Source organism: Corvus hawaiiensis, chromosome 21, assembly GCF_020740725.1.
Source record: "Corvus hawaiiensis isolate bCorHaw1 chromosome 21, bCorHaw1.pri.cur, whole genome shotgun sequence".
In the NCBI taxonomy this organism is placed as follows: Eukaryota; Metazoa; Chordata; class Aves; order Passeriformes; family Corvidae; genus Corvus; species Corvus hawaiiensis.
Window position 1 is genome coordinate 10,853,891 of NC_063233.1, and position 273,332 is coordinate 11,127,222.

At 53.6% G+C, this 273,332-nt stretch overlaps 14 protein-coding genes across 38 annotated transcripts; 7 read left to right on the top strand and 7 right to left on the bottom strand.

Annotated features, from left to right (window-relative positions):
- The first annotated feature begins 255 nt into the window (after positions 1-255).
- On the top strand, positions 256-22,075 carry NPDC1 (neural proliferation, differentiation and control 1). 3 transcript variants are annotated; one of them, XM_048325848.1, is made up of 9 exons: positions 260-425; positions 13,101-13,244; positions 17,552-17,659; positions 17,778-17,951; positions 18,068-18,134; positions 19,060-19,144; positions 19,295-19,374; positions 19,475-19,571; positions 20,478-22,075. In XM_048325848.1, exons 1-9 carry the CDS (start codon positions 332-334, stop codon positions 20,553-20,555), a joined length of 927 nt encoding a protein of 308 aa, XP_048181805.1. In that variant the 5' UTR covers positions 260-331; the 3' UTR covers positions 20,556-22,075. The 3 variants fall into 3 exon arrangements, with proteins under 3 accessions (XP_048181804.1, XP_048181803.1, XP_048181805.1); XM_048325847.1 differs by having other exon boundaries at positions 256-425; positions 13,104-13,244; positions 19,060-19,374; XM_048325846.1 differs by having other exon boundaries at positions 257-425; positions 19,060-19,374.
- Positions 22,076-26,067: 3,992 nt separating this feature from the next.
- On the top strand, positions 26,068-31,418 carry LOC125336860 (POU domain, class 5, transcription factor 3-like). The gene is made up of 5 exons (XM_048325968.1): positions 26,068-26,565; positions 28,164-28,275; positions 28,649-28,779; positions 29,334-29,498; positions 30,243-31,418. Exons 1-5 carry the CDS (start codon positions 26,068-26,070, stop codon positions 30,492-30,494), a joined length of 1,158 nt encoding a protein of 385 aa, XP_048181925.1. The 3' UTR covers positions 30,495-31,418.
- A 1,359-nt stretch (positions 31,419-32,777) lies between these two features.
- On the bottom strand, positions 32,778-36,629 carry FUT7 (fucosyltransferase 7). Its single transcript, XM_048325969.1, has 2 exons — positions 36,196-36,629; positions 32,778-34,808 (listed from the first exon to the last, which is right to left on the bottom strand). Exon 2 carries the CDS (start codon positions 34,762-34,764, stop codon positions 33,718-33,720), a length of 1,047 nt encoding a protein of 348 aa, XP_048181926.1. The 5' UTR covers positions 34,765-34,808; positions 36,196-36,629; the 3' UTR covers positions 32,778-33,717.
- A 2,786-nt stretch (positions 36,630-39,415) lies between these two features.
- On the top strand, positions 39,416-73,483 carry ABCA2 (ATP binding cassette subfamily A member 2). Of its 6 annotated transcripts, none has more exons than XM_048325542.1 (50): positions 39,416-39,625; positions 46,546-46,639; positions 46,819-46,821; positions 48,953-49,064; positions 49,485-49,651; positions 49,850-49,977; positions 50,097-50,201; positions 50,666-50,851; positions 50,933-51,151; positions 51,755-52,089; positions 52,336-52,495; positions 52,704-52,832; positions 53,113-53,280; positions 54,019-54,115; positions 54,473-54,646; positions 54,727-54,829; positions 55,335-55,449; positions 55,799-55,989; positions 56,221-56,371; positions 56,665-56,869; positions 57,323-57,487; positions 57,792-57,975; positions 58,269-58,481; positions 58,798-58,994; positions 59,075-59,257; positions 59,674-59,858; positions 59,947-60,067; positions 60,794-61,081; positions 62,116-62,334; positions 62,487-62,589; positions 62,950-63,275; positions 63,730-63,943; positions 64,107-64,212; positions 64,488-64,599; positions 65,019-65,079; positions 65,345-65,519; positions 65,605-65,720; positions 66,172-66,319; positions 66,529-66,652; positions 67,473-67,605; positions 67,780-67,897; positions 68,017-68,195; positions 68,505-68,646; positions 68,976-69,110; positions 69,290-69,393; positions 69,665-69,757; positions 70,053-70,155; positions 70,291-70,428; positions 70,622-70,828; positions 71,064-73,483. In XM_048325542.1, the coding sequence occupies exons 1-50, from the start codon at positions 39,560-39,562 to the stop codon at positions 71,097-71,099; spliced, it is 7,536 nt and encodes a 2,511-aa protein (XP_048181499.1). In that variant the 5' UTR covers positions 39,416-39,559; the 3' UTR covers positions 71,100-73,483. The 6 variants fall into 6 exon arrangements, with proteins under 6 accessions (XP_048181499.1, XP_048181501.1, XP_048181502.1 ...); XM_048325545.1 differs by having other exon boundaries at positions 39,417-39,625; positions 60,794-61,000; XM_048325543.1 differs by having other exon boundaries at positions 39,417-39,625; positions 57,795-57,975.
- A 311-nt stretch (positions 73,484-73,794) lies between these two features.
- On the top strand, positions 73,795-77,155 carry CLIC3 (chloride intracellular channel 3). Its single transcript, XM_048325557.1, has 6 exons — positions 73,795-73,893; positions 74,738-74,847; positions 75,201-75,326; positions 75,456-75,562; positions 75,882-76,057; positions 76,401-77,155. The coding sequence occupies exons 1-6, from the start codon at positions 73,858-73,860 to the stop codon at positions 76,560-76,562; spliced, it is 717 nt and encodes a 238-aa protein (XP_048181514.1). The 5' UTR covers positions 73,795-73,857; the 3' UTR covers positions 76,563-77,155.
- A 273-nt stretch (positions 77,156-77,428) lies between these two features.
- PAXX (PAXX non-homologous end joining factor) lies at positions 77,429-79,852 on the bottom strand. 8 transcript variants are annotated; one of them, XM_048325556.1, is made up of 7 exons: positions 79,730-79,848; positions 79,576-79,636; positions 79,410-79,444; positions 79,091-79,281; positions 78,474-78,545; positions 77,922-78,015; positions 77,429-77,807 (listed from the first exon to the last, which is right to left on the bottom strand). In XM_048325556.1, exons 1-7 carry the CDS (start codon positions 79,813-79,815, stop codon positions 77,768-77,770), a joined length of 579 nt encoding a protein of 192 aa, XP_048181513.1. In that variant the 5' UTR covers positions 79,816-79,848; the 3' UTR covers positions 77,429-77,767. The 8 variants fall into 8 exon arrangements, 7 of the variants coding, with proteins under 7 accessions (XP_048181513.1, XP_048181512.1, XP_048181508.1 ...); XM_048325555.1 differs by having other exon boundaries at positions 78,474-78,548; XR_007207820.1 differs by lacking the exon at positions 79,576-79,636 and having other exon boundaries at positions 79,091-79,444; positions 79,730-79,852.
- On the top strand, positions 79,845-81,564 carry TMEM141 (transmembrane protein 141). 6 transcript variants are annotated; one of them, XM_048325562.1, is made up of 5 exons: positions 79,859-79,969; positions 80,074-80,140; positions 80,252-80,335; positions 80,504-80,635; positions 81,254-81,564. In XM_048325562.1, exons 1-5 carry the CDS (start codon positions 79,916-79,918, stop codon positions 81,331-81,333), a joined length of 417 nt encoding a protein of 138 aa, XP_048181519.1. In that variant the 5' UTR covers positions 79,859-79,915; the 3' UTR covers positions 81,334-81,564. The 6 variants fall into 6 exon arrangements, with proteins under 6 accessions (XP_048181520.1, XP_048181517.1, XP_048181518.1 ...); XM_048325560.1 differs by having other exon boundaries at positions 79,848-79,969; positions 80,074-80,335; positions 80,504-80,584; XM_048325561.1 differs by having other exon boundaries at positions 79,848-79,969; positions 80,074-80,335; positions 81,214-81,301.
- A 1,586-nt stretch (positions 81,565-83,150) lies between these two features.
- Positions 83,151-92,840, bottom strand: ENTPD2 (ectonucleoside triphosphate diphosphohydrolase 2). The gene is made up of 9 exons (XM_048325548.1): positions 92,426-92,840; positions 88,365-88,482; positions 87,716-87,866; positions 86,918-87,077; positions 86,598-86,825; positions 86,011-86,277; positions 85,686-85,805; positions 85,274-85,408; positions 83,151-84,266 (listed from the first exon to the last, which is right to left on the bottom strand). Exons 1-9 carry the CDS (start codon positions 92,534-92,536, stop codon positions 84,066-84,068), a joined length of 1,491 nt encoding a protein of 496 aa, XP_048181505.1. The 5' UTR covers positions 92,537-92,840; the 3' UTR covers positions 83,151-84,065.
- Positions 92,841-106,874: 14,034 nt separating this feature from the next.
- SAPCD2 (suppressor APC domain containing 2) lies at positions 106,875-119,273 on the bottom strand. The gene is made up of 6 exons (XM_048325357.1): positions 118,760-119,273; positions 114,044-114,174; positions 110,455-110,601; positions 110,227-110,325; positions 109,564-109,677; positions 106,875-108,692 (listed from the first exon to the last, which is right to left on the bottom strand). The coding sequence occupies exons 1-6, from the start codon at positions 119,271-119,273 to the stop codon at positions 108,564-108,566; spliced, it is 1,134 nt and encodes a 377-aa protein (XP_048181314.1). The 3' UTR covers positions 106,875-108,563.
- A 2,986-nt stretch (positions 119,274-122,259) lies between these two features.
- On the top strand, positions 122,260-162,436 carry LOC125336612 (UDP-N-acetylhexosamine pyrophosphorylase-like protein 1). Of its 3 annotated transcripts, none has more exons than XM_048325351.1 (20): positions 122,268-122,622; positions 129,482-129,686; positions 131,344-131,519; positions 132,574-132,746; positions 133,551-133,744; positions 134,570-134,710; positions 136,258-136,443; positions 137,190-137,256; positions 144,966-145,074; positions 146,175-146,311; positions 147,295-147,455; positions 149,091-149,200; positions 150,488-150,673; positions 153,646-153,794; positions 154,409-154,597; positions 155,395-155,585; positions 157,204-157,324; positions 158,954-159,151; positions 159,455-159,586; positions 160,393-162,436. In XM_048325351.1, exons 1-20 carry the CDS (start codon positions 122,346-122,348, stop codon positions 160,594-160,596), a joined length of 3,306 nt encoding a protein of 1,101 aa, XP_048181308.1. In that variant the 5' UTR covers positions 122,268-122,345; the 3' UTR covers positions 160,597-162,436. The 3 variants fall into 3 exon arrangements, with proteins under 3 accessions (XP_048181310.1, XP_048181308.1, XP_048181309.1); XM_048325352.1 differs by having other exon boundaries at positions 159,976-160,483; XM_048325353.1 differs by lacking the exons at positions 144,966-145,074; positions 146,175-146,311; positions 147,295-147,455; ... (7 more) ...; positions 159,455-159,586; positions 160,393-162,436 and adding an exon at positions 138,159-140,524 and having other exon boundaries at positions 122,260-122,622.
- A 1,257-nt stretch (positions 162,437-163,693) lies between these two features.
- DPP7 (dipeptidyl peptidase 7) lies at positions 163,694-191,431 on the bottom strand. 2 transcript variants are annotated; one of them, XM_048325355.1, is made up of 13 exons: positions 191,270-191,431; positions 190,853-190,966; positions 186,670-186,809; positions 185,814-185,977; positions 175,156-175,291; positions 171,377-171,458; positions 169,446-169,612; positions 168,263-168,323; positions 166,764-166,882; positions 166,524-166,680; positions 166,153-166,217; positions 165,245-165,315; positions 163,694-164,180 (listed from the first exon to the last, which is right to left on the bottom strand). In XM_048325355.1, the coding sequence occupies exons 1-13, from the start codon at positions 191,379-191,381 to the stop codon at positions 164,039-164,041; spliced, it is 1,530 nt and encodes a 509-aa protein (XP_048181312.1). In that variant the 5' UTR covers positions 191,382-191,431; the 3' UTR covers positions 163,694-164,038. The 2 variants fall into 2 exon arrangements, with proteins under 2 accessions (XP_048181312.1, XP_048181313.1); XM_048325356.1 differs by lacking the exons at positions 190,853-190,966; positions 191,270-191,431 and adding an exon at positions 187,013-187,452.
- A 2,632-nt stretch (positions 191,432-194,063) lies between these two features.
- Positions 194,064-205,930, bottom strand: LOC125336839 (ficolin-1-like). Of its 3 annotated transcripts, none has more exons than XM_048325909.1 (9): positions 205,794-205,930; positions 204,882-204,995; positions 204,095-204,148; positions 202,148-202,183; positions 200,774-200,809; positions 198,873-199,000; positions 198,319-198,448; positions 197,649-197,783; positions 194,064-195,452 (listed from the first exon to the last, which is right to left on the bottom strand). In XM_048325909.1, exons 1-9 carry the CDS (start codon positions 205,870-205,872, stop codon positions 195,205-195,207), a joined length of 960 nt encoding a protein of 319 aa, XP_048181866.1. In that variant the 5' UTR covers positions 205,873-205,930; the 3' UTR covers positions 194,064-195,204. The 3 variants fall into 3 exon arrangements, with proteins under 3 accessions (XP_048181866.1, XP_048181865.1, XP_048181867.1); XM_048325908.1 differs by having other exon boundaries at positions 204,882-205,013; XM_048325910.1 differs by lacking the exon at positions 200,774-200,809 and having other exon boundaries at positions 204,882-205,013.
- A 33,236-nt stretch (positions 205,931-239,166) lies between these two features.
- On the bottom strand, positions 239,167-241,356 carry LOC125336877 (serine/threonine-protein kinase pim-1-like; the record flags this gene model as incomplete). The annotated part of the gene is made up of 6 exons (XM_048325988.1): positions 239,167-239,354; positions 239,678-239,854; positions 240,257-240,623; positions 240,940-240,990; positions 241,082-241,185; positions 241,287-241,356. Coding segments are annotated over 6 exons (873 nt in total), but the record flags the coding sequence as incomplete, so codon positions are not given.
- Positions 241,357-249,928: 8,572 nt separating this feature from the next.
- Positions 249,929-253,425, top strand: LOC125336878 (serine/threonine-protein kinase pim-2-like). The gene is made up of 8 exons (XM_048325989.1): positions 249,929-250,330; positions 250,559-250,934; positions 251,086-251,307; positions 251,409-251,512; positions 251,604-251,654; positions 251,969-252,335; positions 252,738-252,914; positions 253,238-253,425. Exons 1-8 carry the CDS (start codon positions 249,929-249,931, stop codon positions 253,339-253,341), a joined length of 1,803 nt encoding a protein of 600 aa, XP_048181946.1. The 3' UTR covers positions 253,342-253,425.
- The last annotated feature ends 19,907 nt before the right edge of the window (positions 253,426-273,332 follow it).

Here is a 273,332-nt window from a genome sequence, read left to right on the forward strand (position 1 = left end):
CATTCCCTGTGTCCTGTCCCTCCAGCCCTTGTCCCCAGTCCCTCTCCAGCTCTCTGCAGCCCCCTTAGGCCCTGCAAGGGGCTCTGAGGTGTCCCCGGCCGCCGCAGCGCTCGGAGCACCCCCGGGCCGGTGCCGCCGGAGCGGTGCGAACGCGGGGCGGGGCCTGGCGGTGGGGGCGGGGCCGAACGGCACCGAGCCCCGCCCCGTTTGGCCCCGCCCTCCCGTTTGGCCCCGCCCCTCGGTCCCGCCCCGCCGCTCCCGCCGCCCGCAGCCGCCGCGGCCCCGCGCCCGCCCGTGTCCGTGTCCGTGTCCGTGTCCGCGGCCGTGGACGATGGTGGCGGCCCGGGGCGCTGCCGCCCGCCGCGGAGCGCTGCTGCTGCTGCTCGCCGCCCTCGGATCCTTCCGTCTGCGCCTCGCCCGTGCCGGTGAGTATCTCTTCGTTCCCCCCCCCACTCCCGTGTCCGTGTCCTCTCCCTTCCCCCGCGGATGCTCGTGTCCCCTCCCACGACGAACCCTGGTGCGGTTGCCCCACTCTTCTCCCCCAGTATCCCCCTCCCCACGAGGGATCAGCACCCGTGGGTGTTCGTGTTCTTGGGTGGAAGCAAGGTAGGAGGTGCCCCTGCCACGAAGCCCCACGGGGGTTTCTCGCACCCAGCAGCGCTCCCCGGGGACGGGCAGCGCCGCCCCGTCGCTCTCCTGCCCGCTGCTGCAGGCAGGGGCCTAGCAGCGGGTGGCAGCGCCGCAGGGCTGGTCCCCAGCAGCTGTTTGGGGCGGCTGGAGGGACCCACAGATGTGGATCCTGGAGTGGGGAGGGAGCACACAGTCATGGGAGCGGCCCTCATGAAGCACCTTTATTGGTAGGGGAAAAATTAAAACAACATCAAAAAACACCGAAACAAAGAAAAAAATAAAGGTGCTGCAGTGACCGAGCCATCCTGGGGAGCCGCCGGGGGCTGCGCTGGAGGGAGCCCTGTTTGCCCACCTGCCTCATTGCCCCGGGAGCGGCCGCAGCATCGCCCCGCGGGGCTGCACCAGTGACGGTGACATTTCTGCTCTCCGCCGGGGCAGAAGGAATGGGTGGCCTTCGCACCCTCCCGCGCAGCACCGCCCTAAGCTGCCCTGCTGTCTGCTGAAGGTTTGTTTCGGGCCGTTCAGGTTTGATTTGTTTGAGTTTTGGGCTCTGGGTTAGGGCATTTCCTCTCCTGGGGGGTCCGGCATTGGACATGCTCCATGTCCCCTTGCGCTGTGCCCACTGCTGGGGTGCGCAGGGCTGTGATGGGCACAAACAACGGCCCCAAAACCCCAGCCAGCCCCGAGCGCGGTTGCTGCCTGCAGGGAAGGCTGTGGCTGCCCACGGCCGCCCGCCCCGGGGAGGTGCCGTGTCCCTGCCTAGGTACGGCCTGTCTCGGGCAGGTGCTTTCCGCCTCGCTGGCGCAGGAGCCGGGAAGGGCCTCCTGGCTCTCAGCATTGTTTGCGGATCCGATATTGTTTCGCTGCTCTGGCTCCCGGCAGGGCAGACGCCGGGCAGGCGGACGCCGGGCAAGCAGCCTGCTGTCAGCCGGGCCCGGGTGGCCACGCCGTGCTCCCGCCTGCTCTGAGGGACGGCGGGAAGGTGCAATAATTTTTAAATCTCCCAGTGGATCAAAACGTCTGTGTGTTTCCATGTCGGCGGGTTGGAGGCGGAGGTGAGGATGCTCCTGCGCTCCCCCTCCTCCCACGAGCCAAGGCTTGGGTGGCCCAGCCAGAGGTGCTCAGATGAGCCACCAGTGATCCAGCATAATCTCCTCTGCTCCTGAATTTAAGGGGTTGGTGTGGGATCATCTGGCCTGGCAATGCTGGTGGGGTAGGGTCCTTTGAGGGGCTGCTGGGTGCAGCCTGAGGCTGTGCCTGGGTGCTGTCAGGGGGATGGTGACAGTTTCCCCTTCCCTTCCCCTCCCTTCCCAGCCCTAGGAGGATGCTGGAGGTGAGGTGAGTGTGAGGGGCCTGGCACCACATCAGCAGCCTGTTCCAGTGCTGGGATATTGCATGCTCTTGGCACACACGGAGTTGGATTTTCTACTGAACCTCTTTCCCTCGAGAGGAGCTGGGGATGGTGTCTTTGCGCTGTTCACGACAGCAGCATCTCATTGTCAGGAGGTCGAGGTTGTGTGGCATGTGGCAGTGGGGAGCTCCAGGTAGGTTTCTCCTGGGGATGGCTGAAGAAATATCCTGGGATACTGGGCAGGGAAAGGAATCGCTGAACCAACCCCACCACCTTCCTTTCTGAGTGCAGTGGGGTACAGGAAGCATTGCCTGTTTCTTCTCACTTTATAATTGCCTTTCCTGGGCAGATGGGGCCAAGCTTGGCTTTCTCTGGGGATGGCTGGGAGGTGGATGTGGCAGGCCCAGGAGCAGCTCCTGCTCTGTGGCATGCTGCTGAAGCTGGCTTCTGGCAAGGAGAGAGCCAGGGAGAAGGTCCTACACCACCATACCCATGTCCTTCTGCCTCTGCGGCTTCATCAAAGCTTCTTCAGATGGGGATTGGCATCTCCTTCTCCTCCTCCTCACTTTCCTTGGCTGGCGGTGCGACCCAGAGTCCCTGCAGCAGATGCCATCTCCTGGGATGCAACTGCACGTGGCACAGTAACATCCTCGTCTTGCTGTGAACCTGCTCCGAGCTGGAGGAAGGACAGCAGTGCTTTGGAGGTGCTGCAGGGTGGTTTAGGTTTGCTTGCTGCTCCTCAGCTGGGCTTTGTTCTCCCACGTGTCTCTATCTATCACACCAGGCTTTGGGCAGAGCCCCTGCCTTGCCTTGTTTTTTGGCTTCATTTCCTGGAACATGAGTGAGAGCTGTATTTCTCACCCCTTCCTGAGTAACTAGGTTGCCAAATTTAATCTATTATTATCATTCTTACTATTATAAACAAAAAAAAAAAATGTTTTCCAAATGGGGTGACAGGCTAGAACCCCATTTTTTAATGATCCTGAATCCCCCAGCCCCGCTGCCACGCCATCACTTCGCATCCCAAACATCTGGAGAAGATGCTCAGCAAAACCTGAGTTGTTCTTTGCGGTCCAAGCGACCCATTTGGCCACGTTTGACCTGCCAGCTCTGCGCTGCTGCTCCTCCTCGTGCCGCTCCACAGGGACGTGGGTGAGAGCACAGATGCTGGTGTTCATACTGGCTGCCCCTGCTCTGCAGTGGTGCAGGGACTGCTCAAAGCTCCCAGCTGGGCACAGCTAGGCAGGAGCCATCCCCTGGGAAGCCTGTTGTGGGATTGTCCATCTCTTGGCTTTTCCTCCTTGCCTGCTCGTCCATTGCTGCACTGGGGAGGGGCTTGGGACGCGGTGGGCGCAGTGGCCCCAGGGACCCCCATGCTGACCCCTGAAGCTGCAGCAGCTCCAAGCTCCAAGCCCCTCTTGGGAGCAAGACAGCAGGGCTGGCACTACACCCGTGGTGCTTGCAAGGGCCTGGCTGCCCTGCTGAGCTGCCCGGGGCTCTGCTCCGTGGGTGAGCAGGGAGTGGTCTCTCAGCCCTGCAACATCCTGAGAGTCGGGCTGCAGGAAGCAGCCCCAGGCTTTCCTTGGGGCACAGGAAAGGTTGTCTGGGTCCCCCTGGGAGTGGTGGTGTGGTGGGCAGTGGTCCCACTCAGCCACCCTGTCCCTTCAAGCCCCCATGGCTGCATGGCGGGGTGTCCTCTGCCACACTGGTGCAGACTTCTCCACACAGCGGCTGGGGTGCTGCTCCCGAGTTTAATTTTCCATGTGGTTTTATTCTTGGAGATAACATCCCCACCCTGTTATCTGGGGTTACATGCACTCAGCTGGTTCCCACTGTGGGAAAGGAGCTCTTGTGGGGGTGAGGTGTGGAGGAGCTGGGATGTGGGGCACAAGGGTCCCACAGAGCTCCAAGGAGCCGGTACCCATGCCAGGGACATGGGCAGGGCTCTGTCTGCAGGCCTGAGGAGGGGGAATTAGTGGAAAGATGTCTGATAATTCCAAGTGCAGAATCAACATCAAAGAAGAGTTTATGGAAGAGATGGGGTGAAAGTCCCTCATCCCTTTTGCTGTAGCTGTCTGGAAATTTGTAAGTCCATGTGCACCCCAGCAATACCCACGAGGTGCCGGTGCAGGGAGAGCTGGAGCTCAGGGTGGGGAGACTGTGGTTGCAGAGCCAGGGGCATACTGCTTGCACTGTGCAGGGTCAGGTCCTTTGGATCTGTGATTTCCTGGCAGCTCTGGAGGCCAGTCCCCCACCCCAGAGACCTCTCAGTCCCCAGGGTGCCCGGGTCTTTCTGCAGCGCAGGGGAAGGCACATTGATGTTTGCCTGAAATGCCTCTTCTGGGCCATGGCAGTATTAAGGGAGGTAATCGGCTTAGCTCTGCTGGGCACTTCTGGGGGGGCACAGCGTCAGTATGGTCAGGGCACTGGGGACAGGATGCTGGAGACTAGAGGGGTGATGGGGAGTAACAGGGGTGACAGTGTGGCAGGGGCAGGGGGAACAGAAGGGGTCACAGGATGGTCAGTGTGCTGGGGACAGGAGAGATGTGGCGATGCTGGGGACAGGAGGGGTGATAGCACAGTGGGGACTCCGGGAATGAGAAAGTTAATGGGGGCTGTTGGGGACAAGAGCGTCGATGTGGTGAGGGGGATGTTGCGGACAGGATGGGTGGTTTGGTGCCCAGGGACAAGAGGGGCGATGGGATGGCCTCTCCCCAGGTGCAAGGTGCTGGGTCCCTGGTCACAGGGTACAGGAGCTGCCGTCAGTCCCATCCCTGCATTAAACCCATAGGGTCTGGTCCTTGAGGTGCGTAGTGGCTCCCCTGGGCTGGCTGCCCCCAAAACCCACTGCCGGCGCTGAGGTATCTCCCTGCTGTGCCTGGGCATAACCCAGCGCCGCTGCCGCTCCAAATGGCAGCTGCAGGCCTGTAATTAGCCACTTCATCAGCTAACGAGAATTGCAACGGGAAGAAGCTGGCCATTAAGTGCCTGGAGTGAGCTTTGAATTGGAGGAAGGAAACGCAGCCGGAGCAGGTCGTGGTCCTTGCCTTATCCCATCCTGGAGCACTGCAGGCTGCAGCTGCCTGTGTTAACCCATGCACACCATGGCACATGCTGGGGCACGGATGGACGATGGCAAAGCCTATGAGGGGTATTTGCTGTTTGAGTGGGAACTCATTGCTCCAGGTGGGTGACATGAGAGGTGGCGTGTCAGCTGAGTGCTGGCAGGGACCCTGACTCATCGTGATACAGGGGTTCCCTGGGCTCCTGGCCCCTGTTCCGTTCCTACAGAAAGGAGACTGTGGTGGAGGCAGGAGGTGTGGCAGTCTCCAGTGCACCCGGAGCACCCATGGCTGCTGCTCGGGCCAGGCTGGGGGTGAGCAGGGGACTGCTCCTGGGGAGCTCGCAGCTCTCTTGTGGGCGAGGAGCTGCTCTGCCTCAGGGACTTCATCATCTTGCACCTTCAGAGAGAGAGAGAGGGCCCTACATCGGGAGAGAGGGCGGCCCGGTGAGCTGCTATAATATGACCCATTCTGCAGCCATCATTCCTGGCTTCCTGCCTAGGAAGGAGAGGGTTTCCCTGTGCTGGCTCTTCCTATGCAGCATATACCCCAAAATCTCTGGGTCCAGCTCTTTTGGCACCATCTGCAGCCCTTTTTCAAGAGCCCTGGGATGCTGCATGCACCAGCACCCCTGGGACGCAGCTGTGTATCTCATGGACCCCTGGTTTCTGTGTTGATGGGGCCTCTCAGTTCCTGGGCTCTGCCCCACGGGACACGATGGCCCTGCAGGTCTTTATCGCTGGTGCTGGCTGAGTCAGCGCGGGCGTAGCCGTGGATGCAGCCCCAGCGGGGTGGATGCTGCAGCCCCGGTGTTTCTGCCTGCCTCTGCTCTTGCATGTCCGCGCGGGCACGGGGGATGCCCACCCAGAGTCCTCTTGCCAGCCCCTGTTCCAAAGGCTGTTGCTCCAATGGCTGTTTTTCTAATGGCTGTTCCAACAGCCATAAAGGTTGGCCCCTGTCACTCCAGCACCCGTGGGTGAGGAGCTACGTCCCCAGGCACCTGTTTCAGGGTGATGGGCTGGTGGGAGCACCAGGGCTGATGCCAGGCAATGATTGGACAAAGGGAGCTGGACAGACAGACAGACTCCCCACCTTGAACAATGCCACCTCTGAGCTGCCCGAGGCTTTCATCAGCAAATTCGTGCTGGTGCCTCTTTCCCAAAGGCTGCAAGATGTCTCTGGTGGTAGTGTGGGCCACAGTGGAGGGTAGGATGACTTTGGCTTTGCTAAAGAGCATCTTGGCCCTGGTGGGCACAGTGGTGCTGCTGCTCCAGGTGGGTATTTCCAGCCCCGTAGTGGGAGTGTGTGGGAGCCTGTGGCTGCTTTCAGATGACTGAGCTGTGGTGGCTTCTGGCCTGGCAGCTCCTTGGGTGCTGAGCTGTGGGGTGGGTTGCCCTCTCCCACCTCTCTGCCATCCGCAGTGGCTCCACAGGGAGAGCTCACCCAGGGCTGTGGCTCTGCTGCAGCCCACTGGGCAGGTGTGTACCCATGGGGTACTCTCCTGCTGATGGGCCAGTGTCCAGGAATGCCTGGAGGAGAGAGCTGGACCCCATCCCTTCCTTCCAGACTGCTCAGCGCTTCAGGTGGGTCTGTGGTGCTGGGGCTCCCCATCCCCTGTGATGCCAGCACAGCAAGGGTCCAGCGCAGTGCTCTGCTGCTCATTGGGGTGTTCCAGAGCAGCCCAGGGGTGCGAGGAGGGGCCCCTCACTGGTGCTTGCTCTGCACCGTGGCCCTGCCCACCAGCTGCTTCACTTGTGATACGGTGCAAAACCTGCCCAATAAAAAGGGAATTAAAGAACCCAACCCTGGCCCCAGCAGGCTCAGGGCATGTACAAAGCTCATTGGTATTTACTTGAGCAAAACCTGATAAACAAGACCTAAAGTGGGTGGTTCAGGCTGCAAAGAGCAGCCAGATGTGTTGGGATGAGGTGGCATCAGTGGCAGCCTGGGGTCCCGGGTACGGGTGGGTGTGCGTGCAGTGAAGCGAAGCCAGCGGCAGGTTTGGGCGGGCAGGCCTGGGGAAATGGCATGTGGCACCTGGTTTGCCTTTTGCTTTTTTTTATTCTTTCTTCTCTTTCTGAATATCTGAAGCCACTTGTGGCTGGAGACCCCCTGGCACAGCGGGGGCACAGGGAGGATGCAGTGGTGCACATCCTGCATGTGGCAGCCTCTGCAGGGCTGGAGCTGGGGCTGTCAGCATCCAGGGTTGTTGAGGCTGGGGTACCAGGGGTGTCTCGCTTGGCTTGATGCCCTCCTCACCAGCCAGAGGCTAGGAGCTGCTCAGTCTCTGCTGGGATCTGGATCTGTGGTTTGCTGGTTTGGTTTCCACCCATCCTGGTGCTATCTCCTGCTCCCACAGCCCTGCCAATCCAGTTCTTTCGTTTGCACAGCAAGCAGGCTGCCAGGACAAGGAACAGGGATTTTTCTGGCCCAGTTAAGGGGTTTGAGCAGTGATGACACAAAATTCCATTCCCTCAGCCTGGTGGAGATTGCCTGGTTCTGCCCCAGCCTGGGATCACAGGAGCAACTTGGGGTTTTGGGATGCTTGTAGATGGGGTCTCCTCTAGAACAGGGACAGGCTTTGGGGGAACACTGGTGGTTAGGAGGTGACGAGTTTGGGGATGCCGAGGGCTTGGCGTCTCTCTACCTCTGCGGGAGCCTGGCTCGGCTCCTCCCGGCTCTCTCTTCCCCCTTGGCACTGAACCTGGAGCAGGACAAGGCTCCGGAAGCCCATCCTGATGGCCTCAGGGCTGCAGCATGGGTGCCTGCACTGCCTGTAGCCCAAGGCTCTGGGCTGGTGGCCCCGAAGCAGCAGCAGCAGGGTGAGGGTGGGGGTGGGAGGTGGAGTGGGGGGAGTGCTGATGAGGCCTTTTTCCATCATTTCTGGGTGGAGCCGTGTCTGGTGGGGCTGTGCGGTCGGTGGAAGCAGGGTGCAGTGAGGTGTTTGCTGTGCAGGCTCCCAGGGCTTCCCCGTGGGTGTTCCCTGTCTCCAGCCTGTGGCGCAAGGCTGTTGGCACTGGTTCTTGGCTGTGACAGAAACTGTGCCGGAGATCATCTCTGCCGGCTGGGCCGCACCTCAGCACCCACCAGCTGAAGCTGGGAGCCAGGACACAAGCCCTGGTACCCTCAGGAATGGGAGCTGGTGCCATGTGGCATCTGCCAGACCAAATCTGCTGAAGCACAAAGAAACACTTGCAGCTGCTCCCTCGCTGGTGGACTGCCATGCACCAGCGCTGCTGCAGGACATGGGGCCAGACTGGTGGCCATGGCTGTGCCACGTGCTCTGTCCCCAGCAGTGATGTGATGTGACCAGCGTCCCCCCACTCCTGGCTTGTGGGGTCAGCGTTGCAGAGAGCCCTGCTCCGCTGTCTCTGCGTGGGAGGGGGCTTGGCTGCTGCGTTTTCAGGGGCAGGAGCACAGCGGTGACGTGAGCAGCTGCTGGCAGTGGCAGGGTTTGCACGGGGACTGCCCGAGCAGTGGTGCCAGCTGTGTTCAGGAGTGGGCACTGCCCGAGCAGTGGTGCCAGCTGTGTTCAGGAGTGGGCACTGCTCCGGAGGTGCAGCCCAGTCCCCTCCACCTGTTTCCTAGTGCAAGGGACAGTAGGGCAGGGGGACGCAGCTGGGTCAGGAAGCCCACGAGGTCTCAGCCAGCAGCGGGGTGTCCATCCTGCAGTCACTCCATGTGTCACTCGTGGCTGGTGTGTACAGCATCCAGCCTGGCATTGCTACTGCAGCTGCTTGCAGTCATGCCATGACTGCCCTGTCACACCTCGGCATATCCCTGGGCTTGGGGCAGTGGACGTGAGGTGCTGGGGTGCCTCAGCAAGGCCTGTTCCTGCCCGCTGCTGGGCAGCAGCACTGCCCCTACCCAGGGAGGCTGTGGCCAGGGGGAAGCGAGACCTCGGGGGCTGGGGTCTGGTGGGGGCATCATGCTGGCGTGCCTGCCTGGTGCCTGCCCATCAGCCTGCCCAGGGCCTGCTCCAGAGCGCTCCTTCAGAGCCAGGAGCAATTTGCAGAGCTGGGAGGGAGCCACGGCCAGTGCCAGCTGGCAGAGGAAGTACTGGGAGGGCAGGCAGGCTGCAGGCAGGCCCCACAGCAGTTCCCACATTACCTGGCTGGAGGAGGACGAGGAAGAGGAGAAGGAGTGACCTTGGAGTGGAGCTGGCAGAGACCACAGCACTGCAGGCCCTGCGGGGGCTGCCGCCACTGCTGGAGCTCCGCCATGCCCTTGCTGTGGTCTTCCCTCAGCCTCAGCCAGCATGCAGGGCCCAACGTGGGAGTGAGACCTGCATCCCCGTTCCCCAAACACCCCAATATCCCCCCACTCTCAGTGCCCATGTCCCAGTAGGTGCTGTGTCCTGCTGCCAGAGAGGGGCCAGACCCGGTGGTCCTGGGCAGGCTGCTCTGTGCCCACCCGGCTGTGCAGCCTGTGCCCAGTGAGCTCTGCCAGCTCACACTGTTGGCACTGGGGCTGGCAGCTGAGAGGGACACTGGGTGTTGGTGTTGCTGGGACCTTAAACACTCGAACCAGTGCTCAACGCTAATTAATTATCCTCTTACGTTCACTTTTATCTCTCTATCTGCGGCAGTGACGCAGCAGGGGCAGTCCCTGCCTCCCCAGCCTCACAGATGTCCTCCTCGGGTTTATTTTTGTTTCTTTTTCACCTGTATGTTTTGGCATGGGTGTGGAAGAGATGCTCCACCCAGTCTGTGACTGCCAGTACTCTGTGCCCTGCCTGGGTACCCCCTGTCACAAGCACTCTGCTGGCCCTGAGTACCACCCTGGGCAACCGGCACAGCTCTCCCCAGGGTGAGTCCTGGGGCATGGAGCTTTGTGCTCAGCTTTCCCCTATGGATAACACATCCAGAGGCCTTGCAGCTGACATGCCCGTTTCTTCCTGGGCATGGGTCTGTTCCTGCTTACATGTGTCCCCAGCTCATGCCCACCTGCTGTCTGTGCCAGCTGCTGAGTGTCCCATGCACTCGCTGGCCTTGGGCTTGGCTCCTGTCTGGGTTCCTGCCTGCAGGGAGCCACTTGGCTCCTCCAGCTCGGTTTAAGGGGTTACCCCAATTGTGCTGTTCCGGGCTCCCTGCCCACCTGCACAGGAGTTGAGCACCATGGCAGGGCAGTGACAGCAGCTGGAGCATCCCCCTCCTCTGAGCACCCCTGGCGCATCTGGATGGCAGCATCGTGGCTGTGCCGTGTCTGGCGCTGGGCGCACATTCCGTATCATTCATTGCTCTCTCCTCTGGTCTGCACTGCCCTGCTGGCGGGGCCATGCAGGGTTAGGGTCCCCGCAGGACTCCAGCTGGACCCCAGCTTGGGTCCCTCTGCCCATCCCACTTGTGGCCAGGCCATGCTGGGCTGCACTGGTGCCAAGCAGGGGGCATGGTTGGGGTGGGGGGATCCCAAACTCCCCCAGATTCAACAGCTGCCCTGCAGGTGCAGAGGCAAGACTGGGAGGAGCTGCAGCAGGCATGCTGGTACTGGTAACAGGTGGATGGCATAGTGGTGACATGGCCACAGCTGGGTGGAATAGGGACCCACGGGCTTTGAGGTAGGCTCAGAGAGTGGCAAAGCCGCTGTGGGCTCCCCTCAGCCCACACGGTGCCCACGCAGCAATGCCAGCTCACCGGTCACTGCCTGGTGACACACGGGGAGCTCTGAATTGCAGCCAGTGACAGCTGGGCAAGCACAGCTCATTCCTCAAACAGAGATAACAGCCTTTGCTGGGATCCAGCCTGTGCTTTATTTACCCAGTTGCTGGACTCTGGCTCAGAGCTCTGCCCCCATCACTCCTCACAAGGTGGCTCTGAGGGTCTTGTCGATGTCTGGTGCTGTGGGGTGACCCACACTGGGGTGGCTTCCTCCACCTGTGATCAGCTTTTGGCAGCACCTGTTTTGGGGGGAAGTGTTTCCCTGAGCCTGTGGCACAGACAGGGACCCCTACAGATGTGTCCCCCAGTGCCCCACGGGGCTGTGACATGTCCCCAGCCTGAGGCTGCATGGTGCCACAACATCTTCCTGCCCCTGCCCCGATTTTTAAACAGAGTGGCCTTGAGAGTAACCCTGGGGAGGTGAAGCCAGGCGCCAAGTACGATTTCTGTGCTTAAACATCTGATTATTTGCCCATTAAGCGCTAATTGCCCCCCAGCCACGTGGCCGAGCCCCACACGATCCCCGAGGAGCAAATGGTCAGCAAAAAACTCAGCTCCCATGGGCACGGTGGGCTCTTCCTCCCACCCCGAGCTCACCCCATCCAGGCTGCTGTGCCTGGTGGCCTGGGGGTGAGCCAACATTAAAATTGCAGTTGCTGCACCCCTGCCAGTCCCAGCTGAAGTGGGGAAGGTGATAAGTTCCTCATGGGGTGCAGTGGGGAGTTGCCTGGGCTGCACCCTCCAGGGAGCAGGTCGGCAGTGAAACATGGCCATGCAAAGGCAGGGGGTTGCATGTCCTGCTTTGAGGTGACATCTTTCCTGCACCCTTGCTGGGGGAGCAGAACTGTCACGATTCGTGTCCTGGCGGTTCCATCTCGTCTCGGGCCTTCCACTGCGCACAGGGTGCTGCCCGCCTCGCCCCCGGTGTGCTGCGGGGCTGGGGATGCTCAGGACAGCTCTCACAGCTCTGGTGCCCCTCGCCGTGGGGTGCCCGGTGCCGGGGCTCTCCCCGGTGTTGCGGTCCCCAGGCACAGGCACAGATGGCCAGTGCGCTGCCAGTGCCAGTGTGGGCGGCGAGGGCTGGCAGGGGCTGCTCGGGGGCTGGGAGCCGGCTCCAGCCGTGACTCATTGCCGGGCTGGGGGCGGCCAGCCTGTCCCTGCTCCCAGCGCAGCCCCACAGTCCTGCTCCCTGCCTGCTGCTGCCTGCGGGAACGCTGCGGGAACGCTGCGGGCATGGCCGTGCACGGCCAGGTGAGGGGGCAGAGTAGGGCAGCTGTGTGCCACAGCCCCATCCAGCTGTGCAGCCCCATCCAGCTGTTCCTCCCGCGCAGTTGTGCCCAGCCTGAGCGCTGGGTGCACTGAGGGGCACCTGTTTCCACGCTGCCACCAGCTTGTGAGGGAGAGACTCTCGTGCTGCAGCAGGACCAGCAGTGTCGCCATCAAAGCCAGGACCCCAGCGTGTCCCCACAGCCCCCCGCCGCAGGTGGCACCTGAGTGCTGCCCCTTCATGTCACAGCTCCTCTCTCCAGCTCTGCACATGGTTAGCCACCATCACCTGGTCCCGGACTCAGCTTTGTGTAGGACATGGGGACCTTGTGTCCCCCAGGGAGGTCCTGCTGGCCTGAGACCACCTGGGGTGAAGACCCAGCTATGATGGCACTGCCATGGCATAATGGGTTGGTGAGGCTGGAGCATGAGGGACTCATGCCTGTACCCAGGGAGTGGAGACTCTCTGGGGCTGATGTGGGCCTGAGATGCCCTATGAAACTGTGAGCGAGGTTTGGGGTGCGGTGCAGTGCCAGGGAGGGCTGGCTCCCACTGCTTCCTGCAGGGAATGCCAAAGGGATGGGAGCCTAAGTGCTGGTGCCAGTACTGCCACACTCTGCTGAGGCTTTGGGGCAGTTGGTTTCGGACTTTTGGTTTGACAGTCACCACACAAGCATCGGTCTGTGCTGGTTGGATTTCAGTTCCCCATGCAGGGCAGGCAGGGGCAGGAGATCCTGGTCACTGCCAGCTCTGCAGGGCTCAGAGCACTCCCATGGGGTGTCCCACGGGATGGTGGCACCCTGGGGCTGGGGACCCTTGGGGAGGGATGGGCACTGCATGCCTTGTGCAGGTTATGAAGTCACAGCCTATCTTGAGTTGGAAGGGACCCATGAAGGTCATCGAATCCAGCTCCTTGGTCATTAAGCTCGTGGTTAATTGCAGCCGGTAATGGCTTTGTGGCGGCAAAGCGGGGCCGAGGGGCGGCTGTGGTGAAGCCCATCAATAGCTGGGAGCTGCAGCAGGAGCAGCCATGGACAGCCAGGGCAGCTGGGTCCCACTCCAAGAGGCCCTGAGCAGACCTGGGGGCATTTGACCCCTCTCCTCCTCCTGAGCTGTTTTCTCCTGTCCCCACAGCAGCATCGTGTCCCCGGAGCCTGGACTGTGCCCTGCAGCGCCGAGAGTTCTGCCCGCCGGGGTCAGGTGCCTGCGGGCCCTGCCTGCCCCCCTTCCAGGAGGACGCCCGCGGGCGCTGTGTCCAGAAGCAGCTCTCACCCAGTGGTAGGTGCACCCACCGCCCACCTCTCTGCCTGCACACCTCCCTGCGCACCCACCCTGCACCTCTGGGAGGTTCTGTGCCTCAGGGCAGCCCCCCACCCCAGCAGTACCCCCCCATCCTTTTCCTTCTCTCAATGGCAGCTGTATCTCTGTGGGGGTGGCTGCTCTTCTCCCTCTCACCCCACTCGCCTCAGCTGTGGGGGTGGTTTCAGGCTGGCAACCCCATCCTGCTCTACCTGCATCCTCCTCTGGTGACTGAGTGTGGCCCTGTCAGCACTGTGGGGTGCCCGGGACCTCCAAGGACAGGAGTGGGACAGGCAGCTCCCCGTGCATCTGAACTCCATGCTGACATGGAGGGGTCCTCTGGGTTTTGGGGGATAGCTTTGTGTTGTTGAGCATGTTCAGGGTCCTGTCAGGGTGCAGTTGGAGTTGTCCTTCTCCCATGGCTCTGCCCAGGTGGGCACATGGAGGATGTCAGAACCCAGCATGCCTTCAGTGCCATTCCTCCTGGCTGGAGAATTACCCTGTAAATCAGAGGGGAGACCCTCAAAGCAAGGCCCTTTGGCTGAAATGAGAGGGATGGCTGGGGGGGATGAGAGGGGATGGCACAGGGATGGGGTCTAGACTTGGCATTTGACAGCAGTCAGCTCCCCTGCGACGGGCTCTTCATCCACTGGCACTGAATGGCTTTAGCAGTTGCTTGTAGTTTATTTTTTAATGTGAAGTCTTGAGAGCAAATTCCCCTCTTGGAAAGGCTGCACATGCGCTGGCGTCTCCATAGCAACCCAGCTCCTTTTTGAAGGATGTGGCCACAGTTGCATCCTCACCCAGAGAGATGCAGGACCACAGTACCATCCTCTAAGGACCCACCATGAGAGGATGGTGACACCAAGGTCTTTCCCAGTCCCATCCTGTTGTCCCAAGCAATGCCACTAGCTTGTGGCAGCAAAAGTGTGGGGACTGTGGTAAATAAAAAAGGGAGATCGCCTCACAAATCCTCTATTTTAGCATCCTGAGGATGCCCAGCTCCTCTTGGCAGGGAGGCACCATTTATTTTTCAATGGGGGCTTTCGCATCCTATCTGTACCTTCATCTAGTAGCAGCACCAGAGAAGGCTGTGAGGATGAGGAGGGGCTGTGATAGCTGCATTTAGGGGGGGATATGAGGCAAACAGGGGGTTGCTGCAGCCCAAGGATGCCTAAGCTTTTAAAGGGGATACCCATGCAGCCCTTCTGCTGCATGGACAGCTCCTTTAAAGGGTTATGCATCCTTGAGCCACTGGTGACTGCTGGTGACACTGATCCTGGGATCCTGCCTCTGTGCCATGCCCACAGTTCCTGGCAGGAGCATGGGCAGGAGCCAGGGATCCTCTCCCGAGAGCAGGTTTTTGGGGTGAAAAGCACCATTTGGAGTCTCAGGAGAGCAATGCATGTGAGTGGTGTGTTCCTGCCAGTGTGTGTAGGGGTCCTGGTGTACCCGGCACAGCATCAGCACAGAGGTGAGATGGGATGCAGGGAATCTCAATACAGTGCATCCCACAGCTGCTGCTGTCTTTCACAGGGCTCTGAGCCCCCCAAAATCCCCCCCACACCATGGTGCTGCATGTGTCTGTGCTGTGATGGGTTTGAGTGACGTGCTTTGAGATGGTGGGTCTCATCCCTGCTCCTGCTTGACCAGCATGGAGCCCCGCTGGGCTGCAGGAAGCACTTTGGGAAAAGGGGGAAAAGGGGCCTCAGATCACAGACATGGGGGTTCCCCCTTCCCTGCTTGCTGTGCTGCCAGCACCAAGGAGGACATCAGCCATCCTGGAGCAGGACTATAGAAATTAGTGGACTTTTAGGAGTTTTGTGCCTTCCTGTGGACACTGTCAATCACGGGTTTCCTCAGCCCAGGGCAGAATCCACACGTCTCTCCTTGGTCCCTGTTTCCCCAAACTGTCAGGGTGGGCGTGTGTCCCAGGGTGGAGCCCTGAGGAGGTGGAAGCTCTGAGGAGAGGCTAGGCACGGAGCAGCCAAGGGGGCTGGGTGCCAGCCTGGCCATGCCATCCTGCTGCAGCAGCGGTGGCGACTGCCATGAGAGGGCACCCGCACCCTGCATGAGCCCTGCCTGCCCCCTGAGCACCCTGTGCGTGTCCTCAGCGCCCTGTGTGTGCCCTGTCCCTGTCCCGACCCTGCCCTGCCTGCCTTCTGTGCCCTGCCTGGACCCTGCCTGGACCCTGTTCCTCCGCAGCATCTCTGCTCCTGCTCCTGGGGCAGTCAGGCAGGAACTGGGGCTCACCCTGGCCCCCTGTTCACTGGAGCAGCTCAGGGCCAGCATCTCACACACCCGCAGTGCCTGGCAGGACCCAGCCCTCGGTGCCCTCAAGTGTGTGGTGGCAACTGTGGCATCACTGGGGGAGGTTTAGCTACACAGAATGGGAGGTGGGCAGCTTTTAGCCACTGGAAGAGAATGTGGGGATAAAGCTGGTTAGTGCAGGTAAGTGGCACAGCCCAGGTGCTGCAGCAACACCGAGACCCCAAACTGCTGCCTCAGTTTCCCATGTGCCACTTCACACACTCCCACAGGGTGGGAGACTCAGAGGGGCCTGGAAGCTGCTCTGGCTGCTTTTCCAACATTTTTTTTCCTTTTTCCAGCCACATCACATCCAACACCAGCACAGCCTGACAGTGGCACCCATGGGATGGACAGGATTGTCCCCTAGGTCCTATGGCAATGGGGACAGACCTTTCCCACAGTGCAGAGGGGAGCTAGAGCTAGAATATCCCCATCCCAGGCACTAGGATGTCCCCTGGCACAGGGCTGTCACACTTAGTCCCATGCCAACTCCCTTGCCCACTGGGAGAGCTTGGCCCTGTGCCAGCACCTTGGCACCATGGCACTCACCTGTTGGGCATGGCACTGGCACAATCCCAACCTGGCACCACTTGGCCATAGTGCTGCTTTGGGATGGAAATAACAGGGTGCAAAGAGCCAAGGAAACTCAGGGCTCCAGCCAAGAGTAGGAGGCTGGGGGCAGTTTGGGGACACAAGGGCATGGGGGATGTGGGGACTGTGATTCTTGGTGCTTTTGTTTAATGCAAGAGTGTCCCCCTTTTAAACTGTTTTTAGATTCATGTGGCTCTGAGTCATGGGGCAGCAGGGTGGCCTTTGTGCAGGGCTCCAGGGGAAATCAGGGTTTATTTCCAAACACTGGAAGTGAGCACAGATTCCAGAGGAGACATAATTGTTATAACCTTGAATTATCAGGGAATCAAGCTGCCAGTACCACCTTGCCTTGTATGTCTGGATTTATCCCCCAGGGCTTCCCTCAGGGGACAGCCTGAATAGGGGCAAAGGAAGCAGGGATTGGATGGGGATTGAGATGGGGTCAGGGAAAGGGATGGGGATGTCTACTGCCTTTGAAGTTGAGTTTAATCCTGTTAAAAGCAGTGGGGAGTGTCAGAGCTGGACTCTGCTTGGTGAGCCTGAGAAGAGCAACTCCACTCCTGCTCCAGTGCTGTCACCTCCTGGGTGGGCACCCCCAGGCCAGAGTGGGAGTCCTGCCTGTGCCTGATGCTGCAGGAGCCCTCTGAGGGACGAATGTCGCTGGTGAGCACTGTGCCAGGACATGGGCTTGGACAGAGACCTGTGAGATGCTGCTGGGGCCAGCGCCTGGGGGTATATCCCTAGCTGCATGGGACACCCCTGCCCCCTCCCCAAAGGAGCTGTTCCACCAGGCAGGAACCAACCCCTCTGCTGGAGCAAGGGCTCCCATGCTCTGCTGGACAGCCAAGCTGAGCCCTGCTCTGGGGTGGCTCCAGCCACCCTGGGCCATAAAGGACAGTTTGGGGTGAAAACCAGTGTTCAGGTGTTCCCTGACTGTAACTCACCGTGCTGAAGCTGCCCCTCACCCCTGGGGCAGCAGGGCAGTTGGGGAGTGTCTGTCCTGGTCCAGATCCCATCCCTCCTCACTCGGGGCTGCTGTGTGACCCCAGGGGCAGGGACACAGGGCAGGTCTGTACAGCAGGTGCTGGCACCCTGCCCTCTCTCACAGAGTCTGCAGGACCTGCTGCCTCTGGCACGAGGGCAGATGCTGTTGCTCCTGATCCTTCAGCATTTGTGGGGTGAAAATCCCACCGAAAGCAGCAAGGACACACAGGGGTCCCGGGGCCCAGCATTGGGTGAGCTGCATCTGAGGGGGCTCAGACTCACCACCACCTGTGTCTGCTGGAGCTGGGACAGGAGCCCCTTCTTGGGGGTACTGGTCTGGCCCAGGGGCCGGGCGCACGACTGCACCCCCCAGTGCCCCCCTCACACCTGTTCTCCCATAGGACGGACCTCTGTTCCCAGCCTGGAGGCAGAAATTGATTTTCTCGCGGATGTGCTGGCCAGGCAAGAGGCTCCTCGCCACCACCCCCTACAGGACGGCAGACCCAGGAGTAAGTGCTTGCTCCCTGCTCGCAGCAGTGCCAGGGGTCCCGTGGCGGCCAGACCCTGCACTCCAGGCTGGTTTGCCCTCTGCCTGGGCACCGCTCACTGTTCTCTCTCCTCCCGCAGCCACCCTGGTGCCCGATGGCAGCAGACAGCGCATGGCCAGCAGGCTGAGAGAGGGGCGTCTGCAGCGGGGTCCCGCCGGCACCATGGCAGCCACCACCCTCCCCACCACTGCCACGGTTCAGAAGTACCCGGTGGAGGCGTCTCCCATCCCTGCAAATGACAACATGGTGCTTGGTGAGACCCTGGAACTCAGGGGAAGAGGTTTCACACCCTCACCAGGGAAGCATGGGCTGGTGTCACCATGCCACCAGCTCACCTGCTGTCCCTTGGTGTCCCCTCCGCCTCTGCAGGGCTGATCGTGGTGTGCACAGTGGCTGGGATCTCAGCGCTGATCGTAGCGGCCGTCTGCTGGTGCAGGTGAGCTGGGGCTGCCAACAGTCCCCTGGCATCCCTGTGCCAGGGCAGTGTATTCCTGTGCTTCCCAGGCATGAGGGGTTGGAAGAGAGACAGTAGCTGACCTTGCCAGTCCCCCCGAGGCATGGCATCATCTGGCCAGGGCAGGAGGACAGTAGTGACACACCCGTGTGCCAGATGCAGGCTCCCGGGAACAGGTGGCACCTGGTGTGGGCATCACTGTGGCACTGGGTGCTGACACTGCCAGCACATTGGTGCCTTGTGCCCAGGCCCCTGGGATGGAGGTGGTCATGGTGCCATCCCAGGGAGCAGGGCTGACCTTCCAAGGGTCACAGGCTCCTGAAGGAGTTGTTTGCTCCTCGGGCGCCCCACATCCACTAGGATGGACTAGAGAAGTCATTGTACCCCACACTGGGCACTGGTGAGGCACCTCAGGTCCTGGGCTAAGTTTTGGGCCCCTCATGGCAATAAAGACATTGAGGGGCAGGAGCATGTCCAGAGAAGGGAATGGAGCTGGGAAAGGGTCTGGAGAACAAGTCTTAAAAGGAGCAGCTGAGTGAGCTGGGAAAGGGGCTCAGCCTGGAGAAAAGGAGGCTCAGGGGGGGCCTTCTTGGTCTCCACAACTCCCTGACAGGAGGGGGCAGCCGGGGGGGCTCAGGCTCTGCTCCCAGGGAACAGGGACAGGATGAGAGGAGATGGCCTCAAATTGTCTCAAAGGAGATTTAGGTTGGATATTAGGGAAGATTCATGGAAAAGGTGGTCAAGCATTAGAAAGGGCTGCCCAGGGAGGTGATGGAGTCACCATCTCTGAAAGTGTTCAGAAAACATGTGGGTGTGGACTCTGGCAGTGCCAGGTTAATTGTTGGACTTGATCGCAGAGCTTTTTCAACCTTAGTGATTCCCTGATTCTGATTCCCCTCCCTGGCAGGCTGCAGAAGGAGGTCAGGCTGGCACAGAAAGCAGACTACTCAGCTCAGCGAGCTGCCAGCCCCCTGCCCTATGACAAGATCTCGGTAAGGCACCCAGGTCCCTCCCTGTGGGGTGTTTGGCACTTGGGCCCCAGTACTCTGCTGGAGGGATTCCCATGTGCTGGAGGCCCCCCACCAGCCAGGCTGGGGCCCTCCAAAGCCCGGCCTCCACAGCTGTTCCTGCTCTCTCCACAGCCTGGGGACAAGACACTGGCTCAGAGTGCCCAAATGTACCACTACCAGCACCAAAAGCAGCAGATGCTCTCCCTGGAGAAGTAAGCAGCCTGGGAGCAGACAGCGTGTCCTGCCATTCACTGGGATGGCCCTAATAGTCCCAGTGGGCTTCACCCCCTCTCTACATCTTCTTCCCCCCAGGCATAAAGAGGAGCCCAAGCTGCCGGACTCGGCATCATCTGATGAGGAGAATGAGGATGGAGACTTCACCGTGTATGAGTGCCCTGGGCTGGCTCCGGTACGTGAGTGCAGGAGGGCCAGGGGTCCCTGTGCATGTGGGGGTGTCCAGCATGTGCCTGGGATGTGCAGTTCCTTGTGAGGAGCCTTTTCCACGTTCTTCATCAAACCTTGTGGTGGTCTGATCCCTCTGCTCCCCCCATGTCCCTGGCCAGCTGCCACTGAAGCTCTCCAGTGGGCAAGAGTGCCTGTCCTGGCACAAGGCTTTTCCCTGGGAGCAGAGAACTAGAGCGGCCCTTGGCACACCTGGCCCACCATCCCTGTGGTGACAGGGACATGGTCACCCCTCAGGGCACCAGGGCTGGGGGGGCTCGTCCTGGTGCCACTCCAACATCCTGGTGCCACTCCAACGCCTGGAGCGCAGACCTGTGACCCCTCACAGCCAGAGAGGATGTTCCTGGCTAGCAGGGGACCTCAGGGAAGGGCAGCTCTTAACAACCCTGGGTACAAAGAGCACAAAGGGACGAAGAGGAGCCTTTTACATGGTAATAGCTGTGGAGCCCGGCCATCAGGGCCCAGATCGAGGGTCATCATTGGGTCTTTACAGGCCCATTAAAGGGCACTTGATGGCAGGCAGGCAGTCTGAGCAAGGAACTCTGTTCCTGCCAGCCAGGCTGGGACTGCTGTCCTGGGGTCCCCAGCCCAGCTGTGGGGTCCCATTCCACCCGAGACCTTGGCTTTTACACATCACCCCACCCCATCCCCTCGTGCCAGGGAGGCAGCGCCTTTCCAGGGTGATGTGAGTCCCGGTGTTTGTCATCCATCGCAGCCCACTAGGTCGCCCTCCCCCCACTCCCTGCCGGGCTGGGATTCAGACCCAAACCCCTTGGGATGGGGCAGCTGGATCCCACCTGTTTTCTGACCTTCTGCCTTTTCCTTCCCCTATCCCTCTCCTTCGCCACGGCAGACCGGAGAAATGGAAGTGAGAAACCCGCTGTTTGACGACTCCTCCTTACACCCCTCCAACCCCAAGTCGCACCAGTAACCGCCCCATCTCCTGCGCCCAAGCTCGCTACGGACTGTGCCCACGGGCCGGGGGGCACCCACAGCTGGGCCGAGGGACGCTGACCCCGCGCTGCCAGACTGTTCGACGCCTGCCCAATAAACACCCACTAACAGCTATGGGGGGGGGAATTGCCCCCGTTTCCAGCGTCCTTGTCCTCTTTGCTGCTGTGATCGCGTCCCTGCCTTGCCCTTTGCTCACTGCTCTCGCAGGCACAGGGAGGCGGCTGCTTTGGCACAGAAATTGGCGGGGGGGGGGGGGGGGAGGACTGCGGCACTGTCCCTTTGTAGTTGGCTTTGAGGAGGGGGCTGCTGTCCTGGCTGCGGCTGGGCTGATGCGTAGCAGCTGGGAAGGGGCCAGAGACAGGGTCAGAAAGCAGGAGAGGGCCAGGCGGGCTGGGCATGCTCGTGCCCGGCATCAGGGCTGCCAGCCTGCCCAGAGCCCTTCTGCCAGGGATGGAGCCTTTCTCTGGACCAGGTGGCATCACTAAGGGCTTCAGTGCCCATTCTGCCCCCTCCACCCCACACTGGGCAGCTCCTGGCAGCAGGATAGTGCTCTGGGAGCCAGTGGCAGGAGCAGGAGCAGCTCGAACAGGCACTGGCATTGCTCCCGGGGATGTTCCTTCAGATGCTGCCCTGTGTTCTGACCCCTTTAGGGGTGCTGGGCTTCAGGGGCCCTGGGGCATGGACAGTCCCAGTGCCACTGTGGCCTGGGAGCCCACATTAGGCTGTGCTGGCAGAGGATGGGCTCTCTCTTACCACAGGCCTCAGTGGGGTAAAAGCTCCGAAAAAGGGTTCAAGGTTTTGTTTTTAAGCTTATGTGGCCGTGGGGGAGGAAGGAACAGGACTGGAGGGAGCCAGGTTGTAGAGGGGTAGCCGAGGCATGGGGGTTTACTGTGCTGCTTCAAACCCCATGGAGCCCATGCCCTGGCAGCATCCCTGTGGAGCCTGGCACTTTGTGCTCTCTGGGCATCCCTCTGTGGCAGGTGACAGTCTCCACTGCTCCATCCCAGGCACCTCTCAGGCCTCAGACACTCCCTGCACCACTCTGTTACCTGTGTCCAGCCTCACCAGCCCTCACCAACATGTTCTTGCTTGGAGCCCAGTGCTGCTCCTCAGTGCCTCCCGGGTGCATTGGCCGTGAACCCCTCCAGTGGAAGGCCCAGAACAGGGTTTGGGTTACTTTGCACAGGTGTGGCTTCATGTCCAGGTCCTGTTGTGGCCATAGGTGACCTGTTGCACTCACTGGAGCCATTGCACGCCCAGGCAGGCACGGGCAGGGCAGGCAGCAGTGGCAGGGATGTGCTGGTGAGTGGTGATGGCATGGGATCATCCCTGTCCCTGGCGGGGTGGCTGACAGAGGCCATCATGGCACAGATTCTGTCCCCGTGTCCTGCACTCCCCCTTCCCTGGGCTGCTGCCACTCTCCCCACACCTCTCGTCGTTGTCGTATGAATTGTAGTTCTTTTAAAAGGAGATTTTATTAAACGACCATGTTTGAGACCCATGCGAGTGTGTGGTGTGGGGCCCGCGGCTCGGGGGGCTCCTCTCAACAGCAGGGTGGGACAAGGGGGCAGGAAGAGAGGATGCTGTGGGTCCCCAAACCTTCCCTAGGGAACAGTGAGCAGCCATCCTGCTTCTGCAGCTGGAGAAGCATTCAAACCCTTCTCAAAGGTTTTCCCAGACACAGAAATAATTTTCTTGTTTCTCAGTATTTGCTAGGAGAGGTTTCTCCAGGAAAAGGTCGGGTGGGAGCCCCCGCACCCAGCCCTGCAGCACCCACCACCCCCCCTCCTCCGCCCCTCGCCCCCAGGGCCCTTCGCACCTCGGGGATGACAGATAAGGGCTATCTCGTCCCCGCATTGTGTGCAGCCGAGCTCCTTTGATCACGCCAGCCCCTCCATCAGGCTGATACCATCTCTCCTGGTTTCGGCAGCCGGAGGTGGGTGCTGACTCACCGCGAAAGCACCCACCCGGGATGCTTCTCTCATGGGGGTCTCCAGCTGCACCCCTGGGCGATGCACACCCCAAATAACCCCCAGGGCTCAGTCCTGGGGAAACCCAGCCTCGAACCCACTCCCCTCTGCCGAGGTCCCCAAATTTGCCCTTCCTTTCCTCCCACAACCCAGCAATCTCTCTTGGAGCACGTCCAGACATTTTGGGAAGCTCTAGCTTATAGTAAGACTTGACTGTTCTGCCTGGGAAGACCCTCTCGCTCTGGGCACAGTGGCCACAGGAGCCCTGTGTCCCCTGGGAATCCCTATCCCTACCACACACCAGGCATGGAAGAGTCGTTTGCCCAGGGACAGGGCACCTGTGCTGCAGACATACAAGGGCTTCAGCCCCCACCTCATTTCCCCCAGCTGTAACACAACAGGGTGGGCCCACTGGTTCAGGCACTGTGGTGGTGTGGGTGAGACCCACATTACAGCTCAGGGCCTTTGTAATGAGGGGACAGAACTGGACAAAACACCCTCTGTGATTTTCCCCTAGGCCAGGTTTGGAAGCACGGGCTCTATCCTGTCCTCCTAGGCCAGCTGCAGCCCAGCAAGCTGTGCTGACAGGGAGCAGATCAGCATTCCTCCATGCATTGGGTTTCTGGAGCTGAACCCCCTGTCCAGCCCTCCTTAGATGGTCCTGGGGTGACCCCCTCACCATGGGACCCTGACCCACCACATGCAGGACTGCAGGCCCCCTTTGGTGGGCAGCTCAGGGGTATCCAGCACAGCCCCAATGGCTTTTCCATCACCTGCTGCAGAAAAGGGAGGCCTGACCATGAATAAAACATCATCTGTGCTCATCCACTCTCTTAAAATCTTGTCCCCAAGCACCAGTGCCACACCAGCACACTCAGCAAAGGGAGGATGAGCAGATGTACATCTCAGCCCTCCTCAGCCTGCTGCCATCTCAGCGAGCCAGAAAAGCAGATGCTTTTCTTTCTGCTCCCATTTTCTTAGCAGGCTCCCACCGATCCCTGGCTGCCTTAGACGGAGCCTGGCCAAGCCTGGAACCCCAGCAGGTTCCAGATATGGGCTGATGGAAGGATGCATCCATCCATCTCCTCTGGAGCAGGCAGAAGAGACATGTGCTCACTGGTGCTCAAAGACCACAGTAACCTCACACAGCCCCCCCAAAATCACCCCATTGAAATGTATGGGGGGGCACACACCGAGAAACCCCACTGACTCCTTCCACATCCCCCAGCTAAAACCATCACCGCCACAATGGGCCCCGCGCCTACAAAGGGGCCGGTTCAAAGTCAACGTCTCCCTTCCCCTCCGTCTGTATATGAAAGGACCAGGAATGCGTTTGAGGGCCGGGGGGGGCGGGGGGGGAAGGAGAGGCGGAGGGGGGGAGGGGGGCCTGGGAGGCTTCCCGGGGGGATAGAGAGAAAAAGTAGGTTGGCAGGAGGAGGGGGTCCAGCCCGGGAACAATAAATCAAAGGGAAAGGGAGTTACTGCCCGGCCAAGGAGCTTCTGAAACCCTGGGCCGCAGCAGGAGCCCGGGAGGAGCAGGGCTGATGACTGCCATCGGGGTCCCGCAGAGAGATTTCCTCTGCCCGCCGGCAGTGGGGCAGGCAGCAGCACAGCAGGCAATGGGCTGGTCTGCCTGCACAGCACTGGGTCCAGTATCCCCAGCAGCACGGTCCAGGTCGTCCCTTGGCAGATTGAATGCAGCCCCTGCTGGGGAAGGTGCTTCACCACTCTGGGCATGGGATCCCCCAGGTCCAGAAGCCACAGGGCTCACTCAGGGCTGCCCATGTCCCCACTGACAGGGTTTTTGAATCCTTAGTTCATTTTCCTGGGGCTGCCTTCCCTCCTGAAGCAGTCTGGCACAGCTAGGATGGGCAGCCTGGAACACGTCCTGCCGGGCATCAGGAACAGACATTAATTCCAGCTCATCCACAGGGCCATTTTTTTCCTCAGAAGAATATCATTAAGAGGCTTAGCTGTTCCACTTCCCCTGACATGCAGCAGTTCCATGTGCTGGGCCAGGGGCTGCTGCAGGCACTGTGGATACCAGTCCCTGGGTGCCAGTCCCTGGATGCCAGCTTTGGGTACGAGTCCCTGTCTACCCGCCCTTGGGTGCTTGTCCCAGGGCCTCTCCCTGGGTGCCAGCCCCTGGGCTCCAGCCGTCTCGGGAGCCAAAGCAAGTGCTTCATAAACATCATCAAGCACCTTCCCCGAGTCCCCCCGCCCACAGCCCCATTCCCATCCCGCCGCGGGGGAGGCTGCTCCAGCCTATCTCCTCGGCATATCTCCAGTGCTAGACGGCAGCAGCTCCCGGTAATCCGGGTTAATAAACAGGCGGCCGTGTCGGCAGCGGGATCACTCCCTGCCTTGCTCCTGCTGGGATCACGGTGTGCTGGCAGAAGGAGCACCCCTCGCCCTGCTCCAGCTGAGGTCAGGGGGTGCCCACGCCACTGGTACCTGCCCGCACGCAGGAGCTGGCATCGGGCACAGCCAAGCAGAGGCTGATGTCATGGCAGTGTCAGGATCGGGAAAGCTCCCGGTGCTGAGCCGGGAGGGAAGGAAAGGGGAAAGGCCTGGAGCCAGCTCTGGTAGCACCACTGTGAAGGGCAGTGTGAAGGAAAAGTCTTTAAGACAGAGAAAATGCGGAGCATGCTTCATTGTGGAGCTGATGGACACGATAGCTGGGCCTGCAATTCCCTCCCCGGCAGCACACCCCAAGCTCTGGGGCCTCAGGGACAGACACGCTCCTCCAAGCCACAACCCTTCTCTGCAGAGTGAGGAACAGGAGAGGGATGGTGAGAGCGTAAGGGGCCCCAGGAGCCTCAGCTCTGTCCATGCCCCCCAAGGAGCTAAGGCTCAGTCAGCGAGACCAGGCATCAAGAGGGGCAAGAGGTGATGGCCCAGCCCTGGACCATCCCTGCTGCTGCACTATGGCACCGGCATCGCGGGGCTTGTCCTTTGTACTGGGGACAAGTGGCTGCTGCAGCTGGATGGGCTGCCCTCACACCAGGCCCTGGCCCCGGTTCATGCCGCCAATAGCTCCCCGAAGAGATCCCGTTTCTTGCCCAGGCTCCGCAGCGCTTGGGGGTTCCCAGGTGGCAAGACCCCGGAGCTGCTGCTGCCCTAACACTGACGCGGTGCCCCCCGAGCAGCGTGGGGCAGGAGGGGTGAGAGGGACGTGGGTCTTCCCAAGTCCGGGACCGGAGGGGTGCGATGCCCCGCGGCAGGATAGGTGTCCTGCCCCTCCCTGTCCCATCAGGGCCGCCCAGTCCACCTCCCCGCCGGCGCTGGGTGCGGGCCGGCGCAGCCCCCTCCCATCGCACCTTCTCTCCGAGCCCCCCGCCCCCCCGGGGGATCAAGTTCACGCCCGACCCACCGATGCGGGGTCCAATGGGGCCGGAGCCCATCTCCATCCGGCCCGGCCCGGCCCCGCCGCTCTCAGAGGCCCCGGCGGCGCCGCAGCAGGGAGGCAGCGGCCGGCAGCCCCCGCATGGAGCCCTAGGGCAGCGGGCGGCGGGCAGCATGTTCAGCCCGGACGGGGGGCTGCCGGCCGCCCCCTTCGGCCTCCTAACCGACGCCGGACCTCCCTTCCCCCGCGGCAGCTTCGACGGGGCGCCCGCCCAGCCGCTCTTCTTCCCCTTCGCCGCCACCCCCGAGCCTGAGCCCGCCCGCGACCCGCCGCCGGCCCGCGCCTGGCTGCCCCCGCCCGGTCCCGCGCCGCCCGCCAAGGCGGAGGCGCGCCCGGGCCGGCCCTGCAGCCAGCCCGAGACCGAGCCCCGCACCGCCGCTTGCTGCGGCCCGGCCTGGCCGCCCCCGCCCTGGGCCGGCCCTCCGGCCCCCGGCCCAGCCGCCCTGCCCGGGCCACCGTTCCCTGGCCCGGCCGCCCCTGCCTTCCCTGGCCCCCAGCTCTGCCCCGCCGCGCTGCAGCCGGGCTCCGGCGGCCCCTCGGGGCTGGGCAGCAGCGGCAGCTCCAGCGGCGCTGCCAGCGAGGGCGGACACTCCAGCGACAGCGGTGAGGAGGTGAGACCCGACGGGACGGGGATGGGGCGGGCTGTCCTGCCCCGCTCCCGCCGTCCGCACACGGTATGTCCCTGGGGCTTTCCTCCCCGTCCGGAGCCCCGGTTCGCCGCCCCGTCGGCAGGAGCTGCCCGGCTGCTCTCGCGGATCGCCGAGACCCCGCCGGTGCCACCTGTCCGGCCCCGCCGTCAGGTGCCCCCGGCAGAAGCCCTGACCCGGCGCTGGGGCTCGTCCCCCATGTGTCAGAGTCTCCGCAGGGTGGAGAGCCTTGGGGAGACTGCTTTGGGGTAAGAAAGGGGGTTTTGGGAACTCGGGAGAGCAGCTTCCCGTACGTGATGCGGCGGGACAGTCCCGGGTAGCGATGCCGAAGGCCGGCTCCGGCTGGGTACTCGGGGCAACGCAGTGCCGTCACCGAGGGGTCCTGGCCAGCCCCCTCAGTCCCCTTCGGTCGGCTGCGTCCCCGGCCGCCCCTCCCGGAGGTCCACGGGCACTGAAGTTTGCTGGGGCAGAGACAGCCCGCAGATGAGGGCGGGAGGAAGACGGGGGCAGCAGTGCTGGTCCCCGGCACGACTGGATTTGTGGTTTGCGTTAGTTTTTAATATTTTTTAATATTGACATAACACGAGTCCGCCCCGGGGACACCAGCGGCTGCCGATGCTGGTCCTTGAAGGGGTTGGGAGGATTTGCGCTGCCGCCGCCGGGTCGGAGCTGCGGGAGGTCCCACACCACGATGGGTGCGTGTGTGTCCTCGGGCCTCAACCGGCCGCGCTGGGGGGGGAGCGGTCACGAATGGCGTTTCCCAGCTGCGGGAAGGTGATGCAGGACGGCGATGTGAGACGACATCCCACCCCCGTGGGAGGGATGCTCCCAGTTTATCGGTGCCGATTTACGCCAGGAATTAAAAGCCGTGGCTCGGTGACAGGAAGAACGCCTGGAAAACCCGAAACTCCGCTGAAAACGTGGAAATTGGGTAAAAGGCTTCAAAATACCCCCGCAGAGGCTGAAGGGTGCACGGCAGGAAGGTGGGAAGTGCCTGGGTAGTCGCTTGCCAGAAGGGAAGAGCTTGCTGGTGGCAATGAGGTGCTTAAATCCCACGCGGCTCACGGGCACTTTTGTCCCTCTCTTTACCGGAGCCTTTTCCCTGCTCTGGACGCAGGCGGGAGAGGTGGTGAGGGGCTGCCTCAGCCCGAGAGCCAGGGGAAGCGGCCCACGCCGCAGGAGAACTGAACCGTCCCCGTGCGGACATGTCGTGGGATGAGTGAGAATGGGGCGAATCTGGGGTTCAGCCAATGACCTCATCGCTGGTCCCTCTGGCCAGGCCAGGAGGGTGCGAGCCAGAGGACAAAGGGAACATTTCCAGGGCGTGTTGAGGCAGAGCGGGAGCTCTTGGTGCCCTTGTGCTGCCCTTGGACGCTGCCGCGCCGGACTGGGTTGAGCTGAGCAGTGTGCGTGGTCGCGGGGGTGCTGCGTGGGCCTGGTCGGTGTCAGTGCTGCCGAGGGCTCAGCCGAGCCCTCTTCTGCCGCTGTCTTTCGGGGACCCCGATCGACCCTGGACCTTGGGCGCGAGTTGTCCCCTCTCAGTGTCTTTCTGCCCCTGCCAGGATGCGCCAACCTCGGGAGAGCTGGAGCAGTTCGCCAAGGACCTCAAGCACAAGCGCATCATGCTGGGCTTCACCCAGGCTGACGTGGGGCTGGCGCTGGGCACGCTCTACGGTGAGGGGTCGGGGGAGGGCCCTTGCGTTACCCCACAGCTGGTGGGAAGGGAGAGGCCCGGGAGGGATTTGGAATCACCTGGGCTAACGATTTCTGCTCCTTAACGATCCGCAAAGGAGCCATCAAGCACCAGCCCCGGGGCTCCCGGAGGGGCACTCGAAGGTTCGAGCTCACGGGGAGCTGGTTTAAAAAAGCTACAGTTGCTTATTGAGACGCGTTTCAGGGCTTTAAATCCCTACTGAAGGAGTGGGGAGAATCCCTTTCCTGGTCTCCCAGGAACAGGGAAAGCTTGGGGCCGGCCGATCCTGGGGAGCTGCTGGCAAGGGAAGCTGCGCAGTGTGTAATGAATGCCCTGCCCGCCTTGCCCGCGCAGGGAAGATGTTCAGCCAGACGACCATCTGCCGCTTCGAAGCGCTCCAGCTCAGCTTCAAGAACATGTGCAAGCTCAAACCGCTGCTGCAGCGCTGGCTCAACGAGGCGGAGAACACGGACAACATGCAAGAGGTGCAAGGCTGAGGGGGGCTGGGAGCTGGGGTACCTGCAAGCCCTCAAGCCACAGATTCTCCTCCCTTTCCCACGTGTTTTCGGGGAGAGAAGAGGGGAACAGAAGGCATCTTGTGCCACAGCAGCATCTCGCTGCATGGCTTGAGTCTGGCTTGAGGGCGAACCACTGGGTATCACCTTCTGCCAGGCTGGGGGAGGGAGTCCAATCCCCCTGCAGACACCTTGTCATTGTGGCAGTTCCTGTTTAGGAGCAGCCGGGTCCTGCTGGAATCTCATAGACTGAATGTGCAACTTGCTGCTCCCTGGGGAATCGGGGGGGGGGGGGGGGGGGGGAGGGGAGGGGAGGCGAGGGGACGCAGAAATATATGTCCAGCCTCACTGCTGGTAGTGCTGGGGCACTGGGAATGACCCCAGTCACAGTGGAGTGATGCTCAGTGGAGAGTCACAGGGACACAGTCTGTCCTCTGAGCTCTGCAGCCAGCTACACGTGTGTCCCAAGCCTGGTGGAGACTCTTCCACCTGGTAACCCAACATATTCCCTCTCTCATTCCCAGATGTGCAATGCAGAGCAAGTACTGGCCCAAGCCCGGAAGAGAAAACGCAGGACCAGCATCGAGACCAACGTGAAAGGGACGCTGGAGAGCTTTTTCCGCAAGTGCGTGAAACCCAGTCCCCAGGAGATCTCCCAGATCGCCGAGGACCTCAACCTGGATAAAGATGTAGGTTGCAGGGGGGGAGGATGGGTGCCCAAATGGTACCAGCTCCTATGCCCCTGCCACTTTCATACTTTGGCTCAGAGCAAAAATGAAATACACATGGAAAGGTGTAAATAACTGCCCTTTAGATCTGCCAGACAGTTAGGATATATATGGCTCATCAATATGAAAAAGAAATACCCACCTGGTTCCAAAGAAGACTTTTGTTCACAGATTAAATATTTAAATTTAAGAGAGAAAAAAATAGTTCCCAGACCCAACAACAGGCATCTGTGTTTGTGTATATGCACATAAATATATAAAAGTAATCCTCTGATACTAATTCATCCCTGAGGAAACTGATTTTTGCCCCCAAGAACCCACATAGAAAAGTTACAATGTTTTTCTTCTGAAGTGGAAACGCACCAGAAGAGAGACAAAACACAACCTACTAACAATACACAAGTTTGTGTATTAGCTTCATCTGGCTATGGCACCAGCCTTTGGAGGGGAACCTTTCTTTTGATTTGTTATCTTCTTTCCTATTTAACATTTGCCATTTCTGTCATCTCTCAACTCTGGAAGCAGTGAGAAAGTGGTCATGGCTAAAGTTTGTTGGAGCCCAGCCTAGCAAGGAATTGTGGCAGGGAGGGGGCTGGACCAGCAGGTTGGGGTGCTGTGGAGATGCCACCAGCAGAAGGGTCTCTTTGTCACCCAAATGGTGTGCCTGGGTCATGCCCTCACCCTTCTCTGTCTCCCTTCCCACAGGTGGTCCGGGTCTGGTTCTGCAACCGGCGTCAGAAAGGCAAACGGCTGCTGCTGCCCTATGGCAATGAGGCAGAGGGGATGATGTATGACATGAACCAGCCCCTGGTGCCCTCCGCCTTGCCCATCCCAGTGACGTCCCAGGGCTACAGCCTGGCACCCTCCCCTCCTGTCTACATGCCGACCTTCCACAAAGCCGAGATGTTCCCACAAGCGCTGCAGCCTGGGCTCTCCATGAGTAACAGTGGCCACTGAACCAGGGGCTGTGGGATTACTGCAGGTGGGCTGGTGCTCTGGGGAAGCCCCCCTTGCCCTGGGCTGACACAGGCACAGCCCTGCTTCTGCTTGCTGGGCTGATGTGTGGGGCTTTTGGGGTGTGAGGGGCTGAGAGCCTGGCGCAGGGATGGTGCCTGCTCTCTGCAGATGCTCCCAGTCCTTCCCAGTCATGTGAGCTTACTGGTCCCAGCAGCGCTGGCCCCCCCCTCTGACCTCACCTGGGGGCAGCTCCTGCCCCACTGCACCCTCTGAATCCACATGTGCCCAGGGCTCTTGAGCCTGTGTCTGGCCCCAGCCCAGCCGCTCTCCTGCAAGACCCAGAAAAAAGTATTTTTTAGATTTTGGGAAGGGTGGGGGGAGGGGGTGGTTTTATTATTTCTTTTAAAGGTTTTTGGTTGTAGTTTTTAAAAAGCAAAAATTTTTGTAGTGATCTAGTTTCCCAGGTGTCTCCTTCCGCCCTGTCACGTAGAGCAGGGCTGGGGTGCCGTGCCCAGGGCCAATGGCCCTGGTGGCTCTGCCCACCCTCCTGGGCAGCCAGGGTGAGCAGAGGGCTGGGGCAGGGGAGAAGGTGAGCCCCCCACCACCCCTCACCCCGTGGCACAAGAGGTCTTCACCTGATGAGGCTTGTTTGGGTTGGGGGGTTCCTCCCCAGCGCTTTGTGCCCAGCATTACCCCCAGTCCCCCAGGCCCTCCCTGCTCTCCAGTCACTGTCCCCCTACCCCAGCCCGGCTGCCCAGAGACCTTTCCCTGGAGGGCCCAGCCCAGGGGGCCTACACCACCCTGTCCATGCTGCTAGCCCCCCATGCCTTCCAGCCTGCTGTAGTTAATGATGATTTTTTAATTTTTTGTTCTTAATCACGTTCCCTCTGGCAGTGAAATAAATCTCAGAGTTCTTAGAGGCAAGAATGAGTTAACCCTTTCCTTGCCTCCCTTTGCATCCCTGCTCCTGCATCCCAGCAGTTGAGGTTTGGCTGCATGCAGGGGCACAGCAGGGCTGGAACAAGGCACCCTAAGAAGGTGGACATGTCCCCATCATTCCAGCAATGCCCAGCTCTTGGCTGCCTGCAGCTTGGCCTCCCTCCACGACTGGTGGCATCTTGGCCCTGGAGTGGTACCAACTTGTCAGGGCTGTTGCCCCCCAAATCAGAGTGGGTCAAAAGTGAAGGGAGGGGGTCATCTTCCACCCAGTTTGAGCTGCTGGTTTGCTGTAGCTGCCTCTGGGAAGGTTGGAAGCAGTGTGAACTTACTCGTAGGTTGCTCCAGCAGCTGCCAGGCTCAGAGAAAAGGACTAAGGAGAGAATGTAGCAGGGTGGGCAGTGAAGAGGTCTGGAAAGCTGGGGCTGTCCTCATTGTAGTATGATGTCGATATGGGAGGGATGTATGTTCCCATATGTGTGGTCCAGATGACGCAGTCTCTGGTGGGGTGATAACAACCCAGTCATGCAGGTCCACTGGGCACTGAGAGCTGAGCTGGTGGGGTCAGGGGTGTCTAGGGGATGACCCTTCACTTTTCCCCACCACAGCCTCTCAGTTGGTTTGCCCCCAGTCCCATTCTCTCAAGGGCCCTTCCCCTGAGCAGAATGAAATCCCCAACCAAGCCTGTAAGGAAATTTCTGCAAAGCCCTGTTTTCAGCTTGATGGCTGGTAGCTGGGGCTTTGCTCTCTAGGGCTGCCTGGAATAGGGGCACTGCAGGCAGCTGCTCACAGGGCACCTTGGGACCCTGCAAAGGGCTGGGCTGGGCTAGATGCCAGCCCTGAGGGGCGGGGTCCCCTGGGTGGCATCCACCAAAAACTGCCCCCTGTTGCTGCTGCCCAGTGCTGCCTGGTGCTTTAGGGGTGCAGGAGGCTGGCAGGGTCAGGAGCAGAAATGTGGGACAGATGCCATCTCCTGAAGGTTTGCTTCTCCACATTTCCACTATCTGGTTTTCTGCTTGCAGCCATGCGAGAGCTGCAATCCACCATAGGACCCCCACATCCTGCTACCCTGGCATCCCCTGCCCATGAGTACCCAGCATCTGTCTGTGGGCACCCACAGCCCCTCCTGTTCCACTTCTGGTTGACCCAGAAAACAACAAAGCGGAAATCAGAAGCCACAGAAGTCAGAAGAGCACAGTGTGCCCGTCCAGCTGCCACCTCACCAGGGCTGGGCCAGGGGAGGGATGTCCCCTCTGCCAACTCTCAGTCCTGCTGGGCACCCGGCAGCTCACAGGGTGGCAAAAGTGGGGTTTGGTGACTTCAGGGAAGAAAACTGGAAAGGAAACCTGTGACAAAAAGAGTTGTTTATATCAAGGGAGTTGATGGCACTGACTAGAGGGGCAAAGAGCAAGGCACAGATGGAGCAGTCATGTCTGACTCCATGTCCTGTGACATGTCCTGTCACTCAACCCCTATATCACCACTGATTCCAGATGGGTGCTTCCTCTTGACATGCCTGTGGTGCAGGGTGTGCAATGTGCAGGGTGCCCATGGTGCAGGGTTTCCACAGTGTAATGTGTGCGTGTGCAAGTTGCCCACAGGACTGGCTTTGCTTCAGGCTTGTGCAAGCCTCCAGAGGCTGCCAGCTCACTAGCTTCCTGTCACATCAGGGAGGGAGTGACAAACCACAGTGTCCCTCTGCCTGCCTGGCGGCACTGAGATTGCTCTGAGAGCATCCGCTGTCCTGTGCCTCCTCACTGGCACGGTGACACCCACGGCTCGGGTGGGGGCAGGAAATGGGTGCTGTTGGGAAGGGGGGGAGCAGACGCTGTCCTTCCTCCCTGGCCACGGGGTAACGGACCCCTGCCCCAGGCTGACCATCGCTCCTCCAGCCCAGCCACAAATGTTACCAATGGTGGCAGGAGTTAGGCACTCAGCAGAAGGTGCTGGGGGGACATTGAGGATCACAGGGAAAGGCTGAGCCACCCACCACCCCCCTGCCCTGCCCATACCACATGCACAGTCTCAGCAGCACTGTGCTGCTTTTTTCCAAAGCACCCTCTGGTCCTGCCAGCACCCTGGCAAGGTGTTCAGTGTTGGGTCGGGGTGATAAGTCCTGTTTCACAAGAAAGGAAGTCATAGGGAGTTGCTTGAAGTCCCAGTGTGGCAACAGCGGGGTTGGGAGGAGAGTGGGGACTCCTGTCCTTGCTCCACGTCCTATGTGCAGGTGGGTGCTGTACACACCTCCCACCCCTGCCTGGATTCATCCCAAGGGTCCTGGCATGCACTAGGAGTTGAACCAGCTCTGCAGGTCGGGATAGAGGCGGCCACGGGGCAGGTGGGGGTAGGCCATGCAGATGGTGCAGATCCGCTCCCTCCACTCAGTGAAGAGCTTCACGCTGAACCTCCTCTGCCAGGCAAAGAACTGCTGGTAGCGGCTGGAGTTCATGGTCTTCAGGAAGGTGGCCAGCTCCTCCAGGGAGCCAAAGTCATTGACATGGATGAAGGAGTCTGCAGGAACAAATTGCTCATAGTTGGCCCTGGGTGGCCCCAGCACCACAGGCACGGTGCCAGCCAGCAGTGAGTTCCTCCAGAGTTTCTCTGTGATGTAGTCCCGGTGGATGGAGTTCTCGAAGGCCAGGTAGAACCTGGACTTGGATATTGTTGGCAAGAGGCAGTCCTTGCAGAGGGGCTTGTTGTTTGCTTTGCCATATATATTCACATGGAGGTACTTGGAGAGGTTTCTGTAGACCTCAGCTCTTTTCTGAGTCCTGTGGTAGTTGCTGATAACCCAGGACACCAAGTTGGTCTTTGCGGGGATGTTCACGGTGGCTGACCGGTTGGGCACAAGCTTGCCATAGGGGATGAAGATGTCTGAATCCTGTCTGTAGGTCATCACCCAGTTGAAGGTCTGGTTCCATTCTGCTAGAGCTCTAGTGTGGGAGGGGGACTCCAGGGAGACCCACACCCAGTTCTGCCCCGGCAGCCTCTCCTTGGGCAGTCTGTCCCGGCCAGGCTGGAGCCTGGAGTGGAAGAACACCACCACATCGGCCTGGTGCAGGAGCTGCCGCTCTGTGGTGAGCTGGCAGCCTGTGATGCCATACAGCTCACGGCACACGTCCCTGCTGACATTGGGGACCTGCTTTGAGGGCCATTCCCACACCAGGATCACCAGTGGCTCCCCGTGTTTAGAGTCTTCTCCAGACCCCTTGGAGGGGTTGAGGAAGAGCCGCAGGTTCCAGAGGGTGGTTACAAACAGTCCGGCAGTGACCAAAGCCTTCACACCAGGCCGGCCCCATGGAGACCATCGCAGCAGCAATGCCCAGGTCACCATGGTGGTGGGTTGGCTGTCACCTCATGGGGTGACAGAGCTGACACCTGTGAGAGAGGAGAGGCCACCGAGGGCCATCAGTTCAGCTTGCCAGGGGTGACGGGAGATGGGGAGGCACTGGTGCCAGAGGGGCCAGAGAAAGGGCTTCTCCATGCTGGGCCTCAGCATCACCCCAGGACCCTCTGCTTCCCTGTGTCACAGAATTCCCCATGCATCTGGTGTCACCCCAGGGTGGCCTTTGTTCATGCTCCTGCAGTCCCTGGTGACCTTAGGGGGAGCAGAGATGCTGCTGGGAGGTGCAGAGCTGATGGCAAGTATTCCCTGTGCCCTTCTGCCCCACCTGGCTGGCCCTACTACAGGCAGTCTTTTCTTGCTCTGTGCCTCAGTTTCCCCACCTGACAAGCAGCCACAGTCTCAGTCTTCACTTCTTGCTTTGCCCAGAATAGGTCAAATCTAATATGCAGCCAGCCTTGCCACTGCTGTGCACCAAAGGACAAGAGGGAACATCCCAGTCCCACCTGAATAGCCCCATGGTGAGGCCTTAGCTGCAAAATGGGGGGACTCTGAAGTCCAAAACTCTGACGAGGGCTGGGTTTGGGAGTGTCCTGCCCAAGAAGTGCTCCCTCACCCCAGTATTCTCCTGTGACAATGGCAACGCAATTCCCAGGCTCGAGGTGCCCTCCCCAGGTCAGGGTGCTCTCCCCAGCCCCTAAGGGCATCAGGAGCCCCAGCAGGCTGGGAGCTCATAGCCTCAGTGCCCCAAACACTCACGTTTTATATTCAGGATGTCAGAGATGGCCAGTGCTGTCAGAGCTGTTTAACCAGCAGCACTGCTGGGAGCAGAGCAGTGGCGGAGGTGGTGAGGGGGATGGTTGGCTGCACTGAGGACCAGCCGCCAGCTTAAGCCCTCTCTGGAGCGCTGGTCCCACTGCAGGGCTCAGAGCGTTCAGCAGCAAAGGTGGTTTCCCCTTTTCTGGAAACCTCTGGAAATGCGGGCTGCCTGAGCCCCGCTGCCAGCTGGGGCTGAGTCCCTGCTTCCAGGATGGAAACCTCCTGGAAAGCAGTGCCCTACTTTCCCACCCACCCCAGCACTGCCACTTGGCTGCAAAAAATCCCTTCCCCACCTTGGCCCACTCCGTCTGTCCTGCTAAAATATATGAGCTAAGTTTAGGCTCCAGACAAATCTGGCATGGGAAGCAGAAAGGGCTGGGAAAGCTTTGCTGGTTCCTTGAACTGCACATCAGTGCTGCAGGTCCCTGTCTCCAGCAGCGGGAATATTGCTCCTGTTTTGGGGATGTTGCCCCCGTTTTGGGGATGCTGCCCCTCTTTTGGGGATGCTCTGAAAGGGAAACCCCTGCTCTATCAGTGGTAGGGGCCACCCCATTTCTCAGCCCCTCTCCCCTCAGCGGTCAGTAATGTTGAACTCAGACTTACTGTGGTGGAGGTGTGCAAGGTGCGAGGTGCGTCTGCCCGGGCGCTGCCGTGCTGGGCTGGGGCACTCGAGGGCTTCCTCTTTCTTGCCTTGTCCCAGCCCCACGGGCAGATCCTTCCTGCCCCACGTGGCAGCTGGCACACCCCACTCCCAGCACTTCCCCTGCAGTGCACTGGGGGGTGGGTACCCTGTGACTGGGTGGGTGCCCCACAGTTGGGTGGATACCCTCTGGCCGAATGGGCCCCATGGCCCCATGGCCCAAAACAAGGTGGGTGCCCCGTGGCTGAGAAGGTGCCCTCAGCCTTGACTAGGTGCCACCCATCTGCCACCCACAGCTTGGTTGCAAACAGGATACCAACTCCCACTGACTCATCCTGAAACCATCAACTAACAGCTCTGAAGTGCCACAGAGCCCCGGGCACTGTCCTGTCCAGGATGCTTCCTGCCAAAAGGGGAAGCGGGCACGTGTGAGCCTCAGCAGTGTGTGCACAGAGAGCTGCCTCCTCTGCCCCTGCCCCACTTCTGCCCTGCTCCCAGTCCGGCTCAGTTGTGTCCTTTGCTGGCACTGCTGTTCAGGACCTAAGTCTCCATGAAAGCCAAAATGAGATGGGTAAACCGAGGCGGAGGTAAGGAGGGGAGCATCGAGGTATGCAGCACTGCCCCAGAAGCTGGCAAGGGTATGTCCTATGCCTTGGCACACACAGAGCAGGGAACAGGGCTTCAGACTGCTCCCTGGGGGTTCTCAGGCTGCTCCAGTGCCCCTGGGATCTGCACCCTCATTCCTGCTGGCTGCCAGCCTCTTGGGATCCCTGTTGGGCACAATGCCATGCCACCGTGCCAGGGTGTAGCAGGGCTCTGCGGTTTCAGTGACACCCCAGGACGTTTCCTGCCGTCTTTTCTCACTCCTTTTCTGCATTTCTTCCCCTGCATAACTGAGAGCCCATATATCATAGTCCATGGGCACCATTCCCAGCCTTGCCTGCCCTAGCCCTGCTGGTTGTGGGCAGTAGTCCCTGCCTGGCTGGAGCATTCAGCATCATCCTGCTGCTGTCCCATAGCTTGAGGGCCCAGGGCCACAAGGGCTGGGGCCACTCCCGCCCATGGAGGACAGCACTGGGGACAGCATTTCCATAGGGCATTCATGATGGCTGGTAGAGCAGCCGGGAGCTTTTCCCTGGCACTTAATAGCTGTCATGTGCAGGTGCTACCCCAGGACACCCTGGGTGCAGGGACAATGCCCTGGGAGGACTTGCAGCCAGTAGATCCAAGCACCCTGACCCTGTGGCCCAAGGGACATGGCTCTGAGCCAGGCAGGGAGCCAGGGCCAATGCTGCCTGTGTGGGCTGGGCAGAGATCAAGGCCAGGGGTCAGGCCATGGTACCATCAGGACAGCACCAGCACAGAGCAGGGAGATGCATGTGTGTGGGTACTGCCATCTGTAGATGACTTCACACAGAGAGAAGAGCTTGGCCACCCCACAAAGAAGTCCCCTGAGAGGTGCTCAGGGCTCCATGTCCCCACATCTTCAGGACCCCTGGTCCATGAAGGAGATGGGCCACAGGGTCTTTGGAGCTTCTAGCCCGTGGAGGGGATGAGCCCTGGGTCCTTGGAGGAGATGTGCCACCATGTCCCCGGGACTGTGCTGCCCTGTGGTACACTGCTAGGTCTGTCTCTTGCTGGCTTTTTGGGGATTCTATGGCCATGCCAAACAGAAGAGCAGCTGTGAAGCTCTCCAGGACCCACCCACGGGCAGGAGGAGGGGAGGAGCAGGAGATCCAGGTCAGGGCTTTGACCCACCCACAGGTCCCCCCACTGTGCCCCTCCAAGCTGGAGACCCACTGTGCTGCAGGACAGGGGTTTTGAGGTGCTCCTTGTGTGGGCTGGGGGCAAACCATGCACAGTTCTTTGCTGGGAGCCAAGGATGACTGCATCCCTCATTCCCCAGGGACCTAGTAAAAGCCCAGCTCCGCCCAATTCTGAGCAGCTCTGCTGCCTGTAGCCCTGCTCACGCACCCGGCAAACCTCCCAAACCAGTCACCCTCCCCAGAGCATGGAGCTGGGCACACAGTGCCTCTCCACCACCACATCACCAGGCATCCTTTGTCCTCCTGGACCTCAGCACAGTGTTTTGCCCAGAAGTTTGGGGAATAATGCTGCTTTGTGTTGGACAAAGGGAGCTTTTGTCAGCCCCGGGCAGCTGCCAAAGGGCCTGCCCTGAGCACAGGCACCTTGGCAGCACCACTGGGGCTGGGGCAGCCAGAGAGGGATTCACTGCTCCTGGCTACACTTGGCCCAGGAAGCAGCATGGAGAATGAGATGGTTACAGAGAGTTGGAGGAAAGGAGAGGGAAGGGGCAAAGGAGGAAGAGAGAGGGACAAGTGAGAAATGGAGAGAAGCAGAAGGACAGGAAAGGGGAGGGAAAGAAGGATGGGGGAATGCATGGAAGCGAGGACAGATGGAAGGAAGAAAAGACAGCAGGAAGGAGGAAAAGAAGGAAGACAGGATGGAAGGAAAGATAGATGGATGGATGGATGGATGGATGGATGGATGGATGGATGGATGGAAGGAAAAAATGATGGATGGAAGGATAGAAAAATGATGGATGGAAGGATAGAAAAATGATGGATAGAAGGATAGAAAAATGATGGATAGAAGGAAGGGTGGATGGGATGAAGGAGGAGAGCTGGGAGCTGGCCTGGTTCAGTCCCTACTGCTGCTGAGGGCATCCTTCCCAGCCCTGGGTTCTGAGCTGACAGGGAACAGATGTGGCAGCAGGTTGGTCCCTCCAAAAACACCCGTGGTCGCCCCAGCACATGCCCGTGGGAAAGGTCAGGCCGGAGCAGGGTGGGCAGCATCCAAGAGCAGGGACAGCCGTGGCGCCCTGGCACACAGACCCCGCAGCCACGGGCTAGTCCGTCCTATCCTGCGGGGGTACGAGGGGCAGAGGTGCGGAGGTGACCGTGTACGGCTGGGGGCGGGAGGGCGGCTAGGGAGGCAGCTCGAGGGGAGCGAGGGTTCCGCAGTCCCTGGGGCAGCACGCCCGCTCCGGACAGGCCGCGCCGGGGCCTCTGCTGCCGGGATGAGCCGGGCGCGGGCCGCGCTGCGCCGGGGCCGCCGTGCGGGCGGAGCGGGCGGGCCCGCCGGTGCCTTTAAGGGGCGGCCGCCGCGGGCCGGGGGCGGTGCTGGTGCTGCGCAGGGTCGGGGCGGGTGCGGCGGAGCCAGGCCCGGGCCGAGGCCGCTCCGCTTCCTCGCAGCCCACGGCAAGCAGCAGTCGGCGGTGGGGAGGGGATGGCGGTGGGCGGCGGGTGACCGCGGAGCTGAGCGCGGCGCGGCCCTTCGGCGGGGCCGGCCCGGCCCGACCCGACCATGGGGTTCCTGCATCAGCTCCATCTTCTGCTCTGGAAGAACGTGACACTGAAGCGGCGCAGTCCGGTGAGCGGGGGCGGAGGGGCCCTGCAGCCCCAAGGGGCGAGGCCGAGCCTCGCGTGGAAGTGGTACCGGGGGGTCCCCCCGGTCCCTTGGCCCGGCGGTCCGCCCGCCTCGAGCCGCCCGTGCACGAATGCTCCGGCCCGGCGCACCCGCCGTGCGGCAGCAACAGCTGGGGCTCTCCCGCTCCGCTCTCGTGTCCGTGGGGGTCGACCGGGCCCGGGGGCCGCAGGAGGAGCCCGGCACCGGGGCTGGATGTCGCCCCCACCGGGTGGGATCGTTCCCGAGCCTCGGTACCCGCCAGGTATAAATAGGTTTTCAGCCCATATGTGGGTCGGAGCCGCCTGTCTTCCGTGGGCTGGAGAAGAGCTGCGCTTCGTGGGGTTGGGGGCCAGAGAGCTGGTGTGTGTCCCTCCCGGGTTGGCAGAAGGGGCAAGATGGCATCGACCGTGCTGTGACCTCGGGGCCGCTGTCACCTTGTCGAGGCTCCCTGTGTGGGGTCGCCTGTCAGTTCTGCGAGGGAGCCGCGGACCGAGGGACCCCGCGGCCGTGGGCAGGGGGTGGGTGAGCGGCCCGAGGGAGCCGGTTATTTTTAGCGGGTGGGGGAGGGGAGCGAGCTGCTGCTCGCAAGCTGGCATCGCTTTTCTCTTCCCCTCCCAAATATCCTGCAGGCCCGATCCTGCTGTTCCTCGCCGGCAGCCGCCAGCACCACACCCCGTGGCCCGCTGGCCGGAGCAGCAGAGGCCCCTGTGACAGGAGCAGGGCCGAGCCTGGCGCTGCAGGCAGGTTTCCCTGCACGGGCAGCCCCGGTGCCCCCAAAATGGATGAGGGGGATGATGCTCTTTGGCTGAGTCATCTCCGCTCTTTACCCTGAGCAGAGCTGCTTGGCACGACAGGGGCTGCCCCGGACCCCTGCCCACAAGAATGAGCAGCCTGGCACAGCTGGGCCCTGACGCACGCCCACTGACCCAGCCCTGGCTGCCGTGGCCATTGGGTTACAGAGTGGGGGTGCACACAGCTTTTGGGGACTCATTTCTGGGCAGTGTGGGGGTGCAACGCAGGAAGCTGTGGCTGGAGGAGGAGGATGAGGATGGCCCAGGCCCCATCACCTCCATGTGTATGGACTGTTGCTGGAGTGCCACTGCTGCAGTCAGGGTGGCAGGCTATGGAGCAGCCCCTCCTTGCCCACCCAGCGATGCAGTGTGTGCATGGGGTGTGCAGGGGACCAGCCGTGTGCCAGGACGAGAGCTGGTCCCAGTGCCGCTGCTCATGGACGGATTTGGTGCAGTCCCTGGGACAGCTGTGCCCTGAGGATGTGCATGCCCAGTGTGTGTCACCTCCTTCCTTGTGCTGCTGCTGTGTGTGAATTCCAGAGTCACTTGGTGTCCCTGGTCTGCGCAGGGGCCATCATCCTGCCCACTCCTGGGGGAGCTCTGCCCTCTCTTAGCAGTGCTGGGCTGAGCTGCCAGTGCTGGCTGGCCAGGGCATAGCCAGGCCCTGTGTGGTGGCTGTGCCTGGCATCCAGCAGTGGTTTCCCCAGTGCAGGTCTGCCCTGGCAGTGGCCACAGATGGATGTTTCACTGAGAGAAGCCAGCTCCCTCTGGGGTGATCTTACTGCAGCATCCAGAGGCTGGGGGATTGGAGCAGGGAAGGGGGGATGCACTAGCCCATTCTCCTGCTAGGTGTTCACCCAGGGGCAGGCAGAGTTGGGGGTTTCTGGGCTTCTCCCAGCCTCAGAGTGTGGGCACCAGCAGCTGCCTTTTAGCACAGCCTGGTGCTGCAGGTGCTCCCCTGGGGTCAGTCCTTGCCACCATGTGCTCCCCTCCTGGCAATAGGTGGAGCAGCAAACCCAATGCTGCAAGATGGGGTGGGAAGCAGAGACCCCAGGTTTGACTGAGGGCTCTGGGCTGGGACTTGAGAGCTGGAGCAGTTCTGTGTTCTGCCCGTGAATGCTGATGGCCTGGGGGTGCCCATGGCAGCCTTGAGGATTGCTGGTTGTGCCTTGAATCTGCTGGGACAAGAACTGTTAAAGGATGGGCTCTCCCATGACTTTGGTATCTGGTTTAAACCCATGTTGGATGTAAACCTAGCAGGTACTCTCTCAAAAATCACCACAGGCACAGTTCAGGGTGTTCACCCACCTGCCCTGGGGCTCTTTGTGCCCGTTGCTTTGGGATGGGCAGGCAGCCACAGCTGGAGCTCCCCATGATAGTAGTGTGCTGCCAGTTTTCTTGGTCATGGGGAAGGGTTGGTGGGCAGGTCAAGGCTCTTTTGGGGGAATGGTGTGAGCAGTTCTGTGCTGTTTTGGTGCTGCAGCACATTGGTGGGGCTCCCTGTACATGGGCCCTGGGATGAGGGAAGGGGTACAGGGAGAGCTGACAGCAGCATAGCTATTCTGCCCTGTGCAGGATCTGTGCCTTCTGCTCTTTGTCCTGAAGACAGAAAACTCTCTCCAGACAGGAGCTGGCAGATCTGTCCCTTCCCCCTGGCTGGTGGCAACAGAGCTGGAGGGAAACTGATGCTGCCAGAAGAAGGAAGGCTGATGTTTGGGGTGCCGGGGGCCTGTAACAGTGCCTCTGCTGGGGTGCAGTGCCCCTAGAACCCTGTGCCTGTGGCGCTGGGAGGATGCTGGTACCGGATCCTGCAGCAGGAATCGGTTGGGTGCTGCCCTGGCTCTGAGTGCTCTTTGCCCCCTTGTTGTTTGCAGCAGGTGTGGGGAGGAGAAGCACGGGTGTCAGGGGTGTGCTGGCCCAGCAGTGTCCCTGTGAGTCCCTGTTGGCAGGGCAGCCGGGGGCACCTGTTGCAGAGCACCTTCCTCCTCTGGCTGCTGGCATGACCCTGTGCTCGGGTCAGGCATCTGGTGCCAGTGGAAGGGTGGCCGTGTCCCAGTGCTGTGTGGCTCTGGGACAGGGCACTGGTGATGACATGCCCCCTCAGCCCACATGGGTGCCTGGCTGACACCGCAGGGATAGGGAGAACCGTGGTGGATGTTCCTGGGTCCTCAGCTCAGGAGCTGTTGACAAACCCCAGAAGGGATTTCTTCCTCCTCCAGCCTCCCCACGGCAGGACCACAGGCTGCTTAGCCAGGGCTGTCAGGGGTGGGGATGTGCCCATGCTGGAGACAGGGGGTAGTGGGACAGGAGGTGATGGACATAACTGGCAGTGACCAGAGGCAGAGGTGAGGGCAGCCAGGCCTTGGCAGGATGGGAGTTGGCAGCCCCTGGACCTGGGCTTGTCCATCCCCATGGGGCAGGTGGCCTTGAGGAAGCCTCTCAGGCTCACACCTGGGTGGTGGCCATCAGTGAGTGTCCATGGTCAGGTCCCCATCGGAGCTGGGGGGCTTGGCACAGCCTAATGCATTTTGGGGCCTATCTTGCCCCAGAGCTCTCATGCTCATCTTTGCCAGTGACCATGGCTTTACCTGCCTGTGCTTTCTGGCTGTGGGCAAAAGTGGGCGTTTAATGGTGATTAAAGTCTGGAGCCATGAAAATTTAAAGGTATTTCTGCAGCCTTAAAATGTTATTGGAAAAGTTGGATCCCGCAAGAGCTGAGAGCCCCATCCCTCAGGGATGCTGCAGGCCAGCATCTGTTGCCGGTTCCTGCTGGCACTGTGGGCAGCACTGCGATGGGAAGAGAGGCTGGCAGGGAGTAGGCAGCAGCTCCATCCTCCCATGAGGAGCACAGGCAGACCCTGCCCTGTTCTCTGGGGGGTATGTGTGGGGATTTTGGATGCTGTGTGTGATGCTGCTTCACCTGTGTCGGAGCCTTGCAAGTGCCAGGCTATGGGAGAGGGGGCATGACGTGGCAGGTTTGGGGTGCAGGGGTGTCACTGGAGTTGCCAGCTTGAGAGTCTTAGGATGGGGGTGCCCAGCCCCTGGCTGCCCCTCTCCCATGCCATGCTGGCTGGAGGATGTGGCTGTGGGCATCAGGCATTGCTTGGGGACAGGCAGGAGGGAACCAAGCAGACTTTTGGGTGGCAGCGATGGACAGGAAGAGCTGCCTCTGCCTGGCCTGGCTGTCCCCATGACTACTGGGACATGAGTGCTGCCACATCCTGGGGACACCAGTGGAGTTGTGCATTTGTCCATGACCTGATGCCCATGTCCATGCTGACCCTGGCTCCAGCACATCTCCCAGCTGTCCCAGTGCTGGCTGGAGGTGGGCATGGTGGCACCGTTGTGCTGGGCTGCGCTGTTTGCTCTGCTCTGTTTGCACTACTGTCCTGTGGTGCTTGTCTGGCCTTTTGACCTGGCTGTGTGGGAGCTGTGTATTGCAGCAGGCACTGCTGCCTCCTGCTTGGCCTCTCGCTCCCATCTGATGGTGTGGCAGAGGATGGGCACAGGCATTGAATCACTGTCCCAATGCTCCAGGAGAGACATGTCCCCCTGCCAGGGGCCAGCACCCTGCTGTGGCATCCATCCCAGCTCTGCCTCCCTGCCAGGGGAGCTGGGCAGGACCCTGCCTCCCCTGCCTCCAGCCAAGGGCAGGGCCAAATGTGGGACAAGTTACCCCACTGTCTGTAGGGTGGCAGGTGGACACCCAGCACTTGTGCAAACCTGGACAACACCTATGACCTCATCACGACCTCATCCAACCAGGCTGAAATGAACATGTGGCAGGGGGTGTAGAAGGAGTGAATGCCACCATCCAGGAGCTGTCCCTGGCCCCACAGCCACTGTCACCTGGTGCAAGGGCTCCTGGGACCAGTGTCCCACCCTTGGTCCTGCACCTGTGCCCTCGTCAGGAGAGGAGGGAGGCAGGGGATGGGTGGGAGGGCAGGGCAGACTAGTTGGTGCAATCATGGCCAGCTGCTGGCAGGGATGGGCCCCTCTCTTCTCCTCTCCTACCTTCTGAGGAGCATTTCCTTCTCAGCTGCTTGCATCCTGGCCATTCCTCCTTGCTTCCTCACACAATCCCAAAATATTCCCCAGTGTCTTGCACCTGTGGGCAGGGACCCCACCATCCCCAGGCTGTGCTGGTGTCCCTGCCAGGTGCCTGTCTGGAAGGCTGAGGCTCCCTTGGGCCCCACTGCGTGCCAGTGTCCCACTGTGGGTGTAGAGCAGCCCTGGCTTCCCCATCTCTGCAAAGTTCCCATGGGGGCAGCTCTGGGGACCAGGGGGCCAGGATCAGTCCCAGAGGTGCAGACTGGTAAACAGCCATCTGCTACTATGTCTGCCCATCACCATATCCCTCTGGGTGCCAATAGGTGTGGATCAGCCTGCTGTGACACTGGGGTATGTGGCAGTGCAAAGGGGCTGGGGACAAGGGACATCTCTGGGAATGGAGGTGAACGAAAGTCAATGACCCCTGTCAAAAAAATAAATAACAACAAGCAGGTTCCTTGCCACCAAGGACCGTCCCCACATGAGCCTGGTACAGCCCAGCGTGGGGGTGTGGGGATGGTCCCCCCAGTGCCCGGGCACAGAGGCCCCGTTGTGTGCCTGGTAAACAGGCAGGGGGCGGGGCGGGGGCCCGGCACAGCAGTGTGTGTCAGGGTGTCCCCTGCTATCGTGCCTTGTGCAGGAACAGTGACACCAGGGACTCTCCCTGGGACTGGTTATCAGAAAGATGAGGAGTCTCTGGTACTGCTCCTGGGGCATTTTCCATCCCCTCCAGCCCTTCTTCCTCTGGTCTCTGCCTCTTCCAAAACCAGGAACTCTGATGTGGCGAGGGCAGCATGGGCAGCAATCATGGGTGCAGTCGTGCTCATCCCACAGCAGTAGCACTGTGGCCATTTGCTGGCAGGGACCCACGTGCAGGGGTCCCACTGCTCACTGCCATTTGGGGCTGCTCTGACTTTCTTGACCGAGCGCTGGCAGCCCCTGAGTGAGGCAGCATGGAGGTGATGTTGGAGACAGGAGGGCTTGACCCTGTCACCTGTTGGCAGCTTCATCCTTCCAGGCAGGTCTTGCCATGTTAAAGTCCATTCTTCCCACCCCATGGGCTTGCCCATTGGCGCTGGTCGCTGGTGGGAGGCCGGTGTGGGTGGTGTAGCAAGCACCTTCCCAGCAGTGGAGCTGGGCCCTGCCCTGCCCATGGTGGCAGCAGGTTTTGGGGTCTCAACAGCTGCCTTGGGTCTCATCTGGCCCTGGAGTGAGCCAAAGTTGGCTCACCTCACCCTGTGCTTCAGTTTCTGAACCTGCAGTTGTTCTCTGCTGCTGGGCAGTGGGGCCGTGATGTGTCCGGGCACTCCGGTGCAAAGTGGCAGCAGCTGTGCTGGCAGTGTGCCTGGTGCTTGCTCCTGCCCATGGCTGGAGATGCTGATGCCTATCCCCAGGGCCTCTGGGCATGGAGCCTAGCTTGGAATTCTGAGCCACTGTGGCCAGGAATTCCTGGGGATTTGCTGTTATCTACCACATGCTGCCAGTGGAAATTCTTTGCAGCCAGAGCCTTTTGGGAGGGCATGGAAGGGATGCCAGGATGGCACAGTTGCACCTGGAGCTAGTGCCAGGGGCTGGCTGAACTGAAGGTCTACCCTCTGCTATTAGACTCAGCTGTTGGACCTGGTGACATCCAACAGTGGCACAAGTGACAAGGGAGCATCATGCCGCTCCAGGCTGTGAGGGCACTAGCCTTCAGGACTTGAGGTGGTCTCCCTGGGCAAGCCCAGCTGTAGTGGACCACCACGGCTGGGCTCAATCCCCAGCACCCTGTTGGCACTGCTGGAGGAGGGATCCATCCCTTCTGTGTACCCTGCCCTGTCCTGCAGTGCTCTGGACAGGGTGGAGCAGGCAGGAGGTTGTGGGATGCCCAGGAAGCCGTTTGCCGCTGGCTGAGCTGTGACAGAGCCACCAGCCATCTGCAGAGTGTGGACACAGTGCTGCACTGCACCAGTGCCTGGGGACCCCTGTACTGCCCATGCTTCTCCCTGGTGGCTGGGTTCTGTCCCTAAGCATTGTGTTCCCTCTGCTCTGTGTCATCCCCAGTGGGTGCTGGCCTTTGAGATTTTCATCCCCCTGGTGCTCTTCTTCATCCTCCTGGGGCTGCGGCAGAAGAAGCCAACCATCCCTGTGAAGGAAGGTGAGTCCCGCCAGGGCGGTGCTTGGGGCGCTCCCACACTTGGGGGCACCCTGAGGCTCTGGGGAGATGCTCCAGCCTGGGGACAGGGGGGACCTCGAGAGGCCTTTTGGGAGACATTGCACTGGGCAGGGGCTACAGCCAAGGACTGGTGGGGCAGACATGGTGGGTGGAAGTAGCAGTCTGTCCCAGTCTGGGGAGGCTCCCCTGGGGATGGCAGCACTAACCAGCCTGTGACTGTCATCAGCACGGACATTTTGCACGGGGAAGGGTGAGCCGGATGGTGCTGGAACAGTCACAGTCCCCTCGAGTTCTCGAGGGTCAGTTGGAGTGGCTCTGGGAAGGGCTCCCCAGTGAGGGGGAAAGTGACTTACAGGAAGCCCTGTGCCTGGCCCTGGAGGGGGCCAGAGGCCTGGCAGGATGATAAATTGATGGGACCAGAGCTGAGGACTCTGGGAGAATTCCAGCTGGAACTTTGGCCTGGGCTCTGGTGCCTGCAGGCTGTGCTGCTGGGAGGAGGCAGTGGAGTGGAGCTGCCAGCTTGCAAGGGCCTGTGGATGCCCACCTTGATGGGTGCCCTGGCACAGGTGGCACAGCAGAGCCAGGGGAGATGCTGGGCACTGGTGGTGACCCCAGGTAACGATGGTTTGAGCCTGTGTTTCAGTGTGTGCCGGCGAGGGAGAGCTCAGCTGCCAGCACGGTCCGGCTGCGGCAGGCACTGCCCGGGTTCCTGCCCCGGCGCTGACGTGCGCTCCGTGTTGTGTGGTTTTTGGTTTGGTTTTTGTTCTTTTTTGCTCATGTTTTCTTTTTCTCTCCCACCATCTCCCCTGCCCTCCTGCCCTTCATGCCTCAACTGCATGCGCCAGTCTGTAAGTTGGTGGGACGGGTGGGCGCCTCCCCCCATTCCCTTGCCAGTGCAGGCCTCGTAGTCTGGGGAGGAAGAGCCTGGTTTAGATCAACTCACTCTGGCCTAATCCATGCCTCTGTAACCCTCTTGCCTTCCTCCACAGCTGGTGAAGATGAGCTTGGGCAGCACAGTATGGCCCCTGCCTGCTCCTCCCTGGGGACTGACCAGCCATGGTGGTGTACCCCCTTGGCTGATGGTGCTGGGTTCCCCAAGTGCTGGGGCCACTGGTGGCCATGTCCCCGGCCTCCTGGGCTTCACAGGGCTCTCCAGGCCAGGTGGAGGCTTGTCTTACCCCTTCTTCTTGCCTCCCTCCTAGGGCAAGGTCTGCTGGGTCCTGTCACCCATGTGGTGGCCTGTGGTCACCCAGTCTTGGCCAATCACCAAGGGCTTGGGGCTGGCTCCCACCCTGGCACCACCACCAGGTCCCTGTCTTGGCCCCTCATGGCTGGGACAAGCTGGGATGTGGCACTAGAGGAGCCTCAAGGCCAGGAGGATGCCGTGCATTGACTTTGTCACCAAACTGTGGCATGGCCACCAGTGTGGGGTCCCACCACCCCAGCAGGCTGCTGGCCCATCCCATGCTGCACCTGTCTCTTGTTCCTGCCAGAAGCCCATCTTCACCAGTCCCCGCCGACTGTGGCCATGCTAACAGCACTGACCTATCTCTAACCACAGGGTCATCGGATGGGTGGTGAGAGCAGGGTCCCTGCCTGGCACTGCCCGGTGACAACCTGTGCTCTCCATCAGGCAGGGGCATTCTGGGCTTGCCCTGCCCTGGGGAGGGACATGGGAGGGTCCCAGCAGGGATGATGGTTCAGTGTCAGTGGAGGGGGGAAGGTTTGCCAGCCCTTTGCTGCTTCTTGTTTCTTCCATGTTCTCCTTCCATGTCTCCATTTCCACCCACCTCCAGCCGCCGCACGTCGGGGCAGCCGGGTTGGGGGGAGGCTGGGGGCTCTGGGAGCTGCAGGTGACGACTGTTTTCCCTGTCGTATTCTTCCTCCTTTTCCTCTGGAGATCCACAGCTGCCTCTGAGGCTACTAACAGGAGAGGCTGGGAGCCTGGAGGAGGTTGGTGGCCACCTTGGGGGCAAGCAGCAGAAACTGACATCATCATGGGACTCAAGGGACCCATCACCCAGGGCAGAGTGGGTGGGGGCAAGAGGGCTGGAGCCAGGGGTGCTGGAGCTGCCTGCAGCTCCACGGAGTCACCAGCCAGGACTGCCCTGATGGGAAAACTGCTGACTTCTGACCATGGCCACCAGCCTCCCATGGGCTCACAGACCCCAGAGTGTGCTTTTCTGAACTGAGTGTCTGTTTCTCTGGTGGCCCCCTTCCCCTCCCTGCCTCTTTGCCTCTCCTCCCCGCTGCCTGCACTTTCCTTGGCCTCTTCTGCACTCTTACTGGCTCCAGCTTTCTACACGGCGGCCCCGCTCACGTCAGCCGGGATCCTGCCGGTCATGCAGTCCCTGTGCCCCGATGGCCAGCGTGACGAGTTTGGCTTCCTGCAGTACTCCAACTCCACGTGAGTCCTGCCCTCACCATGCACTTCCACTCCCACCCCTCATGCTCCCGCACAGAGCCTGCCCCTTTCCATGCTGGTGCTGCCACCCTGGGGCTGAGGCAGAAGCACTTTTGGCATCCCCCAAAGTGCAGATCACCGTGTCCTCAGGGTGCAGGGGACACCTTGGTCTATTCTGCTGTGGGCTCCCAGGTGTTCGGTGCTGGGAGAAGGATGGAGGTGGCCCCTGGAGACACCTTGAGGTGCTGGGGCTCTCCTCTGAACCCTGGCACACTGGATTCAGTGTGCAGGCAAGGGCAGTGGTGCCCCGTTTCAGACAGGACTGCTGTCCCCTGCACCTGAAGGGCTGTTTCCCCCAGAGCTCTGGGGAAGGTGTCCCCATCCCTCTGTCTCTGAAGCCAGGGTGGTGCTGGACTCTCGCAGGGTGACACAGATTCTGGAACACCTCAGCGAGGCAGTAGAGCAAAGCAGCCTCTTCGACCCACAGCACCCAGGACTGGAGGAGGAGCTAGAGTCGCTGCGCCGGCACCTGGAGGCCCTCAGCAGCCCTGAGCCCAGCTCCATGGAGACCCACTTCAGCAGCCGAGCAGGTGGGTTGTGCTCTGCCTGCCCCACCTGCCTGTGTGGGCAGGGACAGAGTGCCAACTTGCCTGGCACCCAGCAAAGTGGTGGTGTGTGGGGCAGTGCCCTGCCACTGTCCTGCATCACTGCATCAGGCCAGCTCTGGGGCCATGCCGTGTCCCTGATGCTGGTGGGCTGCTCTGACACCCCACCTTGCTCCTTGGCAGGGTCCGGCTTCACGCTGGCATGGGCAGCCAAAGACCAGGGCGAGCTGCGGCGCTTCCTGATGCAGAACTTGTCCCTCCCCAACAGCACAGCTGAGCTGCTCCTGGGCTCCAGCATTGACTTGCGGGAGGTGGGTGACCTCTGGGCTTTGCAGGGGTCTGTGCTGCCCCATGAATGGCAACCAGCTGGGATTTATCCTACCCTGCTCCACTTGGCACACCTGGCAGTCCTGCTCTCATCTCGATGCAGGTGTACCGCCAGTTTTTTGATTCCTTTCCTTTGGTACCTGATGAGACCCATGAGCGAGACCTGTGGGATGGGTTTGGCCCCAGCAAGAAGATGACACAGCTGGAGGTGAGGAGCGGTGCTGCATGCAGGGGACATGGTGGGGTAGAGCCTGTCCTCTTGTCCCCTCGATATCCCATCCCAGGTGATCTGGGGCAGTAGAGGGCTGTAGAGGGGCTGTGGCAGAACATTGTCAGGGGGCAGAGCAGCAGCAGGGATGGCTGGTGTCCATCCTGGAGCTGCGACCAGTTCCCCTAGAGTTATGAGACACACCAGTGCCTATGCCTGGGTTTGCCATTGCAGTGGGGGTTGGCACTGCCTGGTTGGTGGCTGTAGAGGGAGCAGGGGAAATTGTTCCCCCCTTGTGTCTGGCATGTGGGAGACCCTGCCTCTGCACATCCCTTTTCTTCCCCCCCCGCCCCGTGGAGACCATGGGTGCTGTGGGGCTGTTCATGTATGCTTGGGGACACACAAGGATGGGGGTCTGGGGGGAGGCCCTATGCCACCAACCATCCCCATTCTTCGTCTTGCAGAAGAGCCTCCCCAGTGGCTGGAGGAGCCTGCAGGAAGGGCTGGTTCACAGGGTGCTGCGGGACCCAGTGGCAGCCCCACGCCGGCCGGCGCTGCTCCGCATTCTCTCCCAGGCTCTGGGCCTCACCAGCACTGCTGTGGCACCTGCCATCTCTGATAGCCCCCAGGCCTTTGTCACCGAGATGGAGGTGAGCACCTCGTGGGGCAACCTGGGCTGCTCTGCCAGAGTGGGCACTGCAGCACTGTCCCTACAACTTCCTGCCCTGTAGAGTGTCTTCTTCACTGGGCCAGTGCTGGAGCAGCTGACGTGTGAGCAGAACCCAGGGGGACTGCGCCGCCTCCTGCACGTGTCCCCCAGGCAGCAGCCGCTGCTGGCAGCGTACTGGGCACTGGCCTGCAATGGCAGCCGAGCCACCCGCCAGGAGCGCTTTGCTGCACTGGCCACCGAGCTCCAGGAGCAGCTGGACACCCCCAAGATTGTCAGCAGGGTGAGAGCTGAGCAGGCGGGGCAGGCTGGTGGCAGGAATAAGACTTGGGCAGAGGTTTCTACTCAGCTAGCATTGTGTTGGGATGGGGAGCTGTTATATGGCCTGGCTTCTCCTGGTCACCCCCTTCCCTGACATGAGCACTGGGTAAGATCCCAGGTGATTTCCCCTCTAGCACTTGTTTGGACACTGCCTGTTGGATGGGACTGAGCGTCTCCAACATGTTCCAGTGTGTCCCTGCCAGCTTCTCTCCCCAGGACCAGCAAGGCTCTTGGTGGCACAGCTCAAGGCTGGCTCTGAGGTCCCACTCCGTGTCCCACCCAAGCTCGGTCCTTTGTAGAAGCAGAGGACCACCCTTCTTCCTGTCTTGAATGATACCTCCTGTCCTAACCCAAGTCCCTGCCAGCATTTGCCACCATTCTCACTGCCTCATAGCCACAGGTGCACAGCAGTGAGTCCAGGGCCTTTCCTGGGCACAGCTCCAACCTTTTAACCAAGAAAGTGGAGTTGCTACTGCTTGGGGTCCCCATTGGTCCCTTCCTAATGGCAAGGAGAACCCTTTGTTGTCCCAGCAATGAGTAACTCCTTGTCCACTCATCCTGACAGCTGAAGCTGGAGGAGGTGAACAGCACGGCCACCCAGCACCGCCTTCGTGCCCTCCTCGAGGACCTGGTGGAGATGGAGAAGGTTCTCCGGGACGTGGACATCCTCTCAGCACTGGCCAAGCTGCTGCCCAGGGGAGCCTGTGCCAGCAAGGCCCCACTGCCCACTGCCAACAGCACCAGCTGGGCCAGCACCAATGCCACGGCCGGCAATGCCACTGCAGAGGAGGAGGAGGGTGCCGGGGAGGGTCCTTCTGGCAGTGACAACCCCCAGGGGCAGTTCTCAGCATTCGTGCAGCTCTGGGCGGGGCTGCAGCCCATCCTCTGCGGCAACAACCGGTAGGAGTGCTGGGGGATGGCTCCAGGTTCTCCCTGCACAGGCCAGGGGTGTTACCCCTTGCCGAGTAGGCAGGATGGGTGCTGGACTGCAGCCTTGTGCTGCAGCCGAGGATGCTCCCTGTGTTGGGCAGCACCATGCAGGCACTGGAGTCAGTGTGAAGGCCTGTCATGGGCAGCGGTGGGGGCTACCTGCAGCAAGGGGTGCTGGGCCTGAAGCAGAGTGGACAGCCTGAGCTCCCTTTGCAGGACCATTGAGCCTGAGGCACTGAAGCAGGGCAACATGAGCTCACTGGGCTTCACCAGCAAGGAGCAGCGGAACTTGGGCCTCCTTGTGCATCTGATGACCAGCAACCCCAAAATCCTGTATGCACCTGTGGGCACTGAAGTTGACAAAGTCATCCTGAAGGTGAGGATGCATAGGCTGGGGCCCCTGTCCTTCTCCCACCAGTCCTGCTCTGCAGATGGGCTGTGTGGCAGGGAGGAGGTTTACTGCCAGACACAGGCAGCTCCCACAGGCAGTGGGAGGTGGGCAGGTATCTCCATGGCTGCTAGCCATCCCAGAGAGCAGGAAGCCCCTGCCTCTGCCTGTTGTGTGACCTTTGCCTGGCCCCCAGGCCAATGAGACCTTCGCCTTTGTGGGCAACGTCACCCACTACGCCAAGGCATGGCTGAACATCTCCCCTGAGATCCGAGCCTACCTGGAGGAGGGCAGGCTGCAGAGGCGCATCCGCTGGCTCCAGCAGGTAGGACAGTGTGGTGAGGATGAGCCTGCCTGGGATTTACTGCTCAGGCAGTGGAGAAGGCGTTGTCCTCCCCCCAGATACCCTGTTACTTCTTCATGGGGTACTCCCTGGTACCCACCTTGCTCATGTGGAGGCTAGTCTGGATCCCTGCGCAGTGTGCACACTGTCCCCCATCCCCAGGAGGAGCTTTGGGCCCTACCTGTGTCCATGGGGAGGACAGTGACCTGAGAGGCAGGGCATACCCCAGCTTCTCCCTCCCATGTCTTCCTCTCTGTCTCAGTTGACTGCTGACCTCCACAAGCATCCAGAGATCCTGAATGTCTCCGACAGTGATGTTCTCCACAACTTCCTCAACGGCAACTTCTCCCTGCCCAATGCCAGCGTCCTGCTCCAGCAGCTGGATACCATTGACAATGCTGCCTGTGGCTGGGTCCATTTCATGGCCAAGGTGAGGTGGAGCCCACCTGTGGGAAGGTTGAACCGCCCACAGCCAGACTCTGTTGGGCTGAAGAGGGTCAGATCCACTGAGACTTTTTTAAGAGCATGGGACAGGAGCCCTGGGGGAGGTGGTGGCTCCTGCAGTGTCCAGAGGAGCTTTGGGGTAGATGTCTAGGGTGGAAGTGCTCACACACTGTTGACTTCAGGGGCTGGGGCTGGCTTTGGGTGGCGCATGCTGTAGAGTGTGCAGGCTCTGTGTGCTAGACCCATCCGGGGCCTTGGGATCTCGCTAGCCTGCTGGAGCATGTCCAGAGAAGGGCACTGGAGCTGGGGAAGGTTCTGGAGCACAGGTCTGATGGGGATGGACTGAGAGAGCTGGGGGACCTCAGCCTGGAGAAAAGGAAGCTCAGGAGGGACCTTTTAAGTCTCTACAATTACCTAGAAGGATGTTGCAGCCAGGTAGGGGTTGGTCTTTTCTCCCAGGTGACAGGACAACAGGAAACAGCCTAAAGTTGTATCAGGGGAGGTTTAGATTGGATTTTAGGGAGAACTTCACTGAAAGGGTGGTCAGCACTGGAACAGGCTGCCCAGGGCAGTGGTACTAACCCTGGAAGTGTTCAAAAAGTGTGTGAATTTGACACCTGGGGACATAGTTTAGTGCTGGGCTTGAAAGTCTTTGGGTTAATGGACTCAATGATCTTAGAGGGCTTTTCCAATCTTAGTGATTCTATGATTCTCTTTCCACTAGGTCAGCGTGGACATCTTCAAAGGCTTCCCGGATGAGGAGAGCATTGTCAACTACACGCTGAACCAGGCCTATCAGGACAATGTCACGGTTTTTGCCAGTATGTCCCTGGGAACCAGCCCTTCTCAGGGGTCCCTGAAACTTTGCCCTTCTCCAGCTGTGCCCTGGAGCCACTGGCTTCAGGATGTGGGTCACTTGGTGCACGTTTTGGGTGGATGAGGGGGCTGAGCATCTCATGGTGCCCATCTTCTGCCTCATGCTGCTGTCCTGGCTCTCCCACTCCCATGGCCTGCTGTCTATGTGCCCTCGCATCCCATGGGGGTCTCACATCCCTGGCCATGCCACCTGTCTCATCCATGGCAGCCCTCACGGTGCCCTCCCCATCCCTTCCTGCTGCTGTGGGTCAGCTGATGTGGCTGTCCCCCTGTGGACTCTCTGCCTCTTCTGCTGCCCACAGGCGTCATCTTCCAGACCAACAGGGATGGCTCATTGCCCCCCCATGTCATGTACAAGATCCGGCAGAATTCCAGCTTCACGGAGAAGACCAACGAGATCCGTCGGGCATACTGGCGGCCTGGCCCCAACACCGGCGGCCGCTTCTACTTCCTCTATGGCTTCGTCTGGATCCAGGGTAAGTGTCAGCGCCCTGCCACGGCTGCCCACAGCCCTGGCCCCTGCGCACTTAGCCTGGCCTCTCCTCCTCTTCCACAGACATGATGGAGCGTGCCCTCATCAACACATTTGTTGGCCACGATGTGGTGGAGCCTGGCAACTACGTACAGATGTTCCCGTACCCGTGTTATACCCGGGATGAGTGAGTAACACTCGCCTGCAGGACCTTCCCCCTTCCACTTTGCAGCCCTGGATACTTTAGCTGGGGAAAGGGAACAAGTTTGGGGGCCTGAAAGAGATCGGTGACACTGGGAATGATGAGCAACCAGTTAAGTCCAGTTCCTTGGACTACCAGGCTCAGGAAGGCAGAGCAAAGTAAAGGAATGGCACATGGGTCTGTCAGTGGTTATGGATTACAGTGATGTGGAGGCAGCACCTGTAGAAGTCCCAGAGCCAGCAACACTCCTGGGCATTGGAGAGGGCCCCATCCACACCACGGTAGGCAGGGCCCTGGGCTGAGCCCGTGGCTACTACCTGCCAGCCACAACACTGGATTGTCCTGTGGGCTCACTGGAGAAGTTCTTTTAGGGCACTAAGGAGGTGCTGGGTTAGAGACTCGTTGTCCCTGATTGGTGGGAGAGCCCCTCCACAGGTCTCTGTGGCAGTGCCACCATCCCGTTCTCCTTTCTCTTCCTCTACCCCATCAGCTTTCTCTTTGTCATCGAGCACATGATGCCCCTCTGCATGGTGATCTCCTGGGTCTACTCAGTGGCCATGATGATCCAGCACATTGTGACAGAGAAGGAGCATCGCCTGAAAGAGGTAGGGATGGTGGAAGAGATTCTTGGGAAGGAGTGGGCATATCTGAGCCCTACATTCTGTGCTGTGTCCTTGGTCACCTTCCTTGTATTTCTGGGTTATATGAGCTGGGGCAGATGCAGATCCCAAATCCCTGGGCTGAGATGGTTCTTCTGAGTGTCCCCAGCATGAGATGAGCCCTGCCCAGTGCCAGAGGGAGCTGAGCTCCTTGGCACCCCAATGCGGGGTGCTGTGTCCTGCCCACTCCCAGCAGCTCCCTTGGTGCCAGCTCTTGTTCTCCCAGCCCAGTGAGAGTGGCAGCAGGGGTGCGCAGGGCTGGGGACAGCCCCACTCAGCGGTTTTGGCCTCACAGGTGATGAAGATGATGGGCCTGAACAATGCAGTGCACTGGGTGGCTTGGTTCATCACTGGCTTTGTCCAGCTCTCCATCTCGGTCACAGCACTCACTGCCATTCTCAAGTACGGCAAGGTCCTGATGCACAGCGACGTCCTCATCATATGGCTCTTCCTCGCCATCTATGCCGTGGCCACCATCATGTTCTGGTGAGCTGCCTGGTCTGTGCTGGGCAGTAAGGGGGCATGGGCAGTGCCAGGTTCTTGTGCCATGGAGTGAGGGTCCTGGGAGCTGTGTGGGCAAGGGCCGGTGGAGGGGCACAAGTCCCTCCAAGCAGCTGATTTGGGGAGCCAATTTATTGCCTCAACACCACCAAAACCAGACGGCCTGGGGAAAGTCCTGGTGGAGTAGGATCTAAGGAGACACTGTCCGCCCTGCAGCTTCCTGGTGTCGGTGCTCTACTCCAAGGCCAAGCTGGCCTCTGCCTGTGGCGGCATCATCTACTTCCTCAGCTACGTGCCCTACATGTATGTGGCCATCCGGGAGGAGGTGGCGCATGACAAGATCACAGCCTTTGAGAAGTGCATTGCGGTGAGTTGGCTGCGGCAGCTGGGGACGTGCTTGGTCCCAGGTTTGCCTCAGGCACCTCGTGTCTAGTACAAAGCCACCAAGCTGTCACCAAGCCCTGGGCAAGCCATTGCCTGTGTGAACCACCTCCCTGTGGGACTTTGGAGGTATCTCCAGAAGGTTTGCTGCCTCTCAGGGCCAGGAGCATTTCCATGGGGCTGGGTGGGGGCAGTACTGGGTAGGAATTCACCCCAACCTGTTCCTCTGGCCTGTGGTTCCTGCTGACCTGCCATTCCCTTCCCTCCACCTCTTCACAGTCACTCATGTCCACCACGGCCTTCGGGTTGGGCTCCAAGTACTTTGCGCTGTATGAGGTGGCTGGCGTGGGTATCCAGTGGCACACCTTCAGCCAGTCACCTGTGGAAGGCGATGACTTCAACCTCCTGCTGTCCATGATGATGCTGGTTGTGGATGCTGTGGTGTATGGGGTGCTCACATGGTACATCGAGGCCGTGCACCCGGGTACGTGTGGGCAGAGGGGCATGAGGGCACCCCAGACCTTACAGGAGCCTCTTTGCTGGAGGAAACCTGCCCACATGTCCTAATCTGCTGGTGTCAGCCAGGTGTCTCAATTCAGGGGCCAGCTGTAGCAAAGCCGGATGTCCACAGCTGGGATAGTGATCCCCCTTATTTCCCCTTGTGGAGGCATCTCAGCTGCTCCCTATTTTTTCATTGTAAAACTGAAGCATGAGCCAACCCAACCTGAATCCCAAAGGACTTTGTTTCCTGGCACAGCCCCCAGAGCTGCCCTGAGCCCAGCTGGCTGGAATGTTCATAGCTGCCACCCTGCAGTGGTGACCTGACCTGGGGAAACCCCCAGCCCATGCCCATGCCAAGCTCTGACCCAGCCCTCAGCAGCTTCTGCATGGCCCTGGGTGTACGGTTGGCCCTGACTCCCCGGGGTTGTGGTTGCAGGCATGTTCGGCCTGCCACGGCCCTGGTACTTCCCTTTCCAGAAGTCTTACTGGCTGGGCAACGGGCGCGTGGAGACCTGGGAGTGGACCTGGCCGTGGTCACGCACCACCCGCCTCAGCATCATGGAGGAGGATCAGGCCTGTGCCATGGAGAGCCGGAGGCTGGGTGAGGGCAGCTGGGGGTGGCAGTGGATGGCACAAGGGTGGCCCTGGCTCTGCCACAGGGTCTTGCCTTGGCCACGGACCCCTGTGCTCTTGTCAGGGCAGGATACTGAGCCGAGCACTGTGGCCTCTCTGGGAGCTGCCACTGTGGCATGGGAGGGGGAAAACGGGCGAGAAGCAGAGGGGAAGGGACCACAAGCCAGCATAGTCACCATGGGATGGAGGCGGGTTGATTCATTCCCAGGGAGCCCCACTCGAAGCCTGGCTTCCCTGCCCTCCTCTGGCTCCTCACCATCCCACTGTCACAGCAGAGGAGACGAGGGGCATCGAGGAGGAGCCAACCCACCTCCCCTTGGTTGTCTGCATCGACAAGCTCACCAAAGTCTACAAGACAGACAAGAAGCTGGCGCTGAACAAGCTGAGCCTCAACCTCTACGAGAACCAGGTCGTGTCCTTCCTGGGGCACAATGGTGCAGGCAAGACCACCACCATGTGAGTGCCTGTCCGGGCTGACAGAGACCATGTTCCTCTGGCCAGCTGCAGGGTGTGAGGAAGGGGCTTCGGGATGTCCCTGCAGGGCCCTGTGGCAGCTGGTGCCATGCCCAGAGGGCAGGAGTGTGGGTGTGGGGCTGGCACAAACATGGGACAGGCAGTAGGCTCATGGCCCTGTGCTGATAGGGCTCTGCCTGGGTCCCAGCAGATGCTCCCAGAGGTGGTGGTTGGCATTGGGACCAGACTGAGGAACATGAGCTCCCTCACATTGTTGCCTTTCTCCATCCATCCAGGTCCATCCTCACTGGCTTGTTCCCTCCAACGTCTGGCTCTGCTACCATCTACGGCCATGATATCCGTACGGAGATGGACAAGATCCGGAAGAACCTGGGCATGTGTCCCCAGCACAACGTGCTCTTTGACAGGCTGACGGTGGAGGAGCACCTCTGGTTCTACTCGCAGCTCAAGAGCATGGCAGAGGAGGAGATCCGCAAGGAGATGGACAAGTAGGCACCCTCCAGCTCCTTTGTCTTCATCCATGCCTTTGGCATGAGTGAGTCTCTTTCCTGCTGGCTGTACCAGGGGGTGTGATCTGGGGGCAGAGGTGTCCCCTGGAGCAGCTCCACCAAGTGTTTTCCCACCCTTGGGGTGTTAGGCTGTGGAAGTGAGCAGAAGATGCTCATAGGCCTGACTGCAGCTGGGCAGTGCCAGCAGCTGAAGGCCGCAGGTGCCTTGTGGGGAAGAGGCGTTACATACTCCCCACAGGCACTGGGCACCAGTACAGCCCCCCCAGCATTCCTGGTGCTTCCGCCCTGTCCCCAGGATGATTGAGGACCTGGAACTCTCCAACAAACGGCACTGCCAGGTGCAGACTCTCTCGGGCGGCATGAAGAGGAAGCTGTCAGTGGCCATTGCCTTCGTGGGTGGGTCACGGGCTGTTATCTTGGATGAGCCCACAGCTGGTGTGGACCCATATGCCCGAAGGGCCATCTGGGACCTCATCCTCAAGTACAAGCCAGGTGAGCAGAGCTGGGCAGAGCCTGGCATGCTCCTCTGTGGCAGCCCTGGCCCCTCTGCTGAGGCTTTGTGCTGCCATCAGGGAGGACCATCTTGCTCTCCACACACCACATGGATGAGGCTGACCTGCTGGGGGACCGCATCGCCATCATCTCTCATGGCAAGCTCAAGTGCTGTGGTTCTCCATTGTTCCTCAAGAGCACCTATGGTGACGGCTACAAGCTGACAGTGGTGAAGAAGCAGTCGGACACCAGGAACGGCACAGGTCTGGGGTGCAGTGGGACCCTTTGTTTAGAGGAATAGATGGCACCAGCCCTTCTTCAGCCCAGCAAAGGAGAGGTCAACACCCAAGTACTCCCATCTTGAGTCTCCTTAAGGCCACTTGGAGGGCAGAGGGGATAGGGTAGGGGTGTAGGAGATCCCATTGCTCAGCCTTAATTTTTCCGAGCTGCGTCCTTGGCCAGACTCTACACAGTGGCATTTGTCTCCAGGTGCTGGTTCTCTCCAGCTTGTGGGTTGCCCACTGAGATGTCCAGTGTGGGCCGCATTGCAGAGCACCATCCCCAGGCCTGTCAGGGTGACAGGGAAGCCCCCATGGCACTGGGGAGTAGGGAAAATGTGATGGGTCTTGGTGGGAGGCCAGGTGTGAAGTGACCAATGGGTACTGCCCCTCTGCCCCAGAGCCAGGCCAGCCACACAGCCCCCTGGGTCACTCCTCTGTCAGCCCCTGCTCTGAGCCTCGTGTCTCCCAGTTCATCAAGAAGTACGTGGCCTCCTGCCTCCTCATCTCAGACACCAACACGGAGCTCTCCTACATCCTGCCCAGTGAGGCCGTCAAGAAGGGCTGCTTTGAGAGGCTCTTCCAGGTACCTGCAGGGGCTGGCAGGGTGGACAGGCAGAGGGCTGTGGCACTGTCGACATCTGCCCTCCTCACGCAGCACTTTGCTCCCACAGCACTTGGAGCAGAGCCTGGAAGAGCTGGACCTCACCAGTTTTGGGCTGATGGACACCACGCTGGAGGAGGTCTTCCTGAAGGTGTCTGAGGAGGACCAGTCTCTGGAGAACAGTGACGTGGGTATGGGCGCTGGCGGGGCACAAGGTGCTCCTGGGGCTAGTGAGGGGCTGTGTGATCTTGCTGGGCTTGGTGGCTGCAGGAGTCTCCTGTCCCGGATGGTGGAGGGGTTTCCAGCAGAGCCCATCCTGGCCAAGGGCAGCCAGCCTCTGCTCCACTCTGGGTTTACTCCCACCTGGAATAGTGTCTAGCTCTGGTGTCCTCAGCACAGGTCTCCAGAGGACACCATGGAGTTGCTCTGAGGGCTGGAGCACCTCTGCCATGGAGCCAGGCTGGGAGAGCTGGGGGTGTTCATCTGGAGAAGGCTCCAGGGAGACCTTATGGCACCTTCTAGTGCCTAAAAGGGGCTTGAAAAAATGAGAGAAGGTCTTTACATGGGCAGATAGTGTTAGGACAAGGGGGGGAATGGTTTTAAACTAAAAGAGGAAAAGTTTAGATTAGATGTTAGAAGGAAATTCTCCCCTGTGAGGGTGGTGAGGCCCTGGCACAGGTTGTGCAGAGGAGCTGTGGCAGCTCCATCCCTGGAAGTGTCCAAGGCCAGGTTGGACGGGGCTTGGAGCAATGTGGTCTGGCAGAAGGTGTCCCTGCGCATGGTAGAGGGGTGGAATGAGATGAGGTCCGTTCCAGCCCAAACCGGTCTGTGATTGTATGATATGATCCATCCCCAGTCGGTGGCATGATGCAGTGAAGAGTAGCATGGCTGGTGGCAACCCACATTTTTTCTTCCAGACATGAAGGAGTCCAAGGATGCCCTGCAGCCACCTGCCTCTGAGCTGGGCCCAAAGTCTGAAGCCAATGGGGAGCCCCTGGCCGAAGCGGCCATGCCAGAGAAGCCGGAAGTGGAGCTCAGCAACCTGGTGACCTGCTCCAAGCTGGCGCAGTCGCAGGCGTCCCTGCGCTCAGTGTCCTCGGTGGGCTCCGTGCGCGGCGATGAAGGTGGGGTTTATTCCGAATTCTTTGGGGATTACGCGCCCCTGTTCGATAACCGGCAGGACCCCGATAACGTCAGTCTGCAAGGTTGGTGCTGCTGGTGCCCGGCCAGCGGCAGGGGCCAGGGGAGGTGCTCAGCTGGGACATGGAGGGTTTGCCCAGGGCGGACAGAGCTGGCCCTGGTCCCGCAGGGTATGTGGTTGTGTCTGAGGTGGGTGGCTGAGACTGCTGGGACAAGAACCCGTGGGGAGAGGACTGATGGTGCATCCAGCAACACAGCACCCAGAGAGCCACAGCCTGGGTGGGGGGGCTGGGAATGGGCTCTTTCCACAAGTTTGCACCCCATACTGGTAGGGTGTGCATGAGGGTCTCGTGCCAAGGCATGGAGCCAGTGAGGGCAGCCGCTGTTGGCTCTGCCTCTGCCTCCTGTGTGTCTCCAGTGCCACCTTGCAGACTTGCCCCACTAACATGCCCTGTCCCCACACTGGCACCAGTTGGGTTTCTCCTCTTGGCCCTTGGGCACAGAGTCACCTTCCAGGTGGTGGCTTCACCTGTCATACCCTGCCCCAGGTGCAAGGCTGTCCCTGCCTGGATGTTGGGATTGCTGGATATGGAGGGTGCGGGCAGGTGCCTTGAGGTTGTTGCTGTAGTCACAGATCCTGTTCTGGGTTATCTCAGCAACTCTTGTGACTAATTTAGGGATGTGCCACCTCTTCCCCCCACTAGGGCTGTGGGAGGCAGAGCTGGGACAGTGCTGTGGCAGAGCTCCCACTGTCTCACTGGGACTCCCACCTGTGTCTTGTTCCCTGTTCCTGACTCTGCTGACCCCTCATCAGCTGGCAGAGCTGATGGGAAAATTGAGGGGTCCTAGAAAAAAGCACCAATTTCGGTTGTTTTTTTAAAACTATTGTCTAAATTTTCCTTCTGGGGCCAAGAGGAACCTGCCAGCCAGCTGCCTTGCTTCCCACTGCACTGCTGCTGTGGCTTGGTGGCAGAGTTGGGGTTGGGTGCTCACCCTTGGGGTGGCTGAGCTGGGCTGGGTGTCTGGCTCAGCTTTCTGGTGAGCCCAGGCAGGTGTGGGAGCAACTGTGCCAGGGGGCTGATGTCCTTCTCCCTCCCAGAGCAAGAAGCAGAGGTGGAAGCAGAGGATCGTGACCTGGCAGGTCAGGGGAGCTTCAAGCTGGAAGGCTCGTGGCTGAAGCTACGCCAGTTCCATGGGCTGATCGTCAAACGCTTCCACTGTGCCAAGCGCAACACCAAGGCCCTCTTCTCGCAGATCCTCCTGCCCGCCTTTTTCGTCTGTGTGGCCATGACTGTGGCACTCTCCGTTCCTGAAATAGGTGCATGCAAGCCGCCTACCTACCTGCATGCTGGGTGGCCTGTTCTGCCTGCCCCGGTGTGGCCACTGGCTGCAGTAGGACAAGGCCAAGGCAGTTTCCCTGTGTGCAGCGGTGCTGTGGGTACGAGCAGGTTCCTGTCCTTGTCCCCACAGGTGACCTGCCACCCCTCATCCTCTCGCCATCCCAATACCACAACTACACTCAACCCAAGGGCAACTTCATTCCTTACGCCAACGAGGAGCGGCGTGAGTACCGGTGAGAGCTGCCACCGCTGGTGACCAGCACCCTGTGCCCTGTCTCCATCTGTGGGACTGCGAGGAGGGCAAGTGGGGAGGGCAGCCCCAGCAGGCCTAGTGCCAGGGCTGGGTCAGGCTTGGAGCAAAGCCTGGCTGGTGCCATGTCCCCTGACAGAAAGCAACCCCTGTCCTGGCCCGGGTGTCTCTGGGAGATGTGGCAGCCCTGGCGCTGTGACTAGCAGCTCAGTCATGCCAGGCACAGGCTGTGTGTGCCCATGATAAGTGCCAAGGCCTCAGGGAGGTCCCGGAAGAAGATGGCCATGGTGCTGAAATGTGTCTCCTGCTCCTTGCTCCTCCTCACTGGCTCCTTTCTCTGCAGCATTAAGCTCTCTCCGGATGCCAGCCCTCAGCAGTTGGTGAACACTTTCCATCTGCCCTCTGGTGTGGGGGCCACCTGTGTGCTCAAGACACCCTTCAACAACACACTGGACCAGCCCATGCAGACCCTCAACCTCAATAGCAATGAGTCCAAAATGCTGGCAGCCAAGTACTTCGATGCCATGTGCATTGACTCCTTCACCCAAGGCCTTCCACTTTCCAACTTTGTGCCGCCACCTCCATCCCCAGCTCCCTCTGACTACCCCATGTCAGTGGATGAGGACCTGCTCCATGCCTGGAACTCCACGACCTTCTCTGCTGTTAAAGGTATCACCTGTGCTGGGTGCTCCTGTGTCTGGGATTTTTCTCCAGCAGGGAGATGATGATTCTCCTCACAAAAGTGGCTCCAGGGACCCCTGGGAGTACCTGTTAGTCTGGCCTGGCCACACAGCAGAGCTTTGTTGGGCTGAACTTGTGGCTCTGGCCATGGAACACTGTCCCCATTCGGCCCCAGCCATGCCAGTAGAGCCCGTTGGATGGTGACACTGTCACAAAGACCTGTGAGGAGCCTTGCATCACCTTTGCTGGGTGTGGTCCCCAGCCATTTCTTCTCCAGCCACACCTCGTGGCCTGTCTCTGAATCTTTGTTCCCCCAAAGCTTTTTGCACGTCCATCTCTTGGTCCACAGGACCCTGCCTGGCCAGCCACCCAACCCTCATGCTGTCCCCAGCAGCTGGGGCAGGCAGGAGCCTGGCTGTGAGCCACCCTTTCTGGTCCTCAGGGACTGTGACCTCAGCCCCCGCCCTGCCCCGCATCATCCATGAGCCCATCAAGTGCACGTGCTCCATGCAGGGGACTGGCTTCTCCTGCCCTAGTGGCGTGGGGGGTCATCCCCCGCAGATGAAGGTGGTGACAGGGGACATCCTGACAGACATCACAGGGCGCAACGTCTCTGAGTATCTGCTCTACACCTCGGACCGCTTCCGGCTGCACAGGCAAGAGGGGAGGCTGGGAGGGTCTGCCCTGCGCCATAGAGCAGGGGTGAGGACACCTGCGCCAGGGTGCTGGCTGGAGTCAGCAACATCCTCGAGCAGGGTTCCACCCCCCGGAGGTGGGGGACAGCAGTTGCAGCTTCCTCAGCACTGCCCTGTCCTACAGGTACGGGGCACTCACGTTTGGCAACGTCCAGAAATCCATCCCGGCCTCCTTTGGAGCCAGGGCTCCGGCCACGGTGCGCAAGATCGCTGTGCGGAGGACAGCCCAGGTGGGACAGCGCTGCGCCTTGGGGCAGAGAAGATGGCTGGGGAGGAAAGGGGGCAGGCAGGGACCCTTGGGACTGCTCTGCTGCAGTGCTCTCCTCCGAGTGCTTTGGGAGGCTCCAGCCATGGGGGAGTGGTCAGCAGGTCTGGCCCAGCAGTCAGCAATGGCCTATTCTCCCCACAGCCTGTGGGCTGTCCATCCCATCCTATCCTTCCCTCCCGGTACATCTCTGGGCCTAGCTCTCTTGCCACCTCCCACTGTTCCTCTCTCCTCCACCAGGTCTTCTACAACAACAAGGGCTACCACAGCATGCCCACTTACCTCAATGCCCTCAACAATGCCATCCTGAGAGCCAACCTGCCCAAGAGCAAGGGCAACCCTGCTGCCTATGGTGAGCATCTGGAGGTGTTTGAGGGTAGGAGCATGTCAGGAACAGCATTAGGGCGTAGTCCAACCACGCTCCAAAGTGCAGTGTCCACCTTGGGCCAGCAAGCTAGTGTCCAGCTGGAACAGGAGTTCACCGCCTCCGCTGTGAGATAAGAGAGCTGGGATAACCTCTGTCAGGCCTGGGCTGGAATGTCCCAAAGTGCTGCATGAAAGTGCCTGTGCTTGTGACATGTCCAAGGGTGCTCTCCAGTGAGGGAGGGCTTGGCCTTGAGGTGCTGAGTTGCTTCAGAGAGCCCAGCTCCTGCTGAGCTTCAGGTTGGAAACCTATCCTGCTCAGAGCCAGGACCAGGCAGAGTGGGGACAGGGGTCTGTGTCCCAAGCCAGTTTTCATGCTTCCATGTTTCTTCTTGGTTGTTGTTGCAGGCATCACAGTCACCAATCACCCCATGAACAAAACGAGCGCCAGCCTGTCCCTGGATTACCTGTAGGTTCAAGGAGAGGGTCTGAGGGGAGGGTGGCTGTCCCACGGGAGGTAGGGGGCTTCTTACTGATGGTTGCAGGGGAAGGCCAAGGCTTCTGCTCCACAGGCTGCATGGTGGGGAGGGACAGGGTGGCTGTGACGTGGGGCTCCCTGTGCCATGCCCTGCGCTGTGCACAGTGATTGCCCCCGTACCAGAGTGGGTGGCCCTCCCCCAGGCAACTGAGGGTGCTGGAGTCCCTCCATGGACCTCTCTTTGCTCCCCATCCAGCCTGCAAGGCACAGATGTGGTGATTGCCATCTTCATCATTGTGGCCATGTCCTTCGTCCCAGCCAGCTTTGTGGTATTCCTGGTGGCCGAAAAGGCCACCAAGGCCAAACACCTGCAGTTTGTGAGTGGCTGTGACCCCGTCATCTACTGGCTGGCCAACTACATGTGGGACATGGTAAGCAGGACACGTGGCCCTGCTGGCCAAGCCTCCGGGGCTGTGCCAGGGAGTGAGCAGTCACAGAAGTTTCTGTCTTCTCCAGCTAAACTACCTGGTGCCAGCCACGTGCTGCATCATCATCCTGTTCGTGTTTGACCTCCCAGCATATACATCTCCCACCAACTTCCCCGCTGTCCTCTCCCTCTTCCTGCTCTATGGGTATGTTGCTCAGAGGGGGGTGGTCAGGAGGCACTGGGGATGCTTCCAGAGTCTTATGAGGCGGTGGTTTTAAACTAAAAGAATAGACATTTAGACCAGATATTAAGAAGAAATTTTTCACGATGGGGGTGGTGAGGCCCTGGCACAGATTGCCCAGAGAGGCTGTGACTGCCCCATTTGTGGAAAAGTCCAAGGCCAAGTTGGACAGGTTGGAGCACTAGTGGAAGGTGTCCTTGCCCATGGCCAGGGACTGGATTAGATGACCTTGAAAGGTCCTTTCCAGTCCAAACCATTCTGTGATGTTCTGCAGCCCCATAGCTGGTTGGGGTGGGGTGGCTGTGAGGGCTGGGGTGGGAGAGCCTGGGAACAGCAGGCTGGAAATGGGCAGTCCCAAGGTGGGGGGCCCCTCTCCTGCCATGCTGATGTGTGCTTCTGCTTCTCACCTCCCCAGCTGGTCTATCACCCCTATCATGTACCCAGCTTCCTTCTGGTTTGAGGTGCCCAGCTCTGCTTACGTCTTCCTCATCGTCATCAACCTCTTCATTGGCATCACAGCCACTGTGGCCACGTTCCTGCTGCAGCTCTTTGAGCACGACAAGGTGTGGCATTCACAGCTCTGCCAAGGGCCACTGGGAAGGGAGACATTGACATCAGGTTGTGGGGTGGCTCAGTCTGGGAGGGACCTCAGGAGGTCTCTGTTCCCAGCAGGATCAGCCATGAGACCTGACTGGGCTGGATCTTGGGGATCCTGATCCTACCATTCACTCAGAGTTGTTTGATGGTTGTGTCCTCTCTGCTGTACCCACAGGACCTGAAGGTGGTGAACAGCTACCTGAAGAGCTGCTTCCTCGTGTTCCCTAACTACAACCTGGGCCACGGCCTGATGGAGATGGCCTACAATGAATACATCAATGAGTACTATGCCAAGATTGGTATGGCCTCTTGTTCTCTCCCTCCCTTGCTCCAGGGCATGGGGGGCTGGAGGGGACTATGATGCTGGCACATCCCCTCTGCCTGCCCCGTGGGGGTGTCCCGAGGCCCAGAGCAACCTGGAGCAAAAAGCCAAGGGGGTGGACTAGATGGGGCACAGAAAGAGACACGGCTGAGGGTCAGCAGTGGCATGGTGCCAGTGCTGCTGAAAGCGGTTCCTTGGGACATCTCACATGGCAGCCCCATGGGGAGAGGAGGGTGTGAGCCCTGACAGAGGCGTGTGGTTCTGCTGCTGCTGCACACTGCCTGTGGTGGGCTGTGGTGAGACTGTGGTGGATCTTAGTGGGGCCATAGTGTAGCTGTGGTGGGCCACGGTGGGTCTGTGCTGTGACAGGAGGGATGGGGGCTGCAGGGACTCTCCTTCCAGACAGGGTCTCTTGGGGGCTGCGCTGCCCAACCCACACAAGCCTGTTGCCAGTTACAGCTTCAGCCTGGCCTCAGAAGCTCCCCTGCTCTCTGCTTTTTGAGCAGCTTCTGTACATAAGCCAGGTGCTGCTGGCATCATGAGGGACAATTTTGGGTCGAGATTTGACAAATCCGTCTGATACCACTATCAGCTGGGTCGATTCATCCTACTGAGGTTGAAAAGTTGCCAGATGATTTCCACAGCACCCATGCTCTGAGAGGGAATCGTGTTGCAACCAGCCCAGGCAGCTGTGGTGGGGGAGCAGTGTCATTGTCATGGGTCAGCTCAGGAAGTACAACCAAGCTGTCCCCATGGGAAGGTGTCCCTAGCTGCTCTCTCCTCTTCCTTGTGCTCAGGGCAGTTCGATAAAATGAAATCACCCTTCGAGTGGGACATCGTGACACGGGGGCTTGTTGCCATGACAATTGAAGGCTTTGTTGGCTTCTTCATCACCATCATGTGCCAGTACAACTTCTTCCGGAAGCCCCAGTGAGTGTGGCATGGGGCAGGGATGTTAGGACTGGCCATGGGGTAAAGATTTGCCATTGGGGACCCTTGAGCTTCAGGCTGCCCTTCTGGTGGTGTTGAGTGGGAGCTGCCCGGGCCTGTCAGGGATGCAGCTCCTGGTCCCACATTCCCCCGTGCCCCTGCCCCCTCCCACAGACGCCTGCCCGTCTCCACCAAACCCATCGAGGATGACATCGACGTGGCCAATGAGAGGCACCGGGTCCTGCGTGGTGACGCCGACAACGACATGCTAAAGATCGAGAACCTCACGAAGGTGGGGGCTGCATCAGGGTGCAAGGAGACTCTTGGGACCAGCCTAGCCCAGGGATGTGGGTGGGGCAGGGGGTCCAGGTGGCTCCCGGTGGGCTGAGTCCCCGTCCCCTTCCCTGCCAGGTGTACAAGTCCCGCAAGATTGGGCGCATCCTGGCCGTGGACCGGCTGTGTGTGGGCGTGCGCCCCGGGGAATGCTTTGGGCTGCTGGGCGTCAACGGTGCGGGCAAGACCACAACATTCAAGATGCTGACAGGGGATGAGAGCACCACGGGTGGAGAGGCCTTCATTAATGGACACAGGTTAGGGGGGGCTGGGGGCTGCCTGCTTTCCTGGGAATGGGATGGGATGGGGTCTGCTTGGAGGGCTCCCAGGATAAAGCAGCATAAGTGAGCTTGTGTGTCTCTGTAGGACTCTGCAACCTTGTGTCCTCCTTGGTGACCATCATTCTGGGATGTGGGGCAAGAGACAGTGGCCGTGGGCTGAGGCTGCCCAGTGGGGTTTTACCTGGGGGGAGATGCTCCAGTGTAAAGGCGTGTGAAAGGGGGCTCAGCAGCAGTCCTCACAAAAAGAATTCCTTCTTCCCACAACCCCTCCATCCTCTCCCACAGCATTCTGAAGGAGCTCCTGCAGGTCCAGCAGAGCTTGGGCTACTGCCCCCAGTTCGACGCACTCTTTGATGAGCTGACAGCCCAGGAGCACTTGGAGCTCTACACCCGCCTGCGTGGAATCCCCTGGAAGGATGAGGAGCGGGTAGGGCTCTGGGCAAGCAGTTGGCAGCATCCAAGGGCTGGTGCTGCGCCACAGCGATGGCATCTCACTGGGCAGCAGTGGCAGCTTGAGCAGGTGCTGCTGCCCTCGTGGCAGTGCCACCCTGGCGGTGTGCCCACATGGGCTGCCAGGGCCAGGCACATGCACTCACAGGTCCCCACCAGTGCTCATGGCTGTGCCAGGGGCTGCCATGGGGCTCCCCTGACTGGCACATGGCTTGTAGTCCCCTCAGCAGCTGACGTGCCAGGGAGCCCAACCCCTGCCAGCTCTGTGGCCTTGGCAGGATAACAGCAGCCCCCCATGCCTTGCAGGTGGTCAAGTGGGCACTGAAGAAGCTGGAGTTGACCAAGTACGCCGACAAGCCTGCCAGCACCTACAGCGGGGGCAACAAGAGGAAGCTGTCCACAGCCATCGCGCTCATCGGATACCCAGCCTTCATCTTCCTGGTGCGCCCTGAGGGTGGAAAAGTGACACCCCGGGTGGGAGCTGCCCACTCCCCAGCTTCACCACACATCATGCATCTCCTGGAGTGTGGGATGGTGGCCTGAGCTGGATTCAGGACAGGAAGGGAGTGGCAGGGTCCCTCCCAGGGCTGGCATGTCTGAGAGTGCTGTCTGTCCCCCAGGATGAGCCAACCACAGGGATGGACCCCAAGGCACGGCGCTTCCTCTGGAACCTCATCCTGGATGTCATCAAAACGGGTCGCTCCGTGGTGCTCACGTCTCACAGGTCCAGGGGGTTCTGTGCCCATGGTGCCTGCAAGCACCTGGGGTGCTGTGTGGGAGGGAGGGGGCTCCCCAGTCGCCAGGGAATGGGATTTGGTAGGGGCACGAGGAGCAGGGGGAAGCCTGGGATGCCCTCTGTTGCCCTCTCTCATCGCTGGTGGTGGGGCCACAGCACTTGGGTGATGGTCTGGGGGGCCCAGCTCCCCAGCTGTCCCCACCATAGCCCTGGCACTGTCCTCCCATGCTCCCCGCTGAAGCCTCCCTTGTCATCCCAGCATGGAGGAGTGCGAGGCCCTCTGCACCCGCCTGGCCATCATGGTGAACGGGCGGCTCAAGTGTCTTGGCAGCATTCAGCATCTGAAGAACAGGTAAGAGCCTGGTGGGAGCCCAGCATGCCTGCATGGGGCCCAGCAGCCTGTGTGGGCTGTTGGGCAGGAAGGGGCTGGATCTCCATGGTTGGGTGACAGTGTGGCATCCGTGACGAGATATCAGCCCTTTGTGTGGGTGCTGCTTTAGAGGTGGGCAGGGAACGGGGTCACTGAAGTGCCCTGCCACTGGCCTGGTGTCCAGCAGTGGCTGCCTGAGAGCATCGTCCCCTTCCATAGGGTCACGGGGCTGCAGATCAGGGGACAGGTCCTCATGGGGTACCTTGTTCCTGTGCAGGTTTGGCGATGGCTACATGATCACAGTGCGCACCAAGTCCAGCCTCAACGTCAAGGAGGTGGTGAGGTTCTTCAACCGTAACTTCCCTGAGGCTGTCCTCAAGGTGAGCTGCCCATGGTGGCCATGCTGTCCCCTGCCAGCCCCCACGTTGGGGCACAAGGAGCCTTCATCCTCCATGGGGTGATGGGAGGGAGTCTGGGAGTGAGGGCTCAGTGCCCCTTCTGTGACCACCCCCCAGGAGCGTCATCACACCAAGGCCCAGTACCAGCTGAAGTCGGACCAGATCTCACTGGCACAGGTCTTCAGCAAGATGGAGCAGGTGGTGGATGTACTGGGCATTGAAGACTACTCTGTCAGCCAAACCACACTGGACAATGTGAGACTGGGGACAGCACGGGCAGCTGGATGCTTGTCCCCAGGGAGGGTGGCCAGGCAGGATCTGCCTTTGGGGCAGGGGTTGGAGCTAGATGGGGAACACGGTGACAGGCACCGCACGGCAGGATGCACCGGGTCTTGACCTGGCAGCATGGGGTGGAGGATACCCAAGACTCCTGCCCCTTCTTCCTCAGGTGTTTGTGAATTTTGCCAAGAAGCAAAGTGACAACCTGGAGCAGCAGGAGACCAGCCCCAGCTGCGTCCTGCAGTCGCCCCTGGAGCGTGTGCTGAGCCTGCTGCGCCCCCGCACTGCCCCCACTGAGCTGCGGGCCCTCGTGGTGGAGGAGCAGGAGGACCTGGAGACCGATGATGAAGGCCTCATCAGCTTTGAGGAGGAGAGGGTGAGAGGTTGTCCCCAGATCTGGCTGTTGCACCTGTGTCCCTGCCACGGGCCCTGGGACTGGATGCTGTGACACCACAGAGGTGACACAATGGAGCCAGGGCAGGGCCCGGGAGGGGTGGGGGCTCTCTCGGAGAGGTGTCTGCTCTGCCACCTGTGCCAGACTCTGGCCCCAGATGCCCTGGGTGTGCTGGCAAAGTGGGCAGCCCCTCAGCCCTGCCTGTCTCCCTGCTCAGGCTCAGCTCTCCTTCAACACGGACACGCTGTGCTGAGACCCCGGGGACAGCCACGTTCCCGGCTTGAAGCCACCAAACCCTTTTGGCCTCTCCCCTCCCTTTGCCCCGTGGAGCGGAGTTGCCGCAGCCGGAGCCACGTGCCAGGGAGGACACAGTGGGTACAGCAATGCCTGGATGGACCTCGCAAGCCACCGCTGGGGTGGCTTTTGTCCCCTTCAGCTCTGGAGCAGAGTCATTGCGTGGTGCCGGGGGCATGGTCCTCAACGTGCCGTGGACGGAGACTGAAGGAAAGGACACGGCTTGGTGCCAGCAGCGCCAGCCCCACTCACTTTGGGGCCGAGACACAGGGGCCTGTGAGCGGTGCCTTTGGCTGGACACCTGTGTTGCACTCACTCTGGGGACCCTTGGCTGTGGGTACCCCCCAGGCTGGGCCCCGTGGAGCGAGAAGAAGGATGGCTGCTTCCACATCACCCCTGCCTGGTGCTGCCCTGGGCACTGCAGGGGCGCAGGTGCTCTGGTGCTTCACCCGTGACCGATTTCTGTCACCACTGGGATGTCACTGGGGGTCTTGGCCCTACTGGTACATCCTGCCCACCCTGGGGTCGGTTTGCCCTGGCCCTGCCTGGCCTTGGGCACTGGCTTTGTCCCCCAGGCAGCAGTGCCACTGCAGAGGCACGTGGGCGGGGCAGAGGGGTATTTCACAGGGTATTTCACATGCTGGCACCAGCTGTTTCTCCCCTCTGCCCCTAACCATGTCCCTCACCCTCGAGACTCTCACCCTGCCCTCCTCCCTGCCCTCACCACTTGCTTCCCCCATCCAGGGCATTGCTGCAGCTCTGCCACCTTTTTGCTGTGTCCCCTTCCACGTCGCTGTTGGCCTGACACTTGTTCCTCAGTGTCAAGCCCTGTACAGGAACCACCTGCACTAGGTTCTTACGCTTGGGTCACTGGTGGTACTAGGAGAGGGCTTGCTGCACCCCAGGATGGCTTTGGAAGCTGGTAGTGGGGTGGCCTTAAGGTACGAGGTTGGGACAGTCAGGGTGGGTGCCGGCACAGCCTGGCAGTGGTGCCCGGGGTGGTGGGGAAGCAAGGATGGACTGCAGGCGTGGGACTGGCCGTGTCACTGGCCAGCAGTGGGCACCCCCTCAGCCAGCAGTGCCCCTCCTTTTTGCAGAGGGTCCTGCTGCCTTGTCAGCCACAGGGACCATGGCTGGTGCCTGCAGCTCTCAACAATCTGCAGCTGTGCCCAGAGGGTAAGGTGGCAGCAGGGCCTGTGACGCTGGCCCCGACCCCCCACTGCTGGGTGCCACAGTCTTTGCAACACCCCAGGGTGGCCGTGCACCTTTCTGGGGAGCACCCGTGGCCCATCTGCCCTGTGTGCTCTGCTTCCCTCTCAGCCTCTGTGGCACAGGCTTGGCTGGAGGCCCTGAGCAGCACCAGGCACCTCAGCTGGCTGCCATGGGAGGTGGGGGGAGGGTGGCTCTGGCCCCGCTTGGGGACCCTAGCAGGGCCTGCCCTCGGTTGTCTCCGTGCACCCCGGTCCCATCAGCCCCATATACCACCTGCTATAGATTGTGATACAATATACAGTATTTTCAATAGGGGGAAAACTGGGGGAAGAAGCTCTATTTTCAGATTTTTCAGACCGTATTTTTTTTAATGACGTGGGAAACTGGCTGGATCTGGGATGGGGTGGATGGCACGGGGGGGCAGCCCCCATCAGCGTGCCCCTGCTCCTTTGCTGGCCACACTCTGCCTTCCCCAGTGGATGCTGGGAGACAAGCCAGCTCAAAGTTTGCCCTTTGCCACCAGGGAGAGGGGATAGTGTCATCTTTGATCCCCAGCTGTCAGCTTGGGCAGCCCAGGGTGGGCAGTGCTGCTGTGCTCTGGGCTGTATCCTCACGAGCCCCACACCTGCCACACTGCATTGTCACTGCATTGTGGGCTCCAGCGGGGCACTGGCACCCCAGTCCCAGAGTGTCTCCCCTGTCCCCAGTCTTCCCCCTGCCACCATGCCGTCATCCCCATGGCTTCTAAGGGTCAGTGGAGGTGCCCGTACAGCCTGGGTGGCCACGGTGGCCTCCCTGCCCTGGGTTTAGGGCTTCGTGGGCACAGTCCCTGCTGGAGTCACTCCAAGGGTGGGAGCGGGTAGGTAGTGCCCCGGGGCATTGCCCCAGGGCAGGGGTGGCTGCTGCCTTAACACTGTTCACTTGGTTGAGTTTGGCCCCCCGCTTCCGGCCTTGCCTCCCTCTGCACGTCCTTGGCCACCAGCGCGGGCACAGCGCCAGTGCCATGCTCAGCCCTGAGCATGGGGCCCCTGGGGCTGGGGACGTCTTGGAGCTGCCTGTATATTGCTACCAAACAAAACAAAGATGAAATGTGAAAATAATGATCGTTTTAAATAAAAATTAATAACTGGATCCTTTGAAGCTGTGTCGTTGGCCGGGGAGGGGAGTGGCAGTGCCCAGCGTGGAGGGTGCAAGATCCTGCTAGGGGCAAGGAGTGCTGGGCACAACACGGGGCTGTGCCCGGTGCTTCACATCATTCAGGCAGCGTGGGGTGGCTGGGGGTACAGGCAGGAGCGGTAGCAATGCCACCAGCTGCCCTTACTGGCCTGGGGTTGGCAGCAGCCACGGTGGCGGGGCCCCATGGCAGGGCGTCCTCTCTGTGCTGTGGGGCCAAGTGTGGGTGGGAGCGGGTGCACCCCGAGGAGGAATGTGGGCTGGGAGGGGCCGTGGTTTCAGCTGGGGCACTCAGGGTGCAGCCAGCAGTGCACCAGCAGCCGCCACGCAGCATGGCCGAGAAACCCCAAATCCAGCTCTTCATCAAGGTGAGGGGGATCCCGAGGTCAGTGCCCCAGGCCAGTGGGTAGCCACCAACCCTGGCAGTGCTGCAGTGGGGTGGGTGGCTGGGCTGCCCCTGCCCAGTGCAGGGCCCGGATGCGGGGCACCGGGCAGGCAGAGGGGCAGGTAGCGCGTCAGGCACCAGGTAGGCAATGGGGCTGGCAACAGGCAGCGGGCGGCTCGGGCTCTTCTCCAGGGCACACTGCTTGCTGCTTCCTGCCCTGCAGGCACAGGGGCTGTGGAGACTCAACCTGGGCAGGTTGGACCAGGTTCCCCCCTCTGCCCCCCCCTTCCCCCTTCCGCCAAAGCAGGGCCCAGCAGCCCAGCACCACAGCATCTGCCTGCACCTGCCGGGCCCTTCCCAGGCACCGCCTGGCCGGGGCAGTCTGGCCGGCTGTGCAGGGCAGCACAGGGCTCACCCGGGATTGTGGCTGGCATTGACAAGGCCACCAGTATCACTGTCACCTTCCTCCGGCACAGTCTCTGCTGCTGGACTATCCCCTGCCACAGCCGCCCCTGCTGCCACTGCTGCTCTGAAGCCCTTGTCCCCTTGGCACTGTGAGGCTGGTGCAGCCTTCGGGTCCTTGTCCCCAGAGGGTGCCAAGGCCAGCACCTGCTGTGCCACGGGGCTGTCCTGGGGTGTGGCACTGAGGCCCTGGGAGCAGGCAGGGGCCAGGGGCTGGTGCCCTGCCTGGCATAGCAGGTGCCATGGACTGCAGCACAGCTTGCCAGGCTGTGCCCTACCATCTTCACCCTGTGCCCTCTGGGGCTGCCCCCGCTGGAGCCACGCCAGGGTGAAAGCGCAGCTGAGCTCTCCCTCTGTGCCCACAGGCAAGCGAGGATGGGGAGAGCGTGGGGTACTGCCCCTTCTGCCAGCGGCTCTTCATGGTGCTGCTGCTCAAAGGAGTGCCCTTCACCCTCACCACTGTGGACGTGAAGAGGTGAGTGGTGGCCCCCTCCCAAGGAGTGCCAGCCCTGGCTCCAGGACCACGTGCAGGGTGGGGGGTGGTAGGTTCCCAACGGTTTGGGGAAGGACGTGAAGGGCGGGCACTACGGGATGCGTGGAGCTTTTTGTACCTCCCCAGGTGACCCCTGGTGTTTAGGGGAGGCTGGCGGGTATTTCCTTGGGCACACACTGAGGCAGGAGGGGCCCGAGGGCACCACCTTGTGCACCGGCCTCCCAGAACTCCCTTTGCTTGCGACACACGTGCACATCTGAACACACACATACACACAAGGTGCTCTGCAGAACCCTGGACGTGCCAGGCATCAGCGGTGTCCCCATCTCCCACAGGGCGCTGGACGTGCTGAAGGACTTCGCACCGGGTGCCCAGCTGCCAGTCCTGCTCTACAACGGCGAGCCCAAGACCGACACCGTCGCCATTGAGGAGTTCCTGGAGGATCAGCTGGGCCCCCCCATGTCAGTGGCTGGTGCTGCCTTGAGAGGGGGAAGGGGGCCCCCGAAGAAGGGCAGGACAAGCTGAGGGAAGAGGGAAGATGAGCCTGTCAGCCTCTGCCACCTGGCTCAGCTGTGCCCATGTCTCCGCAGGTGCCCCAGTCTGGTCCCGCAGTACCCAGAGTCAAGCCTGGCTGGGAACGACATTTTCCACAAGTTCTCCGCCTTCATCAAGAACCCGGTGCCTGCCCAGGACGACGGTGAGGAGCGGGTGGGGGAGCACCCCGTGCAACCTCTCAGGTGCCACGCCCCAAAGCCGAGCTTGGTCATACTGAGCTTTCCCAGCCCCCCCACCCAGACCACGGCTGGGTCTGTCCAGGCACTGCCCTCCCTGTGTGGGTCAGTGTGGCTGTGCCAGGTCTCTGTGGGAGGGCAGAGGCAGGTGCCAGCCTGAGCCAGGTGGGAAGAGGCTGACAAGTGCTGCCTGGACACAGGGCTGGGCTGGGAGGAGGCCACAGCAGAGCAGGGTCCCCATGCCCGCAGCAGGGCTGGACTGTGATCTGGCCACCCTCCCTGCAGTGCTGCAGCGGAGCCTGCTGCGGGCCTTGCTGAAGCTGGATGAGTACCTGAGCTCCCCTCTGGAACACGAGCTGGCCCGCGACCCCCACCTCCGGGCCTCGCAGCGCCGCTTCCTCGACGGAGACCACCTCACATTGGCCGACTGCAACCTGCTGCCCAAGCTAAACATTGTTCAGGTAAGCCAAGGGCATCCCAGTACCATGCCCTTCTCCTTTCCCTGGCATCCCCATGCCACTGGCTCCATGCTCTCACTTTCCTCTTGGTGCCTACAGCAAGCCCCTGCTCCTTTCCCAGCTGCTCTGTCAGCTCTGTGTGTCCCCGAGCATCCCTCTCCCCAGGAGGCCTGCCCAGCACAATGCCCTCCCCACAGATCCCACTCCCCTCTGCATCCCCTCCCGAGTGCCAGCCCTCGACTGTGCAGCACCAGGGATGTCCCCTGGCTCCCTGCCACCCTTCCCAACTGGTGCCTGCCCTCCTTGGCACAGTGTCAGGCAAGGCTTTCCCCGTTTGTGCCCGCAGGTCGTGTGCCAGCACTACCGCCGCTTTGGGATCCCCAAGGACCTGCGGGGCGTGTGGCGGTACCTCAGCAGTGCCAGTGAAACCAAGGAGTTCAAATACACCTGCCCCAAGAGCCAGGAGATTATACAAGCCTATCGTTCCGTGGTCCGGGCACCGCAGTGAGCTGGGCACGTGCCCCGGTGGGTGCAGGGCCAAGGCTGGAGTCAGGCAGGAGGTCAGCACCCACCCTGACCCTGCCTGCAGGCGCTCAGGAGAGCCAAGTACAACATGTGCCCGTCATACCCAAATTCCCTCCACTGGCACCCAGGTGCTGGCAGCAATCTGCAGTGCACTCAGCCCCTCTTGTGCCACCCACCCTTCCTCACAACCAGGACCCCGTGGCCCCTCGAGCATCAGGGTGAGGGCAAGGGGGCACAGCCACCAGTGCCATCAGTGCCAAAGCTGTGCCCAGCTGAGGGCAGGGGCAGAGCTGGGGACAACAAGCTGCCCTGCAGCCACTTTGCCTAGGCACACTGTGCCAACCTGCCTGGGCCACAGGGTGCCCTCACACCTGCACTGGGTGAGAAGACCTGGCACAGCCATAGAGAGACCTAGGAACGGAGCTGGAGGGGGATGGCACAGACAATGGGCAGTGGTCATTTCCCCCCAGAACTTGCTGTTAGGAAGCTCTCAGCAGACTTGGGGGTTGTGAAGCAGAGAAAGCCCAAGCTAAGCTTCAGAGTTCCTGGAAATCAATAAAGGCTTTGCAAGCAAGACCAGTGTGAGTCTGGACTGACCATCCCAGCAGCTCCTCCCTCACAAGTACTGACCTCCTCATCCTCTCCCAGTGCCCAGCAAGGCAGAGCCCACCCTCCCAGCTCTCCAGACGGGTTGGCCAGGCTCTAACCACACACCCATCAGCCCACTTTCAAAAAGCTGCCAGGGAAGGGAACTTCTCTGAGGCCCGGACCTCCGGGTTCAGCTGAAACAGGCCCGAGGCTTCCTGCGAAAGGGAGAGGCAGAATGGACAGACACACCCAGAGACCTGCTGGCTAAAAACACCTTTACTGGCAAGAAGCAAAGCACAGGTGATCGTTCCATCCAAACTCCACCAGTTCATGGTAAGTGAGGTCAGGAGGTGGTCCCTGCCAGCAGGGAAGAGCTGCAGGGGGAAAAACCCACCATGCTGGTGTCCCCTCTGCTCCATCTTCCCCCCCAAAGGCCCTGCCACCACCCCAGCTGAGGGGTGGCTGCCAGGTGCTGCTGGCTCTGTTGTCTCCCTGGGTGCGAGGAGCTCAGCAGGCTGGAACACAGGGACACCCCCTCATTCAGACACAGGGGTCCATAGGGGTCCCCAGAGCTGTCATCAGGGCACAGGCCAGCACCCATCAGGAGTCCTCGAAGTTCACTCCAGATGGCGCCTTCTTGCTGGAAGGATGTGGAAGACGCATCAGAGCCCCGAGCCCCATGCCCTGATGCCACACAGCTTCAGAGCAGAGCTCACAGGGTGCCCAGGGAGCAGTGCCCAGCCCCAGCACTGACCTCTTGAAACCAGGGTTAATGAGAGACTCCCCCGGGACCTTCCTCTTGGCTGGCAAAGCTGAGCCAGAAGCCTTACTCTTCCTGGGGCTGGGATCTGCCTCGGTCAGGAACAAGCAGGACACAGATCACAGGTGAGCCAAGAGCTCTGGCAGCCCTGCCAGTCCCTCCAGGGCCAGAGGGAGCCTGCGGGAGCCCAGCCTGGCAGGACCAGCAGCCACAGAGCACAAGGAAGAGCCAAACTTGGCCTCCTCTCCCAAAAGGAGCCATGGACCTGCCACAGCCTCCAGTCCAGAAGCACAGCAAAGCCTGCCCTCCTGAGGCTGGCAATGCCCAGCCTTTGACCTGAGCATCCCAAACACCCCGAGAGCCACCACATTGAGCCCTGCCCCTGCTCTGCCCGGAACAGCACCAGGACAATGGGTGGCTGCCAGCAGCCACAGCCGAGGGCACTCCGAGTGTCCTGGAGAGCACATGGATACAGGACCAGCAGCCTCCAGGGAGGAGAAGACACAAGACTGCAGGACCAGGGCAGGTGCCCCTGGCAGCGCCTACCTGGCAGGAAGAGCTGCTGGCTCCGGGCAGCGTTCTTCTCGGGGCTGCAGGAAGATGCCAACGTCTCCACTGCTACTGAGACAGGAGCCAGAGCCAAAGCTTGTGACAACACCCCCCAATACCGCACGCAGCACGTCAAGCCTCCCCAGCAAGCTCCCTCCATAGCCAATCTGAGCCCCATTCTCCTCTCAGCACTTCCATCCAGATGGCTGCTGCTCCAAAATCTTCCCAGACCCCTCAAACAAAGATGTCTGTAAGGTGACTCCCACATTCAGGATGCTGGTGTGGTGCTGGCCATGAGGAGAGGGCTGAGTTTCCACACAGAGACACACCACTGTGCCCTCTGGGCCCAGGCAGGGTCTCTTTTGCCCGCGGGGGTCTGGTGCAGACCCCGGCCGGCTTTGAGAACGGGCCAGCCGGAACAGGGAAGCGATGGCAGCTCCGCTGCTGTCCCACTGGGACCGGTGAGAAGAACCCACCCGGGCTGATGCCCGGGAGGCACAGCACTCGCCCGCTGCCGCTCAACTGGGCCACCTAGGGCACTTTAGGTGGGGGTGACGATCCCATGAAGGTGGCAGGAGCTGCCAGCCCTCTCCCCTTCTAAACCCACCACGGACCTTCCAGGCGCCTCTCCAGGCTCTCGATGCAGCCGGCCATGCCGAAGACCAGCGCCCGCAGCTGGTTGCGCGCCTCGGCGGCGGGCAGCTGGGCAAGGGCCAGGGCCGGGCACCGCGGCTCCTCCGGCAGCCGCAGCGTGGCCGAACCCGGGCCCAGGCTCAGCGCGGCGGCCCCGTGACCCAGGGCGGCCCTGCGGGGAGCGGCGGTGAGGGGAGCGGGGCAGAGAGGGAGCCCCGGGCGAGCTGGGGCCTGCCGTGGGGGCAGCCCGGGCTGAGAAGGTGCCCGGAGCGAGGCAGGTCCCAGGGCGGCGGCACCCACCTGAGCATCGCGCCGTGCTCCTCCGGCGGGCACCGCTGCACAGGGAGAGGAGGAGGAGAGCGCGTCCAACACGGCCTAGCCTGGGCTCAGGTCCATCCCTGCCCCGCCGGCACCCCGCGTCTCAGCTCCGAGCTCCCCCGCCGCCCCCTGGCCCCCCGCTACATACGCAGCCGAGCGCCGGGCCGTCGCCGAGCTCCCCGGCCCAGACCTCCATCGCGTCGGTCACACTGAGGGAGGAAGCAGCTCAGGCCAGGGCTGCTCGACCCCCGCCCGGCCCCGTGCCCGCCCCCCGCCCGCTCCTGCTCCCACCCCGCTCTCACTAGACGGCGCCGTCAGGCCCGCAGTAGCAGAGAAATCGGCCCGGCGCGGCTCGCAGCAGGTGAAACGGCCCGACCGGTTCCGCCATGGCCGCGGCGGAAGGGGCGGGGGAAAGGGGCGGGCGGGGGAAAGGGGCGGGTGGTGGAAAAGGGCGGGTCCTGGCCAGGGCCGGGCCCGGCAGCTCCGCCATGGTCAACCTGGGCGTGCGGCGGGTGGAGGATGATGTGGCCGCCAAGCACCCGGTGCGCCCCGCGGGGGACGGGCTGGGGGGCCGGGGGGTGCCGGGGAGGCCGGGGCTGAGGGGGCCGGGCAGGCCTCCGGCCCCCGCACTGACGCGTCCCCGCAGGCGCTGCAGCAGTACGCGGCCTGCCAGTCTCACGCCTTCATGAAGGGCATCGGCACCTTCCTGGCAGGTACGGGCCGGTCCAGCCACCTGGGCATCGCCCGGGCTGTCCTTGGCCGCTCCCCGGGGGCAGCGGGGACGTCCCGGCCGTGTCCGGTGACCTCGGCCCCGGTCTCGGCAGGCAGCGGGGCCGCCTTCGCAGTGCAGAAGCTGGCGCGGCAGAAGCTGCCGTACAGCCATCAGTGGAGCCTGCTGCTGGCCGCGGGTAAGTGCCCAGCCCGGGCGGTGCAGAGGGGTGTTTGCCGGTGGCGTGTCCCTTTCTCCAGCCACCTTCCTGTGCCCCGGCCCCGAGGGCTCAGGAGGGGTGGCGGCAGCAGGTGCTGTCCCCACCAGGATGCTGCTGGCAATCTCAGGCGCACCTCGGCTTCCCCAGCTGCAGGGTCCCTCGGAAGCTACGTGGTAACCAGAGCTGAGACGCAGAAATGCTCCAACTTCTGGATTTACCTGGAGACAGGCAAGTCCCCACAGGAGCTCAGCGTGACTGGTGGGGTGTCTCAGCCCGCAGGTACAGTCATATCTTCGTACTGCTTTCCCTGAGCTTGTCGTGCCTGGTTCTTCCCTGCTGCAATACTTACTTTGCTGTTCCTGTCTTATAATTAAGCTGGTGAGTGTCATTGCCAAAATCTCAATATAAGTCCCATAGTGGCACCCTGCAGCCAAGGGATGGGAGCAGGAGCACCCATGGTGGGTGGAGCTCCTTACCTGGTTTTGTGCCTCCCCCGTCCATCTGTGCACCTGGCACAGTGGATTCCTGAGCAGGGCTGGTGAGGTGGGCTGGGTGCGCTTGCTGCTGCCTCCTGCCTTGCCTGCTTTGGGTATTCGCCAGAGCCAGCACAAAAGGCTCATTTGCTGGAAAGAGGAAGGAGAAGCTAAGGGAAGGAGAGAGCGACTGAGATGTGGAGTGGTTTGCTGCTCTGTAGGGTGGGCAGAACTGGAGGGGCATCAAGACAGGCGCTGCTGGACAATTCTCATGGCTGCTCGCTGCTCTCTCCCACACGTACCTTGAGCTTCCAAAGCTGAGCCAACTTGAAGAGGCTTTACATGCCTCTGTGGTTCTTTGCCCATTCTTGGAAAACTCCCCAGGGTAGTTGGAGGTCCAGGGAACTTGTACTTTCTGTTGCAGAAAACCTCCCCAGTGCAGAGGACGGGGACGGCGCCGCAACATCGGTGAGGAAGAACAGGTACGGTGACGTGGTGGAGTAGCCAGCAGAGCATAGCAGGCTGTGCCCGTGTCCCACTTCACCTCCTCCTGCCTGCCCCACATGACGCTGCCCATGCTGCCTGTGAGGCTGGTGGGCTTGGTGACACTGCTGGGAAGCTCAGAGGACTCGATCCTGCAGTGAGAGCATGGTGGAGGCACCTCGGGGGTTGCTGCCGCCTGCTCCATGGCCTCTGCACATTGCACTGGGGGTACAATAAAGGTTGAGAGCTGCAGGCACTTGTTGTGGATGAGGTGAAGGAGAGAGCAGGTGGCGAATGTCAACCTGAGGCAACTTCTGCAGTGAATGTTGGAGCAGAGAGCTCTGGTCCCTCTGTGGTGATGGCACTCACACTCAGTCAGCAACTAGATTGCTCTGAGATGGCTGCAGGCACAGAGGGGTCTGGGCTATGTTGTGAGGGCAGAGCTGTTGCTGTGTCCCCTATGTTTCCTGAGCCCAGCCAGTCCCCATGTCCCTTGCATCAGCAAGGGACAGCTTCTTGCAGCAGCAAGGCTTTTCATACTTACCTGAACAGGCCTGAGCTGAGCCCCACAGCTGGGTGGCCTCTGGGGTGTCCTCTTTCCCTGCAACAGGGGTGACCATGTGCCCAGGGCCCCTCTCTGCAGTGCTCATCTGTCACTGGCTAGTCCCAGATTGTTTGTCCAGATCCATAACTACTTGGCAAGGGAATGGTACTGTCTCAAATCCTATGCACGCAGCGGGGCATGTGGGGTTTTTCCTAATGTCAGACTCCAAGTCTTGACTAGGTAAATTGTCTGCTCTTGGTGGCTGTCCAGCTCTGACTCAGCTGCAGCTGAATTTCTTAGAAGAGGAAACCCAGCCTGAATTCTGGGAGCTGCCTGGGTTCTTAGAGCAGCGTTTCAGCCTCAGGAACCAGAAGTGCCTTCTCCTTCGTGTGAGCTACGTAGACAGGCCCTGAGCCTCACCACAGGAGGGAGTCCCTGTGCTGAGGAGATGAGGAGCTTGGGGAGGAAAGTGGGTTTGGGGGTTCACAGCATCATCTGAACTGGAATCAGGTTTGCCCTTTGCAGAGAGATGGGGAGCAGCCAGTGGAAGAGCTGAAAGCAAAGTGCTGCAGGGAACAGCTGTGTTAAGTCAAGCATGGCATTTCAGGAGTTCAGCTGGAGCAGGGAAGGGTGTTGGGAAGTGAGCAAACCCACGGAGCAGAGTTTGTGCTGCCAGCAGGAGCAAAGAGGGCAGTGAGAAACTGCAGCTCCCTACAGCCACTCTTCTCCAGTGTTTGTGGAATGTGCAGGGCAGGGGGAGGCTTCCCGATGGATTGGAGAGCTGGGACCAGCCCCATGCAGCTGCCGAGCACCACAGTGTGTGTCCTGGTGTCTCTGAGTTGCCAGTGAGTGCAGCAGCAAATGTGAGCTGCTTTGCTGCCATCCTTGAGCACCAGCGCTGGGCCCTGGCAGTGGAGGCTGCTGGCAGGTTGTTTTGCGTGGGGGCTGTGGCAGTGAGGGACAGCTTGAGCTGCCTGCCCCTGGCTTTGGGGTGACTGCACCTCCAGCACTGGGAAAACAAACATGAGCTTGGTGACTGTGGCTGGCTGGGGCACCCCCACCTCCAGGTGGGCCTGGGTCTGGAGTGAGGTTTCCAGGCCACCTTGGTCTATTTGAGGTGGTCTCCAGGCTGGTAGAGCGCACAGAGCCATGATGGTGTCTTACCACTGGACAGGCTGCAAGGGCTGAGAGCTTTGGGCAGAGCCTGACCTGGGGATGTGGCTGAGGGGCTCTGCCCCCATGGGCCAGCCAGGCTGAAGTGCCTGTTGCTGATCACAAGCCACTGAGCCATAGCAGTGGTTACAAAGTTTTATTTCAGATTATTAAAAAAACTCAAACAAACAAAACCAGACCTTCTTCATGTTTGCACATCCTTGTTTTTACTCAATTGGAAATGAAGGTGCATCCTCCAGCTGCCTGGTGTGGGGTGATGCCGGGCTCAAAGTGGAGCAAAGCCCTGCCGTGCGGGAGCCCATCCCCTCTGTGCCAGCATGGCCATGCACCACAGAGCCGCAGGAATCAGGGCATGCAGGAGTCTCTGGCTGTGGCAAAGGCAAGTCTGGTGTAGGAACCATGGGGATAGGGAAGGCACAATATCTGGTTGTTGAAGTGGGACCTGGAAGCTGCCATCTTCCCACATCTGCTTGTTGCTAAGTCCTTACCCAAAGCTATTGCCAAGGCCAAGACCTTGCCTTCAGGAAGGTCATTGGGGTTTGTGCATCAGCCAGAAAGACAACATGGGCTACCGGTGATGCCCAGAGCTCCCCAGGAGGCAGGGCTGATGCTCCAGGGACAGGCTAGCGAGGTTGGCTATAAGGACTAGTGTAAGTAATATTCCCCACTCATCCACATGAAAATGAATCCTATTGTTGCCTGGGCTCATTGTCCCAGTCTAGCTCAACTCTGGTGGCAAAAAGATGTCCTAGCTCTGAATGTCCCATTCCCGAGCCTGCTCCAGGGTCCATCCCGGAGTAGTTCTGGGAAATACTTAAGCCCTTCTCCCACAGGGCCAGTGATCCTCTTCTGTCCCTCCTCTCCTGCAGCTTGAGGGCAAGGGGAGGGCAAAAGGAGACAGCTTTCCTTCTGGGACAGTGTCAGGCCTTGGAGGAGGACATTGAGCACTTGCCACATCCCAAGCATTCAGACCATGGAGCCTCCAGCAGGTAGGATGGTGCTGGTCCTGCAGACACGGCCCACCCTGTCCCCACCATCAGATTATGCTGGACTTGCTGTGCCGGAGCAGGCAGATGGCAGTCACCAGGGATGTCAGGGTAGTGACCACGAAGAGCAGGATGAGGATGACCCAGTAGTTGTACAACATGCTTTTGTGGGAGGAGGGCTTCTCTGCCGGGATCATGTTGGTGAGGTTCAGCATGTAGCCCAGGGCCCAGCCAATGGAGGTGTCTCCTGCCTGTGGAAACAGCATGGCATGGTCACCATCCAGCCAGCCCAGCTGCATGGGCCTCAGGAGACCTTAGAATCATAGAATCATGGAATCATTCAAGTTGGAAAAGACGTCTAAGATCATGGAGTCCAAGCACTAACACCAGCACTGACAATGCCACCTCTAAACCAAGTGCCACATCCGCACGTGTTTTAAATCCCTCCAGGGATGGTAACTACCACTTCCGTGGGCAGCCTGTTCCAATGCCTGACCACATTTTCCATGAAGGAATTTTTCCTAAAATCTAACTGAAACCTCCCCTGGCACAACTTGAGGCCATTTCCTCATCCTGTCACTTGTTACCTGCGAGAAGAGACCAACCGCCACCTGGTTATAACCTCCTGTCAGGGTGTTGTAGAGAGTGAGAAGGTCCCCCTTGAGCTTTCTTTCCTCCAGGCTGAGCCCCACCAGCTCCCTCAGCCGCTTCTCCCAAGACTTGTGCTTCAGACCTTTCAGGGACCACCTCAGTGTCAGCCCAAGGGAGAAGAGTGTGGGAGAGCCCACAGCCCCCCGAGCCCCTGCTTGCTCACAGGTTCAGCCAGCCCAGGGACAGAGCAGTGACCATCCTGAGCTGAACTGGGCTTATCCCTGGGGAGTAAGACCTTGTACGCTCAGGCCAGTCCTGATCTCCTTGCACATCCCATGGCATGTGCTGACAAAAGTGGGATCCTGCCCTGAGGTAACTTCTCAAAAAGCTTCAGCAAAGCATTGTTTGCGATGGCTGGTGTCTTGAGGGCCAAGGAAGGGCTGAAGGACCTGACCCCATGACTACCCCACAGCCAGCTCAGCTCATTTTTTTCCATCCCCCAGGAGATCCCTACAAAAACTGAGAGTTCCATCCTGCCCCTGTTCACTGAGATCTTCCTTGATTCTGCTTGGCTCTTTTTCCATGTGGGATCATCTCTCCTGCAGGGTTCTTTGGCCTAACTCCAAAGAGATCCCATGGGATGGGGATGTATTTTGGTGCTACCCACCTTCTTCTGGAAGGCAATGTTGGGGAAGGAGTGATTGTTGAAGCTGTAGCCTTTGGTGGTGAGCAAATACACAAATGTGCTGACAGCGCAGTAATCTGGCAGCCTCTTCTCCAGCTTGGGGGCTTTCTGGAGCAGCTGGGTGGGATGCACAGAGGGAAAGAGAAGAGGGGTCAAGCCAGCAATGGCCAGACTTGTGTCTGTGGCCTGAAGCTCATGGTGGTTGTATCTGTGAGGCCAAGGCTGCCCATACACACCTGAGCCCCCTCCCAAACACATGTAGGAGCCATCAATTGCCTTCCCCCTACTCAATTGGTGCCAGGAAACCCAGTGTCCTCCAAGGGCTTCTCTCAAAGCCTGGGTGATGCCCCACGTGAAGCAGCCCCCTCCTTCCCGCCATGCCCAGGGAGCCCACCTCGCTCCAGCTGGTGGCACAGATGGTCTCTGCGGCATCCTTCAGGTCACTGGGCAGGTGCACAGGTCTCCCCATCACAGTCCGGATGAAGTCCACAGTGTAAAAGAAGGCAGAGAAGGCCTGATGGAGGGAAAGGAGCACCTGTGGGACAGGCTGGGAGCAAACTTTCTCACCATGAGCAGATACTCTGGCCAGCGTGGTGGGCACCAACAACCACCCTTGCAGAGCTGGGGGTCTGGCTTTGCTGCCACATGATGCTGGGGAGCTGGGGACAACCTGCCCAGCCAGCAGCTGGGTCACCACCCTGCTCCTTGCCAGGACTTACAATGAAGTTTCCTGAAACCTTCGGCTGGAAAACGCCATCAAAGGAGCAGTGGGAGAAGGAGCAGTTGGTGAAGTCAAAGAGCTTGCTGACATGCAGAGCGCAGAGGTTGCCGTTCCCGGTGCCGACCAAGGTAACGGTGGTGTTGAGAGCAAGGCTTGGCCTCTCCTTCTCTGTGCAGGGGCTATCATAGATGCTGCTCAGCAACAGGCTCTTGTTGTAGCCCATGGGCCAGCAGGGATGGGAGACAGTTTCTTGGTAGCTCTCAGTCTGTCAGAGGAGGGACACACAGGATGCATGAGCTGTGCCATAGCCACAGCTCCCCCAGAGCTTGAGCAGCAAGACACAGAGCAGTTGCCAAAAATGTCTCAAAATGGCTTGGGTTGTCTTGGCTCTAGCCAAGGGCTGCATCACCTAATGGAGATGGTGAGAGAAAGCCCTGGGAACACAGGAGAGGGTTGGGGGCAAAACCGGAGTTGGCTGGTAAAGGTGTACAGCTGGCTCAGGGCTGGGGGACAGCGTAAACACTGGGATGAGGGGGCAACTGTGGGGTCGTGATAGCCAGCATCCACATCAAGCACACACTGTACCTGGAGGAGCTTGGAGAGCAGCCTCTTGAGGACCTGGTCCCTCCCATAGCAGAGGAAGCTGTGCGTGTACACTTTGTATGCCTGGCCATACAGCTTCAGCACCACCTCATTTCTGGGGTTTTCAATCGTGTCCCTGGTTTCAAAGGTGATCTGTGTGGAAGCGCCTCCAAAGTCCATGGCCCCCAGGGTCTTCTTCTGAGGCTGGATCCATTCCCCGAGCCATCCACGCTGAGCCAAGAAGGACAAAAGCAGGCATAGGCATATGATGAGCTGCCCAGCCACCACAGCCATCCCACTGGATGTCACTGTCCCCTGCCCACCTTGATGAAGTTCTCCAGAAGGTAGTTTGCGGTCACCCAGCCAAAGACCCCTTCCTCTTCCCCTGATAGGATCTTTGCTCCCCGGAAATCAAAGGGGTGCGTCTTCAGCGTGGCTGCCACAGCTCTGAGGACAGCGTCCGATGCCTGCGGGTCCGCAATGCTGTGGGCCAAGCAAGAGGGCAGAGTGACGGGGCTGTGCCACAGTGCGGCAGAACCCTCCCTGTCCCAACAGCCTTTGGGGGCCAGCACTGCCACAGCAGGGCCCAGGAGAGAGGTGAGCCCTTGCCTGGGTACCTATAGGCATGTCCCAAAAAACTGCCAGCTAATTCCCTTTGTCTCTGCCAGAGGAGGCAGGTAGCAAGAATAAAGTGTGCTCCCTCCTGCTGGGACAATGGGATCCATCCTGCCTGGGCTGGGTGAGGGGAGCACAACTCCTCCCCGTGTGCTTTTTGACGGGTGATTATTCTCACTGTGTACCATCAAGCTGGCAGTGGTGCAAGGGATTTTTGTACTAGCAAGCCAAAAAGTCTGGGTGGGTTATCCTGATGCTGGTGCCCCACCAGCCCCTTTCCCCTAGCACTGTGCTGGCTGTACCCTGCAGAGCATATCCTCCTCTGAAAGGCAGGACCGCTTCTGCAGGGCACACCACACTGGGCAGCTGGCTGGTGAAGAGCTTTGCCCAGCAAAGGGGCGACACTTCAGCCATCCTTCACCACCTCCACCCCTGCTGTGCGTGGCAAGCTGGCATGTCAGGGTGGCACCGCAGAGTGGCACGACAGGGCCCCCCTGAGCACTCACTTGAGCAGGCGCATGCCAGCTGTGGCACCCAGATAAAGCGGGGTGCTCACGTGCTTCTCCTTGGGCACATCTCTTCGGGCCTGGTTAAGGCAGTGCTCCAGGCTTGTCCCTGCTGCCGGAGGGTTCGAGCTGTAGCTGGAGATGCCAGGACCTGTGAAGAGGAAACAGCATTGCTCCCTGCTGGTGAGGGGATGATGCTCAGTGGGAAGATGCCTGGTGAGCAGCTTTGCCCCTTCCAGGCTGTCCAAAAGGCAGATTTCTGTGGGCATGGAGCCATCCAGGGTCCAGCCACATCTCCCTGCCCACACTGCATCCCCTGCTGGCTGACAGTCTGGGAAAGGTTGATAAATGGAGAGTGAAAAACCAACCCTGGCTCCTCACTGGGCTAGGCAGGGAGCTGGATTGTTCCCTGGTGGTTCAGTACCTGCCAGGAAAAGACAAACCACAAGCATGCACAGCTGCAAGCCTTGGGGGGAGTTGGGAGACATTTTGGCAATAAAGCTGAACCCTTTAGAACACGTCACTACCCGGGTGAATACCGAGGGAGGCAGCTGGGCTTGGCAGGGGCACTCACACCATGCTGCCCTGCCACAGGAATGCAACAAACACCACCACCAGCCCCTGGCCCCGGGCCAGGGCCAGCCCTTACCCTCCACATCGCACATGCTGTGCTCGCTGACCACCCCGGTGTCATTCTCCTTGTCTGAAGGCCACTTGTAGATGAACATGGCGGTGTGGGAGGACCCAGCGTCCAGCACGATGCCGTACTGCAGGGGGAAGGCAGTGGGTCAGGCCTGGAGGCCGAAGGCCCCCTGGCTGCTCCAGCCCTTCCCAAGGGAAGGCACTGGGGCTGAGTGCACAACCATTCCTACCCTTTCAGTGCCCAGCAGCTCTGGAGCATCATCCGGCAGAGGCAGGTTCTGCTCAGCCCAGCCTGGCACAGCCCTGCCCAAACAGGGCACTGCCTGGGATGTGACTGGGAGTAGGATACTGGCCATCCTGGGATGCTGTTTGGAACAGTACAGGGACTCTGGCTTTTTGGGTAAGGAGGCCCCTTTGAGTGCAGCCCAGAGGGCTCTTCCCCCACTGCAGGCTACCATCACTCCTGGCTGCCTGCATCTGTGCTGAGCCATGGCACCAGGTCCCTGGTGGTGGGGGGGGACACCTGAAATGGCTCCTTGGGATGCTCTTGGCCAAAGAAGGGCAGCCAGGCCCCTCATCCCTCCTGCCCTTGTATGGCTCGGCCATTCTCTGGCTATAAATAACTCTACTCCTCCTGCCAAACAAGGTTACCCAGCTCCCAGGGAGGGGACACCATACATGCTGCCTGCAGCACCCCCGGGCAGGCCCCTCTACCTGAGCCCCCACTGCCCCGCTTGCCCAGGGCAAGCCCCATGCAGAGGTGACGTGTTGGGGTGACAGTGGCACTGCTGGGGCAGGATGCAGAACTGGCTGCCCCATGTAGACACATCCTAGTGCCCTTTGCTGCCAACACCTGTGGGTCAGGGTGGGAGTCTCTCGTCTTGGACCCCCAGCCCATTGCCACCAGGTGTGGAGTGGTGGGTGAGGGGCATCCCGCGGGTCCCTCGGCCTTGGCAGTGGCGGCGGCAGCGCTTAGCCCAGCTGAGGTGATGTGCTGCAACACGATGGCACTGCCACTGCAGAGAGTGCCTGGCCAACTGCTGCCACAGCTCACCCCACGGCCACCCTGGCATGAGAGAAGCCACAGCCTCATGCCAGCCCCTCCTGGGGGCACAGAGTTTGGCACCTCAGCCTGTCCCTGTGGAGAAGCCGTCCTCGCCTGGCAGCAGTTAGCAGGGGTGGGAACCGTGTGCACATGGTGCGCGAAGGCACCAAGGCAGACTTGGGCAGCCTAGTTTGTTCCCAGTGATGAAGGAATGTCATTTCCTCCAGTCCTGAGGGTACCCCATGCCTCCAGCATTCACACAGAAATCATGAATGGGGTCACCTACAGTGCTGTGCAACAGTGCCAGCCCCTGGCCCCAGATCCTGTCCCTGTCCTAGCCTCTGTCCTTGCCCAGACCCTGGGCTTGGGTATCAGAACCACTGCATTCCCCAGAGCAGAGTGTTGTAGCCCATGGGCCAGCAGGGATGGGAGACAGGGTCTGAGTCACAGCTGAGCCATGAGCATGGGCAGGTGGACTGCAGGGGCCCTACAGGTGGGAAGCCCCAGGGAGGAGGATAAAAGCCCACCCCGTTAGTGTTTGCAGTGTAAGTGCTGCCCTCAGCTCTGCCAGCTGAGCTGCCCTGCGCCTGCTAACAAGCACACTGCAAATGAGGGCTGGGGAGACACAAGGATGCCCTGGCACACTCCCATGCCAGCACCTGGCTCCCATCACCCTTCTCATCTGCCTCTGCATATTTGCCTGCTGGCGCCCAGGGCTTGGCAGGGTCTCATGCATGTGGGACAGGCCCCAACACCAGCATCTCCTGGTGGCACAGGGATTTTTCTAACAGAACCCCCTGACCAGACCCTGGTGAGGCTGCAGGGCAGAGAGACACAGATGGGTCCCCATTGTGGCCCTACACTGGGACAGTTTTCCAATGCCAGCCCTGTCTCTGCTGCCTCCTGGGTCACCCATGGTCCCAAGGGCTCTTCCCCAATGCAACATCACTCAGCCCAGCCCCAGTCAGGGCTGCTCAGTCCTAAAGCCCCTGCAGAGGGGACACAGAGGACAGTGATGTTCCCAAAGGTCATGGGTAGGGCTTGGGGCTCCTGATCAGTGTATGGCTCTGCCCAGGGGAAGAGGCAGATGGGGACACTGAGAATGCCCCATGTGCTGTTGCCTGTGCCCCATGGCCATGCCCAGGACTCCAGTCCCCATCCCACAGGCTTTCCGGGCTGCTCCATGTTGCATGAGGGGCTCATCCCTGCCCCTCAACATTCTACCTCCCGCAAGGGTGGTGAGGTCATGCGGCATGCAGGTTTGCAGTGAGTCGCGACAGGTTTCCTTCCTGCTGCAGTAGCCACAGCAGCCACAGGATGCAGAAATTGCCAGAGATGCATTTGCCAAAAGAAGAAAGAGAAGAGCTGTCAAGAGCAGGCAGCAGCTCAGGGCAGTCAGGCCGTGAGCTCCACTGCAGACCCACGAGGGAAGGATCAGTCCCTCAGCAGCAAGATAACTAATCCAGGGTGGTTTTAGGGCTATCTTCCAAGCAAAGGAGCTGGAAAGGGAAGATGTGGAGCTGTAGCTCAGCAGTGAACATCACTATCCAGCAGCTAATGTGGACTGAGTCAGCAAGGAAGATGTGCCCAGGATCTTCCATAGCAGGACCGACCTCTAAGCCATGCAGGCATGTTTTGGGCTGAGTTCAAATAACACAAAGTTCTGCATTCTCAAAACAGCACTGAGCTTTGTGCAAAAGCAACTCCTCAGCACCTTCCCGGTGCCAGCCCCATGGGAACAGGCACTGCTGGACACTGGTGCACATGCCAGAATGGACCTTGCAGCACTTGACATGTCCAGGAACCCTGCGTCCCTGGGCAGGCCTTATGCAGAGCAGGGCCAGGACCCAGGCAAGTGTTCAGGGATGCTTGGCCCTAAACTGCAGCACTGCCTGCAGACTAAAAGGTGCTACCACTCAGAGAGTGAAAAAGCACCAAAAAAAGCACAAGAAAAAAGTTTCTGGGAATTCATTTGGTTTAAAACCAAAATTCTGTCTTGGAACCAGGAAGAAGAAAGGCTTTCCAGGCTGAACCAAGTGCTACATATGGGGATCTTGGTACCAGTCTAATTCCTCTGCATTCCAAGAGATAAAATCCACTTTGAAAAACTGCCCAAGATGCCCTAGCATGTGGCAATGGGTGGCAAAGAAAGGTGTCACAGAGAAGGAGTTAATAATTGGTAGTTATACTAAGAGCAGCAAGGGTCATCTTGGCTAAGGCAGCTCGTCTTCTCATTCTAATCTTCATTACATCTGACAAACCCAGAGAGAAGGCAGCAGCACATCTGGCATGCAGGCTGGCTCAGAAAGTTTCCAAGCAAATTGCTTGGGATGAGAAAAAGGGGGTTTTAGATGAACTATTTCTCAGGACAAGAGCCTGGGACTATTTTAAAACAAAATACTTGGACTACGAAAGAAGTAGTTGGCCAACAAGAAATTGTTTGGGAACTTCTTTCATCATCTGAATTTACAATGAAAAAGGGAAAAGAACCTGCAGCTTGTATTGAAAGCATTTGTCACCCAGCAGCGCTTGGGCAATGCAGTGGGGCCCGGGGAGATGCTGGGGTGCGCAGGGGAGCCCTGGTCCAGGCAGAGCCGCAGCAGCAGATGCTGACTCGGCTGTTCTGGCCCGGGGGGCCGCTATCTTTCAGTGTGTCCAACAGATTCCTCTCCCCTCCCAAAGCGCAGCTCCTAAGGCACAAGGGTTGGGCAGCCGGGGCTCCTGCAGCCGGGGGTCCCGCAGGGGAGGTGTCACACAACGTGTCTCGCTACTGGGGCGGCCCCGTCCCTGCGCAGCCGGCGGGGGCTGCTCCCTGCGACCCTCCCCGCAGATGAGGGACCCCTCAGCCCCGGCCCCTCCCGTGACGCTGGGAGGCTCCTGTTGCCGGAGCTTCTCCCGCACCGGTAATCCGCACACCGGGAATGTCATACACTGGGGTGCCCACGGCGGCTCCCCCAGCAGCCGAGGACCTCCCGGTGTCCGCCGCCACTCCGCGCCCGGTGCCCCCGCACCGCCCCGCTCACCTTGAAGCCCGGCGGGCCCCGCGTGTCCCCGGAGCCGAGGAGGAGAAGGAGGATGCCCAGTAGGCAGCCGAGGGCCAGGAGCAGGAGCAGGGCGGCCAGGCGGCGGGCCATGGCGGGGCCGGGCAGGTGAGCGGCTTGGCGGCGGCTGCGGCGGCTCCTGCCGCTCCTCCTCCCCCGCCTCTCCGGCTGAGTCACCGCCGCCCCGGCCCACCCGGGCGGGACACCGGCTCCGTGGCACTGCGCGGAGCGGCCCCGGGCTGCGAGTCCTGCGGACCCGGACTCAGATCTTCCTGCCCCCTCCGCCCCGGGACCAGCCCATCTACCTCCCCCTGGCACGATCCTTGTGATCCCCTTGTGGCTGGGGATCAGCCCCAGCCCGGCCCCTCGGGCACCGCCCCGGCCGCAGAATCAGCTTTGTCCCTCGAGCATCACCATTACCGGGAGGGCTCAGACCAGTCCTGTCCCTCCTCCCTGGGCACAGCCTACGTCCCTGGGATCAGCCCCATCTACCCCTCCGGGCATGGTCCTTGACCCCAGGTTCAACCCCATCCTGCCTCCGCCCTGGGGCTCAGCCCTTAGATGGGTTCAGTGGGACGTGGGAACACCCTGACATACAGAAAAGCTCCAAGAACCTCTCACCTACAATGATTAATAACTATGGCTGTGTTACTGTTTTTAATCATCACAAGAACTTCGTGACAGCCCTGAGGAGCCCAGATGTACATTGAGGCTGGTTTTAATATGATCACAAGTGAATAATGTGATGCATTTGCTTCTGGAGCAGCAAGCCAAAGGAGGTTGGGCTCCTTCCTCTGAGAAGGACATTTGCAGCTTGCTTACTCAGGGGGATACAACAGTGAACAAAATAATAAACAAGGAGAGAAGGCTGGAGGACACAGCTCCTAGAGCAGCTGGGTTGCAGGCTGAGGGTCACACCCTCACACAGGGCTCCTCACACCCTGCCTCACTTCTCAATATTTTTTGAAGCAAGGAACTTTCCTGCCACTCACAGTTGACCCATGCACAGCACACATTGCACCAGCACAGGACCTTCTGCAGAGCTTCCTGCTCATCACTGTGGTATTGGGGTGCAGAGGCGCTCATGGGGGCTAAGCCTCTGCCCAGGGCTTGTGGTGCTGGAGCCCCCAGCCCTGACGTGCTGCTCCACTGAGGAGGTTCTGCTGCTGGAGGTCCTGCAGGGGATGAGCTCCAGTGCTGTCCCTAATGCAGTGACTGGCAGCAGAGTCTGGGGAAGAAAATGGTTAAATAGGGGCACAGAGAGTTACCCTCACCCTGGCAGTGCCCATTATAGGAGCAGGCCTTCTCTGCAGGACTGCTGGGTTCAATCTGTGAGTCTGTTTGCAGGGGTTTACCTCTTCCCTTCGATTCATTAAGCACTTAACCCTGGAAAATCCACATCAATCTACTCCAAGACACTATTATATTAATTTATGTGAAAAAAATTATTCCCCTTTGCTGCTGATTATGCCACAGGAAACTGCAGTCCTGTCCCCGAGGCTCAGCACAGAATCATTTCTGCTGCCTTTCTGCCTTCCCAGGCTGACTCTTCTCAGGTTTCCATGGGAAAAATACCTGCCTATTCTTGACTCTTCATGCTGCCCACCTCACCTCCTGAGGCACTCATCTGCCATCCTCTACAGCGCAACTGCACCAGGGACTACCACAGAGAGATCTTTTCTGGATTGCACTTAATCCCTTTCTCAAACCTCCTGCTTCACTTTTAGAAGGACAAGCAATGAGAAGAGGTCTTCAAAGACTGAAAAGGAGCAAAGAAATCTCTTTTCTGGATGGTAGGGAGCAGAAACAGGGTTGGGGGAGCCCTGTGGGAGTAGGGATGGTCCCCTTGCTTCTCATCCTTCTTTTGGTTTTGGGGACTTTGGAGCTAGTTCCTATCTGGCAGGTGGTTCTTGGTGTGGTGGGACCCATCCTGGGAGATGTGAGTGTCCTCCATACCTTGGTCTTGCTCACACTTGGCCGTCCTATTCCCAGGCTGTCCATCGGTGGTTTTGAAAGGGGGATTGGCATCCCTTCCCTCCCCAAGGGGGGCTTCTCCTCCTCTTCATGGGGTCACATTTGCCACCCTCTTTCCAGCCCCAACGGGGTAGGAGGTGTGAGCTGAAGTCTGAGGGAGCCTGTGCGAAGCCCTGGACAATTCCAGGGGAATGTCAGCCAGGCAAACACATGTTCAGGCAGAGAGCACCCCAGCATAGCTGTCTGAGCTCAGCCCAGGCAGGGTCGGGCACTGCCAGCTGCTGCCCCAGTAAGGGGGGGGAGTCATGTCATTTCTCCTTTCCCGTGTAGCCCCATCAAGGCACCACAGGCTGGAGAGCAGGGCACCGAGGGTGGCAGTGCCTCTGCACATGGTGTGTGGGCAGCCCCAGCCACTCACAGGGAACCCAGCCTGTGTCCCCTGGGGGAGGAGCAGGTGTCTGTGCTGAGGTGGCTGCTCCAGGTGGGCAATGCCTGAGCTGCAGGCACAAGAAAGATCCTTGGGAAAAAGAAAGTGAGAGGCAGGGAGGGCTTTCTCTGCCATGGAAGACAAAGCAGGCAGCTTGCTCCAATGCCAGAAGGTGAGAGCAGCCTTGTTTGTCTGAGGAAAAAGGGATGTGGGTTTTGGGCACCATCAAAGAAAGGCAAGAACAGATGTCACCTCTGCAGGACTCAGGTTGTGAAGCACACAATCTGCCCAAATGAGCAGGTTCAATGAGCAAGCGGCTGCATGGGGAGCCAGCCGGCACAGCCTGCTTGCCACACTACCACTCTGCCACCTCTCCACCTGCCACGTTGTCACCTGTCTGCCTGCCACCCTGCTTGCCATCTGTCTGCCTGCCATCCTCTCACCTCTGTCACCTCTGTTGATCTGCACAGCGCTGCTCTCCATACATTCATCCTGCCTTGAGCATTCTCAGGGACAGCGGCACACGGTGAATTTTTAGGGAATGGCTTTGATAGTGGGAGGGACAGATCCCCTCAGCATGACCACATATGAAAATGGCACTGAAACCTGAAATAACTAGATAATCCACCAGGTGCAGGAGCAGTGTTTGCTGTGGGGCAGCAGTAAGTTCCCCACAATTTAATGCCGATTTTTTCTGATTACAGCCTGTGAATTGGGTGTTACCACCATGATGGGGCCACAGCAGCAAGGGACCAGGTTAACCTGTGAGATCAGGCAGGTCCTGATCTCTTCTCTCTGCTGCTCAGTGACAGGACCTGAGGCAACAGCATGAAGCTGTGTCAGTGGAGTTTTAGGCTGGATATTAGGAAAAGGTTCTTCCCCCAGAGGGTGCTGGGCACTGCCCAGGCTCCCCAGGGAATGGTCACAGCCCCAAGGCTGCCAGAGCTCCAGGAGCGTTTGGACAATGCTCTCAGGCACAGGGTTGGATTGTTGGGGTGTCCTGTGCAGGGCCAGGACTTGGACTCCATGACCTTAGAGGTATTTTCCAACCTTAACGATTCTGTGATTCCGTAATCCTTGTGGGTCCCTTCCACTGAGGACATTCTATGGTTCTGTCATTCTCTGTGGCATGGGACAGGAGCCCAGAGGAGGGGATGGGTGTCCCAGGCAAGGGGAAACCAGCTCAGGAGCCCCAGCTCCCCACTGTGCTGGTGTCTTTGGCTCACCCCATACCTGAATAAACTCAGAGCTTAAGCCCAGCTAAAGCTGGATGAGGAAGTGTCACCAGCATGCCTGAGGCACCTGAGGACTCTTGTCTGTATTTCTACGCCCCCTGCAGCTGGTGTGGACATGGGCTTCAGCTCAGTGACTTCGGGAGACACAGCCTTCCTCCAAGGACAGGCACGGGCACAGAGTCCCCAGGAAAGACAGGGCATGCTGGCACCCATCCCAGCTGGGCAGAAAAGCTTGTCCCCACCATGAAGCAGGGGAAATAATCCCTGGGGGCAGAGTGGAAGGTGAGTACAAAGAGGAGAAGGTGGGGAGTGCATTAGTCACCCAGCAGTTCGGGGGACCGCCACTTTCCCAGACAAAGGAGAGAAGTTTTCTAATCCATCTCTTCCAACAAAAGCCTCTGAGGTGGGGCCACCTGAGCGAGGGTTGCAGGGTTGAATGAGGGATCAAAGAACACACTGGAGCAGGAGAAGGAAGTCGATGGTGGCTCTGAGAGGTGGGGTTTGTTGGCTGCGGGACTCAGGGCTGCTCAACGGCTTTGTAAAACATGGATGAGCACATCTGGGAGTACTGGTGGGCGGCACTGCAGCTCCATATGTGGTTGGGAAATAACAGGAAGAACACAATGAGCCTGTAGACACTGCAACAGGCTGGGGCCCAAAGGGAGGGGTTAGGGACAGGATTCTCTACTCCCATCTGTGAGCTCCTTAGCCAACAGCAAGTGCAGGGAACCATTCAATCCAGAAGCATTCAACAGCTTTGGGATTGGGATGAGCCACCAGCACGGGCCAGCCATGAGCAATGCGCAAGCAATCCCACAACACACTCCAGAGCTGCTCCAGCACAACACTGATCTCAGCCCTGGCAGAAGGCCCAGGGGTCCTGACCTGCTCAGGAGGGTCAGGAAGCCAGTGGGGTTCCTCTGCAGAGGCACCCAGGTCAAGAACCAGCAGGGACAGAGAGAGGCTGGCTGGAGAGCAGCTTAGTCCCTGTGGCAGCCAGGAGATTTGGGACAGCATGAGGCTGAAAAGGTGTTCCCAGAAGGAGAACAGCCCCCATCTGCCTCTGCAGCACAGACCAGGGAATAAGGGCAGGGACTTGTTCCTTTGGCCTCAGGTTGGGCTGAGGCTGTTCACCTGTCCACAGGCTGTGGTCCATGGGAGAAATCTCCTAGCCCTGTTCTCAATCCAAACCCCAAACCCACTCCCATTCCCAAGCTCAGCTCTGCCTGGGAGCTGCACTGGAGGCACAGACAGATGGAGGAGTGGGAACCTGCTCCCAGTGCCCAGGGCTCTGTGACTCCAGCTAGAGCCAGGACCTGGACTGACCTACCCTGGGACTCAGCTGAGACATCAGGTGTATTTTTTGGCTAGTGCAGGCCAATGAAGGCCACTGTGCATGCTCAGAGGTGCCTCTTCCTCAGGGACCTCCAGGCCAGCTGAGTCCTGCACCAACCAAAGGACTAGGATGTCTATAGGCTTCCCCAGCTGCTGGGGCTGACTCTCTCCCCAGTGTCTCGTTTCCTTGCATGGAGGAGTCACAATACTGTGTGGGGTATCAGGAAACCCCCCAGCTGCCTGTCCTGCTGTTGAGTGTGTCCCACATTCCAGCAGAGATGTGTGAACCTGGAGCCAGAAAGATGCTTTTGCTCAGAGTGCACCTACCCACATCTCTACCTGCACAAGGTTGGAGTCAGACATGACTGGAATGAAAGCAAGGACCTGTCAGGAATTGCTGGGGATGCCCAGCACTGAGTAAGGCCACAGCACATGTGTGAGGCATTTTGGGGTGTTCTTGAGTCTGTGGCCAGTCAAATCCAACCAGTGTTTGCACTGGTAGAGTAAAAGAATAGGGAATGCTACAACCTCCATCAGTCAGGACTGAGCTCCTGACTGAGTGCAGCTCCTGCTGAGCCTCTGCACCCTGTGAGTGGGAGCCCACTGATGTATTCCAGCCTCGGCTCCAAGCCCAGATCTTGTCCTCTTAGAGGCACTGAAAGTCTGGAAGGATCTTGGTGTATCCAAGGGTATAATCCCCCTCCTGGCAAGGATCCGTGTCTGGAAGGAAAATCAAGCCCAAGTACAAGTCTCTATTCTTGCTTCACTTTCTAAACCCTTTTTTGTCTCCTGTTTCCCAGGCCTGTGTCTGTGTGATACAAGCCCTGAGGGGGTCCATGGGCAGGGATCCCTGTTTTCCTGGCATTGAACCAGCCAGGAAGTAGGTAGCTTTTCCAGAAAAGCCCTACTGGTTTCTCCTGGTTGTCTTGCCAGGAGCCCTCTCCTGCCAGGGCAGAGGGCCAGGAAGTATCAAGGCACAGAGCAGCCCCTCAGGCTGACAGCCCTGTTCCCACAGCCCTGGCACAACACCTGACAAGCTCTCTCCTCAAGCTTGGGACATGAGCCTGTAGATGCTGGCACAGGACACTGCACCTGCCAGCAGAACATCTGTCCCCTACACTGTGGCCCCAGGGCAGAGGTGTCCTTGGCACATGGAGGCCCAGGGTCATGGTGATATCCTGTTGGCTCCATGCAGCCACTGCAGGCTTCCCTGTCCCTAAGCCTATGGGACACGTTGGGTGAACACAAGTGATGCACGTGACATGAAGGAAGGGAGCACCACATGCAGACCCTCCTGGGCAGCCTTGTGGCAAGGGACTGATCCCCATCCTCAGTGTGAGGGAGGGGATGGTGGTGGGGTGGGGACAGAACTCGCAAGATGGAGGGGAAAGTTATCTTCTGCTTGGAATAAAGCAGGGAACTGTTTGTCACTTTTCTTAAACTGGCCAACACTACCCACAGGCTCCAAATCCAAGTGAGAAACCATATTTTGAACAATGTCAGCTCATCCCCACAAGCACCAGGCCATGGCCATGATGAGCAGCTGGGCCACACAGAGGCTGAGCCCTTGCCTGGCTCTCGGGGCAGCAGGCTCACTGAAGCAGCCCATGGCCATCACCACAGCCCCATGGAGAGCCACAGCAAGAATGGACTCCCTGGGGGAGGCTGAGACACCCAGGCTGTCCCCACTGAGCCACATCAAATCATCAGAGGGCTCTGACCAAGCAGGGGGCTGCTGGGGGCAGCTGAGGGGCCCTTCTGCCAACCCTGCTGCTCATCAGCTGGAGGCCTGAAGTAAACATGAGCCATGAGATGCTGCAAAGGTCCCCGTGAGTGGCAGGAGGATAGGCAGCAGGGCATGGGGACTTGGGGACAAGGGCCTGGAGTGACAAGACAAGGGGGAGTGGCCTCAATGGGATATTGGGAAGAAATTCTTCCCTGTAAGGGTGGGTGAGACTCTGGCACAGGTTGCCCAGAGAAGCTGCAGCTGCCCCATCCCTGGAAGTGTCCAAGGCCAGGTTGGATGGACCTTGGTCCATTCCTTGCTTGGAACAACTTGGTCTAGTGGAAGGTGTCCCTGCCCATGGCAGGGAGTGGAACAAGATGGACTTTAAGGTTCCTTGCAACCCAAACCATTCTGTGGTTCTGATCTGCAAAATATTTTGAAGAAAAGGTCCCATGACAGATGTTCTGTGCTGCAGGACGAGAGAGCAATCAGGACCTTCACCTGGGATGGCACCAATTAAACGCATCCCTGAGGCTGAAGCAGATTGCAGAGGTGATGGGGTCACCATGAGGGGAAAGGAGATGGAGAAAGCTGTGTCCTGGGATGATCTCAGGCCTTCAGTGCTGCTAATGCTTCACTCAAGGCCATGGCCCCGCCCTTTTAAGATACATTTGTGCTTTGTTCCTAGGACAAAAGGAAAAGAGAAACCTGCCCAGGTTCATTCGAAGGAAACTGGCAGTGACCTCCACGCGCTCCTCTGTGCCTGCAGGGATAGGGCCATGCCCAGGAGAGCATAGGAAGGATGCTTGTCCCACCTCCTGCTCCCAGGTTTCAGCAGGTGACTTGGATGAAACTACTGAGTGCAAATTTTCCAGTTTCAGGTGGATTTTAGTTTGAGGTGGAAGAGCAATCATGGTTTCATGGGCTAATGACAGCTGCTGCAGGGAGGCACTACCCTGTTGTGGGGAAAAACTTTCTTTACTGGAGTGATTTCTTTCTGCTCAAAGTCCCTGGGCAGAGCTGAATTTAAACCCTCAGAACAGAAACATAGTGCTTGCATGAGAGTGAAATTTGGCAGCAGCTTGGGGTGCAGGCAGCTTGCCAGAGGTGCTCAGCAGCCGTTCGTCTCCTTTCTGAGGAGCGGACGGTGAGGTCCAGATCCTGAACTCCCCTGCACCAGGTGCTGAAGGAGCTGCCCAGGTTGGTGAGTGCTCAGGAGAGCTGACATCAGCCCAGGTGTGTGAAGCTTCTGTCAGGACAGACATGCTCCTGCCTGCTGTGTATCAACCAGACAGGAGCTGGGCAGAGGCTGCTGTGGATGAGCATCCACATCCCGCTTCCAGTGCATCCTCCTTTTTCTCTAGCCTGGTCCCCATCCTGCCAGGGGGACATCGTGTCCTTGGGACTGCATTGGCAAGGTTTAGGCAGTGGGGGTCTGTAGAGTGCCTTAGTGAGAAGCTGTCCCTGTGTTGGACCCAGCTGACTCCAGGATGGACCCATCACCACCCAAAGCTGAGCCCACCAGGTTACTCTGGGATAATGTATTTAAGAAAGAGTAAAAACCACTGCACAGCCATGCAGATCCCAGTTCAGTGGAGAGGGAGAGGAGGAGATGCTCCAGGTGCCAGAACGTGGGGATGACCATGAAGAGGCAGCCGTACTCCTGAAACCTGTGGAGGTCCATGGTGGAGCAGATATCCACCTGCAGCCCGTGGAGGATTCCACACCTCTGCCTTCCCATGGCAGGAGCCTGCTCACCCTCTGAGGGCTGGTTTGAGAGCCAAACTGGTGCTGGGAGCCTGCCTGGCTGCCACTGTCTCCTACCCCCACCTTGTCATGCAGGAAGGCTTTATGTGCCTTGCTAAAGGATTCAGCTTCCCTTTCCAACACCCCATGCACGTCTCTCTTTGGAAGCAAGCCCCGAGATCGGCAGTATCAGTTCTCCTGTGGTTAGGAGGGTGCCCAATCACAGCAGGACTTCCCCAACCCAGGGTCAAGCAGAGCTGCCAGGCAGCTGCCACATCCCAGCCACTTCCAGCCAGAGGCACGGAGCGCCTGAGTCCTGTGCCAGGCTGCAGGTGCTGCTCAGGCTCCTCTCAATAATCTGCCAGAACCATCACTCTTGAGGGGCAGGGAGAGGATGGACGCCGGTTTCTGTGGATTAGCAGTGGGTTGCTACACAAGGAGCAATGTTTCCAGTGTTTGGAATAACTGGGGTCTCCTGGGAGTCACTGGGCAGCTCACCAGGGAACCAGGCACTTGCTTAGACTCCTAGCAGTAGGTTTAAACTTTCAGGTGAGATCTTTACAGGTGCAAGTTCCACTTGTTTAAAAAATAACATCAGAATCCAGCTGGAGCCTGTGCTAGCCACATTCCTGGCCAGCACACATTGCTCTCAGCAAATAAGCCTGGGAGCAGCCAGCAGTAACACAGCTGTGATATTCCCACCATGCCCTCCCGCCACCCAGCAGTGTCCATGAATGAGGAAGGTGACAGCAAGCATATGAGACACTTGCCTTGAGCCTTCTCTCTGTCTCCAGCTCTCTTCAGCTGGGGGGATTTCCTGAGCCAGCCATGATTTTCTGATTTACACCCTTCAGTAGATCACTCCTCTCTTTACTTGTCAAAACCCCTCTATTGCAGTGCAGGCAAACCTCCAGAAGCACCATCCCTTTTCAGGGAGCTGCTGTACGCCAGCACTGGGAGCTGCCTGCTTTAGGTTGAGCTGGATCTGGCTTCTACCTTCATACACTGGAAGAGCTGGCGGTTCTATCCCTTTCCAATCTCTCCAGGACTGTCCTGAGTTTCCAGACCCCCAGTTATATCTTCTCTGGCTGGAGGGACCACCACTGCTTAGACAGGTAGGCTCCTTCCCACCAGAGTTTCCTAGGGACCCTATGGCCATGTGATGCTTCCTGGCAGGGCTCAGCTGCCCCTGCTGCCCCGTGTGCCACTGCACCACCCTGGTGCATCCCAGGGGGCAGGATCAGCCCCCACATGGTCCTTGCTGCCTTGCTGACTGTTCCCACAGCCAGCTCCCACCTCACATCCCACCTGGGGTGAGCACGATATCCACCACAGAGCAGAGGCATACTGCTAATCATCCCACAGGCTGGCCTGGACCTCTGGGGTTTTCCCACCAGTGATGTACTTTCCATTGCTTTTAAAAATAAAATCCCAGTAATAAAAACTCCAGCTAATTTTATCCCCAGCCTGTTTTTCCCAGGCTGCTGCAGGATGAGCTGCCTCCCCCAGCCTCGCCTGGTGGATTCTCCGCACAACACCAACAGTGCTCATGCGTCCAGGGTGTCCAGGGGCACCAGAGGGGAGGACATCGAGCCCCAGCAGTTGGTTGGTTGCCCATGGAGGAGCTCTTCCCTCTTTGCCTTGCTGGAGAGCCAGGAATGAGAGGGCAACAGTTTGGCGTAGTGAGAGCAGGGCCACGGTGTGAGCAGGGCCACAGTGTGAGCAGAGCCATAGTGTGAGCAGAGCCATAGTGTGAGCACAGCCACGGTGTGAGCAGGGCCACAGTGTGAGCAGAGCCATAGTGTGAGCAGAGCCATAGTGTGAGCAGAGCCATAGTGTGAGCAGGGCCACGGTGTGAGCACAGCCACAGTGTGAGCAGGGCCACGGTGTGAGCAGGGCCACGGTGTGAGCAGGGCCACGGTGTGAGCAGAGCCATAGTGTGAGCAGGGCCACGGTGTGAGCAGAGCCATAGTGTGAGCAGAGCCATAGTGTGAGCACAGCCACGGTGTGAGCAGGGCCACGGTGTGAGCACAGCCATAGTGTGAGCAGAGCCATAGTGTGAGCAGAGCCACGGTGTGAGCAGGGCCATAGTGTGAGCACAGCCATAGTGTGAGCAGAGCCATAGTGTGAGCAGGGCCACGGTGTGAGCAGAGCCACAGTGTGAGCAGAGCCATAGTGTGAGCAGAGCCATAGTGTGAGCAGGGCCACGGTGTGAGCAGAGCCATAGTGTGAGCAGAGCCATAGTGTGAGCAGGGCCACGGTGTGAGCAGAGCCATAGTGTGAGCACAGCCATAGTGTGAGCAGGGCCACGGTGTGAGCAGGGCCATAGTGTGAGCACAGCCATAGTGTGAGCACAGCCATAGTGTGAGCAGGGCCACGGTGTGAGCAGAGCCATAGTGTGAGCAGGGCCACGGTGTGAGCAGAGCCATAGTGTGAGCACAGCCATAGTGTGAGCACAGCCATAGTGTGAGCAGGGCCACGGTGTGAGCAGGGCCACAGTGTGAGCACAGCCACAGTGTGAGCAGGGCCATAGTGTGAGCACGGCCATAGTGTGAGCAGAGCCACGGTGTGAGCAGGGCCACGGTGTGAGCAGGGCCACAGTGTGAGCAGGGCCACGGTGTGAGCAGAGCCATAGTGTGAGCAGGGCCACGGTGTGAGCAGGGCCACAGTGTGAGCACAGCCACAGTGTGAGCACAGCCATAGTGTGAGCAGAGCCACAGTGTGAGCAGGGCCACAGTGTGAGCAGGGCCACAGTGTGAGCAGGGCCACGGTGTGAGCACGGCCATAGTGTGAGCACAGCCACAGTGTGAGCAGAGCCACAGTGTGAGCAGGGCCATAGTGTGAGCACAGCCACGGTGTGAGCAGAGCCACGGTGTGAGCAGGGCCACGGTGTGAGCAGGGCCATAGTGTGAGCAGGGCCACAGTGTGAGCAGGGCCACAGTGTGAGCAGGGCCACAGTGTGAGCAGAGCCACAGTGTGAGCACAGCCATAGTGTGAGCAGAGCCATAGTGTGAGCACAGCCACAGTGTGAGCAGGGCCACGGTATGAGCACAGCCACAGTGTGAGCACAGCCACAGTGTGAGCAGGGCCACGGTGTGAGCAGGGCCACGGTGTGAGCAGGGCCATAGTGTGAGCACAGCCACAGTGTGAGCAGGGCCACGGTGTGAGCAGGGCCACGGTGTGAGCACAGCCATAGTGTGAGCACAGCCACGGTGTGAGCAGGGCCACGGTGTGAGCATGGATACATGCAACCATGGACAGTGTGACCCGTGAGCGCAATGTGAGCACAGACACAGGATGAGCATGTACCTGGCGTGACCACGGTCACAGTATGTGCACAAATACCACGTGCATGTCCACAGGACAGCCTGGCACAGCGTGAGTGTCTACAGCCACAGCTGTGCTCATGCCCTTATGTGTGCCAGAGGCAGAGGACTTCTCTAGCAGTGCTTGAATCCCTGAGCATCTCCCAGAGGACTGCAATGAAGGCTGGCAAAGCAGTGTCTGTGGCAGCATTCCCCCATCCATCTGTCATTGGAGGGAGTCATTACCATGCTCACAAGCAGTGCTGGAGCACCCAGCAGCTGCTGAGCTGTGGCAGGGGTCAGCTGAGGTGGCTGTCACAGCCTGACACTGGCACACACTAGGGACAGGAAAGCCATTTCTCAGCCCTGCAGCTGGTCTGGCAGCTGGAAGGATGGGCCAAAGTTCCCTGGCCCTGAAGGCATCACCCTGGGTGCCTCTAGCCAGGAGCAACAGGGCAGCAGGGGCCCAGGGGGCTGGGGACCTTGAAGAAGGGATCCTGCTATGCAGACCCACATCCCATCCTGAGCCTAGCATAGCATCCTGTGAGCAGGGAGAGCTGCCAATCCCACCGAGAGGCAGGAGGAGGAAAAGCAGCTTATGCCCCCACTAAAATGGTGGAAATGTCTGGAAAAGCCATGGGAATTGGAGATGGGCTCCAGGGCAGAATGGGTGGGTGGGTTTTGAGCTTCCACTGTTCCCAGGACATGGTGCAGCCACAGTGGGAGCTCTGCCCCTCCTCAGACCCCCCTGGCAGAGCTGTCCTGCGGGATGTGAAGCAATCCTGGGGGTGTTGGATCCTGCGGGATGAGCTGCTCCAAGCCTCGCAGCCCCAACAACCCAATTAAGTTTTGCAGTACTTAACTTTTCATAGCCCCTGTGTTTTAGTAATTTTGGGCTCCCTCTGGAGGCGGGTACTGCATGGGAAGCTGAGCAAAGGGAGAGAAGAAGGCTGAGGACCCTGGAGAGAAATAAACACCTTCTCCTAAAAGTACTGCTTACAAAAGCTGCTTTTGTTGGGTTTTTTCCTTCTTTTTTTTTTTCCCCTCCTATTTCTTGATTTTAGGAGGCCTAAGGAGATTTATGACTTTCTGGGAGTTGGCAGTGATGCAACAGTCTACTCATCCAAGAAAAATGTGAAAAATGGCTGGGCTGGGAAAACCCCCTTAGGATTTACAGAGAAGTAAAATGGGAGCTGCCAAGTGCAGGTGTCCGGGCAGTGCAGAGCGTGGGACACTGCAGGGGTGAAGCTGCTCCTGCAGACCTCACCGAGAACCTCTCCAGAATCAGCCACAGGCCTCCAGCTGCCATGGATGCAGGGGTGCCAGGGATGTGCTGGGGTGAGCGTGGAGGGCTGTGGGGAGGTGAGGTGGGTTGGCAGGAGCTGTCCTGGCTGGGGACAGCAGAGCCCTGCTTCAGCTGTCCCCAGAGCAACCACAGCTTCACACAGTGGGTTCCAGCAGTTATCAGAGCCCTAGAGGCAGCACAGATCTATGCAAACTAAGTTCCAGCAGGAACAAAGCCTAAAGAAAATGGAAGGTGTTCACCCACGTCCCAGCATACACATCACTTACAGACCTGGCCCCAAACGCAGGTCTCATGGCTCCTGAGGCAGCCCCCACAGTTCAGGGTGCCAAACTGGACACAGCCCAGACACACAGGGGAGGGGTCAGGCCCATCAGGGACCTAGAAACAGTGCAGCCAGAGTGCCAGCTCGAGGGGAGCCCTGCAGCTTCCAGGAGAGCCCTGGTCCCAGTGGGCCGTGGCACTGCCAAGGCTACCCCACAACCTGCAGCAGTCTTACAGAAAGTGGGCTGGGGGCCAGTGCTGCTGGCCAGGGCTGGGACAACCCCCCTGGGCTGGGGCAGAGAGAGCTGCCCTGGCTCTGCATGGAGCAGCCTGGAGTGGGAACCATGATTCTTTTTCCTTTGGAAGCCCTCATGAGTTCCACACCCAAGCAAAGGCATGAAACGGGAATCAAAGGCAATTACCAACCCTCTTCCTGCCCCAGCTGGAACTTGTGGCTGCCCTAAGCACCACCTGAAGGAGGCCATGGCAGAGATCCCTCTGCCGGTAAGTGGGTCTCCCTCTTGGCTCTGCTCCCAGCAGAGGAGGCTCAACCCCAGCAGGTGCAGGGTTTGCCCCACAGCCTGAAAGAAGGGTGCCCCCAATCAGTGCAGAGCCTCAGGTTCACCCCATGTGAGTTGCCATCTCAGCATAGGGACACGCGCCACACATGCTACACCACTGAGGTCCCCTGTGGCTGACCCTGTGGGAAGAAGTCACTGCAGAGCACCAGCCACTGCTCCCAGCACTGTGGGGCAGCTTTGAGAAAGGGCACTTAAAAGCAAATGAGAGGTTGTGAATTGCAGCAGCACCACCTGAGGAGTGTGAGCCCCAAGCACAGCTTCTAGAAGAGCAGACAGATGAGGCTCCATCACTGGAAAGGGTGCAGCTGGCTTTAAGACCCTGCCCCACAGCAGGGGACAGGGAATCCCCAGTCCCTGGGAAGCCCAGAGGGGACGGGAAAGGACACGGAAACATGTCCAGGTGCAGAGATCCCTGGGCTCTTTGTGCTCACCAGATTGCAGCTTCAGCTCCCCCCGCATCCTGAGGGACAGGACAGTCAGGGACTTCAGGGCTGGCAGCAGTAGATGCGCTGATTTAGGGAGAGAGACAGAAAGATAAATATTATCCCACTTTATTATCCCTACAGACAGGTAACCCTCATAAAAGGGGTCAGTTCTAATTAAGCCTCAGGCAAAACAGGCACTGGACACCAGAGGAGGCATCACAAAAAGGATGGCTGGCACTGATACCCAGGGGACAACTAACACCGACTTCCTGCAGATGGGACATGACTAGCCATGGCCTTGTTCCTCCTCCTCCACCATCTCCCTGGCACTCTGATGATCTCCACTCCAGCTGCAGGCACAAGGGCAGAGCAGGGATTCATTCCTTGCAGTGAGCTTTAGCTCAGGATCAGTCTCAAAGAGAACAGCTGGATGGGACAGAGAGTCCTGACAGATAAGAACAGGAGTGAGAACAGATTTGGCTTGCATGTGTCAGCTCAGGGCAGAGCCAGCACCTCCTGCCCAGCTCAGCACCACAGAATCATGCCTGGAGAGTCAGAGCATGAAACAACCCCACAGAGAAAGGTCCTGGCCTTGGGGGTACAGAGGGCCAGGCTGTGCTACATGGGGTTCACAGGGATCTCCAATGGATACCAAGTACCAAGCCACAGTCGAATGTCATTCAGCTCAAGCATCATCACTGAGCTGGGTGGGAAGCAGGAGGAGTCCTGAGATGCACCATCATTTAATAGGACCCATCTTAGACCACCACCACACTCCCTCAAGAGACCTGCAGAGGAGTGCAGCTCACAGTCAGGATGTCATCCCAGGCAGTAGCACCCACAACCATGCGAGGCAGAGCTGCCATTTCTCCATGTGATGTGCACAGGGAAGAGCCCGTCAGCCTCTGCTCTATCCCACACGCAGTTAAATACAAAACCAAGTTCTAAAGCCCCTCTGTGAGGTCAGGCTGATGTGAGCATCCTCAGGCTATGGAACATCACTTCTCCTTTTACAGACACCATGAAAAGAATCTAATCCTGGCAGACATCAGGAAATATTTGCCAGGTCAAGCCAAGTAAAAGGTGAGGTGTCTGTTTCAACTTGTCAACAGCCCAAAACAGCAGCTCAGAGGTGTAGACTACCTTGGTTGGCTCTATGGCTCTTTCCCTACAGGAGCCTGCAGACATGTAAACAGCAACTATGGTATCACTACCACCAATGGGACGGAGGGGTTGCCGTGAGGACCATCAGTTTGGGCACTACAGGGTCAGGACAGTGTCTCTGGCAGGCAGAACATGGGCAGCAAAGAGAGGCCAGGCACGCCTCCTTGGATTTCCAATCTTGTCTTCCAACAGCAGAACAAGCAGGAACAGGCACCCTCTAAGGGCCAGGCTTGTCTGGAGATGCTGGCTGGAGTGTTGAAGATGCATCACTTTTTCCTAAGAGCAGCCAAAATCCAGCCTAAGTCAGCAAGGGCACAGCAGCTCACCCCACAAAGGCAGCACAGGCAGCAGCCATGTCTCCCACACGCTGGGGGTCACAGGGCTGGGGACAGCATCCCTGCAGCCCATTTAGAGACAGAAAAGAAGCAGCTTGAGAGCAGCATGGCTGATAAGCCATCAGCAGGGCAAGGATGCTCCCCAGGAGGGGTTCCAGTTTCCTCCCACAGAGATGCCACCAGCAGCCCCAGACCTGGAGACACAACACCTGGAGCAGCAGGTGTGATGAGTTTGGGGCAAGAGTCCCTTGAAACCCCAGGGGAAGTTTGGGGATGGGGATGGGGAGGGGGAGGCATGTGCTAGATGAAGGTGGAGTCCAGCTGGCTCATCTCATGGTTGTTGTGGGCACGAGCCTCGAAGAGCTGCTTGATCAGGGCAGATTTCTCCTGCTCCAGCTGGGTGATGCGCTCACTCTTGTCAGTCACTTCCTGCACAAGATGGGAGAAAAATGTTGGTTAGAGGAGGAAAATGCTGGCAACTAGTGTGTTGCAGGTAAAATTTCATAGAACCACAGAATCACAGGCTTTGGGTAGGTGTGAGTAGGACATTAAAGCCCATCTCATCCCAGCCCCTCACCACGGGCAGGAATACCTTCCACTAGAGCAGGTTGCTCCAAGACCTGTCCAATCTGGCCTTGGACACTTCCAGGGATGGGGCAGCTTCTCTGGGCAACCTGTGCCAGGGCCTCACCACCCTCACAGGGAAGAATTTCTTTCCAGTATTCCATCTCACCCTGCCCTCTGGCAGGGGGAAGCCATTTCCCCTTGTCCTGTCCCTCCATGCCTTTGTCCAAAGTCCCTCTCCAGCTCTCTTAGAGGCCCTTCAGGCCCTGGAAGCCTCCCTGGAGCCTTCTCTTCTCCAGGTGAACATCCCCAGCTCTCCCAGCCTGGTTCCAGAGCAGAGGGACTTGAGCCCCCAGAGCATCTTTGTGGCCACGTGCTGGGACAGAAACCCCAGCAGTGAGCCTGGTCCTGGCAGGGGCACCATCCCTTCCCTGGCAGCCACCAACTGCAGCCTCTGCACTCTCTTGTGACCTCCATTTGTCATAGTCTTTTCCCTCTGTCAGGAATGCCCCATCCCTGCCACTGACTCACCCAGCAAACAGCTGGAGACAGCTGGGCACAGCTGTGTGCCAGAGGGTCTCCACGTGCAGCCCACACACCCTTCTCTGGGATGACCAAGTCTGGCCAAGCTGAAGGAACACTTCCCACTGTCTGTCACTCCTTCCCCGGCCCCATCCCATCCCCTTCCATTCCCAGCACCCCCAAGGGCATCTCCTCCAGCCATACCCCCACTCACCTTGGTGAGAAGCCGATTCTGCTCCTTCAGCATGTTGATGGCTTGCTGGGAGCCTGTGGAGGCTGGGGATGTCACAGGGACCAGCCTGCTCGGGGCTGGGGAGGGGTTTGCTGTCTGTAGAGATGATGAAGGGATGAGACACTGAGCCTCCTCCCCTGTCGCCCTTCCCAGCCCTTCTTCAAGGTGACATGTTTCTATTGCACACAAAGAACTGAGAGAAGCCCAGCAGAGGATTAAAATCTCAGCACTGGCCATCACAGGGTCTCCAGCCCACCAGGCAGTATGGGGAAACATTCCTGTTAGTGTGCCTGGCTCCTGCCAATGTGCCTGGCTCCTGCCTGGCAGGACAGGCAGCTCTGAAGTGTCTGATTCAGCGCCTCAGGAAGCTGGGCTCCTTGTTCTCTTGACAATGGCTACACCTTTTTGGGGATCTCCTTAAACCCCCACAAATGCCTTAAGCATCCTCCAGCCCAGCTAAGGACCAGCTGTGCTGTCCTCTTGGCTGTTCCCCATCACCTGTTTTGCCCATGGAGCCAAGTCACCTTCCCAGAGCTGGGGGAAATTCTGGCAGCTCCAATGTCAGCCCAGTCACCAACGTGGCGGGGACAGGATGGGTTCTAAGATTACAAAAACAACCTCAAGCTGCTGATGTGCTGTTCTCACCTTGCCAGCAGCGGAAAGAAGGTCACCCAGGCAGCGGTTCACCTCCTGCAGCTTGGGGACCAGGCGCCCCAGGTGGCTCTGGCCACCTTCAGGGAAATCCTGCAGGATGGGGAGGAAGAAGATGCTGGAGGTTACCATGGGGCCAGCTCTGGGGCCAGCTCCAGGTCCAGCCAATTCCCAGCCCTGTTCTTCAAACCCACAAGCAGCCAGAAGAAGCCCCAGACTCACAGCACTGGTTCTCTTCTTCCCCAGGAGTCGCTGGTGCTCCTGCATGAGCTGGATGTGCTGGTGGTACCACTCTCGAGCCCGGTCTATAAGCTCCAGGCCCTGCAATAGGAAATCCTTCTCCTGTTCCAGCTCCTTCATGTACTTCAGCTGCAGGACAGAGCAGAGGGATGTCACCCACTCCCCACCAAGGCTTTGTCAAGTCCCAGGAGGTGGTTTCTTCATGAGGTGTGAGGGGACGTGGATACAGGCAAGGGTCTCAGCCCCTTTCCCCATGAAAAGCTGCAGAAGAGCAGGATAATGACTGCTGCCTGATGCTGCTTTGGAGGAAGACTTCTGGAAGAAAAGTTCTCCAGTTTGGGAGAACCAAAGTGTGTGAAGGACACTCAGGTCACCCCTACCCTCCTGCTCACCATTGCAGGTGCAGGTTTCTTCACCTATTTACCCAGGGAGGAAGCAGGAGCAGTGCCTGCAGCTGCCTCCAGCTCTCTTTGGGGTGTGAGTGTCAGCCACAGAACAGACACACCTGGATTTCAGTGAGCAGTGAAGAGTCTAGCTCACTGTGCAGGCTGTAAGTCAGGGAAAACCTGCAGCCCTGTCTTCCCAGCACTCTGCCCCCAGTTTGCCTCATCCCTCGAGGCACATGAAGCTGAGCAGAGCATAGCATACCACACCTCTCTACAGAGGGTCTCTGCCAGCTGCTCAGGTTCCAGCATCAGCATCACCTGGAGAGGCAGTGGGGGCCCTGCTGTGCCCAGAGAGCTGCTACAAGGGTGCCTGGGGCTCCTGCCCCCAGAGCAACCCCTTGGAATAGGCCAAGCACGACCCAAGGCTGCTGCAGAGCAGGGGGCTCAGCCCACATCCACAGGGGATACAGGGTCCTCATTCCACTGCCACCTTCTGCTCCTGCTACCCCTTGGCACTGCGCTGCCACCGGCAATCAGAGAGGTGGAGAGGGATGAGGGGACATCCCTGGGGAACAGAGCAACTGAGGCGGTGACCCGTTCATCACCGTCACTCCGTGAGCCTGCAGCCCTTCTCTCCTTTTCAATACCAGGCTGCTCCCCCAGTTTCCAGGGGCATGGGGAGCTTCCTGCCTCACTGCCTCTGCCTTCCTTGCCACAACACAGCCTGGCTTTCACCCCCAGCACAGCCTGGGCTCCAGAGTCTTCTCCAGGCACCAGAAAATATCTTGGTCACCCAGAAAATGCTGGGTGTACCAGAACCTCTCCTGATGCTTCGGAGAGCATGAGGAGTGGTGCAGCTCAGAAACAACCCTGAACAGAACCCCGTGGACAAGTGGCACCATACCAAGACCTTCTTCAGGCCATCAGCATTTCCATGTCCTCACTGCCAGCCCCAAAGCCTCCCCACATCCCATATCTGCCACCCATTACACTGGGCCTGCTCTTGCTCCTGCTGCTCCTGGAAATGCTTTTTGCAACACAACAACTCCTCCTGCACCCTTCTCCAATGGCCCAAAGGGACCTACCTAGAGGAAGAGGTGCAGCGCCTTGGTGCTGTTACTGTTGCTGTTGCTGAGGGGCACAAAGAAGGTGCTGTATGTAGCAAGGACCCCCACCCAGCTGGGGGTACAGCCCACTGCCATCTGGCCTGCCCTCCTCCCACCAGGCTTGCTGACCAGCACAGAGACCAGAGGAAGAGGGAGCTTCCCACAGAGCAGAGGGACACTGCCAGCCCTGCCTGGTGTGGGGACAGACAGCATATCGCCAGAATGAGACATTTGGGGCAGGAGGAAGACAAAGTGCTGGAGTTGGCTGGTGCTTGGTGGCTGGTAAAGGGGAGGGGACAGAGCTGTGCCCTGGGCTGCCTACAAATGACAGCGCTCCATCTCTCAGAGAAGGTCTCATCCCAGCCACCCTTGTGGCCATAGGGCAATCAGGCCAATTGATGAGGGACTGGCTGGAAAAACACCAGCTGAGCAAGTGGGCACCAGATGAGATGGTGCAAAGGGTCCTGGGGCTGCAGCACGGCCTCCACAGCTCTGCTCCCTGCTCAGGAGGAACCAGTCCTGGTGCACTTTGGGATGCAGGATGGACACCAGTGCTCCCATCCCCCATGGGCTTTAGGCAAATTAGTCTAATGACAGACAAGTTCCTTGTCCCTTGGGAGCCCAGCATCAGGGCAGGGAGGGGTAAAGGAGGTGACAGTACAAGGATTCAGTCCTTGCTGGACTCAAACTTGTTCCAGCTGTCTCTGTAGGCTTGGAAATGGCACCAGTGACTGAAGACTGTGCCCAGGGTGTCAGGGAAGGCTGAGACACCCCTTCTCTGGGGTTAGAAGCACAAAAAGGCAGTGCAGCACTTGGGGATATATAGGGAGAGAGGGAAGGAGGGGACATCCCTCCCACTGCCCTCATGGTAACTTGGGGGAATAGAGACCAGAGCAACACAAGCCCAGAGCAAGAGTGCTTATGGCAGAGCTGGGGACAGACATGGTGGCCATCAGCCCCTTCACAGCAACACAAGGTTAAGACCTTGAGCTTGGGACCTTGAGATGGACTCCAGCCCAGAGCTGCACACACAGGGAAGAGCCTTCCTGTCTCCAAACAGCAGTCCCCAGCCCCCAAAACCCCAAGAAGCAGAGCCCTCAATCCCAGACACAAAGAGCTACATTTATCACTCCTTGTCAGCACCTCTCAGCAGAGGCCCCTCGGCCCAAGGGGGCCCCTGCCCCTCGCATGGCTGCAAGCCCAGCAAACTACCTGCACAAACATCCTCTCCCCAGGCTGGCATGCTGTGTCCCCAGAAGTCAGCGACAGGCTGGGCACTGCTGATCAGGCCTGCTGGGCTGTAGGAGCAGGGTGACACCAGGGCGTGAGAAGTGGAAGTGCAGTGGTGACAGTTCCACCAAGTACTCATCCTGCAGGCTTGGTCCTGGCTCTCTGTCCAGGACAATTTAACTTGAGCCTGTGGGTAACGTGCCCAGGCAGCTACTCCATTCCACCTGGGAGCAATGAAATCCCTTCACCCAGGCAATTTGATCCAAGCCTCTCCACTGAGCAGCAGAGAGAGGGGAGCAGACCCCTCTGTCGTGGGCTGCCTGGATAAATTCCATGTGGATTTCTCTGCTTTGCTAGCAAAAAGTCTGTCGGGAGGCAAGAGGATATGCATGTTTGAGCCCTGATCTACACGGAACACCTGGGAGGGGACATAGCCTGGCGCCACTGCTTGCTAGTGCAAAGCATACCTGACCCTTTCTGGGGTGCCCTAAAGGCCCAGAGATCCACCTGTTTCCACACCTCCACCTTTGCCTTCCTCTTCCCAAGACCTTGCCCAAGGGGAAGGCAGTCAGCACACTAGCTTCATGGGCTGACCCCACTCTGGGGGAAGGCATGCACCTCCTCCCTGGCTGGCACAATTCAGGATGGAAAGCTCCTCGGAAATAATGACAGAATGTCCACATACATCAACAGAGCCTCATATCCAAAATATCAGGATTTGCCCGATGCCCCACAGCTCACGCGTGCAGGGTGGGCAGGGAGGAAGCCAAAAGCCCAGAGATGATGTCAGCAGTGAGGGACCCCTGCAATCCACCTTCCCCTTCATGGGAGCCCACAACACTCCCTTACCATGCTGAAGTCCACGCCATTGGTGATGGTGTGTCTCCGGTGCTCTGCACGGCCTCTCTGATGCCTCTGAGCGTCCCCAGCCCCTGGGTGGCCACCATCTCCCTGGGACTGCCCAGACTTTGCACCACCACCTGGAACAGAGGAAGGCATGAGGCCAGGAGCTACTTTCAACAAAATCCTCCCCAGGGCCACTTCTGTGAGATGATCTGCAGGGTGGTCTTGCAAGCTGGGAGAGACTGAGCAAACCACCAGCCTGAGCACCTGCTCCCGGCTTTGTCCATGCAGGACAGGTGTCAGGAATGGCTGACTCAGCTGTGCCAGGCTGGCGACAGACCTCAATGTCATCTTCTGCAGAGAGCAAGCAGCTTCCAGACAAAGCTGGTCCAGTCCCAGCAGAGGAAACTAAACCATTTGTCATATTGCCTGCCCTCATGTGTCCTCATGGGACACCTGGCTTCCACTCAGGTGGCACCAGCTCTGCCAGGAACCCAACCTTTCCTGAAGGCAGCTCCTGCTTGGTGATGGACTTGGCCATGTGGACATCCACTCCAGACACCATGTCCATGATGTAATCATAGAGCAATAGTAAATCAGGCTGTAGATTTTCCAAAATTTTATTAAAGCCCCAACATCCTATCCTGCAAAAGACTAATCTACTACAAACACATGGTGCTGATGCAAATCCATGCATAACCTATTTTTGAAGATTAAGTTCATACTGGCCTGCACATACTGGCAGGTTCCAGGCTGGATCAGGCACCTCCTGCCTGTCGGCCACGGCAGAAATTCCCATGGCACCTGCAATGAAGACCATACAAGCCCCACACTGCCTGCCCTCACCAGAAACCCAGCCCCGCAGCCACAGCCGAGCCAGCTCCGATCCACCGCTAGCCGAGCTGGTAGAGCAGCACCGTGACACCCCACCACCCCAAACCACAGCGTCAGGGCAGCCAGGGGTGCAGCCAGCACATCCCCAGGCAAGTCTGGGCAGCAGCCTGCTGCTCCTCCCTTCCTGGCCCAGTCCCCAGCCAAGTGCCCAGCACACCCTGTCTCATGCCACCCCCTCGGCCCCACAGCTTCCCAGCTCCCTGCACACAGGTTTCCTCAAGAGTTCCTTTCCCAACCTGGCTTTTCAAGAAGAGCAGCAGGGAGCTGGCAAGTGATGGCAGGCAGCTGAGGAAAAAGCCCTCCTCCCAGGACAGCTCCCCACAGATCTGCCAGGTACCCCCACCCCTTGCACATCCTTCTACCAGAGCTGCCTGGCACAGGCATGGCACACTCCCTGCTGCAGGCACATGAAGGGCTGTGAATAACAGGACAGGGTGTGTGGCACCACATGGGCTGGCACATTTCTTCCCTCTGCTCCATAGGTTTCCTCAGCTGAGCACATGGACATGACAGAGGAAGGATATGAGGCAGGAGAGGGCAGCCATGGCCACAGAAGCCACCCTTCATCTTGAAGGTATGAAGTGTGGGAGCCCTGTACTAGGGCTGCCTGTGCTGCCACAGTCACAGTGGTTCAGTGACAGGAGACAGGCTCAGGGGGCAGCAGGCAACACGACACCTTAGTTTGTCACTTTGTGTCACTGGGGAAAGAAGCCACCATGCCATAGGAAAAGTCCTCCTTCTGCTCCATGACAGTATTTCACCCCACCTCCCAGCAAGTACTCTGGCACAGACAGGTCTCTAGCACATCAATGAACACAGTCTTTGATACCACCCATCCATCTGCTTTGCCAGCTCCCTTTGGTTTCATACACCCAAGTCTATCTGGGAGGAACCCAGCAAGACTGGTGTGACCACACACAAGTTGTCCTAGCAGACCTGTAGCATATCCTGCTCGAAAAGCTGAGGAACAGCCCCAAAACAAAGGATACTCTCAACAGTCAGAATCCTAAGGCAAAGACAGGAGCACTTCTGGTAGGAGTTGCAGGACAAATACACGTTAGAAAACTTTTTGCTGCAGTTACCTAAAGTGCTGGGTTGAGCTGAGCTGCACCTGTGATAAGAAGGAGTTCCTGGTCAACCAGCTGAGCTCTGCACACCTGAGCTGACAAGGTAGTGGCTAAAATAGGACCCCTGCTAATGAGCTGGGATAGTTCTTCTTACGGAAAGAACCGGACCAGATCACCAGAGGTGGAAGAGATCCTGCCATGAGATAATGGACGGGCTCCTCCCTCTGGGACCCTCTCTGCCCAGGACAAGCAGACACCTCATGGTTGTTTTACACTTCTCCACATTGTCCTTGGCAATGGCCCAGACAAGCCCCTCCAAACCATCCCCTCCCTCCTGCTAGTGCCAACAGCTCTCCAGCTGCTAGAGACAAGCCACCCCTGGAGCAAGGGAAAGCACTGTGCTGGGGAGGAGCCAGTGCCCAGGGCCATGACACACTTCCTGGGCTCCTTCTGCTGTGTGCCTTGACTTCCCCAGGTCCCAGCTCACAGGGGAAATACTGGGGTAAAGACCCCAAGAGTGATATGCTCAGACGCTGCTGTGACAAGACACCAGGCACCAGAGGTAGGGACATCATTATGGTGACTTCCCCACCCTGTGATTTCTCCAATATCCACCTTACCATCCTTGTGTCCAGTGGGTGCTGTTGGCTCCCCAGGGACCACGCGGTGCCAAGCAGCAGCTTGCAGACTGCACCAGCACTGCTGGGCTGAGAAGCTGGAAGCTGACTTAAGCAGGGACTTCAGAAGCACTTCTGCCCACACGCTAGGAGAGGTTAGTGTGGGAGAGGAGATAGAATTGTTGTCCCACTGGCTCACTGCACCCCTGGATGTGCCAGGAGAACCACCTGGCCCCAAACTCTGCCATTTTGCCACGAGTCACATCCAAATCGCCTCTGACACGTGCAGATGCTCCTCAGATCATAAAGCATAGCTGGGGAGGCACCCTGTGAGCACCCTCTTCCCCCAAAACACAGGCAGGGAGCATTTCCTCCAACTCATTGCAGCTTATGAGCACTGATACACCATCTCATTGCACTTGGTTGGGGTCTTACAGAAGCCACCACATACAGCTGGAGGCTCAGAGTAGCCTCACACCCAAATAATATAATCTTAGTGGAGACAGGTCTTCCCAGAGCCACAGGCAGCTCCCAGCACCCACCACACATCTCTGCAGCAGGGATGGAGACATATCCTGCCATGGCACTGCCCAACTTCCTTGCATCCATCAGAGGAGAACATCCACCTGTTCAACTGCACCCTGGGAAACCATCTATGGAAGGGCACACTGGGCAGTTGTGCAGGATCTGGAGCTAAAGGAGCAGGAATAACTGAGTTGTACCATTTTCTAAGCTGCTGAATGAACCTGAAACTCAGGTCACTTGCCAGAATTGCCCTGCAATGTGGGATGCTGGCAGCAAGGGCTGAAGCACTAACCCTGCCCGCAGGCTCTGGACAGTTATGGAACATCACCCTGTAATGGAAAAATCCTCAGCAAGCAGAAAGCTGCTGCAGTCAGCCCAGGGCAGAGCTTTCAATCTGCTGCCTGTTCACCAAGCAGGATTTTTTTCAGGTTTTTCCAGATTTACACTCTTGATGATAGAAGAGTTAGTCTGCTTAATAATATTCCCTTAGATGAAGCTCCAGTGATTAGTCTGAAGGCAAAATGGAAAGCAGAGAACCTCAGTCACAGTTAAAAGTTTCTTCTCCACCCAGCTGAAGGGACAGGGAGGGAGCGGTTGGGAAGGGAAGGCAAACCAGCCTGACCTTCCCAAGGTGGAGGAAGTCACTGCACTGAGGTGGTGCAATAACAAGTACCAGCTCCTCACACAGACTTTGTCTCCCTGATCTCAAAGCACTTCAAAAACCTAGATAAAGAATTATTACCTACCCAGGTAAGCCTAGAAGCCTGGCTTCCTTATAACATCTACTGACTAGCAACAAATCGAGATGCCAGTGAAACAGTCTCCCCCATGCCAAGGTCAGTGTACCACCCTGGAGGGCTCTGGCAGAGCCAGCACAGGGAGCCCAGATCCCAAGGAAAGGGCAGAGTCCACAGGGATGTGCAGGTGAGCTCTACAGACAAAGCCTGCGACTGCAGAGCACATCGCCTTGGTGCTGCTCTCCCATTTATTAATTGACTAATTATTTATTATTGGGAATAGCGCTGTGGAATGATCCAAACCAAAAAGCTGGATCAGGTTTTGCATTTTTTATTTGTCCAAACCATGCATGACATCGTGAAGGAATCATTCCTGAGGGCCAGTCCAGCGCAGAGCCCACCGAGCACACGGCCGCTCCGTGACCGCAGCTTCACCCCAGCGAAGCTGCTCGGCTTCGGGAGTCCCCAGGGCCCAGCCGTTCTCCGAGACGCCCAGCTGTGCCACCCACCCCCAGGGAAGGTCAGGACAGACTCTGAGCCAGGGGACAACCACGGACACATTACGGCAAAGCCCTTAATTCCTCCTGTCAGCGCTATAAATAGCCCAGCGCATCGCGAGGGGAGCACAGCCCCGGGCGGGCGGCGGCGCTGGGATATTCGCACTGGGATCGGAGTTCAGCGAAGCCAAACTGGGACTAACAGTAACTTTGGGGGAGTTTTACACCGGCCCTGCGGGAATCGCTGGCTCTGAGCCCAGAGGAGGGCACAGGGGAGCGGGGCGAGCCGCGGGATCCCATCCCGACCTCCGAGCGCCAGTCCCCGGCCCCGGCGCTGCCATCACCCCTGCGAGCCCGAAGTCCCCTGCCCAGTGCTGCCACTCACCGCGGCCTCGGGGCTGGCCGTGCCCCGGCTCCCGCTGCCCGCTGCTTTTCCCCCGCCGCTCCTCGGAACAGCGAGGGCTTGGTGGCTTCTCCACGCTCCGCCGCCCGCCGCTGCCACCCTCCACCGGGGGCTCGGCCCCAGGCAGGGCCGCCCGCAGCCCCAGGACGAACCTCTCGAAGGTGAGGTACCCGCTGGCCGGCGCCGCCTGCCGCAACCCCTCCATCACCCCGGCGGGCAGCTCCTGGGCTTCCGCTCCCCGCCAGCGCGACTCGATCTCCCGTAGGTGCACGTAACCCCGCCGCCGGTCATCCAGGATATCGAAAAGAGTTCGCAGGCTCTGCAGGAAAACCCGGGGAAGACCCTCGGTACCGGCGGGGAGCGAACGCTCACCGCGCTCCGGAGCCATCGCCGCCGCTCCGAGCGTTACTCCGCACTCCGCCCCCGCGCGCCTATTGGCTGGCGGCGGGAAGTGCCGCGTTCCTATTGGCTGGCGGCCGGCAGGCGCTCCGGCCATTGGCTAAGAGGGGGCACGGCAGTTTGAGTTGCACGCGGCGCCCGCCCCGCCCCCGGGCCGCGGGTCGCGGTGGGTCCCGGTCCCTTGGCGGGGGGAGCCGGGCCCTCCCCTGCGGTCGAGGGGCCGCGACAAACGCCAAACCCTTCCTCCTTCTGCCCCCCGCTTTATATACTGAACATGATGTCGTATGGTCCAGAATATCCCTTGGGTCCATTGGGGTCAGCTGTCCTGGCTGTGTATCCCCCCAACTCCTTATGCATCCCCATTCCCCCTCCCTGGTGGGGTGGGGTTAGAAGCAGAAAAGACCGTGGGTCTGTACAAGCACCACTCAGCAGTAAGAAAAATATCTCCATGTTATCAACACAATATTTTGGTCTCCATATTCTCAGCACAAATCCAAAACCTATCGCCATAAAAGCTACAGCGAAGAAAATTAACTCTACCCCAGTCAAAACCAGCACAATTTCTAAAGACTTCAGAGCCAATGTGATTAATGAACAGGGACAAGGAGAATCCCAGCGATGGCATTCACTCTTACTGCCACCTTTGCAAATACACCCAAGAAGTGTTAGTCAATGTAGCATCCCTACAGGAGGGAGATGTAAGCACCAGCATGGAGGAGTCCTGTGTGGTGTACTTGTCTGGTGCCATGGGGGAAAGAAAATGAGTCCCATCATCCCAATGCTGTGGCTGGTAAGGCACCAGTGGGCACCAGACAGCAGGAGATGGGGTAGAAGCCCAGTTGAACCAAAGACATGAAAAAAGGATGGAAAAACCCACCAGTGTTGACAAGTGAGAGAAACAGGATTTGGATCTTGTCTTTTACAAACTTAATATGCACTGGCATTGGTAAGAGAATGAGTTTCTCTACTTTACAGGGAACTTTGCTGCGTCCGTTAGATGCAGCAGCATGTTAATCCTAGTGCAAGGTCCTGCCTCCTCTGCAAACCCCCTCGACCAAAGAGTCCATTGCAACACAGCAGACTGCAAAGCCCTGGTGTCATGATTCCCATGTCACAGGCACCTCAGCTTGCTCAAGGGGCTCTGGGCAGCCGCATGCCAGCACCTTCAGAGCCCCCACCCTGGTCTGATGCTCATGATGCTGAGAGGAGTGTCAGGGAGCAAGCCTGCTGGAGAAGGGTGATGGTCAGGAAAGGTGATGAACCACTGTTCAAGTGCTCAGGTTGTGACACTACCTGTGTCATGGACATCTCCTTGTGCCATGTACCAGGGGTGATTCCCTTTAGCTCTGAGTTGGCTTCGAAGGAAGAGGGTGGAAGCTACTTGGGGCTCAAGCTCTCCCACCCACATGGCCCTTGCTATGCTCCCCTTGCCATCAGATTCCCTGTCCAGGTCAGACTGCATCCAGGTGTCTTCAGCACCTTGGTCCTACTTCTGGCTTCTCATTCCATTCTTGCCACTCCTCTTCTCCATGGACACTCAGCCTTCCCAGCCCCAGGCTGCCAGGTAAATCACAGCAGCCTCTGGAGACCCTTAGGGGGCTTTTCTCTACCAAGGTCCTGCTCCATCTGCTCTCTGTGCTGCTGCTGAGCTGTTCACAGCCCGCTTTGCTTTAATTCATTCATTTTCAGAAATTTCCGGGACCTGTCCTACCTGTTTGAGATCTCTGCTTGGCTTAGCTGTGTTTGACTGAACAGGTTCGCACCTGCTCAGGATACGGGGAGAAGGAACCAGTGCTTCCCTTCCCTTCCTACTTGAAAAACAAGGCAGTCACTGTGGTGCTGCTCAGCTCTGGCAGCATCAGCACGTGGGCTATTATGCTCAGCAAAGGCTTGATCTACAAAAAAAGGGGGTTTCCTCTAGGTTCCTCCCCCATCTCTGACCTTGCGGAACAGGAATAACAGGGGGAAATCAGAATGACCTTAATGTCTTTTGTCCAATCTCCCTGCCTAGCCAGTCTATCCCACCAGGAAAGTGAACCAGAGATACCAGACACAGCTCCTGGTGTTTACTGTATCTGCAAGTTCAGCTGAAATACTCTCGCTGCTGTCCATGTGGAGCTTCCTGCTCCAGCACAGGGAGTTGGGACAAAACTGCTGATGGCAGCTCTGCTCTTGCTGCGTTTTCTGTATCAAACTGCCCTCGACAAGCTGCTTTGAGACACACTGGCGTTTCCATCCACACTGACATTTCCAGGCCCAGTGGATGAAGTTAGGGAGATTTTGGATATTCTTGGAAAAGACTTTTGGGGGGTTCGTGTTTTTTTAGGGGAGGGTTTATTTTCTCTCACTATACAGTTTATCTTGGGGCCAGCCCAGACTCTTCTGACAAACAGAGATGTCTGTTTTTATATAAACAATGCAGTTATTCAGCTCTCCTTCCTTCAAGCTACTGGGAAACACCAGTTGCCATTCAGATCTGGCCCACCCCTGCCTCTCTGCTGGCCTTTCCGGATGGATAAGGGCTGGTGGTTATGTAGGCACCACCTGTGTGGAAGGACCTGGGCAGACAGGGGATGCCACCACAGCAGGGAGAGATTTCATGTAAAGGGGAGCAGAGCAAGGAGGTTTCAAAACCCCAAGGCTCTTAGGAGTAGAAGCTGTGTCAAGTCACATAAAATAAGAAACAGAATGTGAAACTGAAGCTTTGACAACTCTCAGGGATTCTTCCTGATCTGATGGTCACATCTGGATGGGGTCTCGCTTCCCCGACTCCAGTCACATGCAGAGACGTGGCTGTTTCTGAGCTGCTGCCTGTCTTCTCATGTTCTCCTACCCAGCTGGGCTCTGACTGCAGGCAGGATGGCTACTGTAAGGGGCAATCACAGCCTGTGGGCGAGGATTTTACTATGCTCATGAGCACAAAGTTCAAACAAAGTTGTTCTTTGGCATTTTAGTTTGATTTATAGTGTTCTCCTGTTCTTGACTTCTCAGTTCACGCGCTACCCGCAATCCCTGCGGGACCGCGGCTGGGGCGAGCCGGGAGGCGGCTCCGGGAACCTCGTGATCCGCGGGCGGCGGGGAGGGGTTCGGGGGGGCGGGACAGCGTCTCTGGTCCGGCCCGGCCCGGTCCCGCCGTGTCCCGTGCCGCTCAGACTGGGCTTCCCACGCCATGGACCCGCCCGAGGAGGTGCGGGCTCGGCTGGAGCGGTGCGGACAGGGCCATCTGCTGCGGTTCTGGGCCGAGCTGGACACAGCGCAGCGCGGAGCGCTGCTGGCGGCGCTGCCGCCGGGGCTGGGCGAGCACTGCCGGCTGGCGGCGGCGGCCGGGGCCCGCCAGCGCGGCCCGCCCGAGCGCCTGGACGGCCGGATGGAGCCGCTCCCCGCCGAGCTGCTGGGCAGCGCCCGCCGCAGCGGCCCCGCCGCGCTGCAGCACTGGGAGGCGGAAGGTGAGCGGGCCGCGAGGCCGCCTGTCTCTTTTGTCCCGGGGCTGCCGGGGTCCAGCGCGGGGGTTCGGGGGCAGCCGCGTTCCGCCGAGCCCCAGCGGTGCGGGAGCGGGGCTGCGCCCGGCGGGGCCCCGGGGCAGGAGCCGCCTCTTGCGGTGGCACCGCGGGGCACCGGGTGGTCCGGCCCCGGCACCGCGTGCTCCCGAGGCCGGCGGCCGGCGGGTGGGAGCCGCAGGGACGGCGGGTTGGATAAGGAGGGAGAGAGCGGGGTCACGGCCACACCCGGCCCGAGCGCCGGCAGCCGGTGTCCTCGACCCGGGGAACATTGGGTGAGACACCGAGTTTTCACTCTGCGTTATGAAATGCAGCAGCCGAGGCCCCGCGGCCGTGCCCGGTAGGATCAGATCTCTACAACTCCGTGACAGTCGGTGATAGCCAGGTGGGTCTCAGTCTTTCCTCCCACATAACAAGCGATGGGACAAGAGGAAAGATCCTCAAGTTGTGTCAGAGGAGATTCAGTTTGAGTATTGGAGAAAATTTCTTCACTGAAAGGGTGGTCAGGCGTTGGCACAGGGTGGTCAGGCATTGGCACAGGGTGGTCAGGCATTGGCACAGGTTGCCAGGGCAGTTGTGGAGTCACCATCCCTGGAAGTGTTCAAAAAACATATGGACGTGACACTGACAATACTGTTTAGAGGGCATAGGGGTATTCTGTCAAAATGGTTTTCAGTATCTGTCATGAAAAATATGTAATACTAAAGGATTTAAAGGGGCTCCAAGAGAGCTGGAAAGGGACTTTGGACAAGGGCCTGGAGTGATAGAACAAGGGGGAATGGCTTCCCACTGCCAGAGGGCAGGGTTAGATGAGATATGCGGAAGAAATTGTTCCCTGTGAGGGTGGTGAGGCCCTGGCACAGGCTGCCCAGAGAAGCTGTGGCTGCCCCATCCCTGGAAGTGTTCAGGGCCAGATTGGACAGGGCTTGGAGCACTGGTCTAGTGGAATGTATCCCTGCCCATGGCAGGGGTGGAAGGAGATGGTCTTTAAGGTCCCTTACAAGCCAAACCATTCTATGACTCTATGAGTCCCTGGGGAGGGTGGGAGCAGGGCGAGTTTCATTGCTGCTGAACTGGGTAGCTGCCTTTGTGGGAGGATGAGCTCCCAGCCCACCAACAGATGCAAAGGCTGGTTTCAGGTGCTGATCCCCATCCATGCTGTGTCATGTGTGGCAGAAGGCTGATGGGATCTGGGAGAAAAGTGGATGAAGGAAGCCCAGGAAAGTCCATAATCCGTGGTTTTTGGAGCCTGGTAGATGCGGGTGTGTGAAAGGTAGGGGTAATGGGAGAGATGGTGGCTGGATGTGCTCTTCCCACAGCATGTAAATCTTACATGGATGTCCTGTGCTTTTTTCTAAGTGTACAGTCCTATTTATTTGTAAGGGCTCGCATGTGTCTTGGATCTTTCTTTATAAAATATAATAGCCCTGTTAAAAAATAATTTTAATTAAAAAAAAAAAGCCAGGAAAACCCACCTATGGTTGGTAGAAATACTTGCCTAAATTTTGACAAGTTGGCTGCACAGCTTTGACCCAACCTTGCCAGTAAAGAGGTGAAGATGTGTGGGCAGGGGAGTCAAATTTTCCAAGCAGAAAAAGAAATAGAAGCATCGGGGTCACAGGGCAGAGGAGCTTTTCTGCTGTGAATGACTGCACTGATGGGGCTGAGTGGTGATGGAGGGAACATAAGCTGGTACAGTGAATCATAGAATCCCAGAATGGTTTAGGTTGGAAGGGACCTTAAAAACCATCTCATTCCAACACCCTGCCATGGGCAGAGACACCTTCCACTAGACCAGGTTGCTCCAAGCCCTGTCTAACCTGTTCTTGAACATTTCCAGAGATGGGGCAGCCACAGCTTCTCTGGGCAACCTGTGCCAGGGCCTCACCACCCTCTCAGGGAAGCATTTCTCATCTATCTAACAATCTATCATATCTCATCTAACCATGGCCTCTGTCATTGTGAAGCCATTCCCCCTTTTTCTGTCATTCCAGGCCATTGTCCAAAGTCCCTCTCCAGCTCTCCTTAGGCCCTTTAGGCACTGGAAGGGTCTCTAAGGTCTCTCTGGAGCCTTCTCTTCTCCAGGTGAATGCCCCCAGCTCCCCCAGCCTGGCGTCAGAGCAGAGGGGCTCCAGCCCTTGGAGCATCTCCATGGCCTCCTCTGGATCCACTCCAGCAACTCTATGTCCTTTTTGTGCTGACAACCTCAGAGCTGAAGGCAGCACTGCAGGTGGGGTTTCACCTGAGAAGGGCAGAGAATTTCCTCCGCACCTGCTGCCCCTTGTGAGATCAGCCCAGGGCACAGGGGCTTTCTGTGTGCCAGTGGACTTGGTCAGGGCATGTTGAGGTTCTCATCCACACACACCCCCAAGTCCATCTTGGCAGGGCTGTTTGAGGATGTCACAGTGAGGACGAAGGGACCCTTTGAGCCCTAGAGGCACATGGGGTTGGGTCAGGGCTGCTGTTAAACTAACAGCTTTATCAAGCTGGGTCACTTGTCGAGTGAGGAGCTGGTGTGTCTGCCTTGTGCCACTGGCTGCAGCACGGAAAGGAAGGGAAGGCTGGGCTGCCTGTGTGGGCTGGCCTTGCTGGTTGCCAGCACTGCCTGCAGCAGCCCAGGTCTAGTGTGTTTGGGATCCTGCCACTGTGCCCAAATCACCTGGCCCTAAAGTCTGATGGCTCCAGGCCACCTCAGCCCTACAGGCAGTCTGAATTTCTACCAGAAGGGGTACACACAGATGTTCTGTTTCCTTTGATTTGTTTTTATGATCTGGTTTAAGGAGGGCAGTTGGGAGCAAAGGCTTTGTTCTGCTGAACTCAGGCATTGCTGTGTGTCCCTGCAGACGTGGCCTTGTTACCAGCAGCATCCCTGCATGGCGTTTCCTAGTGGAACCCATGTTGTGGGCACAGGCTTCGCGGGATCGTGGGTCCCTGAGGGGATGCAGCTATGGAAGGCCTGTGTTTGCAGTGAGCTGCTGGTGGTGTTGAGCAGGGTGGGAGCAGATGAGCTGTCCCAACCTGCTGCCCAGTATCCCTGAGTCTGCATGGCTGGTACAGCCTGTGGCTGTGGGGTCACTGTCACCCTGAGCTGAGCTGCTCTGTGCTCTGTCCGTGGGTGTCTGAGCTCTCCACAGCTGCCACCTGCATTGCATCCTCCAAAGACTGAACAGCTGAAATGATGTCTCCTCCTTTCCCCTCCCCCTTTTTCTATGATAAAAAATGATGGATAAAAGAACCTCAAAACAGACAACTCAAAACTTGTCTTGGGAACACCTGAGATATTTTTTAATAGTTAAAAAAACTACTACTACTATTATTGTCTCTCAGACAACGAAACTGCCTGGTTAGATTTGCTTTCAGATCTTAAATGCCGACATTTAACAATCACATTTTCCAGGCAGCCCTAGGGATGATGGTATAAATCAAACACACATACAAGCACTTTTACATTCTGTCAGTGTTCTACTAATGAAATCTAAGTCATGGCCATGGGCTGAGGTGTACCCATTTCATCAGAGTTTGATGAGCCATTCTGGTTATCTGACTGCTCTGCAGAGTTGAAAAGTTTGGACTCTTCTCTTGCTGACTGCTGTTCAGTAAGAGAATTCTTGCAAGACCAGTCTGTTCCTCCTACAAAATCTATTTTTGTTATTTTACTTTTTATGCAGAGTAGGACTGGCTGCAGCATTTGTGGGTATCTCAGCAGCCAACACTTTTTCGGTTTAGTTGAGCTGTTTGTATTTCACATGCTGCACAAAATAAGGTGGATTTTTTTTAAGGGGATAGATCTTTCCATTGCAGCCAGATGAGTCAGTTCTTATGAACTTTAGTTGTGAATATTGGTAATTTTACAGCTGGGAAGTCAGAGCAGAGCTACTTACTCAGATTTTTGGAGTTATTTGTTTGGTGACCTAGGATCAGAACTTGGAAAAACTGTCTGGGTTGTAGGGTTGTACCATGAATACTGAGAATGCCATAAATGATGGGAAGCATTCCCCTTTCTGGGTTGTTCATGTGCCCCATGGTGAGCCCTCCTGGAATATGGCCCTGTCAGTCTGCTGGATTGTGGAAAAAGTGACATCCTTGATGTTATCAGTGATATTGCTTTGAGCTTGGGTTTATCCCAATGAGGTTGAGGTTTCAGTCCCTGCAGTGAGAGGCTCCTCCAGGAGGTGGGTGTGAGATGCCAAATCCCCCTTGGGCAGATCCCATCCCCTTGTCACTGCATGGAAAACTTCTGAGAACTGCTATCTCCTTTGGGGCATCTGCATTTCAGTGGAGTGATGCCAGCTGTGGCATCTGTGAGCTGTGGCTGAGAATTGTAGCTCCTTGCTGCTGTGGGACAAAGTGGGGGCCTCCTTGACTTTCCCAATACAGTGTTCACTCCAGAGTGTCAGGTGAATGATCCCCTTGGTCACAATCTGCTGCTCTGTAGAAACCTCTAATTTGGGGTCTGTGGGATGTGATCTGTTGCACACCCGAGTGTGTGTGTTGGTGTGAGCCTGGCAGTGCAGGGGGGAGATGCAGCGGGGCAAGTGCCCAACTTGTACCGCTGGTGGGTGAATCTCAATTGCACCCCAAAGCAGGACCCCCCATGCTGCAGCAACTGAAACCAGCAAATGCTGAGCTCAGACCTCAAGTAGCTTTGGTATAAATTGATGTGAAATACTTTAGCTCAAGCAGTTTCAGTTCTAGATAATTTTAAAGAAAAATATATTTTTAAAATGTTTTAATTGCCCATTTCATAGAATCAGAGAATGCTTTGGGTTGGAAGGGACTTTAAAGACATGGGTGTGGATGCCACCCACTAGATGAGATTGCTCAGGGCCCTGTCCAACCTGCCCTTGAACATTTCTAGGGATGGGGCAGAACAGTTTGGAAGTGTCCCACAGGGCAACTTTTTTAGGATTGTTTTTCCCCCTCCATAAATTCTTTCTGTGCTGGATCCCAGTAGGGAAACAGCACCACCCAAGCCAGGGCACGAGGAGATCTGGGGCCATGCTCTGGTGCCCCTCCACTCAGCTCTTTCCCTTCTCCTGCAGTGGTGCCTTGCACTGGCAAACAGCTGAGCACGCAGGAAAACCCATGTGATGGGACCACTGAGAGCCTGAGAGCCTGAGACCCTCTGCTCTGTACTTTGAGTCTCATGGGCAGCTCAGTGGAGGCACAAAGGAGCCGTTTATTGCTTGTGGTTTGTTGTGAAATGCTGGTTGTGAAATGCTGGTTGTCTTATTTGCATCACCATGCAGCTCACCCAGATGCTCCATGTCTTTTACATTAGAAATTTAAAGCTATTCAAGCTTCCCCTGCTATCCAAGGACTCCTGAAACTTTGAAATCCCAAGATTTCCACCCACAGGTTTCTCCTTAGGGAGCTCCCCTAATCCCACTTGGAGGATTGAAGATCTCCAGAGGTTGCTTCCAGCTTCCACTCCTGTGGCCCTGTGACCCCAGAGGCTGCTCTGCAGCAGAACCATGGCTGTGGAACCACCTCCCTGTGTGCCTGGACGCTACCAGCCTTTTTGGAAGGGGGTGTGTTTAGAGGGAAAGATTTGTGTTACTGCTGTGGTGAGACTGAAACTTGTAACCCTGGGAAGGGGAGTCGTGTTACTGCAATGTCATGGATGACTTAAGTCTTTGCTGAAAAAATTGCTGAAAGCTGCAGTTCTGAACAGAATTAAAATCGAGCCAGGTTGTTAAAACAGCAATTGGTATTTTTGCTCTACTGTTCATTTAAACAGCCAATTATTTAAAGATTAACATAAACCCAATTCTGTTTTTCTTCTAATTCAATTTCTTTGGTCCCCATATCTTTCAGTCCAAATCAAGAGTGTTTTAGCCCCAGCTATGGTTAATGTGGGGTGTTTGCTGAAGGCTGAGGTGCTCCACAGGCTGTCCTTGGCTGCAGGAGCGGTGGCAGTTCAGTGCTGTGCAGTGGCAGAAGGTCCTGATAGCTACTGCGGCAGAGATGTGGCTTCTGACATGGGCAGTGCTCCTTGCATTCCCAGAGAAACACAAAGTATTCCCTAATGAAAAATCTTTCTCACAGTTGTCAGTCATTATTGTGATGCTGGCTTCGGAGAAGACAGGGACCAAAGTCTGAGAGTGAGCTGAGTGTCTGGTTCTTCCCCAGATTCTGGACTTCCCTGATTTGTCAGGAGCACTGAGGCTGGTTTTAATTAGATTGTGGAAGTTGCAGCTCTTGCAGGCTTGGCTGTGTTACTAGCCCTGACTGCAGCTCTGTTCAGCTTCTATTGAAACTGGAGCACAGGTCCAGATAATTGTTTAAGGCAGATTCCAGAAATGCTCATGCTTTACTCAAGATAATGAGACTTGGCTTCTTTGCGATGTAGAAATGATAAGGGACTTCTGGAGGTCTCTAGTCCAACCCCCATTTGGACCAGAACTGTACACAGCCCGAGGCCAGAGCAGCTACAGCTTTACCAAAGTAAGCCTTGAAAACCTTAGGGGACATCTCCCCCCTCTCTGGATGTCTTTTCCAGTGCTGCACTACCTCCCTAGTAAAGACTTTGTATCCTAATGTCCAGTTTGAATCTCCTAGGCTGCAGCTCATGGCTATTGTCTGTTTTCACACCAGTTGTTGCTTTAGATGAGGAAACTGCTGCATCCAGGAGGTGAAATGAATTTTCTCCTGTGTGTGCAGTGGCATATTTCTCTCTGAGCTGCCAGCATTGAACTGGCAGCTTCTGGCTGTTGCCTGAGCTCTGAAGAAAGGCTCAGGAGAAGAACATGGGGTGTTGATTGCTTTGGAGGTTCTTATGTTCCCTTGGGCTTCTTTTCCTGTTCAGGTTTACATCAGATCTCACAGAACAAGGTGGCAGTGCTGCTTCTGGCTGGAGGACAAGGAACCCGCCTGGGAGTCAGCTATCCCAAAGGCATGTACAATGTGGGGTTGCCCAGTGGCAAGAACTTGTATCAGATCCAAGCAGAAAGAATCCGCAAAGTGGAGCAGCTTGCTGGCAAGAGACACCACTGCAAGTGTGCCATTCCCTGGTAGGTGACGCAGAGCCAGATCTGCAGTGCAGGGCTCTTTGCATTCCAGTCTTGCCCATGTTGTCTTCAAGAAGCACTGAGCTGGGTGCTGTACAGAGACAGGTCGGGGGAAGCCTTTTGTTGGTGGGATTTGCGATGCCAGTGGCTGGAGGAGGGTGCAGAGGGATGGGAGGTGGCAGGTCCATGTCTGCAGACCTGAGGGATTGAGTGCTGCCTTTGCATCACTGACCACAACCCTAACTGCTGTACCTTGCTGGCTTTCCAAGCAGTTACTGGCAACACTGTCAACAGCACCTTTCAGTGATGGTTTCAGATGCTTTACAAGAAATTTCATCCATTTCTGCTTTCTCAGGTTCCTGCATGGAGGACAACCTAGAGCTTGCCTTCCGAGCCACTCTTCCCACCCTTGTCCATAATCTCTGCCACAGCAAAAAACCTCTTGCTTTGTGTTTAGGCCACCTCCTGCTGTCACTGTTTACAGTTGCCAGTTCTGCTGGCTGCTCCTGGCTTTCAAAAGAGATGAGCTCTGGGCACAGTGCAAAATGTGAATTTCCTATGGGATGTGGTGGGTGAGAAAGGCACTGCAGACGTGTCTGGAAATGTTTTCTGCTAAATGTTCTTTGTTAGACCGTGAAGATTATGCAGAAATACCCTTATGGTATCAGTGTGTGGTCTGAGGCAAGGTTTCCACAGTGAAAGAGCAGGTGTCTGAGGGCTTCAGGTTGCCACATTGTTTTACAAATTGGAAGTCAAAGTCTATTGATATATTGTTTCCTTATGGAAGGTGAGTCCATATTGTCCTTCTTCCTGAAGCCTTGTATACAGGACCTGAATTGCAAATACATCATCCCTGGTGCTCCTGGAAGCCAGGATGAATTATTTGCAAGATGCCACATCTGTTTCCAGTTCCCCTCCCACAGCTGAGGAGGCAGTTGAAGCAGTTTGCTGCTCCAATACACCTGGGTCCAGGCTATGCTGTGCTGCAGAGATGTAAACTGGGGATGGGGGATTGAGGTCCAGGCTCTCCTGTGCCAGGCGTTGTTTCCTCTGTCATGCTGACAGAGGACCCTGTATTCTGTGCTGATAGTTGTTGAAGACCTTGACAGGTAGATGATGAAGGTGGCTTTTAGACAGTAGTGAAGGAGTATAATGGAGGAAGAGACAGAAGCAATGTGGAGCTGAAAGGAAAGGAGGAAATAGAAAAACCTAAGACAAAAACAAACCATGCAGCCAACATATGGGAATACTGCTGTTTGCCTTGGCACTGAAGAGGTGCTGGCGGAGTGAGCTGGTCAGGGTTTCTTTAGACACTTAACATCAGTTTGAATCTAGAGTAAATGAAGCTGTTTTCTGCCCTTTGTCTTGTTTTCCAGCTTATCCAGATACCCAGATGTTGTTCACATTTAGGGCAAGGCTCTGCCTCTGTCCTGGCATATCATATCAGATCATACCCTGATATGGTCATAGGACCCCCTGCAGCCTTTCTGTTCTGGAGATGAGTTCTGGAGGTGAGCTCTCGTGTGCAGTTGCTCACCACAGGATGCTGCTGTGTCTCTCATTTCACACTCCTGGGATTCCTCTCTTTTGTGTTCAGTTTGAAGTTTTGCCTTTCGCTTGTGTTGTTCTTTCTCATTGCCCAGCCCCTATTCCTGCCCAGGTACATCATGACAAGTGAGTTCACACTGGGGCCGACAGAAGAGTTTTTTGTACAACACAACTACTTCAACTTGGATAGATCCAACGTCATCATGTTTGAACAGAGGATGCTGCCTGCTGTCACCTTTGATGGGAAGGCCATCTTGGAGGAGAAGGGGAAAATTGCCATGGCTCCAGGTACCTGCTGTTTGCTCTTCCATACTGTAGTACTGTCATGTGTGTTGATAGTTGCTATGGGCCATCAGCGAGCTGGGCACACAGAGCAGGCTTTGGAGGTCAGGGTTCATGCTTCCAGTTAATGTGGAAAGCTGCTGCTAATGTTTCAGGCTGGTAATCAGGAGCATAGCTCTGTTTAGTTCTTGCTGGAGATTTGACCACAGCACATGTTTTTTATCCAAGTCTGGGAGTATTGGTAGGATTAGGAGTGCTGTGGCTGCAGGGTAGGAAAAAGGTGCATCAGCAGAGCTCTCTATGAGGTCTCTGGAGTGCTGCCTCCCGTGGTGAAGGTCAGGAGCTCAAGGCTGATAGCTGGAAATGGATAAAAGAGCAGCAAGAAGATTAACTCTTTTCAAAATGACAGCAATGTCTCACCTTGTAATGTTCTCTTAACCTAGACATGGTAAGAGACTTGGTGACGGCAGCCCTGTTAGGACTGTGTTGCACCTGCAGAGTGGTTCTCCTGAGCTGAAAAGGGCATCCAAGAAGGAACTGTAAATGGGTGATCTGTGATAAACATGCAGGTGTCTTTTGTGCAGCTGCAGTTCAAGCCTTTAAAAAGGCATTGAGAAGTTGTGGGGGGAAGAAAAACAGAGAATAAGATTTATTTTAGTCTTTCTCCAAGAAAGAGAAGAAACAAGCTTTTGCCCTGCACTGGAGGAGAAATGTAAAAGACTTTTCCCACCCTCTGCATAGATTTGCCCTTTAGTATTCTCCCTCTGAGGATCTCACTAGCCTTCATAAAGTCTCATAATGCTGCTCAGTGAGGCTGGTCCCCATGGTCCCATTCTGCAAGTGAGAGAGCTGGGGTGAAGAGAGGAACATACTCCCCTGAACTGTGTGGCAGAACTGGAAATAAAATCTGGTAGCACTGGCTCTTGACTAGAAAACATTCCCTGCTCTTCTGTTCAAGAAAGCTTGTTTGGTACTTTCTGGTTTTGCTCTGTTAGACACAAAAAAACCCACCCCAAAGTCACTAATAAGCCAAGACTTTCTCTTTTCTCTTGCATTATAGATGGCAATGGTGGCTTATACCGTGCTTTGATGGATAATAAAATTTTGGATGATATGAAGCAGCGTGGAATCCAGTATGTCCATGTATATTGTGTGGACAATATCCTCGTGAAAATGGCAGATCCAGTCTTCATAGGTTTCTGTATTTCCAAAGGGGCAGACTGCGGTGCAAAGGTGAAGCAGTGCTACCACTGGGCTGGTTTCCCACAGGGAGTTTGGGTCCGATGACATTTGGAAGCTGCTGGCTGCGGGGAGCTTACATGACCTGGGGTGTTCAACCCTTTGCCCATCAGCAGCTCACTCTGAGCAGATTTAGAGCTGCTTGCTGCCTGCACTGTATTCCAAATCCCTACCCATGGGTGTCCTCTGTTCTTCCCAGAGTATTGTGGAAAATAAACTTCAGTTAGGGCAAGGACTATAGCTGCACAGGAAACTACACCCTGGAATTGCTTCCCCTCTATGCCCAGCCCTTTCTACAAAGGCACTTGGGCTGTCTAGAAGCCATACTGGACTGGGTTGCGTTTTATAAATGCACCTTTAAGTCTAATGGAGGCATTTCTTATGCTCTGCTGTGGAAGATGGGGAATGCTGAAACAGCCTGGATTTTGTCAACCTAAAGCAGCAGGTGCCTGAAGAGAAATTTATGTTACTTGAGTCATTAGCACTGTTCAGGCAAATGGGGAGTTGAAGGCTCATAGCTGCAAACAGCTTTCTTCTAATGCCAGATCCTAGTCCTTGATAAGAAAACTGCCCCCCAGGATGCTGATTGCTTTTAACTGGTTTGTCTTCTGAGAAACTGTTCAATTAACAGTTGAGTACTGGGGTTTATGTTGAATTGTTGGGGAAAATGTGCTTCCAGACTGCTCTGTGCCCCTTGCACAGCCCTGAGGACTGCTGTGGGATTGTTTGTACTTGGGAGTTGGAATAGTCCTGGGATTTTCTTCCTCTTTGTCATAAACCTGTGTCCTGTGGCTGCAGGTAGTGGAGAAGGCCTACCCCACGGAGCCTGTTGGGGTGGTGTGCTGTGTCGATGGGGTGTACCAGGTGGTGGAGTACAGCGAGATCAGCCCAGAGACTGCACAGCAGCAGCGCCCTGAGGGGGGACTAATGTTCAGTGCTGGCAATATCTGTAACCACTTCTTCACTGTTGAGTTCCTGGAAACAGTGGCCCAGTAAGTCCCAGCAGACCTTCTAGGCAGCCCAGAAATGCCTCCAAGAGTGGGTGTTCCTGTTTCCACTCTGTAATTTCAGTTATGGTTACCCACCCTGTGTTGCCTTTTGCCTTCTCTCTCTTCCAAACAGTTCCAAACACCTGTGTCCCCTTTCTGACAGCCCCAGCATGCTCTCCAGGCCCTACCCAAGGAAGAGGTTCCCAGGGTCACTGTAACTAAATCAATTGAGATATACCAGTGCATGATCTTCCTGGGCCTTCAAGGGTGAGCAGCTGTACAGGCTGCAGTGTGGTCAGTGATGCAGCCTCACCCCATGGATTTCCAGTGGGAATGTCACCCATGCCAACCCCTGGGAGAAGAGAGTTTGCAAGAGAGGGTGAAGTTGCGAGTAGACTCTGCACAGTGGTGTTGGGGGGAATGGGAATGTGATGCTGGGCATTCAGTGAGCAGCTGCACAGCCTTCCTGAAGAGCTTGAATTACCCTTGGGTGAGGGATCTGCTCTGCTCCATTTTCATCCCAATCAGGTAACAATTTGGGTTGCCTCTTTTTTTTGTAACCTCTGCCTGCAATTTCAGCTTGATGCAAAGTTCTCCCTCTCCTCTGATTGTCATGGCCCAGTGGTACAGGGAGAGCCTGTGGCCAGGCTGCTCTGCTCGGGGAAGTGTTTCCTGGATGTGACGCCGATCACTTGGGAGGGAGCAACACCACCACAACAGTTGAGAGTTGACCCAGAGCAGTAATGAGCTATCTGCTTTCCCTCAAGTGTATTGCTTTTTTTCTAAGTGGGCTTGAACTAAGTAAAATGGTTTCTTCTCCTTCTGCAGGAAATGGGAGTCGCAGCTGAAGCATCATGTAGCCATAAAGAAGGTGCCCTACATTGACAAGGAGGGAAATCTGGTAAAACCACTAAAACCGAACGGGATAAAGCTGGAGAAGTTTGTGTTTGATGTGTTCCAGTTCTCTAAGTTAGTGACAGACATCATTTTACTTTTCTCCTCCCCTTCTCAGTGTTTGTTTGAATGACTGTAGGTTGAAACAACCCATCCCAGGGAGCACATGGTTTGTGGGTGGCTTGTTAGGAAGGTTGTTGCATCTATACCCAGCTCCAATCCAACAGTAACGCTGCAGGCCGTAAGGGGAGCTCACAGGGTACTCAGTGCTTGCGCCAACCCTGCTCCCAGACTGGTCATCCTGCTGAGCATGTGGTGGCTGGCCTGGCCTCTGCCAGCCTGGGAAAAATAAAAGGAAATTGAGTGCAAAGCCAATGAAGCCTATATTGGAGTGTTCAGACTTGCAAAAATTGGGTCTTTCAGCATTGTGGCTGCCATGGCAACTGCAGCTCTGGTTACAATTTTGGGTGCTGTTATGCCAGGGCTCAGCTCGCACCCTTTGTGCTCAGAAAACTCTTTACTTAAACACCATAGGGCCAAGTTACTGTTGCTGTGGGAACTGTCAGTGTTCACTTTCCAAGTTCTACAACATAGTTGGGAGTGCTGTGACATACGTAGTCAGGGGTGCTTGTGTCTAGGGAATGTGGGATTTTAGCAATTAAGCATAAGTGTTCTTATAGAATGTATTTTCCAAGGTCTCAAGTTCAGCAGTGAAGATTGTGTTTTAGGCTTAAATAAATGGAAAGGAGAGACCTCAGGCAAACTGAATTATCTTTGTTTGGGGATAGTATTTCTCTTTTTAGGTGATTTCCTTTAGAATAGAGAGCTCAAGGTTTGAACCAGTCTGTTTCCTGATCTGCCTTCAATAAAGTAGTATCGAACTAAAGACAAAACCACGGTGATGGGAACACTGCTGAGTTCTGAGCTGTGACAGGACTCATTTGCAAGCAGTGGTTCCTTGTGCTTTTTTAATGGCTCAAAACCACCTTGGCAGCTGTGCTTCACACATGAAGTGCAGAAATGCACAGATGTTGCTGTGGCACTTCTTAATTTGCATTCCCATTTCTGGTAAACAGCTGTACTTCACATTCACCTGTGAGGCCTCCCTTGTTGCTTGTTTGTCCCTGGGAACTGGTGTCCTTAGTTGGTCCTTACCTACAGACCCCCATGCAGGGGGCATTTCTTGGGGCACGGTGGGGTGCTCTGCAGTGAGTGCACTGCTCGTGCTGTGTCCAAGCTCTGGACAATGCTGTGCTCTCTGTCCTGCTGTGCTCTGACCTGTCTTGTTTGGGAACCACCCACTGCCTGAAGATGTTTCTATGGCATCTCTGCAGAACTTGTTCTTTTTCTCTCCTCTGAGCACAGCTCTGGTGGGATGGAAGGCTGTAATTATGTTCCCAAAGAGACAAGGCTTCTTGTGTTTTTCCATTCTACAGCCCTGGTACTCCTTGGCTCTTCAGATGGGCAGTGGGGCTTCCCTTGGCTTGACTGCCTCAGGCTGCACACGGTGCTGCTCCCTAAAATATAGATGAGCCTTTCCCCGTGAATGTTGTTGTTGCATTAACAGGGCTGATGACTAGCTCTGGTTTTCATGATCGTTGTTTTCTTCCCTTTCCTGATAGGAATTTTGTGGCATTTGAAGTTTTGAGAGAAGAGGAGTTCTCACCGCTAAAAAATGCAGACACAGCTGACAAAGATACTCCTACCACTGCTCGGCAAGCCCTCCTGGCCCAGCATTACCGCTGGGCTCTCAAGGCTGGGGCCAGATTTGTGGATGAAAATGGTTGCAGGATACCAGAAAAACTCAGGTATAAATCTCTGTGACCTTCTCTGCAGCTTCTCTGCTGGAAGTGCTCAGCTGTGCCAGCTGGCCAGTGGCACATGCTGGGTTCTCCAAAACCAGGCATTAGTGTAGTCACAGGGTGGCTCAGCTTGATTTTTGGTCCTCTCTGGATATGCAGGTTGATGTCTATTACAGCTCCTGCTCCTCTCATGACTGTGGGTGCTCCAGGTAGTTAGTACACAGGGCTCTGGGCATTCTCTCTGGCAGATCCCTGCTCTTGGGGTAATGAGTTGGCTCCTCCTATAGCACCTTTTTCGACAGGGGCAGCCTTTTCCATCACTCTGGATTTAGCAACGCAAGGAATTTTAATTTGTAGGCCCTGACAGCTTTTCTGACTGTGGCCCCAACAGGATTCTCAGGTGGGCTTAAGGATTGGCTGTTAGAGTGATTACCAGTACAGATACTTCCTGCATCACATATAATGGGAAGCTGCTTTTACTCCATGGGGCCATTACTTCATCAACTCATAGTTCAATAAACCCACAAGTTGTTCATTTTATTTGAAAATCTCTATAAAAGTGGTGTTTTGGTTTTGCTGAGTAACATTTGGGACCTGCTAATTCCTTTTTATTTTCACACTTTGTTTTCACATAATGTGTGACTACAACAAATGTCTTATCCTTCTGGATATCCTATTCTGGACAATCTTTTGAAGAAGTTGCACTGGTTTTTAAGCATGGCAGGAAGTTAATCCTGTGTTCTCTTCATTAGTCTCTCAGGAACTGAAGATCCTCCGGCTGTGTGTGAGATTTCTCCATTAGTGTCTTACTTTGGAGAGGTGAGAATAACTATCTATGGAGGCATTTTTAAGAGTGTGCAGGTATACATCTGATTTCCTTCCAAACACAGGTGTTTTCTTTAGCCTGGACTTGCTGAAAAATGATAAGATAAGGAAACAGGGACTTGGGCTCTGTGTTACCATAATGTGGTTCCATTATGGTTTACTCTTCAGCAGTTTGTTCACTCTCAGTTTTAGCCATCTGTAAAATGAGATTTGCGATGAGGCTGCGGTTTCATGAAGACTCATGAGCACTTTGAGATCTTAATGAGAAGTGCAGAACATTCAAATTAGAAAATCCATGGGTTCTGTCCTCATTTGTGCCCATCTCCCACAATCAGTGAATCCTGACTGAGAAGTGTGATACGTGTGTTGGCTTTAGGGAAGCCATTACTCAAGTTTGTCCCTCTGAAAAGAATTGATCCTGAGAAACCTGCTTCCATTTAGCAGTGAGAACAGGAGCTTCCCTGTGTTGGACGGAGAGGGTGAGAAATAGTAGATTGCAGGAGCATGTGTGGACACTGTTTGCTAGGTTTCCACGTGTTAACTTACAAGCCAGCTACCTGCACTAGGCATATTCCTCAACACGTGCAGGTGGCGAACTTGTTGCAATCAGTACGTTGTCAGAACAAAATGTAAACAAGGCAATTGAAGTTGACTTTGCTGGGATTATTCTAATGATAGTTAAGGACACACCTTCCCATGCTGCCCCCCCCAAGAAGCTTGTTTCTGACATCACATTTTATGGTTCCTTAGTGCCTCTGCTTGTTGAACCCCAGAAACACTTTCTGTCACTGGGGAAACTGTTACTGTTGCCTGTCCTTGACCTTCGCCAGTCATTCCTTGAGGACTTAAAAGTACTGCATTTACAGCCTAACAATACTGTTCTCACACCTTCTCAGGGTCTGGAGGTGTACATGAAGAACAAAGAGTTCCCTTCTCCCTTTGTACTCGACGAAAACAAAGTGGAAATGCTGGAAAATTCTTGAAGTGGGAAGCCTTTCCCTCTCAAATCAGATCTGTGTTTGTGAGATCCATTATAAGAACTGACGGTACTAAAATGTCAGCTATGAAGTGCATTATAAAAAAATTGCTTTGCAGTGTCTGATTGATGCCAAATCTTTGCAGCAGTTGTGATTACACACAGATGTGTGAGCTCCCAGTGCTGTTTGGTAACTTTGAAGGCTGCGCCTTTTACCTCAGTCTGTTTTGTGTACTTGGATGTGAGTGAGGATTAACACTTTCTAGGTGCTAAACAGATCCTGTATTTCTTACTTACTGTTTCATATGAATTTGGAAAAGAGCCAGTCAAGGCCTGATAAATCATGTTGCATTCAAGAAGATTCAATTTCTTTAGTGCCTTGTTAGGTTACCTTCTTTGTGCTGGTGTGGTTGTTTTTTTTTGGTTTGGTTTTGTTTCTAAATTGTGTGCACAGCTGCAGTCAGTTTGAGGCCCCATCCTGAAAAGTATGGAAGGACTTTGGGTACTGAGGTTTTCTCTCCAGCGGTTAGTTTTTTCCCTAATCATGTCCTGATTAGAAGATCCAATTCAGCAATTGCATCCTCTAAGCAGATCATACAGAGTCTGCTCTATGTAGGGATGTTGCTGTGCCTTAGCACTGCTTGGGGCTTGGAGTCCAAAGTAGAACAGACTAGTTTTGTATCTGGGCTTGCTGGTCCCATGCCTAGACTGATTGCTCCTTACAGTTGTAGTGGGTTTTTTTGATTAAAAAAAAAAAAAAAGAATATTTTACAACCCTCTGCCCTTCCTGACTATAACAGTTTTCCTTTCCATTTCCTGTTTAATATATACCAAATCCCTCAGACAAGGCTCTCTTGAGGTACCTGAAAGTAGTAAGAGAAAAAAATCCCAGTGGTAGATTTTAATGCTTAACCAAAACAAAAAAAAAGACTTACTCTCAGCATCAACAGGGTACACAGTAAAACACCACCCTCTGCTTCTACACTTTTTGCCCAGGTGATTTTCCAGCACTCTTTCACTTAGGAAATAATTCCATAGATGCCTTTCTTTTAGATATGTTACTAACCATAATGTGAAGATAAGTGCCAGCTAATGAAGGACACTAACTGTCAGAACAAATGTAGCATGTGAACTCAGCCCTGGCCAAGGGGTCCCAGGGTAGCCCTGACCCTCGACCCACCAGTGATTCTTCCTGTTCAATCTTTGGACACTGCCCCAGGAAGATCAAGCCCATCTGATGTAGAACCCGCACTGAGCATCCCTGAGTTGTTTCAGCCTTGGTGAGGATGCATCAGGTGCATTCTCTGGTGGCTGGCCTTTGCATCAGAAATGTTCTATACTCTTCTCCTAAACATGGTGTTAGGGAAGGTAGTGAGAAAAATGTTTCATCTGAAATGTTATTTCACGCTATCACCTTCTACTGAGGAATTGCTTATGCTGTTTCATTAAGCATAAATAACTTCCATGGCTTTCTACAGTTTCTGATGTGACATTCTATTCAGAATAATAGAGAAGGGAATGGGGAAGTATAAAAATTACTCTGAGAGTAAATACAGTTTGTAAGTATGCTCAAGTTTTCCAAGGAAAGCATCTAAATGTCAGTATCAGAGGTTTTGGTTGTAAAGTGTTTCTGCATGAACTTGAGTAATGATCCTTTCAAACATGCAGACCAGCTAATGACAGTTCTGATTACCTCAGTTGGCATGTGCAGCCAGTAATTCACATTTTTAGTATTAATGAAGCATTTGTCCTTGTCTGTAGTCTTTTTGCACAGTGTTTCTATGACACATTCCATTCCTGTCAGTCAAGTTTTATATTTGAGAACAAGTTGTGTTGTATATTTGTGAGTATTGCTCAGCAATTTGAGCACATGCTTGTTTTACACTGTGCTGTGCTATAAAGGAAGATTTCTTTTGCTTTTTCTAATAAAAGCAAATATAGCAAATAATAAAGTTCTTTCTCTTTTGACGCTTCAGTTTCCATGCACACAGAACAGAGCTGCTGACATGGTTTTCAAGGTTGTTTTCAAGCAGAAGCTAAATTAGAATGCTGAATGCCTTGCCCCCTTTTTTTTTTTATTTTATTTTCTATGTCTCTTCACATTTTAAACTGGAATATAGAAATAATTTTGAGAGAACTTTAACAAAAAAAATCTGTCCTATAAGTAACAAAGTCTTTGTATGCATTATAAAATGAAAAAAAGTACCTGAAACAAAGGGAAGGCCTGTAGTACTCCAGAAACTTCTGGACATCTAAGCATTTTTAACAATAAAGATGTTACTGTGATTTCTATGTGTTTGTCTGTGTTTCTTGTATGTGAGAAAGACACACTTGTTATCTTTGTCTCTATGAATGTTGTCACCACAGCTGCAGGATGGTGTCACTGGTGGTACATCTGGAGGTTGCAGTGCCCACCGTTCAGATTACAGGGGCATATGGAACTGAGCAGAGGGTGATTCCTGAAGGGGGTTGACATTGTGGGATCTATTTTTTCCATCAGAAAACAGAATATTGTGTTCTTGTTTGCAATGCCTGTATATTTTCCCCAAGCTTTTCAGCTTAGTTATTGAGGGAAGGGAGTCTAATTGCAGGTGGTTGTTTTATTTCAAGTCGATTTGAGTAATATGGTTCTGAGTCAGTTTGGCAGCTGGTGTGTAGATAATGAGCACTTGCCGGAATGCAACTTTTACTTTGCTTTCCGATGACAGGCACTTCTTAAACAGGGCTCTATTTATAGCACAATCAGTAGGGAAAGTCAGTAATACCTCACAAATGGTGGATTGCCCTCATTTGGGGGCTTAGTGCTGAACCCAGCAAATGTCAGAAGCAAATCTTCCTTTCTTACTTCTTTCCCCCCATTTATCTCTTGACATCCATGTGAAGGCTGCTGGGGATTTAAATGTGTTTTTAAGTTAGATGAATCAGTAGTTTCTTGTGATAGGAAAATTAATGCTAAAAATGAATGCATGCTTTAGGCATCTTAAATTGTTCTTCTGCTTGTTTATGCTGTTCCTGTCTATCAGAATTTTTGATTGATTAGTTTTCTTAATCATGCTCAGAAAACACAACATTTTCAGTTTTATCTTGAAATTTAGTGTGAGATGTATTCCAAATGTAAAGGCTCAAATGATGCATCCTAACCTGCCACTTTAGGCACAGCTGGAGGTGAATTCAGTGCCAGCACTTAGAGCAGCACTCTTTAAGCAGCTGCTTCAATGCTGCCTTCTTCCCGTTGGACTATGAACCTGAGCTAGAAGTTATTACAAACCCGGTCCTGCTATGGCTCTGAACGTGTACATCACTAAACAATCCAACTATGTCCCTCCTTCTCTGCAGGGAAGATGCAGGGAACTCTTTTATTGCACAGGGAGTGACACAGGGCTGGGGGACTGTGGAGGAGCGGCTGAAGGAAGGAATTGTGCGGGATGAGTGCTTCCTGCTGCATACCAAAATTCAGTGCCAGGTCTTATAGAACGGTTTATTTACATAACTGGTTAAGTTACTTTTTACCCACTCACATACATCCATCCTCTCACAGATTCCAGTTGTTTGCTCTCAGGCCCGTGTTCCCGCATTGCCTGCTGGAAAGCTGTGTGTCTTGGTTTTTCGGTGGTAGGTGATAATGATATCAGACAGCACTTCCCTGTCCTCTCGGAGGCAGCAGCACTTCGGGCTTTTCCCTGGCCGTGCTCACTGTCCAGGGGGAGCCGCAGTGTCCGTGCCGCCTCCAGTGCCCTGTGCCGGGGCTGGGCCTCACCACAGCGGCCTCCTCCCAGCTCCATGGGAGCTTGCAGGCCATCTACTGAGTTGATTTTCCTTATGACCTCCCACGTGCACGTTTTCCTTTCTAGATCTTCCATGCCAATGATTCTGTGACTGGTCTCTATGTTGTAATCTCACGACACCGAAGAACAGCGAGAATTCCCAGCCTCTCCTTTGCCTCACTGCCCATCCCGGCAGCTACGGTCCTCGCTGGGCAGGGCGTGGCTCGGCGAGGTGCGCCGGGACAGCGGGAGGCAAGGGCAAAATCACCGCAGCCCCGAGCACCCCCGGCCCAGCCTGAAGGCGGAACCCGTGAAGTAGGCGGGGGACTCGGGCCGGGCCCACGCCGAGGGCTGCGGCCTCGGGGCGCCTCGGCGAGTGGGCAGCGCGGGCCGAGACCTCCTCCTGACCGCCCGCGGAGAGGCCCGTCCCGCCGGGGCTCCCTCACGGCCGGTGCCTCCGCGGCCCCGCCGGGCGCGCTGGGTCCCGCCCCGTCCCGGTGCCACCGAGCGCGGATGCGCCGGCGCCAGAGCGGCACCGGAAGCGGCTGCCGGAAGCGGCCGCTCCGTCCCGCGGGACGATGGCGGCAGGCGGCCCCTGAGGTGCCGCCATGTACTCGGGTGCCGCCGCCGCCGCGGGACCGCCGCGCCGGGACTTCATCTCCGTTACTCTCGGCCCGGAGGAGGCGATCGGGGTCGGTGGCTACAACAACAGCAAGGCCTGGCGGCGGCGCTCCTGCTGGCGGGTGAGGGCCACGCGCGGAGCTGTGCGGTACCGGGAGTATCCACGGGCTGGGTGCGGGGGGTACCTGGCTATGGGGGAGGGCTGTTGGGCCGGGCGATCAGGAGTGTCCCTGGGCTTAGGTGTAGCTGGACTGTCATGGGGGACCTGGCGTGGTCCCCCAGTTCCGAGTCGGGCTGAAGCCATGACTGCGGGCCCTGGGCGCTGGGGCGGCCCCGCGCTGGGCTTTGCTCTCGGAGTGCTCGCGGGGCAGATCTCCGCGGGGTACGGGTGGGTAGGGCGCGGGCTGGCTGACGGATCTCCACGTCATGTCTTAATTTTCACGAGCAAAGCTGGGACGGTGGCATACGGTAAAATGCTGCCCTCTGCTAGTGGACATTTGAGGGGCAACGCTGTGCTCCCTGGACAGGAATGAGGGGAGTGAGATTTGGTCTCTGTGCCCTTGTTCCCCGTACTAAGGCTGAAGGGGAGAGTCCTGTCTTCTGCCCTAGTAGAGTACAGGGAACAGTTTTGCTTTCAGTAGAAAAGCTGAGTGTGAGGAGAGGGGTCCTCTGGCAGAGCTCTGGGAAGTGACCTTGTCTGCTTGTGGGTGGAGTGGGCAGGCAGCTTCATGTGGGGAGTTTTGGGCTGGAGAGTGTTCTGTGGGAAAGAGTGAGTCAAATGGACAAGATAACCCTTGTTACAGATAGGAGATGATGTATAGTCACCTACAGAGGCTTTACAGGTCATCAGATGAAGTGTATGAAGAGCCTGTTTAGGGACACAGTCTCACAATTCTCTTTGTATTACCAGCTAGAGAAATATGGGCCTGACTCATCGCCCTTCATTGTATTCTTATTCTTTGTGAGCGAAAAAACAGTGAGATGGTGATGAATGCCCTCGTGTGTTCTTGTGCCTCATTCCTACGCGTTCCAAGACGCCACAGTTAAAGCTTCTTTTCCCATCCTACCCTGATGAACCACAGGGCTGCTGGATTTCAAGCATCTTTCTGCAACGGGGAGAGGGTCATACAGTTTGCCATGCAGGTAGAACTGAAGATGACACAGTGCGACCAGCATCTTGCAGTGTGCACAGAGAAGGGTGTACAGTGTTCCTGTACAGCCAACAGCACAGGTGGAAGGCAGGAAGCTGTGTGCTGTGGGACTCACAGTGTGAGCACATTGACAGGTCTGCCCTGAGACATTCCCGGCCTCTGGCTGTTGCTAAGAGGATGAGGACTATGGGAAGTGCTGTGTGGTTTGTGGGAAGGGTTGTTCCCAAGCGTAGCATTGGCTATGAAGTTATACCAAAACCAGAATTAGTGAATTTCAGGAGGACTGTTGGAAAAGTAACAGTGACAATTTAGCACTTAATGTTTAACTCCAGCTTCTCTCTCTGTAAATGGAGGCTAATGTACATTGGCCTCTTCCAGGTTAATGTAGCATTTGCTGTCAAATTTTCAGTGATTGTTGCATATACTTTAGTGTTAACAATACATTTTTGGCCAGGACTAAACTCAAAAAGATTGTGGGTTTGTCTTGTTTGCTGTGTTGGTGTTTTACTTCATTTTCACATTGCTGCAGGTTGGTGACTTTTTTTTGTGGTGCAGAACTTGTTCTGTGTGACAGTTCCCATGCTTGTCAGAGCCAGGATGCCTGACTTCTCTTTCACAGATTCACAGAATATCCTCAGTTGGAAGGGGCCCACTCTTTAAGAAAACGGCCCATATGAGGATCAAACCCACAGCCTGTCCAGTGATTGGTGCTCAGCTTGTTTTGAGCTTTTCTTCTTTGCTGCAGTAACATTTTTAGTTTTCTTATCATTTTCTTCTAATTTTGTGTGTGCACTCTGCAGTCCCTCCCCAGCCAGGAGGAAAGAGGCTTTTGGCTGATTTCCCAGTTGATACCTGGGCAGGTGCTCAGGTCAGCCAGTGGAGGTTGTGATCAGAGTCAGCTGTAGTTAAAGCTTTCTGGGAGTCTTGACACTTGGCAGGTTCTGAGGTTCTTGCATTAAGTGGCTCTTATGTTTCTGTGAGTTTGTTGTGCCTTGTGCTGGCCGGTTGGATTTCTATTTTCTCTGTCATCAAAGAAATTAAGCAATGCATATATGCAGTTGGAAACAGAGTAGAATTAAACCTACGTGATTTTGTGAATTTTAATCTGAATGAACCAATAAGAATTTATTTTTAACCAAGTAGGCTCTTAATGTCATGCTAAATGTTCTTTCTTTCACTTCTCTCCTAAAGAAATGGAAGCAGCTGTCCCGACTCCAGCGGAGTGTCATTCTCTTCCTGTTTGCATTCTTGGCAGTATGTGGAGTCATTTCGTACACAAGCATGGGGGAAGCATGGAAAAGTATGTGTTCTGTACAGCTCAGAATTGGCAAAATGAGGTGTTAGAAGTTAGGAGATTGTTGTGGGTCTTATAACCAGTTTTAATTTCTATTGGCAATGACTGGGTGTATTCATTAAAGTGCAGTGCTGAGATGATTTTATGTGATGTTTGAATGACGTAATGCTTAATCAGAAATATTTTTTGTATGCCTTTTCTTTGATTAGCTTGACTAGAGCAACGTTTTGTTTTTGTTGATATCCTGGTTTCAGCCAGGACAGTTGATTTTTTGAAGTAGCTGGGAGGGGGTGTGGCTAAGGCCTGGATGTTATTCTGTACCACCTCAGTCATTGCTGGGCATGGGAGAGGGGAGAAAGGGATCCTCTATGCTGGGGAGAAGGGGTTCCTTCTGATGGAGAAAACATGGCAGGGGCAGCTGTCTGTATGTGTGCCTTCTGTAAATAGTTTCTTTTTCTTTTACCTTTTGTTATTAATACTGTTGCCTGTACTCTTTGTTTTCTTATCTCAACCTGTGATCTTTGCCTTTTGTGCATCCAATTTTCAACTCCACCCACCCCAGAGGGAAGGGGAGGGAGAGAGGAAAACAGGCCAGGGAAAGAGTGGCAGTGTCGTTTTTGTGGTTTCAGAGAGCACTGAATTGGGGAGTACCATTCCTAAGCTATGACAGTTGATTAAGATTTGAAGGCTTTGAGTGTGGTTTTTTATTATGTTTGTATGTAGATATGGGTAGCTCAAACCCAATCACTAGAATAATATAATCCTCTCTTGGTTTTGACTGCCTGTCAGTTTAGACATTCCAAGCATTTGTATAATACTAAGGCACATTTACCTCTGACATTATCTTAGTAATTGTATTGAAAAACTGAAATAGTAGCAATTGAAAAAATCCCCATGTGCCTTTTAGCAGCCTCCTTTTATATTAGGGAGAGGATTAATACCAAAATACACTTTTTATCTAACAATTAGTATGTGTTCATCCATGTTTTGTGAATGCAAAAACTTTTTGGAGGTGCATCTACTGCTTGAATGCAGCAAACTGTTACAAATTTCTAACTGCAGCCTTAACTGTTGATTCCTTGTGCTGAGTAGTTTTGTGTGTCTAGGTATAACAAACAAGTCGTTGGATGAGCAGAGAACAGAACAAGAAATTCCTGGATTAAAGCTGGCAAATCCAGCTGTTCTACCAGCACCCCAGAAAGCAGATGCCAACCATGGAGACTACCCTGAGCTTTCACTGCAGGTAATGTGAGAATAAGTTAGTTTTCTAACGCCACAAGGAGTTTGTGAAGGCAAATAGTGCTTGATTCCAGCAGTTGTTGTGGAGGAAGGAGTTAGAAGTTGTAATAAAAGTGTGCTCTTGGTGGAATGCTCTCCTTGCAGGAAGGGCTTTGGTGTAGTATTTCTTGGCTTTATGTTTTTTATTTACGTGTTCTGTATGCTGTTTCTTATTCACTGCTCTGCCCCAAGAGCACCAGGACTTTAGGTCACAGTGACCTCTTGCTTGAGGCTTCACTCGTGCTGTGTGCATCAGTCTCCACTGTTGTGAGGAGCCTGGAGTCATGATTTACCTGGGAGCTTGAGAAATAGCATCAGAAAGAGCAGATGATAGGAGGATTTGAAGGGTTATGTTTGTGGGGAATGCAGTGGGCAAGGAATATCAGCTGACTCTGGATTAGTTGAGCAGAGGAATACTGGTTACTGTGTTGCTCGTCATGGATTTATCTCATGAATTTGGGGATTTTCAGTTAATGAATATGAAATTCTGTATGAAATCTCTTCTTCATCATGCAGAAATGTACATGGATTGCTGTATAGTAATTCTTGGTATTTACACTGGCATTGCGTAAACTTTTTTTTTGCATTCCTTTTGCTAATTCTCATAAATTTACTGTGCCTAGTAAAATGGAATCAAATATCTTTACAATCCTTTGTCACTGCCTTGTGTCAAATGAATATCTGGTAGCAGTAGAGGTAGTTTAAAAATAATTTATCAGTGTAAACTTAAGAACTGGATAATTTTACCAAATGTTTAAAGCAAACAAAACCACAAGGGTCTTTAGCATACCTTCCATTCAGGTCAGAATTTGCCTGCTGCAAAAGAAACAAAATAAGATTTATCTGAATTTATGTTTAATACTGGAATGATGTTGATTTGTGGTTTGAAATTTTACCATCTCTGCAACTTACCAAGCACATATTTCTTTTTTTCCTTTATATTCTCAGAAGCCACCAAAACCACCTCATGTTCGTCGTGGTCCTTCCAATCTTCAGATCAAGGCACCACGGAGAGACATGAGGCTGAAGACCCGACATGATACCATCAGGGCTGTAGAAGAGCTGGTCGAAGCTGATAAAGTAGAGAAAACAGAGAAATCCATTATCAGGTAGAAATGTTTCAGGCAAGGTACAGTGCTTCCCCCTTTCCCCCGCCAAGACCCATTGAGCGTTGGAGTGAAAATTTTTAGGGCTTTTTGTTGTCTGTGTCTGAGGTTATTTTCTTTCTTTGCATGGGTTTGTTCTCAGGCCTGGCCTGATAGCTGCTGATATTGCTAGGCTAGATAGATTTCTTTTTGATGAATGTGCAGAGTCTCTGATTCTACTGTTTGTATCCCACAGCTGCAGAGAGTTTGAAGCCCTGCGAGGCTGGCTGTATTTCTAATGCACTTAGACACTCTTAATGTTCAGAAGGATTCTCCGTGTCCAGAGGTTTCTGCATGTAGTTTGTTGTAATAAATGTTAATGTAACAGTATCAATATAATAGTGCTGCTACAAGTGTCTTTGTCTTGGGCCAGGCTTGGAAAGTGATAGCAGTGTCAGTGCTGGTTGTGGGTTGGTGCCACTAAACACAGTGGGCCCAGGCATGCATGTGTATGCAGTTGTGTGTGTTTAACAGCATGTGCTCACTTCTTTCTTACAAGATATCTCATCCCTTATACAGATCTGGTCTTTAACAGAAGGTCTGTGCTTCTATGGTCATGGAAGTGTTTTGATTTGGGAATAAGTGAAGGAAAGTAATATGGATACTGAAAAGTTCAGCAGAGGTTCTTCAGATTTGGAACATGAGGCTTGGGGGTTTTAAGTGTTTGTGTTCTCTTTAGCACTGGCTCAGATGAGCTGATCATAGCATCAGAACTGTGCCTACCTCAGCATTTTGGCTGTCAGTGTTTTCTGAAAGTGTTTTATTGTTTTGCTTTTGCTTGTAACTCATAAACAGGTGGTAACAAGAGAACTTACAAGAGCAATGAAAACATAGACTAGTTACAAATTTAAAGAATGAAAGTAAGAAATGAAATATGGTATTTATCTAAGTCAGAAGATATGCTGACTGTAAACAATATAAGCTTTAAAGGTCCTGTTAGCCTGGTTCCCTTAGGAAGCATATAATGGGCTCAAAGGCAACATACCTATATATTAAATGGTATGGTTGATATTATTTGATCTTGATATGAACTTGGCTTGACTTGAAGTCCATTCTGAAAGACTTCTCCTTCAGGAGATTCTTCATAAAAACCTGTCAAAAGTGATTTAGGCATCTGTGGTGGCAGAGAAGGCTTGTGATCCCTTGATAGCAAAGTTAGTACTTTGAGCATCTCATCCTTTGTGCTTAATCATGAGTTTTGGTGATCATCATTTGTGTGGTACTATTTAGCATTAGTAGCTACTGTGGTCATTTCAGAGCTGGTAGATAACAAATTGCTTGTAATACAGCATTTTCAGGTGTTTGATTTATTTTAAGAAGTTTTTTATTAAATTCCATTGCCAAGATATTGAATGAAATTCCAAGAGCTTGTAACACACATTTCTTAATCAAGTAAAATTCCTCTGCAAAGAAGATTGCTCTCTTTGAACAGAAAACTTACCTAGTGGGCAGCATAGTTATTTTGATCCTTGATATAAAATCTAACTTCTGTTTTATCAAAGTATTGTGGGATAAAGGAAATGCAGAGATAAGTCCCATTCATTTGCATGATTTTCTGTGACCAGAATAAGTATTAATCACAGTCCCTTGTATTTGCAGCTGGAGAGGAGCAGTGATAGAACCTGACCAAAGCACTGAACCTCCATCCAGTAAAATAAAGGAACCAGAAAAACCTTCATCTATGGAAGCTGAAGACCAGAAAGAACCAGGTAAATAGGACAGCTAATGATACCTTTTTTTTTGGTTTGCTTTTATGGCTGAAGTTGTGCAATTTCTCCCCATACACATTATTTTATTTATTTATTTAGATTAGAGGAAACAGAAAGTGTAGGAGAGATTGTTAGAGCATCCTAGTTTTTCAGTGTTCTTATTTCACTATGCCAGCCTTCATGCTTATTAGCCTTCAGAATTTGAAAATAAATTTTAGAGACAAATCTTTGAAATACAGCCTCTGGGAGGAGGCAGATATTGCAGGACAGGATAATCTAAAGGAGGGCATAAAAGAGACAGCTTTCTTTTCAGCCATGCCTTTTCTTTTGTTCTGCAAATACAGGGAAAGTGACTTCCTGCCCCTGAACTAAATGGAACTCTTTTTAGGGCTCACCAGAAAGCTGCAGAAGTTGTTTTTGAAGTTGCTGTGCTTGTGGAACAAAGAACCTATTGTTTCTTTTTTGAGTTCAGAAAAGAAACCAGGAAGTTCTGGTGTGATAAACATTTCAATGTGATAAATTTGTGATAAATATTTCAATGTGATATATTTGCACTTTTGCAAGCTTAATATTTATGGGGTTGGTTGTGCTGCTTGGTGTTTCCCACTCTAGAAGTCTTTGTTCATAATCTTCCAAAATTTCAGCTAACAGGCGTGAAATTTTTCATGTTCAGTGTGTAACATAAACTCCATGGCAAATAGCAAGCAAAAAATTAGTACAGCTGTAGAAAAAGACATGGTTTTGCCAAGATGGAAAACGTAAATTTTCTTTCTACTTTGGTATTAAATAGAAAGTTCAATAGAAATAGTTTTGTAGAAGTGATTTTAAATTTAACAGAAAGCAGTTAGTAGGAGAGGGAAGATGAAGAAAAAATGTTATGTGTTGAATTAGCTGAGGATTTTATTGTTAAACGTATGTATTCGGCACCTGAATTACCATGGATCCTAATCTGGTATTTCCTGACTTTCATCTCTTTGGGCTTCAGTGATACTCATCTACAACTGTGCATGTGATTATTTTAATGTTTTATTTGCAGAAGTGACAGTTTTGTTGCCGGGGAGAAATCTGTTTCCCCTTGGCTGAATTGCTGACTAGAAACACTGACTGGTTGTTCTGCAGAGGAAAGGCTGCTCTGAAAAGAATAATCCGAGGGTGGTTTTTCCATTGCACTGATCAGTTAGTTTGGAAGAAATTTTATTTTTGGTGGAATGCAGCAAAGTGGTGTGTGGTATAGTTCCATAAGTGCCCTGCAGAAGTCCTGAGCAAGGTGCTGTTTGTCCTCTGCAGTGCCCGTAAACGAGCGCCAGCTGGCTGTGATCGAAGCCTTCCGCCATGCCTGGAAAGGGTACAAGGAATTTGCCTGGGGCCATGATGAGCTGAAGCCTTTGTCCAAGTCCTACAGCGAGTGGTTTGGACTTGGGCTTACCTTAATTGATGCCTTGGATACCATGTGGATTTTTGGCTTAAAAGAAGGTAATTTTTTTTCCTCTTCCACTTTTTTCCCTCTAGAATAATTCCTTAATTTCTCTTCAGGCAGTGCATGTTCAGAGTTCTTTGAAGGGAATATTTATTACCTGTGGCCTATAAGTGTAGCTTTCCTGTGAGGGTAAATACATACATACATATATATGTATACACAATGTATATGTTTGGTAGAATTTGAGGGAAGTTTTAATAAACTTCCTGGTCTTTGTGTCTGTACTAAAACCCCAGTGCTACCTCTGTGCCATTATACAGCCACTGGAGGCTTTCTGCCCATCACTCTTGGGTAGTTTGCCTGTACGTTCCTTGCTTGTGTTTTATCACACCTAATATCAATATTTCATATATGAATTTAAGAAGGCTGTTTCTGTAAGGAATCCATGGGTGGAGAAAGGGAGTGCTCAGTACCTCTTTCCTGAATTGTTTTGCTGTCTATATTTTTGAGAGTTATTTTGGAAATGACCATGTTAGAAAACTTTCAAACAGATTTTAAAAACTAAGCCAAAAAATTTTGCAATTCTGTTGCAAAAAACTTAAATGCTTAATTAGTGTTTAAGACCTTTTTTTCTTGTTGGTTGTTTGGGCTGGTTGGGTTTTTTTTTTTGGTGGTGCAGAGGGTTTTTTTAGTGGTATTTAAAAATTTCTGGAACTGTATCTATTTAAGCATGGTAGATAGCCACCTTTGTAAACTTTTATTAATCTTGCAACTTTTTCTGTCAAGATAGGAAGAACAGAGCTGCCAGTGAGGGTACAATAAATACTCAAAGTATTTTATGGTTCTGTCACTACTACCTTTGAAGTTTATGTAAAGTAATATGTCATGTGTGTGCAGCTCTAGGTTTGAGCAGGCTGTCTTGAATTTCATCAAGTTGTCTGTGTGCTGCTGTTTTTTCCCCCAAAAAAGTTAATTGTGAACTGAGTAGAGCTGTTAAAATAAACTTTTAGTGTTAGAGATGTGTTGAAAACGGGTTCTTGATGAGGGCTTCTTCCTATTTTATATCAGTTCTGCTGATTGCCTTAGGTCCTGGGGTTTCTTCTGATTAACTAATGCTATGTAAATGCAAGTTCTGTTTAAGGCTGCTAGTCTTTCTTAACAGCTGATGAATGCAAAAGCTTCTGTGGCACAGAACTTGGCCTTTGCTGTTGTACTGCTAACAACACTGACAGGGAGATTTTCTGTAATTCTTTTCAATGTGCCTAACATCCTGTATTTGCCCAGCATCCAAGACTGGAGGGCACAAAGGCATCTATTTGCTTTAGAGTTTATCTCCTAAGGAATGTCTTCCATTTCAGGCAAACTGGTTGTTCTGCTGCTTCTCACAAGCAGGAGTTTCTAGAAGCTGTGAGATCACTGAAATAGCTCAGCCTCCAATTGTGAGGGCTAAGCTGACTCACATGCACCATGGAGAGAGACCCTGTGCTAAAGCAGTCATTGAGTGATGCTGCTGCTCAGCTGGTTGATGAACCTAAAACAGCTTTTCTTTTAAACTTTTTTTTTTTTTTAATTAGTAATGTGATAAACAACCATTTTTGTTTCTAGAGAAAAAAAATTGCAACGTCTTGGGATTTTGGGTGTTAGATGCTGAAGCAGTGTCTCGGTTTTGAAAGACAGGTGTCTGCTAAGGAAGGCAGAGGCCCCCCTTGAAGTGGCAGATATAACCCCTTTTCCCTCCAAGTTATTATATTTTGAAATCAAGAGCCTTTAGGTGAAGATGTGGGAAATAGGAATAACAGTTCTTTACTCTATATATATATGTATATAACCAGTCAAACAAAACAACAACAACTCTGGCAGTAACAGCAATCACAAACCCAGTGCCAGCCTTCTCGGCTGTCAGGCCCTTTCCCCTCGGGTGCAGTTCCGCTCGCAGCCGGCAGGGGCGCTGGCGGCTCCCGGTGAGCAGGGCAGGTGCGATGGTTCCCCCGCGGCTGCAGGGGGCGCTCCGGAGCGAGCTCGGGAAACCCGCGGCTCTGGTGCCCTGGGATCCCGGGAAGGGATGGAACAAAGGCTTCACAAACCGCTGGGCAGCCGATCCCGGACTCTCAGGAACAGCAGGCTGGAATGGCAGGGACGAACGCAAATCCCGGGTGGCAGACGAGATGTATCCAGATGGGAAAAAACCACGGAGGCCCAGGCAGGCAGGGTGAGCAGGGCTACAGCGTAGCGAAAGCTCGAAGCAGCAGCAGGCAGGACAGCCACAGCTCGGTCTCCAGCAGGGCAGGGAAAAGCGGCTTTTGGGGTCCCGGCGTTGTTTCCAGCAGGAAGAAAGAACGGCCAAAAAGAAAGAAGCAGCAGCTCCTTTCTCTGCAGCTTCTCTCTCCGGACGCTCAGAGCGAACTGTCCCCACACCCAGGTGTAGACAAAGGAGTAGCCAGGCCCGCCCCACTCCCCTTTTTGTCTTTCTTAAGTACAGCTATTTGTCCCCTAGCAACATGCATATGGGAGAAAATTCCTTTAACAGGAAAACCTAAGACTAAACTAAAACCCCAACAAGCAGGAAGCAGGCTCCTGAGGACATTGCTAGGCTAAAGCTGTTAACTGAAAATGTTACCCGTTGTCTTGGTAGGTAACAGCTTTGGTTGAAAAAGATTTAATTAAAATTAGAAGGCTTTGTGGAAGTGTAACTGATTATCTGATAAGTCAAATGGATGGATTTGAAATATTTTAATTTCTGGACTATTTTAATAAAGAATTCCTCTATTTCTTCTTTTCTTAAGCTAGTAAGGACTTTCTGTTTCGGTGGCTATTTCTGGCTACGCATCTGTAGTGGGTGCTGAATAAGAATTAAGCCAATGGTAATCAAACTTCTGCCAGCATGTGCTCTTAATTTTGATTTTCCATCTAAAATTGTGATCTCTATAGGCAAATATAAGTAACTGTCATGAATATATGGAGTACTCATGTCTCTAGTTGTTGGAACATGCCAGAAGTTCCTAAGTGAACTACCTTTTATGCCTTGCAGAGTTTGAAGAAGCAAGAAAATGGGTAGCAAATGATTTAGTATTTGATAAAAATGTGGATGTGAACCTGTTTGAGAGCACTATCCGTATTCTGGGTGGCTTGCTGAGCACCTACCACCTCTCTGGAGATAGCCTCTTCCTGGAAAAAGCTGTGAGTGACTGGCCTTACAAATGAAACTTGCTTATGTATTCCATACTGGACAAAGTTGAGGGATGATTCCTCAGAAAGTTAAATGTTGCTGGTTTTTAACAGTATCATATTTAAAGTGGTGGGAAAGGCATTTACCATTAAGCTTTGAAGCCTTCACCTCTGCTCTCTGTACAAGCTCAATGCCTTGCCCTGTTTGTCACCTGTTCTTATCTGCTCTTCTGCTCATGAATGGCTGACCATCATAAAGCTCATGAAACAAGAGAGGAAATAAATGATTGGCAAAGGATAATAGTTGTCTTTTGTTGCCCTTTCTGTGTGTCTTAACAGCATCAGCCACCTCATCACATTAGCTAGATCAGCCAGTGACTGCATAATAGGGGTTGCAGCCTCATATGAGGCCTGCAGTGCTAAGGACAAGGTGGGAACTCTGCTCATTACTATGAATAAGTTCATGACTTTTTAAATTTCTTTAATTGCTTGCATCATCTAAAACTAAGCTGCTATTCTATCTTTTTCTATCTGCTTTGTGAAGAAAATCTAATGGGATGTACATGTGTATGTATTTATTTTTGTTTTGTTTGTTGTTTTGTCCTGTGCTCCTGGGTTGTCTTTAGAAAGACATTGGAAACAGGCTTATGCCAGCATTCAAGACCCCCTCCAAGATACCATATTCTGATGTCAACATTGGTCGGGGCACTGCACATCCCCCTCGCTGGACATCTGACAGCAGTGTGGCAGAGGTGACCAGCATTCAGCTGGAGTTTAGGGAGCTCTCTCGTCTGACTGGAGATGAGAAATTCAAGGTATGAAAGAATCAGTTGATGTCTCTCTCTTTTTCCATTTCTCTGCAGCTCCACCACTGACTCTCCATTAATACTCAGTCTCAGGAGTCTGTAAGTTATGATAAATAAGTTGTGAAACTCTAGACAAGGGAAGAAAAAGAAACAAAATATTCTGATTGTTTTATTGGATACCAAAAGTACTAGTGGAGATGAGCAATTATTTTTCTTCCTCAGAAACAGCTTTTAACTAAAAAAGTAATTTCTGAGTGTGGTTTCTTGATGCCATTATCTATATGCAGAGAACAAAACTGAAATGTTACCATCCAAGGAACTAAAATTTCACTCAACAGATAAGAGCCTGAAAGCAGGTCACCATATAGGGAAAAGTTCGTTGAAATAAAAATAGTTTGAGAGAAAATAATATTTTCCACTTTTCTTTTTGTCTGCTGATGTTATTTTGAACTGTATCCACAGCTCAGTGTTGAAGAATGCAATAATTTAAAGAACTTCAGCTATTGCTAAATAGATTCATGTAGTTGTTATTTTTGCTGGACTTCTCCTTTACAAATCTGAGTACATCTTGAGTGCTGTAGTACTGGCTTTTGAGTGGGCTTGCCTTCAAGGAAAGGAAACAGTTATAATTGCTTCAGAGTACTTGAACATACCCAGAACATCATCTTTTGAGAGTCCAAAAGTTTGAAATCTTGAATTTAATATATTGCTCTAGCTGAACTTGATGTCCCTGATGCTAGTGACTAGACACAGTTCTGTACTTCATTTATACCTATAATTTATATTTGCCATTTTCTTTCTTGTAGAAAGCTGTAGATGAGGTGATGAAGCACGTTCACACCCTCTCAGGGAAAAACGATGGCCTCGTGCCTATGTTCATAAACACCAACAGCGGGCAGTTCACCCACCTGGGGGTCTACACTCTGGGAGCCAGAGCTGACAGCTACTATGAGTATCTGCTCAAGCAGTGGATTCAGGGTGGAAAGAAAGAAAATGAGTAAGTTCTTTACACTTCTCATATTGGTGTGAGAATTAGGTGAGCTGTAAAACTCTGTTGTAGTTTGCTGCTTAAAGAAAAATAATGCATGTGCCCAAGAGTCAGCTGAACTTATCACTGTTTTTAAAAGCAAGCTAAGCATAAAGAGGGACCTTTGGTAACTTGATGAAAGAACATGAGGAGACTTAGTCTCAAAACTCCTTCTCCACAGAAACCTTTTCTTCCACAGGTCATCAAATGTGAGGAGTGTCACAGACAGGAGATGAGAATGAAGTCTTTGCAATAGATACCGAGCATAATTATACACTTCTGAAATACTGTGGGCATTTCCTTTCGACAGTGATGTCTGTGTTTGCTCTGGGTTTGTTAGTGAAGGGTGAAAGGAGACAGAAGTTTGATGTTTGTGTTACCTTCTCTTTAATTCCAGCATCCCAGACTGGCTGGGGTTGGAAAAGATCTTAAAGCCCATCCTGTCCCACCCTTGCCAAGGGCAGGGACACATTCCACTAGACCAGGTTGCTCCAGGCCCCGTCCAACCTGGCCTGGGACACTTCCAGGGATGGGGCAGCCACAGCTTCTCTGGGCAACCTGTGCCAGGGCCTCCCCACCCTCACAGGAAAGAATTTCTTCTTTATATCCAATATCAATCTACTTACTTTCAGTTTAAAGACCCTTGCTCTATCACTACATGCCCTTGTAAAAAGTCCCTCTACAAGTCTCGTATGTTTCTGTTATCTGTACTGCATTAGTGGAAGAGTGTTTGCAAGGAGGAGTTAAAGATGTTGGAAAAGCGGCTTTCCTTCAAGACAACTCTGCACATAAGCTAATTATGTTAGACTTGTTAATTTCAAGGAGCTTAATGCAGACAGAGGAAAAACGTGCCTCTTGGAGGCATTTCTGTGTGCCAGAGCAGATGCCTTTCTACAAACAAAGCTTTCATCACTGCTCTTTCCAAGCCTTACCTCGCTGTAAATGGAGAACCGGTGTCTTTGGGACCACAATGGCATTTTGTGAGCCTCACAGTGGTATTAATACACAGGTTGTTTTCCATATTGAAAGTATGTAAAATCAAGGAAAAATCAAATTAAATAATGTGAAACAATGTTTCACAATGAGAGAGGTCAACTGGAAAAGATTGCTCAAGCTCTTTGAATCTCCATCTTTGGATGGGGGTACGAAAAAATTGCTTGAATAACCACTCAGACAACCTGATGTGGCTGAGTCTGCCTCAGAGCAGAGGGTTGAAGTAAAGACCTCCCAGAGGTCCTTCCCAGCCTAGATTTTTTGTGATTTCAATAACTCTGCTTCCAAGGATTTTTGAAATAAAATCTGGTTATTGTCTAGAAACAGTTGCAGGTGCTTTCTTTAATATTTGAATAAGGAGTAAAGTATTATTATTTACTTTGCAAGTAAACCCAGTATTGCTACATGGTAGTGATAACCAATTAATGTCATGTTGATGGTTACTGAGGGGGTTTTTTAAGTTTTCACGTTTAATTAAATATTATTCTTTCGACTGAAGTAACAGTCACCTAAAAGATTGTGCTGAACATCAGCTATGATCAAACATGTTCTGACTGCGCGCATGTGAGGCAACTGGGAATGATTTTTTTCACAGGCTGTTGGAAGACTATATGAGAGCCATAGAAGGAGTGAAAAAGCATCTTCTTCAGAGATCAGAACCCAAGAAGCTTACTTTTGTAGGAGAGCTTGCTCATGGCCATTTCAGTGCCAAGATGGTAAGGAATACAACTGCAAAAGAAAACAGAAAAACCATTACAAAGTTTAAGTAAAACCCAACACAGAGGCAAATGCAAAGCTTTTCCCTCTCCAAAGCAAAAAAAAACCCCAAACCACCAAAAACCCAAACCCCAAGACTATATATACGTGCACATCTGTCCAGTGTGATGGCAGTAATGAGTAACTGGCTTGTAGATACTAACCACATGTGCAAACCGGGGGCCTTTTCTGCGAGTTACTCTAGCAAACCCATTTTGTTCCTTCAACACCAAACATTTTGGTGCTGGAATTAAATTTTCTTTCTGTTTTTTTCTTTTTTTCTGTTCTGGTCATAAAATTCCAGTGTCTGAAATTGTTGAGACAATACCTATTTTATGTATTACTCATTTTCCATAATTCAAAAATACATGTAGACACTTGCACACCTGTGTTTTCAGATTTGCCTTCGAAAGCAGCATGTCATCTAATATTGTATTATGGAGTTAAAAAAAAAATTAGTCATTTTTGAGGTTTCTGTCTAGTAATAACATCTTTTTATTTTCCTACCTGGAAGATTCTTGAGTAAAACAGTATGCTGTTTGCTGAAGGGAAAATTGATTGATCTTAACCCTCTGCTCCTAATTTGTGCATTTTAAGATCTTTCAGTTAAAAAACTCATGCAAGTACAGGTATTGTATATGTGTGTGGCTTGTCTGAAAGACAAGTGATGTATTATTAATATATGTATAGCCTTTCCTTATTTTTAAGATACTCAGTTCTAGTTTTCAGCATGTGCTTCTTGGATCTGAATTTCCCAAAAACTTTCCAAAAAACCTGCTGTAAGACCAGAGTTTGGGTTTTGGGTAGAGGGCGCTGCCCCATCCCAAGATAGGACAGAATTGAATTGAGACAGATAAGATTTGGCTTAGGTGTCTGTACGTGTCAGAACACTTTCTTCTGTTTCAGGGAGTCAGAATTTTGGTTTTAATCCATTATTATTGGGTGAAAGGCTGGACAGGTTTCTTACCCTGGCCAGCTGGAAAAATGGGGGGTGTTTGGCTACTGTGTCTGTGCTGACTTCTACAACCCTCAACTTCCCTTAAGGACTGGACAAAGCTTTTAAAGGTCCGTACAGGGGCATCAGAGTGGTTTTATTATGTTTTTGGGTGATGAGACCTGAGCTTTGATTCTGAATGTTGAGAATCATTAGAGATCCCATATGTGACATTAATCTGCAGTGCTTACTTTCTTATATCAATGGTAGATTAGCTCCAGAATGAGGACAGCCAAACCTTTAGGTGGTTCTGTTGACCCCTTGCATGAGCTGGTATGACATACATGCTTCTGGTAAACCAAAAGACACTCTCCTTCCCTTCAACATGACCTGAGACCTTCTTTTCAGAAACTTGTCATAAAAATGCATTCTTGTACATTTTTAAAATTAATGGTTTCTGTAATACTGCTGCCTGCCTCATGCTACATTACATCAGATTGTTAAAAAGTTACCCTCAAGTTGTTGGTACCAGAAATGTGTTTTGAAGAAGAGAAATAATAAAAAAATTAAAAAGACAAAGGTACACTCACGTCCTCCCTACCTCCCCTTGCTGCTTGACGTGTAACTTCTCAGTAAGAGTTGTTTTGTCTTGCAGGATCACTTGGTTTGCTTCTTGCCAGGTACTTTAGCACTGGGAGCTCACAATGGACTGGCTGCTGATCATATGAAATTGGCTGAAGCCCTTATAGAAACCTGCTACCAGATGTATGCTCAAGTAGAGACAGGCCTGAGCCCAGAGATCGTACACTTCAACCTCCATGCACAGAAGGGCCACAAGGATGTGGAAATCAAGGTGAGCAGATAGCTGGCCTGAACTCCAATTCCATGATTTCTCCATAGCTCTATTCTGCTGTTGAACTCCTGGCCAGATATTAGGGATGGGGTTTGTTGTGGAGCAGTTAATTCTTTTGCTGCCTTGCCTTCTAGCTTTACCCTAGGCTTTGGTTTTAGTTAACCCAGAAGTATATTTAGAAGCTGACATATGTGTAGCTAACTCTTAGGAGCAGATGGAGATGGGAATAATTATTTTTCTCCCTGCATGTATCCTTGAGGAAATTTCCTGTCTGAAATACTCTTGCCATTTTTTCTCTTGCAGCCTGCAGACAGGCACAACTTACTGCGACCAGAAACTGTGGAAAGCCTTTTTTATATGTACAGATTCACTGGTGATAAGAAATACCAAGACTGGGGCTGGGAAATCTTGCAGAATTTCAACAGATATACCCGGGTAAGGCCAGCTTATAGTGACCTTGTTCTGTCAGGACTGTATTTGCTCACTTGCTTTGTAACACCAACTTTGAAAACACACTATGTTTCATCAGATAACTGGGGGGGAATTTGTAAGTATATACAGAAAAATCGTTTTCTTACAGATTGAGATACACTGCTTAGTCCATATAGTGAAAGAACTTGTATTGCATTGATGAAAAAGTGAAATGCAGAAGCTGTAGGCAAGACTATCAAAGTGTTAGAATCTCTAGTATTTAGACTTCAGAAGCTGAGAAGGACATGGCTGGATTGAAAGAACTCTTCAATTAAAGTTGACAAAAGAAAAAATTTAACACAAAATGGCATTAATGGTTTAATAGAAGGTTTTTCTATTCATTCTGACTACAGTGCTCGTGGAGATGTCACTGATACGCTGTGAAAGTGTGATACCAAATATCAATGGTCTGCTCTTAACAGAAATGGATTCAAGGCTTGGGCCAGCTCTAATGTAGGAATCGCTGGTTCCTTTCTGTATATTTGTCCAGAAACTTCAAAGGGATGTTCTTTGTGGTACTTCTCTGCCCTAAGTACAAATGGATATTTTGCTTCATTTATCGTTCTGGTTTCTTTTAAAATGCAATGAGATTTTTTTTTTTTCATTACTGAAGCTTTATATGTAAATGAAAACCAAGTGTGAAATGAAAAACATGAAAACATGATGATCTCTTTCTTAGCATTTATCTTCTCCAAGTGCATCTGAATGTTAAGAAGTAAAAACTTATTTTAGGTTATGTAAAGATATATATTTTTTTTTTCCCCCCACAGGTTCCTACAGGTGGTTATACTTCCATTAACAATGTTCAGAATCCCAGTAATCCAGAGCCACGGGATAAAATGGAGAGCTTCTTCCTTGGGGAAACACTCAAATACATGTTTCTGCTGTTTTCAGATGACATAGACTTAATCAACCTTGACAAATACATTTTTAACACAGAGGCTCATCCACTCCCTATCTGGGTGCCAGCATAGACTCTGCATCAGTGGATCTTCCAGTGGTGGCATTTTTATCTTAAAGTCACTTTATTTTTCAGGGTTTGAGGAGAGATGCTATAATGCACCTTTTTTGGCTTCAAATGACAAACAAAAGCTTGGGAAAAGCATCTCTGGTTTGAAGAAATCATGTCAGTCTTAAATCTAATCCCTGGTTCCGGGATGGGCAAAGCTGTGCCATATGAAGCCGGTTTCCCTGGTAATTGTACCGTGGACCATGACATTCTTGGGGCTCTGGTGACCCAGAACTCACTTATGTCAGTATTACTAAATGTTCATTAAATACTGGGACTACAGCAAGTTGTCTTAGGGCACAGGGTTGTTCCTGGAGAACAGGAATAAGCCTACAGTTTTCTGGTTTATTCTGGATTCACTGAAACACTGGATTACAGAGCCATTCCTTTGTCAGACTGTGACAGTGGTTCAGGTGGAAAGTGGAATAAACAAAGAGCTGTAGTGCTGTCCCAGGGAGAAGCTGTCAGTGTTGCTGCTGGTACTCCGATCTCATTCCAAACTCCCGAGCTATGCTGCATCACCTTAGGAGAAGGAAGAGGCAGCAGAGTATCTGTTGTATAGTGTCTTAGTTTTGTAGAGCACTTTGAATGGTCTATTCAAGCTCTGGCTGAAATGAATGGTTAAAGAGAATTTGCTGCTGGTTTGGCTGAAAGTGGTATATAATTTTGTAGAGGTAATGCAGTTTTTTAACTTACCTGCAGGAATGCGGGAGATAATGTGAAATGCAAGTAAAACATGTGCATTTTGTATCTTATTTGCATCAGTTAGACTCAGGTATTCTGACTGAAAGCTGCTTTCTGAGGTTGGGCACTGGGAAAGCCTGTGAGCATATTGGGTATCAGCCTCCTTCCGTCCCTTCCGGTTCAGATATTACATCGTGGGTGTTTGTTGACTCAAAACAAGCTTACAGCTGTACAGCAAAATTCTTGTTACTCATAATTTCTTGGACCATGGAGAAATTTTCAATTATTTGTTTTCCTTAGGAGTACACTGGGTATTTTCAGTAGTAGTGTTAAAAGCAGACAGTTGAAAGGTATTACAGCAGTTCTAGGCCCCAGTAGAATTGGAGAAATTAATTTCAGTTACTTGAAGACAAAATAGACCCAGGTTTTTTTAAGACTCTTACAGGAGCCCTGGGATCTTTCATTTTTGTATGTGCACACTTTAGAGATTTTAAGCCATGAATTTGGAAATGAGCTTTCTGGAGTGCTTTTCCTTTTGGATTTGGACAGTCCTGTATTCATGGATGAGATCTCAGAAATGTGGTTGTTCATATGAATGTTCATTGTCTCACTGAAAGTCTCTTTCCCGCTGTGGCAGGGGTTGTGATGGGCAGGGCCAGGAGGTGCAGTCCCCACTAAATCCAGGGGCCCCTGGCCGTTAATGGAGCTGACTGAATTTGACTCTAATGGTTCATTTTCTAGTGGCTGAGGGAGGTATTTTACAGTAATTGTAACCTTTGATTTGTAAAGTAAGATGCATCTTTATTCATTTTATGCTGATCCATTCTGTTTGCTGGAGTTACATGTTACTGTTGGGACCACTATTTATCATTCCATGTACTAATGGAAATGGAGAAATGTTACAAAGGTAAAATTTTAAAAAGGTAAAAACAAATTATTTAAATGCACATTTTTCTGTCATCGGAGGGATCCTGTCCTGGGATTGACAGGACATGACTAGTCAGTGCAGAATGTTAATGTTCCTCCCATTATTTTTTTTGCCTTACAACTGGCTTGAGAGTAATAATTCATTTCCTAATGAGCTGAAGGAGAGAAGAAATAAACTGTCACTTTCCCAAACATGTCTTGTCTTTTAGCTGAGTCTGTTGGTCCAACTGTACCAATCTGTCTAGTTCCTGTGAAGACGTCTGAGTGGAAGTGTGCTTTACTGGTCACCAGTACACTGCACTTGAGTGACAGCAGTGCACACCAGGATTCCTTTGTGTAAATCTTCACCTCAGCAACTGGAATCTCTTGCACAAGTGTCTTGGTTTTGAAAGACAGGTAAGGAAGGCAGAAGCCTCCCTTGGAATGGCAGATGTAACCCCTTTCCCTCCGAGTTAGTGTAATTTTGAAATCAAGGGCCTTTAGGCAAAGATATGGGAAATAGGAATAACAGTTCTTTACTATTATATATATAACCAGTCAAACAAACAGCAATAACTCTGGCAGTAACAGCAAACAATCACAAACCCAGTGCCAGCCTTCTCGGCTGTCGGGCCCTTTCCCCTCGGGTGCAGTTCCGCTCGCAGCCGGCAGGGGCGCTGGCGGCTCCCGGTGAGCAGGGCAGGTGCGATGGTTCCCCCGCGGCTGCAGGGGGCGCTCCGGAGCGAGCTCGGGGAGCACGCGGCACCGGTGCCCCGGGATCCCGGGAAGGGATGGAACAAAGGCTTCACAAACCCTGGGCAGCCGATCCCGGTGTCTGGCCGGACCCTCGGGAACAGCAGGCTGGAACGGCAGGGATGAGCACAAATCCCGGAGGCCAGACGAGATGTATCCAAACGGGGAACCCCCCGGAGGTCGGGCAGCAGGGCAAGCACAGCTACAGCGTAGCGAAAGCTCGAAGCAGCAGCCGGGCAGGGCGGCCACAGCCCGGCTTCCAGCAGGGCAGGGAAAGCGGCTTTGGGATCCCGGCGTTGTTTCCAGCAGAAAGAAAAACGGCCGAAAAAAAAAGAACCAGCAGCTCCTTTCTCTGCAGCTTCTCTCTCCAGACTCCGATCGAACTGACCCCACACCCAGGTGAAACAAAGGAGTAGCCAGGCCCACCCCACCCCCAATGGGCAGCCCCTTTGTCTTCCTTAAGCACAGCCATTTGTCCCCTAGCAACATGCATATGGGAAAAAATTCCTTTAACAGGAAAAAAAAAAAAAACCTAGGACTAAATTAAAACCCCAACAACAAGTTAAAACCAAAACTAAAACATCCCCAACCCACAACCATGGCTAAGACTGATAGTCTGTTTTAGATAACTGGTCACTAGTGGAGCTCATCATGACCCTGTGTCAGTCACAACCATACCTGTGCCCTTCCACTAGCTCTCTACTATTTCCTTTTTCTCTAAAAATAATTGTTTCAACCTTAAGGTCCCTCATGCAATGATCCTGTTCAGAGCTGTGATGGTTCTTGGACCTTCCAGGCAAGCTTTTCATATTGCTGCCCTTTGTAACAGCTCATTCTGAGCAGGCAAGCATGGAGCCCAGACAATGTAGTTTTGGCTTCTGTCAGTGATTTGGCCTTTTGCATTTCTTTCAAAGCTCAATGAGGTGTAGGCGGGACACTTAGGAAAAGGGAGTTCCCACCATCATGGCAGAGGAGAGAATAGTGTCCCAGCCAGCCTAGAACCAGCTCAGCAGGCTACTGTGTCCTTTGGCAGTGGCACCCAGGGGCTGTGGGGATGGAGGGGCTCAGGGCTGGCGGCCTGCTGCAGCTCCTGCGCGCTGGTCCCGCACCCGCCCCAGGCCTGCGGATTTCACCCAGCTGCTGATGATCCCAGCTTCGAGCTTGCGCACCTCCGTGACGGACGGGGGGTCCGCTGGGTTGCGTCCCCTGGGGAAAGCAGAGCAGTGTCAGGGACTGGACAGTGGGTTTTTGCCTCCTGCACAGGCAGAGGCTGTGATCTTAAGGACAGAGACTGACTGGTTTGTGCTTCACATTTACGCCCTGGAAACCAAGATGCAGTGTCAGATCCCCAGTGCAGTTGGGCAGCAGCCCCAAGCTTGCCCTTGCACTGCTGACTGCTGCCCCCTCTGCTCCAGGCCCAAAGGCAGATGGTTAATGCCAGGAAGCACTGGACTGCTTCACGTGACTGAGTGCTGCAGGCTGTCTCACACTTGTGCCAACCCCTGTGCAAGAACACCACCTAATGACAGTAGGTGAGCTGAGTGCCAAGTTCTGCACAGCTCAGCATCCCTGGAGCCCTGTGCTGGGGAAGAAGATCACTCTTCCACATTGGGCTGCAACAGCCTGGTACCCATCCTCTTTTAAGTATTTGCCCTGTGGAGGCAATGGTGAGGCCACACCTCAAATCCTGAGGTCAATTTCAGGTCCCTCTTGACAAATAAGACATTGAAGGGCTGGAGTGTGTCCAGGGAAGGGAACGGAGCTGGGGAAGGGTCTGGAGCACCAGGAATGGCTGAGGGAGCTGGGGGGGAGCCTCAGCCTGTAGAAAAGGAGGCTTAGGGGGGACCATCTCGCTCTTACAACTCCCTGATGAGAGGCTGTAGCCAGGTGGGGGTCAGGCTCTGCTCCCAGGTAACAAGGGACAGCATGAGAGGAAACAGCCTCAAGTTGAACCAGGAGATTAGGGAAAATCTTTTCATGGAAAGGGTTGTAAAGTACTGGAACATGCTGTCCAGGGAAATGCTGAATTCACCATCCCTGGAAGCATTCAAAAAACTTGCGTGGCACTCAAGGGCATGGTTTAGCGGTGAACATGGTGGTGGCGTTGGGTTGATGGTTGGACTTAATGATCTTAGAGGTCTTTTCCAACCTCAACAATTCTATGATTCTGTGATTCTAAAGTATCTCCTGATTGTTTGGGGTGTGGCTTGCTGAGATCAAGTACCCAGGGCATCAGGATTTTGCCAGCCAAAGGAGAGTTCGGTACTTACCGGAGATCAAGGTGATGGGCACCTCCTTTAACAGTCAGTGCAATCAGTGAAGGGCTGAGGCTGCTGTTTATCTGGGAGGAGAAGGAGCAAAGACCAATTCTCACCAAGTTACTGGGAAAAACTGGACATGAGTTCTGAAAAGTGGAACATGATCTGGGCAAGACTGAGGAGAAGCATAGGAAGACATCCTTGGTAGGGCTGGTATCCACAGCTAACAGTCTGAATGACCCAGATCACCTGTCTCAAATGAAGGGAATGTTTTCCCCAAGGTGGGAACTTTCCACTGATTCCAGCACAGGCAGTTCGAAGTCAGGTCTCCTTTGGGCCCATGCACCCTAAACAGCCTGTTGCTCCTGCAGCTGGGATTCCAAGCCAGCCTAAAACAAGGATCTTCTGTATTTAATCAAGAGCTCAATTAACTTGAAATCCAGTCCTGGGTCATTTTTGTTCTTACATTTTAAACTGGACACTGACAGCACTCTGAAGTTTTGTGGGATCTAAGACAAAATATGTTCTGGTTCGAGTTGCTGCTCATAGCACCCACCTGGTCTCGCCAAGTGTGCTGGGACTGGAGAGAGCCAGGAGCACATGGCTGACAGCACTGAGACCACGTGTGGATGCAGAAACACACCAGGCCGTGGCTCAGACCCTGGGTGTGGGCTAAGGAAGGTCCTGCTGTGTCTGCACAAGTGAAGCCACATTTGTTCCATCAGTATTCCTGGCTGATGGACACTACTCAGTGTGTCTGTCATCAGTCCTGAGATTCCTCAGTGGTTCACCAGGAAACAGCTGCTCACAGAAACTCAGGCTAAAACTGAATTGCCAGTGCAGCTCTGAAAGGTAGGGAGGGCAGTATGTCACCTGCAAAGGCTGCTCTGTGCTCAGGGTGCAGGAGTGCACATGCTTACCCCACCTCCAGCCCATGGGTCCAAGTCTCCATTTGAAAAAATGATGTTGCTTGCACTTCTCAGGTCTGAAATTCAGAGAGTTCATAACTGAGAGGTCTCCTTCCCACCCAGTTATCCAAATGTGTTTGGCTTCTGCAGCAAACATGGCCAAGCACAGAAAATATTGAAGAACTGGACAAATTATTGGTAGTTTTTACATTCTCCTCTTCTGTCCCAAAGAGATACAGAAAGGTCTGGCTCAAATCAGCACAAGGCTGTGACTTTCTACCGTTAGTGTGCTGTGCCTGTCCTCATGGGGCTCAGCTGGACAGAGGGAAACAGGGAGACAGCTACAGGGTAACACAAAGGGACAAGCAATCAGCACAACTCACCTTCTCCCCAGAAGTTTGTCTGCAGCCAGTGTGCTCGTGGCCTCACACGCCACTTGTTCCAACAGTACTGCTCGCGCATGGCCTCTGTGAAGGGCATCTCAGGGAACATGTCTGTCACATTGTTACTGTTAAATGTTAAGTTGATCTCAGTGCAAACCTAAGAGAAGCACAAGAGCTGTCATGGGGCAGGGGCATAACCAGGACAGCAGCTGAAACCTGTTGGTGGCTCCATCCGCTTACCTGATAGTCCCAAGCCTCTGCGTCCGAGCCGATGCCGCAGCCCGTGGGGTCAGCACAGGACTGGTACAGCTGGTATATGTCATAACACTGTGCCAAGCCAGAGGAGTTGTAGAACACTCCTACCAGGCGGGAACACAGCACAAAACCAGTCAGTAACTTTGCTGTCTCACCCACCACCTCCCACATGAACTTCATGGCCAAAACCAAGCCAAGGGCTGAGTGAGTGTGCAAGGATGGGACAGAGCTCACAGAGCCTGTAACTGTGTGAGGTTACAGTCCAGCTTTATGGCAACGCTTATACAGGGGGTGACAAATTCCTCCAGATGACACAAACTTGGTTATTTCCCTCAATTCAATGCAATATTGTCCTGTTTAGACAATTTCCTTTGTAATGGGTCAAAAGCCTGGATAGCAGGCAGGCCTTCAGCTATGCCAGGTTCAGCAGGTCCCTCTGGCACCTTGCTCAGCTTACTCCTCTGATTTCCCAAGAAGAAAACTCCTTCCAGGCCATGCCATTCTGGTATTTTATTCAGTTTCTTTTGAGGCTCTGATTGCTAAATGTGGATCAAAAATCTGGCACCCTGAGCCCTACAATGTTCAAACAGATGTTAGGACACTGGTTTGTTTCCTTTATCATGAACCAAGCAAACCTGAAGTGACAGCAATACCACTTGAGACATGGTATGATGAGTAGGTGCCGGTCTGGTTCTCTGCAGCTGAAGGAATGGATTCACATTAAGGAGACAGAGCATTATTGTCCTGGAAGCAATCAGTGGACAATACTAATGCTGTCCCCATTCACCTGTTGCCAGTTCAGCATCACAGCCCATGCTACTACGCTCTACCTGGCAGGAGGTGGGCTGCTGCAGAGCATGCAGAAAAAAGACAGTGTTTTCCTGTATGACACAGAGGGGCAAGTATGGAGAAAAGCCAGTCCCCTGCCTAAAGTTCTGGTGGATCATTCCTCTTGCATGATTAAACTCCACCAAGTGAATGCAGCTGGGAGGACAGGGAGAGGCAGGAGGTGCTCCCCTGCAACTGGGAGGAAGAAATCCACCCTTGGCTCGTTCATCTCAAAGAAACAAGACTCCTACTCTGCCTCACAGAAGAAGTAGCATGTGAATACATCCAGTAGATCTGACAGTGTTTGCCAAGATGTAAGTGTTTTAACAACTTTTCTAGCTGCCAGCCACACATCTTTAGCAGTGATTTAGGATTGGTACATTTCTGACTTGGTGCACATACATTATTTGGACAAAAAAAAAAACCTAGCTCCCAGTCGTACTAAATTGCATTAAACTTGTAAGAAGTCCTTAAATCTTTTTTCCTGGGCCACTGTGAGACATCCTGACAGACAAAAGCAGCAAGGGGCAAAATGTCCCAGAGGGAGATCAGAGTAATACCAGCTCCCCTGACACAGTAATGTGACAGCTCTGCTGACAGGTGCTGCTAGAACACGTGGTGGTACGTAAAAGATCAAACCAATAATATTAACTCACCAACAAGAGCAGCCAAGCCTTCAACTGGGTCTTTGTGGGCCATAATTTGTTCACAGCCGACCTGGATGAGACACATTACAGGCAAATGGCAGACAGAACAGTTACCAGTTGCTTTGCGGAAGGGCTAAGCTGGAAGATTGATTAAAATTATCATTTACACATTTTATGGTTCAGTGGCTTTCCAAGGGCTTAATGCAACAGGTCTTGAAGTTTTTAGTTTTCTCCCCTGTAGCAACAAAATACATAGACACAAGAAGACAGGAAAATGGCAGACGGTTCCTTCACCAAGTTAGGGAGCTGTGGAGGGGCCACAGTGATACACAACAGTTCCTCCTATCATCAGAGTATTTTAATGCCCTTTCCAGGGAGTGGGGGGAATGTGCAGAATAATTGCTTCCATTTTAGAGGTCATTAAACAGACCCTAGAAGGAAACTGGGTGCCCAGTGGAACCAGAGGCAGGATGTCCAGAGTCCCAATGCAGCAGAGCCTGTGTGACCTCTTGTACAGTGTGCTCCAGGTAGGACTAGAACTCTAAATGCCACAAAGCCAGAGGCAAATGACAACACACTGGGAGACACCAAGAATTGCAACAGCCTCTGGTGATCTGGGATCAAAGCTGGTACCTTTCAAAAGCAGCTGGTGTCTTAGAGGCTTTTGTAAACCCCTGAGAACTTGGCTCTTTTCCCACACTTTGCCATCTCTGATTCTCTTGAAAGTTCACATGTTTCCCAGTCTCCATAGCAGCAGGTTTTTTTCTGCATTATACCTGAGGTATGTCAGCTTCCTGGGAAATACTTAAAAAAGAGCCTGATTTTTACATCTCCATCCCTACCTACCAAGGAAAACACATCTCTGAAAGCACGTTGAGATGGGCTACAACAAAATTTCTTTTTTCTTTTTTTAAAGCTACATGTTTTTAGTGTTTATAAGCTGAAGTCAACAAGCTTGCACAGGTCTTTGTGTCTAAGGTAAAAGCCGAGCGCAGTAGAAGTGACTCCACCAAACCTCACAGAAGCACATTTCAAACACAGTAGTCACCATCACAGAGAAGTTTCAATTGTGTAGATTTACTGTCAGACTGGAAAGGCTGCAACATCCACCACTACTGCCATGACCATCACCAATGGTGTGTGCCTCACAGTGTCCTAAGCTCCAGGCACCCACTCACACCAATGTCCTCACCTTCACTGGATTGGCAGGGAGGTGACCCATGAAGTCGGTTTTGTATGGATAGTCCATCATGGCCATCATGGTGAAGGCATTTCTAGCAAACCCAAACAGCTGGTAAACATCCTCCTTGTTAGAGATCTTATTGCATGTGGCCATTTTGCTGCTGATCTCATCATAGGCTGCAGAAAGGAAAAGACACAAACTTCAACAGAGGAAAGTAACACCAAGCTTCAGCATCTTGTTTCACTCAGGAGTAAGAAGATGCTATAATGTGAGTTTTTAGTGGAAAGGACACACTACATCTAAATTTACACATGTGAATGCAATGTTCAGGCACAGCCTCCCTGAGCAGTGTCACAACCTTGTGTGGCCCACAGCCCATGCTCTGCCCCTCATGGAGCCACTGATACCTCCCTGGGGAGCCTGGAGGAATCAGCAGCTGTTGGGACAGAACTGGTCCCAGCTGAAACAGTGAGCAGAGCACCTTGGTACAGCCTGTCCTCACCAGTGCTCTGATGGCCGCTCCTGCTCACGCCTGCACGCCCCTTTCCCTGGCAGGGCTGCTGTGTCCCGCAAGGCAGGTTCCCCAGGCAAGCTCTCATGCAGGAGAGCAAGGTACAGCATATAGGACCCAGTGAGATTCAAAAGCTGGAAAAAATGGGAGGGAGGAAAAAATACCAACTAAAAAAACTTAAACCAAACCCCAAACAAACGCCATCCTTCCCCACCAAAAAAAAAAAAAAAGAAAAAAGAAAAAAAAAAAAAGAAAAAAAAAAAGAGCTCCTTGGGAGGAAGGTGGTGCATCTGCAGTAAGGACTGCCAAGTGAGAACAGTCCTCACAAAGGACTCTCAAGACATGCCTTCAAACATCAATGGGATGCAGAAGTCAGCTGGGGTCAGGACATTCATCTTTGAAGACATTCCTTCAAGATGTACCCATACACGTTTGCTTTTCTGCTGTGGAAAACTGCTCCCTTCATTTTCATCCTCCACATTTTGGAGTCACAGTTCCTGTCCCCATCCTGCTCTACAGCTGACCACTGGAGCACGGCTGTTTTTGGAAACCCACGGCCTGCGGCCTGACTCTGGATACACACTTGAGGGCCTAAGCCTTAAATATGACCACCTTACCCCCAGCTGCAGGAAGCATGGCCCCAGGCACAGCTGGAAGAGCTTGACTAGTTAACAGTAACATTCTTCCTGCTGTGACCCAAAGCTAAAATGGCATTTTGATCCCTGGGCTCCTCTGCCAGTTTCAGGACCAGCAGCAGCAGCAGGTGGGAGGCATACAGCTCCTAACACACAGCATCACAGACCAAAGCTCAAGACAGGCCCAGAAGCCACCACATCTGCCCCAACACCACGCACAGCTTCCAGGAGATGCTGCATCAGCCCATGGCATCTGGTCCAGCCTACTTAGGAGCCATTTCAGAGGTCTTCACCAGTCTGTCCTAACTGTCCAAGACTGGAGATGGAAGGGACTTGGATGATTGCTTCAGGACCTAGACTGCCCTCCATGTATTTCTCAGATCTGTCCAGTGAGCTGAGCCACACAGCTGTCATACCCACTAGAACAGCTCTTAATGGTGTGGATATTGAGGCCAAGTATCTGGTTAAACATGTGGCTTTACTAGCATAAAATACTGGTGGTTTTCACCTGCAAGTGGTTTTGCACTTTGGTGCAGTAAAAAATGGTTTAATTAACACTGTGCACAGCTCCACAGAGCTACTTATATTCTGGTGTTGATTACTGATTTTAATGCTAACTGAAACTGTTAATAATAAAAAAGAAAAAAATTCTGCAAGCAGAAAGAGGAAGCCATGTGGGCACCTGCACTGATTTATCTGAACAACTAGCTGAGGTAAAGCTGTATCAATTTTTTTCCCCCGTGGCTGGGAATGCTGGCTGCCCTTGGGAGCCATCTGCAGGGCTCTGTTCTTACCTCCACTCAGCCACAGGTCCTTGATCTGCTGGAAGGCTTTACGGACAGCTGTGACACATCCTAGGCTGGACTTCTGAAAATCCTGAAGGGACAGAAAGATAGGAGATGACGGTTTCCCAGAGGAGATACTTGAAGAGGCTGCAACAGAAAATGCTGCCAGAAGGACCAGAAGATGCAGGGGTTATTGGCCCACTGGTCAGCACCTCATCTGCATTTCCAGGGGCAGCGACACCAGCACTTCTGCCTTGTCCTTCAGAGAGTCAGTATGTCTCTGCAGAACCCAATGCTCTGCACAGCTTAGGCCAAGCAGCAGCTGTGTCACCAGGTCTGGCTGGGATGAGCTGTCAGACAGACCACTCTGCCCTTCATGGAACATCAGGCTGAACATGAAGCAGCAAGAGAATATGAAGCATGCCTCAGAGAGGGGGCCCGGCTGCAAGGGCCATAAGGGTTTTGTTGTTTTTAAACACAGAGCAGAGTCCTTGAAACTGCACTTTATCTGTGAGAAGGAGCCATGGGAGAAGTCAGTTATGCATTGGGAGTACAAGACCAAGATCTGCTTTTCTTCTTAAGCCTGCTAGTGGCCTGCAAAATGACCATGTCCTTTTTCTTGGGAAAACCATTACTGATCCTGAAAAACCACTTCAAGTTAAGTTTGAAGAGCTGTGGTTGGTTATAGTGGATCAAGTTGCTTCTGTGATTGAAGGCTCTAGGAACTCAAGCTCTTTGTACTCTCTCAAGTTGTAAGGCAGATTTAGATTGGCTGGCAACCAGTGTTTTGTAACAAGAATTATTAGGACTCTTCTGAGGTCCCTTTACCCTGCTAGAGCAAGGTAAGCAACCACAAATCACTAGCTAGGCTTTTTTCTTATAAAGACCCAGCCTCAATTAAAAAATAGGCTTGGGACCTTTCTTTTCTTCCTAATTCTGCCTTTGTCTGATAATTATGTTTAAAGAAATCATTGTGGGGTTTTCCACATTGTGGGGTTTACCTGGGCATCCCTTTAGGAGTTCCAAATATCCTTCTGGATGTGCTTATTGATCTTCACCTACTAATGGCTCTAACTGGAGTGTGGGGATAATTTGGCCTGGGATAGAGGAGTAGGCCTGCTCTGGCTGCTGTGATGGCTGAGCTCTCCTCTAGGCACTGCTGGGCTGCTGCCAGGCACTGCCTGGCACGAGGACCCTTTCAAGCTCACCCCCAGACCCTTACGGACCAGAAACTGTTTGGCTTAGCAGAGGCAGGAGAAATTGCAGCCATTCCAAGGAAAGCTATTCCCCTCCAGGCTTCCAGCTTTACTCTTGACTCACACCCAATTCGGATGTGTGATCTGAGCTGATGGCCTGAGCGGCTGCTGCAACAGTAACCTCAAGGGAAGTAGCAGGGGCTGTATGTGCAGCACTCACACCAGGGGTTTTGCCAGCTGCAGGCAGCTGGCATATATAACCTTGTCCTACATGAATGCAAAATCAATTTTCTGCCCTTGGGTCACCTTCCCCGTGAGCTGGAGGCTCAGAGTGCAGACAATGCACTCTGAGTCACAGGGTAGGACAGAGGGAAGAGAGGGCTTCCACAGTGACTCGTAAAAGGTTCGTGCCTTCATTGGGGTTAATAGCTCTCACGGGTGTTCTCAGCAAGAAGAGCAATTCAGATTTCAGATGCATAAACTGCAAATCAGAGCAACCTCCACACTGGAGGTGGAAGGGAGTACTTTGAAACCACATAGTGCTTGCTTAAGAGCTCAGCCTAGAGCTTGGCTTACTGCTGCAGAGAAAACAGATTTTTAAATTAGCTGGAAAGTTTTTTCACATGAAAAGGTTAAAGCCCTAAGTTTGAGGGTGTGTAATGATTCACAGCTGAAGCAAGACAGGGCTGCTGAAAGGAAGTTAGCTTCCACCAAGTAAGAATTCCCACTGCAGAGCCTGTTAGCTGACTAAATTGAAAGAAATAAGATGAATGTGTCTGTACAAAGAGACTGTGAATCTGCTTGTAGATAGGGCCAGGGACTTATAGATAGGGAAGTAACAGAAGAAACTGTCAGTTCTAGAAAATGTTACTACTTGACATGGACCATTGCTCGGCCAAGGCCGTCTTAAATTCCTGAACTTAGAGAAAAAGAATAAAGACTTAATAGAATTATGAATAGTGTTTTGCTATATAAAAGAAAAAAAAAGGAGGGGTGCACAGCAAAGGGGAACATAGAGTAGGTGATTTGGAAACTCTGTACCTCCCAAGTACCTCAGCCAATGGGGAAAGGAAGAGGGTGATGCATCCGGGAAATTAGGATAAAAAGGGGGCTGCATCCCCCCAAAATTTGAAAGACCCCATGGGAAATGCCCCATGGCCTCCCCCTTTATTTGAATAAAATTACAGGACTCCTCTGTCTCCTTTCTGGACATAAGCCTTTGGGGCTGTGAATTTTTCCACACAAAATGATATTACATTTTTTGTTTTAAAATGTATAACTCTAAGATGAGATGTCTATTATTCTTTTACACACTTAGGAGTTTCAAATATGTTTATTTTCATATAACAGTCTTTCCTTTATACTTACTGGTAAAGCTATCTGTTGTGTAAGCCTCTGCATAGAAACAAGTTGTTCATGTATATAAATAAGAACAAAAAGACCAGAAGTTGCATACACAGGTGTGGTGTTCGAAGTGGAGAATAACAGCAAAGTAACACATGAATGACAAGAATATGTCAACAAAGATTAATCACCTCCAGACCAGAGGGATAGGGGAGAAGAATGCTAAGGTGGCCCAAAGGTAACCCAAGACTAAGTAGCAAGGTAAAAATCACCGCTGAGGCATCTCACATGCAAATGTCAGACCACCCTGGTATAGTGAACCAGGCACTGACTGGAGCATGTGCAGAAAAGCATTGGTTAAGTCGACCAGTGAACAAGTTCTATGCAACTTCATTGTTGTAACTTGTATCAAAGCCTGCAAACTCCCCAAAGAGAGGTGCCAGCTTAATGACCTATAGCCTAGCACTAATTCTGGGCAGAAGAGCATGAAAGGTCTCAGTTCTGTGTGTTCATTGGCTCCTGCACTGGGCACAGACCTCAGCCCCAACTGAGGGATAACAAAGGTAGTTCATACAAAGCCATCTGTGTCACCCAGATCTAGAAATTCACGTCAAAAAAGAGGAAAAACAGACACCGTCACAAGATTTCAGTACAACCAGGTAGTACATTTCTTTCCTTACAAGATAAATGTAAGTCAGTTCTAAAACCAACTTTTCATGGCCTTAAACTGCAAAAGCCACATTTAAACTTTAGTTTAAGTGATCCCGGGACACCTTGCACATTTTTAGTTATGAAATGAAGATTTCCAAGTTCTTCACTGAAATGCAATCACCTTGGACTAAGGAGATCCTGTGAATCATTCGTGCCAATGCAAAATACAGCATTTTGGGAGAGGATTTGAAAAATAAATTATCCAAAAGGGGTTCAGTCAGGCATGAGGGAAAAATTTCAGGCTGTAATATGGTCAAGCCACTAGAAATGGGAAAGTGAATTCTTAGTGGTACTAAAGGTACTGGCACAGAGTTGTGCTGCTTGGAGCAGCATCTTTGGACCCTGAGCTGCCCCAGCTAAGGCAGTGCTTAGCCATCCTGCAGCTGCTGCTTTTCCTTGCAGGTTTCCATTTAATTGCACTCCCTGCTTAGCAGTGATGCTGTTAAGATAGATGTCTATTTAAACACCTGGAAAAGAAAAAAGAAACAGCACTCCTAAAGGAAGAAAATACTGCTCCTGAAAAGAGATGTTACTTACTGCTGTGACATCTCTGAAGAACTGGGTGGGGTCTCCAAGCCCAGCCACAGACAGCAGAGGAGCACTGGCGGCTAATGCTCCAGCCACAACATTCGGGTATTTCATCCTCAGGTAAGCGCTCAGCATTCCTCCATAGCTGCCAAGGAGAGACAAGTTATTTCCTTTAACAGACAACTTTTACCGTAATAACTCAGAAGTTCAGGCCAACATTTACTGGCTCACCAGTAAACCCTAACCCACGGTAACAAGAAGCTCAGGGATATCTGTGATGCCTCATGTCTTCGCGCGTACTCTGTGATATGCATGATACTCATGGATATCTGTGATGCTTTGTGCCTCATCCTCATGTTGATCCAGTTATGGCCAATGAGCATTGTGCTCTTACTGGCCTTTCCCCAAATGCTCACACCAGCTCTGATGGGAACACAGCAGCTCAGTTTGTTTCTGAAGACAAATGTAAATCCTGCCTCAGTATTTAACTTTGCACCATCCTGAGGGTGTCCCCACAGCTTCACAGCAAAGCAAAGCAAGGCTTGAGTGAAGCGCTCGCTGTTCAAAGAGAGAAGACACACTGTACATTTTGCATACAGAATGACAAGAACTAGTTAGAACTAGTCAAAACTTTGCCAGGCTTTTGGCAAAGGATGTCCTTCAACATGGCAGAACAGGCAGCCCTCTCGACTCCTGGAAAGTGGAGAGTATCCTCCCTGGGCACCCCAAATAACAGCTGCATACTTGATTGTGGGAGACAGAGGAGTAGAAACTCCTGCAATTAAAGGGGGCTTTGATTTACAACCCTGGAAGAGACTAGGTCTGGCTTAATTGAGAGAGATTTGTGGACTTTAAGCAAAAGGATTACAAACTTGTGTTCCTATCATTATAAGTAAAATTGTACACTGGGTGTTTTGGTGAAGGGTTTTAAAATATAATAGGGTGGTTTTACATAGTTTAAGTTAAGAATGTAGATGGTATAAGAGAGACAACTGTGTGTACGTGACATGAGAAGTTATTGGTCAAGACATAGCTGCATTGCAGTGAGAAGTGCCACAGGTGATAGGTCATTAATCTAAAACAAAGTGTCATTTTAAGTATCTATTGGATTAGAAAGTTATAAATTACGATGTAACCCTAAATCTTGTGACTAGTTGCCATTACTTGGAGGTGTTGTAAAATCTCACGCCTCCACTGATGAGTTTGTTATTTTAAACAATAAATTCATGTAGTTGCATAGTCCCATCCCTTAAAGTTATTTTCCTCCGACACGTGAAGCGCGGGAAACGGACAAGTGGTGCCCGGTGTGAGGCGGATTTACAGAGCAGAGGTCGGAGTAGAATGAAGAGGATTCCCCCGGTCGACGTGAATTAGCCGAACCCTGAAATGAAGGGTGATCCGGCGAGAGCTGAAGCTGAAAGGAAGCTTAAACGGAGGGTCGCGGGCCGATTTCTCCAAAGCACGCCGGTAGGAGAACTGTCTTCAACGTTGAGTGGAGGCAGGGGCCGGGGAGGTTAAGAGATGGGTGAGAATATTTCAAAAGAACAGAGAGATGTTTATAATAAGTTAGATGGACTTGCTGAAGTCACATTCTGAGCCTCTTCCCAGCAAAGAAGTGAAAGATTTATTGCTTTGGGTTTTCCGTAATTGCCCTGACGTTGATTTTGACCCTCTTCTTACTAAATCAGTTTGGGATGATATTGCAACTAGACTTTACGACCTCGCTTCAAAATGCGATAAGGCGGCGGCTATGTTAATCCCTGCTTGCCGGGTGGTGATAGAATTGTTGAACAGCTCAGTGATTAATGGTGGCTCTGAAATTTTAACTGCGCCATGGGCTCCCTCGCAGTCGCCCCCTCCAGCCGCTTGCGATATTGCACCCTAAAGGGGGGGTGGTGAAGAAAGAGGGGGGAGCCCTCGGAAGTGACGTATGGTGCCAGAGGGCAGGAGGCCCCGGAAATTACATCTCAGGAAATGGCATCTTCGGAAGTGATGAAAGCAAAGATGGATGCCCCCATGACAGCTCGGAGGGATGCCGGTAGCACAGCAGATGTGCAAACTCAGGATGAGTGTTTACCATCAGTGGATGAATCTAATTTAAGCCTTCAAGATATGAATAGGCTTTCCTCTGCCGATAAGCAGAGAGAAATAAATCTAAGACAAAAGCCTGTTTTAACAAATTGGAATGTTATACATCGGGAGGTATCTAAAGAGGATGATCTTGTCCCAGCTCGTAAATCGTTGTTACCATTGCCGGTGAGATATGAGAGAAGAGGAGCAAACCCGAGATGGAGGAAGCTCGTGACAGTGTTGTAACAGAGATTAAAGGGCTGGATTTGAGATTTCTACGTCAAAAATACAGGAAACTCCACCGTGGAAATATTTGGGATGGAAAATGACTGAACAGTCAATAAGGCCACAGAAAATACAGCTTCGAATTAAAGTTCATACTTTACAAGATTTGCAGCAGCTTTTGGGAGAGATAAATTGGATTAGAGTTACTTTAGGGATTACTAAAGATGAACTTGCTCCAGTTTTTGATTTGTTAAAGGGAGATTGTGACATTACATCCCCAAGAACCCTCACACCTGAAGCTCTAAAGGCACTTGACAGAGTAACAGAGGCTTTTCAGAAAAGACAAGCACATCGTTGTGTAGATTCACAACCATTCTTCCTTGCAGTACTGGGGGAAAAAATGCAATTGTATGGTCTTATATTTCAATGGGATGCTTCTGCCAAAGATCCCTTATTGATAATAGAATGGGTCTTTTTGCCTTACAGATCTCCAAAAACAATCTTCACAACGATGGAAATTATAACGATTATAATTGAGGCAGGTCAAGGTTGTTAACTATGGCAGGCAAAGAGTTTGCAATAATTTACTTGCCTCTGAAGAAGCAATATTTTGATTGGGCATTACTAAACTCAGAAGAACTTCAGATAGCATTATTGAATTATCCAGGCACTTGTTCTGTTCATTTCCCTAGTCATAAATTATTTCAGGCAAAATTAAGCTTTAGAGAAAGACCACTGTTAAGTGAAGTGCCTTTGGATGCTGTGACAATTTTTAGTGATGGATCAGGAAAGACACACCGTTCAGTGGTAACGTGGCAAGACCCAGAAACTAAAACATGGAAACAGAATATTCAAATAGTGGAGGGTTCAACCCAGGTAGTAGAACTTGCAGCAGTAGTTAGAGCATTTCAGCTTTTCCCGGAGCCTTTTAATTTGATTACAGATTCTGCTTATGTTGCTAATATAGTTAAGAGAATAGAAGGATCAGTTTTGAAGGATGTTAGTAATAATGCTCTGTATCGTCATCTTAAATGTCTTTATACACTCGTGCAAGATAGAACTAATCAATATTTTGTCTCCCATATTAGGGCTCATTCTTCACTCCCAGGATTCCTGGCGGAGGGCAACTCCAGGGCTGATAAGTTAACAGTTGCCATAGTGAACACCTTGCCAAATATTTTTGAACAAGCAAAGTTGAGTCATGCCTTTTTTCATCAGAATGCACAAGCTCTTATGAGAATGTTTTGTCTTTCCAGAGATCAGGCTAGAGCAATTGTAAATACCTGCCCAGATTGCCAACTGGTGCAGCCTCCTGTTTCCATGGGAGCAGTAAACCCTCGAGGGCTACAGAGTTTGCAATTGTGGCAAACGGATATTACTAAGTATCCATCTTTTGGAAAATATAAAAATATCCATCTGTCAGTGGATACATTTTCCAATGCAGTTTTTGTTTCTGTACACACAGGAGAGACAGCAAATCATGTGTGTCAGCATTTTTTGCAAGCTTTCGCTTCCTTGGGGGTACCTCAAGAAATAAAAACAGATAATGGTCCTGCTTACACAGCCCAGAAGGTAGCCACATTTTTTATGAATTGGGGTGTTTGCCATACTTTTGGCATTCCTTATTCGCCCATGAGTCAGGCAATTGTAGAAAGGACACATCATTCCTTGAAGTGTATTTTAGATCAGCAAAAGGGAGATCTAGCACAAGCAACACCACAGATGCGATTAAGTAAAGCTTTGTATGTTTATAACTTTTTGAATAGTTCTTCTGCAGAGCCCGATCCTCCAATATTTAGGCATTTCTCTAATAGCACACTTACAAAATTGAGAGAAAATCCTTTGGTTCTGATTAGAAATCCAGAAACGGGACAAATAGAAGGTCCATTCCCATTAATAACCTGGGGCAAAGGGTTTGCTTGTGTTTCTAAAGGTATGGGACCTAGGTGGCTTCCTGCGAAGAATGTGAAACCATATCACGCACAGAAAGAAGCTGACAACTCTATGAGTAGAGAAGAGAGTACGCAGACGTGAACTTCGCAGAGACTACAGCCCATACCTGCAATCTTTGTTTTATTGTTAAAGCTGTAAATTTTAGGGTTTAGATTGATGTAAGAGTGCATAAGCAAATGTGTTGTAAAGATCTTTTGGCAAATAATCCTCATTTTTTTATTTAAAGAAGGTATAAAATATTTTTGTGCCTCATCATTAGATGAAGTGAAAGTGAAATTGGGAAATACAAAAAAATATTCTTACAAATTAGTTTAGAGATTGAAATTTGAGAAGGGGTCTTTTGCCAAGAGAACTTTCAAGAAACATGAAATTTAATCAAATGCTAAGGGGTTTTTTTGCTTTGTTTGTCTTGTTTGTTTTCGGTGGGACAGCTTTGCTGGTTGATCAACCTAAGACCAATGTTTGGGTGACTTTAGCTAATGCTTCAGGGTTGGATACTCTATGTCTGTCTCCACAACTCCAGAAAATCCATTTTCAACTTGTCTAGTCAATGTTCCAATAGAGAATTGGCCAATCCCAGAGAAAATTGACAGGGCCTTACGAGGTACCTTTGCAGGATCAGAAGTTTGGGAACACTATATTCCAGTAAATACATGGGAATGGTGGACTCCCTATCTTCCTAAAACCTCTGATGAACCTGAAGAATTGGAAATCCTTGGTTCTGTAAAAGTGAAATTCTGTGTTGAGTTCCATTCTACAAACATTAATCAATCACTGATGAGAGATGTTTCTCCGTATCACCCTGTGTATAAGAACCACTCCTTTTGGTGTAATAGTACGTTTGTAGTTTCATCTGCACCTAGCTCTATTCCTCTGCAATTACCAAGAGGAATGTTTTTTGTATGTGGAGACAGAGCATGGCCAGCTATCCCTTCAAACATTAAGGGTGGTCTGTGTACTTTGGGAGAGCTTACATTATTTACTCCTAATATGAAGACAATTGCCAACGTGAGACACAGACAAAAAAGATCTACTCTGCATCAATATGGACCAGATTGCAAAGATGGTTTTACCCCATGGGGCTATGGAAAAAGGCTTGTAACATCTCTTCTTATGCCACCAGTTGCCTCAGTAGTTGCGTTAAAGCAGTTGGGATGTTGGCTGAGTAAACAATCTAATGCCACATCCCTTGCACTAAGTGGCCTTCTGGCAGATGTCAAAAATGTGAGGCATGCAACTTTGCAAAATAGAGCAGCCATTGATTTTCTTTTACTAGCCCATGGACATGGATGCAAAGACTTTCAGGGGATGTGCTGTATGAATCTGTCTGACCACTCAGAGTCTATTTATAAGAGCATACAACAACTTAAAGAGGGTGTGTCAAAAATAAGAATTGATGATGGAACTTGGCTGGATAATTTATTTAGTGGATGGGGTTTAGCATCATGGGTAAAGAAATGTCTTACAACAGGCCTATACATTTTGGCAGTCATAGTAATAGTTCTCATAATGGTGCCATGTCTGTTTCAATGTGTACAGTGAATGATTGATAAATCCATCAAAGGAGGTTTTTTGGTGCAGAAAGGAAGGGGAGATGTGGAAGACAGAGGAGTAGAAACTCCTGCAATTAAAGGAGGCTTTGATTTACAACCCTGGAAGAGACTAGGTCTGGCTTAATTGAGAGAGATTTGTGGACTTTAAGCAAAAGGATTACAAACTTGTGTTCCTATCATTATAAGTAAAATTGTACACTGGGTGTTTTGGTGAAGGGTTTTAAAATATAATAGTGTGGTTTTATATAGTGTAAGTTAAGAATGTAGATGGTATAAGAGAGACATCTGTGTGTACGTGACATGAGAAGTTATTGGTCAAGACATAGCTGCATTGCAGTGAGAAGTGCCACAGGTGATAGGTCATTAATCTAAAACAAAGTGTCATTTTAAGTATCTATTGGATTAGACAGTTATAAATTACGATGTAACCCTAAATCTTGTGACTAGTTGCCATTACTCGGAGGTGTTGTAAAATCTCACGCCTCGACTGATGAGTTTGTTATTTTAAACAATAAATTCGTGTAATTGCATAGTCCCATCCCTTAAAGTTATTTTCCTCCGACACGTGAAGCGCGGGAAACGGACACTTGATCAGCACAGATACAGGGAAGGGGAAAAGTTAACAAATGCTGCAAGAAAAGTCAAAGCTACCTTGGTAGCTCCAGTGCCGGGGCCACAATCTACACATGGATCAAGGGTTGCTAGATAGACCCAAGATGACAGAAGTCATTAACTTGCTGATGGTTGCAGAGTTCTTCTGAGGCCATTGGGGGTGACAAATGACATCCCCAAAACACAGGTTAAACCTGGTCTAACTCCAAGCTTAAAAGCACTCAAGCTCCCTCCCCATCACCTCAAGTGGTTCAGTTAATACCGTTCTCACAACACCCATGTGTAAAGCGATTTGCATTTCTCTAGCCCTGGTCTTGGGAACAGGCATTACCTGAAACCTGCTGCAAGTAATTTCAGGTTAATTTGGCACAGTTATAAGCACCAGAATAAGTCTACCTTTTACCTCCCAGGCGAAATGCTGTGCTTCTCCAGCACTGCCATATTTCAGTTCTTCATTTGTGTTTAGTGTGTTCAGGGCTGCTGCAGACCGAGCCCTCAATTACACACACAGAGCTGCAGTCTAACATGCAGCCAGCTAGGAGGTTTTGCTGAATCCCTCTCCCATCTTCCCATCCCAGGGCAGCTTCTGGGCCTCTCTACACTAGCTACTGTCCTGATAGTCACAGTATAAACCCCCATGAGATCAACAGTTCGGTCACCACACCACAGCCAGCTGGAGGATTAACGGTAACTATCAGGTCAAATGCTTTTTAGCTCACTGCAATGAAGCCCTGTACTTCTGGAAGACTTTTGGAGGGAAGCACCCCTCTACTGCAAGAGTGGGGATCCATCAAGAAACAAGGACATCACATCCACCCACCTGCAGCACAGTGAGCACTCTGGGAAAGGACTGCTTCAAGGAACCAAGGAGCAGCAGAGCAGAATTATGAAAAGGCCTACAATGAAAATGGATGGATGCTGTTAAAGAGGCTGTGTTTAATAAAAAGCTGTGTGGCCCCTTGAAAGAATATTTTACCAAGTATCAGTTTCCTGTGTTTACAATGTAAAAAGTTCTGATCCTGCAGGAGGAATCTCTCATTTTCATAGCATCATAGAATATACTGAGCTGAAAGAGACCCATCAGGATCACTGAGTTCAACTCCTGGCCCTGTGCAGGACACTCCAAGTATCCCACCCTGTGCCTGGGAGTGTTGTCCAAACACTTCTTGAACTCAAATAGGCTTAGGAGCCTGTTCTTCCCTGAGGAGCCTGTTCCAGTGCTCAACCACTCTCTGGGTGAAAAACATTTTCTTGATATCCAATCTAAACCTCCCTTGACACAGCTCCATGCTGTTTCCTTGAGTCCTGTCACTGGTGATGAGTGAAGAGATCAGTGCTACCCCTCCAAAGGATATTGAAGAGGTCAGTGAGGTCTTCCCTCAGTCTCCTCCAGGCTGAACAAACCAAGTGATCTTAGTCACTCCTTGTAAGGCCTCCCCTTCAGACTCTTCCCCATCCTCATGGCCCTGCTTTGGACACTAATAGCCTAATGTCTTTTTTACATTGTGGTGTCCAAAACAAGGTGAGGCCAGCTCAGTGCAGAGCACACCCTGACCCAGCCAGCGATGCTGGGCCTGATGCCCCCCGGGACACAGTTGGCCCCCCTGGCTGCCAGGGCACTATTGACTCATATCCAATTTGCCACTGGACCCCCAGATCCCCTCCCGCAGCTGCTCTCCAGCCTCTCATTCCCCACTCCATACACACAGCCAGTGTTGCCCTGCCCTAGGTGAAGAACTCAGCATCTGCCATTGGGAAACTTCATAGGGTTGGTGACCATTCATCGCTCTGATTTGTTGAGGTCCCTCTGCAGGGCCTTCCTACCTTCAAGGGAGTCAACAGCTCTTCCCAATTTAGTGTTGTTGGCAAACTGATTTAGTATTCCTTCAAGTCCTGCATCCAGGTCATTAACGAAGATGTAGAAGAGCACAGGGCTGAGGAGGGAGCCCTGCAGAATCCCACTAGCGACTGGACTCCAGCCTGGTGTTACCCCAGACACTATAACTCTGTGCCGACCAGTGAGTCAGTTGCTCACCCATCATGCAGCACAGTTTTCCAGCCGTATGCTGGACATTTTGCCCAGAAAAGTCTTTGGGAGCGATAGCATCAAAAGGTTTGCTGAAATCCAAAATAATGACATTTACTGGCTTTCCTAGATCAACCACGTGGGTTACCCCATCACAGAAAGAAAACAGGTTCAACATGCAGGACTTTCCCATCCTAAACCCGCCTGTGACCAATGACTGCATTGGCCTCCAGGTGGTTTTTCAATACCTCCCAGAATAATATTTGCCATGATTTTCCCAGATTTTACCAGCACTGAAGTGAGACTGACAGGCCTGTAGTTTCCAGGGTCCTCCTTCTTGCCCTTCTTGAAAACCGGGACAATGTTCGCCAGCTTGCAGTCAGCTGGGACCTCTCTGGATTCCCAAGACTGCTCAAAAATCATCAAGAGAGGTTTTGCAATGACATCAGCAGCTCTTTGAGGATTCTCGGATGAATCCCAGCAGGCCCCACAGATTTGCAGGGATACAGATGGAGCAGCAGATCCTGCACATATTCAGGGTCAACTGGGAGTTGATTTTTCCTGCATTCGTGGTCCTCCAGCTCAGGGCACTGGGAACCCTTTGGTCTGTCACCCATGGTGAAGACAGAGGCAAAGAATGCAATAAACACCTCTGCCTTGTTTCTGTCCCCATTTGTGAGGTGACCATCCTCATTCTAGAACAGGCCAATGTTATTTCTACATTGCCTTTCGCCATTAATGTATTTAAAAAACTCTTTTTATCATTCCCCACAGTTCTGGCAGCTTCAACTCCAATTAAGCTTTAACCACATGAATTTTCTCCCTATAGTGGGGAGCAGTATCTCTGTATTCTTCTCATGTCACCTGACCTTGCTTCCACTGGGCATACAACCTCCTTTTCCACCTTATTTCCAAGAGAAGACCCCTGTTCAGCCAAGCTGGCCTTCTGCCTCACCTGCCTGACTTTCAACATTAGGGAATTGCTACTCCTGTGCCCTTAACAGGTGATATTTAAAAAGTGACCAACACTGATGGACCCCATCACCTACAAAAACATTTCCCCTAGGGACTTTACTCAATAATTCCCTGAGCAGCCTGAAGTCTGCTCTCCTCATGGCCAGAGCTGAGGTTTTGCTGGCACTTTTCCTCCTGGCAACAGAGATTTTAAACTCGATGGCTTCATGGCTGCAGTGGCCAAAACAGCCACCAATCTCCACTTTGCTCACAAAATCCTCTCTGTTGACAAGCAGTAGATCAAGAAGGGTATCTTTCTGATTCTGCTCCTTTAAGAACTGTGCCATAAAGTTGTCATCTGGGTTTTTCAGGGAATCTTCTGGCCTAGATTGTACCACCTGTGTGATCCTCCCAGTTGATTTCTGGCAAGCTGAAGTCCCCCATAAGGACAAAGAAAGTTGACTTGAAAGCATCCTTAGTTCCTCAAAGAATAATTTGTTGGCATCATCGTCCTGTCTGGGAGATCCAAAGGAGACACCCACAGTGACACCTGCATTATTTATCTGTCCCTTGATTCTTACCCAGAGGCTTTCAACTGTGCCATTGCCAACCGTGACCTCCAGACATTCTATTCCTTCCATTACATACAACGCCATCTCCTCATCTCTTCTGTGCTGCCCATCCCTCCTGAAGAGCCTGTAAGCATCCAACAGGGCACTCTAGTCACAGGACTTATGCTACCAGACTTCACTTTTGCTAGTGGTGCCAAATCTTTGGGCCTAGGCCAAAGCTTTGAGCTCCTCTTGTTTGTTCCTCATGCTGCACGCATTAGTGTAGAAACGTTTCAGATGAGGTTCATTGTAGCCAACACCTCCTGAAGCAGGTTGAGGGACCCCATTAGTGCTTGTTTCCTCAAGTTTTGGCACACCATCCCATTTCTCATCACTGGCAAGCCTGGTATTTTCCCTTTACCCTTTCCAAACTGATTTTTTTTTTCTGCAGTACTGGATGATTCATACATTGAAGAAGCTTAGAAACAACCAGTCAGGGGTGCTTCTCCAAAGCAACCACAAATGGAGACTAATTCCTGACGGGAAAGCAGAGTGGGACCTGGTGATGAGCTCATGGGAGCTGAGGCACAGACACATCTGCTCTCAATAGGATAGCTTAAAGCTCTGCCTTGAGAACTTCCTTGAGAGCCTAAGAGATTTACGGCAGCATAACTTTGGCTGGGAAAGGATGCAGAGAAGGGAAGGAGCCCACACAACCCTTACCTGCCTCCGAAAGCGATGACAGGGCAGTCTGCAGCACCAAGCTGCTGCTTAAGCTCAGTAATGAGCACGGCATAGTCAGCAAGGGCTTGTTCCACAGTGAGCAGAGCAGTCTTCTTCAGCTGCGTTGACTCAAGTCCAAAGGGAAGAGACTTCCCATAGTACCTCTGAAATGAAAGAGGTACACTGTGGCAACGCTGGTGTGGGTCTTCTCTGCTTTCACCATAGAGCTGGGCTAAGTGTGCACTAATAGGAAGAGGTAACGGAGCATGAGGCGTCCTCTAACTTGTCCATAACTGAGGAACTGCCTTGTCTCCAGCACCTGATACACAGACACCTTCAGGACAGATCCTGGAGTGGATGGCCTGTACTTAACAAGCTGCTTCAGTGGGTGCCAAGTGTGTTCTCAGCACGTGTACCTCTCCTGAAGTCCCCCAACTACAAAAGGGAACAGGACAATCTCTTCATGCCTAAGATGATTTAATAGAGTAGTGTGGGAAAGGTTGGCTTGGGACTTTGCAGGTTAGAGAGATTAAATATTATCCAAACAAAGTACCTCTCTACTCCAACATGGAGTTCAAGGCCTGTAGAAACTACTTACAAAACCAAATCATTTGTGGCATAGGCTGTACTGAAACAGCAGTCTGTATTCTGGAGTGCTGGGAAGCATAGTAAAAAAGTATTCAAAAGCCATGATTAAGGAAAGAAGATCTGTTGTCATGGGGAGAAAGCTTACAGCAGGTCTGACTCAGCTTCATGGCAAGAAATGGTACCAGTATTCCAGACCTGCAGAAAGCTGAATTTAGTAATGCTGAACAGAACAGGACTCTAAAGGATGCATAATGACTAAAATACTCACATGCTCAGCAAAAATGACAAGTGCTTGCTGTTCCTCTGCTAATTCAAATATGAAGTCAGAGTTCTGAGCAAAAGTCCAGATGTCACCTTCATTGCCGGTATAGAAAAAGATGGGTCCAAATCCTTTCTTCCAGAACTTTGCTGAGGCAATTGAAAGAAGCAAATTAAAAAAAAAAAAAAAACAACAAACAAACAAAACCACAACAAAAACCCAAACCCACAGAAAACACATAAAACTCCCAAAAACACAACAAAAAACATGTGCACAAAATTAGTCCATTTTTGGTGAGTTTGGGCAGGAGCTTAACAAGGAAGAACTCTGTGAATAGGATGATTCCTGCTACCTGAGCTGGGACACAAAGGTGTTAGAAAGGCCAGGCTCCAGAAATCTCTCATTTGGATGGCAATAAATAACAGCTTCCACTTTTTTGCAAGATTAGTACATGGCCTGAAAATTTCACTTCTGCCTGAAAAATACATAAAATTTCAAGTTTTGCAAGTCATTTGCAGACAGCTTCCCCCCAAAAGAGTGATTTTCCCATTTATATACCCATTTTAGCCCAACTCACTCCAAAACACTTGCACAGCTCAATTTTCACACAAAACTGACATTACGGAATTGCCTGCATCTTTCTGATGCTCCTGCTGTGACGCATAAAGTTGTAAATTGCATATCATAGGATGGTCTGAGTTGGGAAGGATCTCCAAAGACCATCGAGTTCAAGGCCCCTGCTATGGGCACAAACACCTCCCACTAGACCAGGTTGCTCCAAGCCCTGTCCTATCTGGCCTTGAACACTTCCAGGGATGAGGCAGCCACAGCTTCTCTGGGCAACCTGTGCCAGGGCCTCCCCACCCTCACAGGGAAGAATTTTTTCTTTATGTCCAATCCAAATTCACCATCTGTCAACTTCAAACCATTGCCCCTTGTCCTATCACTACTGGCTTTGGTAAAAAGCCACTCTTCCTCTTTTTCACAAGCCTTCTTTAAGTACTGAAAGGCCACAAGAAGGTCTGTCCAAAGCCTTCTCTTCTCCAGGCTGACCACAACCACTCGCCCAGACTGTCTCCAGAGCAGAGGAGCTCCAGCTGTCACGGGACAAGGGGAAGCTTCAGATAAGCCCTGCCTTAGCCTCAAATTTTGGCAACATTTTAAATTTAAGGAATCACCCTGTTTCACAGTTCTAATGACAGCAAACCAGATCTACTTATAAAAACGAATTATTTATTAAACAGACAAGAGATAACAGACAGAAGATTTTAATTAGAATTACTCACTACACAGTATAAAACTAAAGAACTACTAGTAGATAACAGCATAACATAAAACAGTGCACTATATCAAGGTACCTATATTAAAGATGGCAAAAGACATAGTACTGATTAGGAGTCAAATGTAATTTACCACCGAAATGATGATAACATACACAGATTCCTTCACTTAACCCCTGCAGAGCAACCGTGAAGCAGACGTCCCTGCTCACAGGAGAGACTCCACGCATTTCCAGAAAAATCTATAGCAGATTTCTGCTTTGTGAAAGTTCAGGGTGGCTTTTGTAGTTGTAAAGTGAACGGCTGTCAGTCAGTCAAAAACCAGCTTATCCTGTCAGATCTCACTTCAACAGTAAGGTATTTATTGGCAGTTGGGAAATACCAGACCAGTGTTAATCCTGTGGCCCAAAAAAACTCACAACACAGCTTGCCCTGTTTGAGTTACCTGACTGGCTAACAAACAACAGATAAGTTCTTAGGAGAGGGTGAGATGCCCTGCTATACCAGCCCTCAGATCATCTCTGTGGCTTGGACTCACTCCAGCAGCCCCACACCCTTGTGTTGAGGTCCCTGGGCCTGGAGGCAGTTCTACAGCTGGGGTCTCACCTGAGCAGAGGAACAGAATCCCCCCGCACACCCGCTGCCCACACTGTGGGGAGGAGCCCAGGATATGCTGATACATGTTATATATGTAACACACACACACATATATATCTCACATGGTATGTCATATTTATATATATATATATATGATGATGATATATGAAGATGATGTGCTTCATCCCCAGATCAGTTTATAACTGAAGGCAAATGGAGTCTGGCAGGACAAGCTGAGCCATGATGTCAACACTAGCTTATCTAACAAACAGTTGCTCTAATACTTGCTAACAACAAACATTTGATTTTAGTTTAGTCATAAATTGCACAGGAATTAAGAGGGGTAATAAATAGTTTTCTTCAATGACAAACCTCAGACTGTCAGTTAAGTGTTGATTTCAACACACCATCCAAAGGACCCTCCACAGCAGTTGTCCCATGGATGTTGCTGTCACATGAGGCCGCTTTCATGAGCGGAGAGGCCCAAATTTAATTCTTGGCATTCTCAGCACAGAATTGCCAAAGCCAGATTTGGCTTGGAATGGGATTTGAAATGGTTTATGAGTGAAACTGCTCCTCTTCATTAAGAAAGACGCTGTCTGACTCTCTAGAGTGCATTTGCTTTGGGTATTGGGTAGGTAACTGGAGTGCTCAGTGTTCTCTTTCCTCTGGCTCTTCTCCTGATATGCTTCACGGCTCCTGGAGTAAACAACCATCACAGGAGCCAAAACCAAACCAGATGGGCTCCTCAGAAAGGTATCTGGTTTTAGATTGAAATCCTGGTGAATTGCCAGCTAGACTCAAAGAGTGTCAGATTCCCTGTTGTGAAATTAGTCTTCATTTTCTTGCTGATAATCTGAAAAGTCTCATATTGCACAAAAAACAGTAGAGGGAAATGGAATTACAGGAATTTTGAGTAAGAAACTCTATAAACCAGCAGAACTGCAATGTTAATATTTCGCTCCTCACAAATATATTTCAGCTATGCCCAGGACTTGCAGATAAAATGTAACACTTTAAAAGAAAACAAATAAAAGTTGCACAATGCTTTAAACCATGTAATCCCAACATTCTGCTCAAAAAGGGCCACTTAATTAGCAAAATCTCAGGCTTGGATATACTCTCAAAATTCACTGGTGCGTCCATATCTTTGGGTTGAACTGATTCATGAATTTGTGCCTGGTGAAACACACGACTTAGCACAGGTGCTGAACAAGCTGCAGAGCAACGGGTGACATGAAGGTGAGCTGCAGCATCTGAAGACCCCAGTGCAGCTGGGAGGCAGCAGCAGGTGGGCACCAAGCTGGGCAGTGCTCAGGTCTGTTGCTATTCCCAAGTCCACCTTTGCTCTCTCCCTGCAGATTGCTCCCCAATTCCTCTGTATAGGCAGGGTTGAAAAACATGTGACACTGGTTACGGAAATTGCTGTGTTTTTGGTCACGTGCTGCTTAGAAAAGCCTTTTCTCTTTTATTGTCAGTGACGCAGAAGGAAGACACAGCTGGCTCCTTGCTGGCACTGCTCATTCTTTGGCATGGATTAAGCTATCTACAGTTGCACGATTTTAAATAACACAAACCACTGACCCAAGAGGAGTTACCCTCACGCCTAAAACTCAGCGGTACAGAGCGCAACATTTCAGTCACCATTTGTTTTGCCTGACACATTCAGAGCGCTGAGTTGCACTTGTAAGAGATGCTGGGGTCAGCTGGAGACGCACACACACAGAGCCAGCTCCGGTGCAAACCTAACGCAGCTCCTGCTTCTAATCTACTCTTGCTCCAGAGAGTCCAGTCCCCACAATCCCCCCCGCACCACACAGCCAGAACAAACAGAAGGCAAGCAGTGAATCCCAGACTGGTTTGTGCTGGAAAGGGCCTTAAAGCCCACCCTGTCCCCCACCCCTCCACCATGAGCAGGGATACCTTCCACTAGACCAGGCTGCTCCAAACCCTGTCCAATCTGGCCTTGGACACCTCCAGGGATGGGGCAGCCACAGCTCCTCTGTGTAACCTGTGCCAGGGCCTCACAGGGAAGAATTCCTTCTTAACATGCAATCTAAGCCTACTCTCTTTCAATTTAAAGCCAGCCCCCCTTGTCCTATCAGTACGTGTTTTTGTAAAAAGTGGACGAAAAGGAGAGGAGGATATAGACAATGCGGGGGAATGTTTGGCTCGTATAGGGTTGGCCCTTTGCTCACACTGATTCTTGGATGCCCAGTGCTACTCTCTAGCTCCTGCTCCGCCTCGGGACAGAGGCAGTTAAGGGTTAAGCAGAAAGGAATCCAGCCCGAAGCCACAGCACCCACGGGACCTACCCGACACCAGGTACCGCTGCGGGAAGGTCTCGTTGCCGCAGGTCTCGAAGCTGAAGTGGTCCCGCACCTGCGGGAAGAGCCGCTCCTCCAGGCCGGGTCGCACGACCCGGGCAGCTGGAGAGGGCATCGTCAGCACAGGGGAAACCGACAACAGGCGCTGTCACCCGATACGGCACAACCCAGCCTGGGAACCGGGGCCCGGGGAGTTCGGAGCGCCCACCCGGCGCTCCCCAGGCTGGCTGAGGGCTCTGGCCCAGCGAGGCCGACTCGGGGTGCCGCCCGGGGCCCGGGAAAGCTAGTTGAGGGTCCCGTCCATGGTAGGGCCGGGGCTCTGGCCAGGGAGGGAGGAGGTCAGGCAGAGGGATCCGGCCCGAGGAGCGGAGGGACGTGCAGAAGGGTCCGACCCGAGGCACCCACCGGGAGCGGCGCGGGCGAGCGGCAGCGGCGGGAGGGGCGGGAGGAGCAGCAGCGGCGGGAGCAGTAGCAGCGGCGGGAGCAGCAGCGGCGGGAGGAGCGGCACGGAGCCCATGGCAGCCGCTCCGCGCCAAACAACGAGCGCGGGCACAATCACGTGACCCACCCAGCCTCGGGATCACGTGGTGACCCAGCGTCCCTTCACGTGACAAGGCGAGCGCCGCGCGCGCTGCGGCTCCGTGCTGGCGGCTGGGGCCGGCCGCTGCCCTGCTCCGCTGCCCCGCTCCGCTGCCCCCCTGCCCTGCTCCGCTGCCCCGCCCCCCGGGCCTGCTCCGCTGCCCCCCTGCCCTGCCCCCCTGCCCTGCCCCCCTGCCCTGCTCCGCTGCCCTGCTCCGCTGCCCTGCTCCCCGGCCCTGCTCCCCGGCCCTGCTCCCCGGCCCTGCTCACCGGCCCTGCTCCCCGACCCTGCTCCGCTGCCCTGCTCCCCGGGCCGGGCCGTCGCGCCACCTGCCGAGCCTCCCGGGTGGACGGGGGTGCCAGTGTGTACTGCACAGGCTAAAAAGGCAGCAGTTGTGGGAAGCTGGTCCTGTAATTGCAATGAGGCTGTAATAAATGGTTAAAAGTTTTTCTTTTGGTTAAAAAGAAGTTAATAGTTGTTATACACAGTTAATAAGTTGGTTATTATTGCGAGTGTACGGGTGTAATGCTGCTATGTGATCGCTAGATGGTGACACCAAATGGGGGAAGAGTGGTAGGTCTACAGAAAAGTGGAGAATGTTCTGGAATGTTCTTAAGATGACTTCGTGGTTTATGATGTAAACATCTTGAAGGATTATTGGTTAGAGGGCAAACCAATCACTCGATGCCCCAGAGATTGATGGAGCTGAACGCCAATGAGGACCGTAGCAACGAGCCACCAGAGGGAGGATCGGAGCTCCACCAATCATAACATCAGAGGGACTATAAAACGGCCCCGGGGCTGAGCCCCCGTGCGGTGGGGTCTTCCTGAGGAACCTGAGTCCGAAGGAATGCCCTGTGCGTCACACTGTTGTTTTTTTCTGGCTTGTCGCGCGGAGCCTGGGCTTATCCTGGGTTCCCACTCTCAGCGGTTAACAAATAAACGAGTTGACTTTTCCTTTAAAAGTCTCAGCCTCGTTTACAACAAGGCAAAGGTTACTTGGCCACTCCATCCTGTGTACGCTTAGGTCAGAGCTAAGAGAAGGGGGCACCCTCTCCCCGATCAGGTGTTTGTTGTGGTCTGTCCCAGGCACACGTTCGTGCCATTGCATAAAAAGCAGGACCAGGGAGCTGAGCCAGCTGAAAAGGAGGTCTGCTTTTCTCCTGTTGAATTAATTTTCTGAGGGAGTGGTCTTCAGGTCTGGCTCACAGGACTGTCCATGCAGAGGCCCCTGCCAGCCCAGGAGGGAAGGCAGGGGCAGCTGAAGCAGGGGAAGGTGAGGGCGTGCCTTCAAGCAACAGCTGGATTTCTTCAGGGTTGCAGAATTGGTGTAGCCCAGGAGAATGCTGTGGGATAGTCAGTCGGGGATGGGAGCAGAGGTTAAATGATTTACTAAGAATTGATTTGTTAGAAGCAATGCATGGCACTTGCCCATCACTTAACTGTGCCTACCAAAGCAGGATGAGAAGATACGAGACTATTGATAAGGCGAAGGAATCTTGACCAAAGATCCTGTTTTTAACCTAAAACTAACTCAAACCAGTCTTGAAGTTTGGGCTTGGGCCAGGGGCATAAAGAGTGTGCGCAGGGAGGAGTGAAAAGTTTAGGATGAGGAAGACCCTTTACTTCATCTGAGGAAGACTCTTATTTCATCTCGGAGACCCCTGCCCAAGACCACCAGACGACACTGCGCAAGCGCAACGCGGATGTAAATGACTTTTGGGTTCATTGTAATACGAAGCGAGGCTGGGCGGGGCTAGGTAATTAATATGTATAGGTGTATTGGGAAACTCAATGAATATGGAACTTGTAACCCGATAAATACCAAGCTGAATGCAGCTGTCGGCACGCATGGCTTTGGAGGAACTATCCTGTATGTGTCCCAGTGCTGGAGTAAACACACCTACTTTACTACTTATTCCAGTAGTGGAGTCTTTCCCGCTCATCAATAGGTGTCTTGTTTCAGTGAGATTGTGATGTGAAAGGCTGCAATGTCTGACTGGGAAAACCTTGCCATAGTCTTTGGTTTGGTATGGTGGACATCAGAAGAAAGGTTTGACCTTGTCTTTTGCTGCTGCTATCCCTGTAAAGTCCTGAGTGGATGTTTCTGGGGCTGTGCTAGCTGCTGCCTTGAGCCAGAGCTCAGCATGACGGCAGTGGAGGGACAGAGAAGCCAGATCCCTGTGGAGTGCAGGGAGCTGGGAGTGGCACAGCGCTGAGCCTTGTGTGCGGGTGGCATCATGCAGGTTGCGCCAGCCAGGTGACCAAGTGGTAATGTCAGTCCACGTGCAGGCTTGCCAAAAGCTGCACAAAGTGTTGTTACAGCACCAGCCTCCCGATAAGATTCTTCAGGAGGTCAGGTTTGGAGGCACTGTAATAATGATGTGGCAGTTCACTTAGGAGTGATGTGGCTGCACTGCTCAGCCGGGCAAGCTGCTGCAAGATGCTGGGGCTAGGCTGCACAGAGCGTGACCAGCGTGAGACTGGCTCTGTTGGCCACTCCTGCTCTCTGGACCAACATCGTGCAGAGGTGGCAGACTGTGGCTCTGCAATTCTCTGCTCAGACACACACTTCCTTGTGTAACTGAAAAGGAGTAAACTAAGACAGGACCCAGCAAGTGGGGAGGTGCAAACCCTCAGGTTTATTTTTTAGCACACTGTTGACCTGCTGTGGTGGACTGAGTGACCTCCTCACTTTTCTCACCCACAAGGTTTGGATTAAGTCTTGTAGGGCTGGAGCTGCCCTTCCTACATATCTGTGCAATATGTAGTGAAATAAACCCGGGACCATTAGGAACATGACAGAAAGAGATATTCTGTTTCCACTTGTCTCTGTCTGTCCCCGCAGTGAAGAGTTAGCAGTCAGCCCTCCTGTGTCAGCTGTGGGGAGGAGTTCCAGCAGCACGAGCACAGGAAGAAGAGACCCAGTGACTTGGAGATGCTCTAGTGTCTTGGTACCACACATGCTGCTGAACAGCCTGTTTTGCATGCAGCTCTTGGTCCACAGCAGCTAATGAGATCTAGAAACATGCCCGGAAGAGCGGCTAAAGCTGGCTCTGGGCCTAGCTGCAGCTGTGTCCCAGTGGGAAGTGCTGAGCAACTCTGCTGTGGTTCCAGGAGCTGAGGTCCCACCTGAGGTCCTTGAACACTTGGGGAGGGAAGGGGGAAACTGGCAGTACTGGCAGCCCTGTGCTCAGCCCTGGACGCTCAGCCCTGGAAGCTCAGTCTTTTCCATGCTGTTCTACATCGTGGCTCCATCACAGCCTGCAGGGAGAGTGGGACAGGTCAGGAATTCAGTGCCTTTCAGACGGCTCTTGGGTCCAACAGAAAGAGGCTGAAAGTATATTGGAGGCTTCATATACATGGATTAGACTAGAAATTACCAGTAATTACCATTTAGGGTAATAATATCAGAGAGCTTTACTGAGGTGCACTGGCCCCACCCATCAGTTGGTCTTTAAATCAAGGTAATGCACTTTTCAGAAAAAGATGCTTGGGCTCAGTCAGCATTAGTGAGGCTGCTGGAGGTAGTCAGGGTGGGAGTGAGAGGGTGAGAGTAAGCAGCAGGGTCTGGTGCTTACAGGAGGAGCTCAAACCAGCACCGGTATCTTCTGGCTTCAAAAATCCTGCTCTAGGCAGAAGGCACAACCTGTAATATCCTTCCGGGTCCACTTTTGTCCCCAGACAACATTATATTTTGTGTCTTCTCTTGATTGGTGAGTGGCACCTCTTGGAGCTTATCAGGCACCCTCTTGCCACGTTAAACTGGCCTGAACTTCATTTCCGTTCGCTTATAGGAGTAGTGGTATTCTTTGCCTGTCTTCCAGTTGATGCCATCAGCATAGCTCCCATGTGGACCCATCCAGTACATCCCATTCAAGTTGGAGTAATGGCAGTCATTGTACCACCACGCTCCCTTGTATTCTGTGGCACAGTTAAAGGAGCTCATGTCATTGTCCTGATCTGTTGTTGAAAATGGCATGTCCCTGTGGTACGAGAAAGAGTCTCCTGCAGAGAGCACACATTGACAGTTACTGCAGTAGGAATCATAAACGGGACCCTGACGTGTCTGTGCACCCTTGCGGGGCACCAGCGGCCCTTGCCAGGTGCAAGGCAGATTGTATAAAACCTGCTGCTCGGTTGCACAGGTTTCCTTCTTGTCTTGGTGTCATAGGTTAGCAAGGAGAGTCCCGGAAGGGACGTCCTTGCTAAGGGGTGCTTACAGTTTCCTCTGGGAACTGATAGAACCTATCAGCTGGCCAGTTTGAATATGGACAATTCTCTAAGCCACTTAAAGTTGTGACCACCTCTGTGATCCACATTTAAGAATAGGCAAACTCCCTCTCCAAGCTCTCTCTCGTTTCCAGTGCTGGGACAGGTGGCTGCGGGCCCCGTGTGGGGGCCAGCGGGCCCGGCCAGGCCCTGCTTGGGCCGGGCCGGGCCGGGCCACGGCCATCCTGGAGCCGATGGACCTGTTCCAGCCGTGGAACACCCCCCCACTGCCTTGCCGTGGGCAGCCGGAGCGGCTCGGCTCTTCCCCCTCTCCACTTCGATAAGAAAAATTCAACATTCCAGCTGCAAAGCTGCAAGGCCGAGGTGAGATTAACCCTTTTATTGCTGTGAAGAGCTGAAAACCTGAGGGAAGAGAGAGAGGAGATGCTTAAAGCTGAAATTCTGTTGTGAAGCTATGATATATCAGAGTATCCCGTTGTAATTTCATGAAGATATGGGGGGTGGAGTGTTCAACTCGTAAGCAAAAGCACCTGCACTGAGATAGGCAGATGCTGACGCAGCTGTAATTTCATGAGAAGTTTGGACGGGGAGAGATGAACCAGATGAGGACTTTTTTGCTCCAAACGGGAGAGGAGAAAACCTCAGTCCCTAGAGATGTTCCCAGAGATAGTCCTAACGATGAAGATGATGAAGACCCTTTGCTCCCAGGGAAGGAGAAGGGCCTCTGTTTTTGTTCCTGAATGGCTCAACCTTAAAATTGTACCCCAAAAAACTTCAAGAGTGGACCCTCGAAAGCAGTTGCGGGAAAAGCTGCAAGTCGGGGGAAAGGACTCACACGCAGGCAGAGAGACTCCTCTTCCTAAATGGACTGAACAATATTTGGAAGTGGGCGGCTGTCTCGTTGTGATAATGTTTTCATAGCATGAGCAAGAAGAGACTTCTCTTTCTAAATGGACTGAACAAGGTTATTATGGAAGTGGTAAACAGACTGAACATCTTAAGGGTTGTCTTTTTACATTGTCAGTGGGAGAAGGGAGGAAGGTGGGGGGAGGAGGAGAGTTCTGAAGGTGGTATAATTTTTTTTTTTTTTTTCTTTTTTCCCTCTTTTAGGTCTGTTAATAAACTTCTTTATATTCTTTCAAGTTTGGTGCCTGCTTTGCATTTCTCCTAATTCTTATCTCACAGCAGATAAACAGTAATGAGTATTTTGGACCAAACCACTACACTAAATCGGTGTTTCTGCCCGGTTACAAACCGAACCCGCGACACTTGGACAAAAGAAGTATCCTGAGCTCTGCTAGAACACATGGAAAATTTATCTATGCCTGTGAATCAAATGGGCCAGATATTCTCACAGGTACACAGGTGTCACTTCTCTTGCAATGCTCAGGTTCTCTGCAGACACACTGAGGTCTGAATTACCAGACAGGGTTGCAGTGTACAAAGCCACATAAACCCAGAGCACTGCTCTCTCAGGTGTTGATTTCACTCATTCCTGAATGATGGATATTGAATTTTGAAGATTTGTTTACTTTAAAAAAAAAAAACAACAAAACATCAGGTATTAAGAGGATGGAGTGCTGATGCTGGAAGTGTTGAACAGCACCGCAGCCCTGGAAATGCCAAACCTCATGGGCAAATGTCTCCTGCCAACATAACCAAAAGCAGAACTTGACCTGGCCGCTGCAGAGCTGTTGGAAAGGTCAATTGGATTGGGTGCTGCTCAGGAGCAGGCTCATTTGTTGTTAAACCATATGGCTGGGCTTGTAGGTAGCGCTCTGAGTCACACTTCTTTGGGCGATGGGTGTCCCCCTGATCTCTGTACCCAGAGGTCCCATGGCCAGTTTTAAAAAAATTGACCCAAAATGTAGCTGATACAAGGAGTTTGCATGATACATCTCTGCATAGAAGCTGAACACTTCTGAAATGCTCTAGGAAACAGACTTTCCCAGTGATCTGCCTCAAACTTACCGGCGTTTCCACCAAGGAAGTCTCCTAGCACCAGTCTGTATTTCTCTGACTCTCCTAAAACTCTGAACGAAGCATACTTGGCAAAATAGTAGTTGTTCTCAAAGTCTCTCAGGTCAATGCGGAGTTCACAGGGTCCTAGAAGAGAAGACGGACAGCAGTGGTGCAGGGCGGATGGTGGGTATGCCGCTGGATTTCAGGGTGGAGTGTTTAATGAACTGTGAGCTAACATGAGAGGAGCTTCCACTGCTTGAGAGATTTTGATTTATTTAAAATTCCTGCAGATCCTTCTATGCCTTTGATGGTTTTCTAAGGAAGCACCTTTTCAGATACGATATTGGGTGGTTATGGGCAGGAGTCCTGCACACAGCTCTAATTCCAAGGCTGTGTGTGGACAAGACAATGCCATCACAACCAGTCCAAGTAGGAAGATGTGTTAGCCTGTGTCCAGGGTAGATCATGCAGCCAGCTCATTCTCTTCCCTGACTTCTAGTCTTGCTTTTCTTTAGAGTGCAATTTCCTGTATGCCATGGGCTGCAAGAGCCTGCATCCTGTTTGGGATTAACAGTGGGGGCCTCAGATGGCTATGAGAAGCTCAGAGGTCAACAATGGCCCAATGTGGTACAGGGGTTGGACTCTCATGGCCCCAGCCTGGGAGGGAGGCAGACCTTACCCAGAGAGGTGAGGAAGTGGATGTTGTCATTCCCCATCCAGAACTCCGTCAGCTGGTTGCCAAAGCCTCGTTTGTATGAATCCCAATCTCGCAAGAAGTTCACTGACCCATCCCAGCGCCTCTGAAAAACCTGAAAGAGACCCTCAGCCCCACCAGCCCATCCCTCACTCAAAAGCATCCACAGCACCTGGGGGACACGCCTACCATGGTAAATGCTTCCCCTGCATCAGGACACGCCTGTGGCTGTCTGGGGAGCAAACCCCACAAGAATCCCTTGCTCAAGGATCTCTTCCATATGCCCTTGAAAATGAGGAGGAAATGATTTGCTGATTTAAGCAGGCAGTGGGTCTGTGGCACTCAGCCTGCTTCCAGAGACAAGTCCTGGGGGAATCCCCTACGTCCAGAGGGATTCACTCTGGCTTGAGGACGTGAACCTCAGCTGTTCTCAGCTGTGTGTTTTCCTCCCTTTTGTTTCTATTTTTGAGCCATCCTTTGCAGCCGTAACAAAAATCACTGTAGGAACATATAAACCTCCCTCTCCTCATCCTACTCACAATCCATCCCCCACCATCCGTGTCCATGTCGCAGAAGACAGTGGTGGCATTGCAGCCTTGGGGGTAGATTGTGTACCAGCCACTCAGAATCCTCCCTTTGGCCAACAGTTCTTGGCAGTTCCTGGGTTCTGTGCAAATCAAAGAGATCAAGTGGAAAGAGTTATAATGTGTTTACTGATCCAGGGAGCCTTGAGCCTTTGAGCCCTCCAGCACCCAGCTGGCTCTTTGTACTGCAGGATCCTAATGTAGAGCTGCTGGGAACCAAACCCTGCCATGGCTTCTGAGTCCATATGTTGCATGGGAGATGGGCACCTTCTAAGAAAGAGATGGTCTAAGGTGCCAAGACTCCTTTCATCTGCAATGACTTTTGGGGGTCTGGATGATGGAGCTGCTCTGAAAAGGATGACAAACTCATGATCCAGGAATTTGTCCCAGCTCCAGAATGCATGCAGGGCACAGAGAGTGTGTGGGTAATTGACAGCAAAGGAGTTAGTGACACAGAGAGCTCCCTGTGATGCAGTGAATAGTGTTCAGCTCATCCTCTATGGGTTGAATCATAGAATCACCCACTGGTTTGGGTTGGAAGGAACCGTAAAGCTCATCTCATTCCACTCCCTGCCATGGGCAGGGACACCTTCCAATAGACCAGGTTGCTTCAAGCCCCGTCCAAAACTGGCCCCGGACATTTCCAGGGATGGGCAGCCACAGCTTCTCTGGCCAGCCTGTGCCGGGGTCTTACCACCTTCTGAGTAAAAAATCTCCTCCTAATATCTAATCTAAATCTCTCCTCTTTTAGCTGTAAGTCGTTCCCCATTGTTCTGTCACTGCCCATGTAAAGTCACTCTCCAGCTTTTTTATAAGCACCCTTTAAGTACTGGAAGGCCACAATGAAGTCTCCCCAAGACACACAACTCTTTTGAATATGTACATTTATACATATGTATACATATACATATATGTATATGTTACGTATACTTTTTTTCCCTCCCCAAAACCATACCTGCTGATCAAAGTTCAGATTCACAGGTGACTGAATGGCCCCTATCAGACATCCCAGCCTACAGCTGCATCAGTAGCTGTTGTAGGGAAAGCCTGGGGACATGATCAGAGATGGTGGTGTTGGTGGTGCAGGTGTCCCAGCATGCTGTGTGTGATACATGGATACACAGCTGTACCGGGCTATCTTGTGACCTCCCTAGCAGGGAGATGGTCCTGGACTTGGCCTTTTCCTTTTTAGTCAAATGTTTTACATGCCCAGAGAATTGTCTGGGGCAGCAAGGGACCAGTTCAGTGGCATCCCAGTCTGTCAGGTATTACAGCAGCTTTGATCTTGCACGTTATTGTGGCCCTACAGCACCCAGTTGTAGCCAGAGCAGGTTGTAGCTCTCCTTTAACTTTAGCTCATGGAGACAGATGGAGCAACTGAAACTTGTTTCTTTTATTTTTCTTCTTTTCTTCCAATGATTAAGTTAATCTGAGCTCTATCACACACATGAACTCCACAAGTACTAAAGGTGCCACTGCAAGTGCAGGGGTGTAACTGCCTTTGAAGTAGCCACATGTCCATACAGCTGTTTCTAGTGGTTTCATCTTAAAAATCAGGACACCGAGTCTCTGAAAAACTCAGACAGACCTCCTCCAGGACACACAGAGGACAGGACATTTAAGTAGTGCTCAGAGGACATGACTTTCCCAGCATGGCTAGAGTACAGAGTAGACCTACAGAAGCTCCATGTGTCTGTGAGAAGCAAAGACAACAGTGATATTTCCTACCTCCATCCTTCAATGTCACTCTAAGCTTGTTTTTATTCCTATCCTGTCCTGACTTCTGGTGCAGGTAGTCCACCACCATCCACTCTGCAAAGCTGACCAGTGTCATGAAGACCTAGGATGAAACTCACCCCATATTTCTGGAAATCCAGGCTCTCCTTTTGTTCCTGTTGGACAAACAATACCATCAACTGCTCTCCGCCTTCCACACCCAGCAATCCCCTTCCCCAGTACTTTACATTTGCCCAGACAAATCCTGCTGCACTGGAGAGCTGTGATGTTAGAGGAAGTGCTTGGCTCATCTGTGCCAAGCAAATGAAAGGCATAGAGAAACCAGGCAGGAAGAGCTGCTCAATATAAGCTGTCCTGGCTGCTACCAGGCCCACCAGAGGAGACCCACCAGCCCATCTGCACAGACCCAGGAAAGCACAGAGAGGCAGGTGGGAACCCAAGTCACAAATCCCTGTAACTACAGCAATGACACTCAGCAGCTTCAGACACTGGGAAGAGCTCTCCAGGTTGACCAGGAGGTACATGGGGTGGCCACTGGGGGGGTGCACTGTATATATATATATATATATACACATATTTATATATACACACACATGCACAATGAGCAGCAGCATTTGCCTCTCTTGGCCTGTTGGACCTGGCATGATCTGTTTCCTGCTGGCATCTGTTTTAGGGCTTAGAGGTCCAAATGGTGAGACTGATGCAAGATGTGTCTCTGTTGGACCTGGCTGCTCTGCCTGCTGCTGCCCAGCCCATGGAGCTGCGTACCAATAGTTTGTGCCAGTGAGTCCCATTGGGCTGGGACATGTGGAATAGGAGTGGGTAAGTGTGGGAAGGGGGAAGAAATGCACCTTGGGAAGGCAGAGTTACAAGTCCCGTGAGGGGAATGACTGCTGCTGGCACAGAGCTTCAGCCAGTGGTTTGGGAGCAGCAGTGACAAACTGGAGCACTAGAACTGTCTGCCAGGCCAGCGGTGTTGGACCCAGTGATTGCCAGCCAAACTCCAGAGAGGGAAGCCATAGTGAAGACAATGCTCAGTGGTGCCTGCCTGTGGTCCTTGCATGCAGGATGTTGGCACAAGGGAAAAATCCATGTTTTCCTACTACCTTATTGCTAGTGCTGGTAGGGACATGTTCCTCTGGCACTAGCAGCAACTGAATTTCATTTGAGCCTCTGCATTTTGTCACAGCATTGGAGTATTAAGAGCTCTGCCCAAATCTGGCTGCAGCTGTGCGGTTTCTGCAGCTGCTGGTGCCAGGTGGCAGCACCAGCTGCCCGAGCTGCGGACAGCACCCGTTGCTGAACATCTGGTTTGGGAGTGGGACTACCCACAGCACCTGGCCCAGGGTGGAGCCTATGATAAGGTATAGCTGTCACCAAATAGCCCCATCCAGTCTCTATAACTGCTCCCATCTGGTGGGTTGTACCAGAACAGCACTGGGTGGAAGTTTACAAAGTAGCTCACATGATAAATTTAGCATAGCATGATTTACCTTTCAGACCTGGGAAGCCAGGCTCTCCAGCTGCTCCTACAAAACACAAGAGGAAAATGCTCATCACAGTCTATCCAAGGCAAATGAATTACTGTGGCTCCTCAGGTGGCTGCTTCAGCCCCTCTGTATGTCCCAAATGTACAGGAGAGGCTGCCAAGAGGTGCAAAGCTACAGTGCTCGACTGAGTGTCCCAGGTGGTCCTGCTGCCCCAGCCTGGCTGCTCTCTTGATCAGCAGTATCTCTCAGGAACAGCAGGAAGAGCAGGATACAGAAGAGAGAGGACTGCTGTTCCATCTCCTGGAATGTATGGGGGATTCACAGTTCCATTTCAGTGACTTTCTGTGGGGGCTTTCTGTTTACAGTCAGGCACTTGTGAGATTTCGATCAATAACTGCTTTTTCAGTGGGTTTGTCCATCTCCTGCTGGAGCTTCAGTTCAAGTCTTGGGTGCTTTTGGCCGGGTAATAGCTTCATACTCAGCATGTAAAAGGGGTGTCTTCCCTGCTAGCCAGTTCCCTGCTGCTCAGTTCCTATGGTTCCCTTGTGCTGGGAGCTGGATTCTTTAGAAGAGGTACTTTTCCAGTATTTGCAGTACATGTCCTGCTGAAGGTCCTAAGCAAGGTTGAGTGGTGAAAACCAGTTTCTCAACAGACATCATCCTCTTCAGGGGTTCATCCCATTACAAAGAAAACCTCATCCTCTGCCATTCTTTGATCAAGTGGGCACTGCGCACTGAGTCAAAGCCTGGAGGCTGCTGAAAGCAGTGATGTGCTGAGGCCTGAGCAGCAGGCCTAAGCCAGAGGTGACGTATAAGATGGATCCTGGGCATTGTGTGACTAACACCATCAGTATTATTTAGCTATAAATAGATGACAACGACTATGCTAGCTGTTTATAACCTTATGTAGTTATCTGCAAGAAATGTATGATTTTAAGAAACTTTTCCAACTGACATGAATAGAGGCTTGTTTGTAGGGTATTGTAGTGGTTTGGTCCAAAATACTCATCACTGTATTTTAGGTATTTTAGGGGAAAACCCTCCCAGCCAAGGCCTGGGCTCTAGCCAAGTCCTGGCCCTGCCTAATCAGGAAGAGTGCCATCAGACCCAGGTGTTTTCATGCTAAAAATATAATCAAGTCACTTTGACTTGCTGATTTGGGCCTATAAACACTGGACTCCCTTTCAGGGCGAATTTGGAGACCTCACCTATGGGTGGACGCACTGCATGGGGTTTTCCCAATTGCTGGGAAGGGTTCTCCACGTCCTCTCTGCGAAACGGGGCTCCCCAGCGACTGCAGGCTCTGGATGATGGTAAAGTATTTAGGCAATTGGTGATGCATCTTTCTCAATCACTATCCTGTCTCTCGTATAGTAATGATTAGGTTCATCACCTTGCTTATTTTTGCCTGTTGCCTAAGCCAAGCATGTAGTTTTATCGAATGAATCATTTTACTTTTATGTTGCCTTAATATTCATAGTAAAATAAGACCATTCTTTCCATTGGTGTCTGTGTCCTTTAAATTGCCCCTGTCAATTGGCAGAACAAGCACTCAGCATAGTGCCTCTGCATCAGGCCTCTGGGCTGAAGCTCCACAGAGAGCTCCAAAGCTCCTGAGAGCTGGGGGGCGTTTGGGCAGGCTTGTTGTGCTGGAGGCAGGTTAGGGTAGGAGTGGGGAATGGGGAGGAGTCTGATTTTAGGGGGCTGGTAAGTGTCAGTGGGAAATTTTGAGAAGAGTGGTATCTTCCTCTGTCCCACTCAAGGACACTGTTTCTAGTGCTCACTCCATGCAAGAGCCATACCCCCGAATCAGTCTTTTCCTATGCTACTTCAGTGCCATTTCTTAGCCTATGGCCAGCCCTGCAGTTCATCTCTGTAGACCCAGTCTCCCAAAGCATGTCCTGAGCCTGGGGGCATTTACAGATTAGAACTGCATATGTTACGCATTACCTTTTGCACCAGGTGGTCCTGCTTTCCCGGGGAATCCCTGGTCTCCCATTTCTCCTGCAAAGAAAGACTCATTTTGTATGTGCACATTACAAACTGACCGGGGGGGTCACAGAAGTCTGGGCAACGGGGCCTTGGCCTTCACAGAAACGAGGGAGCTGCATTTTGTTAATTAGACTCAGTCTTGCAACATAGTTTACTCTTTTACCTTACTCCTTTTTTTCTATTGGAGCCTTACTACAGTGGTACTGCCATTTTCAGCCTTAATTTGCAGTTCACATACGAATTCTTATGACCTTTGTACATCGTGGAGCTGTTCACAGATTTTGCTGTGGTGGATCAGCTTGCTCAGCTGATGTGATTCACCTTCTCTTGAGGTGGCTATGAAAACTCTGAAGAACTCCCATCTCCCTTGCTCCCCGGAATAGGGGTTGCCAGTACATTTCGCAAACTTCCCCAGAAAACAGGCAGGAGCACCTCAGCCACCCTCCCACCCAGACCGTTCAATAAAGACCCATAAAATAAATGGATGATTTTCTGTAGAAGAAACGAATGAGACACTTCACACCCCAAGATCACTTCAGGCTTGTGACAGGACTCAAGGAAGAAACAGGTCACTCCACGTGTAGCAGCATATGTCTAATTGGGGTGTTTTCCACTCCAATTCTCCAGTTCCTCACAGCAGCCACTGCCAGGCCAGCAACTGCTCCAGCCTCAGCTTGCTTCCCCTGCCCAAAGCAACAAAACCACCTTGTATCACAGTGCTCATCACTGGCTTTGGGGGCCTCACCTTTTCTTCCTGGGAGACCTGGTTCTCCTTTTGGGCCAGAGACACCTGGGATCCCTGGACATCCTTGAAGAATGGCAAGTCGGTCAGCATCACCCAGTCCCACTATTCTCACCTCTGAGAAATGAAGAGAGTCTTTGTGGAGATTGTTAGGGCTCTGAAATGTCTTGGAGAGGAAACCAAACCCTTTGAATCTGAGGAACAGTGCAATCAAAAGCAATGAGTGTGGAAGTTTGGGGGTGTTGTATGGATTGACAGATGGCATTGAGGATCTCACATATTAGAGGAGCCAGACTCTGCACCTCTCTGGCTTCAGGGGAGTTCAGTGGGAGAGGAGGCTAATATATATGACATTGCATGCATGACAAATATACTGTAGCTTAATAAAACAAAAGCTGAGAGGTGCCCCAATGGAGTATAGACAGCAGAGTAAGTGACACTGATGGATCTGTGGACAGTAAGGGCAAGGGTTCTTCTGAATTTCCTGATGGCAGGCCTGTTTGAAATTCCCCCGTGGCCTTCTTGAGGAATGCAGACAGAACACTGTGCCCGCACAGCATCCCAGGCTGATCCTTTGTATTGCTCTGTATCCTTTGGTAGCTGTACCAAGGCCCTACTAACAAAAAACCCTAACCAGGGGGGAAAACCTCACCGGAGACTCTCTGTTCCTAGAGATCCCACTGGTGAGGGAATGATGTCACATCACTAGTTGGAGCCAGCAGCTTTCTTAAGCGGCTGCTGAGACTTCCGCCTCCCCCTTACTCTCCTCCCACCTGCAGCTGAATTTTAAAAAGCATAGAAGTAAAAAAAGTCATATGGTACTTCTCCCCCTCCCTCCCCAAGCTCCTTCTCTTATCAGGGGAGATGAAACAGGCCGTCTCAGTGAGACAGCAGTAGTATTTGTGCTCTACTCACCTGAGCAGGTGTCCTCAGCATCACAAATAGTCACTTTTAGGCTGAGCAGTATCAGGAGGGCTGGGGCTGCCCTCCCCATAGCCAGCGCTACTCTCTGCACAGCTCCCCTCAGCCGCCTCTTGGGTGCTGCGGTCAGCACTGACCCATCCAAGCGTTTTATATCTAACAAACAGCCTCGCTGTAAGCTCCACCTCTGCACTTGCCCACTGGCTGCTCTCAGGTCTGCAGCCTGGCTGGGTCTCAAGCTGTTTCGCAGATAAGCCGCTTTCCAAAAGTCTGACGGGAAAGTTCTTGCCTGGCTGCCCCAGCCCGCCTCACCTCTGTGCTCCGCAAATTTCGGATGCCTTTCCCGTCTCCTATTGTGTTTCTAGAGAAAATGAACTGGCAAACCCATATTTACCTAAGTGTAGACAGCTTCCCTCATCCTGCCTGCTAGTAGCCCTTTATGAAGAAGAGAACTTACTGTGTAGATGGGGAAACTGAAGCACTGGGAGTCAAAAGCCCAAGTTCAACTGAGGCCAGTGGCAGAGAGGATACACAGTCTGGCTCACACTCCAGTGCTCTTCCTGCCCATCAGCCCAGCACCACTTCTCAGCCCTTCAGGCTTCCCTTTGTACATGATTCATGAATGATGGAGTTCAAACTCAGGGAAAGGTAGGTACCCAGAGCATGTTTGATTTTTTTTCCCCCCCCAACTCTTCATTGTACTAGCGAGCAGGATTTCTAGTTTCTTTCACCCTGTACTTTGCTTATTTGTGGCAGCGTTACTAGAGGTCCACTCTGCTTCATCAAGTCTGAACCCCATATTACTTTTAGACCCAGAGCCTGTGAAGTTTATGAATTTTAGTAGAGGGCAGAACTTAAGTTTTTCCTCCTTATCGTTACATCCCAGTTCAGAGGAGACTGATTTCTTGGAGCCTTTCCCCCAGGATATCAGAGGCAGAACACAGCTCCCCCTCAAGCACTTCTATCATAAGGTGCCTCTAACAGCCCAACTTCCCATGATACGTGACAGTTTGATGTTAAGCAAATGGAAGAAAGCGAGGGAGAGGTAAGTATTGGATTGTCACTTAAATTCTTTGTGCCCCATATAGCCCAGACATGAACACACTCATATGCAGACTCTTATTCATGTATATAATAATATAAAGTAATAACCCAGTAGACGTCACAGTCATTTTAACTCCTAAGAAACAATTCTGGCAGAGAAATGCACACCTTACTTTCCTTTTCCCATCTGGAAAAATTGCAGGAAAATCAGGGGAATTGTGATGAGATGGGCTGCATTCAAGTTTGGGATTTGCTTTACATGGGGAAAAAGCATCTCACTTGTAGCAACTGCTACAACAACTGCTATGTTGCAGTTCTTGGGAAAAAATGAGATCAGGTCCTTTCTTCCTTCAGAAAGAAGCCTCCCAAAAGGAAAGAGAAAAGGATTGGCAGGTGCTAGGGAAGGAGAGATCTGTGCAGGGCAGCTCTAGGGTGGCTGGGAACTGTACACCTCTCTTTTCTCATTGGTACAGCCTGTGCTGTCCATCTGCAATGGACTGGTGTCTGGACCACGGGGCAAGTGGAGGTGATGTAGAGCCAGCCCCTCGCACTGAGAAGCTCCTGCCTGGTGCCTCTGCTCTCTTTGTGGAAACAGGGAAAAAAAAAAAGGGGGTTGCCCAGCTTTTTCCAGGCACTCCATTAGCAGCATCCAGCCCTGGGTTGGGCTGAGAATGCATGTTATGCAGGCAGCCGCGATGTATCTGTCCAGCACTGATGCATCCCTCTAAGTGTTACTAGCTGTGGGCTCCATCCAGCCTGGGGGACACCAATATCTCCCCATTCTCATCTGGGAAAGCAGCAGTGTCCTTGTTGATGTAGCTACTTTTGGGAGCTGGGAGGAAACTGCCAATAAACAAGCTTAGTCCAAAGTGGGTCAGACTCCTGAGGGTAGATTTTGAAACTGGCACAGTGATCAATATGTCGTTAATTGCTTTTCCTCATCCCAGCACCCAGTGAAGGTTGCAGAGGGCTGATTCAGAAATGCTTTTGTATGTGTACATTCTCCCTTGAGCCCTGGGAAATGTCTCCCGCGAGTCTCAAAAGTCCAGGGACACTTGAGGATGAGAAAAGAAGAGTTTTAAGCACACTGGGTGAGTGGGGAGCACCTCTGAACACCATGACCCATCAGTTCACCTCTAGAAACATAAATGCCGAGTGAAGTTCCCAGAATTGAACTGATCTACAAATCCTTAAGAAACCAAGCTTAGGAAATCGGAAGTCATAGAGAACTTCACAAAGTTCACGGGGAAGCATCATAACCATGTGTAACAGAAGATTTAGCACCGATTAATGCAAAATAGCAGGTGAAGTCCTGGGTTCTAGTGGGGTCCTGGGTCTTTGCTACCAGAGGGATGCTAGAGCTTTGCAGGGAGGGTGGGGAAAGCAGCAAAAACTGCAAGTACAAAAAACAACAAGCAGCAAGCCCCACTCATTGCATTCCTCTGTTCTGTAGTAACCTCGGAACACTGCCACGCAACTCCTCAAGCTGCAACAAGGGCAGACGATGGGCACTGGGAGCTGGGAGGTAAACTGACAAATTTGACGTGAAATAAGAGTTTGCTTGAGAGTTGGCACCATCGTGGGTGCTCAAGGGACTCTTCCGTGTGCTTCGAAGGATTGTGTTGCTGGGAAAGGAGTGGTGTCAGCCTGCAAAGATAGATTGCCATCCAAAGCAACAAGGAAAGATGTTCTTCTGGCTTGGCCTTTTGTGAGCTGTGCTATTTATAGCTTTTGACTCTGTGCGAATAACAAAGTTTTCAGGGTTTTTTTTCTGATGAACACTTACATTTCCAAAGGAGAATTTCTTCAGCCCATAACCAGTCTCAGTATTTTCGGTGCAGGCATTTGCCCAGGCTAAGATAGCAGGTTTTTTTCAAGAGATGTCCCTTATTTAACCCTTTCTGCTTCTGGGTTTTGTGAACACAGTGCCTTGATGCTAAGAGCTCTGCTGCTCATTTTTCTTGTCCTTACCACCAAAACAGTTCCTGAGGCTCCTCAGGAAGAGGAGCAGAGGAAGAGGTAAAAAAAAAGGCAGAGGTATCTGGTAGAGTTTCTAAAGACTGTTGTCCTCACCGGGGAGGGGAAACATGGGGAAGCAAAGGGAGGAGACTCGCCCTGCTCACCCCTTGGGTTTTACATGTTGCGTTGCTTCACGCTCTGCATTCGCAGGGCAGCTTCAAAGGAATACAGAACTGACAGGGCCAGATCCAGGGATGGGGACGAGATGGAGGGGGGCTTCAGGTAGGCAAAAAAGGCAGTGCTGAGAAACAGGGAGAGCACGGCCAGGTGAGGCAGGCATGTGGAAAAGGCTTTGTGCTGTCCCTGCTCAGAGGGGTTCCTTAGCACAGCCCTGAAGATCTGCACATAGGAGAAAACAATGAACACAAAACAGCCAAATACCAAACAGACACTGACAGCAATGAGCCCAAGTTCCCTGAGGTGGGAGTGAGAGCAGGAGAGTTTGAGGATGTGTGGGATTTCACAGAAGAACTGGCCCAGGGCATTGCCCTGGCACAGGGGCAGGGAAAATGTATTGGCTGTGTGCATGAGAGCGTAGAGAAAGGCACTGGCCCAGGCAGCTGCTGCCATGTGAGCACAAGCTCTGCTGCCCAGGAGGGTCCCGTAGTGCAGGGGTTTGCAGATGGACATGTAGCGGTCGTAGCACATTATTACAGCTGGTGATGGGGTCAGTAGCTCTGACCCAGGAAGAGGTGACCGGTCTGGAGAGATGGTCCCGAAAGGAATCGCCTTCCCGAGGCCCGGTGTCTTCCCTCAACTGCTGGCCAGGAGGGCCCTTGCAGAGACTGTCAGCTCTTTAGTGATTATCAGCTCGTGATTCCAGCTCAGCTCTGCAGGGCAGCCTCCAGGCCAGACGAGACCAGAGAGAGAGACGAGAGGCTCGTGTGGCTGGTTCTGCACGAGGAGCTTTATTGTTGGTCCCCTCCGGCGAAGGGGAAAGCCAGGGATGAGAGCTCTCCCCACAGGGGCAGAGGGTTTGCTTTTATAGGGATACAGGGGATGGGTGAAGGCCAATGGGTTACAAAGGATCTGCATAGGGTCTCCTAAAAGACTGTGGGTCTGTCTTTTCTCACCGTGGCCAAAGAAGTGATTGCCTTTCCAGGGAGTCCTGCTGGGCAATTAGGAAATCTCTTATCTCAGCAGAGATCCCTCCAGGGCAGGGGCTGGGCATACCCCACAGTACATGTCGGTGAGGAGACAATACTCTGCTCCAATGAAGAACATAAAGAAAAACACCTGATCAGCACATGCTGAGTAGGAGATGTGGCTGGTGCCCCAGAGGGAATTGTGCATGGCCTTGGGGACAGTGGTGCAGATGGAGCCCAGGTCGGTGAGGGCCTGGCTGAGCAGGAAGAAGAACATGGGGCTGTGCAGGTGCTGGCCGCAGGCTCCGGCGCTGATGATGAGGCTGTTGCCCAGGAGGGCAGCCAGGGAGATGCCCAGGAAGAGGCAGAAGTGCAGGAGCTGCAGCTGCCGCGTGTCTGCCAATGGCAGCAGGAGGAAGTGGCTGATGGAGCTGCTGTTGGACATTTGCTGTGTCTGGCCATGGGGATCTGTAAAAAAATAATCATGGAATAGTTGGCTTTGCAGAGGACTTTAAATATCCCAGCACAACTTGGTGGCACTTTCCCCCCACTGCCTGCCCAGGGCTCTGCTGCCTGGAGCTGTCCCTGCCAGCAGCTGCTCCCTGTGCCCAGGCCTGGGCCCTGCCAGTGCTGCCAGAGCCCCGCCCGGCCCTGGGGGCTCAGCTCTGCCCTGCAGACCCCTCCCAGCCCAGGCCACTGCCCAGGGGCAGCTCTGGTTCTGCAGGCTCTGATGGCAAAGTCAGAGCACCCCTGAGGAGGCTGGAAAAGTGACGCTGATTCTGCAAGGGACCCTGTGCTGATTTCTGTCACTGCCCAGTTTCTTCAGATCTCAGAGAAAATTTTTTTATTTTTCTCAGCTTGAACTGAGAGATGAATATCCATGTGCAATTTCCCTTCCAGGCAACCCAGAGCAGTAGATTAAAAAAATCAGGGTTCTTCCCTTTTATGCATTCCCTGCCTTGCTGTGCTCCCTGTATAATATACTAGGGAATATCCTGGAGTTAAATGTCCTGCTGGGAGCAGTCCTGAGCAATGCAGCATCCCCACCACACAAGAAGAACACTTCCAAGCCTGGCCAGCTGTCTCCTTCCACCCAGACCTTGTCCCCCAGCACTGAGAGCAGCTCCTTGGGCCGGCTGAGAGCTGCCCCTGGCAGGCAGCAGAGTCCCTGCCCCAGCTCAGCGCCCTGGGCTGCAGGACCCTGCTCTGCAGGACAGCCCTGGGCACCCCTGGCTGCTCTAGCCAGGAGATAATCAGAGAATGGACTTACAGAATCTGTAGGCATTGGGATGTTGCAGCTTGAGGAGATCACTGCAGGAGCTGCAGCTGCCTTGTCCTGCAGCCAGAGGCTTCCTGTGTCAAGGGCTGGCCATGATTCTCGCGCAGTCACTTCTCAGCATCTTCCCAGCCCTGACTGACTGAAGCTCTCTGTGCCTCTGTGCTGTGCCCGGGCTGGCTGCAGGCAGTGGCCCAGCCCTGCTGGGCTGTGCCCAGGAGCTGCTCCTGGCCAGAGCTGTCTCTCTGCAGCGCTGCTGCTTGCCAGGAGCTGCCTCTGTGCCAGGAGCCCGGCCCAGCTCAGCAGCACAGACACAGCACAAGGACTGTAATGACCCTCTCAGGGCTCTGGTGCTGAGGCCCTGAGAGGGAGTGAAAGAAACCTCTCAGGAATTCAAAGTCAGAATCAAACTCCAAAGTTTCTTGAAGTTTTAATGGGTCCCACTGAGGGACAGGACTGAGAAAGTGTCCCCAGGTTCCAGTCAGAGCAGAACACTGGAGGCAGTGATGATGGTGGGGGACAAGCAAGGGAAAGGTGTCTCTGATGCTGAGCAAACCTGGATGTGTTTCAGGAATGCAAAGGGCCAAGGCCTGAGCCCCAGCCCCTGGCAAGGCAGATCCTGTCCCTCCCTCAGTGCTCAGGGCTCTTCCCGGGGCACTGGGATGTGGGGATGTGCAGTGCCCAGGGCAGCACCATGGGGCGGCCCCTGCCAGGCTGCTGGGCAGGGACAAGGAGGCACTGAGGCCCCAGGGCTGCAGGGGTCACTTGTCCCCTCCTGGCCTCAGGGCCAGGGCCAGCAGCCATGGCCCAAGTGCTGCACAAGTTGGCTCTGTCAGGGCCTTGCAGCTGCTGCCCATCCCTCTGCCCTCTGCAGCCCAGGCTGTCCCACGGTGTCCCTGCCCTGTGCCTCTGTCCCTGCAGGCTGTCCTCATCCCCCTGGCTGCCCCACCTCACTGGCCCCTTCCTTTGCTGGCAGCTCTGCATCCTGCCTGCCTCTGCCTGGGCACACAAAGCCTTGGGCTGCTCCAGACTCCTTCTGGGGGACGTGTTGCACCCCAGCCCTGCCCTGGGACAGAAATTCCTTTCTCTTCCTTATGTCTAGTCTGGACCTCCCCAGCTGTCCTTGGCATTAATTCTTTCTTTCTCCAGCTGTTCTCTACTATGTCAAAAGGATCCACCATCTCTGAAACTGCCCTTCAGTCCCTCCCTTGGCTCTCCTTTGCTGTCCTCAGTCTCCACTCCACTGAGCACAGAACTCCTTTGTCCCTATACAGTGGTCATGGGCTTGAGGCCATGGGCGCCTGGACAAGGACGGTTCTTTTCTCTAGGAAGGAAATTGCAGAACCCCAGTGTTTTGAAGGCAGATGAGAGGCAGTCACCAGAGGCCAAGGCAAGCCAGACCTGTCTGTCCTCGCAGCTTTTGGTCTGAAAGCAACCCTTGGTTATATAGGGAGTTTTGGAGGTGGAATTCCATTTCAGCTTTGACAGTTCTTCTGCATAGGAAGGAAAGCACAGCCCCAGTGTTTCAAAGGCACATGAGAGGTGGCCCCAAAGGAGGCCAAGGCCAGCCAGACCTGTTTGTCTTGGCAGCTGTTTTATGGGAGCAATCCTTGGATAGATGGAATTTGGGAGGCCCAATCCCAGTTTTGTCCATGGGCATCTGGACAAGAAGGACAGTTCTTTTCCATAGGAAGGACAGTATGGAGACCCAGTGTTTCAAAGGCAGATGAGAGCTGGCCCTCAGGAAGCCAAGGGAACCTAGACAGTCCTGGCAGCTTTTGTCTGGGAGTTATCCTTGGATATAAGGAATTTTGGAGGCAGCTTCCCAATTTTGCCCATGGATGCCTGGACTTGAAAGATGTTTTATTCCATGGGAAGAAAAGCACAGCCCCCCAGTGTTTTGAAGGCAGATGCGAGGTGGCCCCAAGAGGCCAAGGCCAGACAGAGCTGTCTGTCTTGGTAGGTTTCATATGGGAACAATCCATATGGATAAAATCAAATTTGGAGGTAGAATCCCAATTTTGGCCATGGGCCCCTGGAGGAGAAGGACAGTTCTTTCCCAGAAGAAGGAAAGCAAGGAAATCCAGGGTTTCAGGGGCAGATGAGAAGCAGCCCTCAACATGCCAAGGTCAGCTGGACCTATCAGGCGGCCCCCAGGAGGCCAAGCCAACCAGACCTGTTCCATGTTCCTTAAATCCTTGGGGCCCTGCAGCATCACAATTGCCCCATGTTCCATGAGGCCCCGGAGTATCAAAACAGATATTTGTTTCTATGAGGCCTAACAATATCACAATGGCCCCTTGCTTCCATGAGGCCCTGCAGTGTCAAAATGGTCTCCATGATTCCATAAGGTCCTGCAGTGTCACACTGGCCCCTTGCTTCCATGAGACCTTGCAGTGTCACAATGGTCACCTTGGTTCCATGGGGACACAGAGTGTCAGAATGGTCTCATTGGTCCCATGAGGCCCTGCAGTATCACAAGGGGCTCCTTGGTTCCACAAGGCCCTGCAGAGCCCCTTGATTCAACAAGGCCTCAAAGTGCCATAATGGTCTCCAGGATTCCACGAGGCCACGCAGTGTCACAATGGGCTCTTTTGGTTCTGCAGTATCACAATGGCACCTTGGTTCCATGAAGCCCTGAAGTACTGAATGGCCCCTTGATTCCACTGGGCTCCTCACTGTTACATGAGTTCTTAGTTCCACGGAGCTCTGTGGTGTCACAATGGTCTCCTTGGTTCCATGGTGCCACACAGTGTTGCAATGGCCCTTCGGTTCCACAAGGCTCCACATTGGCACAATGGCCCCTTGCTCCCATGAGACCCTGTGATGTCACAATGGTCTCATTGGTTCCATGAGGCCCTGCAGTTCCACAATGACCCTTTGGTGTCACAAGGCCTTGAAGTGTCATCATATTCTCAGTGGGTTCCCCTGCTGGTTCACAATGGCCTCCTTGGTTCCATGATGCCCCGTAGTGTAACAATGGTATCCTTGGTTGCACAGAGCCAGAATGGCCCCGTGGTCTCATAGAGCCCCACAGGGTCACTACGATCCCCTTGATTCCATGAGGCCCTGCCGTGCTACAATGACCCCTTGGTTATACAAGGCCCTGCAGTGTCACAATGGCCCCTTGGTTCCAATGGGTTCCGAATTGTCAAAACGGTCTCCATGGTTCCACGAGCCCTCGCAATGTCACAATGGACTTTTGGTTCCATGAGCTTTTGCACTGCCAACAACGGTCTCCTTGGTTCCGCAGTGTCCCAATGGCCCCTTGGTTCCATGAGGTTCAGTAGCGTAACATGGACGCCTTGGTTCCATGAGGTTCTGTAGTGTCACAAGGGGCTCCTTGGTTCCACATGACCCTGCTGTGTAAAAATGGACCCATGGTTTCAGAAGGTTCCGTAGTGTCACCACGGTTTCTTTGGTTCCACAAGGCCTTGCTGTGCCACAATGGCCCCTTCGTTCCATGAGGTTCCAGACTGTCAACAATGATCTCCTTGGTTCCACAGTGTCATAATTGACCCTTGGTTTCATAAGGTGCCCGGCCTCCCACAGCCCCTCATGGCCCCTCACAGGCCCTCATGGCGCCTCACAGTTCATGGCCCCCCATGACCCTTCACAGCCCCTAACAAACCCTCATGGCCCTTCACAGCCCCTCATGGCCCTTCACAGTGCCTCATGGCCCTTCACAGCGCCTCACGGCCCCTCACAGCCCCAGGCACAGGGCTCCTCCTGAAGGAGAGAGGGTTGGGTCCTGCTTGTTCTCCTTTTATTTCGGTCACTTCACAGCGACGAGCAAAGAAAGGCTGAAATGGAGCCTTTCCCCAGCGTTTCCCTCGGGGTTAATGTCGAGGCCGAGGCTCTGTGCTGGTGCTGGCCCAAGTGCGAACATCACTGCAGTCCCCAAGGCCTTTGCTGTCCCCCTGTGTCCATTCCCTGTCCCCAAGTCCTGCCCGGCTCTGGCAGGAGCAGGAGCCGCAGCACAGAGGGCGGCAGCCCAGCCCAGCCATGGCTCCCAGGCAGGAGCAGCAGCAGCAGCGCCAGCCCTTCCCGCCTGCTCCCACCTTAACTTCCCAAGGGCTTTTTCCAGGTGAATTTCTGGAGTAGAGCAACAATCACCCCCAAACAGCCCTGATTCCTCAGGGCCTGGCTGTGCTGCCCTGAGCCAGCCTTCAGAGAAAGAAAGGATCAGGTTCCAGCACTGATTTCAGCACTGTTTTACTCACCCTGAGGTGACAGCAGGAGACTTTTGTTGCCTTTACCTTGGGAATTGTAGATCACTGCTACTTTGCCCCTCTTCTGGTTGCCACTCGGAATTGTTATAAACATATATTATAATATTGGCTTCTCGCAAAGTATAAAGGTAGATATTATATAATGTTAGAAATGCTTTTTTGCTGTGTGGATGTAGTTTTTTCTCGTTTTAGCAAGAATGTTAGCAAGTGTGAGCAAGTAAGAGAACCTCCAAGCGAACAGAGGATGAGGCCCGAGAAGCTGCTGATCAACACTTTGTCGGAGAACGGGCGGCCAGGAGAGTCCGAGAGCCGTTATCACCGCTCTGCCCAGGGGGCAAAGAGGCCCAAAGCTGCAATCAGCCCTGACTGTCTGGAGAATTAAGAGATCCATTGACTCTTACCTAGTGGGCCCAACCCCAAGAATCAAAAGAAATAAAACCACAAGGCAGAAGACTATGCGTGCTCTAAAAAGGCTGAACCAAGGAGTGGCCATGCAGATCAATTCCTGGAAAAGTTTTAATATGAATAGAGAACAGACAGTAAAAATGGTATAAAAAGGACTCACCTCTAGCATCAGGTGTGCTCTTGGCAGAGCACCAAGGCACCCGGCCGTTACCCCTTTGCTTTATTTTATGTGTCTCTTGTCTTTATATTAAACTCTTTAAATTCTCACAGGAGAGTGAACCTTGTTTTTCACAGAATTTATCCATAAAACTGCAATTGCCCCTTTCCATCAGTGCTACCCACAGTGCTTTTGTGACAGGGAACTCAGGCTTTTTGTTGCAGGCACCATGATTAGCAGATCTTGAAATGTTCACAAGTCCCTGAGCACAAAGCCAAGGTGAATTAAAGCCACACAGGCCACATTTGCAGTGCTCAAACAGCCCTGTTGCTGGTGCTGCTGAAATAGAATCCACTTACAGAGGCCATCACAGAAATTGCTTCTGGAGTGTCAAATAAAATGAAAAAACCCACCAGGAGAAAGAAAAACCAGAACTTCTTGACTCACTTCATGGCTTCTTCCCAGCAGCAGAAATGGGAGATGCCCAGAGATGTTTGCAGCTGCTGCTGATCCCAGCTGGAGCCCAGCCTGCCGCAGTCCCAGCAGAACCTGAGCCCAGCCCGGGACGCTCCCGCAGTGTCGGGAGCTCAGCGCACGCGGGGCCAGGCCCGGAGCCCTGGGCACAGCCGCTGATTGCGGGACAGCGGCGCAGAGGGAATGTCCTGCGGCCCAAACCTCCTGCTCCTCCCACACAGCGCCCATCGCTCTCCCCCTCCTGCTCTCCCAGCATGGCACAAATTCCAGCTCGGAAGAGGCTTCCAAGAGAGGGCTCTGGCGCCCCGCTCCTGTTTCAGCCTGAGTATCCCTGCAGAGGAACAGGGCATCTTTCAGGCAGTTCCAGAAGATCAGGGTTCTCATTTCCCGAGGAATCTGGCATGCAAATGGCCTTTTTCAGAACGACAAAAAGCAGAGGGAATGGATTAGTAATTATTAGAAAAAATTACCCTTCTTACAGACAAAGTTCACCAAGTCATTCCTGGCATTTTTCCTTTTCAGATTCTTTCAGTCATCTACTCTGAGAGGTCCAGCTTGTTCTGGTGCTTCCAATGAACTGATTGTACTCTTGATTTATACCAGTGCAAGAGATGTAGAATCATCTACACTGAACACAGAAACAAACTGCCTCTGTCAGCCCATTTTCATGTTCTAGATCACTTTCAAGATGTCCATGGGGATGTGTGAATGATTATCACACAACTCTTCATTTCTGGCTGCAGGCTCTGGAGATTCTTTCTCTGCATTCAGTCAGGGTTGCATTCCCTAACAATTCCGGTACCAGCTCCTGTTTTCCTAGGTTGGAACAGTCACAGTGAAAACCTTACCCAGGGCACAACTGCCCAGCCCACAAGGACAAGAAAGGACAAGTTGCCAAGTTCTCAAAACCTCTGCCCTGGTTTCCTGCAAGAGTCGTGCTGCATGCACAGTGTGGAAAGCCAAGAGAAGCTGCAACTGGTGGCACATCTTGTGACAGCAGCTTGACCTCGTTCTTCAGGAAAGGTTCTTGAAAAGAGCAGACAGGACTGTGGAGAAAATTCTGGGAAAACTGAAACAGCTTTCCAGAAGTGAAATGAAAATGGAAAGAAACAATCCAAGATGTTTTCCTCTATTTTTATTTCTATGCTTCCCTTTGCCATGTTGCAATACTTCTCCATCTGTAGTGGTTTGGTCCAAAATACTCATTACTGTTTATCTGCTGTGAGATAAGAATTAGGAGAAATGCAAAGCAGGCACCAAACTTGAAAGAATATAAAGAAGTTTATTAACAGACCTAAAAGAGGGAAAAAAGAAAAAAAAAAAAAAATTATACCACCTTCAGAACTCTCCTCCTCCCCCCACCTTCCTCCCTTCTCCCACTGACAATGTAAAAAGACAACCCTTAAGATGTTCAGTCTGTTTACCACTTCCATAATAACCTTGTTCAGTCCATTTAGAAAGAGAAGTCTCTTCTTGCTCATGCTATGAAAACATTATCACAACGAGACAGCCGCCCACTTCCAAATATTGTTCAGTCCATTTAGGAAGAGGAGTCTCTCTGCCTGCGTGTGAGTCCTTTCCCCCGACTTGCAGCTTTTCTCGCAACTGCTTTTGAGGGTCCACTCTTGAAGTTTTTTGGGGTACAATTTTAAGGTTGAGCCGTTCAGGAACAAAAACAGAGGCCCTTCTCCTTCCCTGGGAGCAAAGGGTCTTCATCATCTTCATCGTTAGGACTATCTCTGGGAACATCTCTAGGGACTGAGGTTTTCTCCTCTCCCGTTTGGAGCAAAAAAGTCCTCATCTGGTTCATCTCTCCCCGTCCAAACTTCTCATGAAATTACAGCTGCGTCAGCATCTGCCTATCTCAGTGCAGGTGCTTTTGCTTACGAGTTGAACACTCCACCCCCCATATCTTCATGAAATTACAACGGGATACTCTGATATATCATAGCTTCACAACAGAATTTCAGCTTTAAGCATCTCCTCTCTCTCTTCCCTCAGGTTTTCAGCTCTTCACAGCAATAAAAGGGTTAATCTCACCTCGGCCTTGCAGCTTTGCAGCTGGAATGTTGAATTTTTCTTATCGCAGTGGAGAGGGGGAAGAGCCGAGCTGCTTCGGCTGCCCACGGCAAGGCAGTGGGGGGGTTCCATGGCTGGAACAGGTCCATCGGCTCCAGGATGGCCGTGGCCCGGCCCGGCCTGGCCCAAGCAGGGCCTGGCCGGGCCCGCTGGCCCCCACACGGGGCCCGCAGCCACCTGTCCCAGTGCCGGAAACGAGAGAGAGCTTGGGGGGGAGTTTGCCTATTCTTAAATGTGGATCACAGAGGTGGTCACAACTTTAAGTGGCTTAGAGAATTGTCCATATTCAAACTGGCCAGCTGATAGGCTCTATCAGTTCCCAGAGGAAACTGTAAGCACCCCTTAGCAAGGACGTCCCTTCCGGGACTATGCTTGCTAACCTATGACACCATCCCATTAATTCCAAATAGATCTCACCTCTAATATCTATGACTTAGCAAGTTTTAGACACTCTAAATTCAGGGAATGTGCTCCGATAGCGTTTGACTCTCAGCAGGAGCAATGCACAGCAGCAGCCAAGGGGATTCCTCTGCCATTGTACAGGAGCCAAGACTCTGGATCTTGGCTCAACACGGCAAAGTTCCCGTGTTTGGACAGACTCAGGGGCTGCTCCCAGGGAGCGCGGGGCTCGGCGAGGGGGTGAGCGGGCAACGGACACAGACAAACGGACACACAGACACACAGACACACAAACAGCCCTGGCGCTTCAGTTGCAGCACAGCAGCGGCAGCAGCAGCGAAAGCAGCGAAAGAAGTGACTCGATTATCGACTCTTGCTTCTCCTCTCCCTCTCCCAGTGTCCCGCACCGTCTCCCGCTCTCCCTTTCGTGCTCTAACCCTCCCTTCCTCGGTCTCCCTCTCCCCCTGCTGGGCCGGGCCATGCCTCCGGCCCCGGGCGGCGCCGCCCCCTCCCCTTCCCTCCCCTTCCCTCCCCTTCCCTCCCCTCCCCAACCGAGTTGCTTTTCAGCGGGGGTGGGTGGGGGGCCAGCTTCCAGCCCTGCTGGCAGCCTTTGCCAGCCACTCTGCCCAGGACGGGGGCTGGGGCTGGGGCAGCCAGCCTGACAAAAACACCCCTGGGTGGGGGTAGCAGAGGGTGGGGGGCCAGAACCTGTGCACCAGCCGGTTTGGCGTGCAGGTGAGAAAGGGCTTGGACTGCTCTGCTCGCCTTGTTTGCCTTGGCTTAAGAATGTTTTTTGGGGCAGTGCAGGAAGGGAGGATGAAGGCATGGTTTTCCCCCAGCACGGAGTGAGTTTTTCCTTTGCATGTCATAGTCGGGCCTTGCCAGGGCTTCCACTGTTCTCTTCCTGCACCAGTGGCTTCTTTTCCAAACCCAAGTTTGTACAGAAGTCCCAGGTGCTGGCGAGAGGGCAGCAGGTCACACCATGTGCCACTGGTGCAGCCCCACGTGCCCAGGGATGTGGGACAAGGCTCTGGGAGTAGCAGCATCCCCTGATGAACTCCATCTGTATGCCTTAGGAACACCGTCCTACAGCCCCCCGGAATGGACGCACCTCGGCTGGTACCATGGCGAGGCAGCGACCGTCTGGTCCCTGGGCATCGTGCTGCACCAGATGGTCTGCGGGGAGCACCCTTTCAGGAGGGGCTGGAACAGCACCTGGGGCCGGCTCTCGCTCCCACGACGGCTCTCTCCAGGTGGATCCTCGTCTCTGCAGCACGGGGGGAATAGCAGTGCTGGGAGCCAGCAGCGGGCTCAGGAGCATCCCACACTGGCAGCTGCTGAGGAGGTGGCACATGTCCTGCTCTCCTGCTCTCCTCCAAAACAAAGAATTGGTGGGAAAGTTTAGGCCCAGCTCTGAGCATACACAGCATGGCCTGGGCGTGGGAATAGTGGGACAAAGCGGACAGGAGCCTTCTCTGAGTGACTGGTGGTTTCTGGTTTCTCTGCCCAGAGTGCCAGGATCTGATAAGGTGGTGTTTATCCATGCACTCCTTGGACAGGCCCTCATTAGAAGACCTGTTCTGTGATCCTTGGATGCAGGATATTCATCTGCCATAGGAGAGAGCCACATGCACACTTTGATCCAGGGACCTGCTAAGTTACAGCTCCACACATGCCTTGGCAATAGGAAGCAGAGAAACCCAGACTTTTTTGTCCTGCCTGTAGCCCTTAACAGGGGTCATCAGATGGGAACAGGCAGCCCTTGTGCTGGAGCTGAGCTGCTCTTCCCAGCGCTGGTGGCCGCCATCCAAGCTGGCTTTGCTTGTCCTGCTTCACTGACAGCTAGGGCCCTGGGCAGAACACTGACAGCCTGCTCCCAGCCCCAGGGAAGGAGAAGGAGCCCCTGGAGAAGCTGTGCCAGGTGGGGCTGCTGCTGCTGGAGACATGGAGGATGACATTCAGGATGACAAGCTCTTCCTCGCCCTGGCCACTGGCAAGCTGAAGATGATGGGCTTTGATTTGGGCACCTTCTTCAAAGCCAGGCTCCACAGCGAATTTGCAGATGAGTCCACACGCAGGGGGATGCTCCCAGATTTGGGCATTGCACAGCCTGGCCGGGCACCAAAGGTTCCCCCTTTGCTGGGGCGGATGCAACCAATTCTTCAGTGGTTGCCAAGCTGCTTTTTGGCAGGGCTGGGGGGATAGGCTGGGCTGGTTTCAAAATGGGAGTCTGCTCCTGGCCCTGCCAACAGCCCCCAGCACCCACCGTACCCTGGGCTGGGGCTGGGGCTGGGACAGCCAGCCTGACACAAACAAACCCCCATGGCAGGAGTAGAAGTGGGACTCCAGAAGCTGTGCATGGTCTGCTTTGCTTTGCAGGCAAGGAAGGGCTTGGGCTGCTCCACTGCCCTTGTTTGCTTTGGGATCACTGTGACTTTTGGAGGGCAGTACAGGGGGAAGGGAGAAAGCGTGGGCTTCTGCTGACTTTTGGCAGGGGAAGACATGCAGACAATCAATGTGATTGATAAAGCAAGCTTCGTTTATTAGCAATACAGAGGCACTTATATAGTATGAAAGTACAAGCTTATCAGTTCTTTAATTAGTTTAAACTTACGAAAGCGCATTCTTACTTCTACATAATTGGGTTAGATAAAAGACTACATTTGGCAAGCTTCTATTACTTATGTTTTGACTTGAGAGATCAAAGATCTTCCTCCCTTCTCATGGTCAGCACATCTTTATCAGAACAGCACTGTACCTCCTAAAAACTCCCTTTTGGTTCTCAGGCCTGTTTCTCATGCAGGCATTTTCTCATGGAGGCTTTTTCTCATGCAGGCCTTTGCTTGCAGGCTTTTGCTTGTACAGTTCTGTTATTGATTTGTACCCTTTATCAATAATCCATGTCCCTGATCCTCTAACCATTCTCCAACAGGCTTCCCTCGCCTGTGGGTGGGTTTTTCCTGGCATGTAGTGTGGAAGACAGAGGAGTAGAAACTCCTGCAATTAAAGGAGGCTTTGATTTACAACCCTGGAAGAGACTAGGTCTGGCTTAATTGAGAGAGATTTGTGGACTTTAAGCAAAAGGATTACAAACTTGTGTTCCTATCATTATAAGTAAAATTGTACACTGGGTGTTTTGGTGAAGGGTTTTAAAATATAATAGTGTGATTTTATATAGTTTAAGTTAAGAATGTAGATGGTATAAGAGAGACAACTGGGTGTACGTGACATGAGAAGTTATTGGTCAAGACATAGCTGCATTGCAGTGAGAAGTGCCACAGGTGATAGGTCATTAATCTAAAACAAAGTGTCATTTTAAGTATCTATTGGCTTAGAAAGTTATAAATTACGATGTAACCCTAAATCTTGTGACTAGTTGCCATTACTCGGAGGTGTTGTAAAATCTCACGCCTCGACTGATGAGTTTGTTATTTTAAACAATAAATTCGCGTAATTGCATAGTCCCATCCCTTAAAGTTATTTTCCTCCGACACGTGAAGCGCGGGAAACGGACAATGTAGGGCTTGGGCCTTCCTCAAGCCCTTGACAGAGATAAGATTTTTTACCTTTTTTCTTGTTTCCCCTTTTTGTCTGTAAACTATTTTCAGTAATTTGTTGTTTGTTTTTCCAAAGGAAGCGTTCTAGGTGGTGTCTGGTCTGGATGGGGAAGTGCTTGGGAGCAGCTGCAGCATTGGTGGGACGTGCCCTTGGAGAAGGCTGAGGACAGCGTTTGGGAGCAGCTTTTCTTCTGGCGGTGTGAGGCGTGAGGTGGGTGCCCGTCCTCTTGGCACGGCTGGGGTAAGGGCTTTTGGGAGACGGCAGCGAGCGCAGCAGCATCCCGCTCTGGGCAGCTGCTGAGGAGGTGACTGTGCCACGGCCGGCTGCAGGCTGGGCACGTGTCCTGCCCTCCTGCTCTCCTGCCAGAGGCAGCAATGCTGGGCAGCTTTGGGCAGCGCTCTGAGCACGGCCAGCACGGCCTGGGCACCGCGGGCGGCTGGGACAAGGGGAACGGGAGCCTTCAGCTGACGGGCGCTTTCTGCTTTGTCTCCTTGCAGCCGGGCTCTGTGGATGCTGAGGCTGCTCTGGGCTCCACCAGGGCTCTGCTGGGGCTCAGCCCCGGGCTGGAAGAAGCCAAAGAAGAAATGGTGTGACCTGCAGCAGAGACGTGCTTGAGCAGCTCAGCCATGCAGCTCAAGTTTGCAGCGTGTACACCTCCAAGGGAAAACATGACACCCCCAAAAAATAAAATTGTTCAGTAACTTCTGAAATGAAATCAGTCTGGGATGACCCCCAATGACATTTTTCAGCTTGCTCAAGCTGTAGCTCAGCTCTTCCCTGAACAGTTCTCTCCCCCACCTGCCTTTTGCTCGACAAGTGCTCCCTCTTTCCCCCAGTGAGTTCCCAGCTCACTGCAGTCCCCATTGCACTGTAGCCTTCCTTGATGCCCCTGGCCACGAGGAAGAGTGAGCCCCAGGTTCACTCTTTGTGTTCATTGCTGGCTGAAGAACAGCAATGTCTCAGAGGTCTGGTGAGATCTGGGTGTCATTCAGAGCTGCTCTCCAGGCCTCAGCTCTGCTCACTGCTGGGTTCCCACTCCCTTTTCCTCGTTCTTCACAGAGCAGGATGAGCTCTGTGAATCCCCTTGACCCTCCCCACTCTTCCCAGCCCAGCCACCCACCTCAGTTGGGCTCAAGCTGAAGCTTCTTTGTCTCCTCTGGCACGCCAGTGCAGTCCCCTCTGTGGGGAGCAGCAGCCCCAGAGCACAGCACACAGCAGGGCAGTCCGGGCTGGAGCAGCTCCCCTCCACCCATGGCTTGGCTCTTTGTGGCAACCAAATGCTCCCTGTTTGCAGCTGTCCCTGGAAGATGGTCCCAGGGCAGAGCCCAGCCGGGCTCCCACTGCATCCCCTGGAGCCTGGGGCAGACAGCGCTCGCAGAGCTGAGGTTCATGGTGAGCACCCAGAGCTGTGGCTCACAGTCGGTGTTTGCAAGCATTGTGATCTCATCTCCTGCAGCTCCTGGGGAAAACGAGCTGTGTGGCCAGGCCAGTGCCGCCCCTCTGGGCAGGGACAAGGCTGAAGGTCTTTCCTGTTGCAGAGGAGCTGGCGTTGGCAGGGTCTGGCAGGTGGGCAGTGGGGTCTCGCCTGCTGTCCGGGACTCGCTGCCCACCAACCGCCCCCACCCGCCGCGCTCCGTTCTGCAGGGACAGAAGGCTCTGGCTGTGCGAGGGTTTCCATCATGTCTGTGTACCCGTGGCTGTGGAACGCACACGGAGAGGGGAAGTGTCAGTCACGGTGCTTGCACACTCCTTCCTTTATGCACAGCACACATCCATGCACACCCCATGGATAGATAGATTAAAAGGATAGGCATGGATACAGATTTCCCACAGAGCTCTAACTTTGCCATAACTCACCTTGTAAGCCAGTTGCCAGGGGATTTTTCTCCCAGCTGTGTGTGAATAGGTGTCCAAGGGCAGAAGGGAGCAGCATTTAGAAGCAGTTTCAAGATTTCTAGGCAGGAAGTGGAGCTGACAGCCATCTGTGAAACTCGCCGTGTTCAGCGGGAGGGACTGCTGGTTCTTTAGGAATATGGCACAAGGGAGACACAAGACTTGGAAAAATCCCAGCTCTCTGTGGATTTGTGCAAAAGGGCGAGCAGCAGAAACACTTTGTGTCTGCTTGTGCGCACACAAGGTCCAAGGAGCTGTGGTGACAGAGGGTGTCCTGGCCTGGGCTGGTGGCAGGTGAAGTCCTGTTTCATGACATCCCAGAGTGGCACAGGACAAAGCTAAAAGCACCCCCAGCCACACTGATGAAGTCTTTCTGATGCTGCATATCCTCTAGGAAATGCTGCTGTCACACAATCCACTGGGATTTATAATTTCTGTTTGCAATACTTGAGGTCCATGTTTCACACTGCAATATTTTTACACTCAAGACACAGTCATGCACAATTCATCTTTCAATTTTCCATTGCTTCAACCACAATTTAAATTAAAAGTATTGGAAACAAACCCCAAAATCTTTAAAAACGGCTGCTGAGGTCAGTAAGATGGATCCATGCCATCAGCACACATAGTGAATAAATAACCAAGTTCTCTTCTTAAAAAGATTGGTTACCTCTTGATCCAAAGTTACAGGAGATTTTTCACTACACAGTTGTTTTTTGGGTTTTGTTTTGTTTCTTTTCTTTTTTCTTTTTTTGAAACAGATAACACATCCTAAAAAAGGAATGTACAGGAAAATGAGATATATTTCTGATAAACAACAGAAATATAGGCTCCTCATCTGTTTACTTTTGTTGGGATACCCTAAAGAAAAAAATCTTGCAGACATCAGCACAAGTGTAAACTGGTTGCTTTGGACTAAACTGGAGTTTAGCACTGGTGACATCCTAATCCAGTCAAGAGTGGCAGAATTCCTTTGCAGTTCTAGAACCATGTGTTTGCAGGCAGAGCAGTGCTGACACACCAGTGCACGAGAACAACTCTGTTATTCCTCCGCAGAATTTGGGCATAGCAAGAGGGACAAAAGCAGTCAAGTGCAGAGCTGGGAAGGGTGAGAGCTGGGAGCAGGAACAGCTGCTTCATTGCACTCTTGGAGAAAGCTCTTGGCTGTTTCAAAGCGCTGAAAGGCGTGAAGGGCACAGAGGAGGCCACAGCAAACAATGCTCCTGTTTTCACAGCCTCCCCTCTCTGTGTGCCAGAAGGAATTGGATGAACTGTATTCTTCTCTCCAAGTCGTCTCGTTCAGCATGAGCAGCTCAGCACCAGGAGCTGAAGGAGCTGAAGCCTTAGGCCACAAGAGCTGAGCAAGAGGAAACTTTTTGAGCAAAATAATGCTGCTAACATGGACCTAGCTGAATCCAGCAGATGGAATAATGAAATTATAGAATCCTTTCTGTTGGAAAAGACCTCTGAGCACATCAAGTCCAGCCGTTCACCCAGCACTGTCAAGCCCAGCACTAAACCATGTCCCCAAAGTACCAAGGCCTGGATAACAGGCCCTGAGCCAAAGGTGACCTCTGGATGAACCTTGCAACCAAAGGTTATCTATGTATCTGCTCATTAACGAAATATGCATGGTCATTAGTGCTGTGATAGATGTATCCACTCATTAATGAAACATGTATTGACCTTTCTGTATTTAGAAGCTGGACAAGGCCATGAAATCTGACATCTGGCCTTGTTTGGGGCTGTATGATCAAAGTCAGCTCCCTTGGCTCCTCCTTGAGCCCTGGCCAGGCTTAGGAGGAACCCAAGAGGAGGATGAAAGCAGATGTTCCTGCACTAGAAGTGCTGTCAGTTTGTTTATCCAGTACTGTCAAAGCTGGGCCCTCTCCCAGCGGGGTTGGAGCCTCAGCTGTGGCTGGAGGCAGCTGCAGGAATTCCCAGTGTCCGGAGTGGCTCTCCAGTCCTTAGCTGGGACAGCTTCCCCCAGCTGATGGGTGGGTCTGGGTGATGGTAAAGGTTGAGGGTAACTGGGGATGGATCTTTCTTAATCACCACAGGCAATCTTTAGTAGTGATGATTGGGTGCATTGCTGCACTTCTCTTTTTATGATTCTTTGCAATTTTGCATTATAACGAATCACACTATTCCTGAACTTGGTGTCTGTGTCTTTGGTGCTGGCCCTGCCCACCAGCAAGACAGATCTGCACTGCGGCCCCCAGAGAACCAAACGTGCCTTGGGACACTGCGGGGCCTCGTGTAACCAAGGGCACCACAGTGACACTGCTGGGCCACATGGAACCAAGGGGCCATTCTGACAGTGAAAGGCCTCATGGAACCATGGAGATCACTGGGACACTGCGGGGACTCTTACAATCGAGGGTCCATTGTTTTCCTCTCCCTGCCCCTGCCCCAGCCCTGCAGAGCAGCCCAGTCCTGTCTGGGCCTGCAGCAGGAACTGGAGGCACTGGAGGTCAGGGACAGCAACTCTGTGTCTGGAATGCTCAGGAGATCCTCAGCTCGGGCAGCTCCTGCATCCTCAGGGCCAGCCCCGCTGGCTAGCACAGCAGCAGAGAATTGGCCCCAGGGCTCCTCAGGCAGCTCCTGCTGGCCCAGGCACAGGGCAGCCTCTTGCCAGGGCTCCTGTGCACACACACGGGCCTGTTCCTGAGAGTGACTCTGGAGGAGAGCAAAGCCTTCCTGCCCTGCCCTCAGGAGATGTCCTTTGCTGATGGAGCTGCTGTGCTGGAGCCCGGCTGTGTCCCAGCAGTGCCCACAGCCTGTCTCTGCCTGTGGTCACAGCACGGACACGCAGCAGGACAGTGACCGAGCTGCCAGAGCACTCCGGCTTTACAGCCACAGAAGGGCAGGGAAGGGGAGGGTGGAGTTGGGAACAGCAGATGTGGGGAGAGCCAGGGCCATTGTCCCTGGCCGTGCTGCTGTGCTGGGAGTCTGTTCCCTGCAGCTCTGCTCACAGGCACTGCCCCTGCAGAGCCAGAGGATGGCTCAGGAAGCATCTGGGACACACAAGTCAGGGCAGTCACTTGTTTATATTTAAATGCACAGGGGGCAGGCCTCCTGAAAGTCTCTGTGTTTCTAAAGAAAGGTAGATGTTCATGTAGAATTGCTAAGAGTAATACTACACTATTTTGTAAAAAACATTGTAACACGAGAACAAGAATAAGAAATGGTACCTATGAAAAAATGCAGAAATAGGGAAAGAAAATCTGAAATTTTAAGGAGTTATGATCTGGAGGCTCTGCCACAGAAAAAAAAAGGGTTTATTGCTTCTGAAAAGATACAGTCATCATTTTTGTCAGGGCATCCTTGAGCTCCTGGTTCCTCAGGCTGTAGATGAGGGGGTTCAGGGCTGGAGGCACCACCGAGTACAGAACTGACAGGGCCAGATCCAGAGATGGGGAGGAGATGGACAGGGGCTTCAGGTAGGCAAAAAAGCCAGTCCTGAGGAACAGAGAGAGCACGGCCAGGTGAGGGAGTCACGTGGAAAAGGCTTTGTGCCGGCCCTGCTCAGAGGGGATCCTTAGCACAGCCCTGAAGATCTGCACATAGGAGAAAACAATGAACACAAAATAGCCAAAATACAGAAAAGCACTCAGCACAATAATCCCAAGTTCCCAGAGGTAGGAGAGTGAGTAGGAGAGTTTGAGGATGTATGGGATTTCACAGAAGAACTGGCCCAGGGCATTGCCCTGGCACAGGGGCAGGGAAAATGTATTGGCCTGTAGATACAAAAATGCTGCTAGCAAGGATTTTCTTGCTATTTTCTAAGTCCATGAGAGACTTTTCTCTCTCACAGAAGAGGTAGCAGAGTTATGTAAACAACCAAGCCACCTGCAACCTTGAAAAGTCTTGTTTATGGTATAGTAGAAAAATATTTTGACAATGGATGTTTTAGGATTTTAGCCAATCACCCCAAGGGGTGGCTGATCCTTTGTCCAATTGGACTACGAAGAAAAAAGTCTATAAAAGAGTTTGTAAAATAATTAAATAAATCAATCTTGCTGCACAATTCCTGCCTGCTGGATCTTCTCTCCTCTTCCTCCCTATGGCTGAGGGACACAGTGATATACCCTAGGGCCCAGGCCTGCGGTAATATTTGGTGCTGCCCGACGTGATCTGCACTCTCTGATGTGTCCTGCTGCTGTGAGCCAAGCCGGATTTTTCTAGAGGTACACTGTTCCCCTTCCCCCCTGGGACCAGGAGGTCCGACGTGACTGAGGAATGGCGAACAGCGGCTCACAAACCGACCCTGTGGTACTGGTCTGGAAATGTGTGTTTAGCATATTGGAAACCTCAATTTCTGAAAATGCAGTTTGGGAATTATTAGATTGGGCTACCTTAAAAGGGATTTCCATGGACAGAGATACTGCCCTGGACTTTGCCTTATGGCAGGAACTTGGCTGTGCAGTCCAGCACGAACTCCTGTTTGGGGACCCAGCAGTGTCAGAATTATACCAGACCTGACGTTCGTTATTTATTCTGCTGACCGACCTCGACTGTGTCAGTAGAGCTGGCTCGCCTATTTCGGTGATGAGTGACGGACGAATGTCTGAGGGGGACCCTGCTGACCAGGCTTCCGGGGCAAATGATGGTGGATCCGGAAAACCCCCCCCAGCTCCACAGGCAGAGCCTGCGCCACCTCACCCTGCACAATCACAGGACTCTGCGGCCCCCAGGGACCCTGCGCCGGCAGAGGTGGGGGTGTCAGGGCAGCAGGAGGGCACGCAGTATGTCTTGCCACTCAGCTCGGCGGCGGCCACAGCTTATCCAGGGCCGCGAATTAGCGGCTTAGCAACTTGGACCCCCGTGGCAGCTCCTAGCCCCTTTGCCTATGCACCAACAGAGCCAAAATCGCCTGGATCTAACTTCTTAGCCGGCATAGCACCAGGCGTGATTGCACCAAGACTGCCTGGGTGTGGTCTGCTGCCCTCCTTGGCGCTGGACTATTCTGCACCGCTGCAGAACCGAGCCATCGACCTTTTAATACAGCATCTGCCTTTGCTGACAGAGTTACCAAACATATCCCGGCAGCTGGGAGAATTGCTCAGCCTGCAAAAGCAGCTGCCACAGACGCCAGCCTGGCCTGCGCCGCCCACGGGAGCCATGGCTCCAAACCAGGAAGTGGCATGGCCAGTGGCGAACCCAGAAGTGGCGCTGCCGCGGGAAAACCTGGAAGCAGCCGCGGCTATGGAGTGGCGGCGGGGGGCAGTGGCACCGAACGCGGCCGGGGAGCGAGAAACAGCAGCGGTTTCAGCAGTGGTGCCGAGCGCCGGTGCGGTGCAAGAGACAAGCGTGGCGCCGGGCATGGCTGCAGCGCAGGGGCCAGCGACGGCGCTGAACGCTGCCGCGGAACAAGAGACAAGCGCAGCACCGGGTGCGACTGCAGCCCCAGAGATGGCTGCAGCAGCTGCAGTACCGGTTCAGTTGGGACTGGCTGAGATGGCCTCCTGTAAAGGAGCTGCTGTAAAAACTGCAGCTCAGCCAGCTGTAGTCTGTGCTGTCTGTTCTGCCTCTAGCGAACTTAGCCAAAGTGCCCCTCTCTGTCCACCTCTGTTCGCTCCCAGCACCTCAGAGTTGCCTTTGCCTGATGATTCCTCGTCGGGAAGTGAGGCAGATGAGGTTCTGGCCCCAGGTCGTAAGGCGACTGTAGCCGGGTGGAGAAGGAAAAGGCTGTGCCGGTCTCGCCCCTGGACCTTTCAGGACTGCACGGTAATAGTGCATCCAACCCACTACGGTCGCTTCTTAGAGTCAGTTAAAATGCAAGCATTGGAGGAGGGTGACTGGAGGTTATTGGAAACACTTGGAATGCCAAATAGATTTGAGGATTCTGGGGGTAATCAAGAAGCTGTTACACTCCATCCACAGGCTGTGCCAGAAGTTCAGGATGGTACTGACTCCCCAAAAGGGGAGATCCAAGCTTTCCCAGTGTATAAGGCTCTCCCAAATTCAGGCGAGCGTGATAAGCATGAGGTAATTGCTTGGAAGGTTGCCCAGGACCTGCAATCCAAGGTGGCACAATATGGGCTAGGTTCTGCTGAAGTTATGCAGATAATAAGGGTGATAAATACAGATTTACTTGCTCCATTTGATATTAGACACTTAGGTCAAATTCTATTTCAACCTGTACAATTTACAGTTTTTGAGAAAACCTGGAGAAAGCTGGCTGACAAGGCTGCATTAGGGAATATGCAGCTCCCTGCTGCCGATCCTAGATGGACAGCGGGAATGGATGCTTTGATGGGGACTGGTCCCTTCTCTGATCCCAGCCTACAGGGTAATTTGTCCTCTAGCATCCTGCAGCAAGCTCAACAGGTCGGCATGGCTGCCCTGTTGAAAACCATAGAGTTGTCTGCGCCTAGAAAGCGATATACTGAAATAGTTCAAGGGAAATCAGAGTCATTCCTCTCTTTTGTAGAGAAAGTCACTGCTTCTCTCGAGAAGCAGATTGAGGATGACGGGTTAAGACAGTTGTTGTTAAGGCAGTTAGTGAGAGAGAACGCCAACGAGGAGTGCAGAAAAATCATAGATGCCTTACCAGGGGATCCTGAGGTAACAGACATGGTCGAAGCCTGCGTTAAGGTGGGATCTGGAAACCAGAGAAGGTCTGCTTTGGCTGCGTTCCTGCAGCCTGTTCACTCATCTTCTGGTCGTGAACCAAAGCAACCAAAACAGGTGAAAAAACGGAAGCGGCCTAAGCCGAGCCAAAAAGAGAACACACCGATCCCCCAGTGCAAGAGGTGTGGCAGGCCAGGGCATTGCACGGGCTACTGTAGATCCCTGACTCATGCCGATGGTCGGCCTTTGTCGGGAAACTTCCGCTGGGGTGCAAGGAGGGGGAATTGCTCTCCGATGCAGTCGCTCCCCCAGAGAGTGGCACAGGTACAGGCACAGGCCTACCCAGCCACCCTAGAGACAGCACCCAGGGATCAGACGGTTTTGACCTCCATACCTCAGCCGCAGTCGTCTTAGACTCTAGCGGTATTTATAAAGTTCCCTTGGATGCATATAGACCCTTAGCCCAGGGATCCAGTGCGATGCTGGTAGGAAAACTTGACGTTGCCCATCAAGGAATCTTAGTGCACTCAGGAGTTACAGACACTGACTTTAAAGGTCAGATTTGCGCTATGGTCTCCACGCAAAAACCCCCTGTAACTATTCCTGAGAAAACCTGCCTTGCTAAATTAATGCCTTTTAAGTCTTGTGTCCCCAGGATAGAACAACAAACTCACAGAGATAACGACAGTGGATCTACGGGACTTCCGCAGGCCTTCTGGACTGCAGACATCTCTGACCAAAGGCCACAGATGACATGTACCCTGATCCTGCCGAATGCCCGTCCACCCCGGACTCAGCTTCGAGGTTTGATTGATACGGGTGCTGATGTAACTATCATCTCCTTCTCTGCGTGGCCTCCCTCATGGCCTTTACCCCCGGTGGGATCGGCCATCGCAGGATTAGGAGGAACCACACAGAGCTATTGAAGCGAACAGCCTGTGGTGGTGAAGGACTCAGAGGGGCACACAGCTACAATTAGGCCTTATGTTGCTACCACTTCCCTTAACCTTTGGGGACGGGACGTGTTGGCAGCTTGGGGCGTACAGATCGGGACAAATTTTTAGCAGGGGTCACTGTGCGCAAGGGTATCCTACACTGCCTTTGCAGTGGTTGATTAACACACCAATCCGAGTCAGAGTCTGCTCAGTTAGTTGAATTAAGGGCTGTTATCATGGTTTTTCAATGATTGTCACAGGAACCTTTGAATTTGGTTACTGAAGTTGATTAGCAAAAGCTTTGTATACAATTAATCACCTTACAGTACCACAAAATTCAAATAATCCTGTTATTCTGAATCATTTTCTCTCATTGCAGTCTGCAGGCAAGAGACAACTTCCCCGGGCAAAAGTCTGGGTGTGGGATTTACTCACTAACCAGTGGGAAGGCCTGCGTGAGCTTATCGTTCGGGGTCGTGGGTATGCTTGCATTTCCACAGATACTGGGGTACGGTGGCTACCTGCAAAATGTGTTCGCCCTGACCTACGGCACCAGAGGCAGAACAGGCAACCTCCAAATGATGACCAGAACGCCAACCATCCAAATGGCGACCAGAATGTAGATCATCAGCCTAATGACTCTTCTGATGATGACCAGGATGTCAACCATCAGGCAGATGGTCCTTCTACAAGCAGAGACTGGGATGGTCCTTCCACAAGCAGAGACTGAACTTTAAATTTCTTGTTGTGGAGTCAGATAGTTAAAGCCTTAAGGACATATTTAGAATTAATAACTGATGTAGATTTCTATTTAGGATTAATAGTAGAGTTGTTATCTTATCAAACAAAAAGGGGGAATTGTAGATACAAAAATGCTGCTAGCAAGGATTTTCTTGCTATTTTCTAAGTCCGTGAGAGACTTTTCTCTCTCACAGAAGAGGTAGCAGGGAATGTAAACAACCAAGCCACCTGCAACCTTGAAAAGTCTTGTTTATGGTATAGTATATAGAAAAATATTTTGACAATGGATGTTTTAGGATTTTAGCCAATCACCCCAAGGGGTGGCTGGTCCTTTGTCCAATTGGACTATGAAGAAAAAAGTCTATAAAAGAGTTTGTAAAATAATTAAATAAATCAATCTTGCTGCACAATTCCTGCCTGCTGGATCTTCTCTCCTCCTCCTCCCTATGGCTGCGGGACATGGTGATGTACCGTAGGAACCAGGCCTGTGGTAATAGAGATCAACTAGGAATACCAGTGTAGGAGGATCTGAAAAGGAATAAAAGAGAATTGATTGGAGGATCTCAAAAATGGAGAGATAAGGAATGGCCCGCTGAGCGCATAATTGAAACCTATGGGCCAGCTACCTGGGCACAAGATGGGAGTTGGGGGTATCGAACCCCAATTTACATGCTGAATTGGATTATAAGACTCCAAGCAGTTGTAGAAATAATAACAAACCAAACTGGTTAGGCATTGGAATTACTAGCTAGCCAACAGAGCCAAACAAGAGCTGTGGTGTATCAGAATAGGTTGGCTTTAGACCATCTATTGGCTGAAGAAGGAGGTGTTTGTAGAAAATTTAATACATCAGACTGTTGTTTGAAGATAGATGACCATGGGGATGCCGTCCTAGATATAGCCAAAAATATCAGAAAAATAGCCCATGTACCGGTCCAAAAGTGGGAATCCACACTAAAACTTAGCTGGTGGGATAATGTATTGGGAATAGAATGGTGGAAGAAGCTAGGCTTAATAGCCAGAGATCTGCCAGGATGAACCACGCTTCTCATAGAGATATGATGGAACTCCATTTATTCTATTGTCAGACCCATAGTTATACTCTAATTCCTCAAGCACATGTAAGCAAGTTCCATACTATTGGGTTACAGCCACTGGTCACATGGCCTTTAATACCAAGTGATTGGTTACAGATTAATATGCACGCGACTAACTAACATAAGTCTTTCTCTTTCTATGGTCAGCATCCCCCTCCTCAACATCCTGTTGCTTGCCACATCAGCATTGCTCCTCTCTTTTTTCCCTAGTCAAGGACAGTTCACTAATATAGCTTGGATTGTGAACGTACACATGTCCCTGTTCACTCAGCCATTTCTCTACAAGGCTTCTTCCTTTTATGTGCCACCGCAGGCTTGATATTTCTCCCTTGCCTGATCCCCTGTTTTATTCGATTAATATCTACCGTGGTCCAAGGCATGCAAATAGTACCAATGCCTGTGGAATCAAAATTGGCTACATCTGGAACGGCACAAAAGATCATGGTGTTGAAGAAGCAAAATTATATCAAAAACCCCTTTGAAGAAGCAAGATTGATTTTTGAAAAAAATGAGCAAATAATAAAGGCTAGAAAACAAGGGATACAGCTCAAGCCAAATGATCTGTAAAAAAAAGAAAAGTGAGGTATTGTTATAAATGTATTGTGATGTTGGCTTTTGCATGTTACTTAATGTTAGAAAAACTTTACCTACATGATATAGAATGTCTACTGTTTAGGCAGTCAATTTAGAAAAGATAGGCAGAGAAAGTCTTCACATTCCTGGAGTATCTTATCGGAGAAGAAGAAAACCAGAAACCAGAGAGAGAAGAATTTATGGAGGGAGCAGAGACAGAATGGAGCCAAGGAGGAAGATAAGGCTGATGGGATGATACATAGAAACTCCAAAGAATTTATGAATCATGCATGATTGTGCTGAATATGCAATAAGAGTTGTACTTTTAAAGACGATCTTTTAGATGTAGAAGTGTGCCTTTGGCTCTGCCAAAGCACCCGGCCGTAATACCCTTTTTGCTATTGTCTCCCAATTCTCCCCTTTTATTAAACTTCTCGGGAAATTTTATGAAGAGTGAACCTTGTTTTTCACACTGGAATTCAGTGACTGGGGTGTAAAACTGCCTGCTTCCCTTCCGCCGGCGGATCGGGGCAGTCGCTTGCGTGGTTGCTGCGGGAGCTTTTGTGCATTCGGCTTCGGGACTTTGCTACGCTGCAATTCGGCAATGTGATTGAATGTGCCTGCTTTCCCTGCCTCCCTGGAATGCACAGACGGTGCACGGTGTGCCGCCTGGAGCCGGGGCTGTGTCCTCCGTCCCCTGAGTGCCCGGGGAAACGCTCCCTTCGCTCCGTTGTGTCCGAGCCGCCGCTGCCCCCGCCCCGCTGAGGGGCCAAGCGTGCAGCGGAGCGCCCCCTGCCGGCCGCGAGTGCCCCCGGCCCCGCCCCCTGCCGGCCGCGCGGGATCCCGGCCCCTGCCGGGCGTGGCCGTAACTGCAGCAAAGGGCAAACACGGCCCTGGGTGGGGGAACCTCCTGTGCGTGTGCTGGTGTTTGTTCTGTGCATATTCTGTACTAAAGAACTGTCATACATGAAATCCCTATTTGTGCTTGGTCTTTGCGTATTAAGTGCTTTAATTAATTAATTTTGAGTTAAATATTTTTAAATTGAATGTTAAAATTAACCCATCAGCCCAGGTACAAAAATCAAGTTCCATTATCAGTGTTTTCAATTGTTCAAAGTAGTTTATTAAGAGAGTTGCACCCTTCCCAGGTAAAAATTCCCCAGTTAAAAATCCCAACTTATGCTCCCCTTTTGAAACTTCAAACCACCTGTACACCATAAGAGTTATCTTTCCTGTGTTTACTGTATACTTTTACAAGTGTTTTAAGATGTGTTGGATGTATTTTAATACTTTTTCAAGGTATTTTTACTTGCACTTTGGTTCCAAGGCCAAAAACCCCAGTTCTAACAGCCAGCAGCTATTTTTAGCCCCAAAACCATTACTCTGTAGGCAAGCTCCATGGCAACCTGAATTTTAATGAAGGCATTTTAGCACCCTTATCTCAACTAATACCACCCCTCTGACAACGATGAGCCATTGGTGGACAGAGATGATCTATCAAAGGGAAAGCACCAATCACTTTAAACTGAAGGGGCGGGTTGTGGGCGGGCTGTGGGCAGACTGGGGCGGAGCAAAGGCACTATAAAACAGCGAGACAGCGAGGCGGCCTCTCTCTCTCTCTGCAGGCCAGCTGCGGTGGGTGTCGGCGCTGAGCATTAAAAGCCTGACTCCTATTAAGGAGCCTTTAGTAATTTTTTTTTACTTTTGGACCAGCCAAAAGCCAGCCCAGCACTGCAAGTTCTTTTTCTCTACCTGAGGTCCAGTGCTGTCTCAGCCAGAAGATCTCAGATCCCTGCGCTCCTGGGGCATAGCATCTACCGAGCCATAGGATCCCAAATTTTTATATTTTTCTAATTTCTGTAATTTTTCAATTTTTCTGTTTTCAATAAATTAATTTTTTATTTAAGAGTTGTCTCATTTCTCACAGAACTGCTACTCCTTTCCTGCATTTTTTCAGCCCCATAATTTTCGAAGTTATAATGATTTGGAGAGAGCGGTCTTCTTGCCATTCCAGGAAGGTTCCCACTTCCTTAGCAGACATTTAACTTTTAAAACAGGACACTTTGTTAAAAAAACCCAAACCCGGGAACATTTCATGATTTCACGTACTACATGATTTCACGTCTAAAGAAACTGGGCTGTCTGCCCTTTTCTTCTCAGGCAGTGCATTTCTCTGTCTTCAAGTACAAAAGCAACAAAGCGATTATAGGTAACAGTGGCAGAATACGCTGTGTTACTGTCACAGGGACTCCCGGCTTAATTCACCAGCTCCTGTCTGTTGTTTGTTGCTGCCCAGTGAAGAAGAGTCACATTTTCTGGTTGGTGAACATCATATCCTGCTTCTACCAGTTCTTTGCATCGCTCTGCCATTCCATACCTTAAATGAGACAACACCCATTTACTTACGCTTTGTTAAATATCCTCCAGTTTGGAGACAGTCGCATCCTAAAGAAAAAATACATCTCAATAAGCATCACCCAGCAGTTCCTACTTGAGCAGATTCCACACTGCATTCAATGGAAACCTTGTAAAAAGAGTGGGGCTGTGCCTTGAGGAGTAGAAGCTTCTACTTAACAAATCTGTCTGAAATGCTTTTGGTTTATTTACAATAGTAGCTGTAAGTGATGTTTCTTCTTCCACTACAGGGAGAAAATGAAACTGAAGATGTTTCCTCCGTAAAAATGGAAGCTTTGTAACAATGGACCTCCCGCTCCCGGAGGAAACGTGCCATGGCCCTTGAAGAATTGGCAGTCACTGCTCACAGGCCATCGGAAAAGGGATAATTGTCACCCCCAGCTCAGCCTCCAGACCAGGGCTGACAGGACTCTCTCCATCCCCTCACGGTGGGATCCTGGCTGGAAGCATCACAGCTCGGGTCAGGACTTTGGGTAGAGACTTGGAGAGCCATTTAGGGCACGAGAGGGTTGGCAGCCCTCAGAAAAGAAAAGAAAAATGAAAGAGCAGGCGCATTTATGAAAAACCGTTTTTTTTACCAACCCCTGTTTCGGTAGGTCACGGCAGTAGACAGAAGGTAGCACAGATTTGTAGCTGGTACCCGGGCCTGTTCCTGTAACTAGACTGGTTACTGCACTTTTGTAAGAGACGGTCCGAAAATCCCTCATCTGCCTCACGATCATCGCCGAAGACAGAGACTGAACACAGCAGTCCTGGCCTGGCTGAGGTGGGATTGTCTGCCAAGTGTGGCCTACGGGTGTGCCCACTGGGAACTGGTATGCATTCCTGAGGAAAATTAGTGCAGGTCACAATGGACTGCGCCGTTCTTGCTGCCCAGGCGGGAAGGACTGCGCCGAAGCAGAAAGGAATGACCTGTCCTGTACATCTCTCCAGTACACCTGCCTTGTACGTCTGTCCTGTACCTGCTTCCCAAAGCAACGGACCCCATAACAATGGCTGTAGATTTCCCAACCTCTTGGCCAGTTGCCCCTCGCTTCTGAAAAGGACTATAAAGGGACCTTCTGAAATAACCGAGTCGGAGATCTCCCCACGGAAAGAAGACGAATCTATTGGCGGAAGACCACGAGGACTTCGTCTCATCCGTTGGTAGCTATTACCCCTCTTTTACCCCCTCTCTACTTTGTTTTTTTCTCTCTCTCTCTCTCTCTTACTCTCTTCTATTGCATTACTGTGTTGTGGGCACTTAATAAAGGTGCACTGTTTTGATTAAAACTGAAATCTCTTGTGTCCTTTTACACTCTGAGATCGATAAACGAACCATCACGACCCCCGCTTGCATTAGCGGATCGTGACAACTTTCCATCTCCATCAGTTGTTTTAGGGTAGAAGAAGATATTTGGGAGGGGCACAATGGGCCCAACACCATGGGAGCAAGTCCAGGATGTCAACAGCTTTCAGTTGTGAATGAGCAGGAAAGCTAAGAGACAAAGTCAGGCTTTTTTCTCATCCTGAAGGTGGAGAAGGGAAAATTCAGAGCTGACAAAAATATACTGTATTGGGGTGCACAAGTGCAGGGAGAACCCTCCCTTGCTGGACAGGAGGTGCTACGAGCATTCAGTGATCCTTTGTTGGCGCAGCAAAGTCTCCAGAAGGGAGCTGGGGAGAAATACCACTCCTTCCACCCAGTGTTCTGAAGCTCTGGGCTACACGGTGCAACAAAGTTATCAAGAATCGCTCCGTTACATAACACAACTCCCGAATGTGAGATGGGGTTAGAGGCTGGTAACACCAGGGGGGTTCCCTTGGAGTCCCTAGGGATCACTTTCTCTGCCGCTCCTTCCTCTGCCACGGGGGTCTCCTCACGCTCTTTCCCTGCCCCAGCGTGGGAGGCTGAGCCTGCTGGAGTGTGTCCATCTGTCCCAGAGTCTCTTTCAGCACCTGCGCATCCCTGCACAGCTCCTGTAGATGCTGCTATCCCCTGAATCCAGGCAGACCGGGCTGCATTTGCCTGCTGCCAGTGTGAGGGGAAGAAAGAGCAAGAGTTTGTTAGGGCTTGACCTGAAATGATGTTTTGGCACTTCTGCTTCTTCTCACAGCTTTGGCAGCATCTCTGTCCCTGCCACTCGCTGGCCCTTGGAATGCACACATGAGCCCATGTATCACTTCTGGTGAACCCAAGTGGCCGCGTCAGTTTGAAAGGGCAGCTGTTGTTTCACTGTTACCTTTCTTGGCTGGTTACAGCCCCTCCTGCCTGTATTACAGCCTGTGCTTGAAGACACAGAACTACCGTCCTGGAGAAAAGGCATCAAAAGCTTGACAAAGGCTGAAGGGAACACTCTGATTACCCCTTTTCCCAAGAGGGTTCTTTAGCTGAAGTTGCTAAACAGGACCAGACTTGACACCCCAGCATGGGTTTGTGGTTGTTTTATTTCTCGGGTCCTCAGTCCTGCATAGGACTCGGTAACCGGGTGCTGCAGAGGCTCCGGCAAGGCATCAAAGACGCCTGCCCCACACCCAAGGGTGGCGCAAGATCTCCTCCAGCGCTGGCCTGTCCGCGGGGTGCTTGGACAAACACCAGCGGATCAGATGTTGGCACTCTGGGGAGAGAAGCCAGAAAGTGACGGTCACTTGCAGAAGGCTCCTGCCCAGCTGCTCCCGGCACCCGCAGGGCCCAGGCCGTGCTGCGTGTGCTCAGAGCTGTGCCGGCCTCCCGGCTGACTCTGCCCTTTGAGGACAGTGGCACAGCAGGACATGGGCCACCTCCTTCAGCCAAGCGGGCCACACTGACCATGTCGTCATGGGCCGCCTCCTGCGGCCAGCCCTTGAAGGCAGATGGGTCTCCCGCGCAGCTGCATGAGAGCCACGCTGGGCTGCGTGGTGCCATCTGCCAAAGCCTGCCTTCTTGAGGCCGGACACCAACCTGGAGAGACCTGCTGCCAGAAGAAGAGCTGCCCCGACACGATGTCACGGTCCTGCAGGAAGGGCATGTTCCCACAGACCATGATGTACAGCAGCACGCCCAGGGACCAGATGGTCGCTGAATGGCCGTGGTAGCAGCCAAGGCAGATCCACTCGGGTGGGCTGTACATGTGTGTTCCTAGGGGACACAGGCGGCGCTGTCCAGGCACAGGCTGCTGGCTTCCAGAGCCTGGTGCCAGCCTCCTGGTGGAAGCAGGGGCTGCATCGGTTGCCACAACTCCCCCCTGAGGCCACCGGGCGTCCCCTAGCCAATTGGCCAAAGCCAGGAAACCATTCTGCAAGGCAAACAAGGCCAGTGGAGCTGCCCAAGCCCTTGCAGGCCTGCCAAGCCGAGCAGCTGGGGCCTGGCTTCGGCAGCCCCCCTCTGTGGGCAGGGCCGGCAGTCGGCTCCTTGAGCACAGCATCTGCCCCGTGCCAAAGGGCAGCCGGCAGCCAGCTGAATGCCGCACCCCACAGCCCAGGAGGGAATGGGGCCGTGCAGTGCCTGGCACTGGGAGCAGGGCCTGGCCTGTGGGCTCACCGGCAAATCGCGTGAAGGCCTGCTCCTGGAGGAAGGTGCCGCAACCGAAGTCAATGAGCTTCAGGTCGCCACTCGCCGGGTCCACGAGGAGATTCTCCGGCTTGATGTCCCGGTGCAGGACGCCGCAGGCGGTGCAGTGCCGCACGGCCTCCAGCACCTGGCAGAAAAGCCAGCGCGCCATCTCCTCGCACAGGAACCCCTGCTCCAGCAGGAAGGCCAGGAGATCCTGCGATGGCTCCGGACGCTCCATCACCAGCAGGAAGCTGTCAGGCAGCTCAAACCAGTCGAGGAGCTGGATGATGTTGTGGCAGCCAGAGCCCACCTTCTCCATGAGCACGATCTCCATGGGAACACGGGTGCCGTCGGGCTGTGAGGAGGAGACAGTGCCTCCAGCAGGCCTGATGCCGCCCTGTGGCTCCCCTGCCCCGTGCCTGGGATGCCCCAGTGCCGCCTTGGGCAGCCTCCCTGGTGCTTGGGCTTCCTCCCGCCCAGGGGATGCTTGGGGGGTGCCCCCCTGCCCGGCCCCACCACCGGTGTTCGGCATCCCCGGGCCCGCCATGCTCCGGCTCGCACGCTGAGCCCACGCCCGCTCCCCCCGCCCTGCGCCGCCTCCCGCCCCCGGGGCCCCGGCCTTATCCCTGCCCGCCACGCCCCGCTGTGTCGCGGTGGCCCCGCTCACTCACCAGCTCGTACCACTGCAGGACGCTCTCCCGGGCCACGCGTTTGATGGCCACCTGCAAGCCCACGAGAGACGGGGCTGAGCTCAAGCCCTGTCCCGCCCCGCCCCTGGCCCTCCTCCCGTGCCCCGCCGTCCCGGCCACTTACCGGGCTCCCGTCTGAGAGGCGGATGCCCGAGAAAACGGTGCCGAAGCCACCGCTGCCCAGCTGCGGGCCCAGCTGGTACAGCTCCTGCAGCTTCTTCTTTTGCCCTGCGACCGAGACCGAGCCATCAGCCTTGCGCCCAGGGCCCCCCCGGCCAAGTGCCCGCGAGTGAAGCGGGCCGAGCCACCGCGGGCCACGTTGCTCTGACCTGCTTCCTGCTGCGCGCCGGGCAGCGGCCACCGCCTTGCGGCCGTCGGGCTGGCGAGCGGCAGAGCTGGGGCAGGGGAACGCGCAGAGGCGGCTGCAGGAGCCGGAGGGCAGCGGGGCAGGGCGGCACCGTCGCTGTCCCCGGCGTCGTGGGCTGGACTCTGCTGTTGAGGACGGCCGGGGCTACAGCCCGAGGACTCGCACAGGGGGGTGTCAGGAGCAGCTGCAAACCAGGGAGGGGTTTTTTGAAGCCGTGGCATCAGAAGCACTGGAAACAGCCAGAGACTCTGCTGCTCTCAAGGGCCCTGGCCTGGCCTGGGGATGCCCCTCAAGAGCCCCGAGGGAGCCTCAGACGGCTCCTCAGAAGATCTCACCTGCTACCAGAAAGGCCTTCCTGGTAGTCGGTGGCCGTCTCGGAGCAGCTTCCTGGAGATGGAGGAACCTCCTGGGTCTCTTGAGGGTCGTCTCCGCCACCAGGCACGGGCTGTTGCCAGCTGGCACAGCCGGCACAGCGTCCTGGGAGCTGTGGGCCGCCAACTGCTGGCTCCAGCTCACTCGCTGCTCCGCCACCTGCTCCTGAGAAGGCTCCCCTGGATCGGGCTGGGCTCCCACTTGGACTTCTGGTCTTTCCCTGGCCACATCAGTTGTCAGGGTTGCGCCCATATTGTTGAAGTCCCTGAGTCCAAGGGAGCTGGGAGACCTGTGCACAGGCTCTGCACCTTCTGCAGGCTGACAGGTCTCACTGAGCGTCTGCGGGAGATGGAGGCTGTCAGAGATAGCGGAGGCTCCTGGCAGGATGGAGGATCTCTGACAGCCTGAGCTTCTTGCCTGGATGGCGGGTCCCTCATGGTGTGCCATCCTTGCAAGGGTTGAGGCTCTCCCAGGGATGGAGAGTCTTGCTGGGAGCAGTCTCTTGAAGGGATGGAGGCTCCTGGAGGAGCTGGACGAGCCACAGCAGGGCAGGTGGCCTTGCTTCACCAGCTCCTCCAGTTCTTTCCACAACGCCTGCCACATCCCAGAGTAGAGCGGCACCCACGTCCCATTGCGAGCCCAGAGCAGCAGCATCAGTTCCTGCAGCTCCTGGGCCACTGCCACGCAGGGGCCACAGCTGCAGGGGCTGTGCAGGGGGCTCGCGGGAGCACGTGGCCGCTTGCGAGGGGTCGCCCGAGGCCTGGAGGACCTGGGAGCCACAGGGGCTCCTCGCTTCCTCCGTGAGCCTCTGGGCTGCACCCCGGGGCGCTTGCGCCTCTTTGATGTCCGTGCTTGCCGCCTCCGTGGTTGCCAGTGGCCAACGGCCCACCAGACAGCCACAGTGGCCAGCAGCAGGACAAGCACAATCACCAGGACGCCACCGTCACACATGGCTCCGGCACGTCCCATCGCGACTGCACTGGCAGCTGTAGGTGCTGGCCTGTGTTACGTAGCGACTGCGCGGTGATGTCACAGTGCCGTGGGCCAGGACAGCCATGTGACATCCCAGCCCTGCCTCTCACCAGTGCTCAGCCCCTTTGTGCCGTCACAGCCCTTTGCCTACCTCAGGGATCAGGAGAACCAGCTCATCTCTGAAGATGCACATGGCCAGAAAAAGCCTGGCAGTAAGAACAGGAGCTCAGCCTGCTGCAGTGAATCATTCCCTGCAGCAAGTGGCACATCAGGAAGAGTGCTGCTGCCACCAGTGTCAAGCCCATGGCTCCCAGGACACTGCAGCGGTACCAACTTGAAACACCCACTACTCTGTGCCTGAGAAGATCTTCCAGAGACAAAGGGAGTTGAAGTTCCTGTGTCTCCGGGGAGCTCTCCTGAACTGGCTGTTGAGGGCAGGAAGAGTTTTTTGTAACAGCTCACCAACTTCTGCATTGCCTCTTTTCTAAATAAGTCAGGATTTCCCAAGGAGCGCTCATGGTGCTCCCACTGCTCTGGTTTTGACGGGCATAGGGTTCCTTTTTTCCCAATTGCTGGCACACGCTGGGTTCAGATTCACGATGGGAATGCTGTGGATCAAACAGGGGTGGTTTGGTTTCTGCTGAGCAGGGCTTGCCGTCTTCAAGGACTTTGCAGTGTCCCTTGGTATAGTGCATGTTTTCCACTGGGAAGGGAGGAAGGAGTGTTGAAGACACAGGCAAAGAATGCATTAAACACTTGTGCTGTGTCCCTGTTCCTGTTTGTGAGGTGACCATCCACATCCTGGAAGGGGACAATGTTATTTCTACAATGTTATTTTCCATTAATATATTTTAAAACACTCTTTTTATTGTGCCCCACATTTCTGGCCACCTTCCTCTCCAGCTGAGCTTTCACTGCACCAAAGTTCTCCCTACAGTGGCAATAGACATCTCTGTGGAAGGCATGAGAAGGAGGTGTCTTTCCAAACTATCTGTGGGCCTGATGGTAGATAAAGCCAGATACTGATAGGTGAAAGAAGCAAAGGGAGGAACCATAAATTCCATAGGAATTCCACTAATTGACACAGACTGTTACTCACTCAAGACTCTGCTAATCCCTGGATTTAGAGCAAAAGAACAGAGACACGAGGAAAAGAATGAGGGTGGGGGGTACACATTAGAAAGGGGGTTTGTATTAAGCCATTTGGGAAGTCTGTACCTCTCAAGTACCTCAGCCAGTGGGGAAGGAGAGAGGGAAATGCAGCTGGGAAATCAGGAGAAAAAGGAAGCTGCGTCCTCTAACAATTTGAGAGATCCCATGGGAAATGCCCATGACCTCTACCTTTATTCGAATAAAGTAACAGGACTGCTCTGTCTCTTGTTTGGACATAAACCTGTGGTTTTTGTGGATTAATTTTCCTGACATCTGTATTCTTCTGCTGACCTTGCTTCCACTGGGCACACAGCTTTCTTTTCCATCCTCTTTCCCAGAGAAGATGCCTTCTGCCTCATCTGCTTGGCTTCTGACATTTGGGAATCGCCTGCTCCTGTGCCCTTAGGAGGTGATGTTTCAAAATTGACCAGCACTGATGGACCCCAGCACCTGAAAAAACATTGTCCCTGGAGACCCTGCTTACCAGTTCCCCAAGCAGTCTGAAGTCTGCTCTCCTCATGCCCCGAGCTGAGGTTTTGCTGGCCCTTTTCCTCTTGTCAGAGGTTGGAAACTCGATTTATCTGTGGTTGCTGTGGCCAAGACGGCCGCCAGTCCCCACTTGGCTCAGGGCACGTGGGACTCAGACGGCGGCCTGGCTCCAGAGGGGCTGAGCTGGAGAGTCCTGGGCTGTGGGGGGCTCCCCCCTTACCTGGGAGGAGGCTCCCTGGGGAGGAAGAAGGGTCTGGCATGAGCCACAAGGCCCCTGGCCAAGGGACGGTAGTGGGGGACATGTCCGTAGCGGATGCTGTCTGGGAGGAGCTGTGGCAAGGAGTGGCTGTGGGGCTGGGGCTGTCACAGAGCTCAGAGAGGGTGTTCCCCCAGCCCAGCAGGCAGAAAGCCGCTGGCTCACAGCAGGAGCCAAGTTCCAGGTCACCAGGAACAGCCCCCTCCCTCACCAGTGCTCCCAGCCTCCCACAAAGGTTGGTTATGCCCATGGGTGCTGCCAAGGTTCCCCATGGGAACAGGGCTGGACACCCTAAAAAGGGGGGTCAACACCCCAGGGGCAAAGCCAGCGCAGGGGGGAATGAGTGGGATGAGTGTGAGAGGACCACCTCTACCCCTCCCATCCCGCACCAGGGAGCAGGGACCTTCCTGGGACAGCTCCAGGAGGATATTCAGGACCATTCTTTCCTGGGACAGGGGTGCCAAGGAGATCCAGGAGGGATCAGTGTCCAGCTCTGTGTCCTGGGACACCCTGCGCCCTGTTCCCCACAGCCCTGATTTTCAGGAAGGAGCCACAGGAGCCTCCTGGCCATTGATGGATTTTTCTTTCAGGAATTCACTGTGGAGCTCGTTTCTCTTTTTTTTCCTCTTTCTGAGCTCCTATAAACACGGCATGGAGCTGGAGGGGGCGGGGCAGAGAAGACTCAGCTGGGGAAGTCTTGAGGGGTTCTGTGTCTCTGGCACCCTGCTTTCCTCCTCTCCCTTTCGTGGAGGTGGGGGCTGGGAACGGAGCATCTTCCCCGGGTGGCCGCGGTGCCCCGGATCCCTGCCCTGAGTGGAGGGACAACACTGAGCGTCTCTGGCCTGCCCCACGCAGCCAGGGTGTCCCACAGAGCTCCTCCAAACCCCTGCTCTTGGCCGCCAGGGGCCTAATTAGTGACGTATTAACGAGGGACGAACTAAGGGCGCTAATTAGGGAGGGGAGGGCGGGGAGGGGGCGTGGCCAGAGCCTCAGCGGCGCTGAGGGGGCGTGGTCTGAGCGGGGGCGGGGGCAGCGCTGAGGGGAAAAGGGCGGGAAAAGGCTCGGTGCTGCTGAGGGGAAGCGTCGGGAAGGAGGGGACGGAGGGATATTGTTGGGAAAAAGGGAGACACAAGAGCTCTTGGGGGCCTGAAACCACTAACAGTGGTGGAGGGGAGCCCAACACACTCCTCCTATGTATTCCTATCCTTTACACAGGGGAAGCCGTGGCCAAAATCCAGGAAAAACAGTGCTGTGGATCCAAGGAATCAGAAGCAGGATCTGTGTGGAGGGTGTCCCTCACGGGAGGCACATGAATCGAACTGAGCGAGGCTGGGGCAGGAGGGTCACGCCGAGCAGAGAAGGGGGACCCTCTGTCCATGCCAAGGCCCAGGGCAGCCCTGTCCCGGGAAGCGCGCAGGGAGCGGATCCTTGAGCTGCTGCACGTTCGCGCTGCCCTCGCTCAGCCGGGAGCCCCCTCCTTGCCCAGGGGGAGCTGGTGGCAGTGGGGAGTGGGAGAGGGAAAGATCTGTCCTACACCTCCATGGACTCCGACGCCATGTTCACGGGCTGCGCCAAATGGCTGCCCTGTTGGGAACAGAACCAGAGGCCTCCATCAACATCCTGATTTACTGCTCCAGAAAAAGAAAAATCCCAAACATTAATTCCAAGGGGGATAATTGAATATCTCCTCGGCATCTGGAGATCTATTACCTGAATCCAGTCATGAGTTTCCTTCAGGTCTCCTCCCTCGGGACCAGTTAAACAGGAGGTGGGGTTAAACTCTTCCCCCCTACTTAATTCTAAATCCTCCTGTTCCATGAGAGGCTCTTTTGGTCAACAAAGCCTTAACTTGATGTGAAGCTTAAGGGTTAGAGAGCCTCCTGCCCTCCTCAGTTACCATGAAAGCCGTGGCTGCACAATTTTGCAAACAATGGGGCCACCCCTTGCCGAGGGGTCTAACATTTCAGAAGAATGGACCATCGGTCTTCAAGTACTGCCCCGTGGTGTTCTTGCACTAGAACTCCTCTGGCATGGTCCTGTTCAACATCCACATAAAATGCAAATACTTTTTCCCTGTCTGGAAGGGCTAGGGCAGGAGCCTCAGTTCATCTGCTTTTTAACACTTTAAAATTCTGCCAGGTTCTCACCTTGAAGGATAGCAGTGTTATAGGGAGACATCCGTGGCTCCAAAAGACCTGCCTTTAGCAGGAACTCAGTAACAGGCTGTAACCCCTTCCTTCCCTCCCGAAAGAGGGTATTGCTTTTTAAACACCACTTGTCCTGGTGGCTTCAAAGTGATTTGGAGAGGTTCCATATCTAATTTTCCACATTTCCCTGGCACTACCCCCACTTCTGGGTTTACTTCAGCATAGGCCTTCTCCGGCATTTGACAGACAGTTAGAGCAGTGGTAGCTTCCTTATCACCTTTCACAATATTAATTTACATTCCCAGTTTAGCTATCAAATCCCTTCCCAGTAAATTACAATCACAATCAGGAACAAACAGAAATTCATGCATTTCAAACCTATCCCCCACATTTACCAATAGTGGTTGAATAAAATGCACCTGCTCCTCTATCCCAATTGGTCCCTGAATAATCAAAGAACTTCTTGACAGTTTCCCCCCTTAGGCCTAAAGTTGCGAGTGGATTGAGAGGTCCCGTGTGTTCCAGGGAACTGACTTGCTCTCTGTCCGCACCCAGCCTGCCTGTTAGCAAGGGCCCCAGTGTGGTGAGTCCCTGGTACGATGGCAGCCCCTGACACCCCTAACAATCCATTTCCATCAAATGGTGGCTCTGCGGTCACTCCCGCATCCAGTGTCCTTCTGCCCTGCAGATGGCACTGATCCCTTCGCCATCACGGTTTCGATCGGCTCTGCTCTGTGCTGCCCACCCCATCCCCTGGATCCTGGGGGTCCCCTTGATCCCTGAGGTTTATAACTCAAATCCTCCACCCTGGCCCCACAAGCCAATCTGGTGCAGGGTCATCTGCTGGATCCCTGCCACCTGTGTCCTAGGGGCTCTTCGTGTCTTGTACTGGGTTCCCCTCCAGTTATGCCAGGGTGGGACTGTAAGAACAATACCTCCTTGTTTTCCCTGCCCTGGAAGCTGGAGATACAAGGGACCTCCTACTTTGTGGCACTGTCTGCCACTCCCAGGGCCACACAGAGATACCCAGGGACATGCTGGAATGACACTTCCTTGCTCCATGGCGGCTCCCAGTGTCTTTCAGTGGCATCAGTAGGAGCTGAAGATGGCCTGGATGTGCTCCCCAGCTGGTGGTCTGTAGGTGCTCCCCCACCCTGGGCCACCCATCTTCATTGAGGGTGTCCCCAGCACTGTGGCACTGCCAGTATGTCCTGTCATCCATGCTGGAAGCCAGCTCGTGGATGGAGACCACCATGGGGCCCCAGGATGTCTGGAAGTTGCGAGGAAGAGGGCTTCGGGCTGGGTGGTGGGATGCCCAACCCCACTGCCACAGCCCCTCTGGCTCTCACCTAAAGGTTTCAGACTTCTCCTCTGCCACCACCTCCAGCACCCTGAGCAGCATGGAGCCACCTGGGGCCCTTTCTGAGGTGGAGTAGTGGAAGTATTTTCCCTGAACTGTGTTGGCAGAAGAGGAGGGCAAGGACGTGCAGAGCCATCTGTCCCAAGGTCATGGCTGTGGGGACAAGAGGACAGCCGGGGCACATGGTGGGATGGCACCTGGCACCACCTTGCCCATCCAGGGCACCCTGAGAGCCAGCAGTGCCGAGACTGCAGTGCCTGGTCCTCTGAGACCAAGTGCGTGGTCCTCCCTTTCCCTTCCCAGCCCCTCATCTCCTCCCCTCCCTGCCTTGCTGGGCTCTCCTCACTGCCTCCTCTTTGACCTTCTGGAGCAGCCGCTTATGGATGGACTCTCGGTGGCTATTCCTGGACAGGTCCATGGCAGGACGCTGGGGTTTGGCACCTTGTTGGGATTGAGGGGTCCCTCCAGGCACTGAAGCAACTGGAAGACCAGTTGTTGCGGGGCCACTGGAAGGACAGGTGTGGCCACCGTGTTTGCACTGGGATCCCATGTCCTGTCTGCAGTCTTTCTCCCAGCTTTCCGTGGGTGGCTGACACTCAGCTCAGCCCTCCGTGGCTGTGCAGCCACCAGGGTCAGCAGGACTGCAATGCCCAAAGCCATGGCAAGCATCCTCTCAGGACAGGCTGACCCACTCAGGATGGCAGAATCCTGTGGGAATTGGGCTCTCTGGGCATCCTCTCTGCTTTTAGCTGTTGCCAGTGTCCTTGTCCCACAGACCCTGGCTCTGCCAAGTACCACCGGCTTCTCTGGGTGCTGGAGGGTGTCCAACGGGGGAGGCGGAGTGGTGCGAGGGACAGTGATCTTCCATTTGGGATTGCTGGGGACAGCTTGGACCAGAACAATATCCATGAGGCTGTGGCATTGGATGGGATTCATCCCAGTATGTCCCAGCAGGAACCCCCTAAATCATCTACCCAAGCTCCTGAAAGCCCAAGGAGCTCAATGCTCTCCAGCTGTATGCGACTTGACAGCAAGGGCTTGGACTTTCCAGGAAACTCCAGCCCTCTTAATCTAATCTTGATAGCAGGAAAAATGGTGGAGAAGGTCATACTTGGCACTACTGGGAAGTGATGGAAGGACAATGCCAGTGTCAGCCATGGGCAGCGTGAGATAACAGAGGGAAATTCCAGTCTAACTGATTGATTATCCTGCTGCCATAACGTCACCTGTCTCATGGGTGATGGGAAGGCATTGCAGGTTGTATTTCAGGATTTTAAGAGGAGTTTTGATCCTGTCCCTCACAGAATCCTTCTGGAGCAGGTGTCCAGATGTGAGATGAGCAGGGACAGGGTGTGCTGGGTGAAGAACTGGCTGATGTACTGGTTTTCAATGGGATAGGATCCATTTTCTTCCCAGGAACTGGGACAGAGTTGGATTTGGATTCAGGATGGGAATGCAGTGGATAGCACGTGGATGGTTTGGATGTTGCTGAGCAGGGCTTGCCCTCCCCAAGGACTTTACAGTGTCCCATTGGACAATCCATGTCCCATGCTCTGCCAGCAAGGAGGTGACACCACCATTGTTCCCCTCCTCATCCCTGTGTCCTACTTAGACAAGAATCTTCCACCCACTCTGCTCCAGAGGGCCCTCAAGTGCCCACAGGGAGCCCCTTTCTTCCTCCTGTGGCACTGGAGAGCGCTGGGGTGAGGCAGGGCTGTGACGGCACAAAGGGGCTGAGCGCTGGCGAGAGGCAGGGCTGGGATGTCACATGGCTGTCCTGGCCCACGGCACTGTGACATCACCGCGCAGTCGCTACGTAACACAGGCCAGCACCTGCAGCTGCCAGTGCAGTCGCGATGGGACGTGCCGGAGCCATGTGTGACGGTGGCGTCCTGGTGATTGTGCTTGTCCTGCTGCTGGCCACTGTGGCTGTCTGGTGGGCCGTTGGCCACTGGCAACCACGGAGGCGGCAGGCACGGACATCAAAGAGGCGCAAGCGCCCCGGGGTGCAGCCCAGAGGCTCACGGAGGAAGCGAGGAGCCCCTGTGGCTCCCAGGTCCTCCAGGCCTCGGGCGACCCCTCGCAAGCGGCCACGTGCTCCCGCGAGCCCCCTGCACAGCCCCTGCAGCTGCGGCCCCTGCGTGGCAGTGGCCCAGGAGCTGCAGGAACTGATGCTGCTGCTCTGGGCTCGCAATGGGACGTGGGTGCCGCTCTACTCTGGGATGTGGCAGGCGTTGTGGAAAGAACTGGAGGAGCTGGTGAAGCAAGGCCACCTGCCCTGCTGTGGCTCGTCCAGCTCCTCCAGGAGCCTCCATCCCTTCAAGAGACTGCTCCCAGCAAGACTCTCCATCCCTGGGAGAGCCTCAACCCTTGCAAGGATGGCACACCATGAGGGACCCGCCATCCAGGCAAGAAGCTCAGGCTGTCAGAGATCCTCCATCCTGCCAGGAGCCTCCGCTATCTCTGACAGCCTCCATTTCCCGCAGACGCTCAGTGAGCCCTGTCAGCCTGCAGAAGGTGCAGAGCCTGTGCACAGGTCTCCCAGCTCCCTTGGACTCAGGGACTTCAACAATACGGGCGCAACCCTGACAACTGATGTGGCCAGGGAAAGACCAGAAGTCCAAGTGGGAGCCCAGCCCGATCCAGGGGAGCCTTCTCAGGAGCAGGTGGCGGAGCAGCAAGTGAGCTGGAGCCAGCAGTTGGCGGCCCACAGCTCCCAGGACGCTGTGCCGGCTGTGCCAGCTGGCAACAGCCCGTGCCTGGTGGCGGAGACGACCCTCAAGAGACCCAGGAGGTTCCTCCATCTCCAGGAAGCTGCTCCGAGACGGCCACCGACTACCAGGAAGGCCTTTCTGGTAGCAGGTGAGATCTTCTGAGGAGCCGTCTGAGGCTCCCTCGGGGCTCTTGAGGGGCATCTCCAGGCCAGGCCAGGGCCCTTGAGAGCAGCAGAGTCTCTGGCTGTTTCCAGTGCTTCTGATGCCACGGCTTCAAAAAACCCCTCCCTGGTTTGCAGCTGCTCCTGACACCCCCCTGTGCGAGTCCTCGGGCTGTAGCCCCGGCCGTCCTCAACAGCAGAGTCCAGCCCACGACGCCGGGGACAGCGACGGTGCCGCCCTGCCCCGCTGCCCTCCGGCTCCTGCAGCCGCCTCTGCGCGCTCCCCTGCCCCAGCTCTGCCGCTCGCCAGCCCGACGGCCGCAAGGCGGTGGCCGCTGCCCGGCGCGCAGCAGGAAGCAGGTCAGAGCAACGTGGCCCGCGGTGGCTCGGCCCGCTTCACTCGCGGGCACTTGGCCGGGGGGGCCCTGGGCGCAAGGCTGATGGCTCGGTCTCGGTCGCAGGGCAAAAGAAGAAGCTGCAGGAGCTGTACCAGCTGGGCCCGCAGCTGGGCAGCGGTGGCTTCGGCACCGTTTTCTCGGGCATCCGCCTCTCAGACGGGAGCCCGGTAAGTGGCCGGGACGGCGGGGCACGGGAGGAGGGCCAGGGGCGGGGCGGGACAGGGCTTGAGCTCAGCCCCGTCTCTCGTGGGCTTGCAGGTGGCCATCAAACGCGTGGCCCGGGAGAGCATCCTGCAGTGGTACGAGCTGGTGAGTGAGCGGGGCCACCGCGACAGAGCGGGGCGTGGCGGGCAGGGATAAGGCCGGGGCCCGAGGGCGGGAGGCGGCGCAGGGCGGGGGGAGCGGGCGTGGGCTCAGCGTGCGAGCCGGAGCATGGCGGGCCCGGGGATGCCGAACACCGGTGGTGGGGCCGGGCAGGGGGGCACCCCCCAAGCATCCCCTGGGCGGGAGGAAGCCAAGCACCAGGGAGGCTGCCCAAGGCGGCACTGGGGCATCCCAGGCACGGGGCAGGGGAGCCACAGGGCAGCATCAGGCCTGCTGGAGGCACTGTCTCCTCCTCACAGCCCGACGGCACCCGTGTTCCCATGGAGATCGTGCTCATGGAGAAGGTGGGCTCTGGCTGCCACAACATCATCCAGCTCCTCGACTGGTTTGAGCTGCCTGACAGCTTCCTGCTGGTGATGGAGCGTCCGGAGCCATCGCAGGATCTCCTGGCCTTCCTGCTGGAGCAGGGGTTCCTGTGCGAGGAGATGGCGCGCTGGCTTTTCTGCCAGGTGCTGGAGGCCGTGCGGCACTGCACCGCCTGTGGCGTCCTGCACCGTGACATCAAGCCAGAGAATCTCCTCGTGGACCCGGAGAGTGGCGACCTGAAGCTCATTGACTTCGGTTGCAGCACCTTCCTCCAGGAGCAGGCCTTCACGCGATTTGCCGGTGAGCCCACAGGCCGGGCCCTGCTCCCAGTGCCAGGCACTGCATGGCCCCATTCCCTCCTGGGCTGTGGGGTGCGGCATTCAGCTGGCTGCCGGCTGCCCTTTGGCACGGGGCAGATGCTGTGCTCAAGGAGCCGACTGCCGGCCCTGCCCACAGAGGGGGGCTGCCGAAGCCAGGCCCCAGCTGCTCGGCTTGGCAGGCCTGCAAGGGCTTGGGCAGCTCCACTGGCCTTGTTTGCCTTGCAGAATGGTTTCCTGGCTTTGGCCAATTGGCTGGGGGACGCCCGGTGGCCTCAGGGGGAAGTTGTGGCAACCGGTGCAGCCCCTGCTTCCACCAGGAGGCTGGCACCAGGCTCTGGAAGCCAGCAGCCTGTGCCTGGACAGCACCGCCTGTGTCCCCTAGGAACACACATGTACAGCCCACCCGAGTGGATCTGCCTTGGCTGCTACCACGGCCATTCAGCGACCATCTGGTCCCTGGGCGTGCTGCTGTACATCATGGTCTGTGGGAACATGCCCTTCCTGCAGGACCGTGACATCGTGTCGGGGCAGCTCTTCTTCTGGCAGCAGGTCTCTCCAGGTTGGTGTCCGGCCTCAAGAAGGCAGGCTTTGGCAGATGGCACCACGCAGCCCAGCGTGGCTCTCATGCAGCTGCGCGGGAGACCCATCTGCCTTCAAGGGCTGGCCGCAGGAGGCGGCCCATGACGACATGGTCAGTGTGGCCCGCTTGGCTGAAGGAGGTGGCCCATGTCCTGCTGTGCCACTGTCCTCAAAGGGCAGAGTCAGCCGGGAGGCCGGCACAGCTCTGAGCACACGCAGCACGGCCTGGGCCCTGCGGGTGCCGGGAGCAGCTGGGCAGGAGCCTTCTGCAAGTGACCGTCACTTTCTGGCTTCTCTCCCCAGAGTGCCAACATCTGATCCGCTGGTGTTTGTCCAAGCACCCCGCGGACAGGCCAGCACTGGAGGAGATCTTGCGCCACCCTTGGGTGTGGGGCAGGCGTCTTTGATGCCTTGCCGGAGCCTCTGCAGCACCCGGTTACCGAGTCCTATGCAGGACTGAGGACCCGAGAAATAAAACAACCACAAACCCATGCCGGGGTGTCAAGTCTGGTCCTGTTTAGCAACTTCAGCTAAAGAACCCTCTTGGGAAAAGGGGTAATCAGAGTGTTCCCTTCAGCCTTTGTCAAGCTTTTGATGCCTTTTCTCCAGGACGGTAGTTCTGTGTCTTCAAGCACAGGCTGTAATACAGGCAGGAGGGGCTGTAACCAGCCAAGAAAGGTAACAGTGAAACAACAGCTGCCCTTTCAAACTGACGCGGCCACTTGGGTTCACCAGAAGTGATACATGGGCTCATGTGTGCATTCCAAGGGCCAGCGAGTGGCAGGGACAGAGATGCTGCCAAAGCTGTGAGAAGAAGCAGAAGTGCCAAAACATCATTTCAGGTCAAGCCCTAACAAACTCTTGCTCTTTCTTCCCCTCACACTGGCAGCAGGCAAATGCAGCCCGGTCTGCCTGGATTCAGGGGATAGCAGCATCTACAGGAGCTGTGCAGGGATGCGCAGGTGCTGAAAGAGACTCTGGGACAGATGGACACGCTCCAGCAGGCTCAGCCTCCCACGCTGGGGCAGGGAAAGAGCGTGAGGAGACCCCCGTGGCAGAGGAAGGAGCGGCAGAGAAAGTGATCCCTAGGGACTCCAAGGGAACCCCCCTGGTGTTACCAGCCTCTAACCCCATCTCACATTCGGGAGTTGTGTTATGTAACGGAGCGATTCTTGATAACTTTGTTGCACCGTGTAGCCCAGAGCTTCAGAACACTGGGTGGAAGGAGTGGTATTTCTCCCCAGCTCCCTTCTGGAGACTTTGCTATGCCAACAAAGGATCACTGAATACTCGTAGCACCTCCTGTCCAGCAAGAGAGGGAGACAAGGAAAAACAACCTCAAGTGGCCACAGACCTCCTCCTGCTTCTGCTGCATTTCACACTTTTCAGCCCTAGAGGTGCATCCATCTCTATTACCCTTTCTATTTGCTTCTACCCTTCCAGGAGATTTTTCTTTATAGCAGATGCTTTTCATGTTTAGAAACCACAGCATCCTCTGGAGGACAGGGAAACACTCCCACGTACAGATGAGGGAATAGGCCCCTGACAGGAGGCAGCTGCTTGAACAAGATCTAAAGCAGAAAGTGAATCCAGAGCATTTGTCTCTAGTTTTGTCTCTCTATTGAGCAGAACAGCACTAGATGATCTTCACTCACGTATATTCATTTCTTACAACCTTATTGGCTCTAGCAGCCTCATGAAAGCAGTTCATCTGCAACATGTGTCCTGCTGCCCTTGCTACAGGGACAAGGTGTCTGTGGCTTCAAAGCTCTGATCAGCCTAGGCTCTTCTTTCCTGTCTATGCATTGTGCTGGGCTTCCTGCATGGTTTAAAGAAACCAGAGAGTTTGGGAAACTAGTTCTGGATGTACTGATACCAAACAGGTGCTGTGCTATAGTATGTGATAATTCAGTGTGTGCGGCATTGAGCAGAAGCCAGGCAGAATCAGGGAGAGCTGAAAAGCTTCTAATTACATCTGAACTGCCTGCTCAAGGGATTCTGTGATTCAGTGGAAGCAGTGTATTGCAGTATAATGGCAGTGTAGCATTTTCCAGGAGATGCTGACAGGACCTGGTGTTTTCCTCCAAAATGTTTGTTCTGGGGTGATTCATCCTGTTACTGTATTTTGTATTAAGCTGCGCCCAAAACTATTACTCAGTCTTTGAGATCCTGCACTTGGGGACCCTGTAGGGGGTGTACGACCTCCATCCTGAAGTCTGCAGTGACAAAACCCTCATTGATGAGGTGAAAGGTTTGTGTATTACAATGTAGCACTGGGATCATGACAAATTCTATCAGTCTTGGACTTGGGTAGATATCCGCCCACGTTCCAGTGCTCCATAAAACCTGTCTCTGTTCCAGAAAGCAGGCAAGAAAGACTTGAAAAAAAAACCAAACCAAACCACAACAGGGAAAGCTAAAAAAGCTTAAACAGCTCAATCCTGCTCAAGTTATTTCTTTAGGGACAACTACCACTCTCCAGCTGAAATTCTGGGCTTTTTGGGGGAAAAAAAAAAGACACATTCACCTTTAGCGGGGGGGAGGAGGGTTCTGAGCGCAGGGGAGCTGGCCAAAGTCATGATACGAACACCGATACAATTTGAGCATCATGCTTCCTTTATTGTTTACTTACACTCACTTATATCTACTTTACAAAGCTTCATGCCCTATTCCCACAGGACAGCCTCTAAGCAGCAGGGGAGCCGACCAGCGTGTAACTTTTCCCAAGGCTGTTCAAGGCTGCCTGTTGCCAGGTGTCTTTCTGGCCTATCTGCAGCCTGAGGCCCCTTCAGGGGTGCTTCTGCAGCAGCCCTGGGTTGCCCAAACTCTCCTGGGCTATCATATGCCCCTGTTCCACAAGGAATCCCTCTACATTCACCTCTGAATTAAAAAGGATTAAGGTAAGAGAAAATTTCAAACTACAAATTATTGGCCCAAAGGTAAAAGCTTTTCAAGAAATCTGTAGTTAAGACCAGGCTGACAGTTAAACAACTGGTTATTCTAGTGGGGAGAAACCCTCCTCTTTAAAGTAAGGAGCGTGATAGTTAAAAGCAACTGTTTAGTCAAACTTCAGGCTCCCTGCCACAGCCTGCACTGCCTGGCCCTCCTGTTGACTGACTTACATGCAGTGCCACACTGGCCCAGTGTGATGGTGCCATCCAGGGGATTTGGCATCATCATTTCCGTATGTCTTAATCTGTTTGGATCCTTGCAACTACTTTCCAAATGCCAGCTTTCCTTTCTTTTACAGAAAGCTCAAGGTTTCCAGAAATCTTCTGACATTCTCTTTTGTGCTGAGAGAGATGACATGACATTTTTAAACAGATGTTTCCAAAGTTAATGGCATTTTAAAGATTAATTAACTAAAATTATCCTTGATTCCAGCTTAGATGAACGATATGCTGTGTCAGACACTGAGATTACCACCTATAAGGCATGAGCTGTGTATGCCACCAATCCCTTCTGTTCTTCTCCACACCAGCCTGTGCCTGTTTTCTCTGGAAGAATCCCTGTACGCTTTGCACCCTGCCAGGATGAGTTGCACAAAGGCACACGTCTCCCCTTGCACTCACCAGCAGGTTTCCTTCATCCTCGAACACGCCAATAAGGACACTGGTGTCATACTCGCCCAATTTTTGGGCTTCGATTGTAACTGGAATCTCTGCTACGCTGAAAGGCTGGACAATCCCACAGGGCTCGGAGCTGGAGTAGAACACAGGAGTATCTTCCTTGCGTTTCTAGAAGGGACAGAATCAAATGCAACTTCAGAGGGACCTCTGAAGAAACTTTAAACTCCTTAACATCCACCACAATGGCAACTCACACACACTTCTAAAAATCCCCAGGACAAAGGTGAAAGGCACAAACAAGATGCAAGAATTGTAGGTTTAGCATTCTCAAGGGATCCTGCAAGGAGGCTGCCAGCACAGGCGTTGGTGTCTGTGGATGCAGCAGCTTTTCACAACCCTCTAAGATCTCCCACACCCTGAAGACTAGAACATGAACTGCTTTCTCAGGAGTTAAACTGCACCTTAAAGTTTACATTCAGGTAGGATCTTGTTCTCAGCAGATCTTTAAGACTGAATAGAAACCAGCAAACCAAACCCTTTTTTCCCCTAATAATCTCCTCAATAATATTGGAGAGGAGGAGGTGGATGCGATGCCAAACCTGGGCAATAAGCTCGTAGCAGCCAGGAATGTGGCTGTTATTCACAATGAGGAACTTCTTGTACGGCTCCTTCAGATGGCACTCATTGTAGCACAGGATGTAGGGGTACGCTCTCAGCTTAGGAATGATGCATCTGGGGAAAGAGATGACCCCAAGGGAATCAGAGATACTGAGAATGGAGAACGTTTACCCCTGAAGGTTGTGAAATGGAGCGTAACACATCTGTCACTGTCAAATCGACATTTAACAGCCCTACAGTGATAAATTGCCTTCAAAGTCTTCCCACTCAAACATGTCTTGTCAAGGAGGGGCAAACCCTGAGAGGCAGCACCCAGAGGCTGCCAAGTGCCCCAGGCAGAGCACTTGTCCCACAGCTGCCTCAGCCCCTCCTTTACCCAAGAAGGCTTGAAAGGACTCCTGTAACAGTCCCAGTGATCCATGAGCTCTGGGGGAGCCTTGCCAACAAGGACCAGTGCTCACCAAGGCTCAAAGAACACAAGACTACAGTGTCTCAGTAAAAATAACTCCCTTCTCTCCCATGGTGCTGTTGCCCTGGCCTGAGAAGTCAGCTGGCTTGCCCCAGCCTTGGAGGGCACAAGCCACCACCTGCCCTACGGAGTGGGTGATCACCCTCTCCCACCTCCTACAGCTCCCTTGGTCCTTCACCCCACGGGTCTCTACACTGACTGTTCCCATTTGCACTTGCTTGACAAAACTGCTGCCCAGGCACTGACTGGATGGCTCTGCCTGGGAGAGGGAGCTGCATCCCTCTTGTCGTTAAACTGATGTCCACAGCAGCATAGCAGGATAGAATTTGGCTGCAGCAAGAACAACTTCTGGATTAAGCCTGAGAACATTAAAGCTCAAAATGGGAAGCAGAGGGAAGGAGAAAAACTAGAGCCGACCTGCCACATTAAGGGCTGTTTTCCCTTCATAAGATCTTGCCCTCACCACCCTTGCTGTGAGCCACTTCCCCACTGGCAAGTGCCCTCATTAACAGAACCAGACCCTGACTCTCGGCAAGCTGCTCCCTGTGTCCCAAACCAATGCTGCAGGGTGCTCACAACACAGCACAACTCCACCTCTTGCAGGAAAAAGGAGAGGAGGCCCTCGGGAAATTTGTTCCACCTCAAGCACCAAAAACCAGGCCAATAAATTATATCATTCCTGTTCCTTTTAGAAAAAGGCCCAGGGTCATGCTGGGGTGGAAGCAGGGGTGCTTTTCACCACAGGCTGCTTTCCAAGTACTGCTGTTCTCATATCCAGCTGGGCAGAACACAAGGTCATTAAGCAACACTTCTCCTTGGGAGCTGCAGCCAGCAAAGCCTGTGCACGGCAGTGTGCTGGGTGTTCCGGTTTGGCCAAATTTAGAAATATATCCTCTGAGAGAAGGCACAATCACCCCTCCCCCACCAGGGTCAGGAAAAAATAAATTTTCCTCGAAGGAAAGTGAAGGAGGTAAAACTATTTATTTACCAAACACACGGGAAAGGAAAATAATGCTAAATAATAAAATCTTTCGCTGTGGAGGAAAAACCTGGGAAAGTGTTCGAGTCCTCCCTTTGGTCTCCTCGGAGCTGGGACTTGGGCCAGGGCCAGGCCCTCTGTGCCCGGTGGAAAGTCCTCCCGATGTGCTCTGATGTTAAAGCAATCAAGCAGTCCAGTAGAAAAGGGAGAAAATACGAAATTCCAGGGAAGGAAAAATTCAACTCTCAGTCTCTCTCCGGAGAACAAAGCAGCTGAACCACTGGCCAAAAAAAAAAACTGTCCTGGGCACAGCAAGCCGGGTGCTTCCTCCCTCCCCTGCCGCAGCTGGGAAACAAATTGCTATCTGTGTGTGACCTTGAACAAGCTGCAAACTGCTTTGAAAAAGTTTTGCTCAGTTTTTTTCCTTCCCCCTCTCAGGCTCAGTTTAGAGGCATAGAAAGGCACAGGAATTAATTTCTGGGCATAGGCAGCGATATGGGATACACATCATAAGGTCACCCCAAGACACTGGGGGAGGCCAGGGAAATGCTGATACCTGCCCATGACGTTCAGTGCCAACACTCCCTCACCAACACCCTCCATGACCACCAGGATATACCGGTAGTATTCCATCACGGTGTTGGAACACAGGGTCACCCGGTGGAAGAGAAGAGCAGTAAATTCTTCCTTACAAAAGATCATTGCCCATGTGTGGTGTCCTCCAGTTCTTGTTTCATGGCAAGGAAGGGGAGGATTTTGCCTTAATTCTTCTGCTGGTCCATGTGTAGAGCACAGTCTCTGGGAGTAACACAAGCCTTCTGGCAATACCGGATTTGTTAAACACACCCTTCTATAAGGGCATAGGTCAGCTAAATTAAAACATTAGAGTAAAGCTCTATGCACCACTGTATTCAAATTAAGGGGCCAATTTTTCATCTGACTGCAATCACATAAATGCAGAGGAAGTCTGCTGACTTGAACAGAATTAGGCCAGCTTTACAGCAAGAAATTGAGGGCAAAGTGTGGCCCAGCAGGTGCTGGGCACTTCATGGCTGCAGAGTTTTTTCTGTCTCCCCTGGAGATCCCTGCAGTGAACACAACTCATCTGCTCCCCAGGAGAGGAGAAATGAGACCAGGAAGAAAAGCAAACTGCTTTATACAGTGACATCTCTCTAATAGCCACCTCCTGTCCTCATCCTTCCTCTGCCCACTTTCAATTAAAGAAATCTCTCTCAAAAGCACAAGAACGGCTTCTGTACTGATCATCTGGTACACGGTTTCAGCTTGTGATTTTGGAGACAAAACAGCTCCTTCAGGAGCATCCCAGGTAACCCAGCTAACAGAGGCCTCACATCGGTGCAGGTCTATTAATGCCGTAAAGTATTACCGTGTCCCGCAGCCGTAGGGAGGAGGAGAGAAAATCCAGCAGGCAGGAATTGTGCAGCAAGATTGATTTCTTTAATTATTTTACAAACCTTTTTATAGACTTTTTTCTTCATAGTCTAATTGGACAAGGGATCAGCCACCCTTTGGGGATGATTAGCTAAAATCCTAAAACATCCATTGTCAAAATATTTTTCTACTATAGTATAAACAAGGCTTCTCAAGGTTGCAGGTGTTTTGTTGTTTATAGAACTCTGCTACTATCTTCTGTGAGAGAGAAAAGTCTCTCACAGACTTAGAAAATAGCAAGAAAATTCTTGCTAGCAGCATTTTTGTATCCACACAGGTCTCTCACGCACACGATGCTCAAAGCTGGCAGAGCTAAAGCACTCTCATACTCCAGTGAAGTTTCAGCCCCACCAGCTGGGCTCTTCCCATACCTCAATATCCTGGTGTCCCTGGGGGAGGATGGTCCCTTGGCTGGGAGTCATTGTAAACTCCTTTGGCTCCACATAAAAATGAATTCCCTTCCTCCAGGATGGGTCAGTATTGTTGTGCACTTGGTCATAGCAGGTAACAACAGGCCCTGAACCATCGTCCGGAATGCAGAGCTTGAATGTCAGGGACGCCGAAGAGGTGTTAGTGAGGCAAAAGTTCTTGGTGTAGGGAAGGCCTAGGAAAAGGACACAAATATCCATTCAGGCACCAATTACATCATGACACCTGGTGTGAATATCTTGGTAGGATGAAAGTGTGCTTGGAGTTTTGTAGAGAAATGGCTGAGTGAACAGGGACATGTATACGTTTACAATCCAAGCTATATTAGTGAACTGTCCTTGACTAGGGAAAAAAGAGAGGAGCAATGCTGATGTGGCAGGCCAACAGGATGTTGGGGAGGGGGATGCTGACCATAGAAAGACTTATGTTAGTTAGTCGCGTGCATATTAATCTGTAACCAATCGCTTGCTATTAAAGGTCGCGTGAACAGTAGCTGTAATCCAATAGTATGGAGCTTGCTTACGCGTGCTTGGAGAATTAGGGTATAACTATGGGACTGACAATAGAATAAACGGAGTTCCATCGTATCTTTATGAGAAGTGTGGTTCATCCTGGCAGATCTCTGGCTATTTCTGGCACCCGACCAGGGACCGTTCCTCAGAGGAAGATATGCTCGCTGATCACCGAAAGAAGGGTGACGATGACGAGCGACAGAGACACTGCAGGCAGAGAGTGTCGACCGCGAGTCAAAGGACGTCGGTCAGGCCAGTAAGAAGGGTCGCTACCTTCCCTCTGTGATACCCTGCTAGCATGGATTTAGAGCTTGCGTCAGCACAGAAATTACTCCTCAGTATCCTTGCTAAGCGAGGGGAGGAGGCCAAGGAAAAGGATCTAAATAAGCTCGTTTTATGGGTGCAGGAGCATGGACATTTGCGAGTCCCCCCCTCCTCTTCGATGCAGCCAAGTGGAGGGAAGTAGGGGATCACCTCTGGGACTGTACTATCCAGGGAAAAGGGAAAGAAATGACAAACTTAGGGCCCACCTGGAGAACTGTTATAAATGCCTTGAAAAATATGCAAGCTGAGTCAAAAGTAGCTGCGGCTGCAGTGGAGGCAATTGCAACACCGGCTGGGGTTGTCACTCCTGCCCGAACTACGCAGCGCAGGGGGCTGAGTGGACTGTTTAAAAGCCCAAGCGCGATAAAAGGGCAGAAAGCAGAGAAGCACTTTGAGACTGTCAGTGAGCTCCTGCAGGAGCAGGAGAAAGAGCTCTTGCAATCAGAGCCAAAAGAGGAAGTTACTGCCACGGCGCCTCAGAGCAAGCTGAAGGCAAACGTGGAAGTTACAGTCGACCAGTCAATGGGCGGAGCATCGGGGGGTCCTTCTTGTCAACCGTGCCTCTACCCTGCTTGCCCACCCCCTCCACCTCCGCTGCCAGCAGAGATTCATCCCGGACCACAGACTGCTTCTCTTCCACAGACTGTTTTTCAGCCAGAGCCACAGACTGTTCCTCTGCCAGATGATGACATACCAATGACAGAGGCGACAAATGAGCTACCTGCTCATCCCCCAGGATCTTGCGTGAACCCACAAGCATTGGAAAGATGGGCTCATCAAGTAGAAGAGGCAATGCATCAAATGAAACCACACTTTGATTGTGCTCTGTCTTCTATGGAAGAAAAGCTCAATCGGAAGCACGAGCCACAACAGGGTCCCACTGAGTCCCGAAAGGGTGTGGCCCAGACAGCCCTGCAGCTACAGGAATGGGCTCAAGTAGAGCCCTCCGCTCCACCTCCCGACTTTGATAACACACCACCTCCACCCTATGTCATGGGCGCTCCCACTACTTCTCGATTGGGACAGAGGTGGTCTGGAATTATAAAAGATGCTATCCTGGAGGGAGACTGGGAAACGGCAGGGCAAATTGCTTGCCCCATCGTATTCCAGAATGGTGAACAACGATATGAGCAGCATTGCTGGAAAATTTTACAACAAGCCAAGAAGTCTGTAACAGATCATGGAATAAAATCTGAGGCCACCCGCATGGCCTTGGATTGGATTTTTACAGCAGATACCAACTCTCCTATAGACAGCACTAACCTGGCAAGGCTTCTGTTGACACCTTCCCAGTTCCTTCACTGGGAGCGAGAGTGGAAAAGACTAGCACAGATGGAGGCCAATCGTCCGCAACAGCAGAATGAACGTCTATACGGTATTAACCCAGACATGTTGACCGGGTCTGGAGTATATGGACGTTTACAAGTGCAGCTTCAATACCAGTTGCCAATACATCATCTGTCAGCGTAGCTTGCCGGCCAAGCCTTCAACGCAGTACCTGATTCCCGGCCTCAACCCAGCTTCGCCACCATCTGACAAGGCCATTCTGAAGGATACTCGCATTTCATCGATAGGCTTTGGCAAGCTCTGGCCAGCCAATCAGACATGACAGAGGACGCAAAGCAGAGTATGTTTAAGTTGTTGGCCTTTGAAGGAGCCAATCCAAATATGAAACGTGTCCTTGCCACCCTTCCAAGGGGTGCGGAAGTAAGTGATATGCTCAAGCTAGCCAATCGAGCAGTACAACAACAACAAGGACAAGTTATGGCCAGTATGGTAGCAGAGGCCATAAAACCTGCTACGAAGCTCCTGGCCACTGCATTTACAAAGATGGGCATTAAATCACAAGGAGAAGAGTCAGGAACTTGCTTTCACTGTGGCCAAAAAGGACATTTTCGTCACATTTGCAAGGTGGCTGTATGGTGTGACCAATGCCAAAAGGATATCCATTCTACAACCGTATGCAAGAGGTCAAAAAATGGGAAATCCAGTGTGAGGCCTTACCACGCTCCGACACAAGTAGTCGGCCAGGCATCAGTGTCCAAGACCTTCCCCCCCCACCACCAGGGGAAGCCTGGGAGTCGATTTGGCAGCAGCAGTGAATATCACCTTAAAGGACAGCACTGTCCACAAAATTCCCACAGGTGTTTTTGGCCCCGTGGTATAAGTGGACAGTTCATTTGGAGCATTGCTATTAGGGAGATCATCAACAGGACTTGCTGTACTAATAGTCTTACCAGGGGTCATTGATGCTGATTACACTGGAGAAATTATAATTTGCACTTATACCTTGTTTCCCCGTCTTACCATTAAAGCGGGACAACGGATTGCTCAGCTCGTGTTTATAGACAAGCCCGCAGGATAAGAAACTCATACTCATCCTTATCGCAAAGACCGTGGCTTTGGGTCCACCGGGGAAACAGTCGTCAATTTTGTACAGCAAATGAAACTTCGGCCCATGGTCACTATTACCCTGTTAAATGACACCGAGACACATCAAATTACTGCAATGATGGATACAGGTGCTGATGTTACAATCATCAGCAGAGACAAGTGGCCTCGATGGTGGTCTCTGTGCCCTGCAATTGATGCAGTACAAGGTGTAGGGGGAGGAACCACCCCCATGTGCAGTTTGCAAGCAATAAAATAAAGTTGCCAGAAGGGCAAGAAATTACTCTTTGCCCATATGTCATGACCCTTCCAGGGAGCTTGGGAGGTCTCATCGGACGAGACATCCTCAGCCAGATAGGGGCCACATTAAATGTGCCAACACCTTTTTAGGTGCAGCCACTGCAGAACAGCCGCCTACCCCAAGAATTCCATGGAAAACTGATAAATTTGTATGGGTAGAGCAATGGTCTTTAAATGAAGAGTGGCTCCAGATTGCTAAGCACCTGATAGATGAACAATTGCAAGCAGGCCACATAAAGCCCTCCATCAGTCACCCATCTTTGTAATTCCCAAAAAATCCGGAAGGTGGCGCCTTTTGCACGATCTATGAGCAGTAAATGAACAAATGTGGCCTATGGGCGCCCTCCAGCCTGGCATGCCATCTCCTACTATGTTGCCTCGAGACTGGGAAATTTTAGTTCTTGATCTTAAGGACTGTTTTTTCACTATTCCCTTACGATCCAAAGATACTGTGCACTTTGCTTTCACAGTGCCCTCTGTCAATAAAAGCGCCCCAACAGAAAGATATGAATGGATCATCCTGCCTCAAGGCATGAAAAACTCTCCCACTATGTGTCAGTTATACGTGCATTGGGCGTTGGAACCAGTTCGAGAGCACTTTTCTGCCACCATCATCTACCATTATATGGATGATACTCTGTTTTGTTGGCAACGACCCTTTACTGATGAAGATGTTTCTTACATCACTCAATTGCTACAGAACAGAGATCTTACAGTTGCACCAGAAAAAGTTAAATGATCAAGCCCCTGGAAGTATTTTGGATGGGTGCTTACCTCTAGCTCTGTACGCCCTCAAAAAGTGACTCTTGCCACTGATGTCAGCAGCCTACACGATGCTCAGACTTTAATTGGTGACTTACAATGGGTCCGCAACATAACAGGGCTCCAGAATGATGAAATAGCTCCACTAATGCCCCTATTACGCGGTACCTCTCCTCAATGCCCTGTCCAGCTTAGCGACGACCAGCGCCGCTGTTTGCAGCATCTTGGGAACAAGATAACAGGTGCCTTTGCTGATCGCTGCTTCCCAGACGAACCCATAGGGGTGCTTGTATTTAACCAAGAGGCTCCCCTTTTTGCAATGCTCTGTCAATGGCCAGCCTGGCAAAAGGAAAAGGGGGGAAATGACCCTGTTGATAACACAATCTGTAGTGCCAGGCTGCAGCGACAACAGCAACAAACACAAGCACCTGACAAAGCAACAACAAAGCGACCGAAAACTCCAGATGACAAATTTGCCCTATTGGAATGGGTGTTTACGTTGCACACACCTCCAATGAGCATTTGGGCCAGAACAGCGGCAATTGCCCACTTGATTCGTAAAGCCAGGACTAGGACTCTTAAAACTGGTGCTATGGAGCCTGCATTCATAGCTTTACCTCTGAAAGTAGAGTCGAAAGAATGGATGTTACAACACTCTGAACCGCTACAAGTGGCGTTACTTGCCTACCCCAGAGATGTTATTGATCGCTGCCCAAAGGATGCACAACTCCAAATGTTAGGAAAACAACTGTGGCTTGAGACTGCAAAGGTGTCCAAGCGTCCTGTAGAGGGACGTACGGTATTTACTGATGCAGGCAAAAAAAGTAGAAAAGCTGCCTGCACATGGCTAGAGGGGACCACATGGAAGCATCACCTGGTGTATGGAACTGATCAGGACTCGTTACAGACTCCTGAATTAGCTGCAGTAGCATGGGCACTAATACAGTGGAGAACAGAACCATTGAATGTGGTATCCAATTCATTATATGTGGTGGATGTAGTGATGAGAATCAAGGACGCTTTGATTAAACCACCCAGCAACCCACGACTCGGACAGTTGTTCTTTGAAGTGCAGCAAGTATGATCGGACTGAGCCATGCAGTATACTGCACATCAGAAGTCACCTCTCTGACTGAGGATTAGGCGAAGGCAATACCTGAGCCGATGCCTTGGTTAGCCCGCTATTGAAGGCACCTCAGGACTCTTTTGCAGCAGCCCATAACAGTCATGCTATGTTCCACCAATCCACAAAGGCCTTGCAAAAGACAGTTCCGCGTTACCAACACTGATGCACACGGGATTGTGAGGGCCTGCCCACAGTGCAGCCAGCACAGCCCAAGTTTAGGCCTTGGAGTGAACCCAAGGGGGCTGCAGGCATGCAAACTGTGGCAGATGGATGTCACACATGTGCCTGAATTTGGGCGTTTAAAATACGTGCATGTCACTGTAGATCCCTTTTCTAAAATGATAATGGGGTACTGCACAGGCAGGAGAGAAAGCAATCCATGTGATTTGCCACCTAACTGCATGTTTTGCCATCATGGGTGTACCAGACTCCTTAAAAACTGATCATGGGCCTGCTTATGTGGGGGGTTGAGTGCAGAAGTTTTTACAGCTATGGGTGTTAAGCATAGTACTGGCATTCCTCATGTGTCTACAGGACAGGCTATTGTAGAACGGGCCCATCGGACAATCAAGGAGTATTTAGCTAAACAGAAGGGTACTGAGCAAACGGATCCTGTAATTAGGCTGCAACAGGTACTGTTCACTTTAAATTTGTTGAGTTTGGCAGGAGATGCCGAACAGCCCCCCCGTAGTCACACATAACAGCCATATTAGGTTACAAGCCACCCCAGGGGTACAAATTTGTTATAAAGACCCATGGATGGGACAATGGGGGGGGGGCAGCTCCATTGTTATTTAACAATCGAGGTTATAGCTGTGTTTCTACAGATACAGGACCAATATGGGTTCCTAGCTGATGGACCAAGCCTGCTCCCAGTCCTGCTGTCGACAAAAGCAGCTCCAGCGAGTGCGTGACTGACTGAGCCAGGACGTGGCACATACAGCAGATGTTCCCAACCTTTGGGAAGTGAACCTTTGCTTGGTGGCCGACGACCTCACATTTGGACGACCACTCGGAGTCTGGGAACAGTCATCAAGTGTGCATGCTAATCGCTGCAAAAATTGTTTATGCTGTTATAATAGCTTGTGCTTGCGCTTGTGCTGTGGGGGCTGTGGGGAAGAGCTTACTAGGGGAACTTGGAATGTAGACGAGTGTACTAGTTTGAAAACAAACCAGTGGGAGGCACCAAGTCAGAATAACAATTTAATGGAAATTAAAGAAAAAGGGAAAAAACAAAGGTAAAAGAAAACACTGTCAAACTGACAGAGTCAAGGTACAACCTGACACCCTGTTAGGCAGGGTGGTGGTAGCAGTCTGGTAGAAAGGTGGCTGCAGTCCTCTGAAGTAGTGATCCTGTAGTAAAACAGTCTGCTCTTCCTCAGGAAGTCCAATGGTGGCTGTGTAGCTCCTGTCCTCTGGAAATCCAGTGGGAAGCCGGTGTCTCTGGTGTTCAGCCTCAGCTTATATCCACGATGGGATGCTTGGTTCCTCCCTCTGGGTGGAGCATCTCACAATGGGGTAATGAGTCATGAGGCAAAGTGTTGATTAGGCTCATTAACAGAAGATAGTCCGGAGGGAGTTATCTCTGAGTCAGGCGGCAGGACAATGATGGGCAATTAACAGAAAGATAGTCTGGGGGGAGGAGGCAAGGAAACACTGCCCCACCTGATTTCAACGGCTGATGGGGATGGTAATAGAATACACTGCAACCCATGACATTATCCACCCCTTATTCTATTACCATCTACATTATCCCAAATCAATACCTTCTTAAACTCTAAAACACACATACATATATATATATATATATATATATACACAGTGAAACCTACACACCGTTCTCACCTAAGATTAGGTCTCCTTGTGGTACACAACGGGTTTCCCCATCTTTCTGCATTACCTACCAAGTGCAACCAGGTCCTTGAGCAAAGACAATCCCACGGATGGGTTTGTCTTTGCCTGAGGTGGGATTAATCCAAACAGTCTTTCCTAAAATACCTCTCAGGTGTACCACAGGGACTCTATCTCCATCCACTGTGTGCAAGGCTTCAGACTCGGCAGGACCAGCTCGATTGATGGACCCTCGGGTATTGACTATCCAGGTGGCCTTTGCTAAGTTCACTTCCCAATTTTTGAAGGTCCCCCCACCAAGTGCCTTTAGGGTAGTTTTAAGTAGTCCATTGCAGCGTTCAACTTTTCCAGCAGCTGGTGCATGATAAGGAATATGATATATCCATTCAATACCGTGTTCTCTGGCCCAGGTGTTGATGAGGCTGTTCTTAAAATGAGTCCCGTTGTCTGACTCGATCCTATCAGGGGTGCCATGTCTCCACAGGACTTGCTTTTCCAGGCCCAGGATGGTGTTCCGGGCTGTAGCATGAGGCACAGGGTAAGTCTCCAGCCATCCAGTGGTTGCTTCAACCATGGTCAACACGTAGTGCTTGCCTTGGCGGGTTTGGGGAAGGGTGATGTAGTCAACTTGCCAGGCTTCACCATACCTGTACTTTGACCATCGTCAACCATACCACAGAGGCTTCGCCCGCTTGGCCTGTTTGATTGCAGCACAGGTCTCACAACTGTGGATGACCTGTGAGATGCTGTCCATGGAAAGGTCCACCCCTCGGTCACGGGCCCATCGGTATGTTGCATCTCTCCCCTGATGACCAGAGGCATCATGGGCCCAACGAGCTAGGAATAATTCTCCCTTGTGCTGCCAGTCCAGATCCACCTGTGATACTTTCACCTTGGCAGCTCGGTCCACCTGCTCGTTGTTGCGATGTTCTTCATTAGCCCGACTCTTGGGTACGTGCGCATCCACGTGTCGAACCTTCACGGTCAGCTTCTCTACTCGGGCGGCAATGTCCTGCCAAATCTCAGCGGCCCAGATGGGTTTCCCTCTGCGCTGCCAGTTGGCCTTTCTCCAGCGATCCAGCCATCCCCACAGAGCATTAGCTACCATCCATGAGTCGGTGTAGAGATAGAGCCTCGGCCACTTCTCTCGTTCAGCAATATCCAAAGCCAGCTGGACGGCTTTAAGCTCTGCAACCTGACTTGATCCACCTTGTCCCTCGGTAGCTTGTGCAACTCGTCGTGTGGGGCTCCATACTGCAGCTTTCCACTTTCGATTAGCGCCTACAATTCGGCAGGAACCATCAGTGAAGAGGGCATAACGTCTTTCAGTCTCCGGTAGCTCATTATATGGTGGGGCTTCCTCAGCACGAGTCACTTGCTCTTCCTCTTCTTCAGAAGATAATCCAAAAGTCTCACCTTCAGGCCAGTTTGTTATAATTTCTAGAATCCCAGGGCGATTCGGGTTTCCAATACGGGCACGCTGTGTGATGAGGGCGATCCATTTGCTCCATGTGGTGTCGGTGGCATGATGCGTGGAAGGAACCTTCCCCTTGAACATCCAACCCAGCACCGGTAGTCGGGGTGCCAGAAGCAACTGTGCTTCAGTGCCAATTACCTCTGAGGCAGCTTGGACTCCTTCATAGGCTGCCAAGATTTCCTTCTCTGTGGGAGTGTAGTTGGCTTCAGACCCTCTGTAGCTTCGGCTCCAGAATCCCAGTGGTCGGCCCCGAGTCTCACCAGGCACCTTCTGCCAGAGGCTCCAGGACAGACCATTGTTCCCGGCTGCAGAGTAGAGCACATTCTTCACCTCTGGTCCTGTCCTGACTGGGCCAAGGGCTACCGCATGAGCGATTTCCTGCTTGATCTGGGCAAAGGCTTGCTGCTGTTCGGGGCCCCAGTGGAAATCGTTCTTCTTGCGGGTAACCAGGTAGAGAGGGCTCACGATCTGGCTGTACTCGGGAATGTGCATCCTCCAGAAACCTATGGCGCCTAGGAAAGCTTGTGTTTCCTTCTTGCTGGTCGGTGGAGACATCGCAGTGATCTTATTGATGACCTCGGTGGGAATCTGACGTCGTCCATCTTGCCACTTTACTCCCAGGAACTGGATCTCTTGGGCAGGTCCCTTGACTTTGCTCCTTTTGATGGCAAAGCCAGCTTCCAGGAGAATCTGGATGATTTTCTCTCCTTTCTCAAACACTTCCTTTGCTGTGTTTCCCCACACGATGATGTCATCGATGTATTGCAGATGTTCTGGAGCCTCACTCTTTTCCAATGCAGTCTGGATCAGTCCGTGGCAAATGGTGGGACTGTGCTTCCACCCCTGGGGCAGTCGGTTCCAGGTGTATTGCACACCCTTCCAGGTAAAAGCAAACTGGGGCCTGCATTCTGCTGCCAAAGGAATGGAGAAGAAGGCATTGGCAATGTCAGTAGTGGCGTACCACTTCGCTGCTTTGGACTCCAGCTCGTACTGAAGTTCCAACATGTCTGGCACAGCGGCACTCAATGGTGGCGTGACCTCATTCAGGCCACGGTAGTCCACCGTCAGCCTCCATTCTCCACTGGACTTACGCACTGGCCATATAGGGCTGTTGAAAGGTGAATGGGCCTTGCTGACCACCCCTTGGCTCTCCAGTTTGCGAATCATCTCATGGATGGGAACCACAGAGTGTCTGTCGGTGCGGTATTGCCGGCGGTGCACTGTTGCTGTGGCGATTGGCACCTGTTGTTCTGCAACTCTTAGCAGTCCCACGGCAGAGGGGTCATCTGAGAGGCCAGGCAATGTACTCAGTTTTCTGATATCTTCTGTCTCCACAGCAGCTATCCCAAAAGCCCAACGATGTCCTTTTGGGTCCTTGAAATATCCATTTCTGAGATAGTCTATGCCGAGAATGCACGGGGCCTCCAGGCCAGTCACGATGGGGTGTTTCTGCCACTCGTTCCCAGTTAAACTCACTTCAGCTTCCAGTACAGTCAGCTGCTGGGATCCTCCTGTCACCCCAGAAATAGAAATGGGTTCTGCTCCCACATACCTTGATGGCATCAGAGTACATTGAGCACCGGTGTCAACCAAAGCCGTGTATCTTTGTGGGTCAGATGTGCCAGGCCATCGGACCCACACAGTCCAAAAGACCCGATTCTCCCTTTCCTCTACCTGGCTAGAGGCAGGGCCCCTCTATTCCTGGTCATGTTGCATGTTGCTCCCTTCCAGTGAATACGTTCCTGAGGTCCCCTCAAGAGGATCGGTCATATTATCATTCCTGTGTGCGGGAGACCGGAGCAATGTTGACTCTAGATGCGCTTCTTGTGGTAGTTGTCCCTCTTTTTAGTTCACGTACCTGAGCTGCTAAGGAGGAGGTGGGTTTTCCATCCCACTTACTCATGTCTTCTCCATGTTCCTGAAGGAAAAACCAGAGGTTACCTCGTGGGGTGTATCCTCTCTCCCTGGTTGGGGGTCGCCGGCTCCTAATGGCAGAGACTCTTGTTGGTTCTGGTGAGATCTGGTAAATCTACTTCCTTAAGTTCCTTTTTCAATTTCTGATGGCCTTCTTCAATCAAGCTCCGGACTTGCTCAGCCAAAAGACTTGTTTCCACGGATGAGACATGGGTGCGAAACGGGGCTGTGACGGTGTCCTCGTAAATCCTCAGTTTGTTCACCAAGACGCCCACCCTGTCCTCGCCTTCCCTCCATTGCAGCGTTGCCAGGTAACGGGAGTATATCTCTGGTCCAAGGCGTGCGAACCTCAACCACATCTGTGACGTGCACTGGACACCATCTGGGCTCTTAGGAAATCTCTCATCTTCTGAGAAAATGATCTCCAGCACAGCCAATTCCCTCAGGCACCGGATACCTTGTTCCATTGTGCTCCATTTTCCTTGGTGCACCTGGAGGTCTTCTTTACAAAGGTACCTGTCCCTTACACTTGTAAGCAGTCGCCGCCAGAGGCTGAGGGTTTCTTGGGTTCTCCCGATCCCCTGGTCAATGACCACATCCTGGGACAGAGATCCCAGTTGCCTGGCCTCACTTCCGTCCAGAATGGTGTCATTGGCTGCAGCGTCCCAGATGCGGAGCAGCCAGGTCAGGATAGACTCGTTCGTCTGGCGGGTGAATTCCCTCCGCAGGTCTCGCAGCTCACCCAGGGATAGCGACCGAGTGATGATCTCTGGCTCTGCCTCTTCTGCTGGGTGCGAAGGTCCTGCTGCATCCTCGTCAGTCACTATGCGGACTGATCTGCTTTTTGATTTCTTCTTCTGCACGGGGGCAACTGCAATCGGTTTAGGCTGTTCTGGTTCAGTGATGGTTTGCATGGGGACGCTGACAGTGCTTTTGGTTCCTTTCTCCTCTGTGACGGTCTGCGTAGAAATGGATGCGGTTGCTTTGCTTTTGGCTCCTTTCTGTGTGACAGTCTGTGTAGACATGGTATTTGCTGCTTTGCTCCTTTTTACCTCCTCCTCAAGCAGACGTTGCACCACACTAAGTAGTGTTTTGTTTCTAAGCATGGTGTACACAATGCAGGTCATAGAGAAAAAAGAGAAGAGAACTGACAAGAAGATTATACTATCCTTAACATCCAGAGGGAACTCAATTTTTTCAAAAACTGCTGTGCCTGGCCTGAAAGGCTGGAAGAAACCACTCTCTACTCCTCCCACCAGGGGCTGGCTGTGATTGTTGAAGAGGTCCCAGACATAGGAGCCCAGACTAGGACAGCCAAACAAAATTGAATATATATTCCGAATGATATTCATCGCCTCGCAGGTTATTATGCTATAGACATAATAAACCAATAAAGCAATTCTCATACCATTCCCTGGTTTTAACAGGAGTAATACAACAGGCAGGTAGTTCCCCATGTGAAGAAAAATATAGAGAGCAAGATACAGTACCCATGCAGACCAGCTGAGCACCATGGTGAATAGATTTCTGTTTATACAAAATTGTAATTCTGACTTTTTCTCAGAGCAAGCCCCACGTTGGGCGCCAAATTATGTACTAGTTTGAAAACAAACCAGTGGGAGGCACCAAGTCAGAATAACAATTTAATGGAAATTAAAGAAAAAGGGAAAAAAAAAAGGTAAAAGAAAACACTGTCAAACTGACAGAATCAAGGTACAACCTGACACCCTGTTAGGCAGGGTGGTGGTAGCAGTCTGGTAGAAAGGTGGCTGCAGTCCTCTGAAGTAGTGATCCTGTAGTAAAACAGTCTGCTCTTCCTCAGGAAGTCCAATGGTGGCTGTGTAGCTCCTGTCCTCTGGAAATCCAGTGGGAAGCCGGTGTCTCTGGTGTTCAGCCTCAGCTTATATCCACGATGGGATGCTTGGTTCCTCCCTCTGGGTGGAGCATCTCACAATGGGGTAATGAGTCATGAGGCAAAGTGTTGATTAGGCTCATTAACAGAAGATAGTCCGGAGGGAGTTATCTCTGAGTCAGGCGGCAGGACAATGATGGGCAATTAACAGAAAGATAGTCTGGGGGGAGGAGGCAAGGAAACACTGCCCCACCTGATTTCAACGGCTGATGGGGATGGTAATAGAATACACTGCAACCCATGACAACGAGCGAGGCAGTTTATGCCGAGAATGTTATCAAGTGCCTGAGACAAGAAGTTTTAGGCAGTGTGC

What these genes read in the sequence shown, in the direction of transcription:
- NPDC1 (XM_048325846.1), top strand. Translation starts at nt 332, where the DNA reads ATGGTGGCGGCCCGGGGCGCTGCCGCCCGCCGCGGAGCGCTGCTGCTG. An exon ending in TCTGCGCCTCGCCCGTGCCG is followed by an intron (nt 426 to 13,100) that starts GTGAGTATCTCT and finishes CTGTCCCCACAG; the next exon opens with CAGCATCGTGTCCCCGGAGC. An exon ending in ACAGGACGGCAGACCCAGGA is followed by an intron (nt 17,660 to 17,777) that starts GTAAGTGCTTGC and finishes CTCCTCCCGCAG; the next exon opens with CCACCCTGGTGCCCGATGGC.
- LOC125336860 (XM_048325968.1), top strand. Translation starts at nt 26,068, where the DNA reads ATGTTCAGCCCGGACGGGGGGCTGCCGGCCGCCCCCTTCGGCCTCCTA. An exon ending in ACACGGACAACATGCAAGAG is followed by an intron (nt 28,780 to 29,333) that starts GTGCAAGGCTGA and finishes TCTCATTCCCAG; the next exon opens with ATGTGCAATGCAGAGCAAGT. An exon ending in ACCTCAACCTGGATAAAGAT is followed by an intron (nt 29,499 to 30,242) that starts GTAGGTTGCAGG and finishes CCCTTCCCACAG; the next exon opens with GTGGTCCGGGTCTGGTTCTG.
- FUT7 (XM_048325969.1), bottom strand. Translation starts at nt 34,764, where the DNA reads ATGGTGACCTGGGCATTGCTGCTGCGATGGTCTCCATGGGGCCGGCCT.
- ABCA2 (XM_048325542.1), top strand. Translation starts at nt 39,560, where the DNA reads ATGGGGTTCCTGCATCAGCTCCATCTTCTGCTCTGGAAGAACGTGACA. An exon ending in GGACACCAGGAACGGCACAG is followed by an intron (nt 59,258 to 59,673) that starts GTCTGGGGTGCA and finishes CCTCTGCCCCAG; the next exon opens with AGCCAGGCCAGCCACACAGC. An exon ending in CTGTGCGGAGGACAGCCCAG is followed by an intron (nt 64,213 to 64,487) that starts GTGGGACAGCGC and finishes CTCCTCCACCAG; the next exon opens with GTCTTCTACAACAACAAGGG.
- CLIC3 (XM_048325557.1), top strand. Translation starts at nt 73,858, where the DNA reads ATGGCCGAGAAACCCCAAATCCAGCTCTTCATCAAG. An exon ending in GGTGCCTGCCCAGGACGACG is followed by an intron (nt 75,563 to 75,881) that starts GTGAGGAGCGGG and finishes CCCTCCCTGCAG; the next exon opens with TGCTGCAGCGGAGCCTGCTG. An exon ending in CCAAGCTAAACATTGTTCAG is followed by an intron (nt 76,058 to 76,400) that starts GTAAGCCAAGGG and finishes TTGTGCCCGCAG; the next exon opens with GTCGTGTGCCAGCACTACCG.
- PAXX (XM_048325550.1), bottom strand. Translation starts at nt 79,815, where the DNA reads ATGGCGGAACCGGTCGGGCCGTTTCACCTGCTGCGAGCCGCGCCGGGC. An exon ending in ACGGCCCGGCGCTCGGCTGC is followed by an intron (nt 79,445 to 79,575) that starts GTATGTAGCGGG and finishes CTCCCTGTGCAG; the next exon opens with CGGTGCCCGCCGGAGGAGCA. An exon ending in CCTGGAGAGGCGCCTGGAAG is followed by an intron (nt 78,549 to 79,090) that starts GTCCGTGGTGGG and finishes CTCCTGTCTCAG; the next exon opens with TAGCAGTGGAGACGTTGGCA.
- TMEM141 (XM_048325559.1), top strand. Translation starts at nt 79,916, where the DNA reads ATGGTCAACCTGGGCGTGCGGCGGGTGGAGGATGATGTGGCCGCCAAG. An exon ending in GAGCCTGCTGCTGGCCGCGG is followed by an intron (nt 80,336 to 80,503) that starts GTAAGTGCCCAG and finishes CGGCTTCCCCAG; the next exon opens with CTGCAGGGTCCCTCGGAAGC. An exon ending in TGGGGTGTCTCAGCCCGCAG is followed by an intron (nt 80,636 to 81,253) that starts GTACAGTCATAT and finishes TTTCTGTTGCAG; the next exon opens with AAAACCTCCCCAGTGCAGAG.
- ENTPD2 (XM_048325548.1), bottom strand. Translation starts at nt 92,536, where the DNA reads ATGGCCCGCCGCCTGGCCGCCCTGCTCCTGCTCCTGGCCCTCGGCTGC. An exon ending in GTGCCACCAGCTGGAGCGAG is followed by an intron (nt 85,409 to 85,685) that starts GTGGGCTCCCTG and finishes CATCCCACCCAG; the next exon opens with CTGCTCCAGAAAGCCCCCAA. An exon ending in ACATTGCCTTCCAGAAGAAG is followed by an intron (nt 84,267 to 85,273) that starts GTGGGTAGCACC and finishes CTGTTTCCACAG; the next exon opens with GCAGGAGACACCTCCATTGG.
- SAPCD2 (XM_048325357.1), bottom strand. Translation starts at nt 119,273, where the DNA reads ATGGCCGGAGCGCCTGCCGGCCGCCAGCCAATAGGAACGCGGCACTTC. An exon ending in TTCTTTCCGCTGCTGGCAAG is followed by an intron (nt 109,678 to 110,226) that starts GTGAGAACAGCA and finishes TCATCTCTACAG; the next exon opens with ACAGCAAACCCCTCCCCAGC. An exon ending in AGAATCGGCTTCTCACCAAG is followed by an intron (nt 108,693 to 109,563) that starts GTGAGTGGGGGT and finishes CATCTTGTGCAG; the next exon opens with GAAGTGACTGACAAGAGTGA.
- LOC125336612 (XM_048325351.1), top strand. Translation starts at nt 122,346, where the DNA reads ATGGACCCGCCCGAGGAGGTGCGGGCTCGGCTGGAGCGGTGCGGACAG. An exon ending in GAAAATTGCCATGGCTCCAG is followed by an intron (nt 131,520 to 132,573) that starts GTACCTGCTGTT and finishes CTTGCATTATAG; the next exon opens with ATGGCAATGGTGGCTTATAC. An exon ending in AGGATACCAGAAAAACTCAG is followed by an intron (nt 136,444 to 137,189) that starts GTATAAATCTCT and finishes TCTCTTCATTAG; the next exon opens with TCTCTCAGGAACTGAAGATC.
- DPP7 (XM_048325355.1), bottom strand. Translation starts at nt 191,381, where the DNA reads ATGGGCTCCGTGCCGCTCCTCCCGCCGCTGCTGCTCCCGCCGCTGCTA. An exon ending in TCTTCAGAGATGTCACAGCA is followed by an intron (nt 171,459 to 175,155) that starts GTAAGTAACATC and finishes CTGTCCCTTCAG; the next exon opens with GATTTTCAGAAGTCCAGCCT. An exon ending in GACAAACTTCTGGGGAGAAG is followed by an intron (nt 166,218 to 166,523) that starts GTGAGTTGTGCT and finishes TCTGAATTTCAG; the next exon opens with ACCTGAGAAGTGCAAGCAAC.
- LOC125336839 (XM_048325908.1), bottom strand. Translation starts at nt 205,872, where the DNA reads ATGGGGAGGGCAGCCCCAGCCCTCCTGATACTGCTCAGCCTAAAAGTG. An exon ending in CGGATGGTGGGGGATGGATT is followed by an intron (nt 198,449 to 198,872) that starts GTGAGTAGGATG and finishes GGTCTCTTTCAG; the next exon opens with GTTTTTCAGAGGCGCTGGGA. An exon ending in CCACTTCCTCACCTCTCTGG is followed by an intron (nt 197,784 to 198,318) that starts GTAAGGTCTGCC and finishes CTTCTCTTCTAG; the next exon opens with GACCCTGTGAACTCCGCATT.
- LOC125336878 (XM_048325989.1), top strand. Translation starts at nt 249,929, where the DNA reads ATGGGACGTGCCGGAGCCATGTGTGACGGTGGCGTCCTGGTGATTGTG. An exon ending in GAAGGCCTTTCTGGTAGCAG is followed by an intron (nt 250,935 to 251,085) that starts GTGAGATCTTCT and finishes CCTGGTTTGCAG; the next exon opens with CTGCTCCTGACACCCCCCTG. An exon ending in CGGCGCGCAGCAGGAAGCAG is followed by an intron (nt 251,308 to 251,408) that starts GTCAGAGCAACG and finishes TCTCGGTCGCAG; the next exon opens with GGCAAAAGAAGAAGCTGCAG.